Below are 288358 nucleotides of genomic sequence, written 5' to 3'. Positions count from 1 at the left end.
TCTCCCTATCTATCTCTTCCTCTCTACCCCTCCCTCTTCCTATATATTTATCTATTGCTTTATCTATTCCTCTCTATCCTTTTCTACCTCTATCTCTCCCTCTACCTCTTCCTCTCTATCTGTCTATCTTCTTATTTATATTTCTCTATTTTTATCTCTCTCTCTCTCTCTCTCTCTCTCTCTATCTTCAACTTTGCTTTTATCTACTCTAGACTAACTAACCTAATGGCAAGAACTTGATGCTATTACAAGCTAGGGTTGTCGTTGCACCAAAAGATCGACCTGTCAATCATGATATTGATGAGAATCTTGTTTACAAACATCATCATAGTATTGATGAGAATCACGCTTGTTTGGAGTTATTTCTAAATAATTAACATTTTTGCGTTTTGCATGTGCTTGGCCTTATCCAGCTAGCACACATTCTCATCTTTCAACATCTATTTTATTTGACTCTAATGAGGAGTATTGTTTGTTTTTCTCCTTTTGAGTATGGTGCCTATGATTTGATAAGGTGATACCATTTGATACAAGAACCTCAGTACTTGACCAAGTCTATTTTTTTTTCATTGGCAAAGGATTTGCTCATCTCTATTTTTGGTGGATAACCATCTTGATTACCATCCAAATTCCAGGCTACTCTTATGCCACTATGTTTTCTTCCAAGTCTAGGCCTTTAGCCTTCAGTCATTTTTTGACCCAATCAGAATGTGTTCTTGAATTGCAAGCTATGTATTGCTTTCAAATTTTTATGCGGCATCTGGCAGGTGGGATGACATTGAAAGGGTCCAAAAAATGGTGAAATACGAGGTTTTGAAGTTAACAAACATGTATATGCTTTTGATGCAGGAGACAAATTACTTTTACAAATTGACAAGATTGATGCAGAATTGGAGAGATTGTCTTGACTAATGAATGAATTAGGATATGTGCCTGACACGAGATTCTCCTTGAGCGATATAGAAGAACAGAATTTAGAACACAATCTCTATAATCAGCATGAGAAGTTGGCTATTGCATTTGGGCTCATCAATAGATCCTCTTAAGACACCAATCCGAATAATCAAGAACCTTCGAGTGTGTGGTGACTGCCACTCTGCCATCAAATTCATTTCCAAGATTGTAGAGCGAGAAATAATAGTGAGGGATGCAAGCGTTTCCATCATTTCAATAATGGACATTGTTCCTCTGATGATTATTGGGTGTTGGTTTTGTTTTAAGTAGTTGATTACTTAATGTGGCCATTTCAAATTTTAGTTCCAAGAGGAGTGAGGCTTGAGCCCTTTCCTCCATTCACATAATGAACATGCTTTCCCAACATCTTTAACTAAGAACCACATCTTCTGCAAACTCTAAATATGTATTGCTTTCTATCAATGCTGATTGAGTTTAACAAAACTTATATAGTAGAAAATTAGTGCAACTGCTATTCATATGCATAGATTGCAGCTAATAAGCAATTATCTTTTATCCACGACTGTACCTTATAGTCTGGTAATGGGATTTTCTTTTGAGCCATTTTTTAACCTTGTACATTCATGACCAAAATCTGTTCATGTAGGACCTCTGTTTTCTAAATTAATGAAATTTCATGAACCTGCAATAGACGATGTTATTTGGAAACTCATGGTCTTGTTAGATGACTCATTCTCACATGTTTTAGTGAGTTGGGTAGCCAATCAACAAGGCTCCATAGGTTTTTACCTTTTACTAATCTCAGTTATCAATTCAAAACACCTCCATAAGTATGCGGTACTTGGTGAATGTGCATATTTGACAAATTTGAAAGTCTTAGCAAATACAACAAGGCATTTCATATGTTTTATTGCAAATCTATTCTTTGACGCAGATCTCTTATTATAAGACAGAACTACTTCCTTTACTGAAGCACCACAATGTTCTATACTTCACTCATACGGATTCTCGACTTGCCAATAATGGTCTTCCTAGTTCCATTCAAAAGTTGAGGTGCCGTGCAAACTTTCAAGCACTAAGATATACATAATCCATTGAGGAAATCGGGAATGCCTGGGTATCTAGGATGCACAAGAATGGGAATCCGTACATTGCACTTTGTTTAAGGTAAGTTGCAAGTGGATTAGATATGCCTGCAAACTTGTGAACAGTGGTGTGCACATTTACTAATAGGTTTGTGGTGTAAACTGGTGAATGGTGGTTTTGCAACATTTACAAAATTATGTGTTTATCTATTTGCTTTTGGGAATAGAATAGATTTGAGAGGGATATGTTGGCATTCACTCGCTCTTCACACAACTTGACTGTAATGCCCCTCTCGTCTACTTTTCTGCATTTCGTATTTCTTTATATGGATTGGGCTTTGCACCGTGTCTTGTATCTCTTGTAGTTGGATGTAGATTCTTTTGTGGTGCTTGATCTTGCTTTCAACTTTTCATTGTTGTAGTGTATATGATCTCCAGTGTTTATTTTATGTTCAATTTTGATATATGTCTCGTGATTGTTCTAGACTAGTGATGCGTTGTATTGCTTCATGATGATCATGATGATGTTGTATTGAGATGTGTGCTTTATTCTTGTGCATGGTTTTGAGGATCATTGCAGGATTGATTTGGGCACTTGACTTTTTGGGTGGTTACTATTGCATGAGCTAGACCTAATATGGAATAAATGATTTTTACTAGATCAATTGATTTGAAAGTAATGAATCATATTTATGTTATTTTGATTGATGAGAGATATCATGTTACTAATGATGTTATGATTTGACTTGTTCAGGGATTATAGTACATGTTTGGTGTTGCAGAGGTATGATATTGTTACAAATATGTCTTTATCTTGTCATTGATGCCAACCCCTTTGATCTGGAAGTAGACTGGAATCTGGAAGTATACCGAAAGCAGAGTTTGGGTTCAAAAGCTGTGTTTTGGTCTAGTGTATTTGTGTTTTGATCTGGAAGAGTTTTGTGTATAGATATTGTCATTGGAGCGTACCGGAAGACCCTTTCATGTATTAGGCAATGATCTAGGTGTTTCTTTTTGGTCTGAAGCTTCTTGGTTGGTTTTGTTTTTGGTCCAGATTAAGATCCATATGTTTCATATTTTGGCTCTAGGTTTATATTTTGGGTTAGAGGCGTGTATACATGTTACAATATTTTTTTGTGGTCGACTTGGTGAAAATGATTGTTTTGGATTGGTATATATGTACAAATGCAGGATAAATAAAATATGATTGTATGTGTGAAAGTGCAATGCAACGGTGATCAAATGTGTAACTTAATGTAAGGATGATGACGTAAGTAATGTAGGGATACCAGTTTGTATAAGATCAATGATTTGAAGACTTGGTGTTTGGATATTATGTCAAAAATCTGGATTTGTGCTACAACAAAAACTGTGATTAGCATACATAGATTCTTTTGTTCAGGCAATTCTTTTTCTATAAAATGTTAAATTGTATCTTGCCTTGTTGCAGTTAGCTTCAGTGTGCAAGTCCGTTTTGTATCTTGCCCCAAGAGTAGTTAGTCTTGGTCTGCAAGTCCAGAGTAGTGAGCTCCCATCTATAATCATTTCTATATAGTGGATTAATTTTGCAAGTTCCTAGTTCGGGTTTTCCATGTATAAAATATTGGTGTCCTTGTGTGAATGTTTTATGATGTCTTTATTTATTTCTTCTTGATGTGCATATCTGGAATGAATTGGTTAATGCAAATTTGAAGTCCATAATTTTAGTTTATGCTGATTCACCCCCCCTCTCAGCATTCGGTATGTGTTCAACAATTGGTATTAGAGCCAAGTTCCTCTTGAGTAAGCTTAACCGCTTGAGGTAGATCCAGAGTTTTGAACACTATGTTTGAAGAATAACTAAATGATATGGACACCATGAAGTAGAGTGATTATGAATGTGAAGGTGTAGTTGACATGAAAGGAGAACTAAGATCCACTCTTGCAAATATAGATGAGCGAAGATTTAAATTGAAGAAAAATGAAGATAAGATTGCATACCTAAGAAAGCTACTAGATGAAGGAAGAAAGATTGCACCGTGTGTTGTATCTCAAATGGGCTGGTCTCCAATCAGCCTCCCATCCCTCATTTTTGTCCAACTGGGTGCCCTACTTAGCCTCCTAGATCCAGATTGTGTTTTTGACCCAGTATGGCGCATTTGATATGCAGTGGCACATTTGATAAGTAGAGTTGCACTATTGATATGCATAGTGGCACTTTTTCCAAACTGTGGAGCTATTAATGCCTAGAATGGCACAAGTGGTGCCCAAAGTGGTGCATCCGATCAATAGTGTGGCGCTTTTGATCAATGTTGGCCAATAGACCCCGTTTGACCCCATTAGCCTCCTGATTGATTCTTTGTGCTTGATTGACCTGTTAGGGTTTCAAGCAGATTCGAAACAAATATGAACTAACAATTATATGCAGATTTAAATACAAAAGATAAAGAAATAAAACAGGACACAGATAACACAAAGATTTAACGTGGTTCACCCAGAATGGGTTACGTCCACCATACACAGTCGTCCAATCTTTCTTATTATCCAACCAAAACAGTACATCAACCTTACAATGCCTTAAGCATCCCAACCACTTATAACATGCATTTTTAGGGCAAAAACAAAGTCGGCCTTTTAAGGGTTTTATTACAATGTCGGTTTTCATAAAAAAAAAATAACCAAATTTTTTTTTCTCGGGGCTCCCGCCCTCGAACTCCCGCTTTTCTTGGGGGCTGCCGTCCCCGAACCCTTGCCTGGGGCCCGGCCCGGCCCCGAACCCTGGTGAGGATACGTGCTGAGTGTACAGTACTTTGCTGATCAGTCGCCACATTTCAACAATCTCCCACTTGGAGACTGATCAGGATCCACACCGAACAATCTCCCACTTGGAGACTGATACTACATGACACCACTATACATGCAACATCTGTTGGATAAAACACTAGGACTCGACTGGTATAAATTCCACAATTATCAATCAAGAAGACCAACAGAAACTGATGAAGAAATCGGCTTCTCCTGTGGAACTGCTTTCGTGCCTTCGTGAACATATCGACAGGATTCTCACTTGTGTGAATCTTCTCAAGCCGTAACTGACCCTCCTCCAAAACAGTCCAGATGAAGTGGTACCTGAGCTGAATGTGCTTTGTCCTTGAATGAAAAGCAGAGTTCTTCGCAAGATGAATGACACTCTGGCTATCAGTATACAAAGGGCTATCCTTTTGTGTCTGACCCAATTCCTCCAGAAAACATTGCAACCAAATCATCTCCTTGCTGGCTTCTGTAGCAGCAACATACTCAGCTTCAGTGGTTGAAAGTGCAACAACCATTTGCAGCCTAGAAATCCAACTGACTGCAGTTCCCCCTATAGTAAAAACATACCCTGTAATACTCCTCCGTGAATCAATATCACCTGCCAGATCAGAGTCAACAAATCCACTCAGAGCAACATTAGATCCTTTGAAACATAATGCCTTCGTAGTAGTTCCTTTCAAATACCGAAGAATCCATTTCACAGCATTCCAATGTTCCATACCTGGACTACTCATAAACCTGCTCACAACTCCCACTGCATGTGCAATATCTGGCCTTGTGCATACCATTGCATACATTAGACTACCAACAGCTGATGAATACGGGATGTTAGATATTTTATTAACCTCTTCCTGTGCCTTTGGGCACATCTCCTTAGTCAATTTGAAATGACTAGCCAAAGGTGTACTAACTGCTTTTGCATCCTGCATGTTAAATCTTTTCAACACCTTCTTTATATACTCACTTTGGGACAAATTCAAGGTTCTATTTTTCCTGTCCCGTGTAATCCTCATACCGAGAATTTGCTTAGCTGCACCCAAATCTTTCATAGCAAATGACCTGGCTAATTTATGTTTAAGATCATTTATATGTTGCATGTTAGACCCAACAACATGCATGTCATCAACATAAAGCAACAGGATAATATAACTGCCATTATCAAATCTCCTAAAATATACACAATGATCAGAATGACATCTATGATAACCATGTTCAACCATGAAACTATCAAATTTTAAATACCATTGTCGGGGTGCTTGCTTTGGGCCATACAAACTTTTCTTCAACCTGCACACCAAGTTCTCCTTACCTTTGACCTCATATCCCTGTGGTTGCAACATGTAAATTTCCTCCTCCAAATCTCCATGGAGAAAAGCTGTTTTGACATCTAATTGTTCAAGATGTAAATCATCTGCAGCCATAAGACTAAGTACAGTTCTAATTGAAGTCATTTTTACAACTGGAGAAAATATTTCATCATAATCTATACCCCTTTTCAATGCAAAACTTTTTACCACAAGTCTGGCCTTATATCTTTTCTGACCTCCTTCCTCCTCCTTCAGCCTATAAACCCATTTGTTAGACAACGCTCTTTTTTCTACAGGTAAAGGGACGAAGTCCCAAGTCTTATTTTTCATCAAGGAGTCCATCTCCTCTTTCATGCCTAGCTCCCACTGTTGTTTGACATCTACTTGCATTGCTTCTTCATATTCTTCTGGTTCACCAGAATCCGTTAATAAAATAGAATACAAAGAAGGAGAAAATCTTTCAGGGGGTCTACTTGACCTCGTAGAACGTCTAACACTTGCAGGAGTTTGTGGGACAATCTGTTGTTGCTGAGCATCAAGTACCTGTGGCATTTCATTTTCAGGAATCTCATCCAACACCACATATTTTTGTTTGTCCTGTTCATGCTTCTTTTCCTGCATCTGTTCTTTATACATGACCTCATTGAATATAACATCTCTACTTCTAATTATTTTCTTATTTTCAAAATCCCATAACCGATAGCCATATTCATCTATCCCATATCCAATGAAGGTACATTTATGAGATTTAGCATCAAGCTTGGTTCTGTTTTCTTTATCGACATGGACAAAAGCTTCACAACCAAAGGTTATCGGAAAATAATAATTTACCTTTTTACTAGTCCATGCCTCCTCTGGAATACCACCATCCAAAGGGGTTGAAGGTCCTCTATTTATCAAATAGACAGCAGTATGTACAACATCTGCCCAAAAATGTAAGGGCAATCCAACATGCAATCTCATGCTCCTTGCACGTTCCATGATAGTCCTATTCATTCTCTCTGACACACCATTTTCTTGTGGAGTTCCTGGAACTTTCTTCTGCTTTCGAATCCCATTTAAGGAGCAGTAATCTTCAAATGCTTTGTTGCAATACTCACCTCCATTATCCGATCTGAGACACTTCAACTTTTTCCCTGTCTCATTCTCAACCAAAGCTTTCCATTTCTTAGAAGTTTCAAAAACATCTGATTTTTGTTTTAGGAAATATACCCATATTTTTCTGGTTGAGTCATCAATAGAAATAACATAATAACAAAAGCCACCAAGACATGATACTTGTGCCAGTCCCCATACATCTGAATGTACAAGCTCTAACTTCTCACTCTTCTTCTCTTTCCCAACCTTGAGAAATCTGACTCTTTTCTATTTACCATAAACACAGTTTTCATAGAACTCTAAATCAATTTTCTTTAGTCCTGGAAATAGATTTTTGGAGTGAAGGGTTTTCATCCCTTTCTCACTCATGTGCCCAAGCCTATGGTACCATATTATCGAATCTGTTCTTGCAACATCTATTGTTGTTGTCTCTACAGTAACTTTATCTGTAGTAGCTAGGGTAGAGTAAGTGTTACCTGTACATAGATATAATGTGCCTACCTTCACACCTTTAGCTATTACTAATGATCCTTTGTTGACCTTCCACATATTGTCTGAGAGGGTAACTATGCAACCTTCACTACCTAGTTGCCTAGCAAAAATTAAATTTCTTCTTAAATTAGGAACATTTCTTACCTCCTACAGAAACCAGTCATTTCCATTCTGCAACTTGATCTTTATCTTTCCTTTTCCAACAATTTGACAGGGCTCATCATCACCCAAATATACCTGTCCAAAATCACCTTGAACATAATCTAGAAAATATTTTCTATGGGGTGTAGCATGAAATGAAGCCCCAGAATCTATTACCCAAGAATCATTAACATTACCCAGGAATCATTAACATTATCCAAACATTAATCATAAACCTAACGCCAACAAAACATGGGAGGAGTGGGAGGAGCGGGAGGAGAGGGAAGAGCAGGAGCTCAAATTTCAAATTTCCATCAAGGCGGGAACCCTTGTTCCAATGGTGAGAGCAGCCAGATCAATGGTGCTGGTCCTATGGATGATAAGGACAAGCCCCCGGACCTCCTAGTTCTGGTTGCTGACTCACAGTCCGGTGGTACTCTGTTTGCCGTGACAGCGGATTCTTCAGGGCATCTGGGGGTAGGGTCCAATGGGGGGCCTATGTCACTTGTAGACTCTGTGGATAACGGGAGGGAGGGAAAAAAATGGTCTTCTCTTTTTGGATCTAGACCAACTGGTAAATCCTCCCTTCCTCCTGTTAAGAACATTTCTGACCCTTCTAGTGGTAAGTTTGCTATCTCCATCCCTGACCAGGTTCTGGACCATAATATCAACAGTATGTCGAACTCCTTGGTAGGGAAGTTTATGGGTCCGCGCCCAAATATTGAAGTTGTTAGGGCCTTTGTTAATAAAAAATGGGCATTAAAAGGAAATGTAGAGGTCTCGGCTCTTCCCAAAGGTCTTCTGTCTTTCTCTTTTTCGTGTGAAGAAGATAAGGTTAAGATCTTGTGCGGGAGTCCCTGGATGGTGGGAAAGACAACCCTGGTTCTAAGAAAATGGCATCCGAAATTAAATATGAATGATTCTATTCTGGCGCAGGTTCCAGTGTGGATAAAACTCCCAGGATTGCCTCTTGAGTATTGGGTAGAAAGCATCTTCTCTGGAATAGCAAGTTCTTTTGGTGAGATGCTCTCTATTGACCCAGTCACTGCTTTAAAAAGAAGATTAACCCATGCAAGGTTCTGTGTTGGAGTAGCCCCTGAGGCAGATATGCTGGAACAGATTGATCTAGTTTCAAAACTAGGAACCTGGAAGCAACATATAGAATATGAAACTATTCCTTTTGCTTGTTTCCATTGTAAGAAGGCAGGTCATTGGGCAAAATCTTGTCCAAAAAAGAAAAAGGCGGAGCCTAATCAGTTAAAACCTTAGATTGAAAGCCAGAATATGCTAGAGAAAAGGGTGTGGCAAGTCAAAAACATAGAAAATAAGGAAAAAAATCTAAATTGCTTTTCTCCTTTGGGTGAACGAAAGGAAGCCCCAAACTCTATCCTCAGTCCCACTGTTCAGGAGGTAGATAGGAATGAAACAACCAAAGCTAGTCCCATAAAAATTACGCAGAAAATGGATTTGAATGATCAGAATGATCCTCCAAAAGTAAAAGATGAAGTGGTGGATGACATATATGAAAATCAGGCAGTAGAAGCTAGAGACTATCAACCAGAGGAAGGTGAGATCCCAGATCCACAAGTTGAAAGGATAGGCTCTTCTGTAGCCATACCTAGTTTTGAAATACAAGAAGCCCAAAAGTGTGCAATTTTGGGATTGAGTCTTTCGGATTCGGATCACCATTCAAGAAAAACAAACATTATTTCAACTGAGTCCAGATCTCCTAAATGGGGTAATGAAGATGAAATTTCCAAAATCCTAACCAATCCGGAAGTGGCTCCTGTGTCAGAAATGGAATGGAAGCAGCCTAAACACAGGAGTAAGAAAGCAGCAACACCCTCGATATCCTTGATTAGGAAATCCAGCAGAATAGCTCAAGTTGATGTGGGATACGTCTCCTCTTCCCCAGGGCGACCATCTAATCACAAAGTTAGAGACATGGAGGCCAGCAAGAACATAACAGATGGAACTCAGAAAACTCTCAAGGAGCTGGGAATTGGTAAGTAACTATGAAGATAATCTCTTGGAATTTAAGGGGTCTAAACAATCCCCATAAACATGATATTATTAGGAATATGATAAGAGATAGCAATCTTGACATTTTTCTCATTCAAGAAACCAAAATGAGTAGAGAAAAAGTTGAATCTTTGAAGTTTTTCAAAAATGGTAAAATTAGTGGGGGAAGTTCTGAGGGTGCTTCTGGAGGCATTGCAACCATCTGGAATCCTAACACTGTTAAAGGCCAGGTCATTATTCAGGAAGGTAATTTTTCTTGTATTAAATTTGAGCATCTTAAAGATGGTTTTTCATGGGTTCTCACAAACATTTATGCTCCTAATACCTTAAAGGCTAGAAACTCTTTTTGGAAAATGATAAAACAGGCTAGGGAAAGTTTCAAAAATCTAAGTTGGATGGTTATGGGGGATTTCAATACGCCTTTAAAAGAGGAGGAAAAATTTGGAGGCAGCCCGCCTCAGTTGGAAAGTAGAATGGCTCTCATGGATTTTATTAATTCTCTAGCTCTTAATGACTTGGAGATACAGGGTTGTAATTTCACATGGACAAATAGAAGAAATGGTAATGACCTTATTCAAGTGCGCCTTGACCGAACTCTTATTTCTGATGATTGGTACAGTCAGTATTTCTGTTCCTTATCTGCACATATTCGGGTTGGTTCCGATCACTTTCCAATTACTTTTAATGCTGATTTGATCAACAGAAGAAAAAACTATCCCTTTAGATTTGAAAAAATGTGGACTCTTCACCCTGATATTAAAAAGTATATTCAAAAATGGTGGAGTATCCAAGTTGAGGGAACGACAATGTTCAAAGTGGTTAAGAAGCTCAAAAGTGTGAAGGACAACATCCGAATCTGGAATAAGAACAACTTTGGGAATATATTTGAGGCTAAGAGTAAAATTCAGGAAAACCTAAAAGAGATACAGGACCAGATCCAGAAGGATGGTTTTAGTATTGTTTCTATTGCTGAGGAGAATGAGATTCTTAAGAAATACCATGATATTATTACTAAAGAGGAAATGTTTTGGAAGCAGAGATCGAGATGCAAATGGCTCAGGGAAGGAGATAGGAATACAAGATTCTTCCATATGTCAATTATCAAACATAAAGCCGCCAACAGGATGAACAAGTTAGTTGTGGACAGTGGGGAGTTGGTCAAGGAAGATGAAATAAGGAATGAAGCTAAGAGGTATTTCTTGGACCTCCTTTCGAGGGATCAAAGTCTGGATGCTGAAGCTCAGTCCTCTTTTTTTTAGAACATTCCTCGTCTCATTGATGCCCAAAATAATGTTTTTCTCTCTTCCATTCCTTCCACCTTAGAAATTAAAAATGTTGTTTTCTCCTTTGATGGAAACAAAGCTCCTGGTCCTGATGGCTTCCCTATGCTCTTTATTCAAGAGTTCTGGGACATTATCGGGACTGATGTTGCTAATGGGGTTAAGGAGTTCTTTGGGGCTAGAAAACTCTTGAAGGAAATAAATGGTACTTTTATTGCTCTTATCCCCAAGATTCAAGGTACTGATTCTCTGGACAAGTTCAGACCTATTAGCCTCTGCAATTCCTTTTACAAGATCATATCTAAGGTTTTGACCTCTAGACTCTTGTCTATTCTCCCGACTTTTATTAAACACCAATAGAATGGGTTTGTCCCTAGAAGACAAATTCTCGATTCCATTATTACTGTTCATGAGAATATTCACTCTCTTGTTAAAGCGAAGAAGCAGGGTCTCATCCTTAAGCTTGACCTCTCCAAAGCCTATGATAGGGTGGACTGGTCTCTTCTACAGAAAGTCCTCACTGCTTTTGGGTTTGCCCCAAGAATTGTGGATCTTTTATCCCAACTTACCACTACTACATCCTTTGCTGTTCTTGTCAATGGTTCTCCTTCAACCTTTTTCCAAGCTTTGAGAGGTCTTAGGCAAGGAGATCCTATCTCCCCCATCCTTTTCATTATTATGGCAGAATGCTTTGGATGGACCATGGAAAATTTGGTGCAGATAGGATCCTTTAAGGGTCTCCAACCTTCTTCTGCTGACCTTATTTGTTCACACCATCAGTTTGTTGATGATACAATAATTATGGGGGATTCAAGCATCTCAGAAGCTAAAGTTCTGAAGAATACCTTGTGTAAATATGCTTTTGCAACGGGGCAGATTATTAACTGGGCCAAAAGTGATGTCTTTTTCATTAACACTCTAGAGAGAAGACAACAAAGGATCAGTAGAATTCTGGAGTGTAAGATTGCTGACCTTCCTGCTACCTACCTTGGTCTCCCCATGGGGATTGCCCCTCCTGACTCCTATTGGAGTTCGCTGGTTGATAAATTTCACAAAAAACTTGCCGGTTGGAAAGGGGCTCTCTTAAGTCAAGTTGGTAAGCTCCTTCTTCTTAAGGCTACTCTTCAAAGTATCCCCATTTATGCTCTTAGCTTATTTAGAATTCCAGTCAAGTATGCTAAAGCTATTGAGAAAATTCAAAGAAGATTCCCATGGGCTGGGGTGGAGGAAAAGCAAAGAATGTCCTTGGTGGCATGGGATGAGGTCTGCAAGCCAAAAAGAAAAGGTGGTCTGGGGCTTAGGAAGATTCGCACTTTAAATGAAGCTCTCTTGTCAAAACAAGTTTGAAGATGGTTTAACTCTGATTCTGAATGGTGCAAAATTTGGAGAAGTAAGTATTCTCTTTTGTCCTCTTCTCTATCTTCTTTTCTTAATTCGGATCTTAGTATAAATGGATCTCATATCTGGAACCATGTTTCTAAATGTAAAGAGGTGATTGCTAAAGGTGTGACATGGAAACTTGGAAATGGTAGAAAAGTGAGATTCTGGGAGGATCCCTGGCTTTTTGACAAACCCCTAATGGATTTCTATGAGTGGGCTTCCCATGCCCCCTCTTGTATTGGCTCTTTTGGAACCTTAGTGGTAGATTACTGGGATGGGAACAACTGACAGAACATTGATAGTATTCATCCCAGTCTCTCCAAGCTCAAAACCCAACTGTCTGCTATCTGGCTGAATAAGGAAGATGATTCCCTAATTTGGAGATATAACCCCAAAGGTACCTTTACTGTATCTTCGATGTATTGTATCCTCTCTCCCTCCCCTCCTATGAATCCTTTCTAGTCTAAAGCTTGGTTAAAAGGGCTAACTCCTAAAATCAATATGTTCTTCTGGACTATTCTCCAAAATAAGATCCTTACTGTTGACAACCTTAAATGCAGAGGTTTTGCCCTTCCAAATAGGTGTGTGCTGTGCTTTCAAGAGGAAGAGTCAGTGGACCATCTTGCCCTCCACTGTTCTTTCTCAACCTCTATTTGGGAAAGCTTCCTCAAAAGCTTTAGTCTTGCTTGGGTGTTTCCTAGTAACATCAGAGATTTGTTCTCTTCCTGGCAAATTCATTGGACCAACTTTTTTCTGAGGTGTATGTGGCAGCTCTCTCTGCCTCACATTCTGTGGGGTCTCTGGAAGGAAAGAAACAATTGAATTTTTAGGGATGTGTCCTTAAATCAAGACATTGTTTTTCAGAAAATTCAAAGGGCTATTCAGGAAAATATGGGAACTATGGAGGTCTCTTGTTACTCAAACAACTCTTTGGAGTCAAATATCTTAAGAGCCTGGAATATGAAGATCACTGATGGTCATAATATCAACCACAATAAAAGGCTTGAAGTTAAATGGCAAACCCGTCCCCATGGTTGGCTTAAAATCAATTTTGATGGAGTAGCCAAAGGAAATCCAGGTCCTTCAGGCTGTGGAGCTATTCTCAGAGACGACAGAGGCATTTGCAAAGGTATGGTTGCTGTCCCTATTGGAATTCAAACCAATCATAAGGCAGAAGCTATGACAGCCCTTCAAGGCATTATTCTAGCCAAAAAATGGAACTGTACCCATCTCTGGATCGAAGGGGATTCCAACAATATTATTAAGTGTCTCAATGGGACCTCTCAGCCCTCTTGGTCGATCCACAATATAATTTTTTCTACCATTGACATCATCAGAACCTTCAAAAAATGCCACATATCCCATATATATCGGGATGCCAACTGTTCTGCTGATTGGGCTGCAAACGTGGCAGTGAAGAATGATACAATAACCACATGGACAGGTGAGAGCGGTCTTCCCGGAGATGTAAGACAAATCATAATAAATGAAAGATATCGAAGTACCCCAAAGAATCTTGATTGACAAGGCAATCATGATATGTACTGAAGTAAGCACTCTGAGTTACTTTGATAATGAGGTCCAATTAATCATTATAACATCAAAGTTAGCAGAATGTGCATTATAACTTGTCAAATCATTAATGCTACGCATGCTTTCTGGGCTTTTGTTTTAGCATCGAAAAGCTTTCTGTTTCACCAGCTCTGTAACCTGAACTTGACTGTGAGAAATGACACCATGGGCGGAAATAGGAGAAGATATGAGCCAAGAAGTTGTAAGGAGTGGAAACAAAAAAAAGAGGTGTGGGAAATTTTGCAGAAGGGTGGTCTTTCGAGCTTCCTTGAGAGACTCCATGGCCATGATGGAAAGATAACCAGCTTCTTCTACAAAAATTGGAAGAAGGGCAAGCTTAAAAAGGGCGAAAAACTGGTGGAAATTGACGAAGAGTTAATAGCTAAAGCTATAGGACTCAAAAGGGAGGGCTGCAATTTCTACAGAGACAGGAAGGTCAGCAGGGAAGCCATTGAAAGGTACCCGGTCACAGAGAAAGAGAAGAAAAGACTGGTAAAGTTGAGCAAAACCTATTACCCGCCTAGGGCTTTTGCAAAGCCCTGGCGGGAAATTCTCTTTGTTTTAATGAGGTATATAACTCTAGATGGTAGGTTTACGAAAGTATATGGATATCACTTTGTCCTCCTAAATCATTTTAGGCATAATGATAAGGTGAATTTCCCTTATTTCTTGCTCTGTTCTATGAATGCATCCCTAAAAGCATATAAAGAAAATCCTCGGGGTGACACTGCAATGCACCAGGGACTTATGGTCCTCATTTATGATCATCTAAAGGCCAGTAAAATCAATCGAATGCAGCTCTCTGTGGATTCAGAAGAAGAAATGTCTAATTCTGATTTCTCGGAGGAGGAGGATTCAGATAATGATTTCTCATCTAAAAATGAGGAAAGCTCTGATGACTCAGAGTATGAGAGGAGCAAGAAGAGGAAATCAAGACCCTCTTCTTCTAAGAGTAAAAAACCCCAAAGCAAACCCTTGATTAGTATTTCTTCAGAAGAAGAGGACTCTAATTTCCCTGAGGAGAAGAAGAACCCTAAGGGAGTGCTGAAGGAAAAAAGTAAAATCCAAGCCCAACCCAGGAAGAAGCAAAAGAAAACAGAGGAGACTGGAAAAGATCTGGAGGACATAGGCAAGGAACCGGAAGAGGACAAGCAAACAAGAACCCTGGAAGCTGAACAAAGCCTGGAGATGGAGACTATGGAGGAGACCCTCAGGGCCACTGACACTATTTCTGCCCTCCATATTGCTAAAGATGAATAGATAACCCTTGGTAAAGTTACTCCTTCTCCTGGTCCTCACCCCGAGGCCTTGAAGGGTTTTATGAAAACCATTGAATGGCTTATTGACGGGAATAAGAATACTGTGAATGAATACAAAAAACTCTGCAACAGAGTCATGATCCTGGACACCATTAACATTGGAGAGGGGAAGACTATGGCCAATTATATTGAAGATTTGAAGAACACAATTGCCAAAGCAGAAGACATCAGAGATGCCTTTAATCCTCGGTTTGAGAAAATTGAAAAGGAGATACAGGATAGAAAAACCCTGGAGGAAACTAATGAAAAAATGCTCTTGGACACAGTTGCCAAAGTGGACAAGATAGAGGAGTGCCTCAAGAACATTGCGGAGCAGAGTCTCAGCATTCTGAAAATCTTAGCCAACGACACCCATACCCTCATCAGCAAGCTCGATGATGAAAAGGAAACCCAGGAAATTGACCTGGATGCAGAAGGAACCAGGGAAGCCCAAGGTCCCAGAACTCGCACCTGTGGAAAGAGGAAGGAAAAGAAAGTGAATAAGGACCTGGAGGAGCTAAAGCAGTTGGGGCGACCTATGATGAGTTGGTGACTAAGGCAGAGGATCTACTGAAGAAAATTACTATGTAGTGTCTCCTTGGGTTCTTTGCTGTTTTTTGTTGTTTAGCTGTTTTTTCTGTTCGCCGGTTTTTTGGACCAGTCGATTTGTTTGAGGACTATATTTTCTCAGCTTTTTATTTTAACTATGTTGTAATGGTTTCGGGTCCTTAAAACCTATTTTTCAATTAATCAGAACATTATCCAAACATAAGATTAAAGCATCTTGTAAAGTATTACTTGCAATATTAGCTTCCTTACTATCATTTTCATTTTTGTCTCCTTCTTTGTTTTTCTGAGACCAACAATCTTTCTTTAGATGACTAGGATTTTTGCAGTACCAGCAATCTTTCTTTCCTCTAGATTGAGAGTGTCCTTTCTTTGACTTCCCTCGCGACTTGTCATTCCTAGGGCCTTTTCCTCTTTCCTTTGATCTTCCTCTGTTCTCCACATTCAAAACACTACCCGATGATGTTGGAGTCTCACTTGTGCTTTTCCTTCGCATTTCCTCACTTAGGATAACACCAACAACATCATCAAATACCAAATTATTTTTACCAGAGACAGAGTTACTTACAGCCATAACCAAGCTATTCCAGCTTTCTGGCAAAGAACATAAAATCAAGAGAGCCCTAACCTCTTCTGCAAAGGTAATTTTTACTAAAGACAGTTGACTGGTAATTGTATTAAATTCATTTAAGTGCTCTGCTACAAATCCTCCCTCACTCATTTTCAAATTAAACAAATGCTTCATAAGAAATACCTTATTCGAAGTCGAGGGTTTCTCATACAGCTTAGCCAATGTCGCCATCAAATCTACAGTCATTTTTGCTTTTGTTATATTGAATGCTACAGACGGTGTAAGACACAATCGAATGGATCCCAGTGCCTTTCTATCTAAAATGTCCCACTCTTCATCTGACATTGTGGTCGCTTCCTTTGCCTTTCCTTCCAATGGCCACCGCAAATCTTTTTGATACAGGTAATCCCCCATCTGCATTTTCCATAACTGATAGTTCTGGCTGTTAAACTTTTTGACCTTGAATTTGGAATCCTCCATTGCTCCCACTCAAATCTGAGAGTCCTGCCAATTTACAGAAAACCTCGCTCTGATACCAATTGTTAGGGTTTCAAGCAGATCTGAAGCAAATATGAACTAACAATTATATGTAGATTTAAATACAAAAGATAAAGAAATAAAACAGGACACAGATAACACAGAGATTTAACGTGGTTCACCCAGAATGGGTTACGTCCACCATACATAGTCGTCCAATCTTTCTTATTATCCAGCAAAAATAGTACATCAACCTTACAATGCCTTAAGCATCCTAGCCGCTTATAACATGCGTTTTTAGGGCAAAAACAAAGTCGGCCTTTTTAGGGTTTTATTACAATGTCGGTTTTCATAAAAAAATAACCAAATTTTTTTTTCTCGAGGGCTCCCGCCCCTGGACCCCCACTTTTCTCGGGGGCTGCCGCCCCCGAACCCCTGCCCGGGGCTTGGCTCGGCCCCGGACCCCGGCGAGTATACGTGCTGAGGGTACAGTACTTTGCTGATCAGTCGCCACATTTCAACATGACCCTCATGTGAATATCTATGATGGATTTCGTATGATTTTATTTTGAGTCATGAAGAATTATATTCATATGTTTGATTTGGAATCAATCAGTGATGGGATTCTTGACTTAGAGACCCAAAGGTTGCTCATTGAGTATGATCTTATTATGTATTGGGTATGTGACTTCTTGTGATGTTATCATGATGATTAGAATACATATCTATGCCTGGTTCCATTTATGTATGAGAAATGGAGTAAGGTTTATTGATGTTTGAGATGATGAATTGATGGTTGCATGTGATTTGCAATGGGGTTGCTATTGTTGTTTGACCCATGCCTTTCAAAGTGTAATGAATTCATGAATTGTTAAGAGAACTTGTATGGATTCTTGAATGCTTATGGATATCATGAATAGATGCTTGTATTATATTATATAGTTGTTGTATGCTAGAAATGTGGTATCAATCTGCAAGAGGAGAAAACAATTCAAACATACACATGAAACATTGCATTAGAGGTTAGAAATCCAAACAAAGCAAGTTAATGAATCTAAACTCTTTAAAATCGTTCCATGTTCCTCTATCTCTAAAGATCTCTAAGATTCAAGGTGGCCCTCACTTGGAAGAGCACTTGATCCTCAAGATGACAACCTAGAGAACGAGATTTAAATAATTCTAGGATCAAAATGGATGCAACTAAGATCCTAGTGATATACTAAGATGAGATGATGAAGATGAAATGCAAAACTAGATGATTAAGATTTAGACGAGTTCCAAATTGAAAGCTAAGATGATGCTATATGAGTTAATTAAGATAAGAAAATATATGCATCTAATATAAATGAACCTAAAATGCTATGATATGAATGCTTGATGCTTTGAAGATGACAAAGAGAGCTCCGTAACCTGCAAAATGACTATAAGTTTGATGCACAAAAGACTTGATATTGAGAATGAAGAATGAGAGCTCTATTTATAGGGAAAATAGGGCAATGGAGGGTTAAGATTGAATAATCTTAACAATGACTAGGATTGAAAGTTACTCAATCCATGTGAGGGATTCAGTCCAATCTCAAGTTGACAAATGTCACCTTGAGAGGGCTTAAGAGGAGATGTAAGAGGCATTAAATTCTCGAGGAGGCATGAAGGTTACCATAGAAGGTAAGGTTATGGTTAGGTTAGTGGATAACCAATGGATAAAGCCTTTACCCAAGGGGTAAACTCTTGTGCAAGGGTTAATAGGATAACTAGGGTCAAAGCCATGAGTGCTTGATGAGACCCTTGAGTTAGTTGAGGGTTAAGTCAGAGAGAAAGTCTCTAACCATGTGGGAAGGTTGAGTTAACCATTAATGGTTATGAAGACTTTGAGGGTTCACTTGTTGAAGACATAAAGCCTTTAATGCATTTCAAAGACTTTGGAGGCTTTAAGAAGTGACTTCTCTTTGCTTAGGAATGTGACAATAATTAGGAGATGAATTAGGCTAAATTGGAAGTGATTAGAAGAATCTAGAAGGGGTTTATGAGGCAAGTGGGAGAATGTAGGAAAATGCAAGTGGGTGAGGGAAAATAGGATTTAATTAAAATAAAATTGATTTATTTTAATTGTTGGTTGCAACTTGCATTTGTAGGATTTTGCAAGTGGGGGGATTTTTAAATAAATTTAGATTTATTTAAAAGGGGTTTTAATTAAATGTAGATTTAATTAAAATGGCTAGAGGGGGAATTTTAAATAAATGGCTATGATGGAGATTTTAATTAAATGTAAATTTAATTAAATGGCTAGGATAGAAGAAGGGAAATATTAATCAAATCTTTAATTTGATTAATAGGCTAATTTAGAGAAATAGGGATATTAATTAAATCTTAATTTAATTAATTGGAAGAAATAGGGATAGTTAAATGAATAAAATTCACTTAATTTATATTTCATTGTGGGATCAAGTCAAAACATTTTCTTGGTAGTAAGACCAAGTGAGTATGCTTTGTTATGGTTGGTATGCCATTATGAAAAGAGATTATTTATAATACTGAGATTATGGAATGTGAATCATTGTATTATATTTTTATTTTTATACCTCATTCAATTGAATGGGATGAGCCTAGGACTAGGTACTAAAGTGGATTTAGGGAGTGATAATGGGATTCACCTAGTTTGCCCAACACTTCACCTAGTTGGTGTTGCTCAATTCCACCAACTCACCAGGCCTAATTGCTCTCCAAGCCTCCAATTCCTTCTCAGTCTCTTCTAGGGCTTGACTCTTTACCTTTCCAGGGTGTTTTCTTCAAGTGATTTGGCAAGGAACCCTACCAATTTCACTGTGCTTCCCATGTGCTCAATTATGGCTTCTTGGCTTCAAGTTGTCAAAATGACCTCCTACCATTGTGAGATGATGCAGAGGTGTGGAGGTGTCTTCATTCATATTTTGGATGCATTTAGGGTCTATTTGAGGTTTTCCATCAATAGGTTTCTTACCGATTCCAAAATCTTGCCTAGAAAAGGGTTACAAGGAATTAGCCCAATTAGGCCTCCTAAAACTGGTTTTTTAGGGCTTGAGTGAAAACAGTCCAAAAGACCCCCAAAAATTTTTGGATTTCCTTCAATGGTTCATCTAACCTCAAGTAATTTTTATGGTTTTAGCTTCTTGTTCCACCATTCAATGTGCTAACCCCAAAATGAGGGTTTTGGAGGGTTTCTAGGCCTTCTAGGTGGCAGTGACAGGTCAAGTTGGGGTTTGTGCAACAAATGAAAATTTTAAGGATCCTCCTTGCATTTGAAACTCTTTACCAACTCCTTGGACCCCTTAAAAAACTTAGAAAGTGATTTGACATCCATCCCTGCACTTGGCACTCCATTTTCACCTTATTTCCTCTATCGAGATTACTCCTGGACTCGCCTAGAATAAGGTGACAGTCATATCAAAGATCTTCTCCAGCACTTGCACCTGCATATGTACACTTTTAAGATGGTTTCCCTCCATGTCCCAACAAGCCGTGATGGCAGCACGTGTGGAACTCATGGGGCAATCATATTTACAAGAAAATTGCTATATACAAGCCAAAACTGGCTGCTTGCAAACTAAAGCAAGAAAACACTAATGAACAGTATCTACAAAGCCCTAAATTAAACCAAAAACACAATAACACACAAGATAAACTCAATCCATTTTTGGATCAATGGATTCAATCCATCTTTAATTACAAAATGAGTCAAATCAAGCCAAAACACTGCCAACTAGTCTGAAAATGAGTAGTTTCAGATTGTTAAGCTTGCAAAACACATTCACCAACCTTGGTAACCATGCAAGAGAGGGTTATTATATCTTTCCATGTGTGGAGTCATCCTAGGGCATTGAAAAATCCCTAACTCCATCGCTAACCATTTCAGGACAAAAGTTGTCATGACAACTTTTTGCAACTTTGCAATTTTTGCACTTTTGGTCTTTCCAACCTATAAGACCTATTCCAAGCCATAAAAAATGACTTTTAAAACTTGCCTAATACTAATTTAACCATCCCTAATGCCTGTACCAATTTTTGACACTTTTGACCACCAAAAAGGTCAATTACCTACTCAAACTCACTATTTACACAAAAATGCAAACCTAAGAAGTATGAACACAACCTAGGCCTACATTGACTCAAAAATCTAACTCTTGGACCCTCCTAGAGTCCTTATTCACCATTGAATTGGCTAGGGTCAGTACAAGCCAAAATTGAAAAAACTAAACAATCTAAGTCCTAGGTGCTCTTGCACCAAGTGGTTCCCAACGCGTACTCGACCCAAAGTGGTATGGAGGCAACCACGTTGGGGATTTTCTTATTTAAGTGATAACATTAATTAAAACATGGGATGTGATAAAAAATTAATGAGAGATAAGTAGCAACCCAAGCATGCCGTGAGAGCTCGTATGAGACTAAGGATGACTTGGGAAGGCATGCCCGCACATTTAGGTGTTGGTTCTTACCTGGAGTGGTTTGCTTGCACATGTGGCACTGATTCTTGCATGATCATCATTCTTGTCTATATGAAAGAATGCTTTGGTTTGTGTGGTGCATCTTCACAAACACACGTGATGACAATCCATACACTATAACTCTAGTATCTAGGTCCTGATAACTGAGTAGAACCCTATGGATTTAATGTTGCTTGATGTTTTGGGTTATCTCATTGTGATATATGTTGTATGACAATTTGGTGTTGCTTTTGTGGGAGCCTCCTTGTTCTTATTGTCTCTAGTTGAGGATGCTTATTTGTTTTTTGGTATTTTACTTGTTGTTGCTCAAGAACATTCTCTTACTTGATTATTTCTCTTTGATGTGAGTTATGCATTGTTGGCATATTCATATTGATGTGGATTTATGACTCTTGTTGGTGTTATAATTATGTTGAGTATTTTCTCCATGTTGGATCTTGTGTAAACCTATTGTTCTTCCTTGTATTCTTGCACGACTTTCTGGGTCGTGTGACTATCTCTACGAGTAGAGGTGGTGGACCTAAGGGTACCACATCATGGTTTGGTGGCATTGACAACCACCATTGGGGATTAAAGGACTTGGTTCATGACTGGCTCGATGGATGTTACCTCCTTCCTCAATACTGGATCCTTCCTATTTTCTACTCTTTCTTATGAGATACAATCATTTGTATATTGGATCATGTGATGTATAATTTATCATGTATATATGGAACACTCCAATTGGAGATGGATGTATAAATGATATCGAATATGCATTGATATTGTCTTATGTGCACCGATGTTGGATCAAAAATGATATATGATCTCTTGTGCTTCTTTATTAGCGATGTATCATGATGTTATCACAGAAATATTTTTATTAGTGTTTTAAAATGAACATAGATATGTTGGTTTGTGTTGGATGTTGATTTAGTCATCTCCTAGTAGGTCACAAGTGAGTGACCTTGTCATGGATACATTGCTAAGGTAGCGACATCAGGAAACCGTTAGAGGTGAATTGAATTATCTTGGTTGGTGCTGCAAGAGTTAGTCTTCTGCACGTGCTTAGTTGGTTAACGATTAGTTCACTTAATCTTGAGGTTGAGTGTTAAACTTGTATATTCAAGCATGATGGCAATTTATTGCTTCAAAAATTTTTTTTCCATGCATTTCTTGTACATTTTTCTCTTATCCTCTAGGGTTCCTTGGTGGGGCATTACATTGACATTAAAGGAAGCTAAGGAGTTATAGAAAATGAGGTAAGTAGTATATAGTTGCAAGGAGAAAGATATTGATGGTGAGGAGAAAATAAGGCAATGTGGTTGTCTTATGACCTGTGAGACTCTCTTCTTTTGAAGACCTTAGAATTTCCACCCAATACAAATATTTATATTGTAGCAAGGGAAGCTTATTGAACAAATAGCATGAAGCCTCTATATGATAAATTTACAAATATATTTACCCACTCAACATTAGATATAGAAGAGGAGATGGAACCTTTTAAAACTATTAAAACATGCTCACTGCATTGGATTATATAGTGACTATAAAAATAATTTTTTTTGTCAAAAAGTTGTGAAACACATTAGAGAAAACAATTTTGGAAAAAAATGAGGAAAAGGCAAGGTTCAAGTGTTAGTATGTTAGCTTCCAACCATAAAACCCAAAACAAATGAACTAAAAACCATTCCAATACATACCAAAGGAGATTAAAAAGCATAAAAGAAGCTTAACACAATGAAAAGAAAGGAGAAGAGCCTCCCTAAGATGCTTCCATGATGCCTTTGTTAGTTCTCCCTTGTTTCTCTCTTGTCCAAGATCCAAATGAGTGTAGCTCTCAGTATTTAGCACTAACCATGGATGCCAAATGGAGATTCAAGATGGTTGAAAATGAAACACTAATTCTATGCAAATGCTTAACTAGTGTTGCTATGAGAAAGCTTAAGTATCTATGCTAATTCTAATATATAGTAACAATGCTAAAATGCTTCCTCCTTTTCTTGAGGAATGAGGCTCTATTTATAGGAAAAATAGAAGATTGGATGGTCAAGATTGATCTTGGTTTGTGAAAGGCTAAGATTGCATGATTTATGATCCATGTGATGATTTTCAACCTAATCCCATGATGACAAGTGTCAACATGAGATAGCTTGAGAGGAAAGGGAAGGAACATTTAATGCCCGAGAAGACATGTGGGTAACCTCATGTGGGTTGGGTTATTGGATAAAGCTATTATCCAAGGGTAAGGTTATTACCCAATGGGTAAACTCTTGTGCAAAGTTTTCCCATCATTAAGCCTTGAATAAAGGGTCAAAACCCATGTGGGTTAGTATGTTGAAGAAGGGAAGCATTATGACTCCGTAAGAGTCTTAAATGGTTGAGATGATGGGTCGAGGGTTAATTTTGGTTTAGGATTGTGCAAATGATTAAAAGAGGGATTAGGCTAATTTAGAAGGTCTTAGAAGAATCTAGAAGGAGGTTAGAAGAATCTAGAAGGGGATTAGTGAGTAAATGGGTTTGGCAAGTGGGTGAGCATAAATAGGCCTTATAATTAAATGTTTTCTTTAATTAAAATAGGGAGTGCAACTTGCATTTGTAGGAGAATGCAAGTGGATGGGAAATTTTAAATAAAATATTGATTTATTTAAATAGGGATTTGATTAGGGTTTTTAAATAAATGTTTAATTTATTTAAATGAGGAGAAAAGGGGGAATTAAATAAATTTATCAATTTATTTAATAGATGGGACTATAGTCAGTAATTAAATAAATTTATGAAATATATTTAACTAGGATAGAAGAATAGGCTAAGGTGAATTAATTAAATGCAAATTTAATTAATAGAGGAATATTAATGCATTAAATAAATATTAAATATTCATTTAATTCGTGGACAGATTTATGTGTCTACAAGTACAAAGGATATCCCTTGGTTAAGTAAGCCAAGGTGAGACATAGGATTGCATAAGATTATAAAAAGTGTCTTAACCTTATAACATGATACATAACGTGATAACTTATCACCCACTAAGGTGGAAATGTGATTCCATGACAAAACCATAGATGGTGGAAGTTTCACATAATGTGAAAGTGTTCTATGTGGCCCCTAAGTAAGCTTAATTAAGAGAAAGGTGTAATTAGAACCTAGGTGAAAAAATAACAAGGTACATTACCTTAATTAAAGGTATAAAGTTGTAAAATACTATTAGATTAAGGAATCACAAGCATATAGGTGCACATTACTTTGAAAGATAGAAAAATTTAGTAGGTTTCAAAATAATTTTTGCAAGGATGAATTTCCCACATCATGGGATGAGATTGTGGTTGTACTCTTAAAATAATTTACAGGAAGGGAGGCACAAGAATGTTTATTCCTACCAATTTCCTATGTTGAATCATTTTAGATATAGGATTATACCGAGTTTTCCTCTTTTCCTTCTAATTTCTTTAGAGAAGTTACTGGTTGATGTATTATTGAGAAATTTTGATATGCCTCTTCATAAATGTCAGATTTATTTCTTGAATAAGTTTCAGTTGCGAACAACATTACGTACCAAAAAAATTTCAACCCATCTAAGTTGCATCCTAGATGTGGGTCAACCCCTACTCCTCATATAAGCTGGTGGGTCCCCTATTATTTATTACTCAAAACATCTCCGATTGGATGTTAAGATCCCCCACTTGTTCTTATTTCTCCCCAAGAATCTCCTATAATTGTTGTTACTAATAACTCTAATGTGATTTCCATGCAACCAAAAGACCCCAAGGTTAAAGATACTACTAAGGTCATTAAATTTTATTTTCTCTTAAGTACTTTAAACCTATTGAAAATCCTATTATTGATACTCTTGATTTGGGAAGAGACAAAGGTAGAGTATTGAATTGGAGGGGCTTTGTTTTGGTTTGCACGATAGCACTAGGTTGAATGGCCAACTGACACACATAAAATTTGTGATAAACCAAAATTTGTTTTGGTTTCCCATCTCCTTTAATGGCTTTGTTTTGGTTTCTTTCTAGTTATTTTCCTGGATAAGAAGAGAAAAGAAGACATCCTTCAAGGGGGTCCTTTCCTAATGGATGATATGGGGGTGTATATCAAAGAGTGAGAACCAGATTTTGACCCTTTTCGAGCTAAGATCGAAGAAGTCCTAGTCTAGATAAGGCTCTACAATCTCCCAAGAGAATATTGGGAGACTGAAACCCTCAAATATATTAGAAATAAGATAAGGATATTTATCAAGGAAGATGAAGTAGTAGAAGCTATAGATGGGAGTGTCTACATAAGAATTTGCATAATGTGGCGACCAATCTCTCCATTGCCAAAATAAATAGAACTAATCATAGATCAAGGTATCTAGGTTCATAAGATTAAAGTAGAAAACATTGTAGAAACTTGCAATTTATGTAAGAGAAATGGACACAAAGAGAAGAAGTGTTTGAAAAGAAGTAAAGGTAAGGAGAAAGAGGGTCTGGAATACATGGAGGAAGACCAAACAAACCAGGAAAGCATAAAAGAAGCCGACAAATCAAAGGAAATAGAAATAGAAAATCCGGAAAAAGATAAGGAGGTTGGAGATTCAGGAGCAGATAGTCAAAAGGAGTCAGATCCCTCAAGGAAGGAAGGGGAAGAAAGATAAAATGTTTTAATGGGAAACAATCCATGCATGGCAAGTCTTGGAATTGCAGGGCAAGAGGCTATGGCTCACTTGAATGAAATGAGGCTGATGGGAGATGAGACAATGTTCATGAACTTGTTGGAGGAGATAAATAATGTTGAAATGACTATTGATAGCTGAAATTTTGGATTCACGTCATTAAAGGAGATGGGAAATAATACAGAGAAATCACAGAAGTTAGATGCAAATTCTGTCACAACCCTCCTTTATCACTTTTTGATTTGATACAATTCTATTATATTTTTTGGTTGAGCTATTGAAAATAATTAAATGAATATTACAAAAGAATAAATAATGGACCCACATACACACTTGGAGAATATAGTTTAAATAGGCATTATTTATTTATTCTTTTTCCCATTCCCAATTATGGCACATGTTGTAGGAGAAATTAGAAGCTTCTAGAGGAATCTTCAAACCTTGCATGTAACTCCCCCACTAGGATATCAATCAATTTTGCATGAGTCCAATATTGAAAAAAGAATCTCATTTTTAATTAATTTCTCCAGATAGCGGAATTAAGGGATTTCTCCTATATATTGTATGCAAGTATTCAAAAGAGGGAGTTGGTTATTCTTTGAAGAAAGTTTTCTCAAATAGTTTGTTTTTAGTAGTCATATTTTTTTCATTTTGGAAGAATAGTTAAGGTTGTTTTGAAGAATTTTGTTCCAAGCTTGCAAGGAAGGATCAAGGAAGGCTAGGCTTGAAGATTTGGAGAGGATTCAACAAAAGGCTTCTCCAGGTTCCCTCTTTGCATTTGTTAATTCCTTATGTAAATTCTTTTTATTTTCAAAGGAAATATCTCCTCCTAGATTCTTTAGTTGAATATAGCTTTCTAAAAGAAATCATTTCTTATATTGTTAGATAGAAAGGAAATCTATTTTTCATTAAAGAAATGCATTGATAAAAATTTCTTTCTTTTTAAAAATACAAATGCAGATTTCTCTTTCATTTGTTAATCTATTATTTAATCTATTTAAAAGGAAGAAGTCAGATTCTGTTTTTTCTGTTTTTTTAAGATCTAGAGAAGATCTTGAATTAAAAAAAGAGGAAAATAAATCATGTTTTTTTTCAACGTCTCTATTCTTTTTGAAAAAACTTAAATTCTTTTTATCTCTGTAAACAATCCTTTTCTTTCTATGCTTATAATCATTGTATTAAGAAATCTCGCTATGTGGTATAATATTTTAAGTAGGAATTCTTCTCAGATTATTTGTATAAAGTCCCTGTGGAAACATTATCTTGTTATTTATTTATTTCAGAAATCTCTCTCTGTGAATATCAATTTCTTGGAAATCTCATCAAGATTTTTATCATCTCAACATAAGACAAATTTGTTGAATATGATCTCTGTGAAATCAAAATTTATACATGTACCTATCTCAGAGGAGATTTAACTCTCTATTTTATTGCTGCCTCGAATTCAAGCATAGTGTATTCCTTGGACTCCTGTGAGATCATCTGAAATAAATTTCCTCTATTATCTTCCATGCCTATGAATGAATTCTTATTCTTATTTTTATGATAGCATTTTTTTTATATAAATATACCCCTCTTATATCATTAAATAGACTGGAGTAAAAACCATTATTAATATAAATATATATATATTATATATATATATATATAAATATTATTAATTTATACAAAAAAAATGGTAATAAATAAATAAATAAGTATTATGCAAAGTTTTTTCGCAGAAGTAATTTCGGGCAACGTGTAGGGGGAGGCAGCGTAAATGTAGCTGCCGGGAAGTGGTACCCTCCACTTCCCGTGCGGTCACTGTTACGACAATGGCTGCAGGGGGAGTGGAGGGGCCCACGGTGTCCCCTCATCCCTGCGGGCCTGCACCTGCAGGTCCGCAGGGGTGATGGGACCCGTGGCCCCCACCCCCCCATTAACTCTTAAAAATAAGTTTCATTTTTTTAATTTATTTATTATTTAGATTTTTTTTTATATATATTAAATTGTAAATTAAAATTTGTTAATAATTGCTTTAGTTTAAATTTTAAATTAGTAAATTAATCTTAGGAAAATTTATAAATAATTAGGATCATTGTGTAGTAAATTTGTAATTTTAAATTAATGTATATAATTGGAATCTCTCAATCCATTTGAGATTTATTGGGTTACTTGGTCGGTAATTTTAGGTTCATTTAAAACAATTAAGTCATATTATTATGATTTGATCCAAACTAATTGCTCATTTTGAACTAGTAACTCTATAATCAATTATTCTCGTGATAGAAGTAAACGTTGCTTAATTTTGTATATAAATGACACTATTTTTGCATCATACAAATTACTTATATATTAATTTGCATTCATTGATGAGCAAGTTACATTTCCATCATCTTCATGTAAGTTACACGTTTTAATATGTGAGTTCATAATTGTCATTATCATGCAATTATATATTAAATAGTTTAGTTGTAGAAGAATGGTATTTTTATCAAGTGGTACTCGAATGCCATCGAAGTAGTTATTCCAATTAATTAAACTTTGCAATGTCCAATTATGTACATTCAATTCATAATTGTTTTCAAGCATGATGTTTTTCATAGCTTCTTAGTTAGAAAACTAAATAAAGGAAGTCGGAAAACCAAAACCTAGCAGCATTCGGTATATACAGTGCCTCTGGGTCATGCTTACGGGCAACGCTGTCGTGTTGAACTACTGCACTTAATGCCTAATAAAGCTGCATCAACGACGTCTGTGGCATCATCCCTATAAATCGTTGGGGAGTAATAAGGGACACTTGGAAGTTAAAATCCAAGGGGCGGGTAATCCACCTTGGATTGATAACCTAATAAGATAATCCTTAAATGATTTTTCATCCGCTGAGTTAAACCATAGTAAACCCCCTTTTAGGGTTGATTGAGTGAAATGCTTTTATGAAATTGATTTATTCTTGAAGAGTTGTTGACGATTGACAATTGGGTCAAGGGTGACGCTTATGATATGTATTAGGATCTAGTTGTTTTAGGCCACAAGCAATAGGCCACCTTAAGCCTTTGCTTAAGTGCTACCACCATGGGTAGTAACCACAAAGAAACCGTTTGGGACATTGACCCTAGAAAGGGTTGCATACCCACTAATCAGTTTACATCAAACCATAGAGTAGAAAATAGAATTACATACTTTACGCCTTGATCCCGTGCCGAAATGGGCATGTAGGCAGTCTAGGGACGGAGTTGTCCCTAGTACTCAGGCATTCGTGGACGGGGTCTAGGTTTTGGTAAGAAGAAGGATCGAGAAGAATCCTAATTTAAAAGATAAGTATAATAAAAAGGGAAAAGTAATTCAATGCATACTAGGAAGGAATCCCGTATGGATTCGCTTGACTTCCCGAGGCTTTAAGCCAAATTTAGATGCGGAATTCAAGCTTGTATTATGTTATTTTGATTTCTCCTAAGGATGACGGCCTTGGTGCACTCCTATTAGAAGAGTGTAGTACTTAGTGAGTGACTCAGAACTCGAATGGTCCAGATGAGTCTAAGTCTCTGGCCAGAGCACCTCCTATCCCAGTTGGATAGATGCCTACCCCATATGGGTAGATGCCTATCCCGTATTGGATAGATGAAACCTTCTGCTCTGTATGGACAAATTCCTAACCTGTATGGTTAGATGCTCATCCCGGATGGATGAATGCCTAATCCTAATTGATGGATGCCCAAAGTATGCGATTGAATCAAACACAAATGATTAAAGTAAACAAAAAAAAAAGGTCAAATTTTGTTGGGTTGAGTAAAGTGGGTTATTACAAATTCCCTTGGAAAAACATATCAAAGAAGAACCCCATTGCAACATAATAAAAGAAGTAGACCGGGTGAGGATATAGAAAATATGATTTTAGAGGGAGGAAACACCAGACCAAACTCTCCAAGGTTGGTTTGTAATAGTTCGTCCCCTTTTAGGGTTACTTCGAGGAAAATATGTTTTGATGACATAGTAAGCATAGAGATGGAGGAAGAAGATACCTTTGTTATGGAAGAGGAGGAAGATGTGAGTGATTTAAGGAATATCGAGAAATCAGTAGCCTCTTCGAGAAGAATCAATGTGGGGGAGAAAAAGAGTAGAGGGAAGAAATCTAGAAGAATACAACTAGAAGTGGCAGGCAGTGCGAAAGGACAACGAAAGCTGAGATTTGTGAAGGGCTTTACCCTTCCTGGAGGGCAATGAAGATCCTATCTTGGAATGTCAGGGGATCAAATACCCCTGAAAAAGTTTACCTGATCAAAAGAGGTGTTGATTAGGCAAATCAAGACTTCATTATGCCACAGGAATAAAAAATCAAACCAGAAGACAAAAGTAAGTTCCAACAAAAATAGAGAACATGGTAGAGTTCTATGGTGGATGTCGAAGGATCGTCAGGAGGTTTGAGTACCCTTTGGAGATCGTACCCATTCAAGGGAGAAGAGTTGGCCTTGAAAAAAATAGTTTGCAGTGTTGATGAGGAACCTTTAGGACAACAATGAATTCAAGTTGATCAATGTTTATGGACTGACATCAAGGGGGGAGAAAGAAGAGGTATGGGAACAAATCTCAATTTTTTTCGCAAAATGTAGGAAATTGATGTGTGATCCTAGGAGGGAATTTTAATGCAATCTGAAGCCCAACAGAGAAAATAGGTGGTATTAGGGATTATAATAGCAACACTTGTTGTTCAAGAACTTCATAGAAGGGAGCACAATAATAGATCAAAAATTCAAGAATGGCTACTATACATTGACAAATAGGAAAGCATGATGTGACCTTATTGCCCCAAAATTAGATCATTTTCTTTTGTCAGAAAATTGGAATTTTTCTTCCATTGTATGGGAGGCTTCCATTGCTCCCTACACCGGCTCAGACCACTTTCCTATCACTTTATTGATACAAAATGATAATGTCACAATAAGATGCCGGTTCAAGTTCAAGAAGATGTGGTTGTGAGATGCAAAATTGAAAGAGTTGATTGCCTAGTGGTGGTCGAATGCACCCAGGATAAAAGGTACAAACACTTTCACAATGGTAAGGAAACTATAGTTCCTTAAAGAAAAGATAAAGGAATGGAATTACACTCAATTTGGTAACATATTTGCTGAGAAAATTAGACTAGAAAACAACCTGACAAAAATTAATGAGAAGATTATTCAAAAAGGAATGACAAAGGTGGAATTCTAGGAGGAGAAAAGACTACATTCACAACTAGCAAAAATACTGGCTAGGGAGGAAAATTTATAGAGGCAAAAATCTAGAGAATGCTGTCTGTGAGAAGGGGACATGAACACTAATTTTTTTCATGGATCGGTTAAAGATAGAAGGGTATCTAAACAAATATCCCAGATTAAAAATGCTGAAGGCTCTTTTCTAGTTCAATTAGAGGATATCAATAAGGAAGCAGTGATCTTCCTCTAGAACCTATTGATAGCGAAAGGTAATGCAGTGGAGAAAAACTTAGATGAAGTCCTAAACAACATCCCTTCCATAATCTCAGAATAGGAAAATAGGTTCCTATGTCAGAAAGTCTCAATGGAGGAAGTAAAAAATTGCTCTTTTCTCTATGGAGGGAGACAATGCACTAGGCCCAGATGGTTTTCCTCCATCTTTTGTCAAATTTTTTTGAGAGATTGTGAAGATTGATATATGGGAAATGGTAGAGGAGGCTAGGGAAAAGAGATATATATCCAAATTAATCAATAATACCTTCATTGCATTGATCCCGAAGATAGAAAATGTGCAGCCCTTTGATGATTTTCATAGAAAATGTGCAGCCCTTTGATGATTTTCATCCGATCTCACTATGCAACACTACCTACAAGATCATTGAAAAGGTGATGGCCAATAGATTGAAAAAAGTACATGAAATTATATCAAAGGAGCAAATCGGATTCACTCCCAACAGATCTATTGTTGAGGGAATTATTGTAGAACACAAGGTGATCCATTCAATCAGAAGGGCAAAGACAAGGAAAACGTTGGTTAAGCCGGATATTCTAAAGGCTTATGATCATATCAATAGATCATTTCTCATTAAGGTCATGGAAAAAATTGGATTTTTTGAAACTTGGTTGGATTGGATAGAAAGTTGTATATCCTCATCAAGAATATCGATTTTAGTCAATGGCTGCCTGCAAGGGTTCTTCTCGACCTCAAGGGGAATCCGTTAAGGCGATTGTCTCTCACCTTTCTTATTCATCATTTTAGTAGAGGCTCTGGGACAAATGATAGCCAAAATAAGAGAATCAAGTAGATGAAAAGATATCAAGATTGAGAGGAACATGGGAGTGGTAACACATACTCAGTTTGCTTATGATACTTTGCTACTGGGGAAGCCACGATTCGAGAAGCCGAGATCGTTCATAGTATGCTTGATAAGTAGTGTAAAGTCTCAAGAGAGGTGGTGAATTGGCATAAGTCATAAATGTATTGTTTCAATACTAATGATAATATTCTAAGAGAAATAGCTAACACATTGGGTATTTGAGTGGGTCAACTACCTGATAAATTCTTAGGTATTCCCTTGTTTGGAGGTGCTTGTCGATCAAACTTATGGAACAATCTAGTCGAGAAATGTTTACGCAAAATGGAGGGGTGGAAAAGAAAATGGCTAACATAAATGGGAAGAATTTTGATGCTAAAATTAGTGGTATATGCAATCCCTTTATACTCCATGTCATGCTTAAGAATCTCAGAAAAAATTAATAAGGTATTTGAGAGAGGGATGAGAAAATTCTTCTAGAACGAAAATCAGGATGAAGCAATGAGATCTAAGCTAATATGGAGTATGTATAAGAACCCAAACCAAAAATGGGTTTGTATATTATTAAACAAATATCTAGATGGATAGGGTAGAGAAAGAATTTTGACAATCAAGAACCCACCTAGAGGGTCGGCCATATGGAATTTCTTGATTGATTGTAGGGAGGTGATCACAAAACATCTTACTTGAAAGATTGGGAATGGTAGGAAAGCCAAATTTTGGGAGGACTCTTGGGAAGGGTTCCAAAATTTGAATTCAAACAAAAATTGGCAAGATATCAGAAGTGTTATGGATACAAGGTGGGGTAAGTATGTGGCAGGCTTCTTGCTTCAAGAAGATAACTTTGGGGTTCCAGTTTGGAAGTGGAAGGATCTTGGGGAATTGAGGCTACCAGGTGAAATGGAGATTGGGTTTAGAGATATGTTACAATCTTGAATCGTCAAACTCATCGATGAGGAAGATCAAATTGTTTGGTGTGAAGCTAAAAGTGACAGTTATGCGGTAAATATTGGGTATAGATTTTTAGATCAGGGTCATACAGATAATCAGTGGCCGCATCATCTTTGTTGGAGAAAAGATTGTCTTCAGAAAGAAAAGATCTTATGTATGGTTAGCCATAAGGAATAGGATACTAATAGGGGACTGACTAAGTAAATTGGAGTTTGTAGGTCCATTCAGGTGTGTAATGTGTAAGAAGGAAGTTGATACGTCATCTCATTTGCTACTGCATTGTTCAGTGGCACACAATTGTTGGAGAAGATTATTATAGAAACTTGAATGGGTCACTCCTCTTATAGGGAGCCTACTAAGCTTGTTCCAAGCTTGGGGATGTTAGGGAGATAAGTTGATATACTCAAGCATATGGAAAATTGCCTCTTTAGCTTTAATCTGGGAGGTGTAGAAAGAGAGGCTCAAGAGGATCTTCCAAGACAAGGAGGAGGATGAAGAAAGATTATGGAGTAGATTAGAAAGATCCGTTTCAGAACTAGTAAGTATAGCGGCCTCAATGATAAACTTGAATAAATGACCCTATAACTAGCTTGGTAGAAAAATTCAAGCCCAATGACCACTGATTAAGTTCAGGCTCATTAATGGGCCTTCTAGGGTTGATCCTAAAGAAAAAAAGAGACATAACATTAAATGGAATCCCCCAGACAAAGATTGGATTAAGATGAATTTTGATGGAGCGACAAGGGGTAACTCGGGTCAATCAGATGCAAGATGTGTGGCAAGAAATCATGAAGGCACAATCCTAGCAAAGTGTGGACAAGGCCTAGGTGTTACAACCAATAACTTAGCAAAAGCTAATATATCTCTGTTGGCTATTCAAATGGAAAAAAGAATCAGAGTGAGAAATTTACAGTTGGAGGGTGACTCAAAAATCATCACTCATGCGATATCGAAAGGGGAGGCAACCCATTGGAAAATTGACAAAAGATCATTCAGATAAATATTAAGATTTTAAATGAAATCTCAAAATTCAAAATATCTCATACTGTAAGAGAGGGAAACCAGGTTGCAAATGCTCAAGCATAGGAAGCAGTGGAATATCAACAAGGAGAGACTAAGTGGATTGAGGAAAGGATGACGATAGAAAATCAAAGTTGATCCGAGAAGAAGATCAATTACTCATTAATGACCATAATGCAAGGAGAGTACATTGCTCGCAAGCATGGGAGCTTGAAGGAAGTACAAAGGATTGGTGTGCGAATGAGGTGGAGGTACAAGGATTGATGCGCTTCACACCACCAACAAAAATTAATGGTGGCGGCTAGCGGTGGTTGATTCAAGCCGTACTAATAAGAAATCATAGAAAGTTCTAAAACTAAAAAATCTCCCTCTTTGAGTAGGATCCATATGAAAGATATGTTGCCAAAATTTATGAGGCAATGCCAAGATGGAAGGGGCATTAAGAGGTAGGGTAGTTGAATGGTGATTATAAACCACAACATTCAACCTAGCATTCACATGATTTGTATCTCAGTGAAGCCAAAGGTAGAATGAGTGAGAAGAGCTAGAAGAATGGAGGCAAATTTCTCATTGCAATTCAATAAGCAATAGGTGGCATTTTGGGGGTGAATTATCGATGATAGACTTGCAAAAATTTGCAGCTTTGAAGAGAGAACATTCATTACACGAGTAAATATTATGCTCGGGGAGGATTACCTGAATGGGGAATTAAGATACTAAACCTATGCGAACATTGCATCAATGTTCATGGCTTGGTGTCTTGAGTTGGAACATAGAGATTCAGTGGCAAAGATCATGAATAGATGTGTGAGGAAAGAATGGCTAGTGGGGATGGAGAGTTTGTTTGCTTTGGTGTGTGATAAGGAAGGGTTTGCATGCCCTAGAGGGGCATTGATTCAGGAGCATCCCTGGTTCACAACAATCTTGCATCAACCAAAACCATTTTCCTTTCTGTTTTGTTTGTATTTTAGTTTTCTTTCTGTGTGTCCCGGTTTTTGGCTCACCGGATCCTGTGGAGTTGGATTCTATTTGGAGACTTGATCATCTTTCTTTCTTTCAAACCACATCTCTTTTGGATCATCTTCCGACAAGATATCGCTACTAGTTTCCATGATAGTTTCTTGTTATCGGTTGCTTGGGACCTATTTTGGTGATCTGCCAGAACCCATTACGAAGCTTGCGGAGCCTTGAGTGTGGATATCGATGTGTCTTGGCATGTCGTCGACCTTCTACATTTCATCCTTTGGATTTTTTGAAGGAATCTCTTGGCGGAAGCCAACCTTGTTCATTTTGCACATTAGGTCTTGTTCTTCGGGTTTTGATCCCTTTTGGGCTGATTGGATCCTTTGGATCGATATATATATATATAATCATGCCATAGAATGTAATCAATGAGAATAAATCCGAGAATCAGATAGATAGATTGTGCCTAGAAGATAGATCTTTTGATTCAAGGTCCCAATTGTGACCTATTCTACTAGGCCTATGTGCCAGTATGTTGTAACCCGGTTGTTACCAGTTGGATGCAATCAAATTTCATGCAATAAAATTATCTGTTCTGCATTGCTTCCATCATATCTGTGTGTTTTCGTTGTGTTTACTCTTGTTGACCGGTCCAGACTGATCTCCTTGAGGTCCCTCCTCACCGATGGTTGCTTCAGGTATGGATACATGTGAGTGAATTCGATCCTCCTCTCAAGTCGTTTCTTCTGTGGAGCATGAATTAGAACAAGGAAGTGAGGAGGGCAATGACTCAAATCGGGTTGCAAGGGGTGAAGCAATACATTGCATCCGTGATAGCTTGGGAGACCCGTCTGGAGAAAGCTAAATGGGGGCCCTATGAGAACTATCGGGCATTGAAGGAAAAGTTGGCTCCTCTAAGGCGTAAATGAGGATGACCTAGGGTAAAAGGAGGACGAGGATGGTTCATGTCCTACTACAAAGGGAGCCTTCCAGTTGCAGAGTCGGCCCAAAGATTGCACGAAACGAAATTCAACAACGATGGTAGCAGAGAATGACAAAGGCAAGGCAGTGGTGGAGGAGGGTTAGGAGGTGGTGGAACCTGCCTTATATTTTTGATGTTTTTTGTATCTGTTGATATACCATAGGCATAGTCGAGGAAGGTGACTATATTTTTTGGTTTTTTGTATGTAAGGGATAATCTGAATTTTGCCTCGATATGCAAATCTGAGTATATGATACTTTGAAATGTAAATTTCCTTTTGAATCAATACAAAATATGAATTATCGATCAAAATAAATAAATTTAATTTGATAATTTAAAAATATTAAAAATAATTAAAATATTATGCTGATTGTGTTTATATTTGAGGTAATGGTAATGGTTATGAATTAAATTGATTTTATTATTTTTAAGTTGAGAATGAGAAGCTATTTTTTTGGTGCAATTTTATTATTTGCTTTAGTTATCATTTAAATAACTTTAAGTAATAAAAATGATATTATAATATAATAACAACATAGTATAATAACTTGATAGATATTCTTGATGATGCCCTCAATGGCTACTCTCGACCTCTTTGCTCTCAATGGCTTTTCTCAGTCATTTCTTGCCATGCAAAATTTGAATGGAGCGTCGACAGTCTCCTCCTCTATTCTACCAATGTGTGGTGTCCCCCCTATGTCTACTGTGGGTGTTGGGTTTGGTGCCCAACCTTTACTGCCTATGGGTGTTGGTGTTGTGCTACTCTCAGTGACGCTGCCACTTCAATTCCTATTGATGGTGGTCTTGTTAATGCAAGTGCTAAGGTCCCTATTGGACCTTCTTCTATTGTTGGTGGGTGAATTTTTTCTTGCGTGGCCAGATTTGCTGCTCATCCTCTCAAGGAGAAATATTGACCTCTTCCTTGTGCCAAAACCTCCCTTGTGGTGGCTTGTGGCCAAAAAATGGTAGAAAACGTTGGTTTCTACAAAGGGTTGGTGTGCAGATTTGTTGGATTCTGACCTTCTCTCCCTGAACTTCATCACTAGGTGAGTGATTATTGGAAGCCTTCGGTTGCTGGTAGCATTGAGCTTTACCCTTGTGCTAAAGGTTTTTTCATTGCCTCCTTTGCTTCTTCCGATGATCGTGACTTAGTGCTAAGAAAGTTGTGGGCTTGGGGAGTTAATTCTCTTTCAATCAAACCCTCAACAACTTCTTTTAACCCTCTTACAAATCCACTCAATGTGCATCTGGTATGGGTTTACCTCCCCAACCTTCCCCTCTATTTCTTGGAGCATTCTTGTTATGAGACCATTGATAACTCTATTGGCCAATTCTTGATGAATGATGATGTCACATCCTCTATGGGTAATTCTACTTTTGCTTGCATTTTAATCAAAATTGACATCTTTATAACTCTCCTTGGGGATGTGGTTCTTATGGTTGGGGATAGGCCTTGGACTCAATCGTTGGATTATGAGGGCCTCCCCTTTCGTTGTTCAAAGATGCTTCTCAACGAGTCACTTAGCATTACATTGTTCTCTCTCACGCCATAAAAGGTGTTGCTACTCGGTAGAAAGATGCTATTGTTGATCATTTGATCATCAAGGCTTTCAATTTTTTATGACTCCGCCGACTCCTCACATGCGAATGACGACCCCTCTTGAGATGAGGTTGTGCCTCTTACTGTTGAGGCCCCTACTAGCCCTTTGGTTGCTACTGGTGTGGCCTCCTCTAGCCCTGTGGCTTCTTGTATTGCTCCTATTCTGCAGTAGCGATATGCTCTTGGTGAGTCCACTTCTGGTGTTGTTTGGTAGCAACAATCTGCTCTTGTTGTGGACAGAAACCCTATGGGGATCTCCCCCCTTGATCCTTTTTATGATGGTCCTAATAATCTTATTGCTTGGAATATTGTTTATCGTAGGCGAAAAGGTAAGTCTCCCCACCCCACACACACACACCAAACTCCTCTGTGTCAGATTTTGGGTGTTTCTCCCCACTCTTGAGTCAAGTCCCTTGGACTCTTACCAGTTCCATAGGCCTCTAGAAGTTCAGTGGTCTTCTGACTTGTTGTTGAAGGCCTGTCCAACTTGAGTTTGTTAAGGGTCAACACCCTTGTTTTGCCACCTTTCTGTTTATGCCGCCTACAAGTTGTTTGTATATAGAGCCAACACCCTTGTTTGGTTGCTTATTTTAATAAAAAGAACTGTATAACATGATAATAATATTGTAATATTATATAATAAGCTAATAATAAAAATAATGCTAAAATATAATATAATAATATATTATATTAATAAAATATAATAATATATAATAAATAATACACTATACTAATATAATATATGCAGTAATAATAATATTAGAATATGATATTTAATACAATTATTGTATAATATTTAATTCATATTATATTTTCCCAAATCAAAAGTTAGTTATAATTTTTTTTATATAATTCATAATCAATTTTTCCTATTCTTCCTTCATATGAATGGAAGTTATGAGTCAATTAGATTGAAGTAAAATAAATTTTTTTAACAAAAAAAATTACATCTAATCTTTGACGAAGAAAAATATAATATTAAAATAAATCTTTTTATGTGATTAATTGAAAATATAATTTTTAATAACAAATTTCTAACATTTTTGTTGAATGAATAGATATACACAATATAAGTGACCATTCTTTTTTGGGGCTTGTTTTGCTAATTGAGCAAAAGAATTTCTTAACTTGAACAAGTGCAGAACAATGGAGATAGTTTAGTACTTTTATATTTAAACCTTAGTCTATTAATAATAAAAGCGTGAAGCAGGTAGTGTAACTGATCATAACTGCCTCCTGTGCTTTTTAAATTGAATATCTCCTCTCTCCTGCTTGGAATTCCACAACCCACTCTAAGAATTTGTATAAGGAGATCTTAAATACAAGACAATGTCAGAGACAGATATGTTGGACACAAAGGCTATCATTATAAAAACTGCTGACATGCCACAAGATATGCAACAAGGCGCCATCGAATGTGCTAAAGAGGTATCTATCGAACAAAACATAGTTTGCTTGCTTTCTGTGTTTAAATGTAAAACCCATTGTTGTGCAGGCTCTGGATATGTTCAGCGTGGAGAAAGACATTGCAGCCTATATAAAGAAAGAGTTCGATAGGGAGCACCGTCCCATATGGCATTGCATTGTTGGCCGAAATTTTGGTAATTTTTTCCCAATTATCTACTCTTCCAACTTCCAACTCTTCCCAAACTTTTTCACCCTAATCAACTCATTCCAAATCATTGTTTTACGCATAAACTTAAAGTGATGATGAGTTTCAACATGATTTAAACCAGAAGGAAGGATGTGTAGGATTACTCATATTTCTTAAATGTTAAGATATTCTCTCTTCTCTTGTGACTGCAGGTTCTTATGTTACCCATGAGACAAAGCACTTCATCTATTTTTATGTTGGACAACTTGCTGTTTTACTGTTCAAATCCGGATGATATTGTTTACAGAATTTTGGTTCCATGGCAATGAAACAGACAGACATGTCTGGGGTTTTAAATAATCAAGACCATTCCCCATGTATATTTCCAAAACTAATTGAAAGAGGCACGATAGCAATGATTAAGCAGTCTGGTTTCTAAAATATTTGAACATGGTTTTTCTATGATATTTGTTATATTAAATTGTCTACGCTTTTAAAAGGGATAAGCTATGTGTAATATATCTCTCTTATTTTCAATGCAATGCTATTTAAAAGATGCTAATTTAAGTACAAAAATGCTGAAATATGAGTCAGGCTACATAATTTACAAGTTTGAATTGTAATAAACATCTATTGAGATCCATACTGTTCATAATGATCATATAATATATTAATATTATGATGAGGGTCAATGGCTTCTTCAAAATAATATATAAATTTATTTCTTCTAAAAAAGAGAGCTAAATGTGATTGATAGTCCTAAAAAAAGAATTCAATGATCAAAGTCAATGTCCATGATGCAGTATGATCATGGAAGCAAACATATATGTATGTGTGTATGTGTACATAAGTCTAATAACTATCAAGTCATCATTTGTACTATCTATTCACTCATAGTTGTATAACCATAGGAGTAGGTAAGACATATATACTAAGATTTTCTATTATTCTATTGACTATATACATAAGTCTAATAACTATCAAGTCATCATTTGTACTATCTATTCACTCATAGTTGTATAACCATAGGAGTAGGTAAGACATATTTTGGAGTCACATTCTAAGATCTGATAGCAATCTAATGATGACATCTATAAGAAGTAAAATACTAGTTTAAATAATGTAAAATACTAATAAAAAAACACAAGTATAAGATAAGTAATGATCAATCATAAAATGATATCTTATAGTCATAGAAGACAATAAATTCATTCTATCAATTTTTCTATACAAAGAGTTTCACATTCTAATTTAATCAAATTTATCATCTCAATTATTTATTATAATTCATTTACCATAAATATAATGTCACAATTAAATCTTAATTAAGGTTTCTATAACATGCCTACAATATCATATAACATCACAATATTGTATAATTCAATTTTAGCAAGGGATCTTCTAAAAAGTATAACAATCTTTGAGTACACATTATTCCACAAGACTTTTCCAAAATTAAATCAAAGATTAAAGCATAAGGTACAAGTGCAATATTCAAAAATATAAATTGGCCATCAAACCAAGTTGTAAACCATCACTAAAGAACGATATTTATTTTCCATGTAGTTATGCCATTAATACCTAACCTAAGATTTCCAATAAGCCTATATTCCTAAAAATCTTTATGCAATAATCCTTGTTGGAAGATACACTGACCGCCCAACAAAAATGATAACCTTATTATATAGTTAAAGTGGGAAATCCCACCATGTGAAATTAAATAATGGAACATAGAATAACTCACACTTGAAAATCTATCTAGACTTAAGGCAAGACAAACTATTAAACGTGTGTGAGTTTCTTAATCGTATTGAAAATATTCACAAAAAACATCTTAAAGAAAATATATGAGACCCTAATGTAAAGTTACTATGAAATACTTAATCAAATGATATGAAAGAGAAGACTAACACATTAAACCCCACAAAAATGTTTTTGAACTACCAACATACCCATAACACTACACAACCAATAAATATATTTAAATCTCTATACAATTATATAATAAGCTATCAAAAATATTCTTCTCGATTATCAATCATTTTTTTTTCAATAACTAATTATAAGGTCATTTCATACTTTTCACATTATGTTTTTAAACAATTTTAAGGTCAAAAAGTTGTACACCTCATGTTTTTCATTATGTTTTCAAACAACACTAAGAAAGGTTGAAAATTTGAGCACTTATTTTGTTGTTAAAAGGTTGAAAATTTGAGCACTTATTTTGTTGTTTGCTTGATGACATGTTTCAAGGCCCATTTTAACTATTTCTCAGTTTAAAAACTTATCACTGTTGGTCATATGACGGAATTGATTATGTGTTGCATTGATGTTTTGTCACTGATGTAAACACTTACAGTTTTGGTTGTTTACCGACTTCCGGTAGGAGGATTGGATTGGGAAGATAATCAGTTGATTACCATCGGTATGATTTGGTTGATGTAATATGTTTGTATGGATGGTTCATATGCTTCTGAAGTATGTTTCAGTCAGTTGGTATTGACTTGATGATCAGATGCTATCTGATGTTCTAGTAAGCTTGCTTTATTGGTCTGGTAAGGGTTTCACCGACAGAGCTTTATTGAAGATCTTTGATGTAGTGCATAAGTGGTGTTGGTGCGGCTTCTAGAAGGGATTCAGGATGCTAATGGTGATTGTGTTCGTGCCTCGACTGATTGGTGTCATTGCTTTGGCGTGTGTGGATCTAATTTAGGTCTGGTGCTATCTAGGTTATGAACCGGTTTGCATGAAACGTGTTGGTGGATCCTCTGATGCGCTTTTGGGATGTTTAGTTGATTGGATGTTGTTTGTTTGGCCTTAGGATGACACGTGTAATGATTTTATTTCAGGATTATGTAATGGATCTATTGTATTATCATCTGTGTGGCTGACCTAATTGGTTAGGTCCCGGGCTGGTATAAATGTATGTAAGATCTCATTGTAGATCATGTGTGGATATATGGATATGGTCAACGAATGAATAATGTAATAATAATTTGTGCAGAGGATTTGGTCAATCATAGGTGATCGATTTGGGTTTATGTAAGAGGTTTTAGACCTCTGGTATTGAGATTAACTGAAACTGTAATCTGGCATGTTTGATGCTATCACCAACAATTTTTCTCTTTGGATTGTAGTCCAAACATCTTGAGGTGGTTTACATCTCTTTAGTCAGTGAGATTCCATTGTGATGAACAGTGTGCTCTAGGCAGTGTGTCTTCCTGCATGTGCAAGCCCCTATTGTAGTCATATACTTGCTGCAGAAGTATCATTTGACTGTGGGTAGGGTTTCCCACCGTGGTTTTTCCTCATTGAGGTTTTCCACATATAAATCATGGTGTTATGTGTTATGGTTGCATGGTATTGATTCTTTGGTTTTCATTTATGCTTTAATGCTTAATCAGTTATACCGGTATAAGGTTTTAAGTGTTTTAATTCACATAATCTGTTAACAACTGATTCACCACCCCACCCCCCCTCCTCTCTCAGTTGTTCACCGATTATCCTAACAATCACTAGCATGTCATATAGAAAAAATATTACCAATTCATCCTTGAAATCTTAGGTACTAATTTTCTAGGTCACAAGCTCCTAAGTGCTAGTGTATAAGTTAGTAGCTCAACTCAACTGCTAACATCTAGTTCAAAACTTATATTTATTTCCCTAAAAAACCTAAGCTCACTTTAGTAAGTTTTTCTCCAATGGATACTTAATCTAAAATGATTTATTTATATATTTGAAAACCTTGAGCTATTATGAGAATTCTTCTTAGATATTTCTTAAAACTTTCTCTAACTTCTCTTGGGTGTTGATATTAATTTTTTTGAATAGCTTCTACCTTACAACCCCCCATTCTTGTAAATATAAAAAATCTTTCATTCTTAAATTTCCTCTTATATCTATATTTCTTCTCATTGTAGAATCATCTAAACCATCTCTTTGGAATCATATACACTCACTAGGGTTCCTTTATCAATTATTTTATAGAAAATAATAAAGACCTCAATTGCGACAACTTTTATATTATAGATCTCTACAACCTTCATTGATCATCCCCTTGGAATAATATATGGTTTCTATCACTCTACCTTCTCTTTCACTACACTTATATATAACACCATAGTACTAGACATCATACACTCTTATTATTACTTGCTACATGTGAAGTTTAAAATATGTCATCTAGGGTACTAATTGAGGTAGTATTTTCAAGTTGGAAACACTAGTATTTGTGTAAAATAGTAGTGTAGGTATAGGATAGAAGTTCCCATGGGTATACTAGCACCTGGAACATGGACATGAGTACTTGGACCTTGGGCATTAATATTTGACATAATTATGAAGTTTTTTTCTACTCATATAGAACACATATTAAATTTTTCTAATTGTTTATGTAAATTATGTCTCATAATTACATTTTACTTAAGTTGACTTAGGGTAATGTATTTTATAGTAGTTTGGATATGAGACACTTAGGGAAGTGTGCACATAGGGATGATGCATGTAGGAGAAATTCCATCTTTTATGGTCTTATCTTGTTGTTACATTCCACCTTTGGTGGGTGATCCACCTCTTGTGGAATATTTTATTATTTCTCCTACCTACCCTCACCTACCCTTGTTTCTCATTGAGCTACATGTTGTGATTGTGTGTTCACATATTCATATGGCCTTGCCTTTATAAGTAGGCTCATCTACATTGTATGGAATTATCTAGTTGATGGTATTTTGCATCTTGATTAGAATATAGCTTATTCTTATCAAGTCTTTCGTCTCTCTCTTGTGTTATTCATTGTGCTCTAGATCTTGGCTATATTTGACAAATTCTTACATGGTATTAGAGCCATTGAGGCTTAATTGAGTAGTCTATTTGGAGACATTTTGGAGCATTCATTTTGTGGATCTGGGGAGGTGCATGTTTTGGGGGCATCCTATGGCAATTTCAATCTCACCGTTGAGTCCTAAAGGCTATTTCCATAAAAATCGAGTATAAATTTGCCTATATTTCAGGTAAAATTGTTTTTGGAGCAAAATTTTCTTTAATCGAAAGGCCTTTATGTCACATCCCTAAGATCAAAACATACAAACCCAATGAAGGGGGTTGTTGGTAATTTCATAAAGAGGCATGGTGTCAATCCATAGGAAGGAATAGGAGCCTCAAAACAAGTGATCCATCAAAGTATGCAGAATGATAGAAAATTGTCAGGAAAAAGGAATGGAACCAGTATGGTCACCACGTGAAGGTATGGCACCCCCACAACTTTTGTCAACATTCCTTCATTCTATTCCATAATGATAGCTTTCAAATAGATTACAAATTATGATGGAAGATTGCCTAATATAAAACAAAAAAAAAAAGAGTCTATAATAGCTTTGTAGAGTTTCTTTCCAAGTTCGATATCAGTGCTCAATTGCAAGGTATGCATGAAAAGAAATTGGTGAGAATTCTTAAGGCACTTCCACGAAAATGCAATTGGGTAGTGCAAAGCCAAATTCCACAATTTTGCTAGCATCCCGTCTATGCCGAATGGAAGCTTTACAACAGGGTATGCACATCTATAGCAGGTTAAAGAGTCTTGTTAGTTATAGAAGCTGCGACTGCCTGGTATAAATAAGTTACTAAACATGTAGCGGCCAAGAAGATTAGTGAGGGGCTGCAAGACAAGGAGGAATCATGATGGAATGTACTGCACTAACAGAAGGGTTAGTGGTTAGATTGCGTGGGAGGCAGAGAAGAGAAAGATGAAGGCAAGGAGATAGAAAAGTATGTGGAAAGGGAGACAAATGATCTCAAGGAAGTGAACGAAGGGAGAGAAAGATTAGATCGAGAAGAGGATAAGCACGAAAGGCTTCAGAAGCTTTCAGGCAAATGCAATGGACAGGTGTGAGTGATATTCCACAACTTGTGTTATCATCTTCCTTACTTGTATTTAAGGACATTAAGGTTGAAAAGGAAAATGTAGAGGAAGGAACGTCATAAGAAGATCATTTGAGCATAAGGAAACATGTGAGCACCAAGACTGATGCAAATAGAAAATTACAAAGAATCATCTACAAATAAGGAACAGAGGAGTGTGAGAAGAAGGAAGGTTTTAGAATCTTGGAAAAATCTCTTTCCTTGGCTGGTGGCTAATGGTTTATCTTGGTAACAAGATGGAAGACTTCAACGCCTGCATTAGGCATATATATTTAACATCATTTCTTAGAAATTTTTCCTTTCTAAATAGCATTTAATAATAAATTATTCATTTTTACAGCTGAGAGGGTTTGCGCGATACATAGTAGGAAAATCATGTTGCTTAGTACAACAAAAACTGGGAAAAGATGTTTGGATAACTCAATATTGTACTTTTATCTTTGTACCCTAATGTTTTATGAGACATGTTTTTAGATATTTTAGAATGTTATTTTTTATACTTAGAATGTTGGAGTAATTTGTGTGATTATCTCCTTATGTTGCAAGTTGGTATAGAATTGATATGTGCACTATATTCATATAAGGAACATATAAAGTTTAAGTGATATGCTAGTTATTTTGACATTGTATCTCTTCATGGTAACATGATAAGAAACCATACTATTGCATCTATCAAGCAAATAATTGTTATGGCATGTAGATTATATTTGATATAAAATTACAAGAAAAGTAAATTGAGAGTTGCAATATGGTGGAGAGGAACACCTTATTAGGTTATTATAGTAATTGTCCATGATATCAAGTAGTACAAGTGAATGGGAATGACAATAGGATTTGTATGCTAAGAATAAATTTTATTACAATGAGCAACCTAAGGGTATATGTCATCACTCCAAAGTGCGACAAGTTATGTCATCACTCCAAAGTGCGACAATAACTTGTGACTTCATATTGATAATCTAGAATATTTAAATAGATAATTCTTCATAGTAAAACATGTGGGGATTTATCATGGCATGCTACTATAATAAAAAATGTAATAGTAGAACACTTAAATATGGATAGTTTCTCTAGTTGGTGGAATATATTGATTTCCTTTCTTTATACATTGGATACCTCATGGAAACATATCAAGTCTTGCATAATGAGTGGGTTGTGATGATCTCAAATGGATGAACACTATCACGAGAGTTCCTTTAGAATCATGAGTAGAAACATGTTGTGTGATATTGTATGTTATCATTGTCTATTATATACTCATAAATATATTATCATTACGGAGGGCTTAGAGTTATCTCTATGCTTGGTACCATGAACATTCAATTTGGTATGATATATTATATTGTGCCGCTTGATCATATGTATACATGAATGAGAAGTTTTGAATTCGTAAATATAACATATATGTGCAAGAAAAAATTATTACATGATTAAGGGTGAGACTTTGGAAATTATACCTTACATGGCTTTGCATTAGGATATAACTTTTGGATGTTCAATTATGACTGAAATAATGTAACTTCATGTTTATGTACAAACTATTACATCGGGTCTTGGTCCAAGGATTAAGCATTGTTTGTGTAAACAAGATAATTTCTTGTTAAGTGATCAACCTAACATTTGCATTATGGAGATGAAATAGAAGATATTTGGGGAAAATTTATTAAGCAAGAACTTACTAGAATGAATGGTTAACTATTTGAATAACTTTATGTTTGAAATTTAAAAGAAATAAGATGCAAATAGTTTTGCAAAAAATCTTTAGTTATAGGATAACCTTATAGCATGAACCAAGAATAATATATAATTAATTTATGAGCCTCGACTCTTGACTACATTACATTATAATTAAGGTTGACCTTGTTTAGTGGTGCTACCATCACACTTTATGAAATATATCTCTAATTTTGATATTTTGTTGATACTATGATAAATACTTTATATGAATACATAATATCTATAAATGTTTTTAAATAAAAGAACCTTGTTACTAGAGCTATGATGGAAATGAAGAAAGGGGTACTAATGTTTGTGTTGGTTGATGGAATATTGCATAGGATTTATGACTAAGACAATTCTACACTAATGTTGTAAGACCCGTGAGGTTTTGGATACTTGCGATATTGGAAATGTTAGAATCTATAGGGTTATATTGAGAAGATATCAAGATGCATGTGTTTATGGGCCATTTGGGAAAATTCTATAGTAGTGGCAATAGGTGAATTGAACTCCTTTAATGTCATCTTATCTTTATCTAGTGTAATGTTAACATAACCTATATAAATTTACAATGGTATTTGGATATCGGGGTAAAGGCTTTTATATGCCAACAAGATATCTATTGAACCTGGTACATAAGAACCTCAATGTTGAATCAATTATATGATCTTCAAAGAGAACTACTTTTCTATGATTTTTGTGTGAACTAGGGTAAGTTCGTGTTGAGAACTCAACCTAGCTCCGAGTCAATATGATGAAACCATGGGAACTTGTGCATAGGTGTCCCTTGAGAGACCTTGTAAGGAGAACTACATGTGACTTTGACCCGTTTGGAAGTGGGAAAGTAGGCGGTCCTTGGGTGAAGGATGCCTCTGTGACCTCAAGTCCATAGGGGTAGAGTCTAGGGGGGGAAATAACTCCAAGGTATGGGGTTATTCCTAACTTGTTGACCCTTCCTCTTTAGTAGGCTTCAAAGGAGGCCAACTAGGCATTATAAAATTATGAAAGAGTTAAGATAGCATTATAACCTGTATTTAATATATATCATATCTTTGAATGATTAGTTGATAAAGTGAAAGGGTAGACCACCTTATGATCAATTTGTTTGTCTATTGAGTAGAGGTTGTCCTGTGTTGGATCCAAGCAATCTTATGTGGATTTGTAATTTAATCTTAGACCTACAAGACTTTGTGTATTCCCCTAGATTAGTCAATTACAATCTATTTGTTTTGAAATAGGAACCTCTCTTCCAGTTATAGTACTAAGCTAAGTACAGGTGCTGACTTTTATGACAACGGATGGAGGTAGGACCCTACGAGGGCATAGGTAGAGGATAGTATTCCTCTAGCACCTAGACTAGTCCACTCTATCTGAGGTGATCACCGAAGGATAAATCCTATGGCCTGCTTAAGATAAGCTTATCCGCTTGAGATTGACAATAGTCAAGGAGCGTACTATGTTGGTAGACTGTCAGTCGTACCACCTAGTTAGCAGATGGATTCCGCCAGTTGCATGCAGGTGAGGGATACTCATGTTGACCTAGGGTTTTGGACAGGGTCTGCCATGAGCATGTAGGCTTGGGGGCCAGTTACATGTTGGTGATGGATGTCCATGTTGCTTAGTTGTCCAATAGGCTATAGTGAAGATAATTTCTAATGAAAAATAGGTAGGTAATAATTGGATCAATCTCACTGTATAACTTGAACATATCTTGATGTGGAATAGGTATACTTGGTTTTGTTAGGACGAGGATAGACACTTGGTGCAATATGGGATACATCGAACTTGTTTCTGCATGCTCATTGGTGCAAAAGGTTGGACAAAAGAATGTGTCCTATGGTGTAGTACATAGTGCAATGCCATTTCTTTTATCTGGGATGCACTATGGGCAAGTGGAAGCTAGTTGTTATGGATACGTCAGTTCCTCACTATGTAAATGCTAGTCACTAGGTATGTGATGCCTACTGAAGCTAGCCACTATATATTAGAGATGTTTATTGAAGCTAGTCCTTATGAATATAGGATGTAAGCTAGAGCTAGTCACTTTGTATATGTGACATAAGCGAGAGCTAGTAAGCATGTGTGTGATGTGTACGAGTTAGTCACCATGTGTTAATGGGAAGTGTGCTCGAATCACACTTTATGGAATTGGAATTGTGAAAGGATATATGACCCTTTAGTAGTTGTGTACATGTTAGTACCTTACTTGTTAGCAATTGGTTATTGTTATTGGGCTAGTTTTGATAAATAGTCTTGGTTTAAAGAGAGAACAAAGATCTTGTACAAGAGGAGAGAATGAACTCCCTCTAACCATCAAGGCTTAAATCTAGAGGTCTAATGAGGATCCTGACCTCAAGATCTTACCACATTTGAGTGCAAGCATAAGTGGTGGTGTATAACTGTCACCACTAAGACAATTGAAGAAATTAAAAAGTTGACATTTCTAAGTTAGATCGAGAAATTTGTATGATTAAGTTGGTACTTGTGAATGTTTAAAACAAAAAATTGTAGTGCCCAAGGGGTGGATATTACACTTTAGATCCCTTACCAACAGCAGCTTGCAGAATTTTATTTCCTATCATTGTTTATTTTCTGCATCTTATTGTCAGATATGTGCAATTTATTACTTTGGGCATTATTATTTTAGGAAAAATTTATTTATATTGGTCTGTAGTAAATTTGGTCCTTTGAGACGTGGAAGGCAAATTACCGTGGTCATATTTTGTGTGCCTGGTAAAACATTGTTGGTTGCACTGTATTGCCAGGCCGCTTCCTCTCTGTCAGCTTTTGTAGATCTCTATCAATTCAAGCCATTGTCCAGGGTTTATTCACTGCTCAACGCCTTATAATTTTCCAGTGGCATCATATCATCTTTTAGCTAATTTGTTTCTTACGTAGATCAATATATATTAGCTAGTCCTTTGGTTCATACCAGCACACTCCAAGAGCCCTTCTCTTTGGCATTGTGAGGATTAGGGCTTTGATAGCAGATCGAGCAGTTTGTTTGGCAATTTTGCTATTTGGAAAGGCCAGATTGTGAATTGATTTGCCTGGATCGAGTTCCCACTGTATCCAATTGGCCCGATTTTGCCTAGATCAGACAAGTTTTGGCGGATTCCTCTACTGATTGTGGGTAGATCTCGTCAGTGCTTTTACATATTCCTGTTGCTCAGGCCCGAATTCCATTGGCATTGGCTCATTGTGATCAGCGCTTTATGCATGGCCCCTTGACCACTCGTATCACCCTCCTCATTGGCAACTGACCTCTGTATTGAGGCCCGTGCTCCAAGTAGGCTGCGATCACACTAGTAAATCATATTTATATTGTGTGTGGCCTGATTCCATGGTCGTTGGCTCAATCATATTTGCAGATGTTTTTTCTTTAAAAGCCTACGTAGATTTTTTGTGCAGCCTTTAATGTGGAGTGAGGAGGCCCCACGTGGGTCCCCCCACTTATATTTTTTTTCTTGGTTTTTTTACTAGAACTTTTTAAACAAACCTTTTAAAAAGGAAAATATTTTTTTTATTACCATGAGGTGTATGCTGCAAATCAAAGAATATTCTCTACTGATATAATGTGATGTCAACATATGTAAAGGCATTTCAGCCCCCTCTCCATTTGCATTTTGACTTTGATAAGCGAACTTCAAATGGTGAATTTTCATTGCTGTAAGAGTAATTTTCAATTTTGCAACTTTAGAGGATTCATTCAGGTCCATATGACCTCTTTTTCAAGTGTCATTTTTTTTGAAAGTGCATAATTTTTCATCTACTTTCACGTGGTGCTATCATATTTTCACCATTTTGAGTAGAAATTGTACTTTCAGTATTTGGTCATTTTTGGCCTATGAAATTAGAAGTCCACCTTGCCTTGTTTTGCAAGTGACCATTGTACACACACTAAGTATAAGTTTTTTTTTTTTTTTTTTTGGAGGGGGGTGGGGGGCGGGGGGTGTTATTTGATTGAGTGAATTTGGGGGGTGTCTTGTCTGATTGTGTCTCTTGCTATCTTGTGTTTTTTTTTTTTCATTTTGGTGCTATGGGTTCTCCTAAATTTCCACTTTTAGCTCCACTTAATTATGCATCATGGAAAATTAAACCATGGAGTAAGTTAACGAAAACATGACTCATTCATTAGGTAAATGAAACACTAACATCACCATCTGATCCTAATGCTCAAGTTGAATGGCCCACTAAAAATTCTATGGCACTTGGAACTTTGAGAAAGTATGTATTGGATGACCTCATTTTTCACATTGAGAAATATACTATAGTCAAGGATGCTTGGGATATTTATGTCAAATTGTATGGTCAAGTTGACGAGATTAGGGGTTACAAGCTTGATGGTCAACTCACAACATTGCATCCCAAGGATTTTGATACAATTCAAGATTATGTCACGAAAGAAAATGAGCTAAGAGCAAAGCTAAAGGATTGTGACATTGACAAGAAGGATGCTCAATTGGTTTACAACTTGTTGGACAAGCTTCCATCATAGTATGCAACCTTTCCATCGATTGGCTCAAGGTGTCTCATACACTCCACCATCATTCGATGGATTCACAAAGATGTTGATACTTTAGCAATCTAAGCTGACTAAGATGGGGATTCTCAAATCTTCAAAGTCACAAGCTTTGATGGCTAATAAAGGGAATCAAAGCAATCAAGGAAACTGCAAGAACCAAAAGCAGTCTAAGCCAAAGCCACAACAAGATGGAGCACAATCATCCTCTCCACAACAAGGTGATTCTGCATCCTCACCTAAGAGGAAATCATATAAGGATAATCTTTTTTGTGCATATTGCAAGAAGTCAGGACATGATGAACACCATTGTTACAAGAAGGATATTGATGAATTGAAACATCTTCTTGAGAAGAATAGAATCAGTTTGCCTTCTATTATGTCTACTTCAGCTTCTTCTTCTAGAGAAAAGGATAAAGGGAAGGATCACACTTTTGGGATAAATAAAGGACAAGCTCTTTGTGCTACTACAAGTCACAATTCAGGGAAATGACTTCTAGATTTAGGAGCTTCTCATCATATGGCATCTTCGCAGTCTATGTTCTCTTCATTTGAGCATTGTAGCATGTCATCGATTTTGATGGGCAATCATACATATAGGAATGTTATTGGGAAAGGATCTATTGACATTGGAGACAAATCCTTCAATGATGTGTTGTGTGTACCTCATTTGACAAACAATATCCTTTCCATCTATTAGATCACTCATGGGGTAACAAGGAAAAATGTGGAGTTCACACCTGATTTAGTTATCATTAGAGGCTTGAAGAGTATAGCTATCATTGCAACTGGGGTGATGGATCATGCATCTCGTTTGTACTCCTTTTCACATTTTGGTCCTATTGATGAGGTTTATTCTTCACATGATCACACTTCTTGTGATGATTTAGATATCAAGGATAGTTTTGGGTACTTAAACTTGGGTGTTCTCACATGTGAACCCGTTCTTGAGCCTTGCACTTCATATTCTCCTATTGATATCACATCACCTCTTGCACTCGATGATGCAGATATTTTAATAATTTTGCCTTGTGATTCAGTGCAACAGGATATACCTTGTCTTCCAGCTAGAGTTTCTTGGGATGACTACTTGACATATATTGCAGGTTTGTTTGTGGAGTCCTTCATTGCAGATTTGAGAGACATCATTGATGATATTCATCTTCTCTTTGATGAAGATGATCCTTCTTTGATTGTTGTGAGGGAACACTCTGACCCTCTTGTTCATTCTCTACATGATCATTCTTTTGAGGTTGACATGATTATGGATTCTTATGTACAACACTTAAAGGAGGTCTCTTTATCCTTAGAGGAGACATGTGAGTCTTTGGATCATGTTCTACATTCATCTCCGCTAGATCTTGGATTGTCTTTTTCAGTAGTGTGGATCAGTACACCTAATTTATAGGGGGCAACTTTCAACATCAACATGGGGATACTTGAGTAGTTTTCAAAGACTCCATACATCTTGAGTTTTTTTCCTACATCTTCCATTCATGATTTGGGAGACTTCATGGATACACCTTTGGTTTTGTTTCTTCCTAAAAGGAGGAACAATGTTTGACAATCCAATTTCTTCATTCAGTTTGGAGCTTCTACCATTGGTGCAAATTCTCCATTGAGGGGGGGGCTACTTGGTCTCTCATCTTCTCTCTTATGGGAGGGACTTTTTCCTCACATGGGGTTTTGTTCTTCTCTTACTTCTTTGAGATTTCTTTTGTATAGTTTTTATCTCTCTTTTGGGAGGGAGTTTTTTCCCATTGGATTTTTCTCACTTTCTTCGTTTGTGAGAGATTGCATTGGTTTGGTTGAATTTGCATTTGTACATGGCTACCTAACATGGCCTAGTAGTTGAGACCCATCTTGCATTGTTATCTTGAGTCTACATTCCCCTAAGTTGCACTTAAGGGGGGGTGTCGGTGTAAATTATGTCTCATAATTACACTTTACTTAAGTTGACTTAGGGTAATGCATTTCATAGTAGTTTGGATATGAGACACTTAGGGAAGTGTACACATATAGGGATGATGCATGTAGGAGAAATTCCACCTTTTATGGTCATACCATGTTGTTACATTCCACCTTCGGTGGGTGATCCACCTCTTGTGGAATATTTTATTATTTCTCCTACCTACCCTCACCTACCCTTGTTTCTCATTAAGCCACATATCATGATTGTGTTCTCACATATCCATGTATAGCCTTGCCTTTATAAGCAGGCTCATCTACATTGTATGGAATGATCCAGTTGATGGTATTTTGCATCTTGATTAGAATATAGCTTATTCTTATCAAATATTTTGTCTCTCTCTTGTTCTAATCATTGTACTCTATATCTTGGCTATATTTGACAAATTATTACACTAACCTTATATAGCATAGAAAAGTTATCAAAATTGAAATAAGGAACATCTTTATAACATCTTTCTTTCAATAATGGCAACATTTTGTTTCCCATATCTAGTGTAGTTGTACTTAGTATAGACCAATTTAAATTACCTACTTTACTTCATTTTATATGCATAATATGATTAGTTATTTGCATAACACATATAAAGTTAAATAAATTAAACACCTAGAATTATATAGTATTTAGTTTATCTTTAAATAACACAAACACTAGATATGAAGGCCAACCAAAATACATAACAATGTCATTTATCAAATGGATTAAACATGTCATAAATATATGATGGTCCTTTAGGTTATATATTGACAATCACATGAAACATTTATGTCCTATCAAGAACCTCACATAGTAATCCTAATGGAATTCATTTATGAAAATATTAGTTTGCTTAGTATTTCATTATAGGAGAAAAGTAACAATGTATGAATTGATTTTACTTTTAAGCCCAATTAGGGTTGATACTAAACCCAATGATAGCATAATTGAAAGACCTTGTCATTTAGATGATAGAATTTAAGTTACAATTGAATGATTATGATCTAAATCCTACCTTCTCAGAGGAAAGAATGACTTATAATCATAATTTAAAATATCTCATTTATCAAAATAAATTAATGTTTACCACATTCTAAGGTTTTAAAGTGTCCACTTTCTTAAAGGTGACTTTTGAATAAAGTGAGTTTGGCTGGGTTAGTGAGTGAATGTTGATCCTAAAGGATGAAGAAGAGGTTTCCTATGAGGAATTTGGTAACCTACTTGACCTATAGATAGGAGTAGAAGGCATTCAATTACATGTCTGACATTAAATCTATCCAGCACAACAATAACCACGTCTAGTAAACATTCAATTTTGTTCTGTTATTTATTAAAATAAATCCAATACTGAAAGCCTAAGAGAAAGTAATTAGTTGAATCTCATAACAATATTTGGACAAGTTTAACTCCTTTAGTACTCATAATATAGTACTAAACTGATCTCACAATAAATATCTCTAAAGAAACATAATTTGAAATAATTTATGATTTAAAAGGGTTTAAAGAAACAAAACTAAAAAGGAGGTGATACAACAAAAATAATTTACTAATGGATCTCCCTTTAACTACCAACTGTCCATTTTTATTAATGTAATGTTGTAAATGGAGCTCACTATTTTAAACATAACTAAGAATCAGACCCAATCTCATCAATTGTATTGGAGAATAATTGATTAGGCCCAACTTCAAACCCCTAGGAGAGTTGGAGACTTGATGGATTGATTTCTCTTTTTTATTTGATTGATTGGATATGATTAGAAATTGAAAATTTAACAACTAGGATAGATGACACAAAATTGGCAATAATCAACAGAAACAAAAAAATGCAGATCTAAGAATCATCTGAGATGAATATAAATGAAAAGGGGATTTGAGAAGGAACCTATGTCTGAAATATGAGCTCAAAATGGTTGGAAACTATGGCTAGGTTCCCTAAAGCTGAAAGGTGTCCAAGAGCAAAACAAGGGTCAAACTGGTCTCAAGATTCTCCAAACTATCTTTTCTTCAAATTGCAAGTCAAAACACTTGGGCTATGGTGCTAGGCATCCTAGTACATGTGGAATATGGTGCTAGGCACCCTAGTTCTTTCTTTTTTTTGATGAATTTTGTCTAGTTTTCATTGTCATTGTCTACACTATGCTGCTGTATCTTTAAAATGAGCTTGAAACCTATTTTTGAGTCTACATATTATACACAAAAGAAGAGGAAAATAGTGTTGGTCTATATAGGGTCTTTCCTAATTCAACCCATGGATTGGAATTAACCCTACACCAATGATAATGAAAAAGATAACTTACCCCTAGTAGGGAAGAGGCTAAATTTGAAATGAAATTCTTGAATGGAAATGTTGAATTGCAATAATTATACCTTTTATTGATGATACAATGGTCTTAAGATAAGTCCTTCAAGAATTGATGTAATAACATGATAAATCATCACAAAATTCATCATGAAAACATAATTGAATAAAACTTGGTGTAGCTTGATGCTCCTTATGTTCAAATATATTTTTGAATGAAGAATAATTGCTCTTGGAATTAAAACTTGTGGATATTAGATGACAAAATGAATTAGGAATGATGCCTTATATAGGATTCTCAAGGTATTTTCACTTTTAGGCTGACTTACAATGGTCATATCTCAATTTCAAGACTAGATTTGGTACTGTTAAGGCTAACACATTACTCTCCCATAGTTTTAGCCAAAAAGTGTCATAATATTTGGCTAAGCCACATAGTCCCTATAATATAGGCCTTGATTTTTAGGGAAGCAAGATAATAGGTACCTAATATCAAATCTATAATTTATATTACAATTGATGACATTTAAGTGGGGAATAAAGTTCTTTGAAATTTAAAACAAGGTATAACCCCAAATATGCTTGAAATGATATAGGAAAAAGGGTACACTAAAGTAATGGCCTAAAGAGGAGTGTGTTGAGTTGAGGCTTAATTCAAGGCTAGAAATGGTCCCAAAATTCTTATGTTGTTTATGAAATTGAATGATTAGATTATGTGCATTCTTATTGTATCATATGGTTCTTGAAATGGTTTAGTAGCATGAGATTCCTAATAGGAAATAAGATTAGCACTTGCTATTATAATCTTTCAATATGTATGTGGATAATAATCTTGATGAAATGTGTAATGATTATTCTTAAGAAAATCAACTAATTTTATAGGTAGGAGTAGGAAATATATATATGTAGTTCAGGGTGTGATAGATATATGATGGAGTATTATGGGAATTAGGAACACTTGGTTTGGTGCCCTAAAATGAACTTAAAGGATAATGGGTTATGATAGATCATGCATTGAAAATAAATGAGTCTAATGATAGGGAAGATAGTAACTAATTGGGAAAATTGTAATTTTTGTAATAGTTGTTAATAACTTCTTGATATTGATGTGTCATGTGTTGTTGATAGTAAGTTGTAATACCCTAAAATTGGTCATCTAAAGCATTGGCTCCTAATCTCGACAACATCATCAAGGTCCTAACCAAAGGCAATTAAATCAATCTTGAGAACATTAATTATTTCTTTAATCATCAAATGTCACATGGCAAATCAATTACTCAATATTAATTAAATATTTATTGATATTAATTGACTTATTCCAAGAATATCATTTTGATCAATTATCCTATTTAATTTATTAAATATCCTAGCATATTTAATTTATTAAATATCCTAGCATATTTAATTAATTAATAAATTTGCCATTTAATCGTGCAAAAAAAGGAATTAATTTATTACAAAAGAGGAATTAATCACAAAGCAAGAGTTAAATTGAAAATAAAATAAAAGAATTAAATTGAGAGAGAAATCAAACTTGAGATATTATTTCTTTCTTCTAAATTGAGAACTTGAAATCAGAAAAATAATTAATTGAATTATTAATTGCTTTCTCTAAAATTGGAACTCCAAGCTTTTGAGAAAAAGAAGTTCAGTTGCATTGAAAAGACTCTTTTCTTGAATAAATCAAAGAATTATCTATTTTTATCACAAATGTATGGAATTAATTAATCCTTATTTCTAATGCAACTTGAACTTCTTATCTGAATGCATTTCAATTAAACTATAATTGGAAGCTATCTCATGGTTAACTGAACCTGATTTCTCAATTATTTCAATTAATTCTAAATTGTGTTTTTTCTTGATCTCTCTTGTGAATTTCTATAAATTCAGCCTTAAGCTCTCATTCAAATCACCCCATAGATATTTGAGAAACACCTCGGAGATTATTATTATGCTAATTTTGCTCTGGAGTCATTGAAGATATTGTGCTTGCTTTTTTTTTGAGATTATTGCATCTTAGTTTAGTTTTTTTCCATATTTAGTTTATTTCATTATTGCTTGAATCCATATTGCTTGAATTAATCATCCATCTTGCATCCATTTAGTTTAATATCATGCTCATATATATTAAATCCTTCGTCTTGGTGTAATCTAGTCACTGGTATTGCTTATAAAAATATGAGAGCAATCTTATACTTGCATCTTTTAGAAGGCAATTAGTCGCTTTGTTATGGCTTATTATTTATTGATTATTGATTTACTAAACATACATGTAATGACTTAATTGAAGTGTTGTGCCTACAGCTATAAGACCTCTTTTCACTTTTTCACACACACACACACAAGTAATGACGTTGGAGTACCCTAGGGAAAGTGTAAATGGAATATGTATATGTTTGATATGTTTATGGTTATGATGTTATTTCCTCTTGTGTTATATGATGTTATGGATATATATATGTTAATGATGTTTTATGCATATATGTGAAGTTAATCTATGATCTTATGTAGTGACAGTGTCCGTGTAGTGCCCCTCCCTGATTCATCTTGTCTTTGTGCATCAATAGACTATAATGATATAGCTTAGTTTAATTAATGATGATTTGATGGAATCTTATGATCTACTAACCCTAATTCATGATTATGTTGGATATGATGATGATTTTGATAGTGCTTGGTTGTCATGATTGTCTTCTACTACGTTTGTGATAGAGACGATGTCATATCACTCATTGCGAGCATGATATGATGGTGCGATTCTCTTCATTTTCTTGATCATTTAGGATATATGCTATTATATATGTTGTTGTGCATGTATTGGTGGTGATAGGTTTGCAGGTACTAGACATCGACTCCACCTAGCTTCACAAGTTTGAGCATGCCTTATCCCAATGACAAGTTGATCGGAGATGACATGAAAACCCATTCTACACTCTAGGTTTAAGTTGATCACCCTTGTCGGTTTATTGTCTTGGTACGAGTTGTTGTTGGCATCTAGTGATTCCTTGGGTTGTTCTTACTCTGTAGTATTGTGATTATTGATTGGTTTAATTATTATTTAATTAATTGATTTATATAGTTTAATAATGGTAAATTAAATTAATGCATTTACATAGTTTATAATAATAAGTTAAATAGGTCTTCGGACATGTAGTGCCGCGGTTAAAATAGTTTATAATAATAAGTTAAATAGGTCTTCGGACATGTAGTGCCGCGGTTAAAATACTTTGTTGGTGAAGCGGCCACCATGGTTCAAATCCCTGTTGGGCCCTTGTGCTCGCAAGGCCTTGTACCTTCACTGGGCCATTGTGCTCGCGGATTTGAACAAGTGAAGTGTGGGGATGAGATCCCCCGTTTGTGGTCTCACTGGTTCATAGCTCCATGTCAAAAGCGTTTACCCCTTATTTAAAAAAAAAAGTTAAATAAATAGTTGATATAAATATTTAATATTCATGTGTGATTATTGTTTGAGAATTATTATTATTTTATCCTTTGGTTTTATATTTAATTTAATGATTTAATACCAAGGATTTTGTTATTTATTTAATTACTAAGTTGTGGCCTTTATATTAATTTGGGTATTTATTTATACACCCTTGGTTATTTTATTAATGGGCTTTTATATTTAATTGTGCACATGGTTTAATTTATCCTTTTGAGTTAATTAATATTATATTCTTTACCTACCTGGTTTTGCTTTTAGTTGTGAGTTTGGGGTAAATTGATTTAATAATATTTTATTATTCTTACCTTGGTTTTTGAGAAGGGTTGGTAAGAAATATATTTTATTCTATTATTTCTAATTGGCTGAGAGTTTTCTATAGTTTGGAGTTTTATTTTTATTTATTGATCATTCTGTGAATGCTATCAAATTACCATCTAGGAGATTTTGATTTACATTTTGATTTTTAAATTGATTAGGGGCTTGGATTGAAGATTGACTTGCTTGGATTATTGGATTTTATCTTCTTTGATTCTACCCTTGTTTCGATTGCGATTTCTAGGTTGGAGTTCTTTGGCTTCTCTCTACAAATTTTAATTTTGAAAGACTGTTTGGGAAGAGGCATTTGATAATTAATGATTACATTTGATTTGGGGAAAGAAATTATGAATTTTCTGGTTATACATATATAAGAATATGGTTAAATTCTGAAGAAGGGAATTGTCAGGAGATGTGTTTTTCCCGAGTGTTGTTAAATGCATTCTTGTTTTGGCTTGTCTTGTGGATGGTATAGAGTTGTCTAGTTTTTGTCTATCTTTGTATTGATATTTTACGCCTACCTTTGCATTATTGTATCTCCTTTTGTCGTTGTGTAAGTTGATGAGGTTCTATGCACTTTCAAGTGCGATTGTGACTTGATTTTGTTATTGAATTTATTCTATTTGATCTCAATGTCTTTAATTTTGTGTGTCCTTCATGAATTTTCATCCTCCCTCACCTTCAGGGAGTGAGTTTGAGTTGTTTTACCAATCTATGTTTAATTTTGGGTGCACCTGTCACTTGTAGACTTTATAAACCTTAATTTTTTCTTCTTGACTTAGATGTGCTAATTTTTGGGGTGGATGCGCTAATTTTTGGGGCATATGCTCCATTCTGCACCCCCAATGTGTCAAATTGCATTTTATATGCATTGTTCTATTCCAGTTTCTGGGTTTTGTCAGTTTTGACCCCTGTAATGGATTTGTCCGATTGAGGGCACTCTCCAAAGGATTTTGATTAATTCTTTGAGTTTCTTGGAATATTTTTTTGATGTCATTTGGGTCTCTATGAGTTGGTTTTGTGCTTCGATAAGAGGATTTGTGCCTTACTGTTGAGGAGTCTGCATACTTGTTGTTTTGGTCTAGCAAGAGGGAGAATGCCTCGCTATTGAGGGGCAATTATAAGAGATCCAGTGGGAAGTGTAATGCCTCACTGTTGAGGATTGGATCATGCTTTTGGATTAGCCATGATTTTATGTTTATGCTTCAGTTAATGATTGCATGGCTTTGGTAAAGGATTTGCCTTATATGTGGCCATAGGTGTTCGTAATGATCTATATGTTCTCAGTGATGATGTGATTGTTTCTATGTCATTTGTGAGCCTTCATGATGTTGTTATGATGATTATCTTGATGTATATTTCACCCTAACGTCTAGGAGCATGCTATGGGAGAGTGGGCTTCCAATTGAGTGACTGGGATTGTGTGGAGTAGACGACCAGGTTAATCGGAGTCTGGATCGACAAAATATATCATTGGGAGTTTGATTTGTAATCAAGTGATAACTTAATTAAGAATTCTTGGGGTTTGGGTAGAATAGTTCATCTTAATAAGATACGTAATGGTTGGTGGCCCCTCTGCCTTTCCCAGTGGTAGAGATCCATGATAGTATTGGGAAGGCCTTGGTAACCTAGGCAAGTTAATCTCCCTTACTCCATAGAGGTTGAGATGGCTCCACATGTGCATCTAGGATGGCTGGGGTTGGTTCCCAAGTTCCCATTTGTCACATGTGATGACACTCATTTCCCTACATGTAGGTCCTAGTGCCTTGAGTCTTGATTTGATGTGTTGCCTCTGGAAGATTTGTGATTGGAGATTCTATGTTTTTCATTCTTGCATTTGTCTTGTATTGTTCTTCCTTTGGTTGTTAGGTGTCAGCCTAGATCTAGAGTGTGAGTGGGATCTTGTGTCATTTCCTAGCACGAGGGGGGGGGGGGTGGGGGTGGTTCCACATGGTCGGGTGGTTTGATGCCTTTTTCCATTGGGATGTTCTTCATTGGACGCTCTTATCCATGGATATGGATTCATATCTTCTCTTCATGTAGATGGATTCTTGGAGTATATTTTATGTATTTGAAATTGAGATTATGTAGATCTTGTATCATGAGGAAGGCATAACTATAAAGGAAGAATATGTAATAGTATTTAAAATCATATGTAATAGGAATTGTCGTAGATTAAGATCTTGATGTATTGTAACAGAATATGATTGCTAAATTCATTGTAAATGACTATGTTGTAAAAGGATATTCATTGTGGATTTAAATCTAGATTGGATGAAACCATATGATTGAGTTATGTGCATGTTAGAATTATATGATTTTTTTAATGGAAATGTTGGTATTCTTGGTTCATGGATATCTCTAGAATATGGATAGGAATGAGTAGCTTGTAGGATGCATGGTTGTACTTAAGGAAGTGAACTAGTTTGCATTAGATGATGCCTAATTGAGAATTCATGATGACTTGATATGTTAGACGGTTTGGAAAAAGATTAGGAACATTTGGTTGGTGTTTTAAAATTAATTAAATAGATAATGGGGATATGATAGGATGTGCATTTGTTGAATAATGATTCACATGTTAAGAAGTAAAGTAATTAATTATGAAATGAATGTAAAGAATGTTAAATGGTATCATATATGGAGATGTGTTTATTTTTTATATTTGATTATCTGATGGTGTTGAACTACCCTAGGGAATGGTAGATGTTGTATTGTATTCCGCTTGCATAATTATGATGTTATGTAAATGTTAATGATATTTTATGTAATCTTGTAGATGATAAATAAAACTTTTGAGTAATGATAGTTTAATATGTTGTGTTAGTAGATGCTAAATAAATAAATATTATCTCTAGTTGTATGTTAGTTGGCTATATTTATCTAGGGTATTTTGGTGGGCATTGAAGATGGTTTACTATGTTGCAATTAGTAGATGTTCAAAAAAAATTCTCTATTTAATAGTTAGTTCAGTTATTTTCTCTAGGGTATTTTGGCGAGCATTGCATCTGGTATTAGAGCCCGTGTTGCTAACACTGGGATCTCTGGTTAAGGTGTTTATTCTTACTCTTGTTGGCAATTTATGTAGTCATTTCTTATGCATGCCTCTTGGATGCGAGTGATGTTTATATGATTTTATGCGGTCTTGCTTGCTTGTAATTTCAAGTGCTTATCTATATGATAAAAGTCGTTTTCACAATATAAATGATTATGCTATAGAGTGAGATAAATTGTATGTATTCATTTAGCAGATGCTATATTTATAGGATAAGATGTAGTGTTTGTATTATGCATATAAGAATGATTTAGTGTAGATCATGATGTGAAAATTGAAGGATTTGCATAAGATGCATCAGTAGATAGTAGCTTAAATAATGTCCTTCTCCTTCCTTTATTCTTCTTCGCAAAATGTAAAGAGTTAACTAACTTTGATGAGCCAAAAGAATGCCTCTATTTTATCTATGTGTATGTGTCATTATTAGGACATTAGGAGTCTAGTTATGTCTTTTGAGTTTAGAACCTTTGCCAAGTGATAATATTTTTTATATCTTGATGACATGGTCATATGACATAAACTCATTTGATATATGTTCATTTTTTATGCAATATAATAGGTAATTGTGCTATGAGGAATATCCATGCTAATGCTGCGTGTAGATTTTAAATGTTATTCTAATAGGAATAATTAGGCCTATATTTCTATACGTTAACAATTTTATGCAAGATTAAAGAAGAATGTTGAACCAGTCCAAGATGTTCAACAATTGAAGATTATGGAGTTGCTGGTTGGGAAAGGGACAACAAGGATTATTGTTGAAGAAGTCAGCTGGCAGTTGGAAGTGGTTCATTATGAATTATCTAAGGACTTAATGATTTCATTTGTTGAAGGAGTAGATTTAGGATTAAAGTTATGCTAGATTCTCTTTGTTGTTCCAATAGAATTTGACTAATTCTTACCATTTGTAATTTCACCTTCTTTTTCTCCTTGGTCAATAAAAGCATCTTCCTGAAACTTTGGGAGTGGTATGCTAGTTAGTTAGGAATTTCATGCATTAAATAAACCTCCCACCTTCTCTTGTATGGTGGTTGAGGAGAAGATAGTTTCAGTTATAGTAATATAGTTCTGAGTTAGAAAAAGAGACTTTTAGTAACTTGTTATGTTGTCAAGTACTTTTAAATCAATAAAGATGATGCTTTAAACTCCACGCGTTCGATTCAGTTATCTGAATGCTTGTTAAGGGGGAACAATTAGTGAGTATTCCTTTGGATTCTTTTATTAGTCATTTATTATTCTGTACTTAGCATTATCTTGATCACAGACTATTCTTGCAGTGACTGGAATACTTCCTATGACTGTTCCTGCAGCAACTATGAACTGAGTAGAACCCTGTTTGTTGATCATGGATAAGTTCAATTTTTCTTAAATGTTTCTTAGAAGGTAGTTAGTTTTCCTTACAAGTATTTTAGTTATTTTTTCCAGCATTGTCTTAGAGCGACATTTCAATTCCAGCAATAGGAAAAGTGGTTATTTTAGTCTTTCTAGTGCATATACCTTGTAGACCCATTTCAAGTATACGCCCCGAATTGAAAAATAAATGAACCTTCATGATGAGAGATAATTACTTAGTTGGATGTCCAATCCATGAGGTATGATTTCAAGGTCTAATTATCGAACCATTAATAAGAGCAGTCATTTTTTGGCATCGTTGTCGGGGATGGTGTCAAACTAGAAATCTTTGCAGTCATTGATAGTTGTACTTTGCTTTCACTAGTTAAAAAAAACATGTTTCCATTTATCTTTATAGAGTAATGACCCATAATACTACTGTATGCCTAGGAGAAGAGACACTTTATGGAGGTTTCTTCCTAACGACCCCTATTCTAGTAATAATTTTGAGCAAGCTTATAATTTATTTGAAGATGGAGACCAGGATATAAACCCATTAGCTGAGTTGTTTGCCAATATTGATGAGCCTACAGACAAAGAACTTGTTGAGAACCCATTTGACTTGATACTTTATCAAGCAAGGATGGCAGCCCAAAATCCACCTAACCAAGCTACCTTTGAATTTCCTATCACTGATCAACATGATAATAATAACCTCAAGAATATCCCTACTTCATTTCTCACTAAGTTTTATGGGCTTGTAACAAAGGATCCAAACACCTTTTTGTTTGAATTTGATATCCTCTACTAGAGCTATGATTATACTACTGATGCTCATAGACTCAAACTGTTTTGTTGCTACTCTAAAAGAAGGAGCCCTCAAATGCTGCTGATAGCTGGGAAGCTATGGAAACCAAATTTCTTGAGAAATACAAATAATATTGCAGAAGTCGTAATATGGGAGATGACATCTTTAAGATGTATCAAAAAGATGATGAAAATTTGGAAAACTATCTCAAGGTTCTTGTTCTGTCTAAAGAAAAACTCAGATTATACTTTTAATGAAGAATCTCAAAAGTTGCTTTTTCTTAGAGGAGTAAGTGATGACTGCATCAAAGCTCTGGACCTGATAGGAGGGGGAGATTTCTCTCAAGTCTCTTGGGAAGATCTAAAGAAGATATGTCAGAACCATTCTCGAGCAACTGTAAAAAAAGGAAGAGGATATCAAGTTACCAAAGGAAAATCTTCCAATGGAGTTTTAAGGATGGAGATTACTCACTTGTTGTCTAACTTCAAGAAAGATATTATAAATAACATGGCCACACAGATGGACACACTTTAGGCAAAAAGGAAGCATGAGGAAGTAGAGGGCAATCCTAACTGAATATTGCCCTCACTATAGGCAGAAGAAAAGAGACTGTAGATGTAAGAAAATAGCGAATATTGAAAACCATCATGATTCATTAGAATTAAAACCTGTTGAAAGAGAAGAGGACCAAATATTTTATGTAGCTCAAAGAAGGCCATGGGATCCATGACAAGGTATGCCACCTGATCCTTTATCCTTTAATGGTCCTTATTAAAATTCATATAATTCTAGTAATCAATGGAAAAGTCAATATCCACCTTAATATGGGAATTTTCCTCAACAACATTGGAATAATTCCCACAATGCATGGACCAATCACCAAAAGCCCCTCCTCCTTGACAGAAAAATCAAGGAAATTGGTAGCCACCTCAAGGAAACTGGCAACAAACACCTCAGTGGAGAGGAGGACAACAATGGCAAAATTAGTCCTCTAGTTTCCAACATCCTCCTCAACCACCTCAACAACAGACCCTAATGCCTCCACCTAATAAAAAAACTGTTATCCCTCCTAAGCCTAATCAATTGCCAGCTCAGCCCATGCCAAATCCTAATAGTAAACAATCACAACAACAACAAATTTATGCTATTGATCCAAATCAATACCTTGCCTATGCTGTTAATATAAGTGATATCCATTTAAGGTTAGGAACAACTTTTCCTACACCTTCACCTCTAGTTATAACTGAAATGCCTGATGAAGGCCATATCCACAAAAGTGTCACAACTTCACCGGTTCCATCAAGGTCAGAACAACAAGAATGAAGCAATATACCTCCATTTCCTCAAAGATTGGAGGAAGATCCTAGCAAACAAAAAGAAGAACCCATGTTTGATATTGTGGATTTGTTAAAGAATGTATGTGTCAAGATTTATTTGTTTCAAGTAATAAAGGATGTTCCAATATATGGAAAGGCAATTAAAGAAGCTTGTTTGAAAAAGCTAGGGAGAAAGAAGAAAGATTCGTACACAATCCATGTTGTAGGCCAATTAGTAGACCTTATGTTTGGGGAATTTTGTGTCCCTAAGTATTCAAACCTAGGAAGTCCTCTTATAGAAATAGTCATTAAAAGCATTCAAGTTAAGAATGCTCTTATTGACCTTGGGGTAGCTATAAATGTTATGCCAAAGGATGTGATGCAGAAACTCAACATCACTAACCTGAGGACTACAACTACTGTCCTACAACTTGCAGACAGTTCTACTGTCACACTAGATGGTGTGGTGGAAGAACTTGTAACACTGGAATCCTAGGAATATCCAGCTGACTTTGACATCCTCTCACCTAAAGCAACTTTAGGAGGCTATCCTATTATCTTGGGTAGCCCCTTGTTAGCTACAATAGATGATTTTATAGGATGTAGTTCAGGGAACATGGCAATTTCTGATGGGACAAAAACTAAAACACTTGCATTATATTCACCTGCCCAACCTCAACTTGAAGAGGAGCACTTAGTTTGGCCAGATATAGAAGAAGAATCTGATAGAGTTAATATAGTACAACAATTAACGATGATAAGAAGGGACCCCTTCTTGCAAATTCAAGAAGAAGAAGAAGATGTGCTCTCTAATGTTTTACAAAATCAATATGGAATTCTTGATCAAACTGGTGCCTGTATGCACAAAATGCATGTTCTCTACAACCATTAATGTCAACCTCTTCTGCATAATCTCCTATAGCTACAAATTTAATACATACATTGATGTCGCATGAAGTAAAAGTTCCACATTTTCTTGCAGCATCTATAATAGATCTAGTAAAGCAAGTTGAAGTAGCCCCACAAAAATGGTTGAATGTCAACAGTCACCTTACTCAAGAAAAAACTATCTTTAACAAGAATGTTATAGTCCCATAAAGAAGCATTTGCTTGGGACTATAGAGATATGAAAGGGCTGCATCCTAAATTGTGCACATATTGAATCTACATCAGAGAAGATTGTAAACCAGTAAGGAAGCCTCAAAGAAGAATCAACCATGCATTAAGGAAAATAGTTAAGCAAGAATTGCAGAAGTTACGCAATGCAGAATTTATATATCCCATCTCTGACAATGAATGGGTATCACCTCTAGTTATTATTCCTAATAAAAATGGAAAGTGGAGAGTTTGTGTAGATTATAGGGAGCTTTATGATGCAACCAAGAAAGATCACTTTCCTCTTCCATTCATTGACCAAGTATTAGAATCCTTGGAAGGAAAGGAATATTTTTTATTCTTGGATGGTTCTAGTGGATACAACTAGATAAAAATAGCCCTTGAGGACCAGGAAAATACAACAATCACATGCCCATGAGGGACCTATGCCTACACAATACTTCCATTTGGTTTATGTAATGCCCCAACCACTTTTCAAAGGGCAGTTATAAGCATGTTCTCAGATATTTCTCATGACTACATGGAAATATACATGGATGACTTCACTACCTATGGTGGTACTTTTGAAGAAGCATTGAGTGACCTAGAAAAGACTTTACAGAGATGTGAGGATCAAAATTTGTCATTAAATAGTGAGAAGAATTTTATGATGATGCAAGGTGGTGTTGTTCTTGGCCACTATCTTTCTCATAAAGGAATTCAGGTAGACCCAACAAAGATTGAAGTTATTTCTAATTTGCATGTACCAACTATAGTGTCATAAAATTGCGACCCTAGCAATTTTTGACTGCATTAGGGTCCTCACGCATGCGAATTTGAATCTGCTAGCCTGACTAGAGACCAAAGATTGCTCAGCTTGTGGAAATAGCTTCTTCCTTGGGCTCTGCATCGCCCCATCCGCACTCTGCCCTAGAGAAAGGGGTAGGAAAAGGGCGTAGCACCACTGTCCCTCCTTGTACAAGGGCATGGCACCCTTGTCCTCCCAAGATAGGGGCATGACATCCCTGTCCCTGCCCTATTTTGTGGCAGGACCCTTCCTAGGGTTGCACTGTTGATTGTGCCTTGGGCAGGAAAACTCCCCCGATGTTGGCCCATGACAAAATTCAAATCCACCAACATGTATTTAAAGGGGCATTTGCTCTCTCATTTGCATGGGTTCAATAGGTGGAAGTTGGACAAGATTGGAGTATGTATAAGTGATCAAGCATTCAAGAGCATTCAAGCATTCTTTTCCAGCATTGAGCATTCTCAAGTCTCCCTTCAAGGACATGTGTTGCATTCAAGTCAAGGATTCAACCTTTGAAGAGGAGATTAATTTCAATATTCGATTCCACACAAGGACTTCTATCAACATTGCTACTACAACCTCCCTTGAGGTGATTTACAATTCAATCTTTCATTTACATCTACTTGGAAGTACATTCTTTCAGTACTTGGTTAATTCCAAAACACCCAATCCCAACCCATTTTCCTCTCTTTTCTATGTGTAGGTTGCAAGTGCGCAACTGTATTTTTGGATTCAGGCTCCATTTGTAGAGGTGAAAAAACCCTTTTCATTTCGTGGATTTTTTGGAGGACCTGTATGTTCCTGCCACGGTCTAGACAACGTTTCCTCAAATTCAAAGGGAGACTTCATCTCGACATATTGCTACTAGATCCAAGTGTACAACTTCATCCCATATTTTAATCTCAAGTTATAATCAATTCTTTGTCACTTTTGCACTACATAATTCAATCAATTCGTTTCCAAATGAAATAAGAAAGAGGGGATCAACTTAGCATTCCCCATTCATTCAGAATTAAATAAACCATCTTTGTGTGGAGAGATTGAATGTTGTGAATTATCGTCTCCTCTTTCTAATGTAATGGTGAAAAGTGCTTGAATGGTAATCGATAGCGAAACTCTCATCTCTCTCTGAGGGAAAGGGTAGTTTCCTTCTTGATTTATCATTCACCATTTTCCCACCATTACACCAACACAACAAAAAGATGTTAGGAGTTTCTTAGGCCATGCGGGTTATTACAGAAGATTCATCAAAGATTTTAGTAAAATTGCAACACCACTGTATACACTCCTCACTAAAGATGCAACATTCCAGTGGACAGATGCATGTAGCAAAGCATTCTCTAGGTTGAAGGAAGCATTAACTCATGCACCGGTACTTCAAGGTCCTAAATGGGAGATTCCATTCCATATACACACCGATGCATCTAATCATGCAATTGGAGCTGTTCTAGGACAAAAAGAGATAGCAGTGGAAAATGCAATCTATTTTGTCAGCAAAAACTTGCAAGGTGTTGAATTTAACTACACAGTAACAGAGAAGGAAATGTTGGCAGTTATCTATTCTCTCAATAAGTTCAGACATTATATAACTGGATATAAATTCTATGTCCACACTGACCATGCAACAATTAGATATCTTATGAATAAACCTTCAATTTCAGGAAGGTTGGCTAGATGGATTCTTTTAATGCAAGAATTTGATACACAATCATAGACAAACTAGGAAGAGAAAATGTAGTTTCCAATTTTCTCTCATGCTTAACAACAAATCCGAAATCACCCATTTTGGATGATTCCTTTCCATATGAGCATCTATTCTCTATTGTTGTTCAAACACCATGGTATGCTGATATAGCCAACTATTTAGTTGCTCAAAAGGTACCCCCTCATTTTTCTCCAAAAGAAAGGAAATTATTTGTTGAGAAAAGTTACAAATTCATCTGGATAGCAGGATGTTTATTTTACATGAGACCTTATCAGGTGATGTGAAGATATGTGAGAGAAGATGAGACTTATGCTATAGTGCATGCATGCCATGATGAACCCGGTGAAGGACATTTTGCAGCCAAGATAACAGCTATCAAAATACTTAACACATGATATTATTGGCCAACCCTTCATATGTTGGAATCCAAGAACACTGAGAGGGGGGGGGGTTGAATCAATGTTCAACTGGAATAATCAATTTTAACCCTAGTAAAACATGCATACACCAACCGGTATACTGGTACATATAGAATTAAAAGAAGTAAAGAAACCAATAATCCAATCACATAAATGAATACCATAACATACATAATTATATGTGGAAAACATCAAAGAGGAAAAACCATGGTGGGATTTGTGACCCACAATATCAATCCATTGGCCATATGAAGAGATATTAAAAAATATAGGGGCATGAACTTGCAGGAAGGCTTACAGCCTAGAGCACACTGCTCAATCAGAAAAGGACCCTCACTGACTACATACAAATCCAGAGAAATGATTGAACTACAAAGATATCATCTTCTATGCCTGAATATAGTTCTGGTTAGGCTCTATCTGTTCCATTTTGAAACCCTTAACCATATACTGCAATACCCCTTTACAAAAATATCCTCACATACATAATCTCTCTCATATATTTCGCATCTCCTTCATTATTTTCTTCTTTATGCATATTCTCATGATATCTCTATATCAAAATGATCTAACCAAATGACCTATATAAAGATGTAGCCAGGTATACAAGGCAATGTGATAGATGCCAAAGGATGGGAAGACCAACCAGATTAGATGAAATGCCCTTGCATCCGCAAGTGGTGGTAACACCATTTGATAAGTGGGGTCTTGATTTTGTAGGACCAATTGATCCACCTTCTAATGGTAATTCTTACATTTTGGTTTGTATTGATTATGTCACTAAATGGGTAGAAGCTAAGGCAATGACACATGCAAGAGATAACAAAGTTGTCGAATTTTTATATGAAGAAATATTCACAAGATATGGTGTTCCTAGAGAAATTGTCACAAACCAAGGAGCACAGTTCACATCTCAACTTGTTACATCATTAGTGAATTAATACAATATTGGGCATATAAAATCTACACCATACCATCCTCAAGACAATAGACATGTAGAAATTACAAACAGGGAAATTGAAAGCATCTTGACCAAAACTGTTAATCTTCATAGGAAAGTCTGGGCAACTTGATTACCTAAAGCAGTCTGGGCATACAGGACATCATGGAAAACAACAATAGGGTTTACTCCTTTTGATATTCTCTATGGAAAGAAAGAAATGATGCCCATTGAATTTGAGCTTTAAAATTTAAGAAAAATAGTTGAATTAGGGATGGATATTGCTGATGCACAAAAAGCAAGAATTATGCAACTCAATGAGTTTGATGAAGTCAGAACAACTGCCCTGCAACACATAAAACTCCTCCAAAATCAATGAATCAAATGACATGATAAATATATCAAGGACAAAATAATCTAGAGATTGGGCTCTCCTATATGATTCTAGGTATCAAGATAATCTGAGTAAGCTTCACACCAGATGGCTAGGCCCATACGAGATATCATAGGTGTTTGACAATGGTGTTGTTCAACTCACAACAATTGATCCTGACAGATTCAAGTTGTTAGTCAATGGGCATAGATTGAAGTTATATAGTAATTCCTCATCTAAAAAAGAGTTCATGAAACAATTTATTTCAAATGCTGGTTCTCCTGCATCTTCAAACTTGGATTTTCCTGCAGTCGATGAAGGTGGGCCTTTTGCCCTACCTTCTGATTAATCAGTTATACTGATTCATAATAAACACTTCCATATTCCTGGAAGTTTTTTCTCCATAATAACATTCGTACTTCACTCCATTTCACTCTCATATATTCCGTGTCACTTCACCTCACTTCACATTCATCTGCTTTTCAAGTTTCATTATTATGTTAACTAGAGGTATGTGAAAAGGACTCTGACATGCATCACGCCACATCACTCTAGGTACGTCATAAATTGACGCTTGTATTATTTCCTATTAGATTCATTCATTAACTGCATTAAACTTGCCATGTATATTCTTTATTGCCTTGCTATCATTTCTCTTCTGCCATGTGAGGACACTTGGCACATTTTAGGTTGGGGGGAGTATATTGTGATTTGATTCATTTCTACGTGTGATTTAGTTTTTCTGTGTCCTATGTCATCAATACTTTGTATCGCTTTTTATAAAAATCAAATTTTAATCGAACAAAGTGATTGTGACATTTTATGCACACCATTTTTTGAAAGCCTTGCACGAGTTGTATTTTTGGATTAATTCTACCACTTTTAAGAGTCATAATTGCACTATCTTGTCACTCTTATGATTACCAATCATCATTCTCAGTTATTTTCACTCAAGTAGGGTTTTGTTTCAAAATAACAAGTTTTGAGCTACAAAAGACTCTGGTAAGAAGATAAAACAAAAGGTTGCAGAATATTATGTAAACCATACTGAAAGAGCACAATGGGGGGATCTTTGATAAGGAATGAACCCACAGTTCATACCTCTATTTTGTAGGATCAACTATGTGGTCAGGAGTTTTCTCAGAGTGGGTGGTTGAATTACTTTTTGAAGTTGGATGAATTTGATGAAGGAATAGCCACCAAGTTTGCCATGACCTTCTCTAATGGAGAAGCAAATGTTAAAGGACTAAGATTTTTGGCCACTGAAGAAAGAATTGCAGAAGTGACAGGTTTACCTGTTGAAGGAGCAAAGTATCTAGAATCAATGTATACCAGGAGTGCCCGAGTGGAGTTTACAAGACTTGGAAACCGTCCACTAATTTTTGATAAGAAGGGGGCTAGAAGAATTTCTTTACCAGATAAATGGATGGAATCAGTTGTTCACATAATCGAGTATTTAACATGTGAAGGGAGGCAGTCCTATTTGCACTCAATACACTTCAAGCTGCTTAGCCATCTCATACATGGAGTTAGAATGAACATTCCAAATGTGTTGTATAACCTCTTGATAATCATGACCACTGAAACCCAAAAAGGTAGGTCAAATTTGGTCTCCCACTATTGTTTAATTAAATTATTAGTAAAATGGTCATTAAGGGATGTTTCTTAGTTGTCTTGGGAGGAATTTGTGTCACTACGTGAATTTAGGGCAGAAAATTATAAGGGTCAAAAAAGGGTTGCAGAAGTAAAGACTAGGGTTTACAAGAAGAAAAGGAAAACCACCCCTGGAGCCTCAAGTTTTAAGGATTTCTCTGTTGTAGAATTTCCTGTAGCAAAAGAAATCCCAAGCAATGTTGAACCAATTCCTATAGTCACTAGTGGAAATATTTTAATGGACATTCCTAGAAAAAATAGGGCTTCCACTCGAAGGGGGAAGGGTAAGCCAATTAAGTCAACATAAATTGAAATTGAAAAAGAAAACCCTAGTATGGAGGACCCTATGAGATTCTAGTAGAAGAAAGGTAGAAAACGGAAAATCGATGAGAAATTAGAAGAAAAAACTTTAGCCCTTGGAAGGAAGAAACGGGGAATTGCAAAACTTCTTGTTGCAACTCATCAGTTTAAAGAGAGTACAAAGAATTATAAAATTATTAGAGCCCATAGGGGTGTTCCAACTAAGTTTCGAAGAAGTCATAGGTTTAAAGGAAGGCCCAAGAAAAACTCAAATGTGAAATCCAGGGGACCTATTCAGGTTGATTCCTCAAACTCAGCTTCTCAAGTCCCTGAGTTTGAAGAAAAAGAAGAAAAAGTTAAGCAGGAGGGGGAAATGAGTGAAGCTTCTAAAAATAATCAAACTTCTAAGGAGAAATAGAGCACTAAAGAACAACAAGAAATTTAGGAAGGACAATATTGTGGTGAAGAGAACATGGATGGGTTGGATAATTTGGCAAAAGTAGTGGAAAAGGTGTTTGAACAAGAGAAAGGCACGTAATCTGCAACAATTGTTTCCATGATAGGACAAGAGGAAGTTCTTGCAGTGGAAAGGCAAAACTCTACCATTAAAGAAGAAACACAACAAGAACAAATGCAGCAGACCACTGGAGTTAAGCGGGAAGTAACTCTTATAGAAGAACAAGAAAATGGGGTAAGGCAAATAGAAACTCCCGCTCAGCAACCAATAAATGTACAAATGGTTGAGCAAGGAAAATTGACTAAGGAACAAAAGAAAGGTAAGATGATTCTTCTGGTAGTCAAACATAGGCCTACTCCTTTTTCTTGGATGTCAGTTGCATTTGATTTATACCAGGATATGTTGGATAAGGAGGAAGAATGGGAAAATGAGAAGTGTCAGTTGGAGAAGGAAATTGAGAAGAAAGATAAGGATATTGCCACTCTTAAAGGAAAAATAGACACTATGGTGACTATAGTTCCCAACATTATTGAGTGTAGACCACCACCTAGGGTCTATGACTAATACTTAAAGAAGCAATTTCCAAGGAATGATCTCGGACCAAAAAGGGATCAAAACCCAAAGAACAAGCTCTAACGTATAAAACCAACAAGGTCAGCCTCTGCCAAAGAAATTCCTCCAGAAAATCCAAAGGATGAAGTGTAGATCATGGGGAAAGGTTGACCACATGCTAAGGAACATTGAAATCAATGCTTAGGCTCTACAAGCTATGAAAGGGGATCCTGTAGATCACCAATGAAAATAGGTCTAGGCAACCGGTAATAGAAAACTGTCTTAGAAACTAGTAGCAATAACTTGCCGAAAAATGATCCAAATGCTCCACGGTTTGGGAAAAAGGAATATGATCAAGTCTTAAAGTAAAATCAAACTGCACAGGTTCCGGTGAGCCAAATCCGGGACACACAAAAAGAAATTCTGAAAATACAAACGTAAAAACACAAAGGAAATATTTTTGGTTGATGCAAGATTGCTATGAATTGGGGATGCTCCTGCATCAGACATCTAGGGTTGTTGAAAAAAAATTGAGTCTCTCACTTTGCTGGGGTCAGAGGAAAACCAAGGAGGTCTACCTCTACCTGAGAAATACAAGATGAATCTTTAACTGGTCTGTCCTTCCACTTCACAAGATACTCCTTATATTGACTGCTATGGGTACTATGCCCAATCTTACTGTCCAAAATGTCTTCAATCTGGTTCGGTTCCTTCCGGGGTAACTGTTTATCCAAGTCTACAATATTGTCCTCACTACATTCTGGTTCATGATACTGATGAAGATCTGCTATGTTAAACACAGGTGAAATACTTAGACTATCTGGTAGCTCCACTTCATATGCATTCCCGGAACTAAACTTTCTCAAAATCCTGCAAGGTCCAAACTTTCTCATCTGCAATTTGTTATAAGTTCCAATCGAGAATCTTTCTTTTCTCAGATACACCATCACTTCATTGCCAACTTCAAATTCCTGATGTCTCCTCTTCTCATCTACCTTCTTATACTTTCTATTCATGTCCTCCAAATGTTGCTTAATTTGAATATGTAAGTTCTTCATGTGATCTGCAAATTCTTCTACTTCTTAACTTCTTCGGTCTTCACTGCTAATATGTCTTAATTCTAATATACCTCTAGGATGTACTCCAGTAACAATCTCAAAAGGTGTTCTTCTGGTACTCCTGTTTACTGAATTATTGTAGGCAAAATATGCTTGTGCAAGAATCAAATCCCAACTTCCGGTTTTATCTCCAACTAAACATCTCAACAAATTTCCCAAGCTTTGGTTAACTACCTCTGTCTGTCCATCAGTCTGTGGATGAAAAGTAGAACTGAACTTCAAATCTATCTTCATCTTCTTCCAAAGTGTTCACCAAAAATAGCCAACAAACTTAGTGTCTCTATCTAAAACTATGCTCTTAGGTATTCCATGCAATCTTACTATTTCCTTGAAAAATAGGTCTGCTACATGTAATGCATTTGATGTCTTCTTACAAGGTATGAAATGAGCCATCTTTGAGAATCTATCCACTACCACAAATATATAATCATTCCCTCTTGATGTTTTAGGAAATCCAAGTATAAAAATCCATGCTTATATCCTCCCAAGGTCTTACCGGTACTGTCAAAGGTTTATACAATCCCACATTTTGACTACTACCCTTTGCAACTTGACAAACTCTACAAATTTGCACATATTTTCTAACATCCTTATGAATTTGGGGCCAAAAGTAATGCTCACTCACCAATGCTACTATTTTGTCAATACCAAAATGTCCGGCTAATCCTCCACTATGTTTCTCCTTTATCAGATTCTCCCTCATAGAATTATTAGGTATGCACAACTGAACTCCTCTAAATAACATCCCATCTTGAATGAAATAATCCATCCACTTGCTTCTATCTACGGTAACCGGTTCTCTACATTCTCTCCAAGGTTCTGCAAAATCCAGGTCATCATCATACAAGGTCTTCAATTCCTCAAATCCTAATACTGTCACTCTCATCTCTGTCAACAAATTCCTTCTCCTACTCAATGCATCGACAAATTTGTTAGATTTCCCACTTCTATTCTTCAACACAAAGGTATAACTCAACAAAAATTCTACCCATCTCATATGTCTCTGATTCAACTTACTCTAACTGTTCAAATACTGCAAAGATTGATGATCCGTATACAAAACAAACTCCTTAGGCAACAGGTAATGTCTCCACTTCTTCAAGCCTTGAACTATGGCATAAAACTCTTGATTATACACTAAATATCTCCTCTGGGAATCATTCAATTTCTCACTGAAATAAGCTACTTCTCTCCCTTCCTAACTCAAGACTGCTCCTATTGTTGTTCCACTTGCATCACAATCCACTTAGAATACTTTATTGAAATCTGGTAAAGATAACACAAGATGCTTAGTCACTTTCCATTTCAACGGCTCAAAAATTTTGTTTGCTCTAGTGGTCCACTTGAAATCCTTCCAATCTCCCCTTATGGTCTCAGTCATAGGGTTGCAAACTGAACTAAAATTTATGATGAACTTCCGGTAGAAACTAGCCAATCCATGAAATGATCTTACCTCTCCAATGCTTTTCGGTGTAGGCCACTCAATAATTGATTTTACTTTCTCAGGGTCCATCTTCAAACCATCTTCAGATATCACAAATCCCAAATAGACTAATTCATCTTTCATGGAAGTACACTTCTTTAGATTTATCAACTTTTCTTCTCTCAACCTTTGCAAAAATTATCTCAAATGCAATAAATGCTTCTCTTTTGTTTTACTGAAAATCAAAATGTCATCCAAATATACAATAGAAAACTTACCCAATAATTTCTTCAATACCTCATTCATCAGCCTCATGAAATTACTCGGTGTATTTGTTAACCCAAAAGGAATCACCAACCATTCATACAATCCTTCATTTGTCTTGAATGTTGTCCTCCACTCATCTCCTCTGATCCCGATCTGATGATATGCACTCTTCAAATTTATCTTTTTAAAGTATTTGGCTCTGCTCAAATAGTCCATTATGTCATCCATCCTAGGCAAAGGAAACTGGTATTTACTGTGATCTTGTTTATTGCTCTGGAATCAGTACACATTCTCCACTTTCCATTCTTCTTAGGTGCTAATACTGCACACGGGTTTAGAGTTTCTATGATCAAACCTTTCTTCAATAGCTCTTGCACTTGTCTATTCAGTTCTTCATTCTCTATCAGTGTCATCTAGCATCCAGCTTTGTTAGGCAAACTAGCTTTGGGAACCAGGTCAATGCAATGACTGATACTTCTCATAGGTGGGAATCCATCAGGCACATTATCTAAAATGATGTCTTCATATTCTGTCAACAAATCTTTTATCTCTTCCATTTATTCCTCTTCATGCTTTGGTTTCTCATTCTTCTTAGGAACTAAGGAAAAACACACATTCTCATGTCTCAATCCATCCAATAATTTCCTTCCATCCACCAAACAGATTCTAGCATTTGTACAGACTTCATTCTTCAAAGGTTCCTCCAAGGGCAACAAGGTTTTCTTCATCCCATTGGCCACAATAGTGTATGTATTCTTCCTCCCATCATGTATTGCATGTCTATCAAACTACCAAGGTCTATCCAACAAAATATGACAAATATCCATAGGCATAATATCACACAAGACTTCATCATGATAATTCCCAATTATCAATTTCACCAAACATTGCTCACTTACTAACAACTTATGCTCATCCTGAATCCATGCGATCTGATAAGGCTTAGGGTGTTTCAATATTTTCACTTTCAACTTATTCACCATCTCTTTTGAAACAAGATTATCTAAACTACCACTATCAATAAGAACTTTATAGCACTTACCGGATACCTTACATCTGGTCTTGAACAAATTCTTCCTCTGCAAGGGCTCTTCACCTCTCTCGGTATGACACAAAGCTCTCCTCATCATCAATAGTTCTCCATCTTCCGGTTTATTATCTGATCCAATGGATTTTTCTTCCACCATTGTTTCTCTTCCGATATTCTCTGTCTTCTTACAATTGAAAGCATGATGTCCTTCTCCTCCACACTTATAGCAAGTTCATCTAAACACTCTCATGTCTTGTCTTCCAAAATTGTCATTCCGGTAGCCATCCGGTTCTCTCCTCTGGTAGAAATTTCTATCATCTTTCTGGTATGAATTACCTTCTTTGTTCACTTCTTTGTCCTTGTTATGATCTGTACAGGTTCCTCTACCTCTGGCATATCCTCTTCCTCCTTCAAATCTTCCTCCAGAAGACCTTCCACCTTTGCCTCTCTATCTCTACTCATGTTTTTTTGTTTAGTTTCTCTTCTGCCTTCAGGGCATACTGGTAAGCCTCTTCAACACTCTGTAATTTGATCAAACTGAGTTCATCTTGTATAGACACCCGCAATCCATTCAAATATCTTGCAACTTGTTTAACTTCATCATCAACATGTCTGGATTTGATATTCAACTTGTAAAATGCTTGAGTGTATTCCTTCACACTAGATTCCTTATGTCTCAAATTCTGCAACTTCCAGAACAAATTCAATTGATAATTAGCTGGCATAAATTTTGATTTCAACTTCACAACCATCCGATCCCATGTCTTGATCTTCTCTTTACCTCTTCTTTGTCTATCAACCTACAAATGCTCCCACAAAAGAGATGCATGACCTTTCAACCGGTTACAAACATATTTTACCTTCCTTTCTTCTGCAGTGTTTTCAAAATCAAAATATTTCCCCATCTCCGAGATCCAATCCATTAATTCATCCGAATCCAACTTTCCATCATATTTCAATGGGGTAAATGAGGTTTAGTATTTGCCCTACTCAAAACCCTCAAAAACCTTTCCTCATCCGGATCAACCGCCGGTGGGTTTACTTGTTTTGTTAGGGCTTCTTCTCCTTCATCTTCACTTACATCTTCAATGTGTCGACCTCTTCTCTGGGCTGTCTCCACGGCTTCAAACCGGGCTTCCATTCCTCGCAACATTTCCATCACAGTAGGGTTTGCATTCCCACGTGCTCCACCATTCCTAGTTCCTCTTCACACCATCTTTACGCCAGTCCTCTGCAACTGCAGGTTGGATCAGCAGTTTGCCACCCTAAAACAAAATTCTTAGGACACAATCTTTAGAACGAAAGCTCACTCTGATACCACTTGAAGCAGTCATCGGATAGGAGGGACCTCAAAGAGACTAGTCTAGACCGGTCAACAAGAGTAAACACAATGGAAACACAAGGACATGATGGAGGGAATGCAAAACAGATTAAATTATATCATGAAAACTGATTATAACTAACCAGTAACAACCAGGTTACAGAAATCGACTCACAGGCCTGCTAAAACATGCTCAAAATACAAAACAAGCCACAACTGGGACCTCAAATCTTAATATCTATCTTCTATGCTTAGTCTAAATTCTTTTTTATTACATTCTAATGCTCTATTACAATGATTTATATGATCCAAGAGGATCCAATTGGTCTAAAAAGGTATTAAAACCAAAAGATCAAGACATAACATGTAAAACCAACAAGGTCAGCCTCCACTAAAGAAATTCCCTCAAAAAATCCAAAGGATGAAGAGTAGATCATGGGGAAAGGTTGGCCACATGCTAAGGAACATCAAAATCAATGCTCATGCTCTGCAAGCTACAGAAGGGTAAACAAAAAACCATCTTAGAAACCGATAGTGATAACTTGCCAGAAAACAATCCAAATGCTCCACGGTTTGGGAATAAGGAAGATGATCAAGTCTTCAATTAAAATCCAACTCCACAGGTTTCGGTGACCCAAATCCGAGACACATAGAAAGAAATGCTGAAACTGCAAATAGAAAAACAAAAAGGAAATATTTTTGGTTGATCCAAGATTGCTATGAATTAGGGATGCTCTTGCATCAAAGATGTTCAACAATTGAATATTATGGAGTTGTTGGCTGGGAAAGGGACAACAAGGATTATTGTTGAAGAAGTCAGCTGGCGGTTGGAAGTGGTTCATTATGACTTATCTAAGGACTTAATGATTTTCTTTGTTGAAGGAGTAGATTTAGGATTGAAGTTATGCTAGATTTTCTCTATTGTTCCAACAGACTTTGACTGATTCTCAGCAATTATAATTTCACCTTCTTTTTCTCCTTGTTCAATAGAAGCATCCTCCTTAAACTTTGGGATAGGTATGCTAGTTAGTTAATAATTTCATGCTTTAAATAAACCTCCCACTTTCTCTTGTATGGTGGTTGAGGAGAAGATAGTTTCAGTTATAGTAATAGAGTTCTGAGTTAGAAAAATAGACTTTCAGTAACTTGTTATGTTTTTAAGTACCTTTAAATCAATAAAGATGATGCTTTAAGCTCCAGGTGTTTGATTTAGTTATCTAGATGCTTGCTAAGGGAGCCCACTTAGTGATTATTCCTTTGGCTTCTTTTATAAGTCATTTCTTATTGTGTACTTAGCATTATCTTGATCATGGACTGTTCCTACAACCACTACATACTGAGTAGAACCCTGTTTGTTGATGATGGATAAGTTAAATTTTTCTTAAATGTTTCTTAGAAGGTAGTTAGTTTTCCTTACAAGTATTTTAGTTATTTATTTCCAGCATTGTCTTAGAGCAACATTCCAATTCTAGCAATTGGAAAAGTGGTTGTTTTAGTCTTTCTAGTGCATATACCTTGCAAACCCATTTCATGTTGAGCACAATGTACCATTGAGAGGGGGGTGAATCAATGGTTCCTAAATTCTTTTCTTTTCAAACAACCTTGGAATACCAGTTATTACCCTAAGCACTAAACAATCAAACGGGTAAGAGAAATGTAGATATCAAAAGAGGCAAACACACAAATACAACACACAACACTAGATGTACAAGGAAAATCCAATATGGGAAAAACCTTGGCGAGAAATGTTGTTGGAGTCTACTGCTCCAATCCTACCTCACAAGTGAAACAATGGATTACAATGATTTAGAGTACCAACCCAAGGAGCACCAACCCCTACTGATTTAGCGCACCAACCCAAGGAGCACCAACCCTTGCACCAAGCTCCAACTCAGTGTGTATAATGAAATATAATTTAGATACAGTTAGAGCACCTGGTTGCAAATGAGTTCTACAACACCCTAACACTAGATTTTTGTCGGTTAACAATCTCCTCTTCTTCACTGGTTCTCACATTGTCAGTTATCAGATTAATCTCTTTGATCACTCACCAGTTACTCCTAGCCTCTCTTCTTTCTCCCTCAACCTCACACCACACTATGCCACTCTTGGATGCCTTCATGATCAATCACACCTCACCAGTTCGCCTAACTATTAGACCTGCAATAGTTTACTGGTTACTCTGTCTCTACTGGTTAGACCCTCTCACCGGTTTGCCTGCTAACTCACTCTGCAACTTTTGTAGAATAATCTCTAAGGAGGATGATCTTTCTCCTTTCTCAGGCTCTCTTCACTCTCACTCTTCACATCAAGCATCAACTAATTTCAGTCTTGATCTCACATATTTATCTTCAAGGGTTCCTGCCAAAACAACATTCAAATAGTGCCATGTTAGGTTTTTCCTTCACCAACTTAATCCTTATTGGATTTGATCTGATCTACTTTTCCAAAGACATGATCTGCATGTCATTGATCAACACCACCAAAACCTCACATTCCAATTTGTTTTCTATATCTGGAGGTCTCCACCATGCTTTTCTGCGTTTCTCTGTCACATGCAAACCTCTTCTCTATCGGTGGTTCAACTTGCCCTTCCATCAAACATGGTCCTACTACTCAGTCCAATTTACCGACAACATTAATCTTCTCTAAGTATACCGGTTTAAATCCTTCAGTTCTTCTCTTTCTTGCTTGCTTTGTCTTGCCGGTGGTCTTTCTTTATCGGTAGATGATGCATTTCATGTGTACCGGTAACTCACCTTCAATCTAATTACTCACCTATACTGGTCACCACTTCTTACTCACCGATGACCATGCCAAACTAGTTGACATCAATGATAACTTAATGCCAATAATGCCAACAATCTCCCCCTTTTGCATTGATGTCAACTTACTGCAAGACTTCATACCAGTATATTTCTCCCCCTTTGACAAAATGACAAAAGGTCAGGGTACTGTATTATCCCCCTTTGATTCATACTGATCTCCCCCTTAGTCAAATATTCTCTTAGTGATTACACCCGGTACAGAGACATACAATCTTGAACTTTCTCTATGATCAACATGTGGTTTAAGAGTTATAGATGCTGATATGAACACCCCCTAAACCATTTAACTCCTTACTAACTTAAGTGCATAAGGCAGGTGAAACAACTCCTAGATTTTGTCTTAAGTACTCAAAAATGCTTACCGGCAATGGTTTGGTGAAAATGTCTACCACTTGTTCTCCTGTAGGGACATAGTCCATCTTGACTTCCTGTCCTTCAACCTTCTCTCTAAGAAAATGATACTTGATGGCTATATGCTTTGTCCCCAAATGCATCACCAGATTCTTTGATATGTTGATGGCACTTGAATTATCACACCGTATGGGAATAGGATTAGTGATGTCCACCTATATGTCCTTGAGAAGCATGTAGTAGCAACAATGTATTATGCTTCAACAGTTGATAGGGAGACTAAATCCTACTTCTTTCTATGCCATGAGACCAACCAATCACCTAGGAAGAATACACCACCACTTGTGCTCTTCCGGTCATCAATGCAACCTACCCAATCGACATCAGTGTATGCTTCCAAGATGAATTCCCCTTGTTTAGGGTATCACAAACCATAATCGAGTGTTCCTTGTAGAACCTAAAAATTCTACTTATGACATTCATATGTGATTGCTTAGGTGCAGCTTGAAATCTAGCCACCATGCACACTGCCTCCATTATGTCTGGTCTAGAGGTAGTAAGATACACTAAGCTTTCTATCATGGATCTATACAATGTCTGATCCACCACCGGTGATTCATCATTCTTTCTTAATTTACTTCCGGTCACCATGGGGGTACTTACTGGTTTGCAGTCCTCCATTTAAAATTTCTTCAACATATCCTTTGCATACTTGGTTTGTGAGATAAAGAGTCCCTTATCTTGCTGTGATATCTGCAAACTAAGGAAGTATGTCAATTATCCAAGCATTGACATCTCAAATTATGACTACATCTGATCAGCAAATTCTTTGCAAAGGGTGTCCTTGTTGCCTCCAAAAAAATGTCATCTACATACACAATCACAATGATCATGTGGTTTCCATCTTTCTTGATGTATAAATTTCTTTCAACACTCCCCTTTCTGTATCCTTTCTCTCTCAAGTACTAATCTATCCTTGAATACCATTCTCTAAGAGCTTTCTTGAAACCATATAGGGCTTTCTTCAACCGACACACAAAGGTTTCATCATCATGCAGCAGAAACCCTTCCAGTTGCTCCATGTACACTTCTTCCAAATTTCCATTGAGGAAGGCAAATTTTACATCCATTTGATATACTCTATAACCCTTGTAGGCAGAAAATGATAGAAACATTCTAATTGCTTCTAATCTAGCTATCGGTGCAAATGTTTCTTCAAAATCAATGCCCTCTACTTGAGAGTAACCTTTGCACACAAGTCTAGCTTTATTCCTAACAATTTTACCTTCTTCATTCATCTTATTTCGGTAGACCCATTTGGTGCCAATGATGTTCTTGTCTTCTGGTCTAGGGACTCATTCCCAAGTCCCGACCTTCTCAATATATTGTAGTTCTTCTTCCATGGCATCCATCCATTCCTATCTTTTGCTGGCCTCATTGAATGTTTTAGGTTCTATTTCAGTCATGAGGCAGAAGTTGACTTGTTCATCATTCCAGGCAATTCTTCTCCTAGTCTACACACCATCACTCTTATTACCTAAAATATTCTCTTTTGGGTGGTTCATCTATACATACCGGTTAGGAGACTTTTTGGATGTTTCTTCTGGTTCATTGTCTGACTGAGCTTCCTCACCTTCATCATCAGAATCATCATACCAATTTACCTGTGATTGTCTTCCTTTGTGCATATCCCCATCAACTCTTACATGCACACTCTTAATGACTCTTCTTAGTCTTTTGTTGTAGCATTTATAGGCCTTGATGTTAGATGAGTAACCAAGGAAGATTCCTTCATCACTCTTGGAATCAAAACTACCTAAACCATCAATATCTCTCTTGATAAAACACTTGCTTCCAAATACCTTAAAGTGCTTGACTGATGGTTTCCAATCATACCACAACTCATAAGGTGTCATTTTGTTGTTTATTCTTAGTTGAACCCAATTCAAGGTATATGCAGCAGTATGAATCATTTCCTTCCAATATATGTCTAGCAAACTTGCCTCATTTAACATGGTTCTAGCCATCTCCTTGACTATCCAATTCTTCCTTTCTACCACACCATTTTGTTGTGGTGTCCTACGGGTTGAGTATTGTCTTCTAATTCCATGTCTTTCACAGTAATATTCAAACTCATTTGATGTGAACTCTCCACCTTGGTCTGATCTTAGAAATTTCAGCTTGCACCCACTTTCCTTCTCCACCATCTTCCTAAAATTTTTGAATATGTCAAATTCTTGTGATTTATCTTGTAGGAAAGTGACCCATATCATTCTTGAATAGTCATAAATGAAGAGAATAAAATATCTTTCACTGACAAGAGCTCTTATCGTAGTTGGACCACACAGATCTGTATACAGTTTCAAGTGGTCTTGAGGTGTTGTGTTCTTTTGTTCTGAAGCTCACCTTGGTCTGCTTCCCTTTCACACATTCATCACAAAATGTGCTTATGGGTTTGACGATGGGTGGAATATTTCTTACACACCCCTTTTTGCTTACTGCAACTAAGTCATCAAAATTTATGTGGCCTAATCTTTTGTGCAACAACCAGATTTCATCCACTTGTCCCAACATACACTGGGATTCAAAACATTCTTTCAAATTGTATACATTACCATCTATCCTCTTTCCTTCAGCAACAGTCTGACCAGTACTCTCTTTCTTTATCTGGTAGCTGGTGAATCAAAGGTGAATTTGTAACTTTGTCACACATCTGACTCACACTCAGCAGGTTGTGCTTTAGGCCTTCCACATAATACACATCATGTGCCTTTAGTTTTCCATCAATATTTAGAGTACCTTTTCCCTATATTTTGATGGATGAGTTGTCTTTGAATCTTACTGAACCACCATTCCAATCTTCAAGCTTGATAAAGTTATTTTTATCACCGACCATGTGGTTGGAACAACCATTGTCTACAACCCATAGATTTTTCCTTTCAACATGTAAGGTAGTCTGCACTATCAGACTTGATTCTCCCTTGTCCTTTTATTTCTCAACACATACTGGTTTGGTTTCCTTCTTCTTGTCAGCTGTTATTTTTTGCTCTGGTTTAACTATCGGTTTTTTATCAGGGTCTATCCTTTTCTACTTGATTTTCCTATTTTAACAAAACTTTGCTATATGTCCAAATTCTTGATAGTTATAGCATTTCACATTTTCATTTAATGATGAATTTTTGAAACTATTGTAGGAGACCAACTTATTCTTCCTACATTCAAAACTCCTATGACCAAATCCATTGCACAAAAAATAGACAACATTCATATCCCAGAGTGCATTAAATGGATTTGTACTTTCATAGATCATAGTGGGATTATTGGTTAATCCACAGTCAACTATCCTATGTCCAAATTTGTTACATCGGTAACAATAACCATGAAAGTTTGGAACATACCAGTTAAGGTGCCTTGGTCCTATAAATGACTTTCTCACCGGGGTTCTTCCTTTCATGTTGCTGACTCTGGTAAATCCTTCATGATCAACTCTTGCATTTCTCCTAGGATCTGCATGTTGGTACATTAAGTGTGGCCTTCGGTTCATTGATTGTGTATACTGGTTTGTGTGGTGGTTTCTAACAACATCTACATAAGTCTTCTTACTGCTATCCTTGGTTACCATTAAATGGATTTGTACTTTCATAGCTCATAGTGGGATTATTGGTTAATCTACAGTCAACTATCCTATGTCCAAATTTGTTACATCGGTAACAATAACCATGAAAGTTTGGAACATACCGGTTAAGGTGCCTTTCTTACCAGATGTGTCCTTGCTATTTGAACTTTGTCCTTCTTGAAATCTTAAGCCACCAGTATCTTTATATGGCTTCTGTTTTCTCAACATCTTGTCCAAGGCTTTGGTGTTACCTTCATATTTGCTTCTTGCTTTCATTTCTTCCTTACTTTTTTCAAGCTCCTTTTTGAGCTTCACTATTTATGCTTCCAGATCTTGATGGTCCTTTTCCTTCTTCATCAGATCAGAGGATGTAACTTCACATATCCTCTTGGCTTCTTCCAATTGGATTTTCAAGTCAGATATAACTTGATTGGACTCATCCAGAGATTGCTTCAAGAGACCTTGTTCATCTACTACAACAAGCTTTAACTTCTTGAGTTTTCTTCTTGTTTTACTCAGCTCCTCAAGAGCACTTATGAACTTACCTTCTAGATCCACTTTGGCCTCAATGTCTTCTCCTTCATCATCTTCATCAATCAGTTCATCAAGCCATAAAGAGATTAAATTCTCTTTCATTCTCATGGTAGTCATCTTCTGATGCACTTTCTTCATCTGTGGCATCATCCTCAAAAGTGTATAGGTTGTTTTGCTTCCGGTAGCCTCTTCTTCCTTGCTGGTAGACATTTCTTTCTTTGTCTTTACCAATAGATCTGCTAAAACTTCTTAACTGATCTCCACCAGTTTCATTATAAGGATATTTTACACCAGAGTGTCCAACTTTACCATAGTTGAAACATTTGAGTGGTAACTTTCCTTTATACTTGTCGGATCCTCTCTTGAGATTTCTGACAAATTTTTCTACCTCTGCATCCGAGTCTTCACTGGATCCTTAATGAGAAACCTCTTTCTTGCCCTTTTTGGTGGAGTTGAACACTGCCTCTTTCCTTGAGGATGCTTCACCAGTTGTTCTCAGTTCATATGTTGTTAGTGAGAAAAATAGCTCATCCATTGTGAAGATCTTCAGATCCTTGGCTTCCTCTATGGAAGAAACCTTAGTGGCATACTTAGGTGTGAGAGATCTAAGTACCTTCTTGACAAGAATCTCATCTGCAATTTATTCTCCAAGTCCTCTGATGGTGTTCATAGTTTCATCTATTATGTGAAGGTAGTCTACAATGTTTTCTTCATCCTTCATCTTGATACCTTCAAGTTGATCCCTTAGTGCTTTTAGCTTGGCCTCTTTGACTTTTGCATCTCCTTCAAATAACATCTACATTTTATCCCAAGTCTCCTTGGCGGATGCACAGTGCATGACCTTGACAAACTCATTATCAAACAACCCGCTCAAGATAACATGTTTAGCCTTTACATTATTCTCATACTTTTTCTTGGCATCCAGATTAGTGGGAGGAACACTAGGGACAATATACCCATTCTTGACAAACATCCACACATCAAAACCAAGGGAGGAAATATAGGTCTCCATTCTTCTGCTCCAAAAGGCACAGTTAGATCCATCAAACATGGGGGCTTTTGAGGAGGCAAACTCATTTCTTGCCATTATATTCTAAGACTAGAATCTACCCAAACTTTAATCAACCAAGAACCTAGGCTCTGATACCAATTGTTGAACATAATGTACCACTGAGAGGGGGGTGAATCAGTGGTTCCTAAATTCTTTTATTATTGAAACAACCTTGGAATACCAGTTATTACCCTAAGCACTAAACAATCAAACTGATAAGACAAATGTAGATATAAAAAGAGGAAGACACACAAATACAACCCACAACATCAGATGTATGAGGAAAACCCAATATGGGAAAAACCTCGGTGAGAAATTACTGCTGGAGTCTATTGCTCCAAACCAGCGTCACAAGTGAAACAATGGATTACAATGATTTAGGGTACCAACCCAAGGAGCACCAACCCCTACTGATTTAGGGCACCAACCCATGCACCAAGATCCAACTCAGTGTGTATAGTGAAATACAATTTAGATAAAGTTATAGAACTTGGTTTCAAATGAGTTTTGCAACACCTGAACATTGGATTTCTGTCGGTTAACAATCTCCTCTTCTTCACTAGTTCTCACATTGCTAGTTATCAGATTAATCTATCTGATCACTCACTAATTACTCCTAGCCTCTCTTCTTTCTCCCTCAGCCTCACACCACACTATGTCACTCTCGGATGCCTTCTTGATCAATCACACCTCATCGATTAGCTTAAATGTTAGACCTACAATAATTTACCGGTTACTCTATCTATAGCGGTTAGACCCTCTCACCAGTTTGCCTGATAACTCACTCTGCAACTTTATTAGAATAAAATCTAAGGAGGATGATCTTTCTCCTTGCTCAGGCTCTCTGCACTCTCTCTCTTTGCATCAAGCATCAACTAATTTCAGTCTCAAGCTTATATATTTATCTTCTAGGGTTCCTGCCAAAATAGCTTCCAAACAGTGTCGTGTTAGGTTTTGCCTTCACCAACTCAATTTGTATTGGATTTGATCCGATCTACTTTTCTAAAGAGATGATTTGCATGTCATCGATCATCACCGCTAACACCTCGCATTTCAATGTGCATTTTTTATATCTTGAGGTCTGCACCATGCTTTTCTGCGTTTCTCTATCACATGCCATTAACGACTCGACTATTTCCTTCTGTGAATGGGTATGAAGATCAGATCTTCTTGCAGGATAAGTTCAATCACTTGCCAGCTTATCTTCCACGAGCCACAATCTTTTGCCATCCTCCCATGACTGTCGGGTTCTTCATAAAAGTCAACCTACTTGCTGACTATTATGTTGATGCACACTTCATCGACCTATGCATGATCACCACTTGGCTTCCAGCTAGCATCTTTGTCGACATCCTCCTCTACTTGGTTTTCCATGTCAATTTGACATTCTTTGTTGACCAAGATTGACTACTGGTTCAACTCACCTTACTGGTATAACTTAACTCCACCAGTGGGCCTTCATACTTGCAAACCTCTTCTTTGTCGGTGGTTGAACTTGGCCTTCCATCAAACATGTTGGTCCTACTACTCATTCCATTTTACTGGCAACATTAATCTTCTCTAAGTATATCAGCTTACATCCTTTAGTTCTTCTCTTGCTTGCTTTCTTTGTCTTGTTGGTGGTCCTGCTTTACCGGTAGATGATGCATTTCATGTGTACCGACAACTCACCTTCAATCTGCTTACTCACATATACCGGTCACCATGTATTACTCACCAGTGACCATGCCAAACCAGTTGACATCAATGACAACTTAATGCCAACAATTCCAAAATTTCAACTATATGCCCTAGGTTGACAACTAAATGAACCTTTATGATGAGAGATAATTACTTAGTTTGATGTCCAATCCCTGAGGTATGATTTCAAGATCTAATTATTGAACCATTAAGAAGAGCAGTCATTAGTGATGTATGGGTATCAAATAGAATTATTGGGTGTTTGTATATGTGTGTAATTATGCATGTAAGAAATGATACTTTGAATAAATCACATTCAATAAGAATTTGAGGTTCTAGCTACATTAGTAATGATAGGAGACCTCACGGAAGGTTGAACTTGCATATTCTAGAGAATAATGTAAGTAGCTGCATAGTACAATAAATATGTAATGCCTAGGAATATTTTAAACTATCCATATATACATAATTTTTGTGAGCATATATTGATTGTTTGGTAATGTTTTCATGTTAGCAGCAACAAAGAAGGAAGAGTGAGAGGGGGGGTGGTGAATCAATCTTCACCAGAATATAAAACTTTAAGAACAATAACTGATCTATCAAATTATAATAATAGATAGATAATCAAATTAACTGCACACCACACAACAACAAGATTTTGATGTGGAAAACTCGGTTAAGGGAAAAACCACGGTGGGATCCTACCCATAGTAAGATAATACTCTGCAGTAGTATGTGAAAATATTACAATAGGGAATGCACATGCATTCAAACATACTGCCTAGAGCTCACTGCTCAAAATATATTTGCTCAGAAGGCTACAACCCTCAGGGAAGTCTCACTGACTTACAATATGTTTCAGACTACAATCCGGAAGAAGTGAATTGAAAGAATAACATCCTCAAATGCCTGATTACAGTTTCGGTTAAGCACAAATTTCTGCTCTGCAACACCAATCTCACCTCAAAATCAACACCAAAAGATAAATCACTTGTTCACACATACACCTCTCTTTGATAATGCAAACACAATGACGACACACAAACCACATGAATAATTCACCTATATATACATTTCATCAACCTTGATAACAAGGTCGACTAAAACCCTAACCCTCAATTACCAAATTACATCACATGATACAAAGATTGATCACCAGACCAATATAATGATTTACATAGCATACCATGGTCCTAAAGAAAATCCCAAATGATCAACTCCATCAGAAATCATGCTAAGATCAACCACAACACGCTACACTACCAGAAATACTGCATAACACACAAACCAATATCGATTTATGAAAACCCCCAAAAAATCACACAACGATCAATGCAGATCACCAAAACAAATAGGACACGACTAGGAAACAACAATGAGCATGTTAGAATCATCTGGAATAGTTGCACCAACACTATTTTTTGAATGTTCATCGATCAACATCTGAAAGCTCAAGAACACAACCAATCAGCAACTATCACAAAGAAAGATAACTTATGAAGCACCAAATCATGATCCATCTGAAATGAAGATACAAAAGACCATCCCAAACAATATCCCAAAATCTCAACACTAGATCTGATCACACCGAAATATACTATAGGAAATATCAACCTCTACAAAATAGTGATCAACAAACCAATACTACAAAACTGAAATAAATCATAGGAATATGTTGACATCAATGACAACAACATATCCTAGCAGCAAAAAGGACCATCATGACCAACAATCTCCCCCTTTGGCATTTATGGCAACATTTGAATGTGAAAAACAATCAATGCAAAGAAGGAAGATATCACCAACAAACTCCCCCTAAGATCTAGATAAAGCAGTTTTTCACATGACCTCTCTCCCCCTTTGACAACAATGCCAAAGACTTCAAATAAAATAACCAAACTTATTCTCTCCCTTTGAATATGAAACATAAATTGCTCTCCCCAAAACATAGACTACTCCAACAGAGGAGCAACACCAAATCATGAATTTGGATAAAAGAATAAGGCTTTGAAATCCAGTGGATCGATGCAACTCAATGCATCTAGTTCTCATCAGGAGGGGTGGATACCCCTAACTTTTCTCTCAAATAGACAAATGTATCTGCAAACAAAGGCTTGGTGAAAATATCATCTATTTGTTCAGGTTTGTAGATACATACTCCAACTTCACCTTTTCCTCACTGACTTGCTCTCTCAAGTAATGATATTTGATTGACACATGTTTAGTCTTCGAATGTTGCACTAGATTCTTTTACATGTTGATAGCACTGGAATTATCACATTATATAACAATAGGCTCATCATGAATAACTTTGATATCTTTCAACATTTGCTTCATCCAAACTACCCGAGTGCAATTACTAGCAACAACAATGTACTCAACTTCAACATTAGATAAGGACACTGAATCTTGTTTCTTGCTAGCCCATGAAACCAACTTCTTACCTGTTGTTCTCAAAATCTGATTACCCTTCAATGCCTTTAATAATATAATCTAAAATGAGTGCCAAGAAGACATCAAGGATAAAAGGATTTCAGAGACAACATATGACAAGGTTTGGTTAGACCTTCTACACTTCGGGCTCTTCCCTAAGCCCAGGCGGGTATACCCTTTGTGAATTAAATTCACATTCTTAAAGCAACAAACCCACAGCAAACCAGTCCAGAAAATCAGTGAGTTTGTTCACCTTGAAAAAACAACTGAAAGCAAAGAATGAAACAATATTCAACTTCAGTATATTTGATCAACAAAGCATGCAATAAACAGCTTCAATTAGTACCAGTGCTTTATCCAAGGCTACAAAGTCACTCAAACTCGAATAAAACTCCTGAAATAAAACATCTCTATACTTCCCATCAACTTGGTCTCCATTTATCCCTGTAAATGCCTAACATCAACAAGAATTTAATCACTTCAAAATAAGCTAGGATCCTCAAAATTCAAAGTTCGTCCCGAAGTATTTACTGGTAGAGTGGTCATGCCTGTTTTATTTCCCTCCTAAAGAGAAATGCTAAAAACACCCATACTAAGATTGCTTTACAATTCCATTCAAACAGAAAAATCCTAGATTATTCTGAATGAAAGAGTAAATACGATTAAGGACAAATTTGAAGACGACACAGAGCTTTACTCAAAACTGATGGTCTGTATATTGATATTCATTTGAAAAAAGATTTTACAAGAGTCTGATTCTCCATTAAACTTTGGAAAAGCTCAGATAACATTTCTGCAGCGTTTTCTTACAAAAATTGTGTGATGCCTTTCTCTCTAGTCCTGGTATCCATTTATAACAATATGGATGCACAAAGCTTCGGACTTCTTTGAGGAAAGTTTGTTACAATTACTTCAAAAATTGAAGAAGTTACAATTTCAGTTATGCGCTCTTTTCAGCTTCTTCAGCAGTCTGTTGGACAGGTTATTCAGTTGCAACCTCCTCTGGCTTTTCAGGGACGTTCTCTAACTGCTCCGGATCTCGAGTGGAATATTTAATTCCCCACTCACCATACGTCTCCTCGGTCGGCCATACAAAATTAATCACATCACTTTTAACCTTAGTCAACCCTTTCCAAGAATTCCTCAGTTTGTTGACTTCTGAGTTAAGAAAACTGTAGTGTGATTTAATTCTCTCTATTTCCTGTATGGTTATAACAAAAAATGAGGTGTCATCCAGATCAATAATTCCCTTGACCCTTGCTGACAATTTAACATTTATCTCATTGAGCCATATCTGTTTGTCTTTCAGTTGATCTGGATTAGCAAAAATTCCTGGGAGTAATTCACACACCTGATCAGTGTATTCCTTTTTAAGAAATTTAACCCTTCTTTCCACATTATCCACCTCTGTCGCCAATTGCAATAAACTCTTAGTAATATCAGAAGTGGATTTGATAATAGGGTTAGCTCTTGCTTCATCACAGGAAACACACATGAACTCTAAATCCTGCTCCCTAGGCCTCCATCTGTCAAAAATGGGTGTCAATATGACTTTATCTCTTATCAACTCAGTCCATATCTCCATGACTTTTCCTACACTATTGTGAAGGAATGAAGCATTTATAGTGTCTGCAAAACTGGAGACTGTGGCCTTGATCTTTTCTTCATACTTCCCTGCATAATAGGCCTGAGTTTGCTTAAGACTCTCCAATTCTTGGGGAGTTATCTCTATCATCTGAGAGCTGGAAGGTGCAGGAGATGGTGGGAGCTCAATAATGGGGCTAGTAGGTGGAGGTCTTGCAGGAGAAGAGGTGATCATTAATGTTGAAGATTCACCTTGTTGACTTTGTCCTGCTAATTGGCTCTGCAATCTGGCAATAATACTCTCCTTGCCTCTTATTTCCTCCTTGGCACTGTCATAAGCCTTCAAGACTGTTTCCAATTTGAGCTGGAGAGCCTCTTTTTCTTTAGCATCCTTCTCAGCTACTGCAACACTAAATTTGGCAGTCTCCAACACCGTGCTAGCAGCCTCTACTACCCCTGTGCTTTCTACTCTCCTGACCATCAATCCGCCAATGTGACTTGTCCCTGTGGTGTCTTTACCCTTCTTGTCCTCATTTCTCTTAAGGGACCACATGACTAGAGCAGCATTGTCTTTACTGAATGTAACCCCTTCCATGGGTTTGGTTTCTTTCCTCACTGCATCCAGCACCAGAGCATCAGCAATATTCCATTCTGGCAAAATGAGCACTCCAGCTTGTGCTACTAAATCTCTCCCCTGTTCAGGAGTGATGGTTTTGAATTCTTCCATCATCTCCTGTTTTATTTCTTCCTCCACCAAGGCTGGATCTTTATTTAATTGTTCTGCCTTTCTTGTTTCACATCTAGCATTATATTTATCTATATGTTGTTTCCATATAAACTGCATGAATGCTTCAGATGTTACAAAACTATCATCGGCTAGAAAAACACTAGTGGCCTTCTTTATCTCAGGATCCCACTCCTGGCCTTTGAGTTCAGTCGAGGTGATGTCCATTTGTGCTTCAGTGGGTTCTTCTGGCATCCCCTCTTCCACTTCATCATATGTATACGCAATCTCCCCCAAACTGCCCAACTGAGAGAGGTATTCCGTTGCTGCTTGTTCATCTCCAATGTGGAGAGGGGATTGGGATGGGGAATATAAGGGTGTATCTGATTGCACTTCCTTCCCCACCCTCTGCTTCTTTGGGCTGTCTTGGATGTCAATGACTTCATGTGCTTTCCTCTTCCCTTTAGATGAAGAGGGTTCCCCTCTTGCAAACACCAACACACTATAACCTGCTTTCTTATGCAGGGTGTAATCACCAGGAGGGATGGCTTTAATAGGAGCTGATTTCCCCAAAATCATTCTTGCTTTCTCAGGGTTGTTTTTAATTACAACTCCCCTTTTCTCCTTTATTGTCTGCATCACATCCTCAAAACAAATAATCAAAAAATTTATCTTTTCTTCCAATGGGAAGAAGCTAGACAATGGGTCATAGCTAGCATCAAATTGATGCACAAAATCCAGGGCCTTCCTGTAAGCTACCCATTTTTCCTTCCTCAACTCCTGTTCATCCAAATCAAATTCATTCCTGATGAGGTCTTCAGGAAAGTGGAATTGGTGGGGCCTTCCTCTGCATGCTACCTTCTTCCGGAATACACCATTGTAGAAGTCCTCCGGATCAGCACATCTTGACACTGCAGTGGACAAATGGTAGGGTTTGAGGAAATCCTCAAAACATTTCCAGCCGCCCTTGGTGATTACAAATTGGTGGGCTACTGTAGCTGTAGGGAAAATAGTCCCTTTACCTCGGCCTGTTAACTCTGCCTCTTGCAAGTCACCAATTTGTCTGAGAATCTCAGCTATTCCCACTTTGAGGGGGACCTGGTATGGTAACAAAAATGGGGTGCCTCTGAAACCAAAGACCCTAAACACTGTGGACACTGGATACAAATACATATCACCCCAGTTATGAACAATCTTGACATTCTCTGCGAATTCTTTTGGTCTTAGGAATTCCAGAAGAATCTTGGGGACTCGTGGATTGTCAGAGCAAAGAAGAGTCCTTATTTTGGATGCAAAGTATTTATCAAACTTTAGAAAACTTGCATCCTCTCTATCCCATGACAATACGGTGCTCCATAATTGTACTGGCATCTTCTCTCCCTCCTTTTCTTTTACCAGATCCATTCCACTGGCAAAATAATCTCCACCTTTGAAGAGGAAGAGGTGCATCAATAGTGAATACCACCCAAATGGCCTATCCACCTTCCCATTCTTTATCCCCATCAGTCCTCCATGGATAGCATCAGCAATATAGGAGGCATAATCAAATGTAATAGCAAGAGAAGGATTCAAAATTTGAACAATCATTAACAGATAATGATTTGGTATATTAGATTCAGCATCCTCTCCTAGAACTTGGCAAAGTGCCCAGTACATCCCTTTTGCCCTTAAGGTAAACATACTTAGTGAAAAGGGCTCTTGTGTATTGGGCCCTACAACTGCTAACCCTCCCACTTTCAGAAAAAGTTCTTTGAGAGGCCCATTCCTGAGATGAGTCCTCTGTGCCCTGTACACCTGAGTTAATTGTGTGAAGCTTATATGCTCCAAGAAATTGGTAAACTCACTAAGCCCAAACGCTTTTCTCAGCTCTTCTGCATTTATCTCCACGAGGGTTTTTCCATTCACATCCCGGATACACCTGGTAACTGAATCATAATTTAATGCCATCTGGGTTAACAAATCTGTATCCATGAACACCCCTGGGACTACCAATTTCCCAACATCTAGTTCCCAAATGCTATTTTGAGGAGCAGGAGAATTCCTCATTCCAAAACCAATTTTAAATAACCCCAACCCAGACAGCCCAACCTGTGGGTCTCTTAACCAATTACCCTTATCATACAATCCTTCTCCAATTTTCAGTCGGGGAGCCCTGGGTACTAATTCTTTGGCCTTAGATGCCTGGTTGGTTGACAGCGTCAACTGCTCTAAGAAGTCATCACACACACTTCTTTCAAGATAATCAACTTTACCAGAAAATTCCCTTTTAGGAGCCATTTGCAATACAACTAGATAAATATTACTTCTGAAAATATTTCTGCTATACGAGAACAGTTTCACGTATCACAACACAAGAACGGCTGCAAAATAAGAAAAAAAACCTGATGCTTGCTCGAAGAAATTCGCTCTGCAACCAATTTGCCTTCTCTGTATTTGTAAAAGATAACTCTGCGTTTGCCTCCTCTGCAAAAATCCTTTTAAGAGATATCCTTACTTGGTTGTTAGGAAATCAAATGCTTGTACTCTGGGCCTTAACTGTAACATTGATTCCGCATGCTTCGACCGTCCCTTCAAAATCGAATTCATACGAGAATTCATATTTTAGCTCCAACGGGCTGCAGTCTTTCTGCAAGTGTCTCTCTGTGAATTTCATTTTGACGGCTTTGTCCTTAGTCTAAGTCCTGTCTTTTTATTGGCCACATAATACCACGCGGCATCCGACCATTGGCTTAGAAAATCCCCTCACATTCTATTTTGATACTGGCTGAATGTCGCCCTTTATACCGTAGCGGGCCCGTGCTTTTCTCTTTTTGCCATGTCATCATCATGACACGTGGACGGCTGATATTCATTCTCGCTATTTCGTAGCCTTAAAGGGTGAGCACTTAACCCTTGTGAAATAGCGCGGGCCGTTGGATTATCTTTCAAGTTAATCGCCTTTTAATCCTTCGAACAGGTCCTCAGGAATGGTGGGCCCGCTGAGTCATCAGTGACATCTGGCATCTAGTCATCCACTGTGCTGATTTGTCATTCTGTCATTTGCCGGAAGAAGAACCATGGGGGCCCCACTTCAGTCTCGACAGGTCTACCTCAGAAAAGGTGGGCCCACAGAAACGCCATAGACACCTGGCTTTCGTGTCACCTTCGAAGCTGACCTGTCAACTTTTCATGTGTCGAACATACACTATAGGGACCCACAGCTGCCTTTTAGACCGCGTGTCATCAAGACACGTGGACGGTCCAGGTTAACTTTCGCTATTTCGCAGCCTTAAAATGTGAGCATCTTACCCTTGCGAAATAGCGCGAGCCGTTAGATCTTATCTCGACTTGCGCGACATTTAAACCCTGCTAGGAGCTTTCAGAAGAGGTGGGCCCACGGACACATCATGGACACCTGGCGTTCTTGTCCTGCTGACTGTGGCGGCCTGTGCCACGTGTTACCTTATAATACGCCAAAAGAAAGCCATGGGGCTCCAGCTATCACTGACAACTATGCCTTCCACGTACCCTATCGTGACAGATGGATAGCCGATATTAATCCTCGCTATTTCGCAGCCTTAAAGGGCAAGCACTTAACCTTTGCGAAATAGCGCTGACCGTCAGATCCTTTCTGAAGTTGCTCAGCATTTAAACCCTGCTAGGAGCTTTCAGAAGAGGTGGGCCCACGGACACATCATGGACACCTGGCGTTCTTGTCCTGCTGACTGTGGCGGCCTGTGCCACGTGCTGCACTCCAATACGCCAGAGAAGACCACGTAGAGGGGGCCCCACCTTCTTGACAGCCGCAACCTTCACTTCCTCCGCATGACACATGGACGGCTGATATTCATTCTCGCTATTTCGCAGCCTTAAAATGTGAGCACTTAGCCTTTGCGAAATAGCGCCAACCGTCGGATCTTTCCCCAAGTTGATCAGTGTTTACTGGGCCCGGCACTTTAGAAGGAAATAATAAAAGGCGAAAATTTTCAAATAATAAACATGACCGCCTAGGTAAATAGCAAGGGGGGACACTTCTTACGACCCTGCGACCCATGACTTAAGTGAAATAAAGTAACGTCGGAATAGAAACCAGGGGACCTAACACAAAAGATAGAGCCTAAAACTTAGAAAAACCTTAAACCCTCTAGGTTTAGAATAAGGCTGAAGCATTTGGGGCCACATCTTATACAAATTTTTTCAAAAACCATAGCCAAATATGGGGAAAGAACCCAATTTTAAAATAGCGATAACATTACCTACAAAGAATGCTCCACTGGTAGTGCTGTTCTGATCATCTACATCATGATCCCAATCAACATCAGTGTAGACACACAACATAAAATCATCATTTCTCGGGTACCATAAACCATAATCCACAATTCCTTTTAGGTATTTGAATATTCTCTTCATAGCAGTGCCATGACTCTCCTTCAAATCAACTTGATATCTAGAATCCATACACACAACATGCATAATATTAGGCCTAGTCTGAGTAAGATATAACAATCCACCAACCATAGATCTATACAAATTCTGATTAGCTTTCGAAGATTCATCATCTTTAGACAATTTACAACCAGTTACCATAGGAGTTACAACTGGTTTGGAGTCATCTAATCCAAACTTCTTCAGCAATTCCTTCACATACTTAGTTTGAGATATGAATATACATTTTCATGTCTGTGCAATCTGCAAACTTAAGAAGAATTTCATCTCACCAATCATATACATTTCAAATTCTTTTTGCATATCACCAACAAACTTCATGCTCAAGTCATCATCACCACCAAAGATAATATCATCAACATAGACTTCAATAATTAGGATGTTATCATTTTCAATCTTGAAATACAGATTACTGTCAACAACACCTTTAGTAAATCCCAATTTCAACAAATACTTATCTAATCTAGCATACCAAGCTCTAGGATCTTGTTTCAATCCATAAAGGGCTTTCTTCAACTTACATACCATGTATCCATCATCTAACAGTGAAAATCCATTAGGTTGTTCAATATAAACCTCTTCTTCTAGATCACCATTCAGAAAGGCCGATTTGACATTTATCTGATAAACCTTGAAATCTTTATAAGAAACATAATCAAGCAATAGTCTAATAGCTTCAAGTCTAGCAACCAGAGAAAAAGTCTCCTCATAATCAATTCCTTCTTGCTATGAGTAACCTTTGCAGACCAGTCTAGCTTTATTTCTAACAACTTCACTGACTTCATTCAATTTGTTTCTGAATACCCATTTAGTACTAATAACATTCTTATCCTTAGGTCTAGGCACAAGTTCCCAAGTATTATTCTTTTCAATTTGATCTAGTTCTTCTTCCATAGCTCTCATCCAATTTTCATCTTTACAAGCTTCAACAATATCTTTAGGTTCAACTTTAGAAATCAAACATACTTCTTTAGCAACCAACCTTCTTCTAGCCATTACACCTTTATTCTTATCACCAATAATCTAATTTTCAGAATGATTCAGTCTTACATACCTCAGAGTCTTCTGATTGTTCTGATTCTCAGGTTCTTGAATATCTTCACCGACACCAGTAACATCTAGATTAATAGTCTCTACCAGATCATTCTACTTAGGTTCTTCAAGCTGAACATGAGCTAGAACAACATGTTGAGCATCATCATAACCGCATGCTTTGATCTCCTTCCCAAGGTTCTCATCCACTTTCACATTTGCACTCTCAACTATCTTTCTCAGTCTCTTATTGTAGCATCAATAGGCTTTTCTCTTAGTTGAATATCCCAAGAAGATACCTTCATCACTTCTAGCATCAAACTTTCCTATATCCTCATCTCTCTTGATATAAAATTTGCTACCAAATACTCTGAAATATCTTACAGTAGGAACATGACCAAACTATAGCTCATAAGGGGTCTTATCGGTATCACCTTTGATATGAACAATGTTGAATGTGTAAAAAATAATGCTAATGGATTCTCTCTAGTAGATCTTTAGAACATTTCCTTCAATCAACATAGTCCTTGCAACATCTAAAATAGTTTTGTTCTTCCTCTCAACAGATCCATTTTGCTAAGGGGCTCTAGGAGCAGATAATTGTCTTCTAATTTCATGCATCTCACATAATGAATTGAACTCACCAAAACAAAATTCTCCACCTCTATCAGATCTGAAACATTTAACCTTTAATCCAGACTCAGTTTCCACCTTAGCTTTGAATATTTTGAATTTGTCCTATGCTTCTAATTTCTCCTTCAAAAAGACAACCCACATCATCCTAGAATAATCATCAATTAGCAACATAAAATATCTATCACCCTGCACACTTATAACATTTGTAGGTCCACATTGGTCAGTATGCACAAAATCTAGCAGTCCTTTTGATGTATACTATTTTCTTTTGAAAGAAATTCTTGTTTTCTTACCCAATTGACATTTCTTACATACCAGATTAACAGGCTTAACAATCTTAGGCAGATCTCTAACAACATGTGTAGAAAAGATCTTAATTATTGAATCAAAGTTCACATGACAAATCCTCCTATGCCACAACCAACTCTCATCTATCTTAGCAATCAAACAACTTTTCTCACCAGCATTCAAATGAAAAATGTTACCTTTAGTCTTAGTTCCAGATGAAATCTCTATACGAGAGGCATTCAAGGTCTTGCATTTACCATCCTTGAATTGTAGATCATAAGCCTTATCAACCAACTGTTCAACACTCAAAATATTATGCTTCAATCCTTTAACATACAAAACATCATCAGTGTTATGCTTACCATCAAAAGAAATAGAACCTCTCCCATGGATTATATAGGCTTTTTTATCTCCAAATCTAATTGTTCCACCATCATACCTTTCCATGCTTACAAATTTTCTTTTATCACTGGTCATATAATGCGAAAAATCACTATCAATCACCCATTCATCCTTCTCTTCTACCTTAGCAACCAAAGCTTTCTCCTCAACATAATAGCTAGTGGAATCAATAGGTACAGGTCTATCTTCTTTAATGGCAATAAAAACAACTTCATCTCCTTCTGATTCATCATCTGTAACACCTTCATCTAAAACATATTAACTATTCTTCTAGTTCCTAAAATACCAATTAGACTTATAAGGCTTATCATACTTCTCATGCTTCTCATATCTATCATTCCTATCATGCTTAAAACTTATCATGCCTATCATACTTAGCCGTTCTCTCTGGGCATCTAGAATCAAAATGTCCTATCTTATTACAAGAAAAACATTTCAAGGGAAACTTTCCATCATACTTACCAACACATTTTGGCAATCTCTAGGCAATTAGTGCTTCAAACTCATCAAACTCTCTTTCTTTCTCTTCAATCTCTTTTCTCTCTCTCATATCTGGATATTATGCGCTCATTGGGATCATATTTCTTCTTTTTGAATACAAATGCAAATACTTTGAATGTTGTCTCATACTTTCCACGTGCTTCTCCAAATTCACTGAGCTCAAATGCAACAATGTTTCCAACCAACACATCTCTTGTCATTGTAGTCACACTTCGTATCTCATCTATAGCAACAACCTTATGTTTATAACCAGGAGGAAAAGATCTTACAACCTTGACAACAATTTCATCTTCCTCAATACTTCCACTAGCACATTTGATACCTAGGACAAGATCATTCACCTTATCCATAAAAGAATGTATGTTCTCATCATCTCCTATCTTCAATGTCTCATATTTTCCTTTCAAACTCTGCAACTTAGCAACTTTCACCTGTTTGTCACCTTCATACAAGATCTCAAGCTTCTCCCAGATCTCATGTGTGGTCTGAAGTCCCATAACATTTGTCATTTCTAAATAAGCTAGGGTACTAAGCAATGCTTCCTTTCCTTTGATGTTATATTTTTTTCCTTAACCTCATTCGGAGTAGATGGTTCATTATGAGGAACAACATAGGGATTCCTTGTGATCTTCTAGTAATCTTCTCCAAGACATTTCAAGTGCACCTCCATCTGGTTCTTCCATATAGTATAGTTGATTCCATCAAACCTCAAACTTTCCATCTTGAAAATAATACCTTGAGCTGCCATCCTGGATCTCCTCAAGTGATTAAGCTTCTACCGAAGAATCTAGCTCTGATACCAATTTTTAGCAGCAACCAAGAAGGAATACTGAGAGGGGGGGGGTGAATCAGTCTTCACTGGAATATAAAACTTTAATCCCAATAAAAAATCTATCAAATTAATATGGCCATTTTTACAGGAATGGAGGGGAATGGTCAGGCCCAAAATTCAAATCTTTTGAGTGGGAGAACTGGATCAGCAACAGAACAATAGGTGGCAGGCAACTCAGGAAGCCCTTCGGAGGGGGAGAGTTCAGATGGTAAAGAAACCAATGTCCTTTTGGATTCGGGGTCCCAGGTGGGGTTCCTAGATCACGTGGGGAGAAGATTGAAGAAGACAAGGTGAACGATCAAGCCCAAAATTCAAATTTGTTGGACGACAGATCTTGAGCAGTATCAGGACAGCAGGCGACAGGTGGTTTAGGTAACCCCGTGGAGGGAAAAGAATCAAATGGAAAGGATCTCAAGGCCCCTTTGAATTCAAGGGACCTAGAGGGGTGGCCCAGATAGAGTGGACCCAAGCTTGAGAAGATCGGTAAATGGTCCTCTTTGTTTGGCATCAAACCCAAAGGTAAGTCATCCTTGCCTCCAGTTAAAAATACTTCGAATATTTCTCAAGGAAAGTACGCCATTTCCATTCCGGATCAAATTATAGATCAAAATATTGCTCGGATGGAAAGTACCCTAATAGGAAAATTCTTTGGGGCGAGACCTAACATTGAGGTTGTTCATGGATTTGTTAAGAGAAAATGGAATTTGAAAGGACAGGTTGATGTGGTTTCTATGAATAAAGGCTTTCTCCTTTTCCTTCTCATGCAAGGAAGATCATAGACAAATCCTTTGCAACGAAACCTACTCGATAGGTAAATATATAATGGATATCCAGAAATGGTAACCCTAATGCGGGTCTGGATGATGAGTTTGTGGTCCAAGTGCCGATTTGGATTAAGCTATCAGGGATTCCTATGGAATATTGGGAGGAATATGTGTTTGTTGGGATAGCCAATTCTTTTGGGGAGCTTCTTTTTATTGACCTGGTCATGACATCCAGTTTAAGATTCATTTATGCTAGAATCTGTGTAGGGGTGGGGCCTGAGATGGATATGCTAGAGGAAATAGAGATAAATTCAAAACTTGGTAAATGGATGCAGAATATTGTTTATGAATCTATCCCTTTTGCTTGTTTCCACTGTAAAAGAGTTGGGCATTGGGCTAAAAAATGCCCAAGTAATGTTGCCAAAACTCAAACCCAAACTAAAGTTTGGAAAAAGGTGGAAAAGAACCCAAACACCAAGATAGAAAATTATTTGAAAGCTTCTCCTTCTGATGGTTTGGATTAGGAGAAACAGTCCTAGGTTGGAAGAATCAAGGAGGTATTAGCCAGGGAATCAGGAAATGAAATGGAGGAAGGAGTGCAAGATAAGATCTCCCAATAGGAAAATGAGCAGGAGAAAAGTGGAAGGGATTCTAATGATGGAGAAAGGAAGTCACAAGACAACAATCAAAATAATCAAAAGGATATGACAAAACAAAACTTAGTTTAGAGTGAGAAGCGGGATATTAGTCAGATGGATAAGGGAGATAGTCAATCGAAAGACAATAAGGAAGAGGGAGACAATTTTAATTTAGAAGGAATTTCTTTTGGGTCAGAAAATGGAGTAAGTTGTACCCAAGATTCTCAACCTGACAATATCCTTGAGCAAGGGCTCTCAGAGATATCTTTGGCCTCTCCGACCTAGGTCAAGTTGACTTTCCTAGAGGAAAAGGAACCAATATGGGGAAATGAAGAAGATATAAAAAAGGCTCTAGGAAAGAGTGGAATAAAGCAGGAGGAGGAAGAAGTAATGGAGGATAAAAGAAAGAACAAGAAAAAAATAAAAAATAGCAATAATAATAACACAACCACTAGAAATACCAGAAGAAGACTAGGGGATGTGGGGGCTCAACATACATCACCTTGAAGATATTCAAATGCAAAGAAGAGGACCATGGAAACTAGCAAGAACTTAGCAGATGGTACTCAAAGAACCATCTTTGATGTAGGTATTTCTAAAAAATCACGAAGATTATCTCCTGGAATATTCGAGGATTGAATAATCCTCACAAACATGATTTAATAAAAAGTATGAGTAGAGACAAAAATATGGATATTTTTTTGATTCAGGAAACCAAAATGCCTAAGGATAAGGTCGAATGTTTGAAAATGTTTAGCAATGGTGGAGTTAGTGGTGGTAGTTCAGAAGGGACCTCTGGGGGTATTGCTACTTTCTGGAATAAAAATAATGTTAAAGGAGAAGTGTTGATTCAAGATAACAACTTGGCTTGCATAAGATTTAAGCATCTGAAAGAGGGAAATTCATGGGTTTTGACTAATGTGTATTCCCCTAATACCAAAACTGGTAGAAGTGATTTTTGGAAAATATTATCCTCGCTTAGAAGTATGTTTGTTGAAGATAGCTAGATTATTATGGGGGACTTCAATACCCCTCTGAGAGAAAATGAGAAGAAGGGAGGGAGCCAATCCAATCTGGACAGTAGATTGGATTTGATGGAGTTCATCATTAATCATGCTCTCCATGATTTGGATTTGCAAGGGGTTAAATATACCTAGACCAACAAAAGGAGTGGTGAAGACTTAATTCAGGTCAGGCTCGATAAAGCTTTAATTTCTCTTGATTGGTTTAATTCTTATTTTTGTTCTTTATCTGGTCATATTAGGGTTGGGTCAGATCATTATCCTATATCCTTTATAGCCGATACCAAGTAGGGAAGAATACATTTCCCTTATAGATTTGAGAGAATATGGACAAAACACCTGGACCTTGAAAGCAAAATCAAGGAATGGTGGCAGGTTGGAATTGAAGGAAATGCTATGTATAAGGTGGTCAAAAAGTTGAAGTTTGTAAGAGATAATGTTAAAAGATGGAATAAGGAGTCCTTTGGGAACATTTTTGTTTCCAAAGCTACCAGTCTCTTAGATCTGAAAGATATCCAGGATGAGATTCAGAATAATGGCTACATCAAGGTCTCTAGAGAGGTTGAAGATGAGATTCTCATGAAATATCATGACATTATAGCTAAAGAAGAAACATTCTGGAAACAGAGGTCAAGAAATATCTGGTTGAAGGAAGGGGATAGAAACACCAAATACTTTCATATGTTCACTTTGAAACACAAGGCCATCAACAGGACATCTCCACTTAAATTCAATGGTATAACTATTGAAGATGAAGAGTCTATTATGAAGACAACCCTGGTGTTCTTCTCCAATCTCTTGACTAAGGATCAGAACCTGGACCTTCAGGCTCAAAAGGACCTTACAGACTATATCCCTTCTATCTTGGATGTTGATCACAATTCCTATCTTACTGCTATACCTTCTATTGTTGAGATTCTGAAAGTTGTCAACTCTTTTGAAGGTAATAAGGCCTCGGGCCCGGATGGTTTCCCTATGTTCTTTTTTCAAATGTATTGGCATATTGTTGGAAGGGATGTATCAAGTGCTATGAAAGAATTCTTTGGTTCGAGGAGAATCTTGAAAGAACTGAATGGTACTTTCATTGCTCTTATTCCCAAAAAGATGGGTTCTGATACTATGGATCTTTTTAGACCTATCAGTCTATGCAATTATTTGTACAAGATCGTCTCAAAGGTTTTGACCTCTAGAATCTTGACTTTTCTCCCCTCTATTATATCTCCTCAGCAAAGTGGCTTTGTCCCCAGGAGACAAATTTTGGATTCGATAATCACGGTCCATGAAAACATTCACTCTCTCTCTCTAGTGCTAAAAAAAAGGCTTCCTTTTGAAGCTAGACTTATCTAAAGCCTAAGATAGAGTTAACTGGGGCTTTATGATGAATTTTCTCTCTGCTTTTGGATTCTTCTCTAGAAGTATCTGTCTTATTTTGCAACTAGTTTCCTCTACTTCTTTTTCTATTTTGATCAATGGGTCTCCTTCCCCTTTTTTCAAATCCTCAAGGGGTCTCAGATAGGGGGATCCTCTATCCCCTGTTCTTTTCATTATCATGGTGGAATGCTTGGGAAGATTTATAAGTAAACTTGTTGAGAAGGGAGAGTTCAGTGGGTTGAAACCTTCATCAGCGGACCAAGTCTTCTCCCATCAACAATTTGTGGACGACTCTATTATTATGGGGAACTCTTCAGTGAAAGATTCTAGGAGCTTAAAGAAAGCTTTGGACAGATATGGGATAACAACTGGTCAATTGATAAATTGGTCTAAAAGTTTTGTCTATTTCATAAACATTCCAAAAAGAAGACAGATAAAGATTAGTAACATTATGGGATGCCCTCTGGGGAATCTTCTTGCTTCTTATCTAGAGCTCCCTTTATGTCAAGTTCCTCTTGATAATTTCTGGGGTTCTCTTGTGGATAAATTTCATAGGAAGTTAGCTGGATGGAAAGGCACTTTGCTTAGCCAAGTGAGAAAGGTCTATCTTTTGAAATCTACTCTTCAGAGTATTCCTCCCTATGCTATCAATCTTTTTAGAATCCCTGCTAAGTTTGTAGAGGCTATTGAAAAAATTCAAAGAACTTTTCTATGGATAGGGGTTGAGGAAAATAAGAGAATAAATTTGATTGCGTGGGATAAGGTTTGCAAACCTATAAGAAAGGGAGGCCTAGGCCTTAGGAGAATTAGAGATATGAATGAGTTTCTCATGGATAAGTAGATATGGAGAGGTAATAATACTGAGGGAGAATGGAAATTGATATGGGACAATAAGTATAAAAGTCAGCTCCCTACCCTTCAAAGTTTCCTCAATGCTGAAGATATTCTGATTGGTTCTAACATCTAGAAAAATGTTACTAGAACTAGAGATCTAATTGCTAAAGGTGTGAAATGGAAGGTGGGGAAGGGTAATTTCATTAAATTCTGGGAAGACACTTGGCTGTTTAACTTGCCATTAAGTGACAATCTTGATTGGGGCAAGTTTTAGGATCAGTATAAGGAAAAATATGGTACTATGGTGGCTGACTACCAGAATGTTGGTCAGTGGAAGGATTTATCCTCTTTTGATCCTTCCCTTGAAAATCTGAACAAAATTATGAATTCTATGGTGGTGGTGGATGATGATGACCAACTGATCTAGAAACTTATTGCAGATGGTAAATTTTCTACTGTCTCTCTCTATAATCAACATTTCTCTAATCAGGAGAGCCCTTGTTGGGCTAAGGCTTGGGTGAGAGGCCTTATTCCCAAAATTAATTTTTTTTTTCTGGATTGTCCTTCAAAATAAAATTTTGACTATTGATAATCTCAAAACTAGAAGATTCTATATGCCTAGTATTTGTCATCTTTGTATGCAGAATGAGGAAACCATTAATCACTTGTTTATCCATTGTCCCATCTCTGGTGATATCTAGGCTAGATGTTTGGATAACTTCAATATCACTTGGGTCTTTCCAGAATCAATCCAAGATGTTTTTAATTCCTGACATCACCCTTCGAGGAATAAGTCTGTTATATTGTTATGGAGATTGGCGTTACCTCATATTTGTTGGGGAATATGTAAAGAGAGAAATGAAAGAGTGTTCAGAGATAAGGCTTCAAAAGCTCAAATTATTTTTGAGAAAATCAAAAGATATATGGTGGAGAATATCTACATCACTGGTAGAATATCCAACCCCAAAGATCAAGATGAACATATCATTTTCAAGAATTGGAGATTAAAAGGAAGTGACATCTTTTAGGTTAACCCTAGTGAAGATGTGAAATGGTAAAGCCCCCCTCATGGATGATTGAAAATTAATTTTGATGGCGCTTCCAAGGGCAACCCTGGCAATGCGGGGTGTGGTGTGGTTTTAAGGGATGAATGGGGAATATGCAAAACCATCAAATGTATTCCTATTGGTAGTCAAACTAATCATGTTGCTGAGGCCATTGCTGCTTATCATGGGTTGGTTCTTGCTAAGGAAGCCAATTGTACCAAATTTTGGTTTGAAGGTGATTCTTTGAACATTATAAACTATTTGAATAATGTTTTCCTTCCCTCTTGGTCTATACACAATTCCATCAAAGCCGTGAAGGAAATTAGTGAAGCCTTTGATATGTGTGTTTTTACACATGTTTATAGGGAAGCCAACACATGTGCTAATTGGGCTGCCAACCTGGCTTGCCGTTCTGATAAAATCATTACCCTTTATGGTGAGAGTAATCTTGCATGTGAGGCGAATTCTATGTTTGAACTAGACCATATCCAGATGAAGCAACATGGCATTTCCAATCATAATTCTTAATGCCTTCTTTTTTTTCGATGATTGATCACCATAGCGGTGTTGATTATTTATTTAATAGTCATTTCAAATTTACTCGGCATAGATTCTGGGTTGTTTTTTAGAACAAGAACAGATACCAGAGAGGAAATAACAGAGCCAAGATTAGGAAAACCAATGAATTAGAGGGAAATATGGGAGGTAATAAAAAGTGGTTTGAACATACTTCTTGCTCAGACTGGAAGAAAAAAAATGATGTCTGGGAGATTCTTCAAGAGGGAGGCTTAAGTGTTTTCATGGAGAGGCTCTGCGGCAAAGACCCTACAATTACCAAGAATTTCATAAAAAATTGGAAGAATGGTGAGGTTTAGGTTGGTACCTAGATGATGATGGTGGATGAAGACATCATTTCTGAAGCTACGGGGATGGTTAAAGATGGTATCAAGTTTTATAGAGATCGAAGTGTTTCTGATAAGGCGGCGGATAGATTTCCTATCACGAATGGTGAAAAAAGGAAATTGGTGAAGGTGGATAACTCCTACCACTCCCCTAAGCATATTTGTAGGCCATGGAGGTGTGTGTTGTTTGCTACCATCAACTACATCACTCTGGATGGAAGATTCACGAGGGCTTACGGGAACCATTTTTTGTTGTTCAATCACTTCCGCCATGGTGAAAAGGTAAGTCTGCCTTATTATTTAGCTTGTTCTATGGATCATACCATTAAAGAAATGCAAAAAGACCCTCAAGGTGACCATGCTCTTGAAAGGGAAATCCATTGAGAAACCCATTAGAGGTAAAAATACTAGGGATGATGACACGGAAAGTGAGTATAGTGGTTTCAACCTTGACTCATAAACTGAAGGTGAGTCTTAGGATCTCAACAAAAAGGGGAAGACTAAGGGGAAAAGAAAGGGGATTGTTGTTGATTCGAACCTCTCAAACTCCGAAGATGAACAAGAAAACAAACCCAAAGGAACAAGAATAAGAGTACTAACAAGGTTAAAAGGCAGATATTGATTTCTTCTGATGAGGATGCCGAGGCAGATAAAAATGAAAATATGAAGGGTAAGGAGGAGGATGGGATTCCAGATGAGGATCGTGGTGAGGATATTAGTACTCAAGGTGTGCAGAATGAGGGCCAAGAGAATAAAATGGGAAATCCAAGCGAGTGTCACGAGGATAATGATGACATCAAGGGATTTTGTGAAACTATCAACACAATGGCAAAAGATATTAGCAATTTGAAGATTGACCTTAATGTTATTAAAAATGCTACAATAGGCAAAAAGCCTCTTTCTGAAAATGTTAAAGAATTAGTGGTTGCAATTAACAATGTTGAAGCTATTGAGGCCATGGTCGATAAAATTATTGAAATAGAAAAGAAGGTGAAGGAGCTGGAAGGGAATAGAGAGGCGAATGGGCTGGAAAATTCCATGAACAACCTAGCCAATAGAGTCGACAAGATGGAATTAACTGTGAAGAGGATTTCTGAGCAAAATTTATAGATTCTTTAGGCCTCTGTGGATAATATGAATATCCTGATTAATAGATTTGATCACATTAAAGATAAGGAGGGTGACAAGGACCAGATGCAGAAAAAGGGTCATGAGAAGAGAACTAGGGCCAACACCAGGAAACAAGGTGACATCAAGGTACGAGAGTTGGATGAATTGAAGAACTCTACGGACAACATGAAGTAGATGGTGGATCATATAGAAAATATTATAAAAAATATTTAGCTATCTCTGTCTCTGTCTTTGTCCTTGTGCTATCCTTTTGCTATCCTTTGGTTGTCTTAGTGCGACTTTCAGTGTTTTGTGTTCCTTTTTGTTTTGGTTGGGAACTGTTTTTTGTTTGGGTGATCAGGCACGGTTTATTCCTCTTTAATGCTTTATCTTTCTCCTGATATATATTAAGGTTTCGGGTTCCTTTCAAAAACCTGTTTTTACTTTATCAAAACAAATCTATCAAATTACATCAATAGACAGATAATCAATTTAACTACACAACACACAACACCAAGATTTTGACGTGGAAAACCCGGTTAAGGGAAAAACCATGGTGGGATCCTACCCACAGTAAGATAATATTGTTCAGTAGTATGTGAAAATATTCAATGGGTAATGCACATGCATTCAAGCACACTGCCTAGAGCTCACTGCTCAAAATATATTTGCTCGGAAGGCTACAACCCTTAGGGAAGTCTCACTGACTTGCAATATGTTTCAGACTACAATCCAAAAGAGGTGAACTGAAAGAATAGCATCCTCAAAAGCCTGATTACAGTTCTAGTTAAGCATAAATGTTCTAGTTAAGCATAAATGTTTGCTTTGCAACACATACACATCTCTTTGATAATGCAGACACAATGATGACACACAAAATACATGAATAATTCACCTATATATACATTTCATCTCTTTGATAATGCAGGCACAATGACGACACACAAAATACATGAATAATTCACCTATATATACATTTCATAAACCTTTATAACAAGGTTGGATAAAACCCTAACCCTCAATAAAAAAATTACATCAGATGATACAAAGATCGATCACCAGACCAATATAATGATTTACATAGCATAGAATGGTCCTAAAGAAAATTCCCAAATGATCAACTCCATCAAAAATCATGCTAAGATCAACCACAACATGCTACACCACCAAAAATACCGCATAACACACAAATCAATATCGGTTAATGAAAACCACCAAAAAATCACACAACAATCAATGTGGATTGCCAAAAAAAATAGGACATGACTAAGAAACACCAACAAGCACATTAGAATCATCTAGAATAGTTGCACCAACACTATTTTTTGAATCTTCATCGGTCAACATTTGAAAGCTCAAGAACACAACCAATTAGCAACTGTCACAAATATAGATAACTTATGGAGCACCAAATCATGATCCATCTAAAATAAAGATACACAAGACTATCCCAAAAAATAATCCAAAAGATCAACACCAGAGCTGATCACATCGGAATATACATAGTGATCAGCAAATCAATACTACAAAACTGGAATAAATCACATGAATATGTTGACATCAATGACAACAACATATCCTAGCAGAAACAATGACCAACCATGACCAACATTTCCTCCCTCTCCTCAATATTTTGGTAAGAGATTCATACAACTTAAAATTTTCTTAATATTAAGTAGAAGCATTGAATACTCATTGATGAATATGATTTTGCATACACTAAAAGAGAAGTTAGGATGAAATAAACTTGCATTGAAAATCAAAATTTATGTATTGCATCCATGATTTTAATTTATAGGAAGAAATAGTTAGATAGAATATATTTTGCACGATTAATGTAGGAAGTTTTACAAATTAATAGGTTAAAAGATCATGTTAAAGTATGTGTGATGAATGGAGTAAAATTGATGCATTGCATGTATGTCATTATGTATTTACTTGGTTGGGTAGGATAAAAGTTTTAGATTCATGAAGGAGTTGTGTGGTTTTGATGAAATGCTTTGCTTGATTGAATGGATAGATTATAGAAAAGTGTTGTCTCCTTACCCTATTGAATTTTAAGAAATTACTTTCTCAATGAATTCTAGTAGGGTGGACTAATAATGAATTGAATGAAGTTGTAATGTGTTCCTAAATGACAATTTTCCTTGAAATGCTATAAATATTTAGTTTACGAATGATTATAGTTAAGGAATGGTAGGAGATAAGTTTGAATAAGGGTAATATATGTATGTGTTTGAATTTGTGTGTGACATTAAATGAAAACAACAATTAAGTTGTGGAAAGTAAGGTTATGATTTTCTAATTTTATGCTTAATATAGACAGTTGACTCGCTAATGGTATGCTGATAAATGATCATAGGTGGTTGGAGTGGGAGTGATTGAAACTTGATATTAAATTTTGTCAAAAATAAAGAGATTTATTTGTATGAGTAATTTTATTGTGTAAATATATGATTGACAAAATTGTTTAATGACATTAGGTAGAACATTCTAATCATTTGCATGCTATTTATTGAGCATTGATCTACAAATGGCATATGTATGTTATAGTATATCATCAAGTGATTAATTGAAGTTCTAATATTTGTTTCTATTATAACTCGATAAATGTGATCATTTTATAGATAGGACATCTTCAATATTAATCATGCCATGAATATATTCCTTGTGTGTATGTAACACTTTATTTCCTCCTTGCATATGTCTCCTTTCATGAAGGAGACTTGCCTAGAATTTCATAAAAGATTTGATTACATTAAAATGAAAAAATGAATTTAGATATATAAATAGACTTATGGTTTTAAATGTCTGGTACACACTCTCTAACACATTCAGGGTGTTGTACCCTCGAGTGATATGCAGTGGTTATTCCCTTTGGTGTGACTGATATTGGTTAGCTCGTGATGTAGATTTGGATAAGTTGGTTGTTCGCCTTGAGTTATTTTGTGATTTGTGCTAGCATTGTTGGAGTTAATTTAATTTTTGGACTTCTGTGATTCTTCTTTCATCTATTTTGTTCTATGTGGTGACACTTGTCATACTTGATCTCTTGATAGATTTCATCGACAATTTTTCACGATTTAATGTTGGATTTGATGATCTTTTTCTTTCTCTTGTGTCGTTGTAGTTCATAGTAGTCATTTCATACATTGAGTGTTGTGGGCCCTCATTTTGTGTGAAGTAGTGTCTCTATCATGTTTATTTTGAACCTCTAATAGTGTGTGCAAGGGAGGACACCATAGAGAAGTGCACTAGACTTAGAGAAGTTTGTAATATATGAAATAGTCAAATTCAAAAGAACAATTGATTTCATACCTTCAATGAGTTCTTATGTATATATATCATGCATAATTAATGGATTAGAGTGCCTTGAATTAAAAACGCATTGAATTTTTGTTTTGGAGTAGTGTAGCAAAAGTGTGGTAGATACTGAGAAGTTTGTATACTGTAAATCTTGTTTTCCTTGAGACTATAGGATCTAGACTTCTAGAAATTGTGAGATTCTTTTGATCTTATTTGGTCTTGAAGGAAGTTTATTCAAATTTTCCTCATAAAGGTGTATGAGATGTGGCTTCTTAAATAATATCAGGATGTGTGTATGTGAAAAGTATTGTGTAAAATGTATATTTGTCTTCTTAATTGCATGCAACTAGATGTTAAAGGAGTGTTGCTATGCTTGAAATAGTGGGATTCATTGTGATTTTTGCTTAGATGTTGATTCGATGACATAAATTATGGTTTAAGTCTTGCAAAATGTGGTTAAATAAAGTACTCGTGTAAGTGTCATAATGTTTTAGAAATCTTATTGTAACTAGTAAGGGTTTGTGAATTGTTTTATTTCTTGTGTGATACTTTTACCTTGAATAATCGTAGCATAGTAAGAAATTTTTTGTTGTCATTATCTGATTTTGAACTAGAAAATGATTGAATTAAGAAGTTTTGGATTAATGCAAATATGTTTTCAACTTAACCCTTGGCGACTTCAAGGAGTAAGTCGAGCTCAAGAGGGCGAGGATGTAGTGCCCCTCCCTGATTCATCTTATCTTTCTATACATCAGAGGATTATATTGTTTTAGCTTAATCTACTTTATGATGATTTGTTGGTATCATGCTATGTACTAAACTTATTTCATGATTGAATTGGATAGGAAGATGGATCTATATTTGATGATTTATATGTGTTCATTATCCATGATGGATCATATGGCTTATGGGATTTTGATGACATTACATGATTACGCTAACCCTACTCTATGATTGATATTTGAATTGATGCTATGATGTTTGTGATTGTCTTCTAGTGTCTTTGTGATTAGATATGATGCCATACCACTCATTGTGAGCATGATATGATGTTGTGACTCTCTATCAATTGTCCAATCATTTATGATGTATACGTGTTGTATATGGGTTGCATTGTGTGTAAAGGTGGATGTAGGATTGCAAATGCTAGACATCGACTCCACCTGGTCTCATAGGTCTGAGCGTGTCTTACCCCAATGGCAAGTTGTTGGAGATGGCATGTGTTTCCCTCACACACTCTAGGCTTAAGTTGTTCACCTTGTTAGTTGTTTCATGGCACAAGTTGGTGGATAGAGTCTTGTGTCGATGTTCGACCCTATGTTGGGTTGCTTGAGGTGTTGTGAGTATGTGATTTATATGTAATTAATGTTTGATTATTATATTATTAATACTATAGTTGATTTATTTGATGGTTTTATTATTTGATTATTATTTGGTTGGGTATTTAATATTTATTTCTATTGGCTTGGTTAATGATTATTTGAGCTTGATTTATTTAATTAATTGACTTATTGTTTATTGGCTTTTTATTTGTTTGGTTTATTTAATATTTAATTGATTATTTGATATTTAATTTATTGTTGAGATTTTATAATGATTTAATTGGGATTAATTTATTGGTTTATTTGATTTATTGCTTAATCGATTATCTTTTATTCATTTGTTGTTTATAAGTTATTTATTTATTATTTAATTGATTTTATTTTATATTTAATTGGGAGTTTCTGTTTATTAAGCTTTCATTTATTTATTTAATTATTGGGATTTGATTTGCTATTATCCCATTTATGTTTATACTACTACATTTTTATTATTTGCATAATTGGTTATATTATAAAGTTTACCTACCCCTTATTTCTATTGGTTTATTTTGAGTGGGGTAAGTAAATAATATTATTCAATAATACTTACCTCATGTTCACGCATGGTAGGTATAATATATAGGTTGATGGAATTTTTTGATTGGTCGGGGAATTTCTATAGTTTGAATTTGATTTTTAGTTATTCGAGCCTTCTGGTTTGTTGTTGGGTTACCATCCAAGAGAATTTTGGGATTTCAATTTAGGATTTCGAGTTGGATTGATGATTGATATTTGAAGATTGGAGATTGGATTGACAATTGTTGATTTGGGATTGCCCTTCTCTGAATTCCATTTTGCCATTTACTGCAAATTTTTCTAGGTTGGAACTTTATTTCCTCTTTGCAATTTATTTGAAAATATCGTATGCATCGTGATTGTGGAAGGATTGTTTGGGGGAAAGATTTGATGTTTTAAGTTTTCAATTTGATTTTTGGGAAGGATTGTTTGGGGGAAAGATTTGATGTTTTAAGTTTTCAATTTGATTTTTGGGGAGGAATTTAATGATGATTGAAAATGGATTTGTAGTATTGTAAATTCTGGGAATGATGTGTGCTGCCCAGAATGCATACTCTCCATTTTCCCTTGTTGGATTATTGTTCCTCTCCCTTGTGATTAGGATTAAATTTAATAAGCTTCTTGAATTTTTTTTATGTTTCTCCCTGATGAGTTTTCTATATCTCCTCAAGTGTCTGTATATATTTGTAAGAATGTGGTATGTCGTTTGTCGGGAGTTTCTTTCAGGAAGTCTTGAGAGTTGCATTTCCTTCATTTGTTTATTTTATAGTTGGCTCAGGTGATGTTTGGGTATTAGAATTAATTTTTAATGTTTATTTGTACCTATCTTTTTCTTATTGCATCTACTTGAGTCGTTGTGTGAATTTGGTGAAGTTCTACGCACATCTGAGTGTGGTTGTGATTGGAAACTGGTGTCAACTTATTCTTATATGATCATAAAGTTTTATTTATGTGTTTCCCTAATGATATTTCATCCCATTTCACCTTCTAGAAGTGTCTATTGGTCAACTAGAAGTCCTTATGCAAATCTAGATAAGTTTCATATCATATTTTGTTTGTTTTTGTTGATTTCTACATTTTGGACTAAAAACGCTAATTATTGGTACCAGAAATCTAAATAATGACCCCAAAACACTAGATAATGCTATGATAATTCTAAAATATCTCCCATGAATGCTAGTCTAGGTTTTTGTTGCACTATTCTGCCTAGAGTTGCCAATTTTGATGATTTTGCCCAGTTTCGTCTCTTTTCCAGATTTTGTGTATTTACCAGAGGCTTTTTATGGTTTAACTGAGTTCCTCTGTGGTGTGTATAATTTAATATTTTTCATTTCATGTTTATTTTGTGCTCCACTAAGAGGATTTGTGTCTTACCATTGAGGGGTTTGCATATATGTTGGTTTGCTCCAGCAAGAGGGAGAATGCCTCGCTGTCGAGGAATGATTATCAAAGCTCTAGTGGGATGTTTATTGCCTCATTGTTGAGGATGGGTATTTGTGTTGGATTAGCCTTGAAATCATGTTTATGCTTTGGTTAATTATTTGCATTTTTTTGGTGAAGGCTCTTGCCTTGAAATTTTTAAATAAGATATGACTCATATTCTTGAGTTGAGGCTTAATTCAAGGGTAGAAATGGTCCCAAAATTCTTAGGGGAATGAGAAACTAAAGTAAGTATTAAGGAGAGTGTGAAATTGGACTCATAATTAAAGGATAAAATTTATGATACTACATTTAGCCCCCACTTTAGTAAGAGTGTGAACTTATGCTCATACTCATGGTAATGTATAAATGAAGAGATATAGCATCTAAGAGAAAGGCAAGATAGGGATAGGGTCACACTAAGTTTGAGGGATGATCAAGCCCCCAAACTAGGATATTATCAATCCATGCAAAAACCTTCAAATATACACAAAGGAAACAACGTTGGAGATAAATAAAGAAAAAAAGTTCCAAGTCAACTAGTTGAATAGACATTCATGTTAAAAATATTTCAACTACTAATATCATTCTCAATATGTTATTGAAAAATCACAAGTGGACTTATAGAAAAAACAAGGACATGAACCAATTGATAGGAGGAGAATGCATGAATTTGACTAGCCAACAAGGCATGTTATGTTGGGTGATTCATATTAGGAATATTATAAAGAAAAATCTCTATTTGATAGATAATCTGAAAACTTGACTATAAAATGGGTGTTGCAACGTGCACCAACACCAAGATTACCAAAAAAAAACCCTTGTTTGCAAGGCAATTCAAAAAATTGATAGTGAAATGGGTGTTGCAACATGCACTGACACAAACAAGTGGCCTTAATATGCCGCTCCCTTAAGATGCCAATATACTTCCATGTTGATATGTTAAGGAAGATAGAGATCCACATCAAGGATAAATACCTTCAACACCAAGGAGATATCCTTTAATAAAAAGAACATAGATTCCCAATCTTGAAAGAGGATACAATTCTTTAAGAAAAGAAGAGATAGCTGTAAAATAAATATCATGTTGCAAGTGTAAAGGAATCCTTATCAAGGATACATGAGCATCAAAGGGGGAGGAAGATATCTTTGTCTAAATATATCTACTTCCAAGAGGACATCTTTTACAAAGATGACATCGTCAACTATAAGGGAAAGGAGACCAAGGATAAACACCTTCCCTATTACTAGGAGAGGGGATTATTGATGAAGGATTACATGGTTTCTATCACCAAGGAGAGATCATTTAAAAGGAATACACTTTCAAGCAAGGAAGAGGTCCTCAATTATATATAAGAAAGGCAAACCATTTTGAAAAGATAAAACTCAACAAATTAAAAGTGGATCCTAAAGAAGGAGAAACAATTAACAATTATTATTTCCCCTTAATGTAGAGATGTTAGAATAAATAAATTATTATGTTTCCAACCTAGTTTTTTCACATGAAATTATACCACCATGAATGACAATGAGCTCCTAAGAGGTAAGCTAACAATATCAAATAGTGAGGAGCAACATAAAACAGACTAAATGTTATTTAGAATGGTCATGACAAAGGTGCCACTTATTGTCACTTGTCATTTGAATGATACCAAAACCAATGAATTATTGAACTTTAGTCTTCAAAGCTTGACATTCATTAGTGGAGTGGCCATACAGTTGATGATACACATAAACATAAGAGTTCTCAATATCTTGTCTATGTTTTCTCTTTCATTTAGGCCAAGGAAAAGTAATCAATTTGGCTTGAAAAATGTTGGAAAAAATATTCTCTTGTTGTGATGAAAAGTTAAGAGAAGAAGACATGGATGTACTAGACAATGAGGAGGGGGATATCGATACAAGAGGTTGGAAACCTAATTCCTCTTTTAAAAAGTGTGATGTATATTTCTCATCAAAAAAAAATTTGCACACATCCTTAAACTTTTTTCTAATTTATCACAACAATTGATTGATATCAAGTAATATCTATTAATCTACGATCTCATTTGATTATACACAATCATTGTACATCCATATTATCATTGCAAACTTGTGGTCATTGAGATATCACAAGGTTATTATAATTGTAGATAAATCTACATATCCACCTTTCATTTATACACATGTTTATTACAATGAATCAATATGAAATCATGAAAGGTATAATTTATTTGATCATTCGTTTGACTTACATTCCTTTCATGTTTTATTGAGTGATTGTTGATTTGTGAATTTTTATCTTTCATTATTATTGTTCCTACTTTATAATTTAGAATTTCAACATCCACATCACCTACCATCACTGGTAGTCCCAAATCAAGAGCATTCACTTCTATCTTCCCCAAAATTATATTGTTTCTTACAAACCCAAGTGCCATTTTCTCTAAGTTTTCCTTGATCTCCATATTTGGTGTAAAATATTTCATATAAAATGCAAATGCTAGATTAAACAAAAACAAGTTTAGATTCTCAAGTCTTAAGGAAGTGATTGAACAAATATAGAGGGCACTAGGTGGATGAGTTATTGGTGCAGGAGCCCTTAGAAGGCTCATGAAGACCATTATCTTTTTTCTTTTGTGTTTTTTATGTTTCTATGATGTAATAAGGTCATGTGGGCCATTTCATAATGTTTTGATCATGATGTAAGGCCTTGGTGCCATCTTGTGCTTTGTAACCTATCATGACCTACTTGATCAATTAGTGGTCAATGGACACCCAAGTGTGCAAAAATGGGTGAAATCAATGTAGTTTCTATAATTGAGCCATATGTGGCATATAATTTATAATTCTCATTGTAATACCCTAAAAATGGTCATCTAAACAATGGGCCCCTAATCTCGACTACATCACTAAGGTCCTAACCAAAGACAATTAAATCAATCTTGAGAACCTAATTAATTAATTCCTAAATCATCAATGTCACATGACAAATAAATCATTCTATATTAATTAAATATTTATTTAATTAATTAATCATTCCAAGTAAATCATTTTAATCAATTATCGTATTTATTTAATTAAATATCCTAGCATTTTTAATTAATAAATAAATTTGCCATTAAATCATTAAAAAAGAATTAATTTAAAAAAATGAATTAATTTGAAAAAAAAGGAATTAATTTAACTTGAGATATTTCTTTTTTTAAAATTGAGACAACTTGAGAAATCTCAGAAAAGCAAGAAAAGCAATCAAATTAAATAAATCATTTTCTCTAAAATTAAAACTCAAAGAAAATCTTGAGGAAAGAGGTTTAGTTGCATTGAAGAGGCTTTTTCTAATAAAAATATTGAGTAAATAAGAGGAATGTGCATGGAATAAACTAATTTTATCTCAAGTGCATGTTATCAACTAATTTTATCTCCAATACAAACTCATACTTATAATCTCAATGCATTCAATCAGGCTTTAATTAGAATTTATCTCAAGATTAACTCAATCTAATCTTCTCTGAAACTGAATTAAAGCACCCAATCATTTCAATTCACTTGGATTGTGCTTTCTCTTGAGGAATATCAACTGCTCATCATTAATCAATCTTGACCGTTGGTCTCTCTTTGGATTCTCTATAAATTTAGCCTTTCATTTCTCATTCAAGACACCCTGGAGATTTATTGTTATTATGCAATTTTTGCTCTAGAGGCATTGAGAATATTGTGTATTTAGATTATTTCATCTTAGCTTTTTGCATATTGGTTTAATCATATCTAGCTTAATCTTGCATATCTGGCTTAATCTTGCATCTGTTTAGCTTAATTTTATGCTCATATAGATTAAATCCTTCATCTTAGTGTAGTCTAGTCATTGGTATTGCTTAGATAAATCTGAGAGAAAGTCTATCCAGGAATCTAATTTTCGCTTTGAATTCCTGGTGGAAGAGTTACATTACCCTGCCTATGATTCTCCTGAGTCCCAGATAGTCTATTCTATTATTGGACATGAATCATCTCGATATAACCACATTTACTCTTATCTGCGTGACCAAATTACCACCAAAAATCTTACCCGTAATGAGAAAAGGAACCTAACCCGAAATGCTTCACAGTACGTCATCATTGCTAACGATTTGTTTAGGCAAGGTTTAGACCGTACATTGCTTAGGTGTCTAGAAACTGAAGAGTCTAAACGTGCATTATCAGAAGGCCATGAAGGTATTTGTGGATCTCATTCGAATGGTCTTATTTTAGCTCAAAAACTACTAAGGGCTGGATACTACTGGCCAGACATGGAGAAGGATGCTATAAAGTTTTCTAAAACTTGTGAGAAGTGTCAGCTATATGGAAATCTCATACATGCTCCAGCAAAGGATCTCATACCCTTCCTCACACATTGGCCTTTTTAGCAATGGGCCTTTGATGTCATTGGTCAGATCTATCTTTTATCATCCAACAGACACAAGTTTATCATAACTGCCACTGAGTACTTCACTAAGTGGGTAGAAGCGGTTTCGCTCATCAAAGCAACCGGTAAACAAGTAGTTCTATTCATTTTAAACCATATCATTTGCAGCTATGGGATACCTTCGTCCATCATGACTGACAATGGAGGACAATTCAAGAATAAAGATCTGGACGAGCTCTATGAGAAATTCAAAGTTAAACAACATTGGTCATCTGTATATTACCCTCAAGGTAATGGACAAGCTGAGGCATCTAACAAAAACTTGTTGACTATCTTACATAGAACAGTAAACAAATATGGGAAGGATTGGCATCTGCAGCTCAAACTGCATAATGGGCTTACAAAACACCCACTGGGGCTACACCTTTCTCTTTGGTGTATGGGTCTGAAGTAGTATTACCTATTGAAGTAGAAATATCATCTCTAAGAGTTTCTTTGCAAGGTCTTGTTACTAATGAAGACTATAGGATAGCTAGATTGCAAGAGCTCAAATTGTTGGATGAACGTCGGCAAGTGGCATTTGATCATCTCAAAGTGTATGAAAAGAGAATGTCCAGAGGATGTAACAAGAAGGTTCGACAATGAGAATTTCAGGTTGGTGACTAGTTGTGAGAGAAAATCCTAAAAAACAATAGTTTCGAGACAACTAAGGGAAGTTTGAACCCAACTGGCTGGGTCCCTACATCATTACTACAGTCTTTGGCTTTGGTGCCTATCAACTCTCAACATTGGAAGGAGAACAACTCCATGAACCGATCAACACCATCCATTTGAAGAATTATTCACTTAGCATTCTCTGCTCCAACAACCAGTACAACTGAAAAATGTCCTGAAAAAATAAAAAAATGCTCACTGTTTTTCAAACGACATAACACAGAGTAAGTAGAAACTTGTATGAGTCAGGAATAGGCTTAATACGGCAAATGACTCTGATACAACACAAGATTAGCTCTAGGATGACAAAATGGGCTATTTTGAAGGTTCTCGTATGACATAAGGGTAGGCATAGTACGACAAAACTAGTGGACTTAAATGATAAAACAAACTCTATCATTTTATCATACGAGACAGGATCCTATCTCGCATGACAAAATGAAAATGCCCGACTTCAATGTGCCAAAAATTCAAAAATTCAAAATTGAAATGATTAACAGGCTTAAGATTGATCACTTACCACTAGCTCATAGTTTCGAGGTCAATTATGTTGTCTCTAGCACTCGAATCGATGCTTCTGGATGGGAACCACCATTTTCTTCGCAAAAGGCTTTTTGAATTTTCAAACTTGGGAGGGTTAAAATGATTTGAAATTGACACTTTTACACCTTATATAGTCAAAACCCTTATTTTTTTCAACTTGCTCCGATGGACATGAAAATTGTACCCTTAGCTAATTTTCCCATTCTGATTCCATTTTTGGAATCAAAATCGAAATACGAGATCATTTTCCTATTCAATTTCACAATTTGGACCACTTAGCACTTTTTCATCAGATGCTCATTCTCGCTTCAATTTGCGCTCATCAATCAACGCTGAATTTCAATTCAATTCTACATATCAGCTTTGTGCTCAATTTCTCATCAATCAAGGCCAAATTTTCAAAAATTCCTTTGAATCAATTTGTGGTCAAATAATTATCATCAATAAACAATTGCCTAATCATCATGTACCCTCTCTATCTTTCAATTTTGCTCCCGAGGAGGCATACTCATGACCTTATGACCTCACATCTTCAATGTTGAGAAAATTTTCAAATCTTCATCAAAGTCGAGCAAAAATCTTTTCAACTAAAGAAAATCAAATTCTTATTGCTAAGGGGCATCTCAGATTCATTTCTTCACATCAAGTTTAAATGGGGTTAATATAGTTTAATTCAAATCACCCCAGAGATACTTGAGAAACACCTTGGAGATTATTATTATGCTAATTTTGCTCTAGAGTCATTGAAGATATTGTACTTGCTTTTTGAGATCATTGCATCTTAGTTTACCTTTTTGCATATTTAGTTTATTCCATATTACTTGAATCCATATTGCTTGAATCTTTCATCCATCTTGCATTCATATAGCTTAATATCATGCTCATATAGATTAAATCCTTCGTCTCGGTGTAGTCTAGTCACTGGTATTGTTTATATAAATTTGAGAGCAATCTTATACTCGCATCTTTTAGAAGGCAATTAGTCAATTTGTTATGGTTTATTATTTATTGATTATTGATTTACTAACCATACATGTAATGACTTAATTGAAGTGTTGTGCCTGCAGCTATCAGACTTCTTTTCACTTTTTCACACACACAATATGATCTCAACACACGAAGTACTCTCATGGTACACAACCCCATGCAAATCACTGTACAAATGAGCTAAGACACATGGACCCCAGGCATATTGGGTCCCCTCACTTACCATCCACTCAATCACCTATCCCCAGCTGACAACTAGTCCATGTGATCTCTGGTCTAGACATAGTAAATAGTCAACGATCCCAATAGACATAGTAGGTAGTAGCTCATACAACTCTGCAATGTGATCCCATGACACTAACGCATCATGCACCTCTAGCTTAAGATACATGAAGATACGTCACAATGTAGCCTCACCCATTGGTCTGTCGTATGTCACGAGCTCACGTATGATCGGGATATGCGAAATCCTTCATAAATCCTCCAAAGTGACCGACATCTCTCCCATCGGTAGATGGAAGGAGTAGGTCTCGTTGTTCCATCTCTCGGGAAACACAGTCAATAGTCCATGATTTGTCTGAATCACAAGTAGTTGCATCATGTCGTATAATCCAGTAAAATGAATACAATCAATCTCTAGGTCAGACAACTGGTTCTGAACATGCTAAGTGGCAGGATGCCTCTCTTAGGCCTGCAACACACTTAGGTCCTCCTACAAACACAATCACATGACAATGTCAACCTCTTTGCTCACATAATTGGATAATACCTAAACTTCATTGGATGCTTTTTGATCAAGTATCTCATGTCTCAACGAGTAACTCGACTCACAAAAACCTAGACTACAACAATCATTTTACATCAATTGCCTAATCTCAATAGGTACACTAAGTCTCACAAATGCAACAAACTGAATAAAACAACAAACTAACATCAACTGTCCCAATCAGACTCAAACATGGGCATCCAAAATAAAAGTGCTATTCTGACTAGACAACAACACTAAAAATAAAAAAATGCAACAACACTACAACAAACTATCAAAAGTGCTAAATCTCAGGAAAAAACACAAAAACACTAATAACTAACAATAGCGCTAAAAATCCAAAAAATACAAAATAGCTAGATCATCATGACAAAAGCGCTAAACTAACAAAAGTACTAGAACAACTATGCAATAGTGCCATTGTGGCATAGTAGTGTGTCCAAATGAGTGACAAAAGAACTAAAACAAAGTTTTAGTGCCTTTGTCTTATTTCAACTTTAACTAGCTAAAAAATGTGTAAAATGAGCTGAAATCACAAAAGTCAGAACTGGACTTACCGGGGGACTGTAGTTGACTGGCCACTGGTACCTACAGATCCACTCAAATTAATGATCTACTATGGGAATCACCATCTTTTTTTCTCCAAGCTGATCACAAAAGGGTCTCTATCAGAGCTCAAATTCACTATGGAGACATGTACAAATGAGGACAAATTACTCCTTCTTGCCCAAATATACCCTACCTAGCCCTAACCCTTCTTCACCCCGCTCACCGTTATGGAACCTCAAAACTTCTAAGGCTCACCATTTCTCTGTATTAACCCCATTTTCCTCCATTCTTTTGCCATCGAATTTAGATCTTTCTACTCTATCATCCCCTCGCTTCTTCTTTTTTCGAGAGAGAGATCACCCGATTTTTCAATTTTTTTGGCCCATCTCTCGAGGGGGCATACTATCCACTAAACTAACATCTTTGGGGCATTTTTCTCATGCCTATCTATTGTTCATTGAAATGACATGATAAACTGCACCGTCTCAAAGAGGGGAAAATGTAGACACATAAATTTGTTTGCTAAATTAAATAAATATTTAATATTGATTTAATACACTAATGTTCTATTAATTAAATTTATATATTAATTCATTTCAAACCTATGCTTCTAAGCTAATTAAATAAATTTATTTAATTTACTAACTATAGTCCAACTATTAAATAAATCTATCAATCTATTTTATTCTCCCTTTCCTCTCATTTAAATAAATAAAAATTTATTTAAAATCTCTAAAACAAATCCCTATTTAAATAAATCAATATTTATTTAAAAATGATTGTCCACTTGCATTCTCCTACAAATGCAAGTTGCACCATTATTTTGAATAAATAAATTATTTATTTAAAAATCCCTAAAATCCTCACCCACTTGGAAAACCCACTTGCTCACTAACCTTCTTTTAGATTCTTCTAAGCCCTTCTAAATTATCCTAAACCCCCTTCTAATCATTACATAATCCTAACCCCAAATTAAACCCCAACCCATCATCTCACCCATTTAAGACTCTTACAAAGTCTTAAAGGCTTCCCTTCTTCAATAAGTTTACCCACATGGGTGTTGTCCCCTTGGTCAAAGCCTAACCATGGGTAACCCTTGCACAAGAGTTTACCCATTGGGTAATAGCTTTACCATTGGATAAAGCCTTTATCCAATAAACCAACCACATGAGGTTACCCTCATGTTCTCTCAAGCATTTAATGCCTCTTCCCTCTCTTCTCAAGCTCTCTCATGATGCCACTTGTCACCATTGTATTGGTGGAAGTTTCAAGCATGGATTGGGTATCATGCCTCTCTCATGCAATCCTAGCCCTTTTCAAGCTAGAACAATCTTGACCCTCCAATCAACCATTTTGCGTATAAAAGGAACTCTCATCCTCAAACAAAAAAAAAACTTTGTGAGCATTGTTACTATAGTTGCAAAATCATTTTACCTAAGCTTTCTCATAGCATAGTAATTCTAGTTTGTGTGTTTGCATAGCAATAGAACTACACTTTCAACCACATTCAATCCTTCATTTGGCACCCATGACTTCATGCTAAAAAAATAAGGGCTACACTCAAGCAAATTTTGGATCTTGGAGAGGAGAAGAACAAGGGAGAGGCAACAAGAGCATCATGCGAGCATCTTAAGGAGTCTCTTCTTCCTTATTTTCATTTGTTTGATTTCCATTTGTATTCTCTTTAGTCTCTTTTGATATGTATGCAAAGTTTTGAAGTTCATTTGTTTTGGTTTTGGTTGAGATTAACATATTGACCACTTGAGCATTGTGTTTGGCTTGTTCCCCTTTCATGTGCACCATTTTGGCTTCCAACATGGGGCTTGAGTCCCATCATCAACACTAAAAAGGCAAATTTAACTAAAAAATTTTGAACTTGCATATTTTCCACACACAGGTTGCATTTTAGTGCTTTCGACACATGGTTTAGTGCCTTTGTTTCGCGTTTTAGTACTTCTGCAAATACCCATTCTCACATCTATATGAGTTTTAGGGCTTTTGTTAATTAGTTTAGCGCTTCTGCTTTGTATTAGCCCTTTTGTCACTTTTTGTAGTGATTTTTCTCTCTGTTTCAGCGCTTTTGTTTTACCAGAGTAGCGCTTTTGTAATAGGCAGAGAGTTAATTTGTGTAACACAAAAGAATTTTCTAGGCTTGTGAGCCCACAATGTTGACTAATTTTTCAAAGGTTTTGCAGGTGCTAATGTTTTTTGCAGGTTTTATGGAGTTAGATTAAGTTTAATTGACTTTTGTTTCAAAGTTTTCTTTTTTGTTACAAAGGGACAAAAATAATTCACCTTTCATTTTGCAAAAGTCATAAAAATAATCACACTTTCCTTTTGATGCTCTCTAAAAAGAAGTTCATTTTTTCTTTGGTGCTTAAAAATAACTCATCTTTCATTTCTGGCAAAAGGTTAAAAAGAACAACAAACAAAACCTTTTATGTTTTTTTGCAAGTAGATCACACTTATCTTGGCAATCTTAAAAAAAAAGAACAAACCAATTTCATTTCTTGTTACAAAGGGTAAAATGAACAACTCGAATTTCATTTTTGCAAGGTGAAAAGAACAAACCATATTTCCATTATTGCAAGGTTTTTCAAAAGTTTTTCAAAGTTCAAGTATTGCAATTTTGGGTTAAAAAGAACACTTAATTTTGATATCATAAACACCTTCCTTAATGCCAATTTACCTTCCACATATGGTACCTCTCCTCTCAAAACTAGAAACATCCCAAGCTCTTTGTTCTCCAAGGATACAAAGAAACAAAGAGCTTAAGCTCAATAAACCTCCCATTATCCTTAAAGTTTCAAAATACATATGTGAAAGAGGTGATATAGAAAGACAATGGGAACAAAAATATGGTTCTAAAATACATCACACATTTAATGCTTGAGTAAACTAGAAAGATGCCAATGTTCTTCTCACTTCCCTTCTGTCCCCGCCTCATCCTAGAAACATGTTGATAAGGAACCTAATGTTGTTGAGAAAATCCATGATATCTTAGCTAGGATCTACCTTTGGGACTTGATTCAAACTTCACCTTCATATGATAAGTTGATCCAAGTTACCTTACAAATGGTGGTCCCTCATCCTTCTTGTAAACCAAATGATATTACATTATCACAAGATGAATTGCCTTCTATAGAGGTAAAAAATAGAGATGATCCCCATATTATTATTCATTAAATTTATAAACAAAAGATTGATAGAATTATAAAGAACTGAGAGGGAGGAGGGGGGTAAATTAGTGACAACAAAAACAATACCACTTGAAACACAAACCGATAGAGATACTTAACAAGTTTACTTAATAATATGCATGCAATAAAAAATGATATTAAAGCATCCACAAAAAGTAAAAAATCCACCATAACACAAGTGTTTATACATGGAAAATCCAAATGAGAAAAACCACGGTGAGATGGGACTCACAAGTTAACTATCTGCAGTAATAGGTAATAGATCGGTTAAGGTCTACAAAAGTGCTCTGCTAGGAGCAAATCCTATTAAAGATCTGAAAGCTTTGTTAGGAGCTATACCCTGTTAAAGGTAGTACCCTGTTAAGAGTAACCTCGGTAGAGGATTTCAGAATCCAAACTAATGGATCACCTTGTTAAAGGATTTGTACAATGAAGCTTGTTAGAGCTTACCTGGTTAGGGGATTTAACTGTTGTAGTGATTAGAAAACAACAGGTGGTGTGATCTAGAAGTAGCACAACTTGCTTGAATAGATCCTCTTCTGCTCGCTCAAATATGCATCACAAACATATTCCTCAACACTTTCAACAACTCAACACTTCTATTTCACATAATAAAAATAGTTCATCATAATGTCATTATATAGACATTAGATTTCATGTCGGCTCAGGAATCATATCGCAATTTCCTAGGTATAGTGTATTTGGACAATCTAACATAACTCATCATAGATTGCCACCAAATCTATTATTTAGGGATAACTCATCACACAATCAATGAATACTGGTTGGAACACTGATACTGGTTAAGAGTTAACCACATTTAACACATAAACCGATTGTCCTTCATTTGCTTCTTGATGGTCTCCACTGAATCTCCAAGCAGGTGTCAAGTCATTCCTGCATATACCGGTTGTCTATATACACCGGTTAGACACCCTCTAAACCATGTAAAAATAATCATCCAATACTGGTTGCAATACAAAGACTTTTAGGAGTAATACCAATTTGTCTTAACTAAGATGACTAAGACAATGCGATCATATGTGTGTGTATACATGTGCCATCAATGAAAACACATGAAGTCATCTATTACAATCATCATCAAGCCAACAATCTCCCCCTTTGGCATTGATGGCAAGACTTTGAAAATTTTACAACTGTACAACTAAGTGTGCTTACAAAAATTACACAACAAAAAATTTCTACTCCCCCTTAATAATATATACAATATTTTCCCAATACTTATATATTTCTACTCCCCCTTTGACAACAATGCCAAATTGAAAAGTAAAAGACATATACATATATAGAAAAATTTGCATCAAAAGTTTATAAATACCAAAATGTAAGAGTCTTTATCAAGGAGTGTTCACTGCAATTTTTAAGAAAATGTCACTGAGAGTGATCTTCATTTGAGAAAAATAATTTTTCCATGTTTCCAATAAGGTTTTAGTGATCTTAATTATTGTCATAACCTATGCATCAAATTCTTCCATTTCCTCTACTGTGCTCATCTCTGGAGTAGCCAAAACCGCTTCTACATCCCTATATGCTCATTGCAAGATGTCCACTTTGGGTTGCAAATGGTTCTTTAGTTCCTTTAGGGATCGAAGTCTCTTAGCCTATTCAAAATCATAAATCTCTAACCGATTTTGCAAATCATCAACTGATTTTCCAAAAGCTAAGACTGAATCCTGTAAAGGTATGTAGGCAGTGTTGGCATTTGCACAAAGATTGCATTAATGAAATTCTATGTTGTCATTGATGTGAATTAACCGATAATGATATTGTTGTAATGTTTTTTTGTAATCAGTAGGAAGAGCTAGTGAAGGCAACTGTAAATAGTAGGTAAGTTTGTAGAGTGAACCGGTATTGCTGAGTATTGGAGAGTTGAACCGGTAAACCCTACTTGTTGATTTGATAAAACCTAACTAATTAAGTTTGGTGAATTGGTTGTATTGGTTTATAATCTGATGATGAGTGGTAATTATTATGACATGTATGCATATCATATGAAGAGATTTTCAAAGTGATTTTGGTGTGTTGAGATAACAATTTTTGTCTAGGGAATGAGAAAGTATATTGCAAGTAATGCAAAGCGCGTGATGAGTTACTGAGCTTGATGAAGCGGTGATCAAGGAGCGGTCGAGGCTTTCTTGAATGATGTGCAGATATTGTTATGTAATCCAACGGTTATACTTGAACTGACTTGTTTGTAATCTCTATGAGAGAATTTAGTTTTTGTTGTGTTACCGACCTGTTGATTTGTTTATAAGGTTGATGAATTGTTTTGTTTTAGAGTTGGTAAAGTTTCAGTTGAGTGTGTGGTTGCCAATCTAGATGATGTATCTGTAGTTTGTGTAAAGGAAGATAGGAGCATGAAAAGGATCTGAACAAGAAAGTATAGTGCTATTCAAATAGATCAACAAACCCCTATTGTTTTCTAACAATTACAGGAGTTTGAAATCCCCTAATCGGGTAAGCTCTAAAAAGCTTAGTGTTATTCAAATCCTCTAACCAGGTGTTCCATTAGCATGGATTTCAAATCCTCTACTGAGGTTACTCCTCATAGGGTATTGCTTCTAACAAGGCATTATAGTCAATCCCTTAACTGGGTGGTCCTTAATAGGATCTGTTCTTAATAGGACTTTTTGTAAAAGCTTTAACAGGCTTGGCTCCTAACATGGCAAACTTCAGAAGAGTTCAGATAGTTTTTTGTGAGTCTCATCTCACCATGGTTTTTCCCATTTGGATTTCCACATCAAAATATTGTGTCATGTGGTGAATGTTTTTGTGGTTATGCTTTCTATGGTTGATTTTCTTAACTAATTAATCCACTTTGATAAGTTATGATAACTGGAAGCAATATGAAATAAGGTTTTACTTATGTCAGTAAAAGTATTTGGATGTTTGTGAAGTTTCAAGTTGTTTACTATTAATTTGTTATAACAGTCAACCAGTTTATTTTGATAGTGATATTGAATTTATAGTTTACTTTGAGAGGTTGATTTTGAGAATGGTGAAAGTTTATATCAGTTTTTCTATCTACCGATTCACCCCCCTCTCAGTAGTTGATCTGATCCTTATTCTTTCATCATACCATCAATTTGTATCAAAGCTTCTCAGGTCCACTAAGGTCTAAGCCTAATAGCTTGAGGTAAAGATCTTGTAGAACATGATGAAGAAGGAAGGTCTGAATTTTAATAGAGATAAATATAGAATATGGAGTGATAGAATGAAAATTTATATCAAGAGTCTAGGAAATCAATCCTGGGAACATGTTGGTACCCAATATGTTGCACCTAGTGGGATTATGACTGATGATAAGAAAAAAGAGCAACAAGAAAACAATCGAGCATTAGAGGCTATTATCAGTTCTTTGTTTGATGCATAATATGTAGATGTCCATGGTCTAGAGACTACATATGAGGTATGGAAGAAACTTGAAGAGATTTATAGAGATGATGAACATGTGAAGATTACCAAGGAAGATAGTCTAAGAGGAAAGTTTGATGACATGCAGATGGCTGAAGGTGAGAATATACAACAGTGTGGTTAGAGGATAAAAGAGATAGTTGGTGAGATCAAGAGTGCTGGTGGTAAAGTGGAAGATGCCACAGTGGTTAGTAAGGTATTGAGAACCCTACTACTGGTCTACGTTATTCGAATTGCATCCATTCAGGAGCTAAAATCTATGGACAAAACTAAGGTAAACCTCGACTCCATCATTGTTAAGCTTACTAATTTTGAATTAAATGGTTATGACGGTAGTTTTCAAAAATCTGAGTTTACATTTAGAGCTTCAATTTCTAACCCATCTATGAGAAAAAGTAGAGATGTTAGTCACAGTTATGAATCTAGATCCAGTAGAGAAATTGATGATGAAGACATTTTGGTTGAGCTTGAAGCATTGTTGGCCAAGCGGTTGCCCAGAGGTATCGGTAATTATAGAGGTAAATTACCTTTGAAATGTTTTGCATGCAACAAGATTGGAGACATTGTAGCTAATTGTCCTAATGGTGATAATGAGCACAAGCGAGAGAAGCTCAAGAAGTACAAGGGAAAAGGCAAAAAAGATTGTCTTATTGCAGTTGATGGTGGTATCACTGATGAGGAATTTGAGGGTGATGCTAATGAAGACATTGTGTTTGTAGCCATTAAAGAGGAGACATATGATCATAAGGATTTAGTTTCTCACATGGATAATTCTGATGATTATATCATTGATAGTGGTTGTTCACATCACATGACTGGTGACCAGAGAAAATTTCTTTCTTTGAAGGAATTTGATGGCAAAGTTGTAAGATTTGGTACTAACTCACCCTGCATGGTTAAAGGTAAGGGAATTATTTCTCTTAATGGAAAGAGCAGTGTATATGATGTCTACTAGGTTGAAGGATTAAAGCATAATCTTTTGAGTGTTGCTCAACTCAATGAAAAATGATATCCATTGGAGTTTAAGAATGGTATGTGCAAAATCTATGGGAGCAAAGGTGAACTGATTGCAACCGGCAAGCAGACTAAAGGTAACCTCTTTCACTTGAATCCTAAAGTCAGCAATTGTTTAATTGCTAAAGTAAGTGATAGTTGGCTTTGGCATAGGAGATTTTGTCATATAAATTTTGATAGCATTGTTAAAGTGAGTAAGTCCAAGGTAGTGAGATGTTTTCCTCAGTTGGATAAACCGGTTGATGCTCTATGTAAGGAATGTCAGTTGGGAAAGATGACATCCTCAACTTTTAAGAGCAAATCTTTTTCAGTGGAACAACTGTTATATTTGGTTCATACAGACCTCTGTGGACCAATAAGGACTAAAAGTATTCAAGATGATAGATATTTTATGATCTTCACGGATGATTGCTCAAGGATTATGTGGGTCACATTCTTGAAGGATAAAACAAAAGAATTTGGTAAATTCAAGGCATTCAGGGCCTTAGCTGAAAAGGAGAGTGGTAGGAAGATAAAGTGTTTGAGGACTGATCAAGGCGGTGAATTTACTTCTATAAAATTCACTAGATATTTTGAAGAAAATGGTATCAAATGACAACTTTCTTGACAAAGGACACTACAACAGAATGGTATTGGAGAAAGGAACAACCGATCAGTTGTTGAAGCTGCTAGAACAATGTTGATACAAGGAGGTGTAGCAAAAAATTTCTAGAGAGAAGCTGTTAGCACAACTATCTACACTATGAACATGATTTTGGTAAAAAGAGGTAAGGACAAGACTCCTTATGAATATTGGTATGGTAGATCACCTAATGTTAGTTAGTTTAATATATTTGGCAGAAAATGTTTAATTAAGAGAGGTGACTATGTTAGTAAGTTTGAGGCTAAAAGTGATGAAGGTATATTTCTTGGTTACTCCACCAAGAGTAAGGCCTACAAATGTTATAACAACTAAACATAGAGAATCATTGAGAGTGCTGATGTTCGAGTGAATGAGTATCCTGAAGTCTCAAGGGAAACTAGTGTGGAGAAAAAGGATGAAGACCCTTGCATTTTGTTTTTGGAACCAGAACCTGTGAAACCTGAAATTGGGAAAGCGAATGTTATTGTACCAGCTTAACCAGAATAGGTAGATTCAGAAGAAGATGATGACAATGAATAAGAACCTAGAGATAATGATCATGTTATTATGAGGTATGTGAGACTCAATCACAATCCTAACCAGATTATTGGATATAAGGATGTTGGAGTGTTAACCAGAAGAAGAATTAGAGAGAATTCTTGCATGATCTCCACTGTTGATCCTAGAACTGCTAAGGAAGCATTTGGAATGATCATTGGGTCAAAGCTTTGCAGGAGGAGCTTGAAGAAATTGAGAAGAACAATACATGGACCCTAGTACCTAGACTAGTGAATAAAAATGTGATAGGTACTAAGTGGGTATTCAGGAAAAAGTTGAATGAAGATGGTGTTGTAGTCCACACCAAAGCTAGATTGGTTTGGAAAGGTTATGCACAAGAAGGAGGAGAAGATTATGGTGAGACTTTTGCACCAGTGGCTAGACTAGAAGGTGTCAGAACTTTACTTGCATTTGCAGCACATAAAGGATTCAAAGTATACCAAATGGATGTGAAGTCAATATTTTTGAATGGAATACTTGAAGAAGAAGTATACATTGAGCATCCAAATGGTTATTCTTTGACTGATGAAAAATACATGGTATGTAAGTTGCACAAAGCATTATATGGATTAAATCAAGTACCAAGAGCATGGTATGAAAGGATTCATTCACACTTGATGAAGATAGGTTTTTAGAGAACCAATGAAGATAGCAACATATATCTCAAATCTGAAGGAGATAAGATACTGGTTAGTGAAGTATTTGTAGATGATATCATATTTGGACGTAATGATGACATGAGAAATGACTTTGAAAATGAAATGAAAATTGAGTTTGAAATGTCTCTAGTTGGAGAGATAAAAAAATTCATAGGTTTGCAAATACAACAAATGAAGAGTGGTATTTTCATCACACAATCTAAGTATGTGAAAGAGGCATTAAATACATTTGGTATGAATGATTGTAAACTATTTGTCACAACAATGGTTACAGGTTGTAAGTTGTCTAAGGAAGATGAAGCCACATCTATTGATGAAAAGGAGTATATGTCAATGATTGGAAAATTGCACTATGTTGTTCACAGTAGACCAGATATAGCTAATGCACTTGGACTAGTTGCTAGATTTCAGAGTAGACCGGATATAGCTGATGCACTTGGTCTAGTTGCTAGATTTCAGAAGAATCCTAAGGAAACACATTTGATAGCAACCAATAGTATTTTTAGATATTTGAAAGGCACTATTGACTATGGATTATGGTATCCATATGAAGGAAACTTTGACTTGAAGGTGTACATAGATGCAGACTGGGTAGGTAACGTTGATGATAGGAAAAGCACAACCGGTGGAGCATTATTTCTTGGAGGAAGACTTGTTTCATGGAGTAGAAAGAAGAAGAGTTGTATATCATAGTCTACTATTGAAGCTGAGTATGTTGCAGCTTATATGAATTGTACCTAGGCTATCTGGATGAGGCACATTTTGGAAGGTTTCAAGATGAAGTTTTCTGAACTTGTAAAGATCTTATGTGACAATACCAGTGCTATAAATATTTTCAAGAACCTTGTTTTGCATGCACGAACCAAGAATATTGAATTGAAGTATCATTTCTCGAGGGAAAAAGTGCAGAGTAAAGATGTGATCTTGGAGCATGTTTCTACCAAGGAGCAACTTGTAGATATCTTTACTAAACCTCTGCCTAAGTGAGTATATTAGAAGTCAGCTAGGGGTTGTACCCCTTCATGAGGTTAATTGAGCATGATGTAGAGTACATCAGTCCTGGAGCTACTTGAAAAATTTCACAGTAGGATTGGTGTAGGAGTGGAGTTATTACACAGGGGGAGCATCAAGTTGCAGGTTGTTGATGCTGAACAATGAAGTGTGACATTGCATGTTTTACTTTCAATTTGGTATTGTTGTCAAAGGGGGAGAAGAGCTATGTGATTATGGGGAGAAGAATTCAGAGAGAAGATCTACAACCAACGACAAGCTAAAGACAAGGAGAGTACATGGTGAAATGTAAACCAGGATTCCTATTCACAATCACAACAATCAATGGTATTGATATTTGTATTACCATCAATGCCAAAGGGGGAGATTGTTGGCATTTGCATGAAGATTGCATTAATGAAATGTTATGTTGTCATTGATGTTAATTAACCAGTAATGATATTGTTGTAATGTTGTTTTGTAACCGGTAGGAAGAGCTAGTGAAGAGAACTGTAATTGGTAGGTAAGTTTGTAGAGTGAACCGGTATTGCTGAGTATTAGAGAGTTGACCCGGTAAACCCTACCTGTTTATTTGATAAACCCTAATCGATTAAGTTTGGTGAATTGGTTGTATTGGTTTATGATTTGATGATGAGTGGTATTTATTATGACACATATGCATATTGTATGAAGAGAGTTTCAAAGTGATTTTGGCGCGTTGAGATAACGGTTTTTGTCTAGGGAATGAAGAAGTATATTGCAAGTAATGCAAAGCGCATGATGAGTTATTGAGTTCAATGAAGCGGTGATCAAGGAGCGGTCGAGGTTTTCTTGAATGATGTGCAAATATTGTTATGTAATCCAATGGTCATACTTGAACCGATTTGTTTGTAATCTCTATGAGAGAATTTGGTTTTTGTTGTGTTACCGACCTATTGATTTGTTTATAAGGTCAATGAATTGTTTTGTTTCAGAGTTGGAAAAGTTTTAGTTGAGTGTATGGTTGTCGAACCAGATGATGTATCTGCAGTTTGTGTAAAGGTAGATAGGAGCATGAAAAGGCTATGAACAAGCAAGTGTAGTGCTATTCAAACAAATCAACAAACCCCTGTCATTTTCTAACAATTATAGGAGTTTGAAATCCCCTAACCGGGTAAGCTCTAAAAATCTTAGTGTTATTAAAATCCTCTAACCAGGTGGTCCATTATCCTAGATTTCAAATCCTCTACCAAGGTTACTCCTCACAGGGTATTGCTTCTAACAAGGCATTATAGTCAATCCCTTAACTGGGTGGTCCCTAACAGGATTTGTTCTTAACAAGACTTTTTGTAAAAGATTTAACAAGCTTGGCTCCTAACAAGGCAAACTTCAGAAGAGTTCAGATAGTTATCTTATGAGTCTCATCTCACCGTGGTTTTTCCCATTTGGGTTTTCGCATCAAAATATTGTGTCAAGTGGTGAATGTTTTTGTGGTTATGTTTTCTATGGTTGATTTTCTTAACTACTTAATCCACTTTGATAAGTTATGATAATCGACAACAATATGAAATAAGGTTTTACTTATGTTAGTAAAAGTATTTGGATGTTTGTGAAGTTTCAAGTTGGTTACTAGTTAATCTATTACAATAGTCAACCGGTTTATTTTGACAATGATATTAAATTTATAGTTTACTTTGAGAGGTTGATTTTGAGATTGGTGAAAGTTTATATCAGTTTTTCTATCTACTGATTCATCCCCCCTCTCAGTAGTTGACTAGATCCTAATTCTTTCATCATACCATCAGGCAGTACATATCTTTTCCAGTTCCTATTCTACCTCTTCTCACCTCTTAATCAAATCAGTATAGAAAAATGAAACATTAGATGTATAGGCTAGTATCTTTCCTCCTGTTTCAATAGCAGTTCTCAAAATATCTTTATTCAGAGATAAAGTAATCTTCCCTGTATCAATATCTTTCATAATGTGCTCTCCTCTTTTCTTTCTGTAGTTATTTTCAGCTAAAGTCTGAGAAGCTTCTTCAAGGGACTTTAGTTGGTCAGAAGCATCAACAATCAACTATCCAAGACTGACAATAGGAGTTGACAAGTTTCCAATGTCAGTCTCCGATAGAAGACTGGACAAAATTTCAATGACGGTTTGAATTGTTTCTGCTTCCCTCTTCTTCTCTTTTAATCTTTTCTTCTGAGCTCTAGATTGCATCACTGTTGCAATCTTCAAAAGTTTAGATGCACTCATATTTTCTACATTGATAGGCCCTTTGATGCCTATTGAGTCATCTTCATCATCAAATTGTTGCTTGACTATTGCTTTTGCTTTTTCTGCAGGTCTTTTCTCCTCAATTTTCTCTTTCTCTTGTTCCTTTTCTTGTTCAGATGCCTTCACTTCAACCTCTTTCTCAGGTTTCTCGAGAGTAACTATTGTAACGAGTGGAAATTGAGTTTCTTCTTGATGATCTTTTTCTAGTGGAAGTCGAATATCCACACTAGGTTGAATTACCAGTGCATCAACTTCTTTTTCTTGTGTAACTAAAATAGCCGGTGGCTGTCGAGGTTTCTTAACTAGTTCAATGATATTGCTAGATAAATCAATGGTGTCCTGAATATCATCAACAAAGATAACTGGTAGAGAAGTAGTGTCATCCTTATGCTTAATAGGATAGACAATATCTGGTGCAACAACTTCTTCTTCATCTAACTCTGGTTGTTCTCCAGTCTCTGTTTGATCAGTTTCATGAGACTTTATCTCCATATGCATCCATTGAATATTTCTAGCTATCTGATGAGTTTCAACTCCAACAAATTGTACCTTTCCATTCATTAAAATCAATCTTCTTTCCTTAAAATTAAGTTGTCCCTTGAAATTATCAATTAATGATACTAATTCATCTCTAGACAATTCAGGAAAAATTTGACTGAAAATAATATCAATTATTTCTTGATCTTTTTCAACAGCCTCTTCCCACCTCTTTACAAGAATATAATACAAAGAATAAAAAATATCATCTTTAAGATCCCGAGGCAATTGATTGTATTGACACAAGTAGTTGATTGCCTTTTGAATAATTTGTTCCTTCCCGATCTTCATCAAATGAATCAAAACATTCTTTCATGTTATTAAACGTATTCCTCCCTAATGTTTTTACAGTTCTCTCAAAATTAGTCATAGGTTTGTAAGATAAATAATTAATAGGAATACCCTATTGAGAGGTGTCTTCTATTGGTTTGGCTTTCTTACTAGTTGATTTCATTTTCTTTGGCTCCTCTTCAATGTCGGTATCATCAAAGTTTGCTTGAAGAATAAGTTGCCTTCCTCTCTTCTTCATTGCAGCCTGCTTCTTAGCATAAACTTTTGATGTCAGTTCCTTCATGACTTGGACACTTCGTGTCACTCTTGTATTAGTTGGCACTAAAGGTGCTTGCTCAACCTTCTTCTTCTTTCCTTTAGTACTACTGGGTTGAGCACTACTAGTTTGAGCTGGTATAGTTTGCTCCTCGAATGTTCCCAGTCTTTTCTTCTTCTTATCTACTGGAGATGCCAACAGATTATTAGCATAACTGATTAATAAGTCATTATTGACTTCATAACTCATATCTTCCATTTCATCCTCCCTGGGTTTGATGACTTCCATGAGACAAAGTCTGTGGTGACTGTGAAACAGTTTTCTTTTGCAAAGTTTTTCACCACATCTTCAGGTAGCCTCACCCTCATACTCATCTTCTTTTGGAATTCATTAAAGTATCTATTCATTGCAATAGATAATTTTTTCTTTACAACCTTAATTTTGTTCTTGATTTGAGCAGTTGCCAGTAGCCTTTGACCATTTAATGTCACCAATTCCCGGTAGGAAATTCTGAAAGTAAAAGAATAGACCAATCAATAATTGACCAAATTTGAACTTTTGACTGTTGTCTTTCTTTATTGATTGAAAATTCAACATCAATTGAATCTTTATAGCCTCACATAGGTCATAATCCACGTTCTTAGTAATCATTCTATAAGTTGTATGCACAACTGTAGATGGCACACTGTTCATTCTACTGGAATAAAATATCCTTTAACCAAAAAACCATAGTAGCTAGTCTAACTACTAGGTCCTTAATGTTGTTAACTGAAAATGCACGTCCATCAATGGTGGTCTGAGTTAATGCAATCACAATTTCTTTTGAAATCCTCCTTAGCTTTGGAACTTCACCGGTTTGCCAAAAACCAGTAACATCACGGATTTCTTCCTTAGTGATTGTGTGTGACCTTTCAAGAAACATATTTTCACCATGCACACGACTAAGAATTATCCTAACATGTTCCTCTTCAAAGTCTTCAAGAAAATATGCTGCATTGTGAAAACCCTTCATAAACCCTAATGTACTCGGGTTTGATCTTGTTGCTTTCATCACAAAAGGATTTTAGTTGAGAGTAAATTGATAAGATCCTAAATCTTTGATTTTATAGTCAATTTAATTGGATAAATCACCTTTTATAATAACACCGTTAGGAACTTGAGATAAAGCATTGTAAGATACTATTTGTTTAGATTCCATAGTCTCCATAGGTTCATAAGTGATCACAGGTCTCTCTTCTTGCCTAGATGACGATGCCATTTTGGATAAACTCAATTTGCAAGAGATTGACAAAAGAATACCTTAACTTTTCTACGCTGGCATAATTTCTGGTTGATCTCTCAAATGTACACCAGTTCTACCATCACTAATCTTTGAATCAACTTCAATCTTTCAATTAGCAGCACAAATCCATCTACAACCAACTAGCAATTCTCTTTTCGCTCTACAAGTGCTCAAGAGTTCTCTTTCAAAAGCAATTAGGGTAAAAATAACAAAGAAAAACTCTCTTTTATAAAATTTACCTACGACATTAATTGCTTGATCGATAGGGTTACAAATCCTAATACACCGCTTAACAATAATTCCAATACTAATAGGTATATAATTGGTTGATAGTCTTCTGAAAAACTGATAGACAAAGATATCAAGATTTCTCACAGAACAACTCAAAAATGCAAACTTTCTTACCACATATTTTCAAGGGGTCCGTAAGTATATTTACCGCTATGTTCCCCTTAGGCCTGTTGAAAGGCTTAATTCATCGGTGCAGGATTCTCCACACTGGGTGAAGGATTAGGTTCTTTAGCAGGCTTATCCTCACTCTTCTTCTTCCATATTCGGTTCATCTCCTCTCTGGTTTCCTCAACATTTACTTTCTGCTTACCTTTCTGATCTACAGAATGATTAACTGGTTTGTTCTTTCTGGTTCTATAGAACTTTTCCATGTGTCCCAGTTTGTGACAATAATAGCAAGCCATTCCGGATGATCTCCAAGGTCCTACATTACCTCTTCCAGTTCTACTTTTGCAGTTCATGGCCACATGACCATAATTGTTACATATGGTGCAAATAACATTAGTTACCTTTTCCATTTCAAATGGAATAAACCGGTTGACATAGGGTTTATGTCAGTTCATGTTTCCTCAGTTGTCATAGGTTCTCCTCCTGTCACCATTAGGTCTTGGATTCATGTGCGGTGCCAGATTGTTTGCTCCATATCTGCATTCAACTGATCTATGTTCATACATATTGCATGTAAAATAGTGACCTTCAAATCTCCAAGATACATACCTAGCATTTGCATTATAGCCTGTATTCTCATTGGGTTTGTTTCTACACACATTTGTGATATGTCTAGGTTTATGACAAACAAAGCAAAACATGTTTAAAAACTTTCTTACCTTAGGAGTAGTTTTACCTTTGTGTATGTTGCTCTTTGTACTGAAAGATTCTCCTTTCTCAGATGTATTAAAACCTAGTCTAGATGGATCACCTTTCATCCTCTGAGATTGGATCTGCTAATGCAGCATAGAAGAACTCTTATTGAACTTTTCCAGCTTTACATTAGCCCCAGTGAGCCCTCTGGTAAGATCTTCATTGTTTTTTGTAAGAGTCTCTCTTAGAGATGTTGCCAGTTCAAGATCTAGCTACAAAGCCTCCTTTTCTTCTTTTTCTTCATGCCAATGCTCATGCAAAGTTGCATTCTCTTGTTTGATCTTAGCAATCTCATGATCTCTTTCTTTGATTAGGTCTTCATCTGCCCTCCTTGCTTCAAGCTCTTGGCTCATGCGGATAGTTAGGGCTTCTAACTCTCTTCTCATATTTAGCTTTTCACCATTCAGTTTTGTTGGTATTATGCATGTGTTGCATTAGTTTTGTCATTGATGTCAACACTTATCCTTCTGGAGATCTATGGTTATGTTGAACTAGCACATTGTGTTCACCGACGAGTTTAGTGACTTATGCACAGTCATCGGTATATTGTTCACCGACAGTTTATATTGTTCACCGACACTGAGGATGAGTTGTTATCATCTAGAGATCACTTGATTATGTCAAAGACATGGTTTGGATACTTGGTTTTGGTATTTTGGTTAATGGTCTAATCGGGTTGACATATCTATTGTTACTGGCAGATTGGTCAAGGTTATGGACCGGTATGCATTATCTATTCTAGATCAGCACAACACATTATGGAGATGATTTATTGATTGTATATTGTTGTAAATGTATTGAGACAACATGATGCATCGCATCTAGACTTGTTTGTAATTGATTTAATTGTAATATTCTTAGTGAGTCGACCTACACATTTGGTCTTAGGTTTTGTATATATGTAAGATCTCATTTGAGATGAGATAGGACAGGATATGGTATGGTAATGTAACATAGTATGTGTGAATATTGAAGATCATATGAGAAGACCATAAGAGAAGGTTCAAGGAAGGTTTGAAGGTGTTTGTCAGAGCTTAATTGGTACTGAATCCAACATTGGAGATGCTATTTTGAGTAGTACATTATTCTAGGATTTAACCATCCTACTGTAGTCAATGTGACTCCCATTTGAGCAGTGTGCTCTAGGCGGTTGGCCTTTCTGCATGTGCAAACCCCATTTGTATACACATACTATCTGTAGTAGTATCATCTGATTGTGGGTAAGGTTTTCCACCATGGTTTTTCCCCTTACAGGGTTTCCACGTCAAAATATTTGTGTTATGTGTTGTGGATGTTGTTTCTCTTTCTGTTTCATGCATTAAGATTCACCGGTATTGATATTAACTGTTAATCTGTTAACTGACATTAAGTTTGGTTTACCAGTATTAAGTATTAAGTTGAATTAATTTATAATTGGGTTGAAATTAATTGACAATTGATTCACCCCCCCCTTTCCCCTCTCAGTTGCCTTCCGGTTCCTAACAATTGGTATCGGAGCTAAGTCCTCTTTTTTGCAGAAGCCTAACAACTTGAGGAGATCTTATGGCAACTAACATTTTTAGGAAGGACAGTCTGAAACTTGATGGAACTAACTATGGTATATGGAAGATTAGAATGGAGACACATATAAATTGCATTAGAAGATACATATGGGAAGCTACAAATAAGGGCTATGTTGGTCCTAGTCAGAATCAACCTAATCCACCGATAGTGGGCAAGGATCAACAAAATGATTGCAAAGCAAGAGAAGCACTTTTGAGCGCATTATCAAATCAGCAAATCATGGGATTATCAGACCAATCCACTACTAAAGCTATTTGGGATAAATTGGAGACATTGAAGGAAGGAGATACCACTGTCAAAATTGCAAAATTGAAATGTTTCCGGGTTAGGTATAAAAATTTGAAAATGGAAAAAGATGAAAGAATTTATGCTTTTATGGAAAGATTTAATGAAATTGTTTTAGGAATACAATGCTGTGGAGGGTCCTTAAGTGAAGATGAAATTGTTTCTAAAATTTTAAGAGATTTTCCACCGACATACAAAATGAAAGTAACTGCTATTAATGAGTTGAGAGCAATGCCTAATACATCAGTATCTAGAGATACCTTGGTTGGAAAACTTTCAACATTTGATCTTGAGGAATTTGGTCCTGTTGCTACTATTAAGATAGGTTTAGGCTTCAGAGCATCATCATCATCATCTGACAAATCTGATTGGAAATAACTTTATGCAAAAGAACTTGAAGATATCAGAAGGGAAAATGAAGAACTGGAAGAACTTGAAGCACTATTTGCAAGGAAAATGCCTAAAGGTCTAGTTGGAAGTAAGTATGAAGGTAAATCACTGTTTAAATGTTTTAATTGCAATAAAGTTGGTCATATGGCATCTAGATGTCCTGACAGACATAAAATATTGAGAGAGGAAGCTAAAACAACATACAAACCTAACCCTGAATATCAGAGATATAGATTTAACAAGAATAGAGACAAATCTTGTTACTATGCTGATGAAGGAGTCACAAATGATTCTAATGAAGAACTGATAGACAATGGATGGGATTTTGTTGCAATAAAGGAAGATCAACCAACACCTACTGTTCCACCGGTAGAGCAGGCCCTGACAACTCAAATTGAAGAAAAAGATGAATAAATCATAGATTTTGGATGTTCACATCATATGACTGGTGATAAGAGTAAATTCTTATCTTTTTAGGAATTCAATGGAGGTCTAGTAAGGTTTGGCAATGATAAAACTTGTTTAATCAAAGGAAAAGGCACTATATCCTTGGATGGTAAGCGCAATATTGACAATGTTTATTATGTTGAAGGTTTGAAGCATAATCTTTTGAGTGTTGGTCAATTAGTTGAAAAAGCATTTCAGTTACATTTCAAGAATGGTAAATACAAAATAAAAAACAAAACTGGATTGGAGATTGCAACCGATAATCAGACTAAAGGTATTATCTTTCATTTGAACAAAAATGATAAGACATGCTTGATTGCACATATTGATGAAAGTGGGTTATGGCATAAGAGACTTTGTCATGTGAAGTTTGATTGTATTGTAAAGATCAGTTCAACTAAGGCAGTAAGGGATTTACCTAAGATTGTGAAACCTCATAATCTGGTATGTAAGGAATGTCAAATGGGAAAGCAAGTTAGAACAACTTTTAAGAGTATTTCTGAGAAATCCAATAATGTTCTTGATTTAATTCATACTGACTTGTGTGGTCCGGAAAGAACAAGAAGTCTATAGGGAGATAGATATTTTATGCTAATTATTGATGATTATTCTAGAATGTGTTGAGTTATTTTTCTTAGAGAGAAATCAGAAGCTTTTGGGAAATTCAAATTATTCAAGGCAATGGTAGAAAATGAAACCGGTAAGAAAATCAAACAGTTGAGATCAGATTAAGGAGGAGAATTTACATCAAAGGAATTTAATACATTTTGTGAAGTGAATGGAATAAAAAGACAACTATCAACACCTCAGACACCTTGATAGAATGGAATTGTGGAAAGGAAGAACAAAACTATTTTGGAAGTAGCTAGAAGCATGATATTGGAAGCAAATTACCTCATGTGTATTGGAGAGAAGCAATGAATACAACAGTTTACACTTTCAACAGAGTTCACATCAAAGGTGAAACCGGTAAGATCCCTTATGAACTATGGTTTGGTAATACTCCTACACTTAAGTACTTCACAATATTTGGAAGAAAATGTTATATTAGGAGAGATGAGTATGTTGGTAAATTTGATCCTAGAAGTGATGAAGGAATATTTCTTGGTTATTCATCTAAGAGTAAGGCATATAGATGTTTTAATAAAAGATCGCAAAAGATCATTAAGAGTGCTAATGTGAAGATAAATGAACACTTTAGAGGTAATTCAAGGTCTGCAGATTCTGAACTGACAGTTGAGATGATCATAAATGAACCAATACAGAGTGCACAGGTACAAAATGTGGATCCAGTCACACCGACATCATCAGAGAATTCCACAGTGACTGAATAACAACAACATGTGAATAAACCCAAGTATGTAAGACTGAATCACTCAAAAAATCAGATAAATGGGAATAAGTATCAAAGTGTTATGACAAGAGGAAGACTAGAAAATAAAGATGTATGCTTAATTTCTCAAACTGAACCAACATTTGTTATTGAAGCATGTCAAGATGAACATTGGATAAAAGCAATGGAAGATGAATTAGAACAAATTGAAAAGAACAATACATGGACATTAGTTCCCCGACCTAAAGATAAAAATGTAATTGGAACTAAATGGGTATATAGGAATAAAATTAATGAAGATGGTGAGGTAATCAGAAACAAAGCAAGATTAGTGTGTAAAGGATATTCATAGGAGGGAATTGATTATACTGAAACCTTTGCACCGGTAGCTAGAATTGAAGCAAATGGACTATTTCTTGCATTTGCAGCTCATAAGAACTATAAAGTATATCAGATGGATGTAAAATGTGCATTTCTAAATGGTGATCTTGAAGAGGAAGTTTACATTGAACAACCTGGTGGATTTTCATTGACAAATGATAAAGATATGGTTTGCTGATTAAGAAAAACTTTGCATGGATTGAAGCAAGCTCCTAGAGCTTGGTATGCTAGATTGGACAAATATCTTTTGAAGCTTGGCTACACTAAAGGTAATATTGACAATAACTTATATTTCAAAGTGACTAATGATGACATCCTAGTTATTGAAGTTTTTGTCAATGATATCATTTTTGGAGGAGAAGATGGATTGTGTAAAGACTTAGCTAAAAGATGCAGGAAGAATTTGAAATGTCTATGATTGGGGAGATTTAATTCTTCTTAGGATTGCAGATTTCATAGACTGATAGAGGTATATTCATATGTCAAACAAAATAATTGAAGGAACTATTGGAGAAATTTGGTATGGAAAACTCTAAACCGGTAAGTACTCCTATGACTACAACTGATAAATTGACATTGAAGGATGATTCAGCTCCTGTTAATCCGACAAGATACAAATCTATGATTAGAGGTTTACTGTATTTGACACAAACAAGACTTGATATAATGAATGCAGTATGTATTGTTTCAATATTTCAAAGTAATCCTAAAGAAAATCATGAATCAGCAGTAAAAATGATTTTCTGGTATCTACAAGGCACAACAAATCTTGGTTTATGGTACCAGAAGATGAAAATTTTGACTTATGTGCATACACCGATGCAAATTGGGTAGGAGATGTAGATGACAAAAAGAGCACCATTGGCGGAGCATTCTTTCTTGGTAGTAGATTGATTTCATGGTTAAGCAAGAAGCAGAGTTGTACATCATTATCAATAGCAGAATCAGAATATGTTGCAGCAACAACTAATTGTACTCCAATATTATGGATTAAACAAATGTTGAAGGACATAAAGGTAAAATGCAAAGAACCTATAATTAATTCTTGTGATAATTTAGCATAAATTGATATATCAAAGAATACGGTATTTCATTCTAAGACTAAACATGTTTCTATCAAATATAATTTTCTGAAAGAGAATGTTGAAGCAAAAGAAGTGAGATTGGTTTATGTGAATACTAAAGAGAAGATTGCAGATACCCTTACGAAGCCTTTGCCTAAGGAAACTTTTGAATATATCAGAGAGTAGCTTGGGGTAATACCCTCACCGGTAGAGACTTAGACAATTGAAGATTGGCATCAAACCGATAGAAACTAACAGAGAAACCTTTTTCTGGCTTTGATGGAGGAGAGCTACTTCATAGGGAGAGTAGTTGGTTATATTAATTGGTCAAATTAGCTAGTTATATGTTCTGGTATTTATTTTCTTTGGCATTTGATGTCAAAGGGGGAGAGATATATATGAAAAAACATTATCCTATGGGGAGAGATTATTCTTTGGAGACATTATTCATTAGGGGAGTATGATTTCTGGTATTGGTCTATTTTGGAGATTGTTGGTTTTTGGTTTTTGGCATTCTATTTTGACACTTAGATGTTTTTCCATCTAGTGTTGCCATTAATGCCAAAGGAGGAGATTGTTGGTATTATGGATGTGTTGCATTAGTTTTGTCATTGATGTCAACACTTATCCTTCTGGAGATCTATGGTTATGTTGAACTGGCACATTGTGTTGATCGACAATTTCATTGACTTATGCACAGTCACCGATATATTGTTCACAAGCACTAAGGATGACTTGTTATCATCTAGAGATCACCTGATTATGTCAAAGACATGGTTTGGATACTTGGTCTTGGTATTTTGGTTAATGGTCTAATCAAGTTGACATATTTGTTGTTACCGACAGATTGGTCAAGGTTATGGACTGGTATGCGTTATCTGTTCCAGATCAACACGACACGTTATGGAGATGATTTATTGATTGTATATTGTTGTAAATGTATTGAGCCAACATGATGCATTGCATCTAGACTTGTTTGTAATTGATTTAATTGTAATATTCTTAGTGAGACGACCTACACATTTGGTCTTAGGTTTTGTATATATGTAAGATCTCATTTGAGATGAGATAGGACAGGATATGGTATGTAAAGTTATGGTGTGGTAATGTAACATGGTATGTGCAAATATTGAAGATCATATGAGCTAACCATAAGAGAAGGTTCAAGGAAGGTTTGAAGGTGTTTGTCATATCTTAACCAATACTGAATCCAACATTGGAGATGCTATTTTAAGCAGTACATTATTCTAGGATTTAACCATCCTACTATAGTCATTGCGACTCCCATTCGAGCAGTGTGCTATAGGCGGTTGGCCTTTCTGCATGTGCAAACCCCATTTGTATACACATACTATCTATAGTATTATCATCTGATTTTGGGTAAGGTTTCCCACCGTGGTTTTCCCCTTACAGGGTTTCCATGTCAAAATCTCTTTGTTATGTGTTGTGGATGTTGTTTCTCTTTCTGTTTCATGCATTAAGTTTCACTGGTATTGATATTAACTGTTAATCTATTAACTGACATTAAGTTTGGTTTACCAGTATTAAGTATTCAGTTGAAGTAAGTTATAATTGGGTTGAAATTAATTGACAACTGACTCACACCCCCCCCCCCCCTCTCAGTTGCTTTCCGGTTCCTAACAAGTTTATCAACTTCTTCAGCCAATGCATCAATGTTAGCTCATATCCCCCATGGTGGATTTAGGGTTTATTTCCAAGAGATTAAGCCTTAAGGAAGTTTGGCTCTGATACCAATTGATAGACTTATAAAGCACGGAGAGGGGGAGGGTAAATCAGTGACAACAAGAACAATACCACTTGAAACATAGACCGATAGAGATACTTAACAAGTTTACTTAAAACTATGCATGCAATCCAAAATGATATTAAATCATCCAGAACAAGTAAAACATCCACCATAATACAAGTGTTTATACGTGGAAAACCCAAATGGTAAAAACCACGGTGAGATGGGACTCACAAGTTAACTATCTGCAGTAATAGGTAACTGATCGGTTAAGGTCTACAAAAGTGCTCTGCTAGGAGAAAATCCTATTAAAGATTCCAAAGCTCTGTTAGGATCTATACCTTGTTAGGATTAACCTCAATAGAGAATTTCAAAATCCTAACTAATGGATCACCTTGTTAAAATATTTGTGCAAAGAAGCTTGTTAGAGCTTACCCGGTTAGGGGATTTGACTATTGTAGTGATTAGAAAACAACAGGTGGTGTGATATAGAAGTAGCACAAATTGCATGAATAGATCCTCTTCTGCTCTCTCAAAACTGCATCACCAACATATTCCTCAACTCCTTCAACAACTCAACACTTCTATTTCGCATCATAAAAATAGTTCATCATAATGTCATTATATAGACATTAGATTTCATGTCGGCTCAGGAATCATATCACAATTTCCTAGGTGCAGTGTATCTGGACAATCTAACATAACTCATCACATATTGTCACCAAACCTGTTAGTTAGGGATAACTCATCACGAATGGTGATAACTCATCACACAATCAATGAATATTAGTTGGAACATCGATACCGATTAAGAGTTAACTGCATTCAACACATAAACCAATTGTCCTTCATTTTCTTCTTGATGGTCTCCATTGAATATCCAAGCTAGTGTCAAGTCTTTCATGCATATATTAGTTGTCTATATATACCATTTAGATGCTCTCTAAACCATCTTAAAATAATCATCCAATATTGGTTGCAATACAAAGACTTTTAGGAGTAATACCGGTTTGTGTTAACTAAGATGACTAAGACAATGTGATCATATGTGTGTGTATACATGTGCCATCAATGACAACACATGAAGTCATCTATTACAATCATCATCAAGCCAACAAAGATGAGGGGTACCTTAATTTATATTGGGTCAGCAGTTAACATTTGTTGTGCTCACTTAATAGCTAAGATAAATTGGGATTATTATTCTATTTAACCCAATTCTTTTTGTGTTCATGGGTTTGATAATGTTCCTAGAGAGTCACTTGGTATAATCATATTACCTATCAAAGTAGGACCTATGACTTTACCTACTCCTATTCATGTCATGTCCAACCATCTTAATTACAACCTTCGACTAGGTAGATCGTGGATTCATGGTATGAAAGTTGTCCCTTCTACTCTTCATTGCACAATAAAAATCATATTTAGCGATGAACTTCACACAATCAAGGTTGATCCTAGTCCTTATGTTTTTATTCATGATGAAGTAGGATTTTCCCTTTAATACTATGATTCCTTAAATCACACAATATCCTATCTATGATGCTTCCTTAGAAAGGAATTGGGGTACATTAGACTTTACACCTCCCTTGAATGGGTATAATATCATTCAATCTAAGAATGAATCCTTGAAGTCAAACTTGTGTGTATCCTTGTTTCTATCTTCCTTAAAGCATCAACATATTGTCATGTTGACAACTTAAGGTGGGGGATACATCATGCCCTCCTGGTACCATATATTTGATTCAAGCTGAGCATTTCCTTGTATAACGCCGTGCTTGGTTGTCCTTATTGCATGTCTTATATGAAGTTTACATTCTCAAAACCATACCTAACTCTTATATGAAATGATTCATTGTAAAAACTATATGTAGTCTTTTTGTAAGTCTTATATGGGGTGCACATGCTCAAAACTAGACCAAAGTCTTAGATGAGATGTTTCATTCCTGGAACTACACACATTATTTTTAAATTACATGTCTTATACAAGTTGTTGCATGCTTGAAAGTAGAACTAAATTCTTAGATGAGATGCTTAACTCCTAAAACCAAATGCCATTTTAGTAAGATGAGTGGAACTAAACTTGCTAGACTATTTCAACTCTTCCTTCTTACAGTGGATCACACAATATAACACAATTTGTTGTCTTATGAGAATCTATGTTCCTTTCTCTTTCTCTCCATTGAACCCATAGCATAACACACTTTTATATCATTAGGTCATGTTTTATTATCCTTTAAATTGGTGTATGTCCTTGTTCTTTCTATAAGTCCACATGTGCTCTTGTAATAACATGTCAAGAATGATATCAACAATTGGGGCATTTTGATTTTTGAGGTCTCTTCAACTGGTTGACTTGGAATTTTGTGGTTTAGTACTAATATTATTTTCTTTTCTTTGTATTTAAAGGTTACTTGGATGGATTGATAGGATCCTATGCTTGGGGTTTTGGCCATCTCTCAGTATTATCCTATCCCTAGTTTTTCTTGCTCTCAGATTCTTTGTCTCTTATTTTCTACTTTACAAAGTGTATGACCATAAGATAATACTCTGGTAAAGTGGAGGCTAAATGTAGCATCATAAATTGTACACCTTTATAAGTATGTTCAATTTCATACTCTCCTAGCACCTATTTTAGTATTTCCCTTTCCTCTATGCAATATAGGACCTTTATTATTAAATGGGTCTTATTCCACTTTATTACATCATGACACTCTTATTTGGGACCTTGATTCTAGGTGTGCCCTTCATTTCTTCAATATTGTGATTTATCCTTAATCCTATCTTGATTTTAACTTTCAAAGCATATCCCACATATCTACACATTATGGTTTGAGCCATTGAGCTTGAATCGACATTAGAACCTCATTACCTTCCATTCCTTGAAAGCAAAAACAAATTTCTCGAGACTAGGGTGACCTACCATCCCGATCCTACACTTTGTTCCCCAATTTTTGAAGGATAATTTGGTGGTCTTATCCAATTCAAATCCTGCTCCATGTGAAAATATATCAAATCTAAGTCACCCTAAAGGTGATTTTAATTATGAAATCCATATATAATACCTCCCTCTCAATTCATTTAAATCATCTTATCTTATGCCAACAATATCGTCCAATTCATGAGAAATTCTTCTTCCTCAAAAAAAAAATTGATTCAAGGAGAAACAAACTAAATTAAGCCATCTTCATGTTATGTTTTATCTATGATTCCATGATAGATTTTATGTGATTTATCATGTTATTGCATCAACACATGGAGAACTTATCCTAAGAGCATTAAATCACCTACTGAAGGTATAATCATCTACATTCAAGCATTTCAATTCATTTCCCTCGAAAGGAAAGATTTACAATTCGATTGAAATTTTAATTTCTATTTCAATCAGGGTTAATTCCAAACTTGGGGTTTGAACTAATGCAAAACCCTATCTACAACCCCTTTCTTTCCTCTTGTGTGTAGCTATAGGTACTCATCAGAGTTGGAAGACCTTTGAAAGCATCAAGAGCTTGGTATATACCCAATCCTATAATTTGGACTTGATTTTGTTGGGACTAGGCTGTTAGTGCACCCCTTTCCCATGGCCAAAGCACTGAGGCACCTTGGTTCTCAATATTTAGCACCAGTTTTTAGGGGTGGATTTTAGATAGTCTTAGGTTCCCTATTTTTTGACAGCTGAAGACCAAGGCATTTTGGTGCCCTGATCCTACCAGATTAGCATGAGATTTTAGTCACATGTGCATAATCAGATTCCCTACCCAGTTTCATGTTTATTTCAATATTTTTTATTATCTATGTGTCATTTACAATAGCTTAAGTGTTTACTTTATTCATACCTTAGTCATACTTTACATCACTTTAACATATCTCCATAGTTCATTCTCTTTCCAAAGAAGCGAAGGAATAGAAAACCTTGAAGTATCACTTGACTCTCTTTCACAAGAGTTAGTCAAGTATGATCACTCCTCTAAGTGATTTTGCATTCCAATGTTGGTATGAAAGTGGATTTATCTCCTAATACTACTTGTTTCCATTTTCATACAACATACCCCTCAACAATAATTTTTTTAATTTTTGACATAACTATCCTCTTCTATATCTCCATGCAATAAAATATATTTTTTTCATCCATTTTCTCTTCTTCAAAATAGAAGGAAACATCAATAAAAAGTATGAATCTAATGAAATTTACTTTAGCAAAATCAAAAAATATTTGACCACAATTTATTCCCTTGTAACCTAGGAATAACAATTTATCATCAATCTAGTCTTGTACATTTTCTAACTTACATCTGCATTGAATTTTCTTTTGAACACCATTTACAATATACAGTCTGAATTAGTTTAGGAAAAGCAACCAAACCTAAAGTCTAACATTCACACATGGCCATTATCTCTTCTTTCATGGCCTATTTCTAAGAGTTTCTCTTCCTTAAAGAAATATATTACTCTATAAATCTATATTGATTATCAGTACGAGATGAGATAAAATACACATGAAATATGGTGGGCTAAACCTTTTAAATTATTTTTGTTTTCTTCAGACCTTCTCATGTGTGGTGGGGAAAAATATGTCCACTATTCTTCTTTTGAGTTTTTTCTTGAATTTTCTTCATCATCTTCATCCCTTTTTGTCAAATTTGTTTATGTTTAGATGAATTTTCAACATATTCCTTGCTCTTAAAGTACATATTGTTCTCTTTCTTTGGATATTTAAATCTAGGAAGAATACTTAAAAATTATATTTATAGAGTAACTTTTTTAATTAGATTTTTTTTAAAGTTAAAACCTTTGACATTTTAGCCATAAGCAACGAAAATCAAATTTTTATTTAAAAAAAAATTGTTTGGTACATGACCATAAGTCTCATGAAAATAAATTTGCAGCCATCTATGACAATTTCCACTTAACCTAGATGGAGAAAATAATGCAAACAATTACCCAAAATCCATATGAAAAAGAATAGACAACATACCATTGAAGATGACATAGGGTATATATACCCTATGAATTCCCTCAAGAGGGAAATACCCAACCTCCAAAAACATCCATCACTTTTTGTTAGCAAAGAAATCATTACAATACATCTTTAGAGTCTCCATGATCACTTTTGAAACATCAAGCTCTCTAAATTTTCTCCATGTGAAAAGGAATGTAGCCGTACCTCCCATGACATGCTTCAAATTGTCACATATGCAACCTACAAGATATGCTCTTACAATTCAATCCTAAATTATCCAACTAGCCAACCTTAGATGACTAGAAAAATTCTTTCTTTTATAGCCATAAGATTGGACAAAATTACCAAGTAGTGTTACATAAACTTTGTGATTAATATCATGATATTACAAAACCATTTCCTCCCTAATTTAATTTTGCTACTATTTTTTTTTTTAATATTAAATTTTATAAATGCGTAGACCCACATTAAATATTCAATTCAATGTTAATATAACACATAAAGTGACCCCAAAAAGGTCAAACCTAAATCACGCTTCCAAGGGAACTTGTATCATGCCAACACTCTAAATGCATGCAAAGAATACTACATAATTATATAGGTATTTTTTCTAGATTTTATATCAAAATTTGTATTTTCAATGATGTGGGCCTAGAGCGAATTATAATATGGTGAAAGCCATACAATTACACTAATCATAAAGTGTCGACATTGTAATATTTGGGGTGTGATTTATAATACTAGTGTAAAGCAGGGTGACTTTTAGTATCTTTTTTTATCACATACTTGCATTCTAGTTGATTGCTTTGATATCTTGGCAATTGGATAAGTTTTGTAATAATATTCTTCATCTCTAATTTTATCATTTGAGGATTCTATCATAGGTTTTTTTTTGTTCACCATTTTATGATAATCTTTGATAAAGATAATAACGAGTCCTCACAAAAACCATTATAACCCATATTAGATGGCTTAATGTTTTTCCTTATCTTTATGGGATTATGCTTGAGCTAGACACACTTAGAAGGAAATTAGTATGGGGTAATAAAACTAATCATTTACTAGCTAGATTAATTTATTCTAGTGTTGGTGAAAGCACTATGTGGGTTATAGTGGACATTGATTGTCCCTACACACTTTGGACTAAGATTTGGGTGACATTTGGAGACCTTTATAACTCTTCATTCCTAAATGATCCTACTTCAGATTGCCTCATTCCCCTTGATGATACATATAATATACCCTTTAGTGATGATACTTTAGAGCTTAAGTATATTGTAGGTCTTGAACATTCAAATGACATAGAGACTTCTCTTGTTACTTATCCTCTTATTGAGATCACATCTCCATCATTTTTTACTAATCCAAAGTTTAGTGTTACTTCTTTGAAAGCTTCTAGTGATTCTTTAATGTTAGACATACATTGTATTTCAACTCCAACTTTGTGGGATAATTTTTTAACAAACATTTCAGACTTGTTTGTGGAGTCTCATGTTGTAGATTTGAAAGATATTATTGATTGAATTATTATTCACTTTGATAGAGTTGATTCTTTTTCAATTTTTGTGAGAAAAACTTATAACTTCTTGGATATTTTTAGATGATCACTCATCACAGTTTCAGATGAGTATGGAGGCTTTTTCAAGCAACATTTGTAGGATACATATTTATCTTTAGAGAAGGTATATGAGTCTTTGGATCATGTTATTCATTCATCTCTACTAGATAATATATTTTCATATAAATTAGTGTGGCCTAGAGCACTTGAACTTGTATTAGAAGCTTTCAACATCAATATGGGAACATGATTAAACTTCAAAGAATTCATAAATTTTGAGATTTTTCCATACAAATTCCTCTCAAGAATGAAAAAATATCATGGTGTAAAGTTATGATGCCAATAGCTAACAAGATGAGAAGGGGGGGGGGGGTGTGAATCATACAAACTTAATCTTCCGTAAAATCAACAGATTCAACCTCGGTAACTTATACTTCAGCAATATAACCAAAAATTGCTAAACATGCAAACTCATAAATAACACATATAACACCAGATTTAACGTGGAAACCCAAATAGGGAAAAACCACTATGGGATTTCAGACCCACTAAGAAATATACTCTTCTAGAGTATGCTTGGTTAAAAGAAAATCCTATAAAAGAATACAAACACATTGCTAGATGTGACCCGGTTAAGGGATTTCCTTCAGATCTGTTAGGATCTTCACTTTGTTAGAAGTGACCTTGTTAAAGGATTTCAAACACTCATTTAGAATGTCACCTTGCTAGAGGATTTACAAATAAGACTGTTAAGTCCACTCGGTTAAGAGATTTTCTGTCACTTACAAAATAACAGTAATAAAAATATATCTGCAACTTCACATCTAAAATGCTAAAGCAGATTCTTATTTGCTCAAAACAATCCTGTCATAGGACTTACCTTGTCCCTCTGCTGGGCTCCTTACTTTGTTATTCAAACATGTCTTCAAGATTCTGTTCTCGGCAATCACAATGTAGCATCCTTGTGCTTACACTTGCCCGCATACATTGTTCATCAATAATTTCTTATTTATAAATAATTTGCTAATCGCTGAATCTCCTTGATCACATTTCCCATGATCAATCTTAGCCATCAGATCTTCAATCTTGACTAGGTTCAATGCATCCTTCGATCTGAAAACATTTTACCTTGCCTAGGGACTTGCATTCCTTTCTTGGAACTTGCACAAGGTTATTGCGGTTCAATCTATGCTATAGATCTTCCTACCGATCTTCTATTGCCATAGATCCTTAATAAACTTCATGCACAACATACCAATCATTTATACATCTCTAGCTCATCATTGTCCTTCATTAAATATTGCTTTTATCCATCCAATGCGATCTGTCATAACTCGGTTGCAACTTGGTAAATACTAAAATTTACTCGGTAGACATTCCGCCTTCATTAACCGATATCGATAACCTTAGGGTTTACCGACTAGGTTCCTTAGGGTTTATCGACTAGGTTCTTTGCTCGGTGACATAGTACAGTATTAACCTTACAATCAACAACATTTGTTGGATATCAAAATAATCTAAACATCATGATCTCATCATTGTCTAACTCGGTAATAGTTGCCCATTGAATAACTTATTTCTCCCCTTTCTTATCACATTCTTTCTATGTCTTTTACCGACATCTTAATTCTCTTCAAATCAATCTTCTTAAGATATGGCAACATCATATTGAATCAGAAAATCAATTTCTTGACATCAGTGACAAAATAATGTTATAAAGATACTTATCATCCCTTTTTAGTTATATCAAATAATCTTCAATAACCTTCTCAATATCCTTAATGAATATCAACAATCTTTCTATTGAAAATGCCAACAATCTCCCCCTTTGGCATTGATCGCAAAACCAACTTTTAAATGGTAATACCAACAATATATTCAAATTGATTCAGATTTAGATTGCTATTAGACTTCTCTTGTTATCCTTGAGCTGTTAAAATCTCCTGAAATCTTCTTCCTTTTGTAATCTTCTCCCCCTGTCATTAGTCTTCCATTATCTTCTTCATTTAGGACTTTACCATTTAGTCTTCTCCCCCTTTGACAACAATGTCAAAAAGTAAAAGAACTAAATCATGATTTCTTCCTTTGTGAAGTGATTTGCCTTGCTGTGTATCATCTCAGTCTCGGTCAGAGCAACTTGTCTTTATTCACTATTTCCTGCACAACTTTAGAAAACCTTCTAAAGTGCGTAAATCAACATCAATCCACACATAATATTTTGTAGATTCATCGAATTGATGCTTTCACCGAACTCGGTCAGTGAGTAGAAGATAGGGGTAGGACCCCTAACTTGCTTTAAAGATACTCAAAAGTGTCCCTTGGCAGTGGCTTTGTGAAAATGTCTGCTAATTGCTCTTTTGAACTGATATATTCCAGCACAACTTTCTTCTCTTGAACTTCTTCTCTGAGATAATGATACTTTATAGAGATATGTTTTGTCTTAGAGTGCATTACTAGATTCTTTTAAATGTTAATGACACTCGTATTATCACAGAATATAGTTACTAGCTTGGTAAATTTCTCATTTATACCTTCCAACAGTTGTTTGATCCATGCTATATTGGTACAATTCAATGCTACAGCAACATATTCAGCTTCTGTTGTTGACTGTGAAATACATCCTTGTTTCTTGTTAAGCCAACTTACTAGTTTTTTTCCTAAAAAGAAAGCTCCACCACTTGTGCTTTTCTTGTCATCTATGTTGCCTGCCCAATCAACATTAGTATAAACTTTTAAATCAAAATCATGTCTGTTTTCATATACTAAGCCATAATCTTTAGTGCCTCTTAGGTATCTGAAAATTCTCTTGATTGCTGTCATATGGGTTTCCTTGGGTTCTGCAGAGAATCTTGCAATAATACCTACTACATGTGCTATATCTGGTCTACTATGCACAACATATTGTAACTTCCCAATCATAGATCGGTAAAGTGTCTCATCAACAGATGCAGATTCATCATTCTTTGATAGTTTATAGTTAGTAGTCATAGGAGTACTTACTAGTTTAGAATCCTCCATTCCAAATTTCTTCAAGATTTCCTTTATGTACTTGGATTGAGTAATGAAAATATCATCTTTCATTTGCAGTATCTGTAAACCTATAAAATACTTTATCTCACCGATTAATGACATCTCAAATTCTTTGCACATTTCATTTCCAAAGTTTTTTCATAAGGAGTCATTACCACAAAAAATAATATCATCAACAAATATGGCTAAGATCAGTATTCCATTGTCCTCATCACTCTTCATGTACATGTTGTTGTTTGCACTAGTCCTTAAAAAACCAATCTTGATTAAGTAAGAGTGCAATCTCTCATACCATGCTCTAGGTGCTTGTTTCAGACCATATAAAGCTTTGTTCAATTTGCATACCTGATCTTTACTCTTGTCTTCAAGAAATCCTTCAGGTTGTTCAATGTAAACTTCTTCTTCTAGTATACCATTCAAAAATGCAGATTTAACATCCATTTGATATACCTTGAAATTTTTGAAAGCAACATATGCCAACAATGTTCTTACTCCCTCAAGTCTAGCCACGGGTGCAAAAGTCTCACCATAATCTATTCCTTCTTCTTGAGCATAACCTTTACAAACTAGTCTTGCTTTTTTTCGAATGACCTCACCTTTTTCATTTAGCTTGTTTTTGAAAATCCACTTTGTACCGATTACATTTTTGTCCTTCGGTCTTGGGATCAGTGTCCATGTGTCATTCTTCTTGATTTGATGAATCTCTTCTATCATAGCATTTACCCAATCTTCACTGTTAAATGCCTCTTTTACTATTTTTGGTTCAAATTCATATATCAGACATGTGTTTTGTCTCAGTTTGTTCCTTGTCATCACTGGATCATCCTTATCTCCTATAATCTAACTTGATGCATGATGTCTTCTGACATATTTGGCTATTATAGGCTTGGTAGGTTCTATATGATCTTCTCCTTCACTCGGTAACTAGACATTATCTTCATTTTCTTCAGCAGCTTTCTTGGTAGGACTTCTCGGTTGAACATAAACAAATTCTTCATAATCTTCTAGTTCTTTGGAATTTCCTTCATCATTTCTTTCTACAAATTCATTAATTTTCACATTTGTACTTTCTACTATTTTGTTAGATGATTTGATTAGACATTTAAATTCTTTACTTCTAGAAGAATAACCAAGAAATGTTCCTTCTTCACTTTTCTGATCAAACTTTCCATTTCTGTCATCTTTGTGAACATAGCATCTACTTCCAAAGATTTTAAAATAACTTACATTAGGTTTCTTGTCATACCAGATCTCATATGGTGTCTTCATATTTCCTTTCTTCAGTTGAACTCGGTTCAGGGTGTAAACTGCAGTGCTGATTGCTTCTCTCCAAAATGTTTGAGGTACCCTCATTTCTATCATCAGGGTTCTAGCACAATCCACAATTGATCTATTTCTTCTCTCGGCTATCCCATTTTGCTGAGGTGTTCTCGGTGCAGATACTTGTCTTTTTATACCATGATCATTGTAGAATAAGTTAAATTCATCAGAAGTGAACTCTCCTCCTCTATCAAATATAAGACATTTCAGTTGTCTTCCTGTTTCATTTTGAACTCTTGCTTTGTACCATTTAAACATCTGAAAAGCTTCTGATTTTTCTTTTAAAAACATAACTGATAGCATCCTTGAGTAATCATCCACAAATAATATGAAATACTTATCACCATAATAACTTTGAACTTTCATGGGACCACAAAGATCAGTGTGTACTAGATCTAAAATTCCTTTAGAAGTGTAGGACTTACTTTTAAAGCTTGATCTTGTCATCTTATCCATCTGGCATCCTCAACATATAGCATTCTCAGGTTTTTCAAGACTCGGTAGACCTCTTACTCGGTGCTTCTTACTTATTTTGATCAGATTATCAAAATTTACATGACAAAACCTTTTATGCCATAACTAGGTATCATCTATCTTTTCATAAAGACACTTGTTCCGAGTTGAGTCAAGATGAAATGTGTTACCTTTTGTTTGTGTCCCGGTAGCAGCTAACTTTCCATGCTTGTCATGAACTTTGATAATTCCTTTCTGAAATTCTATTCGGTATCCTATATTGTTTAGTTGTGCTACACTCAACAAATTGTATTTCAATCCTTCAACCCAGTATACATCATCACATTTAGCATTTTCAAGAAGTTATATATATCCTTTACCTTTCACCAGACATGGTGCATCATTACCAAATCTTACATAGCCTCCATCATAGTCTTCTAATTTAACAAACTTGTGTTTATCACCTATCATGTGATGTGAGCATCCACTGTCTATGATCCAAGAATCATTATTATTTATGTGAGATATTAGGGCTTTTTATTCATACCTTTCTTCATCTGATCCATCTTTAATAGCCACATAAACAACTTCCTTAGTATCAGTTTCATCAGATTTATCATCATTGGATTCCTCATCAACTACTAGGCATGTCTTTCTTTCTCTTCTTCTGAAGTCTTGGTGTCCTCTGTGTTGGTTGTCTTTCTGCCTGTTATCTCAGTATTCTCTCTTTGCACTAGATTCTTTGTCAGGAAAGTTAGAAGCCATATGTCCTATTTTATCACAATTGAAACATTTTAAAAGTAGCTTTCCTTTATACTTACCTTTTCCTCTCGGTAACCTTCTGGTTAATAATGCTTCAAACTCTTCTTGCTTCTTGATTTCCTCATACAGTTTGTGCACTTCTTCCATGTTCTTGCGAAATATTTCACTTGCTCCACTATGATTCCCTTCAGAGTACTTACTCATTCTATCATTGCAATCATCAGATTCCCCAATATGAAAAGAACTAAATGTAGATTCAACTTTATTTACTGAAGACCCACTGTTATCAAAATTACTTAACTCAAATGCATGTAGCTTACCAATAGTAGCATCCAAAGCAACTGGCATTTTAGGTACAAACCTCAATTCATTATTTGCAGAGACTCGAATGACATAAGTAGGTAGAAGGGTTCTCAACAACTTACTTGTTACATCCTTTTCTTCAATAGTTCCTCCTGCTCCTTTAATTTGATTGGCAGTCTCCTTTAACCTTGTACTGTATTGGGTTATGTTCTCACTTTCATTCATTCTCATGGATTCAAGTTTTCCTCTCAGACTATCTTCTTTTTCTCTTTGAACATGTTCATCACCACCATACACAGATATGAGCTTAGTCCACATTGCTTTTGCATCATTACAACCTTTTAGATCATTAAACTTTGAGTCTGTCAATGTTGATGTTATTTCAATCATAGCTTGAATATGTTCTTGCTTTTCCTTTATCTCTTCCAAGGTCATCGGGTTGGTGCCTGGTGGTATGTAATAATTCTTCAAATAATATGTTGCATATTCTTCAATTCCTGATAAATGCAACTTCATCCTTTTCTGCCATGTGGAGAAACTTGACTTGTTCAGCTTTGGTGCATCCCTTTTATACATCTTCAAATCTTTGCCTCAAGTACCTTTAAACTTTTCCTTCCGGAGTCCAAATCTTTGATACCAATTGTAAAGTATTGATGCCAATAGCTAACAAGATGAGGCGGGGGGGGGGGGGGGGGGGGGGTGAATCATACAAACTTAATCTTCCATAAAATCAACAGATTCAACCGCGGTAACTTATACTTCAGTAATATAACCAAAAACTGCTAAACATGCAAACTCATAAACACATAATCATCATAACACATATAACACCAGATTTAACATGGAAACCCAAATAGGGAAAAACCACTGTGGGATTTCAGACCCACTAAGAAATATACTCTTCTAGAGTATGCTCGGTTAAAAGAAAATCCTGTTAAAGATTACAAACACATTGCTAGATGTGACCCGGTTAAGGGATTTCCTTCAGATTTGTTAGGATCTTCACTTGTTAGAAGTGACCTTGTTAAAGGATTTCAAACACTCATTTAGAATGTCACCTTGCTAAAGGGTTTACAAATAAGACTGTTAAGTCCACTCGGTTAAGAGATTTTCTGTCACTTACAAAATAACAGTAATAAAAATATATCTGCAACTTCACATCTAAAATGCTAAAGCAGATTCTTATTTGCTCAAAACAATCCTATCATAGAAATTATCTTGTCCCTCTGTTGGGCTCCTTACTCTATTATTCAAATAGGTCTTCAAGCTTCTGTGCTCGGTAATCACTATGTAACAACCCTATGCTTACACTTGCCCACATACATTGTTCATCAATAATTTCTTATTTATAAACAATTTGCTAACCACTGAATCTCCTTGATCACATTTCCCATGATCAATCTTAGCCATCAGATCTTCAATCTTGACTAGGTTCAATGCATCCTTCGATCTGAAAATGTTTTACCTTGCCTAGGGACTTGCATTCCTTTCTTGGAACTTGCACAAGGTTATTGCGGTTCAATCTGCACTGTAGATCTTTCTGCCGATCTTCTATTGCCATAGATCCTTAACAAACTTCATGCGCAACATACCAATCATTTATACATCTCTAGCTCATCATTGTCCTTCATTAAATAATGCTTTTATCCATCCAATGCGATCTATCATAACTCGGTTGCAACTCGTTAAATACTAAACTTTACTTGGTAGACATTCCACCTTCATTAACTGATATCGATAACCTTAGGGTTTACCGACTAGGTTCCTTAGGGTTTACTGACTAGGTTCTTTGCTCGGTGACATAGTATAGTATTAACCTTACAATCAACAACATTTGTAGGATATCAAAACAATCTAAACATCATGATCTCATCATTGTCTAGCTCGGTAATAGTTTCCCATTGAATAACTTATTTCTCCCCTTTCTTATCACATTCTTTTTGTGTCTTTTACCGACATCTTAATTCTCTTCAAATCAATCTTCTTAAGATATGGCAACATCATACTGAATCAGAATATCAATTTCTTGACATCAATGAGAAAATAATGTTATAAAGATAGTTATCATCCCTTTTCAGTTATATCAAATAATCTTCAACAACCTTCTCAATATCCTTAATGAATATCAACAATCTTTCTATTGAAAATGCCAACACATGGATGCACCTTTGGTTTTTTTCTTTTCATAAGGGGAATTTTGTTCAACGATCATGGACCATCTTCTACATCCAGTTTTAAGCATCTACCATTGGTATAGATTCTAACTTATGTGTGTGGAGGTACTCATTCCTTCCACTTCTCTCTATTTTGGGGGAAAGTACTTCATCATTATGGGATGCATATTATTCTTCATTAGGTGGTGTTTGTATACATACATGAGAATCTGACCAAGTCTCATTATTTTGACCCATAATTTTGTTACTACTTATCAAGTTGCCATTAGTTTTATGTTCAAAGTTACTCTATATACTCTAGTCGGTTATTTCTACTGAGATATTTAGTCGGTATGAAGAGTCCAGTCGGTTATAGAAGAAAGTAGTCTCAGAGCGCAATATACATTGAGCTATCTACCGAGTATCATTTCATGTCTACCAAGCAGCAAAGATGACACACCGAGTTGTTATACATCGAGTGAAACGTGTTACCAGATTCATTGAACCTGGACATACATATGAAAATGTGTTACAAGATCGAGGTATATAGAACTGTTATCACATTGGAAATTGCACGTAAAGATTGTGTATGATTTTGAGGTCATCTAACCAATGAAATATTTTGCATGGTTATTCATTTGAGAAATCATATTTGTAAGATTGAAGCAATGAATGGATCATCGACATAAGAGATCTATTTATACAACATGGATTAAGATTAGAAATATACATGTAGCATAAAAGAAAGGAAGATATCGAAATATATGAAGCAATACATGTGAAAGCACTAAGTGTTATGACTGTTATAGAGACACAGAGGTCACTGAGAAGGATTTTAGAGAACAGTCAAAGAACAGAGTAAACAGAAGGGTTTACCGAGTTACTATATGGGTTACCGAGGTATGCTATAAGCAAGGCAATCTTATTCTGAGCACATAGAATCTTCTATAACATTCCAGATGTAAAGTTGCAGATATTTGTAATGATTTTATTGTAATATTTTGAAGTTGTAAGAGAAACCTTTAACAGGGTAAAAGACTCTAATCAAGTCTATAAATTGTAAAGCCTCTAACCAGGTGCAACATTTAGTTTAAGTGTTGTAAAATCCTTTAGCAAGGTAGATCTAATAGATCTTGTTACTCCTAACAGGGTAAGCTATCAGAAATAGCTAAACATGTAGCTCTAACTGAGCAACGTTTATTATTGCAGTAGTGAAGTTGTGGGTGCCATCCCCACCACAGTTTTTCTCTCTAACCAAGAGTTTTTACGTAACCAAAATATATGTGTTATGGAGTGAATCATGTATGATTGTTATCTATTTGTTTTAGCTTTTTATTATGTTACTGCACTATTCAGCTTATGCATAACAGTAAAGTTATTGTTGAAGAAAAGTTTTGGAGTACTGATTCATCCCTCCCCTCTCAGTACATTAGCTTTCCATATTGGGCCTAACAATTGATATCAGAGCTTCAATCTTGGAAAAGGGTTTAACTGCCTAAAGAGAAAGATCTTATCAATGGAAGGCTATAAACAATCTCGGAGGATTGTGTATTTGCAAGAAGAGCTGGATCATGCTAATCAAGTGATTGCAAACATGCAAAGGCAAATGCAAAAATCTCTGAAAGTGAGAAGAAGATTATCTGATGATTTGCAGGACTCTCAAGAGTTAGTGGAACAAATTGAGACATCATCTGAGAACAGCATATCTGAAGAGGCTAAAGAAATAATTGGAGTATTGAAAGAAAAGAACAAAGCACTGGCTGATCAACTAAAAGCAATGAAAAGAGAACATGAACATTTCAACACACAGATGACTGAAAATCTTGATGCATTGAGGACAACCAAGGATAAAGTAAGAGATCTAGAAAGAGAGAAACAACAACTTGAAGTCTTAGTATCTGATAAGAATGATGAAATCACAAGGATGACTGGAATTCAACAAAACCTGTCAGATCAACTAGGCTATGCACACCATGAAGCAAATTTAAAAGATGATGAGAATCAAGCATTGAAACTTGAAGTATCAAGGTTGACCGATGAACTTGAAACATAGAAGAAATCCAAAGAAACACTGAAGAAGAGTTATGAAGCATCAAAGATGTTGGATGAGCAACTGAATACAAGAAGATCCAACAAAGATGCAGGACTCGATTACATAGAAAAAGACTCTACCGAGAAGGGAATTCATACTATTGAGAGAGGAGAATCATCAAAGAAAGCTGGAAACAAGAAGAACGTCAAAAGAAAGAAGCCTATTTGCAACTACTATGGAAATCAAGGTCACACTGCCAACATGTACCAAATCAGAAAAGGTAAGCAACCGAATGTCACTAAGTCCAAAGGATATTGTTACAATTGCAATAAATATGGTCACACATCTAATCAATGTAGGACAAAGTCTGTTAACAATTATCAGAAAGCAAAATTTAAAGGGTTTTGTAAAAATTGCAATAGATATGGACATAGTACCGAGAAGTGTTGGCTTAAGAAAAAGAACTATATGTGGTCTGCACACCAAGCAAATGCTAGAAGTAACCGAACTCACACAAATCCTTATCGACAGTATTCTGCAGTACCATGGGATTACAATACAAGGATATGGTGTGAATGTTGTGGAAGATATGGTTATATAAGTGCCATCTACTTTATAAGGTTTGGAATGAACAACTGAAGATCATAGAGAAATCCTGGTATGACATGTTTTCATTGTCACAAAGTTGGACACTTAGTTGGAGATTGCAGAGATCAACCTAGAAAAGACACTGAGGAAATAAAAGAAAAATTAAAGATGATTTGGAAAAAGAAGGAAATTGTGGCAAATAAACAAACCACCTTACCTACCGAGTTAGGTGCACCTATTCCAAATTAATTGGTAAAGGCATGAAGGGACTGTATTTTCTCAAGGTTAAATCGTAACAGTTCCTATTTTATTATGTAATTAATTCAAAATTTGCATAATTAAGATGTATTAGTAAGTTTGAAATTCTATCAAAGACTTTTGGAGCACTTTACAGGAAACCTGTCTAGTCGGTGAATGAAGGAAGTTTGGTTACTTAGTTAAAGTGCAAAAGGAAAGAAAGTTTAGTGGAACCAAGTGCATTTAATGTTTTTGACCTAACCCGCACGGAGCACGATAAGGTATATTGTGTACTTAAAGCATTTTCGTGGTCTTTTTTACGTACCAAGTTTTTGAGAGAGCAGAGCAAAGTGAATCTAAGGTGATCAAACCTCCTACAAACCAAATTCAAGGTATTTACATCAATCTCAACACATTGTTAAGCTGGTTTACCGATCTTATCAAGTTGTATTATCTGCTAAGTATAAAGCGTCTGCCGTTTGAAAATCCTGAAACCCTAAGGATCCTTTGTTAGATTTTATTTGAAATCTACAATGGCATCTAAAATCCAAGATCCCATCATTGTTAAAAATGTTGATAAGCCCTCTCTAAAATATTCTTTAGCTCCCAAAGTTGCTTCTGAACTGGATGACAAAACCACATTTTCACTCATCCTGGATAGAGTGTTATTAGTCAAGGATGTGAGATTCTTCACCAAATGTTGTGTTGAAGAACTCGGTCATGTTGGAATCAAAGACACCTATGATGAGCTATGTACTGATGGTAAATTAAATAGTAAGTATGAGCACATTAAGATCAAGGGATTAACTGAAGCCCTAACCTATCCCTGTGTGTTCAAACCCCAGTGGGTCAAGTTTGTTCTGAGCAAAGTTCATGATGATTTCATGTGGCTAGAAGAGCAACCATTTAAGATTACCAAGGAAATAATTCATCTGATTACCGGTTACCCCATTTATGATCATGCCCGAGCCCAAAAGATGATATCACAGAAGGAATTGATCACTTTAACCATAGTGGAATCTAATTGCAGAGGACTGAAACTGAACAATGTCACTGATGAAGAACTAAAATTTTCCATTAGAGTAATAGGTTACTGTTTCTTCCAATCAGCAAGGGAAAACAGTGTACCCTGTGCAGTAGTAGACCTAGCATACAAAATTGTGAAAAAGGGAATGAAAATTGATCTTTGTGAGGTGTTGCTGAAAAACCTGTTTGAGAATTTGAACACCATCAGGAAGCCGAAGAAGAACAACTCCACTAATACACTAAATTTTGGATCATTACTTGTATGCATGTTTTTCTATTTTGAAAACATCTTTCCATCAGTTGGTAAAGTTGTTTGGGAACTACATTGACCAATCACCCATCAAATCAATGACTTCATTAAGAAGTTAGGTGATAATTTTAATGATATTATGGATGATTACTTCAGTAAATTTCAAGAGAAGATGCATAATAGATATCGAATTCCACCCCAGCTAGTGGAGAAATACAAAAATGACATATGTTTTGAAGTAGACATTGATTACTATTATGTGAATGTTGTGGAACCGAGAACTCAATATCTGTCACCTATGGGTTACGAGATTGATTTTGACATCACACAATAGCAAATTGATGCATTTCTCACATTACCGAGGCATGCTACCGAGTTGAGGTATGGAACCTATGAGGAAGTGAAGGAAAAGGTAAAGATGAGCATTGTAGTATCCAAAGCTACAAGAAAGGCTACAAAGATGATAAAGGCATTGTCAGAGAAATTCGGAGAAGATTCTTCCTCCACACCTATCAAAGGCACTATAGCCATTACTGAAGAGGAATCTGAAGCCCAAGAGGCAACTATAACACTGAGCATTGAATTTCCTAAGGGTAAAGTGTTGAAAAGAAAGAAACTGGATTCATCAAAGGCCTCACCGACTCCTCCAATAAATCGACCTAACACTAGAGCATCTGCAACTTCACTGAGTAAGAAAACAAAAAATGTTACTGTTCCCAAGGTAACAAAAACATACAAGAAATCTACTTGGAGACTCATTTTAGCAAAAGAGTCTAGTGATACCGAATCTGAGGATGCAAGCAAATTTCAGATTGTCAAGAGCAAGAAGGTAAATGTACATAGTGTTGAAAACTTCTGTGCTAATCTGAAAGAATATGGTAGATTTGGAGGATTTAGATATGTTAAGTATGAAACCAGGAATAATGATTAAAAGAGACAAATTGAAGAAGCTGTCATTTGCACACTTCTAAAATTCTGGTTAGCTCCATTGGAACTATCTAAGTCACTTCTAAATGAACTATATTTACATATTGATAATAGGTGGAAGTATGCAATGGACTTGGAGAAACAGATCAGAGAAAGAAGTCTGGTACATCTCTTTCCTGACATGTCAGTAGCTGAAATAAAAGAACATCTGACAACCTACAACTCAAAGTTTCTCATCAAACAAAGAGCCTTAAAATTGATGAATGGGCTGTATATTGAAGTGGAAAATGAGACAAAAGCAAAGTGGCAGGAAATATTTAAAATCAAGGATGCCGATGAGCAAGCTACAGTCAAAATTGTTGATGTCACCGAGCAAGATCCTGATGTTACCGAGCAATACCCTACTGACACCATTCAAATAGATGAAGATATCATGGATACAAAGGCACATGAATAGGAAATGATAGAAGGCAATGCATATGCAAAAATTGTATCTAGTGAATCAGTCTTGGAACAAGTTCAACCTTATCCACCGGTTAATCAACCTATCTCAACCGAACTTCCTCAGGATACGGATCAAGGCACTGAAGGTCACAAGTCTACAATAGGAGAAGGTACTACTCAAGAACAAACATCTCAAGCACCTTCTAGCACTGAAAATGTTGTAACTGAGACACCGAGTACCAAGACACCAAAGGACACTATAGAGGCTAAAGAAATCGACCAAAGTGTTGCCTCTACTGAGCAACCTACCAAGGGTCATCAAGCCTCACAAGCCATTGTCTTAGTTCCATCGATGAAAGGTAAAGAAAAGAAGATGAAAAAGCATAGTTTTAAAGTTGATTTGTCAAAACCAATAGTGTTGCCCAATGTAGACATATCAAAATTAAAGGGGCAAGCACTCATTGATTTTAGTAAACTATGCAAAGCTAAGGCCAAACAAGAGAAGCAAATGGTGATTCAAAAGAAAAATAAAGTACTTCAGAAGGTGAAAGCACTCTTAATAGATATGCTACCTAAAGCTACAATGTCAACAGATGCAGCCATCCACATTCAACTGGATGAACTCCTAACAAAGATAGAGACATTTGGAGTAGATGCATCAGGAAAATTTGAGCAAGATAAAAGACAAGGAGCTCACTACAAAAATGATAGAAGAGGTAGAGAAAGCTATTGCTATTGGCAAAGTTAAACTTGTCAAATTTATTGCTGAGTTGACTCCTCAACTCTAGCACATTCTTTATTTATTTCAGAAACTTTGCACATTTTCTTTATTCATTAAAGATATCAAGAATAAAATAGATGCAATTGAGAAAGAGATCACCGATCTCTCAAATAAGTTGACCATAGAGCCAAATTCGGTTTAGAATTTTTATACAAAACTACAACAACTCATGGCTCAATAATTGTACCTAAGAAATGAAGAACACAAGATCAGGATGGACATAATGACACTTCAGATGTTATTCCTTCCTCATCTTTCATCCATCCAAGAATAGATCAACTAAGCCACCTCCTTATCTACTACACAAGAAGGAAGCACTCTAGATGGTTTAATCTCATTATTGGCTGATATTCAAGCACATAATTCTTTAATGGACAGTGTAAAGGATTCCCTCTTTGTCACTCTCACCAAAGCACGGACCAAGTACAAATCCATTTTTGACCAGTTGCCTCCACCAAATGGTAACTAAGTCTTGATGTTTGTCAAAAAGGGGGAGTGATATAGAATTAAGGGATTGATATAGTATTCAAAGTATCAAACAAAAGGAGTGTACTATACAGGGGGAGTATACCGAGTAGAGCAAGCAGAGTATCCAAGAGTAGTGTACCAAGCACTGAATAGAACAGTAAGCAAAGAACAAGTGCAAAACACAAAACATTGATCACCGAGCATGCAAAATCAGAGTTTTGTACAGTATATTGATAAGGGGAGTATATCTGGATTTATTATTTTATTGACTATTGTATATACTGTCAGTATAGTCAAATTTTGCAAGTATATAGATTATTGAGTTATAACTTTGAAAGTAGTTTTGTCAAACATCTCAACTAATGTCAAAAGGGAATATTGTTATGATGGAGAATGTCTTGAGATTGGATCAAGACTATTGCAATTAATGGAGTGTTCTCAATGATAAGGATTGAACCATTTGAATTCCTTAACCTAACAAGTTTAGGGTTTAGGGTTTATGCTACCAACCTATCTGTTTTCCTATAAGGTCGATGTTGTGTCTCTTTTTGAGGTTGTTTGTAAAAGTTGTGTGTGTGTATCCAAGAGAAGGGATACGTGATTCTTGCCAGACCAAAAGGAGAGAAGTGATACTTGCAGAGTGTAAGTGCAGAAGGTGAAGAGGAGCTTAAGTGGATATGCATTGGCATTGAGTGTTGTTACCAGATCATTGTAATACCTATTGATCTCTAACCACCTCAACAGTTGTAAAATCCCTTAACAGGGTAGCCTTAACTGACTTGCTGTAAATCCTTTAACAGGGTAATTCAAAGCTATTGAGTTCGAAATCCTTTAGCTATTGAGTTCTTGAAATCCTCTAACAAGGTAACCTTTAATAGGGTTTAACCCTTAACTGGGTATTGTAGCCATCCCTTAACTGGGTGATCTCTAACAGGATCGGTTCCTAGTAGAACCTATTGTAATGTCTCTAACCGGACAAGGCTCCTAACAGAGCGGACTTCTAAAGAGTTCAAAAATAGCTTGTGGGTATTCATCCCCACCGTGGTTTTTCCCAGTTGGGTTTCCACGTGAAAAATATGTGTGTCATGTGTGATTCTTTTATCTCCTGATGCTTTCCTATTGTCTGTCAAGCATATGATGGTTTTGTGTTTTATGCCTGTCAATAAAACATGTTGAACTAGCTGTTATTATGATCTAATGATAGATTACCTATTTATGCATAAGGGAGAAATGGTAGGGTAGTCTTGAGTTGAGTCAAAAACTAAGTGAGTAACCGGTTAATGCTTGTCTCAGTCATTCTTAGCTTTACTGGTTGCACTCTGTTTCAAATCGGTGGCATTGTTTGCCAGTCATTTGAAGTGTTTGCTTTACTGGTTGCTCAAGAATGACGTGGGTCACATTCTTGAAAGACAAGTCTGAAGCCTTTGTAAAGTTCAAAGATTTTAGAGCATTAATGGAGAAGGAAAGCGGTAAAAGGATCAAGTGCCTGAGAACTGATCAAGGAGGGGAATTCACTTCTGGTGAATTCAACAAGTACTGTGAAGAACATGGCATCAAGAGGCAATTGTCTGCCCCCTGGACTCCACATCAGAATGGCCTAGCAGAGAGGAATAATCAGACTGTGGTTGAAGCAGCTAGAACCATGTTGATTCAAGGAAAGGTAGCTCACACCTTTTGGAGAGAAGTGGTGAGCACTGCAGTCTACACAATGAACCAGGTACTCATCAAGAAAGGTAAGGATAAAACTCCTTATGAATATTGGATGGGTAAGACACCTGTGGTTAGCTACTTTAGAGTGTTTGGTAGCAAATGTTACATCAAGAGGAGTGAACACCAGAGCAAATTTGATGCGAAATGTGATGAGGTAATATTCCTAGGATATTCCACCAAGAGCAAAGCTCTCAAGTGTTTCAACAATAGGACTCAGAGAATTATGGAAAGAATCAATGTAAGAGTTGATGAAACCTCTGAGAAAACTAAGGAAACCGGCAGTGAGCAAGCAGTAAACGAACCAGTTGCAACCTTTTGGGAACCGGTTGACAGCCAACCGAGTACCAGTATCAATGTTCCTACACCAGCAAATGTAGATTTTGATACTGATGGAGATGAGGATGAAGGAGAAAAGAAAGAGGAATCTATCAAGACCATTCCTTGATATGTCAAGCTGAATCATGATCCTAAGCAGATCATAGGAGATAAGGATGCAGGAATCCTTACAAGAAGAAAGGTCAGAGAAAACTCATGTATGATCTCTGAATTTGAGCCTAAATCATTCAAAGAGGCACATAAGGATGAACATTGGATCAGGCAATGGAAGAGGAACTTGACCAGATAGAGAAAAATGGTACATGGTCTTTGGTACCCAGATCGGAGCACAAAAATGTCATTGGTACTAAATGGGTTTTTAGAAATAAGCTAAATGAGGATGGCATAGTGATTAGGAACAAAGCCAGATTAGTGTGCAAAGGATATGCTCAAGAAGAAGGAGAAGACTATGGAGAAACCTTTGCTCTTGTAGCCAAATTGGAAGGAGTCTGTATGCTTCTTGCATATGCAACTTTTAAATGTTTCAAAGTATATCAAATGGATGTAAAATCTGCATTCCTAAATGGTGTACTTGAAGAGGAGGTGTATATTGAGCAACTAGATGGGTTTGCCCTATCTGAAGACAGTGACATGGTATGTAGGCTACATAAAGCCTTATATGGACTAAAGTAGGCACCTAGGGCATGGTATGAACGTTTGTATTCCCATCTTGTGAAGATTGGATTTGAGAGAACAAGTGAAGATAGTAATATCTACTTGAAGTCTGAAGGAGATTGGATCCTGATCTATGAGCTATTTGTTGATGACATTATCTTTGGTGGAGATGACAAGATGAGTCATGAGTTTGCAGATGAGATGAAGAAGGAATTTGAAATGTCACTCATAGGGGAGATTAAATTCTTCATTGGATTGCAAATCCAGCAGATGAAGGATGGAATCTTTATCACTCAGTCCAAGTGTTACTACTTATCAAGTTGCCATTAGTTTTATGTTCAAAGTTATTCTATATACTCTAGTCGGTTATCTCTACTGAGATATTCAGTCGGTATGCACAGTCTAGTCGGTTATAGAAGAAAGTAGTCTTAGAGCATAGTATACACCAAGCTGTCTATCGAGTATCATTTCATGTCTATCGAGCAGCAAAGATGACACACTAAGTTGATATACAATGATTGAAAGGTGTTACCAGATTCATTGAACCTGGACATACATATGAAAACGTGTTACAAGATCGATGAACACCTAACCGTTATCACATTGGAAATTGCACTTAAAGATTGTGTATGATTTTGAGGTCATCTAACAAATGAAATATTTTGCATGGTTATTCATTTGATAAAACATGTTTTTAAGATCGAAGCAATGAATGGATCACTGACATAAGAGATCTATTTATACAACATGGATTAAGATCAGAAACATACATGTACCATGACAGAAAGGAAGATATAGAAATATATGAAGAAAGACATGTGAAAGCACTAAGTGTTATGACTGTTATAGAGACACATAGGTCACTGAGAAGGATTTCAGAGAATAGTCAAAGAACAGAGTAAATAGAAGGGTTTACCGAGTTACTATATGGGTTATCGAGGTATGCTATAATCAAGGTAATCTTATTCTGAGCACATAGAATCTGCTATAACATTTCAGATGTAAAGTTGCAGATATTTGTAATGATTTTATTGTAATATTTTGAAGTTGTAAGAGAAACCTTTAACAGGGTAAAAGACTCTAATTAAGTCTATAAATTGTAAAGCCTCTAACTAGGTGCAACATTTAGTTTAAGTGTTGTAAAATCCTTTAGCAAGGTAGATCTAACAGATCTTGATACTCCTAATAGGGTAAGCTATAAGAAATAGCTAAACATGTAGCTCTAACTGAGCAACCTTTATTATTGCAGTAGTGAAGTTGTGGGTGCCATCCCCACCACAGTTTTTCTCTCGAACCAAGAGTTTCTACATAACCAAAATATATGTGTTATGGAGTGAATCATGTATGATTGTTATCTATTTGTTTTAGCTTTATATTATGTTACTACACTATTTGATTTATATATAATAGTAAAGTTATTGTTGAAGAAAAGTTTTGGAGTACTAATTCACCCCTCCCCTCTCAGTACATTAGCTTTCCATATTGGGCCTAACAATTGGTATCAAAGCTTCAATCTTGGAAAAGGGTTTAACTACCTAAAGAGAAAGATCTTATCAATGGAAGGCTATAAATAATCTCAGAGGATTGTGTATCTACAAGAAGAGCTGGATCATGCAAATCAAGTGATTGCAGATATGCAAAGGCAAATGCAAAAATATCTGAAAGTGAGAAGAAGATTATCTGATGATTTGCAGGACTCTCAAGAGTTAGTGGAACAAATTGAGACATCATCTAAGAATAGTATTTCTGAAGAGACTGAAGAAATGGTTGGAGTATTGAAAGAAAATAACAAAGCACTGGCTGATCAACTAAAAGCAATGAAAAGAGAACATGAACATTTCAGCACAAAGATGATTGGAAATCTTGATGCATTGAGGATAGTCGAGGATAAGGTAAGAGATCTAGAAAGAGAGAAACAACAACTTGAAGTCTTAGTATCTGATAAGAATGATGAAATCACAAGGATGACTGGAATTCAACAAAACCTGTCAGATCAACTAGGCTATGCACATCATGAAGCAAATCTGAAAGATGATGAGAATCAAGCATTGAAACTTGAAGTATCAAGGTTGACTGATGAACTTGAAACAAAGATGAAATCCAAAGAAACATTGAAGAAGAGTTATGAAGCATCAAAGATGTTGGATGAGCAACTGAATACAAGATGACCCAACAAAGATGCAGGACTTGGTTACAAAGGAAAAGACTCTACCGAGAATGGAATGCATACTACTGAGAGAGGAGAATCATCAAAGCAAGCTCGAATCAAGAAAAATGTCAAAAGAAAGAAGTCGATTTGCAACTACTGTGGAAATCAAGGTCACACTGCCAACATGTGCCAAATCAGAAAAGGTAAGCAACCGAATGTCCCTAAGTCCAATGGTTATTGTTACAACTGCAATAGATATGGTCACACATCTAATCAATGTAGGACAAAGTCTATTAACAATTATTAGAAGGCAAAATTCAAAGGGTTTTGTAAAAACTGCAATAGATATGGACATAGTACCGAGAAGTGTTGGCTTGAGCAAAAGAACTATATGTGGTCTGCACACTGAGCAAATACTAGAGGTTACCGAACTCACACAAATCCTTACCGATAGTATTCTGCAGTACCATGGGATTACAATACAAGGATATGGTGTGAATGTTGTGGAAGATATGGACATATAAGTGCCAACTGCTTTATAAGGTTTGGGATGAACAACCGAAGATCATGGAGAAATCCTAGTATGGCATGTTTTCATTGTCACAAAGTAGGACACTTGGCTGGAGATTGTAGAGATCAACCTAGAAAAGACACTGAAGAAATAAAAGACAAATTAAAAATGATTTGGAAAAAGAAGGAAATTGTGTCAAATGAAGAAAGCACCTTACCTACTGAGTTAGGTGCACCTATTCCAAATTAATCCATAAAGGTATGAAGGGACTGCATTCTCTCAAGGTTAAATCTTAACAATTCCTATTCTATTATGTACTTAATTCAAAATCTGCATAGTTAAAGATGTATTAGTAAGTATTGAAATTCTATCAAAGTCTTTTGGAGCACTTTACAGGAAACCTGTCAAGTCGGTGAATACAGGAAACCTGTCAAGTCGGTAAATGAAGGAAGTTTGGTTACTCGGTTAAAGAAAAAAAAGAAGAAGAAAGTTTAATGGAACCGAGTGCATTTAATGTTTTGAATTAACCTGCACGGAGCCCGATAAGATATTTTGTGTACTTAAAGCATTTTCGCGGTCATTTTTACTTACCAAGTTTTCGAGAGAGCATAGCAAAGTGAATCTAAGGCGATCAAACCTCCTACAAAGAAAATTCAAGGTATTTACATCAATCTCAATGCATTGTTAAGCTGGTTTACCGATCTTATCAAGTTGCTATTATCTGCTAAGTGTGAAGCGTCTGCCATTTGAAAATCCTAAAACCCTAAGGATCTTTAGTTAGTTTTATCTGAAATCTACAAATGGCACCAAAGATCCAAGATCGTGTTAGGTCCCGGAGACAACTGAGAGGGGGGGTGAATAAGTTGTCTAATAAATTCAAACCAAAAACCAATTAACCAACTTAATGCTTAATACCGGTAAACCAATTAAGTATACCGGTAGATAGTGTTAATAGTAAATTGTTATTCCGGTAAAGATTAATGCATGAAACACAAACATAAAGTCATCCACAACACATAACACCAATATTTGTATGTGGAAACCCTGTAAGGGGAAAAACCATGGTGGGAAACCTTACCCACAATCAGATGATACTACTACAGATAGTAAGTGTACATAAATGGGGTCCGCACATGCAGAAAGGCCAACAGCCTAGAGCTCACTGCTCAATCACAAAATGGGAGTCACACTGACTATAGTTGGATGGTTAAATCCAATAAGAATGTACTACACAAAATAGCATCTTCATATGCTAGATTCAGTACCGGTGTAATGTTGATATGCTTATACAGAAACCTAGCTTCACCTTCAAATGATGTCTTTGTGTATACCTCTACTTAATCTTGCATATTCCTTCACTCAATTCTTTTCCGCATTCCACACTTGATCTTACAAATAAGATCTTACATTTATACCATACCCTAAGACCAATCAATTCAATATACCAACTACTCCCCCTGAGAAGTAGCTTCCTCATCAAAGACCGAAGTAAAAGATTTGTCTTTCAATTCTGCCGATTGATGACAATCATCAACTGTCTAAGTTTCTACCGGTGGTGGTATAACTCCAAGCTGATCTCTGAGATATTCAAAAGTCTCTTTAGGTAAAGGTTTTGTGAAAATATCTGCAAGCTGTTCTTTAGTATTCACATAAACCAGTTTTATCTCCTTTTCTTCAACTTTTTCCCTTAGAAAATTCAGTTTGATAGAAACATGTTTTGTTTTAAAATGTAATATCGGATTCTTAGATATATCAATTGCTGCAGTGTTATCACAGTATATATTAATAGGTTCCTTGCATTTTACCTTTATGTCTTTCAACATTTGCTTAAGCCATAATACCTGTGTACAGTTAGTTTCTGCTGCAACATATTTTGATTCTGCTGTTGATAAAGATGTACAACTCTGTTTCTTACTCAACCAAGAAACTAATCTCTTTCCAAGAAAGAATGCTCCTCCAGTGGTGCTCTTTCTATCATCCACATCTCGTGCCCAATTTTCATCTGTGTATGCACATAGATCAAAATTTTCATCTCTAGGATACCATAATCCAAGATTTGTTGTGCCTTGTAAGTACCAAAAAATCCTTTTCACTGCTGATTCATGATTTTCCTTAGGATTACTCTAAAATCTAGAAACAATACATACTGCATTCATAATATCAGGCCCGGTTTGTGTGAAATATAGTAAACCTCCTATCATAGATTTGTATCTAGTTGGATTAACAGGTGTAGATTCATCCCTTTGAGATAAATTGTCATTTGTAGTCATAGGTGTGCTTATCAGTTTAGAGTTCTCCATCCCAAATTTCTCTAGCAATTCTCTCAAGTACTTGGATTGACTCAAAAATATACCTTTATCAGTCTGTGAAATCTGCAATCCTAAAAAGAATTTTATTTCTCCAATCATAGACATTTCAAATTCTTGTTGCATTTAATAGAAAATTCCTTACATAATCCATCTTCTCCTCCAAAGATTATATCATCAACAAATACTTCAATAATCAAGATGTCATCATTAGTTATTTTGTAATATAAATTGCTATCTGCATTTCCTTTAGTAAAATCAATCTTTAAAAGATACTTACCCAACCTTGCATACCAAGCTCTTGGGGCTTGTTTCAATCCATACAAATCTTTCCTTAACCTGCAAACCATATCGTTGTCATCTGTCAAAGAAAATCCATCAGGTTGTTCAATGTATACTTCCTCTTCAAGATCTCTATTCAAAAATGCACATTTAATATCCATTTGATAAACTTTGTAGTCCTTGTGAGCTGCAAAAGCCAAGAATAATCTAACTGCCTCAATTCTGGCTACCGGTGCAAAGGTTTCATTGTAATCAACTCCTTCTTTCTGAGAATATCCCTTACACACTAGTCTTGCTTTATTTCTGACAACCTTACCATCTTCCTTAAGTTTGTTTCTAAATACCCATTTGGTTCCAATTACATTTTTATCTTTAGGCCGGGGAACTAATGTCCAAGTATTATTTTTCTCATTTTGTCCTAATTCTTCTTTCATAGCTTTAATCCAAAATTTATCTGCACATGCCTCATTGATAGATGATGGTTCAATTTGAGAAATAAGACATGCCTCTTCATTTGCCAATCTTCCTCTTGTCATAACTCCTTTAAATTTGTTTCCAATTATCTGATCTTCAGAATGATTCAATCTTACATACTGGGGTGTCTTAGTTTACTGTTGTTCTTCAATTACTGTGGAATCCTCTGATGATACCAAAGTAACTAGATCTTCATTCTATACTGGTGGATTCAGTATAGGTTCATTTGTCACAATTTCTATTGCCGGTTCAGAGTCTATATACCTTGAAGTTCCTCTGAATTGTTCATCAATCTTTACATTTGTACTCTCAACAATTTTCTGCAATCTCTTATTAAAACATCTTTATGCCTTTCTCTTAGATGAATAACCAAGAAATATTCCTTCATCACTTCTAGTATCAAATTTGCCAATATACTCACCTCTTCTAATATAACATTTACTTCCAAAAATTCTGAAATACTTAAGAGTAGGAGTATTTCCAAACCATAGTGCATGAGGGGTCTTACCGGTTTCACCTTTGATGTGAACTTTGTTGAATGTATAGACAACAATGCTACCTGCCTCTCTCCAATACACATGTGGTAGATTTGCTTCTGATAACATACTTCTTGCTGCATCCAAGATAGTTCTGTTTTTCCTTTAAACAACTCCATTCTGCTGTGGTGTCTGAGGTGCTGATAACTATCTTCTAATTCCATTCACTTCACAAAATGTATTGAAGTCCTTAGATGTGAATTCTCCTCCTTGATCTGATCTTAAACATTTGATTTTCTTACCGGTTTCATTTTCAACCATTGCTTTGAATAGTTTGAACTTTCCAAGTGCTTCTGATTTCTCTCTGAGAAAAGTAACCCAACACATTCTAGAATAATCATCAATAATTAGCATGAAATATCTATCACCTTGTAAGCTTCTAGTTCTAGCTGGACCACATAAATCAGTGTGAATTAAATCAAGAGCATTATTGGATTTTTCTGGAATACTTTTGAAACTAGCTCTAACTTGTTTTCCAAATTGACATTCCTTACAAATTGTATTCTGAGGTTTCACAATTTTAGGTAGATCTCTAACTACCTTAGAAGTATTGATTTTTACCATGCCATCAAAGTTTACATGACATAGTCTCTTATGCCATAACCAACTTTCATCTATATGTGTAATTAAGCATGCCTTTTCACTATTATTTAAATGAAAGATATTGCCTCTAGTCTGATTACCAGTTGCAATTTCCAAACAAGTTCTATTCATGATTTTGCATTTTCCATTTTTAAATTGTAACTGAAATCCCTTCTCAACTAATTGACCAACACTTAAAAGATTATGCTTTAATCCTTCAACATAGTAGACATTGTTAGTGTTATGCTTACCATCAAGAGATATTGAACCCTTACCTTTGATTGAACAAGCTTTGTCAACTCCAAATCTTACTAAACCTCCATTGCATTCTTGAAAGTTTAAGAATTTACCTTTGTCTCCAGTCATATGATGTGAGCATCCTGAATCAATGATCCATTCATCCTTTGCTTCAACTTTAGCTACTAGGGCTTGTTCTATCGATTGAGTAGTAGGTGCCAGTTGATCTTCTGTTATAGCAACAAAAACCCATCCATTGTCTATTGGATCCTCATCAGAATCATCAGTCACACCTTCATCAGCAATGTCAAAAGATTTGTCTTTGTTCTTCTAGCTTCTTCTCTTAGTCTAGCATGTCTATCAAGGCATCTTGAAGCCATATGACCAATCTTATTGCAGTTAAAAAATTTAAAGGGTGCTTTACCTTCATACTTACTTCCAATTGGAACTTTTGGCATTTTTCTTACAAATAGTGCTTCAAGTTCTTCAAGCTCTTCATTCTCCTTTCTGGATTCTTCAAGTTCTCTTGCATAAAAGGCTCTCCAATATGATTCGTCAAATGATGGACCAGATGATGTTGATGCTTTAAAGGCTAAATTAGTTTTTATAGTAGTAGTAGGACCAAATTCCTCAATTTCAAAGGCTGAAAGTTTTCCAATCAATGTATCCCTAGTTACTGATGTATTAGGCATTGTTCTCAACTCATTTATAGCAGTAACCTTCATTTTATATGCCAGTGGCAAACCTCTTAAGATTTTTGAAACAATTTCATCCTCACTCAAAGTTCCTCCACAACATTTGATACCCAAAACAATTTCATTTACTCTTTCCATAAAAGCAGAAATCCTTTCATCTTCTTCCATTTTCAGATGTTCATACCTAACTCGGAAGCTTTCAAGTTTTGCAATCTTGACTGTACAATCTCCTTCATTCAGTGTTTCCAAATGATCCCAAATAGCTTTAGCAGTAGACCTATTTGATAATCCCATGATTTGTTGATCTGATAATGTGCTCAAAAGTGTTTCTCTTGCTTTGCAATCATTTTCTTCATCTTTGGCTAAGGTAGTTGGAGTAGTAGTATAACCATTCTTTGTAACTTCCCAGATGTCTTTACCAATGCAATTCAGATGTATCTCCATTCTGATCTTCCATATCCCATAGTTGGTTCCATCAAGTTTAGGACTGTCCTTCCTGAAGTAATTTGTAGACATTAGATCTCCTCAAGTTGTTAAACTTTTGCAAAAGAGGACTAGGCTCTGATACCAATTGTTAGGTCCTGGAGACAACTGAGAGGGGGGGGGGGTGTATCAGTTGTCTAATAAATTCAAACCAAAAACCAATTAACCAACTTAATGCTTAATACCGGTAAACTAGTTAAGTATGCCGGTAGACAGTGTTAACAGTAAATTGTTATACCGGTAAAGATTAATGCATGAAACACAAACATAAAGTCATCCACAACACATAACACCAATATTTGTACGTGGAAACCCTGTAAGGGGAAAAACCACGGTGGGAAACCTTACCCACAATCAGATGATACTACTACAGATAGTAAGTGTACATAAATGGGGTCTGCACATGTAGAAAGGCCAACAACCTAGAGCTCACTACTCAATCACAAAATGGGAGTCACACTGACTACAATTGGATGGTTAAATCCAATAAGAATGTACTGCACAAAATAGCATCTTCATATGCTGGATTTAGTACCGGTGTAATGCTGATATGCTTATATAGAAACCTAGCTTCACCTTCAAATGATGTCTTCATGTATACCTCTACTTAATCTCGCATATTTCTTCACTCAATTCTTTTCCGCATTCCATACTTGATCTTACAAATAAGATCTTACATTTATACCATACCCTAAGACCAATTTTAGTAGGTCGGCTCTACAAGATATTACAATAAAATCATTTTACAAACAATATAATATCCAATGCAATAACCGATTAAACATGTCGGCTTAATGCATTTACATCAATAATAAATCATCTCCATAGCGTGCCATGCTGATTTGGAAAAGATAAACCTGCCGGTGTAACCCTAGATAACCTGGACCTATTTGCCGGTAAAAACAAATATGCAAATATGAATATACCAATGATTAATTCTTCAAAACAAAGTGTCCACATGATTTTTTCGACATTACCAAGTGTCTTCCATATCATTCCAACTATAGGTGAACATTATATCCTGCCGGTGAACCATATACCAGTAACTGTGCAATAGTTACTTGCTTGCCGGTGAATGTTGTTGGATCTCCAAAGTGCTTGTTTTCAGTAGGTGTTGACATCAATGACAAAACCATACCAAAATACCAACAGATCCCATTGTTGTCAAGAATGTTGAAAAACCCTCACTAAAATACTCTTTGACTCCCAAAGTTGCATCTGAACCGGATGACAAAACCACATTTTCACTCATCCCGGATAGAGTGTTATTAGTCGAGGATGTGAGATTCTTCACCAAATGTCATGTTGAAGAACTAGGTCATGTTGAAATCAAAGAAACATATGATGAATTGTGCACAGATGGTAAATTGAATAACAAGTATGAGAACATTAAGATCAAGGGATTAACTGAAACCCTAACCTATCCCCGTGTGTTAAAACCCCAGTGGGTCAAGTTTGTTCTGAGTAGAGTTCACGATGATTTCATGTGGTTAGAGGAGCAACCATTTAAGATTACCAAGGAAATCATTCATCTGATTACCGGTTACCCTATTTATGATCATGCCCGAGCCCAAAAGATGATATCAGAGAAGGAATTGATCAGTTTAACCGGAGTGGAATCAGATTGCAGAGGACTGAAATTGAACAATGTCACTGATGCAGAACTAAAATTTTCCATTAGAGTAATAGGTTACTGTTTCTTCCAATCAGCAAGGGAAAACATTGTACCCTATGTAGTAGTAGACCTAGCATACAAAATTGTGAAAAAGGGCATGAAAATTGATCTTTGTGAGGTGTTGCTGAAAAACCTGTTTGAGAATCCGAACACCATCAGGAAGCCGAAGAAGAACAACTCAGCTAATACACTAAAGTATGGATCACTACTTGTATGCATGTTTTTCTATTTTGAAAAGTTCTTTCCATCAGTCGGTAAAGTTGTTTGGGAACTACACCGACCAATCACCCATTAGATTAATGACTTCATCAAGAAGTTAGGTGATAATTTTAATGATATTATGGATGATTACTTCAGTAAATTTCAAGAGAAAATGCATAACAGGTACCGGATTCCACCCCAGCTAGTGGAGAAATACAAAGATGCCATATGTTTTGAAGTAGACACTGATTACTGTTATGTGAATGTTGTGGAACCAAGAACTCAATCTTTGTCACCTATGGGTTACGAGATTGATTTTGACATCAGACAACAACAAATTGATGCATTTCTCACATTACCAAGACATGTTACCGAGCTGAGGTATGGAACCTATGAAGAAGTAAAGGAAAAGGTAAAAATGAGTATGGTAGTACCCAAATCTACAAGGCAACAAAGATGATTAAGGCATTATCAGAGAAATTCAGAGAAGATTCTTCCTCCACACCTGTTAAAGGCACTTTAGCCATTACCGAAGAGGAATCTAAAGCCCAAGAGGTAGCTATAACACTGAGCACCGAATTGCCTAAGGGAAAAGTGTTGAAAAGAAAGAAATAGGACACATCAAAGGCCTCACCGACTCCACCAGCAAAGCAACCTAACACTAGAGAATTTGCAACTTCACCGAGTAAGAAAGCAAAGAGTGTTACTATTCCTAAGGTAACAAAAACTTACAAGTAAACTACTCGGAGACTCATTTTGGCAAAAGAGTGTAGTGACACTGAATCTGAGGATGCAAGCAAATTTCAGATTGTGAAGAGCAAGAAGGTAAATGTACATAGTGTTGAAAATTTCTGTGTAAATCTGAAAGAATATGGTGGATTTGGAGGATTTAGATATGTTAAGTATGAAACTAGAAATAATGATGAAAAGAGACAAATTGAAGAAGTTGTCATCTGCACACTTCTAAAATTCTGGTTGGCATTGGAACTATCTAAGTCACTTCCAAATGAATTATATTTACATATTGACAATAGGTGGAAATATGCAATGGACTCGGAGAAATAGATCAGAGAAAGAAGTCTGATACATCTCTTTCCTGACATGTCAGTAGCTGAAATAAAGGAACATCTAAAAACCTACAACTCAAAGTTTCTCGTCAAACAAAGAGACTTAAAACTGATGAATGGGCTGTACATTGAAGTGGAAAATGAGACAAAAGAAAAGTGGCAGGAAATCTTTAAAATCAAGGATGCTGGTGAGCAAGATACAGTTGAAAGTGTTGATGTCACCAAGAAAGATCCTGATGTTACCGAGCAAGACCTTGCTGACACCATTCAAATAGATGAAGATATCATGGATACAGAGGCACCAGAATAGGAAATGATAGAAGGCAATGCATATGCAAAACTTGTATCCAGTGAATCAGTCTTGGAACAAGTTTAGCCTTATCCACTGGTCAATCAACCTGTCTCAACTGAAACCACTCATGATACAGATCAAGGCACCGAAGGTCACAAGTCTATAGGAGGAGAAGTTACTACTCAAGAACAGATGTCTCAGGAACCTTCTAGCATTGAAAATGTTGCAACTGAGACACCGAGTACTGAGACACCAAAGGACACTATAGAGGCTAAAGAAATCAACCAAAGTGTTGCCTCTACCGAGCAACCCACCGAGGGTCATCCAGCCTCACAAGCCATTATCTTAGTTCCATCGATGAAAGGTAAAGAAAAGAAGATGGAAAAGCATAGTTTTAAAGTTGATTTGTCAAAACCAATAGTGTTGCCCAATGTAGACATATCAAAATTAAAGGGGCAAGCACTCATTGATTTCAGTGAACTATGCAAAGAAAAGGCCGAACAAGAGAAGAAAATGGCGATTCAAAAGAAAAATAAAGTACTTCAGAAGGTGAAAGCACTCTTAATAGATATGCTACCTGAAGCTACAGTGTCAACAGATGCAGCCATCCACATTCAACTGGATGAACTCCTAACAAAGATAGAGACATCTGGAGTAGATGCATCAGAATATTTGAGCAAGCTAAAAGATAAGGAGCTCACTGCAAAAATGATAGAAGAGGTACATAAGGCTATAGCTATTGGCAAAGTTAAACTTGTCAAATTTATTGCTGAGTTGACTCCTCAACTCAAGCACATTCATTATTTATTTCAGAACCTCTATACATTTTATTTATTCATTAAAGACATAAAAAATAAAATGGAAGCAATTGAGAAAGAGATCACCGATCTCTCAAATAAGTTGACCACAGAGCCAAATTCAGTTCAGAATTTTTATACAAAATTACAACAACTCATGGCTCAACAATTGGACCTAAGAAATGAAGAACACAAGATCAGGATGGACATAATGACACTTCAGACATTATTCCTTCCTCATCTTTCATCCGTCCAAGAACAGATCAACCGAGCTACATACCTTGTCCACTACATAAGAGGGAAGCCCTTTAGATGGCTTAATATCATTATTGGCTGACATCCAAGCCCATAATTCTTTAATGGATAGTGTAAAGGATGCACTCTCTATCACTCTCACCAAAGCACGGACCAAGTACAAATCCATTTTTGACCAGTTGCCACCACCGAATGGTAACTAAGTTTTGATGTTTGTCAAAAAGGGGGAGTGATATAGTATTAGAGGAGTGATATAGTATTCAAAGCATCAAAGTATAGTATCAAGCAAATGGAGTGTATTATATAGGGGGAGTATACCGAGCAGAGTAAGTAGAGTATCCAAGAGCAGTGAACCGAGCAGTGAACAAAATAGTAAGCAAAGAAGAAGAGTAGATCACCGAGCATGCAAAATTAGAGTTTTGTATAGTATATCAATAAGGGGAGTATATCTGGATTTACTATTTCATTGACTATTGTATATACTGTCAGTATAGTCAAATTTTGCAAGTATATAGATTATTGAGTTATAACTTTGAAAGTAGTTTTTTGTCAAACATATCAACTAATGTCAAAAGGGGAGATTGTTACTACTTATCAAGTTTCCATTAGTTTTATGTTCAAAGTTATTCTATATACTGTAGTTGGTTATCTCTACCGAGATATTCAGTCGGTATGCACAGTCTAGTCGGTTATAGAAGAAAGTAGTTTCAGAGCGTAGTATACACTGAGTTGTCTACCGAGTATCATTTCATGTCTAGCGAGCAGCAAAGATGACACACCGAGTTGATATACATCGAGTGAAATGTGTTACCAGATTGTTTGAACCTGGACATACATATGAAAATGTGTTACAAGATTGAGGAACACCTAACTGTTATCACATTGGAAATTGCACTTAATGATTGTGTATGATTTTGAGGTCATCTAACCAATGAAATATTTTGCATGGTTATTCATTCGATAAAACATGTTTGTAAGATCGAAGCAATGAATGGATCACCGACATAAGAGATCTATTTATACAACATGGATTAAGATCAGAAACATACATGTACCATGACAGAAAGGAAGATATAGAAATATATGAAGCATGACATGTGAAAGTGCTAAGTGTTATGACTGTTATAGAGACACAAAGGTCACCGAGAAGGATTTTAGAGAACAATCAAAGAATAGAGTAAACAGAAGGGTTTACTGAGTTACTATATGGGTTACCGAGGTATGCTATAAGCAAGGCAATCTTATTCTGAGCACATAGAATCTACTATAATATTGCAGATGTAAAGTTGTAGATATTTGTAATGATTTTATTGTAATATTTTGAAGTTGTAAGAGAAACCTTTAACAAGGTAAAAGACTCTAATCAAGTATATAAATTGTAAAGCCTCTAACCAGGTGCAACATTTAGTTGAAGTGTTGTAAAATCCTTTAGCAAGGTAGATCTAACAGATCTTGATACTCCTAACAGGGTAAGCCATCAGAAATAGCTAAACATGTAGCTCTAACCGAGCAACCTTTATTATTGTAGTAGTGAAGTTGTGGGTGCCATCCCCACCGCAGTTTTTCTCTCTAACCAAGAGTTTCTGCATAACCAAAATATATGTTTTATGGAGTGAATCATGTATGATTGTTATCTATTTGTTTTAGCTTTATATCATGTTACTGTACTATTTGGTTTATATATAACAGTAAAGTTATTGTTGAAGAAAAGTTTTGGAGTACTGATTCATCCCTCCCCTCTTAGTTCATTAGCTTTCCATATTGGGCCTAATGAAGATAGTAATATCTACTTGAAGTCTGAAGGAGATCAAATCCTGATCTGTGAGGTATTTGTTGATGACATTATCTTTGGTGGAGATGACAAGATGAGTCATGAGTTTGCAGATGAGATGAAGAAGGAATTTGAAATGTCACTCATAGGGGAGATTAAATTCTTCATTGGACTGCAGATCCAACAGATGAAGGATGGAATCTTTATCACTCAGTCCAAGTATGTCAAAGAGGTGTTGAAGACCTTTGGCATGGAAGATAGCGAACCGGTTGGTACTCTGATGGTGACCGGTTGTAAACTATCTAAAGAAGATGACCTAGAATTGGTTGATAAGAAGGAATACCGATCAATGATTGGTAAGTTGCATTATGTAGTGCATAGCAGACCGGATATTGCACATGCAGTTGGCATTACTGCAAGATTCCAGAAAAGCTCAAGAGAATCTCATTTGGTTGTAGTCAAGCGGATTCTTAGGTATCTGAAGGGAACTGTTGACTATGGATTGTGGTATCCTTATAGCAAGGATTTCAACTTGAAAGTATACATAGATGCTGATTGGGCAGGTAATATAGATGATCGGAAAAGCACAACCGGTGGTGCATTCTTTCTTGGTGGTAGACTGGTCTCATGGATGAGTAAGAAGCAGAGTTGTATCTCTTAGTCTATAGTGGAAGCAGAGTATGTTGCAGCTTTCATGAACTACACTCAGACAATTTGGATGAAGCATGTATTAAATGGCTTCAAAGTTCCTATATCTGAACCAGTAAGTATATTTTGTGATAACACAAGTGCTATCAATATCTCAAAGAATCTGGTTTTACACTCTAGAACCAAGCATTTTGAACTTAAGTATCATTTCCTGAGGGAAAAGTTTCAGAACAAAGAGATTGCACTGGAACATGTTTCTAGTCAGGAGCAATTAGCAGATATATTCACAAAGCCTCTCCCAAAGGATACATTTATGTACTTAAGAGGTGAATTAGAGGTGTTTCCCCTTCATGAGGTAAACTAAAGATGTATGCTCCACATCGGTCAGGTATTGCATAGTCAAATTTCTCTTCAGGATTGATGTGTTGAAGGATGCTACTCCTCAGAGGGAGCAGCATAATGGAATAGGGAAGCTTGTGCCTCCACGTTGGAATTGTTGTCAAAGGAGGAGAAGATGTGAAGGGGAGAAGATATCTGCAAAAAATGGGGAGAAGATGTGAAGCGGAGAAGATATCTTTTTTTATTGCCATCAATGCCAAAGGGGGAGATTGTTGGCATTATGTGAACCGGTATGTGGACATAATGATATTGTATGTTGTCATTGATGTCAATATTCTGAAGAAGTGAGAACCGGCATATGACAGAACCGGTAGAACACTGTGAACCGACATTTGTGCCAAAGTGAAGCAGTGTGCTTGTTCAAGGTTAACTGGCATATGGTTATGGGAATCGGCACATGGAAGTGTTGTATGACTACCGGTTGGTAGTCTCAACTTCAGGGTTTCTGGTTGAAGTGCTTCAAGCCTATGTGGCTCAACCGGTGACATTGTGTGATGAGTTAGCATTGTAATGAAGAACAGATCATGTTGCCATGTCATCCTTGTGCATGTGAAGGATCTTGTATGAAGGAGATTTTTCCTATCTACCTCGGGAATGTGCGAAGTCTATAAAACGGTGATAATGTGTGATGGGTTATCAGCTGCCATGAAATTGGTGAAAATGGATGATGGAGATTGTCTTGAGATTGGATCAAGACTATTGCAATTAATGGAGTGTTCTCAACGGTTAGGATTGAATCGTTTGAATTCCTTTACCTAACAGGTTTAGGGTTTAGGGTTTATGCTACCGACCTATCTGTTTTCCTATAAGGTCGATGTTGTGTCTCTTTCTGAGGTTGTTGGTAAAAGTTGTGTGTGTGTATCCAAAAGAAGGGATACGTGATTCTTGCCAGACCAAAAGGAGAGAAGTGATACATGTAGAGTGTAAGTGCAGAAGGTGAAGAGGAGCTTAAGTTGATCTGCATTAGCATTGAATGCTATTACTAGATCATTGTAATACCTGTTGATCTCTAACCACCTCAACAGTTGGAAAATCCCTTAACAGGGTAGCCTTAACCGGCTTGCTATAAATCCTTTAACAAGGTAATTCAAAGCTATTGAGTTCAAAATCCTTTAGCTATTGAGTTCTTGAAATCTTCTAACAAGGTAACCTTTAACAGGGTTTAACCCTTAACCAAGTATTGTAGCCATCCCTTAACCGGGTGATCTCTAATAGGATCGGTTCCTAGCAGAACCTATTGTAATGTCTCTAACCAGACAAGGCTCCTAGTAGAGCGGACTTCTAAAGAGTTCAAAAACAACTTGTGGGTATTCATCCCCACCGTGGTTTTTCCCAGCTGGGTTTCCACGTGAAAAATATGTGTGTCATGTGTGATGCTTTTATATGCATGTCAATAAAACATGTTGAACTAGCTGTTATTATGATCTGATGATAGATTACTTGTTTATGCATAAGGGAGAAATGGTAGGGTAGTCTTGAGTTGAGTGAAAAACTAAGTGAGTAACCAGTTAATGCTTGTCTCAGTCATTCTTAGCTTTACTGGTTGCACTCTGTTTCAAACCGGTGTCACTGTTTGCCAGTCATTTGAAGTGTCTGCTGTCAGACCAGTTTAGGACTATATTTTTGTCTGTACTGATTCACCCCCCCCCTCTCAGTACCGGGTTAGTACTATCAGTTCATCATTGAGTTATCACATTTGAGAAGGTGGTCCAGGTGGGCGCGGGGTGAGTCAATACGTGCCACGTAGCGGGAGTATAAGAAGAATCAGGGCAGGCCCAAGTACAGTGGCAAGACCTTGGGGGCATCTCGATGGATCTAAAGGCAAATCAGGATGTGCCACATGTTAGGCCCGTGAGAAGTGAAAGTGATAGAGAGAGCCTCTTAGGTGAGATAAGGGTTGGGTAAGTCAAGAAAGATCAACGGTGATCCGAGGGAGATCAACGGCTGTCACCAAGTTGCAATGAAAAGTTGCTCAATGGCTAAAACCCATGACTTGGCGACCAAGCGGTGGGGCCCGATAGAGAAGGAGAGTAGTCTGGAGGAAATAAAGAACAAGAAAGCCGAGGAAGAAACAAAGAGTTTAATTCTAATGGTGAACCCAGGTGGTGTTGAGGTGGCAAGATATGGGCCCCAGAATGAATCAGAAGTTGCCATGTGGTGGAGACACATGATAGGGGTCTGCAGATAAGTGAAATAGATAAGGGGCCTGCTTTGAGGGTTAGAATCAGTTATTGACCGGGCAAGTACAATGTAGATCGATGGTTGTCGCTATACCGAGGCTTAAAAGTGCTCAATGGTTATTCATCACGACATGGCAACAAACCACCAGTGATGAATTCTAGACAACAGTTAAAGCCTGGCAGTTAATGCAAGCAGTTATGGTGGACAACTAAGTGGTAGCAGTTAAGTTTTTAATAGATCAGAGACCAAGTGTTGGGGCTTGTTTGGTGTAGGTTACTCAGGAAAGTTAAAGGGCATGCTAGTTTTCATGATCAGATGGCTGTCACTAAACCACAATGGAATTACATCTGAACTTTAAACCCCATGACATAGCGACTAAGGGAAAGGTGCTCAGAAAGAAGACTTTCCTAGTCCATTGGCGCCAAAATTTAAATATTCAAAAGAACTAAAGGCAGAGGTGTGCCAGTTCCATCCAATGTTGGCGAAAACTTGTAGAGAGATATTCAAGGGGATTTGCAAAGAAAGTAGGTGCGTGATTTCTTAGGCAACAAGAATGGGAAATCAAATATGTAATGAAAGGGATAGGGCGAAGGAGGAATCAAGGGACGCTCCAATATGTAGTAACCCTCGGGTAACTAGAAGTGGTTAGTTCCTGCAACTGCTTTTGGGAGATCACAATTCTGAAGAAGCAAAGACATCGGGCACTTGATTGGTGAATACTGAGTAATCAGTTAGCCTTTCTCCGGCTAGTTAACTGATTTGTTGTGCTTCTGCTTCAATGGTGAATATTGTAACCTCTTTTGGGGGGGGATTGCAGTTAGGATTTTAAAAGATTTGTTTTCTCAGGAAGTTCGAAGCTTGTTGCATCCATATCTCTATAAATGGATACCAGGACTACTAAGAAAAGGGACGCAAAATTTCATAGAAAAACTCTAGTAAAATTAATATATACCATTTCCTTAAGCAATTTTGATTCAGATATGTCAGACTTGTAATATTTTGATGGAGAAATAAAGATACAGTCATATGTTTTAAATTCATATTTGTATTATCTCTATGTCATTTTACTGGTGTTCATTTTCATTTAAGTAATCAAGGATTGTTTATCTGAATGACTTGTTAGGCATTTAAGGAAGTTGTTTTAAGTCTTTTATCAAGGAGGAAATATAAACGTACTTTGAGCAAAGTCCTTGATATCAGTATTTTGGTGTGGATCTGATGATGAAGTCTGGTATAGATTAGGACTTTGTATATGTCAGGCATATACAAAGTTGATAGATCATTAACTTGTGACTTGTGTACTAGTTTTTCTGTCAGGTTGCAGTTTGTTGTAGTTGACTCTATTGCCTAGATAAGGCACTGGTTTACTTGTTGGTTTTTTGTTACATCTTGTGGTCCTTTTCAAAATTCAAATCAACTTTTCATTTAGGTTTAGTTGTACTGGTCAGTAAGGAAAGTTTACAGGAATGTACACTGGTTTTCTATAAACCTTTTACTATTTTTGTAAGAAAATAGTCTAAAGAGGGGTTCACCTGCCCAAGCTTTTTATAAGCTTAAAGTGTAAGAGTTTTATTAATTTTAAACCTCATCTTGTTGTTTTCATTTCAAACTTTTTGTTGTCCTCTTCCATGTTGGCACAGAGGCAATAACATCTACTCCTAAAAAGAGAGGGAACAAAGGTTTTCAAAATGGAGAACAACACATCCAATGTAGATATATGTAAAAGTAGGAAATTGTAAGAACACACTATAGGTCCCGGAGACAACTGAGAGGGGAGGGGTGAATCAGTTGTCTAATAAATTCAAACCAAAATCTTAATAACCAAATTATTGCTTGATACCGGTAAGATAGTTAATTGTGTTGGTAAACAGTGTTAACAGGAAATGTTGTCCTGGTAAGAATTAATGCATGAAACATAAGCACAAAGCCAAACACAACACATGACATGAATATTTGTACGTGGAAACCCTGTAAGGGGAAAAACCACGGTGGAAAACCTTACCCACAATCAGATGATACTACTATAGATAGTAAGTGTACAAGAGGGGTCTGCACATGCAGAAAGGCCAACAGCCTAGAGCTCACTACTCACACACAAATGGGAGTCACATTGACTATAGATGGATGGTTAAATCCAATGAGAATGTACTTCACAAAATAGCATCTTCATATGCTGGATTCAGTACCAGTGTAATGCTGATATGCTTCTATAAAAAAACCTAGCTTCACCTTCAAATGATGTCTTCGTGTATATCTCTACTTAATCTCACATATATCTTCTTATAATTCTTTTCCGCATTCCACACTTGATCTTACAAATAAGATCTTACATTTGTACCATACCCTAAGACCAATTTTAGTAGGTTGGCTCTACAAGATATTACAATAAAACATTTTACAAATAATACATTAACCGATGCAATAACCGATTGAGCATGTCGGATTAATGCATTTACAACAATAATAAATCATCTCCATAGCGTGCCATGTTGATTTGGAAAAGAAAAACCTGCCAGTGTAACCCTAGATAACCTGGACCTATTTGCTGGTGAAAGCAAATATGAAAATAAGAATATACCAATGATATTACTTCAAGTAAAAGTGTCCACATGATGTCTTCGACATTACCAAGTGTCTTCCATGTCATTGTAGGTAACGGTGAACATTATATCCTACCGGTTAACCATATACCGGTGATTGTTGAATAGTTTACTGATTGCTGGTGAATGTTGCTAGATCTCCAAAGTAGGTGTGTTAGCAGGTGTTGACATCAATGACAAAACCATACCAAAATACCAACAATCTCCCCCTTTGGCATTGATGGCAACACAAGATGGAAAAACCATCAACGTGCCAAAATAGAAATGCCAAATACAAAAACCAATTCTCCCCCTGGGAGTAATATGTGTTTACCCAAAGATTTATTTTCAATAACAATCTCTCATACCAATCTTTCTTCAAAAAGATAATGTATTTTTCCATATATCTCTCCCCAAAGTTTTTCCATATATCTCTCCCCCTTTGACATCAAATGCCAAAGTCACAAAAAGGTCAAGTTCATACAAAATACCAATCAATTCAATATACCAACTACTCCCCCTGAGAAGTAGCTTCCTCATCAAATACCGGAATAAAAGATTTGTTCATTTAATTTTGCCGATTGATGACAATCATCAACTGTCTAAGTCTCTACCGGTGGAGGTAGGACTCCGAGCTGATCTCTGAGATACTCAAAAGTTTCCTTAGGCAGAGGTTTTGTAAAAATATCTGCAAGTTGTTCTTTAGTATTCACATAAACCAGTTTTATTTCTTTTTCTTCAACTTTTTCCCTTAGAAAATTCAGTTTGATAGAAACATGTTTTGTTTTAGAATGTAATACTGGATTCTTAGATATATCAATTGTTGCAGTGTTATCACAATATATAGTAATAGGTTCCTTGCATTTTACCTTTATGTCTTTCAACATTTGCTTAATCCAAAGTACCTGTGTACAGTTTGTTGCTGTTGCAACATATTTTGATTCTGCTATTGATAAAGATGTACAACTCTGTTTCTTACTTAACCAAGAAACTAATCTCTTTCCAAGAAATAATGCTCCTCTAGTGGTGCTCTTTCTATCATCCACATCTCCTGCCCAATTTGCATCTGTGTATGCATATAGATCAAAATTTTCATCTTTAGGATACCATAATCCAAGATTTGTTGTGCCTTGTAAGTACCAAAAAATCCTTTTTACTGCTGATTCATGATTTTCCTTGGGATTACTCTGAAATCTAGAAACTATACATACTGCATTCATAATATCAGGTCTGGTTTGTGTCAAATACAGTAAACCTCCTATCATAGATTTGTATCTAGTTGGATTAACAGGTGTAGATTCATCCCTTTGAGATAATTTATCATTTGTAGTCATAGGTGTGCTTACCAGTTTAGAGTTCTCCATCCCAAATTTCTTGAGTAGTTCTTTCAAGTACTTAGATTGACTCAAAAATATGCCTTTATCAATCTGTAAAATCTGCAATCCTAAAAAGAATTTTATTTCTCCAATCATAGACATTTCAAAATCATGCTGCATTTTAAGAGAAAATTCTTTGCATAATCCATCTTCTCCTCCAAAGATTATATCATCAACAAATACTTCCATAATCAAAATGTCATCATTAGTTACTTTGTAATATAAATTGCTCTCTACATTTCCTTTAGTAAAACCAATTTTTAAGAGATACTTATCCAATCTTGCATACCAGGCTCTTGGAGCTTGTTTTAGTCCATACAGAGCTTTTCTTAATCTGCAAACCATATCATTGTTATCTGTCAAAGAAAATCCATCAGGTTGTTCAATATAAACTTCTTCTTCAAGATCTCCATTCAAAAATGCACATTTAATATCCATTTGATAAACTTTGTAATCCTTGTGAGCTGCAAAGGCTAAGAATAACCTAACTGCTTCAATTCTGGCTACCGGTGCAAAGGTTTCATTGTAATCAACTCCTTCTTTCTGAGAATACCCCTTACACACTAGTCTTGCTTTATTCCTGACAACCTTACCATCTTCATTGAGTTTGTTTCTAAATACCCATTTGGTTCCAATTACATTTTTATTTTTAGGCCGGGGAACTAATGTCCAAGTATTATTTTTCTCAATTTGTCCTAATTCTTCTTCCATAGCTTTAATCCAAAATTTATCTTCACATGCCTCATTGATAGATAATGGTTCAATTTGAGAAATAAGACATACCTCTTCATTTGCCAATCTTCCTCTTGTCATGACTCCTTTAAATTTGCTTCCAATTATCTGATCTTCAGAATGATTCAGTCTTACACACCGGGGTGTCTTACTCTGTTGTTGTTCTTCAATTACTGTGGTATCCTCTGATGATACCGGAGTAACTGGGTCATCATTCTGTACCGGTGGATTTGCTGTTGGTTCATTTGTCATAATTTCTGTTACCAGTTCAGAGTCTATATACCTTGAAGTTCCTCTGAATTGTTCATCAATCTTTACATTTGTACTCTCAACAATTTTCTGTAATCTTTTATTAAAACATCTATAAGCTTTACTCTTAGATGAATAACAAAAAAATATTCCTTCATCACTTCTAGGGTCAAACTTTCCAATATACTCATCTCTTCTAATATAACATTTACTTCCAAAAATTCTGAAATACTTAAGAGTAGGAGTATTACCAAACCATAGTTCATGAGGGGTCTTACCGGTTTCACCTTTGATGTGAACTTTGTTGAATGTATAGATAGCAGTGCTTACTGCCTCTCTCCAGTATACATGTGGTAGATTTGCTTCTGATAACATACTTCTTGCTGCATCCAAAATAGTTCTATTTTTCCTTTCAACAACTCCATTCTATTGTGGTGTCCGAGGTGCTGATAACTGTCTTTTGATTCCATTCACTTCACAAAATGTATTAAAATCTCTAGATGTGAATTCTCCTCCTTGATCAGATCTTAAACATTTAATTTTCTTACCGGTTTCATTTTCAACCATTGCTTTGCATAGTTTGAACTTCCCAAGTTCTTCTGATTTTTCTTTGAGAAAAGTAACCCAACACATTCTAGAATAATCATCAATAATTAGCATGAAATATCTATCACCTTGTAAGCTTTTAGTTCTAGCCGAACCACAAAAATCAGTGTGAATTAAATCAAGAGCATTATTGGATTTTTCTAGAATACTTTTGAAACTAGCTCTAACCTGTTTTCCAAATTGACATTCCTTGCAAATTGTATTCTGAGGTTTCACAATTTTAGGTAGATCTCTAACTGCCTTAGAAGTACTGATTTTTACCATGCAATCAAAATTTACATGAAATAGTCTTTTAGGCCATAGCCAACTTTCATCTATATGAGCAATTAAGCATGCCTTTTCACTGTTATTCAAATGAAAGATATTACCTCTAGTCTGATTACCGGTTGCAATTTCCAAACCAGTTCTATTCATGATTTTGCATTTTCCGTTTTTAAATTGTAACTGAAAACCTTTCTCAACTAATTGACCAACACTTAAAAGATTATGTTTTAACCCTTAAACATAGTAAACATTGTCAGTGTTATGTTTACCATCAAGAGATATTGAGCCCTTACCTTTGATTGAACAGGCTTTGTCATCTCCAAATCTTACTAAACCTCCATTGTATTCTTGAAAATTCAAGAATTTACCTTTGTCTCCAGTCATGTGATGTGAGCATCCGGAGTCAATAATCCATTCATCCTTTGATTCAACTTTAGCTGCTAGGGCTTGTTCTACCGGTGGAGCAATAGGTACTAGTTGATCTTCTGTTATAGAAACAAAGACCCATCTGTTGTCTGCTGGATCCTCATCAGAATCATCAGTCACACCTTCATCAGCAATGTAACAGGATTTATCTTTGTTTTTCTTAAATCTGTATCTCTGATATTCAGGATTAGGTTTGTATGTTCTTCTAGCTTCTTCTCTTAGTCTAGCATGTCTATCAGGGCATCTTGAAGCCATATGACCAATCTTATTGCAATTGAAACATTTAAAGGATGCTTTACCTTCATACTTACTTCCAATTGGACCTTTTGGCATTTTTCTTGCAAATAGTGCTTCAAGTTCTTCAAGCTCTTCATTCTCCTTTCTAGTTTCTTCAAGTTCTCTTGCATAAAAGGCTCTCCAGTCTGATTTGTCAAAAGATGGAGCAGATGATGTTGATGCTTTGAAGGCCAAATCAGTTTTTATAGCAACAGGACCAAATTCCTCTATTTCAAAAGCTGAAAGTTTTCCAATTAATGTATCCCTAGTTACTGATGTATTAGGCATTGTTCTCAAGTCATTAATAGCAGTAACCTTCATTTTATATGCCGGTGGCAAACCTCTTAAGATTTTTGAAACAATCTCATCTTCACTCAAGGTTCCTCCACAACATTTGATACCTAAAACAATTTCATTTACTCTTTCCATAAAGGCAGAAATTCTTTCATCTTCTTCCATTTTCAGATGTTCATACCTGACTCGAAAGCTTTCAAGTTTTGCAATTTTGACTATGGAATCACCTTCATTCAGTGTTTCCAAATGATCCCAAATAGTTTTTGCAGTAGATATATCTGATAATCCCATGATTTGTTGATCTGATAATGCGCTCAAAAGTGCTTCTCTTGCTTTGCAATCATTTTCTTCATCTTTACCTAGAGTAATAGGAGCAGGCTGACCAGCTACAGCAGTAGTATAACCATTCTTAGTAACTTCCCAGATGTCTTTACCAATGTAGTTCAGATGTGTCTCCATTCTGATTTTCCATATTCCATAGTTGGTTCCATCAAGTTTAGGACTATCCTTCCTGAAATAATTAGTAGACATTGGATCTCCTCAAGTTGTTAAACTTCTGCAAAAGAGGACCAATGCTCTGATACCAATTGTAGGTCCCAGGGACAACTGAGAGGGGGGGGGGGTGAATCAGTTGTCTAATAAATTCAAACCAAAATCTTCATAACCAACTTATTGCTTAATACCGGTAAGACAGTTAATTGTGCCGGTAAACAGTGTTAACAGGAAATGTTGTACCGGTAAGAATTAATGCATGAAACATAAGCACAAAGCCAAACACAACACATGACATGAATATTTGTATGTGGAAACCCTGTAAGGGGAAAAACCATGGTGGGAAACCTTACCCACAATCAGATGATAGTACTGCAAATAGTAAGTGTACAAGAGGGGTCTGCACATGCAGAAAGGCTAATAGCCTAGAGCTCACTGCTCAAACACAAATGGGAGTCACACTGACTACAGATGGATGGTTAAATCCAATGAGAATGTACTGCACAAAATAGCATCTTCATATGCTGGATTCAGTACTGGTGTAATGCTGATATGCTTCTATAAAAAAACCTAGCTTCACCTTCAAATGATGTCTTCGTGTATATCTCTGCTTAATCTCACATATATCTTCTTATAATTCTTTTCCGCATTCCACACTTGATCTTACAAATAAGATCTTACATTTATACCATACCCTAAGACCAATTTTAGTAGGTCAGCTCTACAAGATATTACAATAAAACATTTTACAAATAATACAATAACCAATGCAATAACCGATTGAGCATGTCGGCTTAATGCATTTACAACAATAATAAATCATCTCCATAGCATGCCATGCTGATCTGAAAAAGAAAAACCTGCCGATGTAACCCTAGATAACCTGGACCTATTTGCCGGTGAAAGAAAATATGCAAATAAGAATATACCAATGATATTAATCCAAGGAAAAGTGTCCACATGATGTCCTCGACATAACCAGGTGTCTTTCATGTCATTGCAGGTACCGGTGAACATTATATCCTATCGGTTAACCATATACCGGTGATTGTTGAACAATTTACTGATTGCCGGTGAATGTTGCTGGATCTCCAAAGTAGGTGTGTTAGCAGGTGTTGACATCAATGACAAAACCATACCAAAATACCAACACACACAACCAAAAGAAGACACCAAGTCATATGTTGCTTCTAAAATTCTCTCCTTGTGCATATTCTTGTTGAACAAACATCTCCACACTTTGAAGAAAGAATCATTGACTCTTCAGAAATGAGATCCTTGATTATTGATGGTTAGCCAATCATAATAATCCCAAACAAGTAACAACCTTCTATCTCCTTTGGTAGACAGTCTTGAATATTGCCTCATAGAGGCAGCTACATACACAAGATATGAAGTCATATAAAAATTTAATGATGTTTTGACTTCCTTTAGCTGAATACAGAGAGCATCACTAATTTTCTCTCCCCAATCAATCTTGGTTGTCCCTTTTATGATGACCTTCATGTAGTAACACATCCACTCCTGGAAGTAGTGGGAATCTCTCAAACCTCTAACTCGTGCATGAATTGTAACCATGTCATTGTACTCTTCACTAAAATCACTTCTATGAAAGTACTTAGGCCATCTGGTGATAGTTGAGTCACGTGGAGTAGATAAAAACACAGTGTTGATTGTTTTCTTACACTTATCTATGTGCTTCTCATAATATTCTTGTGCACTATCCATGGTTATATCAACAACTTCAACTTCCTTTAGACCCTTGAAATGACTATTGAAAAGTACACTATCAAGTGTAATTACCACATTCTTTTCAACATCCTTCACTTGACGAGTGTTCGGGTTGAAGTGTTCTGCCACAACCAATACAAATTATGGATCATGAGCTACAACAAGAAAATATGCATACTTGTGCAATTTTGACCTCATCAAATTTGTCATGTGGGATGGATTCTTCATGCTTCTATTTTCAAACTCCTTCATATCCACATGCCCAATTTTAATATCTCTAATCTTTGCCACACAAGATTTCAGGAAACATATTCAAGTACTTATCGTACTTGTACTTCAACTTTTTGTATACAGGTTTGCTCAGTGATGGATTTGTATGAATGGGAGAGGCCTTCGATTTTCTTGCGGATGACTTGGATATTTGCAAAGATGTTGCAGAAAACATGTTTGTTAGGCCCATGATCAGTATTCATCACCAAAAGAACAAATTGGAGATCTAGAATCGAACAGGATGAAAAACTTAGTTAAAACTGTCTCGTGAAGGGAAAAATATAAAAACTGGTAGGTCAGGGTTTAAAACTTGACATGCTAGTATAAAGGAAAAATAAATCATTGACAAGTTGGGGTTTAAAACCCGACGTGTTAGTGATGGTTGAACTGACTAGCATGTCGGGGTTTCAAACTTGACATGCTAGTTGGAATAATTGGCAAAGGCTTGACATGTCAAGTTTTGAAACCCGATGTGTCAGTTAAACAAAATTGACTGGCAGGTCAGGTTTCAAACCCTGACCTGTCAGTTGCAAGTGTAAAGATAAAAGTTGGCATGTCAGGTTTTGAAACCCGACATGCGACTTGAGGATATTAAATCCTCACATGTCGGGTTTCAAACCCCAACAGGTGAGTTGAGGGTTTCACACATCAACTAACTTACATGTAGGGCTCCAAAACCTGACATGTAAGTCCAAGGAAGAACTTTCCTCATGTCGGGTTTTGAAGCCCAACATGAGAGTTGGAAAGGAAAGGAAATAAAAAAATTTAATTTTAGGTTTCAAACCCCGACAAAGAGGGTTTAGTAGGAAAGGGAGGTGTGTCGGGGTTTGAAACCCCGACATACCTCCAGCTAACAAGGAATGCAAACAAAAAGAAACAACGAAAACCATGAAACCCTAGAAAACCTAAGTGAGAAGCCGGACATAAGACACATAAAATAAGAAATGAAAAACCTACCTGCTAGATGTGAAGACACTGGAGAAGAAATGGATAGATCTAGGAGCGAATCACCAAGTGCACGCAAAGGGGAGGAAAAGCATAGCCAAATCACCTCAACAGGAGAAAACAACAACTAAAATGCCAAAAAGACTAATTTAAAGGAATTTATAACTAATCAAAAAGATAACACGAGTTGAAATAAATGCAACTCATGTTGACAGGTCATTTAAAGTCTGACCTATCAGCACAAGACACTAGCTGGTCAGACTTTAAAGTCTGACCTGTCACCAGAACCAAACTGCAGGTCGGACTTTAAAGTCCAGCCTATCAGTCAGACAAACTGGCACATCAGACTTCAAAGTCTGATGTGTTTGACTAAGGTAAACTGACACATCGGGGTTTAAAACCTGACCTGTCAGTAAAAACAAAGAAAACTAAAAACTCAAAGACAACTAAGTGGAAAAACACAAAATAGAAAATGATTAATCGACAAGGTCGATTAGCCTCTCCTGGAGCCCGTGAGGTATAAAATGGACAAGTTTCATAGGGTTTCCTCATGATTTAGGCTGCATCAAAATTGAGGACAATAGACTCAAACTAGACTTGACATTATGAATGTTGTATGTCTTCTTGCAAGATTCTAGGTTGATCCTAAGGAGAGTCATGTTAGTGTTGTGAAGAGGATATAGAACAATTGATTATGGTCTGTGGTATCCAAAGACTGATGATTTCTACTTGAGTGCTTATACTGATGCTGATTGGGTAGGTGATGTTGATGACTGGAAGAGCACTATTGGTGAAGCATTCTTTTTGGAAAATAAGCTGATCTCTTGAGTAAGCAAGAAGCAAGATTCTATTTCTTTATCTACAATAAATTGCCGCTACTAGCAATTGTACTCAAGTACTTTGGATGAAGTAGATGTTGAAGGATATTAAAGTTGTTTATAATGAGCCTATTGTTATATATTGTGACAATTCTAGTGCTATCAATATTTCTAAGAACCTGGTGTTGCATTCTAAGACAAAACATATATCAATCAAGTTTCATTTTTTGATAGAGAAGGTGAATGAGAAAGAAGTTAGATTAGACTATGTATCTACAAAGGAACAAATTGTAAATATTTTCACTAAGCCTTTGCCTACAGAAACATTTGCATATCTGATAGAGAAGTTAGGGCTAATTGACCCTCCTAGTGTAAACTATATGCATTGAGTTGCATCGATCCGGTGGACTTCATAGTCTTATTTTGTTATCCAGATTGATGAGTAGGTGTTGCTGCTCCAGGGGAGTAGTCAAAGTGTGGTTTAGTTGTTCAGATTTATGAGTTTGTTCTAAAAGGGAGAGATTATATGTGAGTGAGAGAGGATTATGACCTGTATATGTCTTTGGCATATCTATCAAAGGGAGAGAGAGATGCATGTGAAAAATAGTCTTATCTATCTACGGTGGAGAGCTATGTGTATATGATCTCAAGGGGAGATTGTTGGAGTTGTTTTCTTTCTTTGCATTAATTTTTTTTCACATTCATATGTTTCCATCAATGCCAAAGGGGGAGATTGTTGGATATTAGAGTTATTGGAATGTGTTGTCATTGATGTCAACATATTCCTGTGTTACTGAGAATTGGTATGCTATTTTGTTGCAGATGTGCTGATGTGGATTAATAGATTTTGAGATACTTTCTCTAGTTGATTCAGTATGAGTTTCAATGTTTCAGAAGATGTTTCGATCAATTTATGTGATCCGATGTGATGACTGGTTTTTCTATTGGTTTTGTATTGCAGAGTTGTGATTTCTGGATTTCAGAATTGATTCCTTATGTTGTGCGAATTTTGGAGAGTGTTTGGGATGTTCATGTGTGTCCTCAGTTAAAATGGTTCATGATTTGGAACTCTACAAGTGTATCTTTCAATTTTTTGTTGGTGTTCTTGAGCTCCGGTGATGAAATGATCATGATTCTTGTTATCTGAGTTGTTGCAGTTATTGCAGTGGAATTCACATTGTATGTTGATGTTCTCTGATCGTGGTATCCATTTTGGTGGCCCGAATTGATTGTGGTGCGCATTATTAAATATTTTATTGGTTCAGTGGTATTCTTCATGTTAAACTACTTTTGGATGACCTGATGGTTATTGTGTGTTGCAGATGATCTTGGCGAGATATTCGGTGGTGTTTCATGTTTGAGGATTTGACTTGGGTCCATTCTATGTCCTTGATGACATTATATTTGTCTACATATGGATTTATGTATCACGTGGTGTAATTTTGTAATTAGGTCTTATGTGTTGAGCCGACCTTAAGGGCAAGGTTGATGATTTGTATAAATAAGTGTTGTAATCATGTAAGTTGTGTATCTATGGTTGTATCTATGATTTGTGAGAGTATTGTATGTGTGAGAAAGCGGATTTATCTTTCAGTAGTGGAGAAGAGAAGAGAAGTGTTGTTGTGCAGATAGTGTGCTTAACCAAAATTGTGATCAGGCATTTGGAGATGTTAGTCTTTTAGTTCATGTAATCTGGATTGTTGTTTAATCTTTGTAAGGCAGTGAGCCTTCCTAGGGTTGTTGCCCTTTATTTTTTTTGAGCAGTGAGCTCTAGACAGTGTGCCTAAATGCATGTGCATTCCCCATTGTAATATTTACACATACTACTGTAGAGTATCATGATATTGTGGGTAGGTTCACACCGTAGTTTTTCCCTTAACCAGGTTTTTCACCTCAAAAATCCTTGTGTTATGTGTTTTTTTGATGTGGTGTTTATCTTTTCTATTGTTGTTCTTGATCAAATCTAAAGTTGAGAATAATTTGTTTGAGTTTGGTGAAAACTGATTCACCCCCCTCCCCCTCTCAATTTTCCTGCATTATTGCTGCCAATACCTTCATCTTATCTAAGATCCTTTCCAAGCATAGAAAAAAATGCATCTTCCATGGCCTTATCAAATACTTTAGTTTCAAATTTCACATAGGGAGGTTATTATTGTACCTAAATTGTTTGAGCACTCGTGTCCTCATGTGGTATTTTTGCAATAGGTAAATTTTCTTGAGAGAGATCTTCCTCAACCCTCGGTCCTTCTTTAGTAACTTGTTTTTTAAATTTTTGGCTCATTTATTTTCTCAACTTACCCTTTTATATTTGTTTCTATTTGATTGATTTCTTGGGGCATCTATTGTTCTACTACATTCTCTCGAGGAACGTCTACTAAAGAAGATGGTTGAGGATCTTCTTCCTATATAGTAGGATTTTGTTGCATAATTGGAGTCACCATGGAGGTCTGATGAACTTGAAAATTTTATTCGTGTACTGGTATTGAGAACTCAACTCTTATTTTCTTCTTTCTTTGCAACTGAGTTCCAAGTTCTTCATCATCTTCCTCCTTAGACCAATCTTTAATAATGATTATAGGAGAGGGTCCCTTAGGGCCTTTCCTTAATCTTCTATACACAACTGTATCTTTTTTAGGAACTTATTTAACCTTATATTTAGCTTTAGTTAGCCTATTCCTTTGGTAAATGGAAGATGAAGCCGATGCAACAAGGGTAGAGGGAAACTATTTTCTCTTCCTAGATTGAGTAGTTCTAGAATAAGGTGCTTCTTGAGTTCCTTTGTTCTCCTTCATTTTATTATGCATGTTTGATGAAAATTGCTCCACATAAGGCCTTGCATGTATAGTAGGATTCTATGGAGGAGAAGATGGCTTTCTTGATGAAGAGGAACCCTTCTTATTCTTCAAAGTGTTGGTTTACTTCTACTATGACTTGGTCTCAACTTTTGGGATGGGAAACATATCAAAATGACATCTTATCCATTCATTGGTCCAATATATTACATGTCTTTCCCTTTCCTTCATATCCTCTAGCTCAAGGAAATTTGGATTCACATTGTGAATCAAAATATCAAAAACTCTCTTTTCATTATATAATGGGTGCAATTTTTTCTCAATGTCCCTTTTCCTCACTTTATCCAACATCCATAATTTATTTGCTTGTACAAAGAAATCTAGATCAAATGCACAATAATCTATAATTCTAACCTCATAATCATTATCAAAATTGTTCCAATGGTCTTTGATATCTAGCACGTGTCTAAAATGTGAGCCAATTACCTTACTAAATGTGTCCAAAAAATCAAACTTGTTGTTTTCTATTTGCAATTTTTCAAGGAGAATTCAAGTAACTCTACGTCCACACTTTGAGTATAACTTTGTGGGAGGGAGGTATTTGTTAAATTTATATTTCATTGGTACCACCTTTTGCTAAGACATCACCAGCTTTATATTCAAAATAAATTAAATTAGGAGCTTTATTGGATTAAGAAACTTGATGAAATCATCTTATTGATAGAAATAAATTAAATAACAAAGCAATTGAATACTACAGATAATCTATCTTTATACCTTAACTTATTTTCAAACTTTTCATATTTCAGGGGTTGTGGATAGCAACACCCTTGATCCCCAAATTGAAGTGCATTTGAAGCCTTTAAGGGTTGGAGATATTACTATCCTTGATCCTTTCTTAGTTTTGGGTGCGAAAATAGATTAGGGGTAGGGGGTATTTCTATCCCTGATCTTTGATATATTGTGCATTATCGGGGTTCAGGGGTATTAATACACTAGATCCTTGCCACTTTCAGTGAATTGCACATATTTTTTTTTGGAGGAATATCCTTGATCCTTAGTTGGATCGATAGCCACTCACTAAGTCTATAAAAAATTTGTGGTTTGTCGAGGGTAGTGATATTCATGATCCCTAATTAGGGCATCATCTTCACACAGCCAAAAACTATAAGGAATCAATTGATCATTAACTAGTTACATAGAGGTCGTCAAATTTTACTTAGGGTGAAAAATGTAGGTTTGACACCTACTAAAGGACAAAATAAGACTGAACCAAGGAAATAATTCCACATAAACAAAGGCACACATTGGTTAGGTTGGGTTGTAGAGCAAAACAAGAAAAAGGTCCAAAACACAATCCCAAACTGGCTAGTGGAAGGTGGGTGTTCAACTAAGAACACAAAAAAGCCAAGGCCTAGAGGCTAAAAATTGAAACCCTAACACACAATAGAGAGGAAAGAAAGCAGAAACAAAAAAAAAAAAAAGGAAAGAGCACAAAAAACCCTACCTAGACAAGAGAAAAAATGAGCCACATCACCAAATACTTGTACACTGATGTCCCAAAAATGCACAAGCTCCTTACCAAATTGCCTTGAAAATTTTCTCTAGATGCTTTCCCAAATTAAGTCAAATGAATGGAAATCAAGTGTTTATAGGCCCAAAGTGACACATTTAATCCAAAGCACGATAGGTGAACCCATTGGAGGTTGAGGGTGGCAAAGGTCATTAGGAAGGTGGCCTTTTCCACCTCTGATCAATGATCTCCCCCTAGGGTGAGTTGGGGGTTGGGGGCATGGCTACCTCCAATCCTTAAAAAGAAAGGGTAAGGAAAACAAAAATGTGGGGGTTAGGGGTGTGGTCCCAACTCCCAAAATAGGAAAGAGGGCCTCTAATTCCCAATACTCTCAAACCCGAAAAAAGGGGTAGAAAGGGACAATGAAAAAGGAAAAAAAGAAAGAAGGGGAAGGAAGGAAAGAGAGGGAAAAAAATGATACAAAAGGAGAAAAGGAAAAGAAACAACTACCAAGAAAAAGGGGGTCCCCATTTTCTCAAGTGAGAAAACGGGGTGTGAGTTGTAGAGGCACTATAGGTCATTCCCTATTGGCTGAATTTTCCACCTCCATCCCCCGCTTATTTATTTTATAAATTCACTACCTACCTTGTATCTACATATACACTTGAATACTTTGCATACTTTAGTATACATGTACATTGATAATTCATTACCTTGTAGTTTCTCTTTGAGATTGTGAAGCAATATTTTTAACATTTGCAAATTTCTCTGAATCATGATTCTATAATTGTGTTATTTCATTTATAGTTTTATAGCTTATTTATTTAATAGAATGATCTAGTTATTCACCTATTTCAAATTTTTATCATGATATCAAAAATTTGTTTTTGAGAGTTTTGATTATTTAGATTCTTGATTAAAAGATTGGAGTTTATTGTATGATATAAATTCTCATATTTTCTTCTCTAATGTTTTAATATGATCTAGATAGTTAAAAATGAATTATAGAGATTTATTAATCCCATATTTACATGTGTGATATTTAGTGAGATCTAGTGATTGCAACTATTCTAGCTGTAGTGACAACATTTTTACCATTTCATCATATCTAGGAGGCTTGAGAAAGTCATATTTGGCTTTTTTTCACCTAGTTGGGTCACCATCTAACATAGTAGAAAACAAGGGATTGAAGCTCATATTTGGTGAACATATTCTTATAAGAGAATTTTTTTTCCCAAGGGATCTTTTCATTGCATTCAAAAGGCCCAAAATATAAATATCGGCTACCAATTTGTTGAATTTGGAGTTACTAGCCTCTATGGAAAAAAAATTGCTAGGAGGTTCATGCTTATAGGTCAAATTCCACATGTTTTTAAAAATTGCATCTTTTTCCTCAGGTGTAAATCTTGGAAAATGAATGGTCAACGAAAAGATAAATGTGAGAAATTTCCATCCACAAAAAAATTTATTAGAATTTTTTATATTTTTTCCTAGATATTGTAGGTTGAAGCTATTTGTTGCTTTTCCTTCAATAGGCCATAACTTTTTCCTCTGAGCTTTGCTTTTCAAAATTGAATAGCTGTTGGAAAGCTATTGAAGGGTACTACATAGCCACAATGGTATTTTTCTATATATATATATATTTTTATCAAATTCATTTTGTATCAAAAGTTACAATTTTAGACATTATGGGCCTCAAGAGTGTTATAACTTGGTAGAAGTCTTGTAATCACACTAATCATTAAGAACCAATATTGTAATCTCCTAGGGGCTGATTTCTCATACTAGTAGAAATGGGGGCATATTTTGGTGTCTTTTATTCAATTTTTCACATACTTGCATTCTAGTTGATTTCTTGGACATATGGGCAATTGAATAAATTTGTATCAAGATTCTTGATCTCTAATTTAATCATTTGAGGATTATATCATGTTGGCATTTGCGATTTGTAAGTTTGTGAGTTGAACCGGTAAACCGGTGTATAAGGTTAAACCCTTCTATGTTATGTAACCGGTAAACCCTACCAGTTGTTTTTGCTAAACCCTAACTGATTAAGGTTGTTGAATTGGTTATGTTGGTTTATGATCTGATGTTGAGCAGTAATGATGGTGACATATAAGGTCATTGTATGAAGACAAGTTTAAATTGTTTTGGCACGTTTGTTTGTCTAGGGAATGAGAAAAGTGTATTGCATCTAATGAAAAGCGTGTGGTGAGTTACTAAGCTCGATGAAGCGGTAATCAAGGAGCGATTGAGGTTTTCTTGATTGATGTGTAGAGATTGCTATGTAATCCAATGGTTATACTTGTACCAACTTGTTTGTAATCTCGATGAGAGGATTAAGTTTTTGTTGTGTTACCGACCTAATTGATTTGCATTGAAGGTCAATGAAGTTGTTTTGTTTTGGTGTTGACAAGAGTTGGCTGAAATCAGTTGAGTGTGTGGTTGCTGAACTGGAGAATGAGTCTACAGTTTGAGTAAAGGCAGATAGAAGCTTAAATGGATCTGATCAAGCAAATATAGTGCTATTCAGATAGATCAAGAAACTCCTATTGTTTTCTGACAATTATAATAGAATTGAAATCCCCTAACTGGGTAAGCTCTAACAAGCTTGGTTACTTATTAAATCTTCTAAGAAGGTGGTCCATTAGTTTGGATTCTCAAATCCTCTACTGAGGTTACTCCTTAGAGGGTATTTGCTTCTAACAAGGCATTTGTAGTCAATCCCTTAACTGGGTGATTCCTAACAAGATCAGTTCTTAACAAGACATTTGTAAAAGCTTTAATAGGCTTGGCTCATAACAAGGTGAACTTTAGAAGAGTTCAGATATTTTCTTGTGAGTCCCATCTCACCGTGGTTTTTACCTATTTGGGTTTTCCAAGTATAAATACTTGTGTCATGTGGTGAATGTTTTTGTGGTTATGATCTTATTGTTGATTTGATTAACTACTTAACTATTTCTAATAAGGCATGATAACCAGAACCATTGAGAAATGAAGCATTTGGATGTTTACAAGTTAAATGTTGTTTACTGTTAAGTTGTTGTAACAGTCAACCGATATTCTTATGAGTATTGATCTTGATAGTGGTATTTGATTAATAAGTTTACTTTGTGTGATTGAGTTTTATTTTGGGGAGTTTGTATCAGTTTTTCTATTTACTGATTCAGCCCCCCCTCCCAGTAATCTACCAAATACTTATTCTTTCATCATACCATCATATCATAGGTTTTTTGTTAACACTTTTGTGATAATCCTAGATAAGGATAATTATGAGTCTTGGAAAAAAATTATAACCCATCTTAGATGGCTTAATATTTTGCCTCACCTTTATGGGATTATAATTAAACTAGACACAACTAAAAATTAATTAGTATGGATTATGTACTACATGATTGAATTTTTCTTGTGTTGATGAATACATTATGTGGGCTATAACGTACATTGATTATCCCTAAACACTTTGGACTAATATCTAGGAGATATTTGGAGAACCTCATCACTCTCCATTCCTATCTAATCTTTCTCTAAAAGTTCCCATTCTCTTGATTATGAAAATAGTATACCCTTTGATGATGATACTATTGTACCTTTTTACAACATACTTCATTTCTCTTCTAGTAAAATGAGGAACCCATTGTTTCACTAGGTTTTAGATTGTCGTAGATAGTGTTAAATAACTTCAAGTCCCCTACGTCTCAAAATTAGTTAATAAATGGTCAAAACTTTATCATAAAAGAAAATAAATTTGAATATCAAGCATATGTCCCCTTAACAATTCTATAAAATTCATCAAAATGAGTAATTAAATGTTTGTGATATTTTGACCTCCAACTAATCCAAGACACTTTAGTCATGTTTTCCTATAATCTCTTTTTTAATTGGGTTTTATTTCTAATCATGTAGCCCACTAAATTCTTGCAAAATAATTTCAAGCATAATTACCAAAAGTTTTTCACATATGGAAAGAGCATCAAATTTTAGCCTCAATTGATTTATAAAGCTTTTTAAAATTTCAAAAATTAAGCAGGTTATTTCAATTCAGAGTTTTAACCTAACAAGAACTTATTAGAGGTTTTAGATTTTTTGGGAACCCCCAGAATCCACAATAGTTCCCATTCCCCTTTATTTGTGTTTACAATTCTAGAGTATATCAACAATTTGGTAGTTCTTGTTGTATGCGGGAAAAGCGGGTCGATAGAACTCAATATGTGAAAAATGTTCCAAAATACTTGTCCCCACACACACACAGGACTTCTTGGTGCAAGCTATGGAGTAATGAAGTATTACTCAGCTTCCCAAGGTTGGTCCCATGGTTCTCTATCTTAAAATGTCTCTCAAACCAATGTTTTTGCTCTCAGATCACTGAGCAAAATGGTTTAGGGATGGCAAATGCAAGAATGAGGGATGCTTTGATAGATTTTAGTATGAGATGCATTCTAAGTTATGCATGATTTTAAAATGCAATAAACTAGATGATAAGATGACAAGGTTAGTATGAGTACTATCCTAACATGATATATTTAGTCTATGATTGAGCTAAATGATAAAGAAATTATTCTAAACATGCATATTTAGACTAGTTCCTGATTTAAAAGAGGCTAAAATGATGAGCATAAAATGAGATATGAAAGCTTGAATGTATTTGAGCATAAGTGTGATACTACAAATTTGAAGGATGATTTAAAATGGAGGAATGAGAGCTCTATTTATAGCAAAAACAGGGCAATGGATGGTCAGGATTAAAAGAGTTGATCAAGGGTTGAGTTTGAAAGTTGGGGATCCATGTTTGCAATTTGTATCAATGAAATGGTGACAAGTGTCAACATAGGGTTGGGTTGAGAGAAGGGGTTGGAGGCATTAAATTCCTGAGAAGACCTTATGGTTATCTAGAAGGTAAGGGTCAAGCTTAAGTTAGGATTACCCACTGGATTAAGAGTTAATCCAAGGATAAACCTTTGTGCAAATGATTAAGAGATAATCATGGTCAAAGCATTAAAGGATTGATGAGACCCTTGGGTTGGATGAAGGTTAAGTTAGGCAAAAAGTCTCTAACCATGTAAGAGGGTTGAATTAACCATTAATGGTTATGAAGACTTTGGGGAATTAAGTGGTTGAAGGCTTGAAGCCTTTAATGGTTATCAAAGACTTTGAGGAATTAAGTGGTTGAAGGTTGGAAGCCTTTAATGGTTATCAAAGACTTTGAGGGTTTGAGAAGTGACCTCCCCTTGCTTAGGGATGTGACAAAGTTTAGAAGATGGGTTAGGCTAATTAGAAGCGATTAGAAGAGTCTAGAAGGTATTAGAAAGGGGTTTAGGAAGGCAAGTGGGAGATGTAGGATTTTGCAAGTGGATGGAGGGATAATAGGATTTAATTGATTTAAATGATTTAATTCAATTTGGTTGCAATTTGGGGAAATTAAATAAATTAGATTTATTCAATTTAGGATAACTATTTAATTAAATTTGAATTTAATTAAAAGTGGATAGAAGGGATTTAATTGAATAAAATGATTTATTCATTAAATGGGTATAGTGAATTTAATTTAAATAAATTGAGTAATTTACTTAATTAAATAGAGGAATGCGGGTATTTTAATTAAATTGGATTTAATTAAATAGAGAAATGAACATAAAATATTCATTTAGGAATATGGTCATTTTTATACGTCTACATTTTGCCCCTCTTTGAAGTGACGTGTGTGCACATGTTATTTCAAAGAAAATGATGCCTTATCATGATTTATGATCATATGCAATTTTTGTGTCGCTCTTTTGATTTGCAAGTTGTGCCCCACATTTGATTTGATGCGTGATGCCCCCTCGGGAGATGAATCAATTTTGTTTTTTGAAATTTTTTGATTTGATATGATGAGTTGCTTGGATGTGTAGGATTTCGTCGATGTAAGTTGTGTGTAAATTGATTCATCTCCCGATAATGTACAACGTGTAAGGTATAGGGGAGACCGCGACCATATTACAGGTCCGTTTGGCTAACCCTGATTTCATTTTCCTCCTATAAAAAGGGGAAAAGAGATTTGATTTGATTCATTTGTGTCTTGTTGACTTTGGAGAAAGAGAATTTGGTCTGCAGAGAAATGTCGATTCCGTATTCTAGACACCGTTTCGAGCGCATTCGGAGGTATCGAAGACCTGCCGCGTATGGACCACCAGTAAGTCAACATTTTTGACCCTCTTTTGATTTTGGATTTGGTTATTTTTAGTCATTTTTTGATTTTTAAAACTCGGGTCTAGCATTTTAGCGCGTCTAAGGCATAGATTAGCACATACAAACTTTTAAGTAGCGCATCAAGTTTATTTTAGGGGGTGCGTCCGGAATAAAATAGGGTAGCGCATAGGAAATATAGGTTAGCGCATAGACGTAGAATAGTGCATGGCGATAGTTGGGTAGCGCGTAGGGTCAACAGGTTAGCGCGTAGGGTATACCTAGCGCATAGGGGTCATAGGGGTTCACATGGGTAAGGGGGTTTAGCGCGTAGGGCTAACCTAGCACATAGGGTCAAACGAGTAGCACCTGGGAGGTATAGATTAGCGCGTAGTGTCAGTCTAGCGCATAGGATAGGTTAGGTGGCACATGGGAGGAAAGAGTTAGCACGTAGAATCAGTCTAGCGCATAGGGTGAATAGATTAGCACATAGGAAAAACAGCCTAGCGCGTGGGGGAAGTTTAGCGCAGCGGGAGTCTGTTTTAGCGCATCTGGAAAATTTATGCAAGATGAGCCGATTTGTAAATTTTTTTTGTTTGTCTGTCATGATTTTATGGATTTGTCCAATATGAGTGTCGATATAACTTGTGTTGATTTGCATTTTTTTGCAAGTTATGTATAGATATCAATGTGGTGTTTTGATCAAAATATGATTTGTTTGCTTACCGTGTTTCAAGTTCAATGTGTGAAGCTTGATTTGTGTTATAAGCTGATATGGGTTGGAAACTTGAGTTGTGTTACAAGCTGATATGGGTGGGAAACTTGAGTTGTTTTACAAGTTTATGTGATTGTGGAGACTTGAGTTGTGTTACAAGTTTTGATATGGTTTTTGATAACTTGAGTTGTTTTACAAGTTGATATGAAATGATAGGATTTTGAACTTGATGTAGATGAGCAAATTGTTTCATGTTGTTGATGTGAGTTTGATTTTGATAGCTTTGTTTTGATGTGGAAATTGATATTGGATTTGTTTTGCTTGTTGACAGGAGCGATTGGGTGTAGTGCAGTCGCAAGAGAGATTTCCGAGGCTGTGGATATTGATACTGCGGTTGTCTCAGGCCGATCTTGACATTATTGAGAGATGTGGGTTGACCTCTCTTTTGGATATGCCTCGGTTCACTGTGAACCGAGGGCTATTGACAGCATTGGCGGAGAGGTGGCATAGCGACACAAACACCTTCCATTTTGCTACTAGAGAGATGACAGTCACCCCAGAGGACTGTTACAGGATTATGCGGATTCTTGTAGTAGGTGCACTACTACCATATGAGCAGTCGGAGGAGGGTGGGATAGAGGCACTGCGCCGCATCTTCCACGACGAGACAGTTTGTGGCTATGAGATCCCGTGGCAGGAGTTTTTGGACTTGGATTACGCACCACTGCCATCTGTACTAGCAGGGTTCATTAGTGGATTCCTTTATCCTAATCGTAGGTCAAAGGGATTCTCGGTGGGATGGGGGCTGGTTTTGGAGGAGATGATCACACAGGGCCGGTGATTTTCATGGGGAGCAGCTATGCTGGCCCATCTTTACAGGGGTCTACATGAGGTGGTATACCTCGGTTACGACAGTTTGTCAGCTGGCGTGACACTATTACAGGTATGGTGTTGGGAGCACATTCCAGCAGCGAGGCCACTAGCAGACAGGGACAAGCCCGTGGGATGTGCATATGCGTACGGATACAGGGGTCTAGTTATCCAGCGTAAGCTGGGCAAACTAGAGCATTGGAGGAGAGTGCTGGATGATATAGATACGGTCACCTGGCGACTGTACACAGGATGCAAGGTGTGGGCAGAGGATGGGCTAGAGATGCCCTTTGTTTTTATGACTAGATACCTGATCGGGAGGACCCCGTTCATGATAGAGAGATTTGTGGTGACCCGAGTTTTGAGGCAGTTTGGGCGCCAACAGGGTATTCCACAGGGAACGTGCCTATATGCACGGCGGCGGCAGGATGTAGCAGATTGGGGGCCGACCATTGATAGTGCAGTGGCAGTGGAGGAGTTTGTTGGGTTGGCCGGGTAGATATGGGATTATGCCCCTGAGATTCAGGATGCGAGCATGACGGATGAGTTTGCCCGATTGTTTGCTGCGTGGGTAGTGACCAGGATATCTAATCCTGATGAGATGAGGCCAACTTTTGATTCTAATGGGGAGGAGGGATAGGGATATGATGATGATGATGGAGAGGATGGATGAGATGGACGAGGGAGAGGAGCTAGAGGGAGGCAGGGAGGTAGAGCTAGGAGAGGAGATAGGGGTGTGGAGAGAGCGGTGAGATAGGGGATGATAGATAGGGGGAGAGGTGGATTGGCTATTGGAGCTAGTGGAGAGGGGAGAGCGGGGGAGGTGCTAGCTGTGGTGGGGGGTGATGATGAGGCAAGGCGACCAGCTCAGAGGAGGAGGACAGGCAGGGTTGGAGGAGTTGCCCCGGCACAGGTACCACTACGGGTTCGGATCCCTACACATGTTGAGGATGCACAAATCCGGACCCTACAGGTGACTGTACAGCAGCTGCAGGCACATATTTTGACATATCAACGACAGATTGCTCAGTTGACCACTGAGCGAGACATTGAGATAGAGCGGAGGGGGCGAGAGGAGGAGGTGGTGTCCAGCATGCAGAGAGCAGCGGCGGGTGGTCCTATGAGAGACACCTTGAGAGAGCTAGCGTTGAGAGCTCAGGAGGTGGAGTACTATCGGCGACACTATGAGGCTGTGGTACCCAAGGACCGGCGAGTACAGAGCTTTACACAGTCGAGATCCAGTCGATCTTGAGATACTAGGTCACGGTCTGAGAGCCGAGGTGTTACAGGGCAACCAAGACAGGACCCTCCTGGGGATCCAGGGGCGGGCGCATCTGGAGCCAGACCATCTCCGTCAGGGGATAGCATACTTGAGAGACGTGGTCTCTATTGTATTTTTTATCATTGTTATTCTTTGTACTGGACACAGTGTTGATACATTTTGTACATTTTGATCATTTTTGAGATATATATATATATACGGCACCATTTTCTTTGATCATGTGGTGTGTTTATATGGATGCATGTGATGTGGGTTGTTTCTTCATGATGATGCAAAGCTTAAATAGATGATATAATGTATGATGCAGGATGCATGCTTTTATATGTTGTGAGATGTATCTTCAAAATGAGATGTATGATTTGATATGCTATGTGATGTATCTTAAAAATGAGATGTATGATTTGATGTGCAACTAAATGTAAAATGATATGCAATGATATTAAAATGATATGCAAACATGTTAAATGATATGCAAACATGTTAAATGATATGTAAAATGATATGCAACAATTTTTTTTGGTAGCATCCTCATTCTGTATTTGCCATCCGATATAGCCATTTGTTTGCTTTCTTTGTAGATATCATCATTGAGCATTGATTTGTTTAGGATATGTTGAAAATTTATACAAGCATAATGGTATAGTTGAACCATAATGACCTGAGAAAAATTTACATGATATTTGATTTTGCAAAATAGCACAAGCATCAAGGTATAATTGAACCAGGACGACCTAAGTGCGTATTGCGTAAACAAACAAGATTAGATCATTTGTATGCGTGAAGTGGAATCAGGCCTTCAGTGATATTCGACGTATCACGTCTCGAGGCAAGTATTCACACAGTACAAGTGATCGCCTCACAGACAGAAGACTAAGAAAATATTGGAAGTTCCCCATGATCTCTAGCTTTGAAGCATTTAGTGAGACAAGGAAAAGAATCCAATAATTCAAAAAAGTTCAAAATGTAAAACTAGTCAAGATTTATGCTGTAATGCAACATCTAGTACTTCAGAAAGTCATCCATCCTTGGTATTTTTGTGAATTGTTTTGTTTTCTTTTGTTGGATGTCATGCTTTTGAGTTTTGCAAATAGCCCTGATGTCTTGAATGTTTACCATATTTAGACGATTGGAATGCCCCTAGTTGAGTGTGCCTCTTGATGTGAATATGTACAGTGATTTCCAAGCCATGGTGGATTAGTGGTAAGAGGATATATATAGACAAACCAGGATAGTGACTACGTTAAGTATGTCCTGAATGGATATTTGCTAAGTGTCGGGTGATGGTCGATAGTGTTTGTATGGATAAAAATGGTATGGATATAGATGGAGGAGCCATTCTTTCACAAGAGCACCTATTTACCAGGTTTTCACCATTTGTTTTTATTGTACTTTGTTTTTGCTTTTTTCTGGATTTTTTGATTTTTTTGCTTGTTTTGGCTTTTTCCGTGCACTAGGCTACTTTAGTGTAGTATTTCTTCAGATGGATGCTGTTAGTTGGTTTGTCGAGCACATCTCCTTCTGAATTTGTTAGCTGATAGGCACCTGATCCATAGACGGATATGATAACATAGGGACCCAACCAGTTAGGTTCAAATTTCCCTTTCTTTTCTCGATCTTGCTGATTTCTTGGATTTTCTTTGAGGACTAGGTCACCAACCTTGAAGTTGCGGGGCATGACTTTGTGATTGTAGCTCCTGCACATGCGTTGTTGATATGCTTTGAGATGAGTATAAGCATGTTGACGTCTTTCATCTAATAGTTCAAGTTCTTGCAGTCGGTTAACTTGATACTCTTCATCTAGGATTAAGCCTTTCAAAGAGACTCTGAGAGACGGGATTTCTACCTCCAGGGGTAAAATGGCTTCTGATCCATATACCAATGAGTATGGTGTTGCTCCTGTAGGTGTGCGGATGCTGGTTCTGTATGCCCAAAGTGCTGGATTGAGTTGTACGTGCCAATCTTTGCCTACATCATTCACTGTTTTCTTGAGGATTTTCAGTATTGTCTTGTTAGATGCTTCCGCTTGACCATTTCCCTGCGGGTAGTATGGTGTAGAGAACCTATGTTGGATTTTGAATTTTTCACATAGTTCTTGGACATCTTGATTCTTGAAGGGCCAGCCATTATCGGTGATGATTGAACTTGGAATACCATATCTGCAGATCAAATAATTGAGGATAAAAGATGCAATTTGTTTCCCTGTTACTGTGGTCATGGGAATTGCTTCTATCCATTTGGTAAAGTATTATGTTGCTGTTATAATGAACTTGTGTCCATTTAATGATGAAGGATGAATTTTGCCCACTAAGTTGAGTCCCCACTGACAAAAGGGCCAAGATGTTGTAAATGGCTGCAGTTCTTGTGTTGGTGCATGTATCAGATTACCATGGATCTGGCATTTAGGACATTTCTTAGCGAAGTGATATGAGTCTTTCTCCATTGTAGGCCAGTAGTATCCCATCCTTAGAAGCTTTTTAGCAAGAGTAGTGCCACTTGAATGTGTGCCACAAATACCTTTGTAAAGCTCATGTAAAGTAGAATCAAAATCATTACGATCAAGGCAACAAAGAAGAGTACCATCGAGACCTCGACGATACAAAGTATTGGCGGTAAGGGTGTAACGGGCAGCTTATCGGATAAAGTTATGTTTTTGGTTACGGGATTGGTCAATTGGTAAGATATTGTGCTTGAGGTAGTCGTATATTGGTCCATATAATGGAGAATCTGAACCAGTCAAGGCATAGATAACCTAGGATTCAGAGTGGTCATAGGCGGGGGAGAACAGTTGCTCTACTAGGAACTCGTAACGACTCTGTTGCTCTGGAATTTGTAGTAGTGAAGTGATAGTAGCCATTGCATCGGCTGCTTTGTTGTTTAACCTTGGTATTTGTTCGAAGGTGATGTGCACAAAATACTGTTTGAAGTCATCCACCATTCGCTTGTAGGGTAGTAGCTTGTCATCCTTTGTCTGATAGTCATTGTTGATTTGATAGACGACTAGTTGTGAGTCTCCATAGACTTTTAACTTTGTGATTTTCCATTCTACAGCCATTTTGATGCCTATAACTAGTGCCTCATATTCAGCCACATTATTTGTACATGGAAACATAAGCCTATATGATCTTGGTATAGTGTGTCCTTCAGGAGTGATGAACAGAACGCCAACACCTGAACCATGTTGTGTATAGGATTCGTCAAAGTATAGGGTCCATTATTTGGTAGAAAGAGCAAGAACGTCCCTGTCTAGAAATTCAATCTCCATGATGTGTTTTCCTGGTAGTGGTGCTTCAGCCAACTGATCTGCAATTGCTTGTCCCTTGATGGCTCGTCTTTCTATGTATTGGATGTCAAATTCACTGAGAATCATGACCCATTTAGCCAATCGGCCTGTAAGAGCTGCCTTGCTGAGTAGATATTTGAGAGGATCAATTTTTGCGACTAGCTTGATGGTGTGTGCTAGCATATAATGTCAGAACTTCTGAGATGCGAAGACCACTATTAGGCAAGCCTTTTCAATGAATGTATAGTTGAGTTCATAGCCATTCAATGTCCTACTGATGTAATATATGGCGTGTTCCTTTCCGTGTTGATCTTCTTGTGCCAATAGTGCCCCCAGCGATATATCTGTTGTTGAGATATATAAGATAAGAGGCTTTCCTGCGACTGGTGGTACTAGAACTGGTGGATTCATCAGGTACTGTTTGATTTGGTAAAAAGATTCTGCACACTTGGTCTCCCATTTGAATGGTACATTTTTGTGGAGTAAATGGTTAAATGGTAGACTTTTATCTGCTAGTTGAGCGATGAATCGCCTGAAAGATTGAAGTCGTCCTTGTAGAGATCTGAGTTGACTGATATTCTTTGGTGGTGGCATGTCCATAATGGCTTGTACCTTTGCTGGATCTACTTCAATACCTTTAGATGAGACAATGTAACCTAGTAACTTTCCTGATGTAACCTCGAAGACACACTTCTTAGGGTTGAGTCTGACTTGAAATTTCTCCAATCGATCAAAGATCTTTGTTAGGATGCTAAGATGTTTTGCTCTGGTGAAGGATTTAGCGAGTAAATCATCCACATAGTCTTCCATAAATGTGTGCATCATGTCATAGAATATTATTGTCATTGCTCTCTGATAGGTGGCCCCTGCATTCTTTAAGCCAAAAGGCATAACATTCCAATAGTACATTCCCCAAGGACAGGTGAACGCAGTTTTATCTTGATCTTCTGGGGCTATTTTGATTTGATTATAGCCTGAGAAACCGTCCATTAGTGAGAGCATTGCATGGCCTGCTGTGAGATCTACAATTATGTCGATACTGGGTAGAGGAAAGGCATCCTTTGGACAAGCTTTGTTGACGTCTCTGAAGTCAGTGCAGATTCTGATACTACCATCAAGTTTTGATATTGGAATGATGTTGGAAATCCATTCTGCATAGTCAATGGGTCGGATGAATCCGACGTCTAATAATTTCTTTAGTTCAGTTTTGACCATGAGTGCCACCTGTGGATTCATCTTTCGTAGCTTTTGCTTGATTGGTTTAACTCTTGAAGAGATGGACAAGTGATGCATGATTAAGTGTGGATCCACTCCAGGCATATCAGCATATGACCAAGCAAAGTTAATTTGCTTTTCTTCAAAGAAAATGATGAATGCTGATCTTTCTTCCTCTGTCAGAGATTCTGCAAGAGTGTCAAGTCTCCCATCGTTAGGTGCCTTAAAAAGGTTTTCACCCTCAGATGCATCCTTTATTTTTACTTTTTTGTGATCCAGAACTACCATTGACTAGTTTTCAGCATCAGATCCTTTATTTGGTTCATTTTTGCGACTGAGAGACTTGGCACTCCCTGGTTTGTAGACATCGTTATTTTGTTCACTGGTAGAGCCTGTTTCCAGATTTATGGTACATAGGTAATGGATAATAGATTCATCATCTGGGAAAATTGGTATATCATGGATTTCAGGTTCATCCCAGTCAATGAGGTTAGGAAAGACAAGTGGTAAGGAATCATTAGGTGGATCAAGTTCGGCTACTGTGAGTGTTAGGACAGAGTTTTCATCGTGATTGTTCTTGGTTTTAAAGAAGTTCAGGACTTTGTCGAGGTCTTCGATGGTATTATCTTCTACATAGACTTGTTCATAATGTTCCTGTTCGCTTTCCGTGGCGTCATAGATATTCTGTGGTCCAAATTCAAGAGGTCTATCTCTTGTGCTATGTTCTTCTTGAGAAAGAGATATAGAATTAGTATCATTAGGGATATTTGTAGTAGCGTTGGAGCAGGTACCCCATTCATATTCATTGGAATCAGTCTCTGAGGCATCATCCCAGATTCTATCAGTGCTGTAAACTGGTATGTTGTATGGTGAAAACAAATCTTTGATGATAGATACCATTTTGATAGTTTTTGTTGATTCTGTGTCAGATCCGTCTTCTATTTTCTGTATTTGTTCATAGACTGTGCTTCTTCAGGGAGAAACAAAGGTATCCAGAGATGATTTTATTTGTTCTTGAGATATTGGTGTCTGAATATGAGCTACTGCTGCAGATATGGCCCTTTTGTGTTTTAGAAGCTTTTGCTGATGTAACTTCTGATCCTGACGTTCCCGTGCCTTGGGGATTGTTTCTGTTGATTCAAAGAGTGTCTCCTGCCAGGACTCTTCTTTGTACTTCGTCTTTACTTTCCATTGAGGTTTTGTAGTTAGGTGGGGTGGCCTTTTTAATAGGAAGGTGAGCTCATGACCCAATCCTGCTTTGTTTCTATTGGGTTAGGAAGGAAGATTTATAGGTTTAGTGACTCCTTCCTGGCATTTCCCAATAGGTCCTTTACCGTCATATCCCATTTGCTGCATGATTAAGTATCATTTTCCATATAGGTGTGTAGGTAGAACAATGTCCAGAGTGGCTGCTCTATTATCTTCTTTCTCATCTTTATATAACCAGCTAAGAATATCTTTGTCTTCTGATTCATGTGCTAGAGTGCCCAATTGGATGAAGGTACCATCAAATTTGGTGATGGGCTGAGTGACCAGATGTGTTGATGTAGTAGGCAATCCATGAGATCTAGGTGATGTTGGTAATTTGGCCAAACATAAAGGCTCCAAAGAGTATTCCCTCATACCTTGGTCTTTGATTTGCATTTTCTGTTTGAAGTTTCCCCATAAGGAGTTGGATTTTGCTGTTTGTTGATCTGATGTTGAAGATCACTGCTTTTCTCTATTATGAGGAACCAAACTATCTTGGGTTGCCCCCATTGCGTTGCAATGTTGAAATGGATTGTGATCAGCAGATATGGATACTTCTTGTCCGTCATAAGGAAATTTTACACACTGGTGATATGTGGAAGGTACTGCTTGCATTTCATGTATCCAAGGTTGCCCTAATAAAATATTGTAGGTAAGGTCTATGTCCAAGACCTGACATATAGTATCCTTTTGTATTGGTCCCACTTGAATAGGTAATATCACAGTTCCTTTAGAGGATCTTTCCTCATCATCATATGCCTTTATGGTGATCTTCTTGCAAGAATCAATAGATTCTTCTGAGAAGCCTAATGCACAGATAAGCTTTAAAGTACATATATTAAGTCCGGCTCCTCCATCTATTAGGACTCTTTTTACTCGGTGTTTGCAAACAATGACTTCGATATGGAGAGGAGTATTATGTGGATGGATTAAGGAAGCATCGTCATGTTCTGAGAAGGTGAGGTTATGAGGTCCAGTCATATGGGCGACCGTGGCTTGAAATCTGTCTGTATCCAAATTTTGAGGTACATTGGTTTCCAATAGCGCTTGTTCTAAAATGTCTTTGTGTTTTGGTGATAGTTTCAATAATTCTAGTATAGATATCTATGCTGGAGTTTTGTGTAGTTGGCTGACCAAGTCATATTGGATTTTTGGTGTGGTATTTGTAGGTGCAGTATGTCCTTTCAAGACATATTTCTGAGTTCGGGTTGTTACATTGACAGATTCATGATCATGCTGATCTCTGATGGTGATGACATTTATTTGATGATCTTCAGCTGATATGTGATTTATGGTGTTGTTGTAGATATGGTTGATATGAGCTCTGCATGTATTATCCGAGGTTGAAGCTCCATCTTTGTAATTTGGAAGAGGATTTTTAAAGGCTCCATGATCACTATTTGTTTTGAGACCATCTATTGTTAAGTCACCTCGATCAATCATATCTTGCACCACGTGTTTTAACCTCATGCAATCATTCGTCTGATGACCCTTGTTACGATGATAATCACAATAGTGTGAATCATTCCACCAAGGTGGTTTGATTTGGGGTTCATAGTTGCTGATTGGAGGCAAAGAAAGAATTTTGTGTGCCAAAATTTCTCTGAATGTTGATTCTAGTGATTGCCCCAGTGGTGTGAAGATACGCTTTTGGAAATTGTTTGTGTTGTTGTGTGAATTGTTGTTAGGTCCTGGATTCATGTTTTTGCTTTGAGTATCATTGGTGTTGTTTGTGTTGAGTTGTCCTTGATCGGTGTTAGGTGCATATGTGTTAGCATTTGGATTAGCATTTTTAGGATTTTTCGTGTTTTGAGGATTTCCAGACAATGCGAGCACTGGTTGCTTAGATTTGGGATCATATGATTCATTGTTGCCTTCATTTTTTTTTCGAGTCCAAAATCGAGATTTGTCAAGGTTGGTGTTGTTCTAGTTATTGTAGTTTGATGAGTTTGTTCCTTCCTTGTAAAATTTGAGTGTTCCCTTTTTGACACATGCTTCCTCTACTTGAATGCCATTCTCAATTAATTTAGCGAAAGATGGTATGCATTGAAGTTTTAGTCTGTAACTCATTTCACTATTCAAGTTATCGATGAAGATTTCCATTTTCTCCTTCTCGGGAATATCACAAGGATATCTGGATACCATACGTCGCCAGCATTGAAGGAATATCATGAATGTTTCATTGTTCTTTTGTTTGGTGTTGCAAACATCTAGCATGGTTATGGCATGTTGGATGTTGTAGGAATAGTGGGTTATGAATTTGTTAACCAATTCATCAAATGATCTAACAGGTGGTGTAATTTTGGATAACCATTCCATGGTTTGCCCTCCCAAGCTTCTAGGGAATAACCTCATCAAATAGGTGTCATCATGAGCAAATTCAAGGCTCAGTGTGCAAAATTCTCGAACATGATCTCGGGGATCACTTTTCCCATCATATTTATCAAATTTGGGAACGTCTGAGTTTGGAGGAAAAGGCACCATGTTCAATCTTCTATCAAATGGATAAGGACAGATTTCGTTTAAAGAGTACCGTACTGTTGTCCCTTGTTGCATATCCTATATTTACCTTTGCAACATTTGCATTTGTTGAGTAAGGGCTACCAAAGGTATATTGTCTCGTCGAGGGAAAAGTTCTTCCCTTGTATTTGTTCTCAGCTGAAAAGGTGTGGTAAATGGTATATTTTTCTCTGGTGTTTCTAGCTTAGGTATACGCATTTCTAGTATGCGTTGTTCTAGAATGTGTTGCTCAGGTATATGTTGTTCAAAGTTACGGGTTTCTTCTTCTCTTTGTTGTTCTTGATATGCATATTGTCGAGATCCATTTTTAAAGATGTTTGGGTCTAAATCTTCAGAAAGTTTAACGCCTTTACTTGTAAGCATGAGCAGATATTTTTCTTTGTCATTTTCCATGAGCTTTTCTACAAGCTTTTGGAATGAAGGGTTTTCTTGACATTCCCGAAGAAGTGCTTCAGTAATTTCAGGTTCTTCTAAGGGTGGAACTTCAAAAGGATTTGATAATCTTCGATTCATACTAGACTCAGCGTGTGTCTTGCTTTGTTTATTTCTTTGAGAGTGAGTAATGGGCATTTTAGTAGAAACTCTCAGTGATGAAAGGGACAAAAGCCTCGTTGATATGTTGTTCGGGGGTGGGTGGTTCTGGTCGAGATGTGTTATAAGTGATACACTCGTCGGGCAAGAATGCTGGATTGATTCTTCCACTGCGATTTATGGTTTGATTAAAAGCAAACTTTTGACAGTATGCTCTTGTCTTCAAGGGTTCTTTGTCAAATTCGCTAGATTTGTTTTGGATATAACGTTTAACGTGATGAAGGAATACCCGATGAGATTTGAATAGTTGACGATTGATGTATAAGAACTTGTTTCTTTTGATGAATTTGGAAAAACTAGGTTGTTGTTTCTTCAACGTGATGTTACGATAAAGGTTCTTTCTTCTCAGAATATGAGGATTAGTCATGCATGAGTGATCAATGATTTCCTTTGATTGGGTTGGATTCAGTTGATCTTGTTTGAAAAATTTCAAATCTTACTCTATCAGAGTGAAGGTTTAGATGCCCCTTCACAACAAAGCATGTCAAATGATATGGATAGAAGCTTCCTGATATGGAAACTTGATTTGACAATTTGAAAATTTTTAAACAAGGGTTTTGAGATAAAAATCTGCAAGATGGTAAAGGATTCTGTTGATACTGATGATGAGGTTCCCGGATTATGATAAGAGAGACATCTTTTATCGCGCGATTCATTTAGGATCCTGACAACATTTGTTCTGACGCAAATTTAGCTCAAGAAATAGTTGTAATGGTTGGTTTTTGTCACTCTGTGTTGATAAAAAATGATGTTGATGAAAAACAGTTTTTGAAAATTTTAAAATTCCTCTTGGTTTTGCCCTCTGTTTTTCTATTTTTGATCATGCACTAGAACAGAGACTACATGCGCTACTGAAATGCCTCTATGCACTAAAATAATAACCACACGCGCTAGGCTACCCCCAGACACGCGCTAAAGTTTCGACTATTTGAAATTGTTTTCTAGCTGTTTGAAAAAGATATGCGCTATTCTGGGCCTGTCACGCGCTAACTGTTGAACTTTATGCGCTAATGTTTGGATTTCACACGCTAAGATGTTGCTTCCACGCGCTAAAATGTTTTTTTGATGCGCTAAATGTTTCAACACTGATTTGACCTGGGATAAAACGTTGTTGTTTGGAACCGACGCGCTAACTAGATGTTTGGATGCGCTAATATAAGTACCTTAAGCACTAAGAAGTTGCTCTTATGCGCTAATCTACCCTGATTTTTCCTTTGTTTGAGTTTTTTATGAATTTTGAATTTTTGTTGTGAATTTTTCAAGTTTGATGGATGATTTTCTGAAGTAATAAATGCAAGCACGACACAAAAAGTACAACCATTTTGCCTAATCTAACAAAAAGTGTATGTTCTGCGAGGATGTTTTCAAATTCCCAATGTTTTAACAGGTTTTGATACAAGTAATACACTTCAGAAAGACTCTTTAGTCAAGGGTCATAAATAACATCATAGCCCACTAGTCTCGATACTCCGTCAGCTCAAACAGCCGTGTCACCCCCTAGAGGGCACTTTTTTTTTTGCCTTTTGCCAGAAATTAATTCAAAATGAATCGATTCACAGTTGAGTAGTTATCTTGGGAGATATATGGTGAGTAATCTTGGGGGCGGATTCTTCTCCACCCTTGCACTATGATGTTATAAATGTTTGGTTACTAACTCGGTTCAAAGCTTCTATTTCTATGGTTCATAATCAAGCTTCCCGTTCAACCGTCAGTGATAAACTCCCTTAGGAGGCTTCCCAACCTTTAGAACAAAGGCTTTACGTATCTCAAGGATACTGGGGGAAGGCTAATCGCTGCGTATAATCGTTGAAAAGGACTTTCGTCACTTTCCACGTTTGATTATAGTGGGTTGGAATTCTTAGCGTTAAAGTTGTTCCCCACTTAGGTCATTCCTTTCACACCGACCATAAATGGTTTTAAGAGTTGATTCCAACTCCTCGGGAAGGCAGGCCTGCTAAAGGATGTAAATGCTTGAAGTATAGAAAGCTGTAAGAGTGGTCTGGATTTTTGATCACCCAGTTAAGGGGAGAGCATATTCCTTCCACTTTCGAGACAAAGCAATCAAGTTGGTTCTTTTTAGCCTTTCAATTCAGTGATTTGCTAAAATCTATATGGAGATGTTGCTCCATGAAAACATGGTGTTTATTTTATCCTTTTAAGGCAATGATTATCTGATCTATGAAAAATAATTGGTCAACAAAGCCAAATTTTCGATCTTGGTAGTCAACAAAAGAAATCGATGAAAGAAAATTTCCTGCTCCACCTGTAAGAAATTGTCAGCGTCCTGCAAAATTTCAATCAAATAGAACTCTAGATTTTGGTGGACTTCTACAAGTCTAGATTTTATTTCGGTTACAATTGTAATTTTCTTGCTCACTGTCTGTGATGCGCTACAGAAAGAACTGTACGCGCTACAATAAAACCTAGATGCGCTAAAATTATGTCGAAAAGCGCTAAACTGTTTACTGGATGCGCTATTCTGTGCGTTAGAAGCGCTGCTCCATTTTTCTCCCACGTTGAGTCCTGTAGGAAAAGTACTAATTTGATGCGCTAAAAGATAAACTTTACATGTTGGATGATGGACTCCATGCACTGGATAGTGAAGTTGATGCATTATTTAACAGACCTGAAGTGCCAAACTATTTTCCAGATGCGCTACTCTGTTTTTCTTCTGCGTTGAGACCTACAGGAAAAGATGAGTGGGAGTCATGCGCTAACGAATAGACTTCACGTGCTATAGTATAGACCCCACGTGCTAAACAGTAAGTGGTACACGCTAGATTGTTAGTTGGATGCGCTAGGGAATGTTTCCCATGTGCTGATTCTTGTTTCCCGTAGACCTGTAAAATGAGTTAATTTTAAAAACTGATTTGATATATGGGGTAGGGCCCCACGGTGGGTGCCAGAAATGTATGCGGGAAAAGCAGGTCGATAGAACTCAATATGTGAAAAATGTTCCAAAATACTTGTCCACACACACACACAGGACTTTTGGGTGCAAGCTATGGAGTAATGAAGTATTACTCAACTTTCCAAGGTTGGTCCCATGGTTCTCTATCTTACAATGTCCCTCAAACCAATGTTTTTGCTCTCAGATCATTGAGCAAAATGGTTTAGGGATGGCAAATGCAAGAACGAGGGATGCTTTGATAGATTTTAATATGAAATGCATTCTAAGCTATGCATGATTTTAAAATACAATAAACTAGATGATAAGATGACAAGGTTAGTATGAGTACTATCCTAACATGATATATTTAGTCTATGATTGAGCTAAATGATAAAGAAATTATTCTAAACATGCATATTTAGACTAGTTCCTGATTTAAAAGAGGCTAAAATGATGAGCATAAAATGAGATATGAAAGCTTGAATGTATTTGAGCATAAGTGTGATACTACAAATTTGAAGGATGATTTAAAATGGAGGAATGAGAGCTCTATTTATAGCAAAAACAGGGCAATGGATGGTCAGGATTAAAAGAGTTGATCAAGGGTTGAGTTTGAAAGTTGGGGATCCATGTTTGCAATTTGTACCAATGAAATGGTGACAAGTGTCAACATAGGGTTGGGTTGAGAGAAGGGGTTGGAGGCATTAAATGCCTGAGAAGACTTTATGGTTATCTAGAAGGTAAGGGTCAAGCTTAAGTTAGGATTACCCACTGGATTAAGAGTTAATCCAAGGACAAACCTTTGTAAAAATTATTAAGAGATAATCATGGTCAAAGCATTAAAGGCTTGATGAGACCCTTGGGTTGGATGAAGGTTAAGTTAGGCAAAAAGTCTCTAACCATGTAAGAGGGTTGAATTAACCATTAATGGTTATGAAGACTTTGGGGAATTAAGTGGTTGAAGGCTTGAAGCCTTTAATGGTTATCAAAGACTTTGAGGAATTAAATGGTTGAAGGTTGGAAGCCTTTAATGGTTATCAAAGACTTTGAGGGTTTGAGAAGTGACCTTCCCTTGCTTAGGGATGTGACAAAGTTTAGAAGATGGGTTAGGCTAATTAGAAGTGATTAGAAGAGTCTAGAAGGTATTAGAAAGGGGTTTAGGAAGGCAAGTGGGAGATGGAGGATTTTGCAAGTGGATAGAGGGATAATAGGATTTAATTGATTTAAATGATTTAATTCAATTTGGTTGCAATTTGGGGAAATTAAATAAATTAGATTTATTCAATTTAGGATAACTATTTAATTAAATTTGAATTTAATTAAAAGTGGATAGAAGGGATTTAATTGAATAAAATGATTTATTCATTAAATGGGTATAGTGAATTTAATTTAAATAAATTGAGTAATTTACTTAATTAAATAGAGGAATGCAAGTATTTTAATTAAATTGGATTTAATTAAATAGAGAAATGAACATAAAATATTCATTTAGGAATATGGTCATTTTTATACGTCTACACTTGTCAATGTAGAAACTCCTAATGAAAGGAAGGCATAAGGATGGGTTTTGATAATCCACGATGACATAGGGTCTCCTAATTTTTTTTGTTTATGTTCCTCGACAAGTTTGGAAAGTTTCTATGTTTGTCTTAAGTGTCAATAAAGATAATAAAGTGCCAATGATCATAGAAAATAAGTAATCAAATGCCAAAAAGTTGTGAAGTACATAAAAAGTTGAAAGATTTCAACAATTTTAAATCTCAGTAGGACTTCGACTAAGTTTTGGGAACCACCTTAAGTCCCATCCTTGGTTTTATGAACCTAAGTAACTCTGATTAGTTTTGGGTTCTAGACCAAGTCTCGACCCTTGATGGTAGACAAATAGAATAAGTCTTGATGGTTGAGGACATGTGAAATAAGTTAAAATTAATAAAGAAATAAGAAAATTGGAAGTTATGTGACCTTAAGGTAGACCTAATAGCTCTCAATTTCTTGTGAACCCTTGATTAGTTCCTACCTGACTATGAAGCCTTGATTGGTGACTAATCCTATATGAACCCCTAATTAGTTATGTCCATAACATGGATACTTTTTAAATACATAATTAGTGGTGTGATGAGTCTTATTGTTAAGAAAATTTTGAGATTTCAACAAATAATTAATAGTGTGATGAGTCCCACTATGAATAAAATTTTCAAGTTGGCATTCCTTTCTTAAATGAACATCTTTATCCTTAATTTTTTTTTAACTTTTCTTTATTGAGAAGATATAGGATACACAATACGCCAAAGCAAGGTAAAAATTTCTATTTAACTTTTCTAACAAGGTTGGATTTTGATTTGAAAGGAATAATCTCCTTTTCAGAAGTATACATGTTTGGAGTTTGTTAGGAAAACAAAGGAGTTTTGGAACAAGAAGATAAAATGTAAGAAGTTGTGAAACATCCATAAATAAAATGATTGAACTAGAATATTAGAAAAGAATGGTGAAATTCAACAACATTAGTTGTAGTGTAATGCCCCGCCAAGAAAACCTAAAGGATATAACTACAAACACTCAAAAAGAGTGCAATATATATATATATATATATATTTAAACAATACAGAACACATTAACGTAAAGATAAACATTACAATAGAAGTTGCACATGCAAAAGACTAAACTCAAACTCCTAAAGGGTTTCCCAACATGAATTACTTAATTAATCTAATCTTTACTTAAAATCAATTAATCGACTTAAGAAATATATTTAACTATTAAGAACTTTATTATAGTAATCAATAAGAAAACAATAACATTACTATACTTCATTCATGTTAACACATTCAATTACATTACAACAATGATTTAATTAAAGATAGAAATCCTATCATCTAACTCACATCATAATACATTTCTTTACGTTGCAAGGATAACTTAGTATTACAATTGCACTTAATACATCAAGTCTCATAAAAAAAATTACATAATGATTACATCACTTTACAAGTGACATTAAGGCATACATATAACATATGATACAACCGACCACAACAACTCCAAGAGATACAAATTTGAATCAAGAAGAATAATAAGCATCCAACTGGTACAAGAGAATGAAGTGAAACCAATAGATACATTTGGAGCACCTGCAAAGGTAATCCCTCACAAGAAGGCACAAAAAAAATACCCAATGGAAAGTGGCACTTCCACCCGATCATGTGGCCCAAAAGGAACCACCCCTCCATGCTAGGAGATAGTAATAAGGCCCTCAAGAAAGACACAACAAAGCAACACATGGTCTCACATGTACATCAGGTACTCACACAAGACATAAGCATACAAATATGACTCTCGCAAGAGTGGTCCAAATAAAGCCAACACATGAATACACACTAGTGAACACAAGGGAAGAGTGTCATCACATAGTTGGTATGGGTTATCTTGTCAGGCCTCCATAGGCCCCGACCCCCATCCCGAGTTATCCTAGTAGCCTCTCCTGAACCCCCGACACCCATCCATGACTCATGTGGACCCAATAAACCTTTCGTGAGGACAAGGTAGTTGGTTTGCTAGTCCAGGTCTTCCCACTGCATCTTGCATCTGTACTAGCACTCAACCATGAGCGGGGCACAATTAATCTTGATTAATGTTTGAAACCCAACCCCAGTTTATTAATTAATTTATCACTTATTACACAACTTCCAAGGGGTTATCCTGGTAGTAAATTTGAGCCTCAACCCCAACTTAGAAGCCACTCTTCCTTATGACACTACACAACCTCCAAAGAGCCCCAAAGAAAAACATAAAAGCCAACTAATGTCATAGAATTCAAAAAAAAAACTGAACAACGACTTGATTATTAAAACCTTCTACCAAGGTTAAACCACTGAACATGTGAAACGAATAACTGGTCTATCCACAAGAAAATACTAGAACCAAAATAAAGCAAGTATGACCATAATCAAAATGTACCCAAATCAACTTGGAAGATAGACTCGCATTCAACAACATGCCATCATGACACGAAAATCACTCTTTCAAATCAACACCAAAAATCCACCAATCAGAGTAAATACTAAAAAGGGTACACTTGCACTCTAAACAAATCCATGTTAAGGAATCATAACGATTACTCAAAATATAGTTAAAAGCCAATGTTCTCTAATTACAGCTCTATCAATCACTGACTCTTTCATGATAAGAACACCACAATAGGGAGTAACGCATAAAAAGGGTCTAAGTACACATAAAACCAAATAGACTTGCACAATGCTTGACTTAAAAACCATACACCCTTAAAAAGAATAAAAGAAACTCGTAGCCTAAATAAGCCATCATTAAAATATATATATAATCATTCCAATTTAAGCCAATTTGGCTATAACAAATTCCATTTGCTTCAAATTTCTAATTAATGAAATAACAATAAAATACATTTGATTACTAAAATCATTATTTAATGTAAAATAGACCTTTTCAATTAAAAGTCGTATCGACTAAACGTAATTGATGGCTACCAATATAAACTTTATTTTCACAAAATAAATTGTGATTACAACAAATCAAACTTTAACATTCATTTGATATTTCTAAATTCTAAAACTATCCAACAGTTATATTTATTCAACTGTATAAAACTGCTAATCTTCATAATTTCCATTAAACTCCATATTCAATTTTAAAATATACCAGTATACACACACACAGAGGTGTGTGTGTGTAATATCGATTTATTGAAAGTCAAAACCTAAACTTCATCTTTTATTTTTGAACTGCATTATTTTTTTCAAACCTTGCAACACATTTTCCATGACATGATTTTTACCCATGCTGGGGAGGAGGGCTTACCTCCCATCCCACAACGTGGGGTGAGAGGTACCCACGGCTATGGGTCGCCTCCCCTCCTCATGACTATGGGAGGAAGGGGCACCCATAGCCCTGGCCGCCTCTCCCCACTACTGTGGGTAGAGGGGTGCCCACCGCTGTGGGTACCCTCTCCCCACACTCATGGGGTTTAGCTCCATGACCCCCCCCCCCCCCCCCCCAATTTCATTTATTTATTTATTTATTTATTTTTAAACAATCTTCCTTTGTAAAATTCACACACAATATATATATTATAAAAAAAAATTTAAAACAAAATTTTCAAATGAAATTTTAGAATCAAGTTTTCCAGCAGCAATAAAAAAACACCAGTCCACTGCCCAAAACAGGGTATGGACTATGAATTAGAACATTCATAATAATATTTTAATAGTCTGAATCCATGATTCAAATACCCAAACTTTAAAGACCATGCATAGTCCAAAATTTCTTTCCAAACAGGAAATTGAGAAATTTCAACACCCAAGAACCAATTTGCCCCAAAAGAAAGGAATCAACTTTCTCCAATTCATTAGATTCAGATTGAAACCAAGCAAGGAAAGGAACTAACAATCATAGACAATTTTAAAAACAAAGAACAAGCAAAAGAATCTGGCAGCCAACCTGGAGGAAATCTAAGGAAGAGCCATCTCAATCCTCCCAAAATTGCCAAGTTTTTACTCAAAACCCCAATCACCAATGGAGAGGATGAATTTCCCAGAATGAGGAAAGAATCCCCTCCTTCCAAAATTCTAAAGCCTTTCACCCCAAAAATCTAATTTAGGGCACCATTTCATTTTTAATAAAAATTGAAAATCTAATTTAATTCAAAGCACTTACATGACTATTTTTATAAATATTCTATTATTCTTTTAAAAACACCAAAAGTAAATAATTTAATAACAAATAAGTAAAAATCAACTTTCTTTCTCTCTCTTTTTTTTACAACAATTACTTTAACTAAACAATTAAGAGTAATCGATGACCTAATTAACCACAAAAATGATCTTAATTTAATTTAATAAACACAACCCACATTAATTTATAATAACCATGTGGTATTAATAATTAATTACTCATTAACTAACACAAGAAGAGAATTATTAAATGCACAAAACGCATAACATGCAACACTCAACTTAAACAAAATAAGAACATGACCCACATACCAATGTCAGAAAAGTGGCATACTTGGCGATTCAACAGGGTAGACAAAAGACTGATGACGCTCACAAACGACCAAGGCTAGGGTTAACATTAGGGCCTTAGAGCCATCTCCTCCACTTCCATTAGGTTAATTAGGTACGCTCAAACCTATGGAGCCTATTATTATTTACTAAGTTGTCATTAGTTTTATGTCCAAAGTCATTGATAGTTCTGATACTTAATATAAGTACAGATCCAATAGCCAACAAGATGAGAGGGGGGCGTGAATCATAAAAACTTATTCATCCATAAAAACATCAGATTCAACCTCGGTAACATTTATCAGTCATATAATCAAAAACTGTCAAACATGCAAACTCAAAAGCATATGAACAATATAAACCTCATAACACCAGATTTAACGTGGAAACCCAAATAGGGAAAAACCACTGTGGGATTTCGGACCCACTAAGAAATATACTCTTCTAGAGTATGCTCGGTTAAAAGCCAATCCTGTTAAAGATTACAAAACACATTGCTAGATGTGACCCGGTTAAGGGATTTCCCTCAGATCTGTTAGGATCTTCACTTTGTTAGAAGTGACCTTGTCAAAGGATTTCAAACACTCAATCAGAATGTCACCTTGTTAGAGGATTTACATATAAGACTGTTAAGTCCACTCGGTTAAGAGATATCCTGTCACTTTCACAAAATAACAGTAATACAATCTGTCTGCAACTTCACATCTAAAATGCTAAAGCAGATTCCTATTTGTTCAATACAATCTAGACATAGAACTAATCTTGTCTATCTGCTGGGCATCAATACTCTGTTATTCTAATAGGTCTTCAAGCTTCTGTGCTCGGTAATCACTATGTAGCATCCCTGTGCATACACTTGCCCGCATACATTGTTTATCAACAGTTCCTTATTTATAAACAATCTTCTAACCACTTAATCTCGTTGATCACATTTCCCATGATCAATCATAGCCATCAGATCTTCAATCTTGTCCAGGTTCATTGTATCTTTTGATTTGAAAACATTTTACCCTGCCTCAGAACTTGCACATTCACCTTGGAACTTGTGTTGGGGTAATGTGGTTCAATCTGAGCTGTAGATCTTCTTGCTGACTTTCCATTGCCTTAGATTTGTTAACAAACTTCTTCCACGGCTTGCCAATCATTGATCCGCTCCAGCTCATCAGCTTCTTTCATTAAATATCACATGTAAACATTTAATGCATTCTTTTATAGCTCAGTTACAACTCGGTGAATACTAAACTTTACTCAGTAGACATTTTGTCTTCATTAACCGACTGCAATAACCTTAGGGTTTACCGACTAGGTTCCTTAGGGTTTACCGACTAGGTTCTTTGCCTGATATCATAGTGTAGTATTAACCTTTACATTTTACAACATATGTATGATGTTAAAACAATCTAAAACATCAAGATCTCATCATTGTCTGACTCGGTAGAGTTGCCCATTGAATAACTAATCCCCTTATTCATCATATTCTTTCCTATGTCTTTACCGACTTCTTTATAATCTTCATATCATATTTCTTAAGATATGGCAACATCATACTGAATTAGAAAATCAATTTCTTGACATCAATGACAAAATAATAATATCAATATAGTAAAACATCTTTAATCAGTTATGTCCATAATCATCAACAACCTTCTCAATATCCTTGTAATATTGCCAACAATCTCCCCCTTTGGCATTGATCTCAAAACCAATTGATTTGACCTTTAAAAGATTAGGATTGCTGTGATTCCGAAATGCTGAAATGCTCTCCCCCATACATTAGACTCTCTTCTGTTTTCAGTCTTTATTTCAATCTGTAGTCTTCTCTCAGTCTTCTCAGGTCTTCTCCTCCTTTAGTCTTTTCCCCTAGGTAGCTCTTCTCCCCCTGGTATTCTTCTCCCCCTTTGACAACAATGCCAAAAAGAAAAGAACTAAAACATAATTTTTTTTTGTAAGAAGTTATTTCCTGCTGTTGTGTATCAACTGAGTCTCGATCAGAGCATTTGTTTACAATTCCTATTCCCTGTATCATTTCCTGTATTATTCCAGTACACTTTCAGAAAAACATTCTAAAGTGTATCACTCCAGCATCAACTCCCAAAAGATATTCAATAGAGTCATCAAAGTGATGCTTTCACCAATCTCGGTCAGTGAGTAAAAGATAGGGGTAGGAACCCTAACTTACTTCTGAGATATTCAAAAGTGTCCTTTGGTAGTGGCTTGGTGAAGATATCAGCTATTTGTTCCTTTGTGTTAACTTATTCCAACACCACTTTCTTTTCTTAAGCTTCTTCTCTAAGATAATGATATTTGATAGATATGTGCTTTGTCTTAGAGTGCATAACAGGGTTCTTTGAAATATTAACGGCACTAGTATTGTCACAAAATATAGTTACTGGCTCGGTAACTTTCTCATTTATACCTTCCAACAATTGTTTGATCCATGCAATGTTGGTACAATTCAGTGCTGCAGCAACATATTCAGCTTTGGCTGTTGACTGAGAAACACATCCTTGTTTCTTGCTAAGCCAACTCACTAGTCTTTCTCCTAAGAAGAAAGCTCCTCCACTTGTTCTTTTTCTGTCATCAATGTTGCTTGCCCAATCAGCATCAATATAAACTTTTAAATCAAAATTATTTCCTTTCTGATATACTAAGCCATAATCTTCAGTGCCTTTCAAGTATCTGAAAATTCTTTTGATTGTTGTCATGTGTATTTCTTTAGGATCTGCAGAGAATCTTGCAACAATACCTACTGCATGTGCTATATCTGGCCTGCTGTGAACAACATATTGTAGTTTTCCAATCATGGATCGGTAGAGTGTCTCATCAACAGATGTAGATTCATCATTTTTTGATAGTTTGCAGTTTGTAGTCATAGGAGTACTTACTGGCTTTGAATCCTCCATTCCAAATTTCTTCAAGATTTCCTTTATGTATTTGGATTGAGTAATGAAAATCTCATTTTTCATTTGCAGTATCTATAAGCCTATAAAATACTTTATCTCACCGATTAATGACATCTCAAATTCTTTGCTTATTTCATTTCCAAAGTTCTTGCATAAAGAGTCATTTCCACAAAATATAATATCATCAACAAATATGGCTGAGATTAGTATTCCATTTTCATCATTCTTCATGTACATGTTGTTGTTCTCACTTGTCCTTATAAAACCAATCTTAATCAAATAAGAGTGCAATCTTTCATACCATGCTCTAGGTGCTTGTTTCAAACCATATAAAGCTTTGTTCAATTTACATACCTGATCTTTATTGTTGTCTTCAACAAATCCTTCAGGTTGTTCAATGAAAACTTCTTCTTCTAATATTCCATTCAGAAATGCAGATTTGACATCCATTTGATATACCTTGAAGTTTTTGAAAGCAGCATATGCCAACAATGTTCTAACTCCTTCAAGTCTAGCAACAGGTGCAAAAGTCTCACCATAATCAATTCCTTCTTCTTGGGCATAACCTTTGCAAACCAATCTTGCTTTGTTCTGAATGACCTCACCTTTCTCATTTAGCTTGTTTCTGAAGATCCATTTTGTATCGATTACATTTTTGTCCTTTGGTCTTGGGACTAGTGTCCATGTGTCATTCTTCTTGATTTGATCAATCTCTTTAGTCATAGCATTTATCCAATCTTCACTGTTAAATGCCTCTTTCACTATTCTTGGTTCAAATTCAGATATCAAGCATGTGTTATGTCTCAGTTTGTTCCTTGTCATCACTGGATTATCCTTATCTCCTATAATCTGACTTGGTGCATGGTGTCTTCTGACATATTTGGCTAATACAGGCTCGGTAGGCTCTGTATGATCCTCTTCATCACTCGGTAACTAGATATCTTCCTCATTTCCTTCAACAGTTATCTCAGTAGGACTTCTTGGTTGCACATAGACAAATTCATCATAGTCCTCTAGTTCTTTGGAATTTCCTTCATCATTTCTTTCTACAAATTCATCAATTTTCACATTTGCACTTTCTACTATTTTGTTAGATGATTTGATAAGACATTTAAATGCTTTGCTTCTAGAAGAATATCCTAGAAATGTTCCTTCTTCACTTTTCTGATCAAACTTGCCATTTTTATCATCTTTATGAACATAGCATTTACTTCCAAAGATCTTAAAATAACTTACATTAGGTTTCTTGCCATACCATATTTCATAAGGTGTCTTCAAGGTACCTTTCTTCAATTGAACTCGGTTCAAGGTGTAAACAATTGTGCTTATTGCTTCTCTCCAAAATGTTTGTGAAACCTTTTTCTCAATCATCAGTGTTCTAGTACAATCCACAATAGATCTGTTTCTTCTTTCAGCTATTCCATTCTGCTGTGGAGTTCTCGGTGCAGAGACTTGTCTTTTAATACCATGATCATTACAAAATAGGTTGAACTCATCAGATGTGAACTCTCCTCCTCTATCTGATCTAAGACATTTCAGTTGTCTTCCTATTTCATTTTCAACTCTAGCCTTGTACCACTTAAACATTTGAAAAGCTTCCGATTTTTCTTTTAAAAACATTACTGACATCATCCTTGAATAATCATCCACAAATAATATGAAATACTTATCACCATAATAACTTTGAACTTTCATAGGACCACAAAGATCAGTGTGCACAAGATCTAAAATTCCCTTAGAAGTGTAGGACTTACTTGTAAAGCTGGATCTTGTCATCTTACCCATTTGGCATCCTCGACACATAGCATTCTTAGGTTTTTCAAGACTCAGTAGACCTCTTACTCTGTGTTTCTTACTTATCTTGATCAGATTATCAAAATTAACATGACAAAACCTTTTATGCCATAACCAGGTGTTATCAATCTTTGCATGCAAACGCTTGTTGTGAGTAGAGTCAAGGTGAAATGTATTACCTTTTGTTTGTGTCCCGGTAGCAGCTAACTTTCCATTTTTGTCGAACTTTGACAATTCCTTTCTGAAATTCTATTCGGTAACCTGTGTTGTTTAGCTGTGCTACACTCAACAAATTGTATTTCAAACCTTCAACCCAATAAACATCATTGCATCTTGCATTATCAAGAAGTGTTATGGATCCTTTACCTCTTATCGAACATGGTGCATCATTACCAAATCTAACATAGCCTCCATCATAATCTTCTAACATAACAAACTTGTGTTTATCTCCTATCATATGATGTGAGCATCCACTATCTATAATCCCAGAATCATTAGTGTTTATGTGAGATATTAGGGCTTTTTCTTCATACCTTTCTTCATTTGATCCATCCTTGATACCCACATAAACAACTTCCTCTGTATCAGTCTCATCTGATTTATCATCTTCAGATTCGTCATTAGCAATTAAGCAGGTCTTTCTATCTCTTCTTCTGAAGTCTCGGTGTCCTCTGTAATGATTATCTTTATGTCTGTCATCTCAGTAATCTCTCTTTTCAGTGAAATCTTTGTCAGGATAGTTAGAAGCCATATGTCCAATCTTATCACAATTGAAACATTTCAAGGGTAGTTTTCCTTTATACTTACCTTTGCCTCTTGGTAACCTTTTGGCCAATAGTGCTTCAAACTCTTCTTGCTTTCTGATTTCTTCATACAGTTTGTGTACCTCCTCCATGTTCTTCCGAAATCTTTCACTTGCTTCACTATGATCTCCTTCAGAGTACTTATACTTTCTTTCATTGTAATCATTAGATTCATTCAGATGAAAAGAACTAAATGCATATTCAACTTTATTTACCGATGACCCACTGTTATCAAAATTACTTAACTCAAATGCATGTAGCTTACCAATAGTAGCATCCAAGGAAACTGGCATATTAGGTACAAACCTCAATTCATTGATTGTAGAGACTCGGATTGCATAGGCAGGTAGAAGGGTTCTTAACAAATTACTTGTCACATCCTTTTCTTCAATAGTTCCTCCTGCTCCTTTGATTTGATTTACAATCTCCTTTAGTCTTGTATTGTACTGGGTTATGTTCTCACCTTCATTCATCCTCATAGATTCAAGTTGTCCTCTTAGACTATCAACTTTTTCTCTTTGAACATGTTCATCTCCTCCATATACAGATATGAGCTTAGTCCAAATCGCCTTTGCATCAGTACATCCTTCTAGATCATTAAACTCTGAATCGGTCAATGCAGATGTTATTTCAATCATTGCTTGAATGTGTTCTATCTTTGCCTTTATCTCTTCCATAGTCAATGGATAGGTGCTTGGTGTAACAAAATCATTCTCCAGATAATATAAAGCATATTCTCCAACTCCTGATAGATGTAGCTTCATCCTTTTCTGCCATGTAGAGAAACTTGACTTGTTCAGCTTAGGTGTATCCCTCTTATACATCTTTGGATCTTTAACTCAAGTGCCTTTAAACTTTCCTTTCGGAGTCCAAAGCTCTGATACCAATTGATAGTTCTGATACTTAATATAAGTACAGATCCAATAGCCAACAAGATGAGAGGGGGGGGGTGAATCATAAAAACTTATTCATCCATAAAAACATCAAATTCAACCTCGGTAACATATATCAGTCATATAATCAAAAACTGTCAAACATGCAAACTCAAAAGCATATGAACAATATAAACCTCATAACACAAGATTTAACGTGGAAACCCAAATAGGGAAAAACCACTGTGGGATTTTGGACCCACTAAGAAATATACTCTTCTAGAGTATGCTCGGTTAAAAGCCAATCTTGTTAAAGATTACAAAACACATTGCTAGATGTGACCCGGTTAAGGGATTTCCCTCAGATCTGTTAGGATCTTCACTTTGTTAGAAGTGACCTTGTCAAAGGATTTCAAACACTCAATCAGAATGTCACCTTGTTAGAGGATTTACATATAAGACTGTTAAGTCCACTCGATTAAGAGATTTCCTATCACTTTCACAAAATAACAGTAATACAATCTGTCTGCAATTTCACATCTAAAATGCTAAAGCAGATTCCTATTTGTTCAATACAATCTAGACATAGAACTAATCTTGTCTATCTTCTGGGCATCAATACTCTATTATTCTAACAGGTCTTCAAGCTTCTGTGCTCGGTAATCACTATGTAGCATCCCTGTGCATACACTTGCCCGCATACATTGTTTATCAACAGTTCCTTATTTATAAACAATCTTCTTGTAGCGTCCTAAAATTGCGACACTTGCAATTTTGATTGCATTTGGGTCTTCACGATGGCGATGCAACACGGAACCTGAATGGAGACCCCGAAACTTGTTCATGACACCAAAAACTGCATTTCTCAGCACCTTGGCCTGATCCTCCTTGCACCCTACTGTCTTGGGACCATGGCGCCCAGTGCCCTGGTCCTTCAGGACTAGGGCGCCCAGCGCCCTGGTCCCCTAGGACCATGGCGCCCAACGCCCTAGTCCCTAGCCCTATTTTGGGCCCGGTCTCTTATGGGGCTTTGGGTCTTTAAGTTTGCAAATTGGAAAATAATGTTTCCTGGTCGGCCTAAGGTCGGGAAAATCAATCTTTTAACCCTAATTGGCAAGTATATAAACTACATTTCCTCTCCCATTTTGAGAGATGGAAAAAAGGTGGAAACGATATTCAAGCATTCAAACATTCAAGCATTCAAGCATTCCTTCAAGCAATTGATCATTCTAAGTCTCCATTCAAGGCTAAGTGTTGCGTTCAAGACAAGGATTCAACCATTGAAGAGGAGATCACATACAACACATTACATGCTACATACATTACACCTTCGCATGTAAGAATACAAACATTCTTACAACAAGGTATCAGTACTTGTTTACATTACAAACATTTACATTTACAGCATTCTCATTTCTTGGTTAATTCCAAAACTGGGGTTTGACCTAAAGGCAAACCCCTCATCCCTAACCCCCCAATCGTCCTCTCTTTTCTATGTGTAGGTTGCAGGTACGCGGCTGTAATTGAAGATCTGGAATCCTTGTGCAGAGACGAACAGATCCACCTTCGTTTCGCGGATTTTTCGGAGGACCGTGTGCACGCCGGGCGCCATCGTCTCGTCAACTTTCGCTCAAATTTGTAGAACAGCACCGTCTCGACATTTTACTGCTAATTCCAGGTCCGCAGCTTCATCCCATATCCCTATCTCTGTTTATAAACAAATCTTTCCTACTTTACATGCATTCCTAGCTTAATCTTTCTATCCACATTTCTTTACAAAAGAGTGTATCCTTGATGTCTTAACCCTTGAAACTCATTTAGATTCCAATCTTGCATTGTGTGGGATTGGATCTTGTGGGTTTCAACCCCTCTTTTGAATGTAAAGTCCCTCCTAAGTGAAAACCATCAACCCTAGTGACCTCCCTTCTCTCTCCTCGGAGTTGGGGAGGGGAGAATGACTAGGGTTCGATTTTTCCGCATTACATTTTGGTGAACCCAATGTGAACATCCTCATTCTGATTATTCATGGTTAGATCTGAAAAATTTGCTTCCTTAATTACATTTCCATGTTTGATCTTTTGCAAATTTTAGAGGCTAATTGCATAAAAACCCTAAAATTTTCTTTTTAGTAATTAAACTTGTGAAATATTTAATTGTTAATGCTTGTTTCAGATCTACCCTTCTATTGCAAATTATCAATTCATATTTGTGCTTTAATTCTGAAAATTAAGTGGTTAAGTGTCAAAACCCTAATTTTTAGAACCCTCTTGATTCAACCTTTGACTGATAATTTCACTAATCAAAACACCTCCAAATCGGCTATAATTTTGGATTCCGCAATAAAATCACAATATCTTTCATCCCTGAAAATTTGGAAAAAAGTTGCGAGGATCGTGTGCACCCCGAGCGCCATCATCCCCAACATTTTTTCCGAAATTTCGGGAGCGAGATCTTACTGTATTTTTCTGCTAAAATCCAGAATTTTGGCTGATTTTATCAATTTTAACACTTTCAAAATTAAAGTCAAAGTTGGTCTAGTGATTGCTTGGATTAAGGCTTCTAATCATTCAAAAAATTGTTGAAATTGAAATTTGTGTTAAAATTGTGTTTCTTACAGTCCTAAATCTGAAAAGTGTGTTGGCATTCATTCGAAATGTCAGTGCTTTATTCAAATTTTTACAATTTGTGACTTTTGAAATTAAGTGTTTAATTCCAACAACCTTGATTTCCACTTTCAAAATTTGAATTTTGCATGAAATCGAGTCAACTTTCAAATTTCAAAACCTGCATTGCTTTCAGTATTCCTTCTAAAATCATAAAATTCAAAATTTCAGTTTCCCTCTCTTTTTTTCAAAATTCAAATTTTGCATTTTTCAACAATCTTGGTAGGGTTCAATCTTGAGATTGCAACTTTAATTTGGCCTATCTACAGATCATAAAATCACTCAATTTTTTTCAGATTAGCTTTAAAATCATCATAACTTTCATCCCTGAAAATTTCGAAAAAAAGTTGCGAGGACCGTGTGCACTCCGTTCGCCACGGTCTCGGACATTTTTTCTGAAATTTCGGGAGATTGTCTTGATTGCATTTAACAGCTTAAATCTAGGAGATTGGCTGGTTTTATTGAAATTTGTTACCTCTAAAATTCAAAATCTTCTCTCTATCTTTTGTGCATGAGTTTTACAACAATAAGCCCTACTTACACTATTCCTGTTAGACGAAGCCTTAGAATTAAGTCTTTCCAAGGTTTAATTACTGAGGAGATGGAACCTAATTTGAATGGCCTTTTAAACGAGGACATGGGTAATTCCTCTAATCCTCTTAATGATGAAGAAGCTCTCCATGAGGTTTCTATAGAACAACTTTCAAAATTGGATAACCAATTTGATGATTTTCGACAATGGATGTCTCAAGAATACCCCGACAGTGAAGCTCTTTCCTTAATTGAGGGTCTAAAATGTATGGTTCAAAGTGATAAGAATGGAATTGATATTTTGCGTGGTATTGCACACATTGTGGATTCGAATGTGATGCTGATGAAAAGTTGTGCCAAAACTTTAGGTTATACACAACCTCCTACTCAAGTCAATCATTCTATTCCTTTAACAACTTCTATTGCTAGTATACCTACTTTTACATCAAACATAATGACTACTTCAATACAAGACATTCCTCCTATGATCACCAGTCATGGGGGCAATCCCTCTTCTTCAATCAACTCTCTTCCTTCATTAAATCTGACTTCTTCATTCATTCCTTCAATGAGTGTCCCTATTATATCTCCACAAATGAACATGACGCAAGGGGGCAATTCATTTAATCATTCCATTCCTCCTTGTAGTGTTCCTCCTTTCCAATCATCTCCTATGACTAACTATCATAGTGTCCCACCACCTTACTCTCTACCTTCTTTCAATAACATAACACCTCCATCACAATCTAACATGTCTAATATGAACTCTTCGACTGAAGCGACCATTAACAAACTTGCACAAACTGTCTCTTCTTTACAGCAACAAATTGCCTCTATGAATCAATCTAAGTTTAGTGTGCCCACATTTGATGTTGCGAGCCCACTTTCTCTTGACATTGTTCGAGCTATCCCCCCTAAACATGTTGAAATTCCGCATTTGGAGCTTTATAATTGTAAGGGTGATCCTCTAGCACATGTTAAGACCTTTCAAACAATATGTACCGATTTTGCTTATGACCAAAGGTTGCTTGCAAAACAGTTTACTAGAACATTAAGAGATAAAGCCCTACAATGGTATTTCTCATTGCCTTCTTATTCTATTACTTCTTTTGAACAACTTGCAAATGCTTTTATTCAACAATTTCAAAACAATATAAGTCCTAAAGTTACTTTGATTGATTTAATGCATTGTAAACAAGGTGTTAAAGAAAAAGTGACTGATTTCATTGGTAGATATAAGCATTTGTATGCTCAGATTTCCTTTCCAGTGCCTGACAATGATATTCAAAGAATCTTTATTTCTAATTTACAAAAAGATATTAGAGAAAAACTCCTGTTTTCTGAGTTTACTTCTTTCCAACAGTTGTGCGTGACTCTTCACAATTATCAACTGACTGTGAGTCAAATGGAACAAGCAAATCCTATGACTCCGAGTGATAAGGGTGATAGTAGTCAACAACCATTTGGGAAGTTTAAACCGAACAGAGAGTCCATTAAATTCAATGAAAACATCATCAACAACAATGTGAATGCAGCATCAGGTGTGCTTCCTATTTCTAAGTTTTTCAAGAAAGAAAGAAAGTTTACTCCTTTGAATGAATCATTGCATAGTATTATGAATAAGTTATTGGAACAAAATGTGCTTACTCTTCCTCCTATAAGGCAAATAGATCCTGCAAAGATTAATTCGCCCTATTTTGATAACAAATCTTTTTGTCAATTTCATCGTCATCCTGGGCATGATACTGAAAAATGTTTTGCTTTAAAGGGTAAAATTCAAGATTTGATTGATAATAATACTATCTCTGTTTCTGGTGTGAATGATAAAGGCAACAAATCTATAGCTCCTCCTAACCAAAATCTTTAGATTTTTACTGATCCATTGCCTTCTCATACCTCTAATGCGATTGATACTACTGATTCCTCTGTCTCACCTGATGATCTCGTGTCTATGACTCCGAATGTGATTAACTTTGTAGAGTAGCAGAAAATCCCTAAAGAACCTTCCATCACCTTTGATTCTAGTGAAACTATCAGGGCACCTGATGGTCCTTTATATATAGTTGCAAAAGTCAAGAATACACCTTGCCGTGGAGTGCTTATTGATCCTTCTTGCATGATTAATGTCATTACTAAAGAATTTCTTTTTACTTTGCAATTGAATCAAGTGATCTATGACGAAACAAATGTGGTTGTGAAACTATTTGATGCATTTTCTTCTCCTGCAATTGGTTCTATTACATTACCTATTGAAGTTCATAACAAATCCCTTGATGTGGACTTTGCTATTATTCCATCATCCGAACAATTTCGTGTGAAGCTAGGCTATCCTTGGCTATCTTCCATGAAAGCTATTGCTTCTCCTATTCACAAGTGCTTGAAATTTCCCCATAATGGTGAAGTTGTTACTGTCAATCATAGTCTCTTTAAACCAGATGAAAGAACTTCTAGCATTCCTATTGATTACTTTTGGCCTAAACAATTCCAATCTCTTCCTCCGCGAAGTGATCATCTTTTCAAATCTTATCAAAAGTGGAAAAAAGATATGATCCTTTCTCTAAGTGAACCTAGAACACCCAAACTTGACATTCCTATCATTCTTGAGAAGGAAGTTCTTCCTTTGAAAGATAAAACTAATGTCTTTCCTCAAGAAGATTCCCAACCCATTCCTATGGATGTGACTATGCCTATATCTAATAAACTTTCTAAAAGTAGACCTATACCTCCTCGTCATGATGGACTTGGTCTCCTTCCTAAACCAAATATTCCTCCCTTATATGGAGCAGTTCCTCCTCCTTCCTCTTATGGAGAGAAGAGAGCTTCCTCTTCTCCTATTGTTCAACTTAAGAGACCACAACCTAAACACCCAAGTGATAAGGATGAGAACATTCCTCCTCCTCAATCTCCTAATCTTCATACTAAGACTAGATGAAATCGTTCTGCACGTGAACGCCGATGAAAGCGTCGTCTTAGAGCTCAGGCAGCTGCTTCTCAAACTTTGCAATCCCCAAGAACACCTTTAGCTAGTATTATTCCATTTTCTCCTCAGCTGACAATTGAGCCAAAATCTCCTAAACATAACATGCATGATGGTCTTGATCCTGTGCGAGTTAAAGATCCTATTTTTATAAATCTTGATGATGATATAGATGAAAATGTTATTCATGATGAAAATGTTACTCCTGTTCATTTTGATAGTGAATATGAATATGTTGATGTTGATAACCATTTATCTAACGCATTATCTAAAGCACTTATCCTAGCTCCTAGACAAGAACAATGTGGCTCGGAACATGAACATAGCCCTTGTTTGGATCTTGTGATAGCTCCATCTGCTGTGTTGGATGTTCCTCCTCTAGTGTGTTTCCTAGCTTCCCGAAATATTGATCAGCAAGATCGGGGGGTAGATGACGTGCTAGACTAGTTTCATTAGCATAGCAGATTCTCTCCTCCTCTCTTTTGTTACTTCTTCTATGTGTTATTCTCATTCTTCTATTTGTTGTCCTTAGTGTTGTCTACTTGGGGACGATGCAAAACATTGAGATCTCTTTTGGTCTCTCTCATGTTGACTCAAAAGACACATGTGTTCCCTTCTTCTAGGTGACCTTCCTTGATTGGGGAATGAAGAACAATTATGCATACATACATATGATATACATGAATTATCATACAACATACTGACCCCGAGGAAAGCGAAGTCACCTTGTGCTTTGTGTTTTGTGTCTATTATCCTTGGGCTTATCTCACACTTGGGGGCTAAATCCTTGTGATAACGTGCTCCTTTCCCTTTCTCATTTCTTATATGTATCACTACCTTAAAGCAATCACCCCCGGTGAGGCGTGTGCGATCGCTTTAACGTAGGGGGGCATACATCCCGTCCATATCTTTTCAAGATACTTGAAAATTTCTTGACAAATTTAGCTTTGCCTTGAAAATTTTGATATCTTTCTTGCATGACTCATAGTGAGGGAACCTTACTACTAACAGTCATGGTTCTCCCTCGTGATCTTCCCTTTTACTTTGTCAATCGAAGTCGTAAGATCCTTAGTCCACTGGGGGCTTGGTGTATCTTGCCTCCTTGACATGGTGAAAGTTTTTCAATGTTGTTTCCTTGTACTTTACCGGAAGTATTGGCGTACGCTTATACTCTCGCTAAAGTGGGGGCTAAATGTAGCGTCCTAAAATTGTGACACTTGCAATTTTGACTGCATTTGGGTCTTCACGATGGTGATGCAACACGGAACCTGAATGGAGACCCCGAAACTTGTTCATGACACCAAAAACTGCATTTCTCAGCACCCTGGCCTGATCCTCCTTGCACCCTACTGTCCCGGGACCATGGCGCCCAGCGCCCTGGTCCTTCAGGACTAGGGCGCCCAGCGCCCTGGTCCCCCAGGAACATGGCGCCCAGCGCCCTGGTCCCTGGCCCTATTTTGGGCCCGTCTCTTATGGGGCTTCGGGTCTTTAAGTTTGCAAATTGGAAAATAATGTTTCCTGGTCGGCCTAAGGTCGGGAAAATCAGTCTTTTAACCCTAATTGGCAAGTATATAAACTACATTTCCTCTCCCATTTTGAGAGATGGAAAAAAGGCGGAAACGATATTCAAGCATTCAAACATTCAAGCATTCAAGCATTCCTTCAAGCAATTGATCATTCTAAGTCTCCATTCAAGGCTAAGTGTTGCGTTCAAGACAAGGATTCAACCATTGAAGAGGAGATCACATACAACACATTACATGCTACATACATTACACCTTCGCATGTAAGAATACAAACATTCTTACAACAAGGTATCAGTACTTGTTTACATTACAAACATTTACATTTACAGCATTCTCATTTCTTGGTTAATTCCAAAACTGGGGTTTGACCTAAAGGCAAACCCCTCATCCCTAACCCCCCAATCATCCTCTCTTTTCTGTGTGTAGGTTGCAGGTACACGGTTGTAATTAAAGATCTGGAATCCTTGTGCAGAGACGAACAGATCCACCTTCGTTTCACGGATTTTTCGGAGGACCGTGTGCACGCCGAGCGCCATCGTCCCGTCAACTTTCGCTCAAATTTGCAGAACAACACTGTCTCGACATTTTACTGCTAATTCTAGGTCCGCAGCTTCATCCCATATCCCTATCTCTGTTTATAAATGAATCTTTCCTAGTTTACATGCATTCCTAGCTTAATCTTTCTATCCACATTTCTTTACAAAAGAGGGTATCCTTGATGTCTTAACCCTTGAAACTCATTTAGAATCCAATCTTGCATTGTGTGGGATTGGATCTTGTGGGTTTCAACCCCTCTTTTGAATGTAAAGTCCCTCCTAAGTGAAAACCATCAACCCTAGTGACCTCCCTTCTCTCTCCTCGGAGTTGGGGAGGGGAGAACGACTAGGGTTCGATTTTTCCGCTTTACACATCTAACCGCTTAATCTCCTTGATCACATTTCCCATGATCAATCATAGCCATCAGATCTTCAATCTTGTCCAGGTTCATTGTATATTTTGATCTGAAAATGTTTTACCCTACCTTGGAACTTGCACATTCACCTTGGAACTTGTGTTAGGGTAATGCGGTTCAATTTGAGCTGTAGATCTTCTTGCCGACTTTCCATTGCCTTAGATTTGTTAACAAACTTCTTCCATGGCTTTCCAATCATTGATCCGCTCCTGCTCATCAGCTTCTTTCATTAAATATCACATGTAAACATTTAATGCATTCTGTTATAGCTTGGTTACAACTCGGTGAATACTAAACTTTACTCGGTAGACATTCTGTCTTCATTAACCGACTGCAATAACCTTAGGGTTTACCGACTAGGTTCCTTAGGGTTTACCGACTAGGTTCTTTGCCTAATATCATAGTGTAGTATTAACCTTTACATTTTACAACATATGTATGATGTTAAAACAATATAAAACATCAAGATCTCATCATTGTTTGACTCGGTAGAGTTGCCCATTGAATAACTTATCCCCTTATTCATCATATTCTTTCCTATGTCTTTACCGACTTCTTTATAATCTTCATATCATATTTCTTAAGAAATGGCAACATCATACTGAATTAGAAAATCAATTTCTTGACATCAATGACAAAATAATAATATCAAGATAGTAAAACATCTTTAATCAGTTATGTCCATAATCATCAACAACCTTCTCAATATCCTTGTAATATTGCCAATAGTCATCCTATATACTCTAGTCGGTTAATACTACCGAAATATTCAGTCGGTAAGCACTAAAACAGTCAGTTACAGAAGAAAGGAGTCACAGAGTTAAGTATACACCAAGTTTCTACTGAGTAACATTCTATGTCTACCGAGAAGCAAAGAAGGTATACCGAGTAGAAACATGTTACCAGATTCAATGAACCTGGACACATATGTGGAAATGTGTTACAAGAATCAAGGAACAGGGAACCGTTATCACATAGGAAATTGCACTTCAAATATTTTGTATGATTTTGAGGAAGTTTATCGAATGAAATAATTTCTATGTTTATTCATTTGATGAATCTTGTTTGTAAGATCGAAGCATGAACAGATCACCGTCTCAGAGATCTATTTATATAGAGTGATTTGAGAATCAAAATGTGAGACATGTGTGATAGAAGAGTTAAAAGGAAAATCATAAGAGGACACATTAAGTTGTGACTACTACAATTGACAAAGATATTCAAAGGTCACCGAGAAAGTCTTCAGAGAACAGTTTAAGGGACAGAGTAAACGGAAGGGTTTACCGAGTTGATTTATCAATTACCGAGGTATGCTATGAGCAAGGTATTTTCATATTGAGCACATAGAATCTTCTATAACATTTCAGATGTAAATTTGTAGATATTTGTAAAGATTTTATTGAATCATTTGAGTTGTAATAGAAACCTTTAACAGGGTAAAAGACTCTAACAAAGTCTATAAATTGTAAAGCCTTTAACCAGGTGCAACATTTTGTATAAGTCTTGTAAAAATCCTTTAGCAAGGTAGATCTAAAGATCTTGATACTCCTAACAAGGTAAGCTATCAAAAATAGCTAAACATGTAGCTCTAACCGAGCAACCTTTATTATTGCAGTAGTGAAGTTGTGGGTGCCATCCCCACCACAGTTTTTCTGTCTAACAAAGAATTTCTGCATAACCAAAATCTTTGTGTTATGGAGTGAAATGTTTATGAATGTCATTTCTATAATTATGTGTTAGCCTTATATTATGAGATCAACAGTTTACAATTTATGTTTATCAGTAAGATGGTTTTTTGAAGAAATTTTTTGAAGTACTGATTCACCCCTCCCCTCTCAGTACATTAGCTTTCATTGTTGGACCTAATAGAGCCAAGTGGAGTCAGTACCTTGTACCTTCAATTTCCTGCATCACCGAACCACGCATACATATATATACACAAACACGATAAACACACCAGTGAAGGAGAATCATGACTTTTCGTGTCTCACCGAAATGAGTGACAAAAAATCATCTCCTCACACCCCATACAATTCCACACAACATGACAACGTATACATAAAACAACTTGCAAATGAAGCAAATGTGTTAGTCCATCGTTAGTAACACATAAATAAACTTAACATTTCATCATTTATAAAATATGATGGATAAGAAGAGTTAACAACTACTTATTCCAATAAATAGTTGCCTAATCGATATCTACTCCTCAATGAGCAAAATTGCATAATCATATTCATCAAATCACACTCCGAAGCATCATATCAAAATAAAACATCACAAGCATAATAAATAAACCATCCACGTAAGCCACTAAAAAGTCAACCATGGTCAACAAGGTCAAAAAGGGTCTGATTAGGGCACTACATGTATTTATTTAATTTTGTTCCAAAAAATCACAATAATAAATTGTGTCATGGTAAATGAGAAAGTTCTTAATTTCTTTCTTAAAATTTAAATACAAATGGAGCTAAGTGGAGGTGTGACTATATTTAGTCATTAAATGGAAATGAGAAGAAATTTATATGAAATTAGAAAATGCTTCTCAATCAAGTACTTCTAGATGCAATCTCAACTCTTAAGTTGTTGCATATTCTTTTTCTCAATTGACAAACTTACATAGTCATGGAAGGAAATGTGAGCATATGTTAGAGGAATTTTACGGTGTAGTCAACAATAATAGCATAAACATTAATGCAATGTCAACAAGAAGATGAAATAGGGAAATTCTCTCTTCCGCTAAATGATGTTTCTCTATCATAGATAAATAAATTGAGTTGAATAGATCCATGTATATCATTTTTCAATGATGAATATTTTTACTTAAATAATTTTGACATGCAAGAAATTAAAGAGAATACTAAGATACTTCTTGAAGACGTAGTTCAAACAACCTTGCAAAATGAAGATTACAAGTATACTGCAAAAGAAACAAAATAGGTTGAAGATAATATTGAGGATGTTGTTGATTATGCATAACTATTTAAAAAAGTACATGTTGATTTAGTGAAGTTTGCATTCTTTTCATATTAGGAATGGTTTTATTATATTTTCATGACTATTTTGTTGGGAAAAGTTAGTATCTATATAGGTTTTGTGATTATGCTATAGATTAAAAAAAAATTGTGTCCCATGAAGGTGTAGTCCTTTTGATAAGTACTGACTAGAAATATTCAAAGAAATTACATATATCAAAACATTTTAATATTTCTTGAATAATTAAATTTAATGGATGCTTACACTAAGTGATAAATCTGAAGAGTTTCCTTTCCTAAAAGTGTGATTATCAAATGCAATAGAAAAATTTAGAGCTTTGTTAGAATAACTGGTGGACAAATAAGGGGGGAGGGGGGGTGAATCAGTTGTCAATAGATTATATTAATCAAACCACTTTACAATGATATGCCATGTCATCTTTTAGACCAAAATAACATTAACCAATCCATAAATCATCCCAGTAACGTGTAGAGAACACGTAACATGGTACCGGTCCATAGCCTAGATAGGTACCAAACCTAATTTGGGTCCACCATGCCAAAGCGATGTCTCCAATCAGTCGAGGCATGAACAAAGATCATCTTCTGCATCCTAAATTCCATCTAGAAGCTGCACCAACACCACTTATGCATTCTATCAAAGATTCTCAATAAAAGCTCTACTGGTAAAACCTTAAACCCTTACTGGTATAGGCTTACTAGAATGTATGATAGCATCTGATCACCAATTCAATACCAATTGACCAAAACATACTCCAGAAACATCAAACCAAACATATTCCATTGATCCAAACATGTCGGTAGTATCCAACTGATAGTCCCTTCTGTCGGTAACACTAGTTCTTCTACCAGTAACCAAAATTTGTCTATCGGTAACCAATCATAACAACTAGTGTTGATATCAATGACAAAACATCAATGCAACACATAATCAATTCCTTCATATTTCCAACAATCTCTCCCTTTGGCATTGATGGCAACACTAGATGTAAAAAAGAAAACATCTAAGTGCCAAGAAACGCCAAAAATTTATCATAGAAGATATAAGAATGAAGAAACTGAAAAATCCCAGCAACTCCCCCTAAGGAGTGTAGTCCAATCTGAAATTGATCTGAATCTCTCTCATATGACATATTATGACATTATTTTTCACATATAACTCTCCCCCTTTGACATCAATGCCAAAGATATGACAAAGATATCAAAATCCTATGAATCTCAAAGATGACTACTCCCCCTGAGTAGTAGCACCACTACATCAACTCAGAGCAAAGGATAAAGTTGATGATGCATGTCGAACTGATGCTCTGCTCCATCAATTAAGTTTCTGCCAGAGGGGTAGGTACCCCTAACCTATCTCTTAAATATTCAAATGATTCCTTAGACCGCGGTTTAGTGAATATATCTACAATCTGCTCTTTAGTGTTCACATAAACCAATTTGACTCCCTTTTCTTCCACCTTTTCTTTCCAAAAGTTGTATTTTATTGAAATGTGCTTAGTCTTAGAGTGAAATACCAGATTCTTAGATATGTCAATAGTTGCAGAGTTATCACAATAGATAACTACTGGTTCACTACAATTTACCTTGATATCCTACAACATTTGCTTCATCCACAAGACTTGAGTGCAATTAGTTGTTGCTGCAACATATTCAACTTTTGCTGTAGATAAAGAAATGCATGACTTTTTTTTGTTGATCCATGAAACCAATTTCTTTCCAAGAAAGAAAGCTCCACCAGGAGTTCTCTTTCGGTCATCGGTATCTCCCGCCCAATCTACATTTGTATATACACATAAAGTGAAGTTATCATCTCTAGAGTACCATAAGCCATATTTTGTTGTTCCTTGCAAATACTGGAATATCCTCTTTACTGCACATTCATGATTTTCTTTAGGATTACTATTCTATCTTGAAACAATACTTACTGCATTCATAATATTGGGTCTAGTCTGAGCTAGATATAACAAGCCACCAATCATAGACTTATACCTTGTCGAATTTACCGATACAGATGTGTCTTTGATAGATAATTTCTCACTTGTCATCATAGGAGTACTTACCAGTTTGGAATTATCCATACCAATCTTCTTCAACAATTCCCTTAGATACTTAGTTTGATAGATAAAAATGTCTTTGTCAATTTGAGTAATCTGCAAACCTAAGAAAAATCTCACCTCACCAATCATAGACATTTCAAATTCATTCTTCATATTATTAGAGAATTCTATGCACAATTTATCTTCCTCCAAAAATGATATCATCAACAAATACTTCAATAATCAGAATATCATCATCAGTGATCTTGTAATATAAATTACTCTCAGCACTACCTTTGGTAAAACCAAGCTTCAAAATATATTTATCCAACCTTGCATACCAAGCTTTGGGAGCTTGTTTCAATCCATATAATGCTTTCCTTAACCTACAAACCATATCTTTGTCATCTATCAGTGAAAATCCATTAGGCTACTCAATGTATACTTCTTCCTCAAGTTCACCATTCAAAAATGCACATTTAACATCCATTTGATAGACCTTATAGTTCTTGTATGCTACATAGGCAAGAAATAGTTTAACAACTTCAATTCTAGCTACTGGTGCAAATGTCTCACCATAATCAATTCCTTCCATTTGAGAGTATCATTTACAAATAGATCTAGCCTTATTTCTTACAACTTGACCATCCTCATTTAATTTATTTCTAAAAACCCATTTAGTTCCAATAACATTCTTAATTTTAGTCCGGGGAACTAAAGTCCAAGTCTTATTCTTCTCTATCTGATCTAATTCATCTTCCATAGCTTTTAACCAATGTTTATCTTTACAAGCTTCAATAACAGATGTCGGTTCAATTTGAGAAATAAGAAATACCTCTTCAGTTTCAAGTCTTCTTCTTGTCATAAATCCCTTGTTCCTGTCTCCAATGATTTGATCTTCAGGATGATTTAATCTTACAGACCTTGGTGTCTTTTGAACTTCAAGTTCACTATTCTGATCATCAGCCACAGTTGAATTTTCTGGTTGTACTAGTGTAACTATCTCAGTGTCTTGTACCATTTGAGGCATTGTCGGATTAGTTATGATCACTTCCACTGTCGATTCTCTGTCATATGATATAGATTGATCTTTGTATTGCTCATCCACTTTCACATTTGCGCTCTCCACAATTTTCTGCAATCTTTTGTTATAACATCTATATGTTTTTCTTTGAATTGAATATCCAATAAATATCCCTTTATCACATCTAGGATCAAACTTCCCAATTGACTCATCCCTTTTGATATAACATTTACTTCCAAAAATTCTGAAATATTTAACAGTAGGTGTAAGTCCAAACCATAATTCATAAGGATTCTTATCGGTTTCACCTTTGATAAGAACGTTGTTGAATGTGTAGACTGTTGTACTCATTGCTTCTCTCTAGTAGATGTGAGGCAATTTGGCTTCCATCATCATGGCTTTTGCTGCATCCAAAATGGTTATATTCTTCCTTTCCACTACTCCATTTTGCTGAGGAGTTCAGGGTGCAGATAATTGTCTCCTAATTACATTTATCTCACAAAAACTATTAAATTCATGAGATGTGAACTCACCGCCTTGATCTGATCTCAGACATTTGATTTTCAATCCAGTTTTTGTTTCCACCTTTGCTTTAAAGATCTTGAATTTCTCAAAAGCTTTAGACTTCTCCCTTTGAAAAGTCACCCATATCATTCTAGAATAATACTTCTACATTTCTTTATTTTACATCATTTTGAAACTCAATTTAGAAATGTCACTTTATGTGGCTGAAGTTAAACATTTTTGTTTGTGCTGACCACTTCCTTTATAAAAGTGTAACATAGGTTTATGTTTTTACCCTTGTGCTATTAGGTGCATGCATGAATGCTATATGCACAAAAATAGTAACCTAAATAGTGTTTTATTAAAACTAAACTTAATTTTATGGTTGGATTGTATAATTATTAGTAATGTCTACAATAGAAACAATTGTACCAAGAGGATATGTATCATTTCATAAATTGCATTGCTTCTCCAACCATTGAGCTTTGTGTGTATGAATTGCACCCATACACTATTTTATCCTAAAATATTCCCATAAATTGAACTAAAACTATATATTTACCCACTAAATCACAACTATTTAATTGCTTGCCATTCCATATATTACCGACTTGTATTTTACAAAACTAACTTCTTCTTTTTTTAATTCATATTTGCTCTTACTATGTATACTTTTTTTAAAATGCTACAAACTATCAAAACTAATACATGATCATTTCAAACATGATTTATGATAAACAATTTTCATCCTCTTTCACACAGCACACTTGAAATAAAATCTCTTGGTGATTAATATGAGACTTGTATCATACACTCTTACAAAATATCATATGTAGGAAAGGTAACATATACATGATAAATATCATAATGTATCAAAAATTTAATATGCACCCTACAACAATAAGTATTACATGCATAATTTATTTTAACATAAAAAGGTTTAGTAATATCAAAATACTTAGAGTAATTCTTATTTGAGGATAGATTTTTTATAATTTTGACAAAATTGTGTCTGAGTCATAGGGGAAGAGCATTAGTTACCTCCCACATTCAAATTACTATTCACTCCTTGCTCACCCAACCCCCAAATACTAACTTTAATGAAACTAAAAAAATTATAACTAAAAGCCCATTAATTAGTTTCACATGTACCAATAGCCACCCACTTTACACCAGTAGTTAGAATTTTTGGACTTTAATTGGAGGAGTTGTGCAAATTTATTGGTACCCACAGCGCACGCTATTGGGGAATTTGTGCATAATTATTGGCCAATTTTTGAGGTGGTTGTAGTGAATGATTATTGGATAATCTTTAAGTAGGTAGCGGGTGACACTTTGAAATAAGCACTTTTTGACCCTTGCATGCATAATGGATCCCACAACGTGTGTTGTTACTATCCAAAAGCCAGAACAATAGCTATAAGTAATTAAGTCGCATACAAAGACAACCAAATTTCATTAAAAAAATTCAATGTGTCATTTAAGATCTATGGGCGAAAGAAGTTAGCTATAACAACTCCTGATATGCTTCCCCTATCTAAGAAATTTTTAGGATGCATTTCACAATTTTGACATCCAATTATGCTTCTTAAAAAATCAATTTTCTTAAAGAATCAAAAAAACCCTTGTCTTTGCATGGGAGTCTACTTGAAAATGCCTATTTTTGGATATTGGAGTTGTTGTCATTGATGTCAACATATTCATGTGTTTCTTGTGCTTCGGTGTTGTAGAGAGTTGGCTTGGTTGCATATATGCTAATGCAGATTAATGGGTTTTGAGATACTTATCCCTAGTTGATTCAGTATGAGTTTTAGTGTTCTGCAAGGTGATTTGATCAAGTTAGGTTATCTGGTGGATGATTGGTTCTTCTGTTGATTTTGTATTACAGAGTTGTGATTTCAGGTTTGTATTGCTCCAGAATTGATTATTTATGTTGTGCGGTTTTTGGAGAGTGTTTGGGATGTTAATGTGTGTCCTCAGTTCGGGTGGTTCATGATTTGGAACTTCACAAGCATATATTTTAGTTTGTTGTTGGTGTTCTTGAGCTCCGGTGATGAAATAATGATGATTCTAGTTATTCAAGTTGTTGCGGTTGTTGCGGAAGAATTCATGTTGCTTGTTGATGTTCTTTGATCATGTTCTATGCGTTTTGGTGGTTCAAATTGATCATGGTGTGCGTTATTGAAGATTTTATTGGTCTAGTAGTATTCTTCATGTTATACAACATTCTGGCCAACCCGATGGTTCTTGCATGTTGCAGATGATCTTGGTGAGATATTCGATGGTATTTCATGTTCAACATTTTGATTTGGGTCCATGCTATGTCCTTACCGACATTGTATTATTGATTTATGTATCGTGTAATGTAATTTTGTAATTAGGTCTTATGACTTGAGATGACCTTGAAATATAGGTTGATGAATTGTATAAAAACATGTAATATTCATTTGTAAAAGGTAATCTACATGTGCGAATATTGTATTGATCCTTCAGTACTAGAGGGAAAAGAGAAGAAGTGTGAAAGAGTGTGCAAAAGTGTAAAGAGTAGAGTTTGAGTATGTGTGTTTAACCGAAACTGTGATCAGACATTTGGAGATTCTATTCTTTCAGTTCATGTAATCCAAATTGTTGTACGATCTTTGTAAGGTAGTGAGCCTTCCAAGGGTTGTATGCCTTTGTTGTTTTTGAGCAGTGAGCTCAAGGCAGTGTTCCTGAATGCATGTGCATTCCCCATTGTAATATTTACACATACTACTGCAGAGTTGAAGGAACACACTGGACCACTGAGAGGGGGGGTGAATCAGTGGTAATCAATAAAAACTTGATCTCTCTTATATATCTAATATTTAATAATAATAATCATAAAAACATGAGCAGAGACATTAAATAGATCAACACACACACACAAGAGGCATACCCATAACACAAGTGCATATGAGGAAAACCCATGGTGGGGAAAAACCTCAGTGAGAAATGCTTCTAGAGTCTACTGCTCCAATCTAGCCTCACAAGTAAAACTGATTACAATGTTTAGGGCACCAACCCAAGGAGCATCAACCCCTAATGTTTATGGGCACCATCCCAAGGAGAACCAACCCCTAGCTTTAGGGCACCAACCTCTAGCTCTAAGCACCCACTCAAAGATTACAATAAGTATAGATTACAAAAACAAGTTATATACCTTGTTGCAAATGAGGTTTTGCAACACCTTACTGATCTACTCTCTTTCTGATCTCTTCTTATCTCTGTTCTCTGCTCTTTGTCTTCTTCTCGATTCACATCTCCCTCTTTGCCTCTCATAGTGTACATAACCCACTAGGTTATCCGCCTTTTCTCTCCACACTTTGGTCTCTGGTTTCTATTTCTTTATGATCTCTGCCTTGATTACCCTTTCTTCTCTGCCTCTTTGTTTCACCTTCCTTTGAATACTCTACTCTCAATCTGTTGTTTCTACAACTGCTCTCTCTTTGCATTGTTTCTGCAACTTCTCTCTATGCGCTTCCTCTCTATTATCTCTCTCTATGTGCTTCTGCAACTTTTATTCTTGGCAACAACCTCATTCCCTAATCAGCAGCACCACACACATAGAGACATACACTCACACTCTAGCCTCATTGTAGATTACTATTCTGTTATGTTCTCAATACTTTTATGTCCACACACATATAGCTTACTTCAAGCTCAACTGCATGTTCATCTTGTTCTCTCACTATGAGTCAACTACCCTAGTTATATCACATTCACTGCCTTGCTCTACTCTTCACCATTGCATTCATGATCAACACCTGTACAAATTTGGTCTAATCTTCATTAGCTTTGAATTTGAGTCGTTGATCTGCTAGATTCAATTCTTCAAAGCTAGCACCATGATGGTTTTGCATGCCATGTCATTTATGTGTTCTCTCTCACTAACCATCTCTTTCCAAAATGCATTTACTATATTGCACAGTCATCTCTACACATAGGAATGTTATTCCCTCCAACTGGAATTTAAAAATTAATTCATTCTTGTCCTCAGAGTTATGGCATGAATCAGATTTGATCTCCCCTCTTGAATTGAACACCTACATTGAATGAGTATTGAGTTTCCAATAATCTCTATTGTTTCATATTGGACACGTCTCCTTTATTTACACACTGTTCACTGTACCTGGTTTGAAATATTTGACAAATTCAATTTGTCCCACTGATTGGATTCAGTTGCTTCACCTACCTATCTGATCTCATTACTTGTCTATAAGATCTGATCTCTTACATGTCGATCATCTTGAGTTGCGCACCTGTCTGCTACAGATCCTCCATTAATGAATTTACTGACTACTTGCCCTTTTTGAATCAACAACAACTTCATTAGACTATCATCACCTTGTTCAACAACCCTTCATTTCTGTTGACTACCTAGAGCACACATGTCATCACATTTGATGTCCAGGTCACTTTGTCAATTCTATTTGGCATCCTTATGGACCTCTGAGTCTATTAGCTTTCATACATGGCCACAAAGTTGATCATGAGCTTCAATTCTGTCGGCAAAAACACCCTTTCATCTTTTCGAGAGGCGTCCTCGAATTTTTTCAGTACATGTCATGTTGTCGGGTCAAACTTGGTCAACGTCTAGGTGGAATATCGGGTTGCTCAGATCCTTTGAATTTCAATATGTGGGTGATCTTTGTGTTATACGCCTTGAAGTCTATTGGCAGGCATTCTTGACATCAAAATTTTTCTTAATCATCATCCAATTCATCTGGTCAAACTTGGTTGACCCCCACATTGATATTTTCATCTCGAGGGCCACTAATGTCTTGCCCCACAAGACCATCTACATGTCCAAGCTACCTGTGTGGGATAAGCCTTCATTATCTTTTTGTGGTGTGCCTTTTATTTTGCTAGCCCACGCAACATTTGCAAGGTCTTTTAACTCACACGGGATAAGGATTCTCCCATTTTCTATCTTCGCTTGTCAAGCAACTTGTTATCCCATGGCCCTTTCCTTATCCCCAAGGAGATGCGCAGGATAAGGAAACCTTTGCTTTTTGTTTGTAGTCTTATTTTTTCCTTGTCTCATGGGACCACCGCATAATCAACTGTCTTGTGCAGGATGAGGTCTTCAAGCAATCTCCCTTTAATTTCTTACCTTGCGAAAACATCTCTCTCCAAGATTCACTATGCAGGAGAACAAAATGAATGAGTTAATTAATATGACCCCCATAGAATTGTAGGGTGATAGGTTCAAGCTAAGAGCAGGTAAATATCAGCTATGACCTCTATTGATGGACCCTTGTTCCCATGGGAATGAAGGAAATTCCTCTCCCAAATGGTAGAGTATTTCCATTTCCTAACGTCTTGAAAGAAGTAGCGGATAAGTTGTTTTAACATATATAGGATAGTCTTCCTTATTTGCCTTTGTTAATTGTTATCTCGCTAAGTTTATGTCATTCACTTCTCATGTTGTGGGATAAGGGACACATATCTCTCCACTTTGATCTATTTTGACTATCTTATCCCATGCGACTAGCACATTATCTTTTCAATAACGCGGGATAGTGAGATGCCACTATTTCTTTTGATATGCTTATCCTGCGGGACCAATCACTTTGGACAACAAGAGATGCAGGATAAGAGGGAACATTATGTGCACCACATGATTGTTATCCTGCAGGGTCATACACCTTCAACCGCACATGATGCAGGATAGCAAGGATCACATAACCTGTGTGTAATTATTATCCTTTGCCGCGAGACCAGTACGACCAACCAGTCATGTTATTGACAACCCTGGTCACATAACAAATATGTTATTAACACTTGCAGACACATAACTATTGTGCTATTGACACTTCCTATCATAGTACAAAACAACCCTTTGGCCATAGTGATAGCGATAACTTACATATTATTGACAACTTAGTCGTGTGTTATTGACATCTGTAGTTACACCTTTCCCAATTCAAACCGGTTTTCTTGATGCCTTCACCAGTGTATTTTCCTTTGTCTTCTTCATCCAATTAATTGTTCTCTTAGAACATTTTAGGCTTTCTTTCTATATCTCCTTGTGCTTATAACATGGTGTGTTATATGATGTTGCAGTAGTACTTATGCCCTTGGTCCTCTATCAACCTTTATCAACATCCAATCTTCTTATGGAGCACATTTGGCATCTGTCTCAACCTGAGACCATACCATCTACTCACCTTCCCTTTGTGAGTTATTTTCTCTAGGAGACCTTGATCTTTCCCTTAAGATCATCATATGGAACTATTGCATCTTCAACTTCCTCTGGGGCAAACATAATGTTGCATCTCTCTACTTTTCCAACCTGATGCCTGCATGTCTCTACATCTCTGACCAGTGGGAGTGAGGCTATCATTCTGTCTAGCTGCACTTGCTCTCGATGGCACTTATCATTTCTAAATCTTTGTCCACTCTATCATCTCAACTGTTGACATCAATCAAATTCACATGCCTATTGCATCTTCATCTAGTGGGTGTCTTGTCAGTCTCTTTGCCACTTCATCAACTTAGCCTTGCAAACACATATGTTTACATCAATGACAACCTCAATGCCAAGAATCTCCCCCTTTGGCATTGATGTCAACACCAATCTTCACTCTCCCCCCTTTGACAACAATGGCAAAGGGGCCTAGCTACCAGTAAGAATTCACCTAATACCAACTTGACTTCTTTGTATAGCACTTCTCATCACTCTCTCTATTTTCACACATGAGAATGTTCCTTGCTATAGCCAGATGAACCATTACTACAATATGATCCAACATTACAAAAATGACCTCTGATTTAGTCTCATTTACTCCCCTTAAGAACCAGAATTAGTACACTTCAACTGCTCTGCTTTCTTCGATCTGTCTTCATGCAGGCCTGTGAATAATGAGCTTCCCCTGAGATAAATAATTTCTATGCTCCATCTTCCTTGGAGTACATACATGTTCAAGAATTAACAAGGATGCAATCAATAAGATCCCCCCGAGCCAAAGACATTTGCAACCAATGCACCACATGCTAGATGAACCATTATTACAATATAAGAAACAGTGCTAATGCTGCTTATAAAAATCACTTGTCTCCCCCTGATACTTGCAACTCCCATGCTGAAACATCTTGTAGCTTCATCTCATCTGATTTCTTCCATCTTCATCCTTGCTAACCTGTCCTACAACCATTTTGTTGTGTAGACCATTTGTTGTCTCTTGCAATAGTAATCAATCTCATATATAGATGTGCAACTACAACAAAATGCTATATCACAGTAAACTATAACTATATGCCAACTAGGTATATATCTCTTCATCACTTAATCACCACTAAGGCATATATTCTTTCAACTCAACTATTCTTAGCAGGCAAAAAATTATGTTCTTTAGACTATAAATCAATCTTTATACATACAAATAGTCACTCTCCTCATCAGAGTCCTCTCTATCACATAATATCCTCAATTTCATTTAAATTCTTCCTCTTCATAAATCATTTGCCTCCACTTCATCATCATCAACTATAAAATCTGCCATCTCATCTTCTTCCTCCATGTCATCTTTTTAAACATAGTCTTCCTTATACCTACAACATCTTGTCCTTGCACTTGTCCTTTTCAAAAAAAAATTGGGGATAAAAAAAGAAGGTATGGTCAATGTGTAGCTCCCCCTAAGGTTATACAGCTCCTTAAGCTTTGACAGATATCACTTGTGCATGAAATGCACTATGCTAGCCCATGAATACATTATTGTCAATCTCACATGTTGTGTTCTATCTCATCGTCCAAACTTGCTTCATTTCATTCTTCGTATTCATTACAAATTCTAGAGCAACATCAATTTTCTTCTTGATTTGGACAACCCTTGCTCTACAATACCGTGCAGTGTGGCCAAAATTGTGATAGTAATAGCACACTGTGTTCTTGCTAAATGGAGAAGTAGATGGGTATCTATCAGACTGATTTTTTTTCTTTCTCCATACCATGCCATTGTGACCAACAGCTGATGAAACAATATAATTTCTTGATCTTCTAGGGATGCCTCTTTTTCTATTCCAGGCATGTTCCTATCCTCCATGAGTTCTACCCACTCTTCCAAGCTGACCATGGTTGTTATACCTTACATTTTTGTTGAAAGAGTATGTGTAGGGCTGCCATATGACTAAAAAAATTCTTTCTACATTCATGACTTCTATGGCCAACTTTATTGCAGCTATAAAAAAATTATATTTCTTGAAGCAACAAATGAATTCTTCATATTTTAAATGGGAGCAGATCTATGCATGTGTTTACAATTTGACATTCTATGTCCATATGCACCACATCTATGACAGACTACATTTCTTTTTCTAGAAAAATCAACTTGTTCTTTTCTAGACTCTTTTCTACACTCACTTTCTCCATGTCCATATTCCTTGCATGAAAAATGGTAACCAGAAAAGGATGGCTTATGACTTACAAATTTATTTTGCCATATATGTGGAGATCTTGCAAGTTGATTTTCTCCACTCCTTCTTCTACGGTTGATCTTGGGCTATAGATTTGCAGAAGTCATTTCATCTTATCACTTATGTCTCCAAACTTGCTTGTTCTTGTGAGTAGAATCATATTCTAATATTCTTCTAGCAGGAGGTCTTCTATCAACATTATTCTTTCTTGCAACATCCTTCATCTTCATTTTTTTAGTAGTTGTAATTAGATATATCTTCTTCCTTGGGGAATTCCTGATAGTTAAGGTTAGTTTATTACCATTATCACTTGAAGAAGAAAAGTGTATTTCATTCTTGGATGAGTCCTTGTTGGTAGAACATTGACCAACAACATTATCCAACACCTTCAGTATCCTTGGAGTGTTTTTGTTTACTTAACATTTCATCCAGAGCTTTGGTGCCTCCATCATACTTCTTCCTTAGTTTGAGTTCATTATTGCAACTCTCAAGCTATTTCCTCAGGGTCACTACTTCTTGTTCCAGCTTTTGACACTCCTTCTATGTTGTATCCAAATCTGATTCTAATTCTTCACACCTTCTCTTTTTGACATCCAAATTTGATTTTATTTTCTCATTTATCCTTTCAGCATCATCCAGTTGTGCTTTCATATTAGCAATAGTTTTCTCTGACTCCTCAAGACACTTGTTCAATCGGTCTTGTTCCTTAGCCGCAACATTCTTAACATTTTTGCATTCTTTCCTCACCTTTCCGATTTCATCAAGTGCACTCACAAACTCATCTTCAAGATCAACCTCAGCTTCAACTTCCTCTTCTTCTTCATCATCACCTCAAAATACATCTTGCATTCTATATTGAGTCATTATAACCCTTTGATGTTATCTTCTCACTTTGGACCTCTTGTGCCATGAATATACGAATGTCCTTTCCATCTTCATTGCAGCTACAATATGATCTTCTCTTATCATTTAAACATTTTTTAGCTCCCTTATTCTTCTTCATTTCACAATCTGATTCACTGGTACTAGGCTCTTCTCCATAGAGTTTCTTCAGCTTGTCCCATATGCTCTTTGCAGATTTACATCTATCAACATTTAAAGACAATGTATCAGATAGCCCACTGAGAATAGTCTTTATGGCTTCAGCATTACATTCATATCTTCTTTTAGCTTCAAGATCAGTAGGAGGAAAAGTAGGAACAAAGTAACAATTTACAACTCACATCCACACATCATAACCCAAGGCAGACAAATAGACTTCCATTCTACAAGACCAAATGGAATAGTTTGAGCCATTAAACATAGGTGCAGGGATTGACTCTATTTTAACCATTATGCTCACAAACCAGAATCTACCCAAGCTAGAGAAATATTTTCAACTAGGGAACCTAGTGCTCTGATACCAGTTGAAGGAACACAATGGACCACTAAGAGGGGGGGGTGAATCAGTGGTAATCAATTAAAACTTGATCTCTCTGAACGATTTAATCTTTAATAACAATAATCATAAAAACATGAGTAGAGACATTAAACAGATCAACACACACACACACATAAGAGGAATACCCATAACACAAGTGCATATGAGGAAAACCCACTATGGGGAAAAACCTTGGTGACAAATTTTGTTGGAGTCTACTGCTCCAATCCAGCCTCACAAGTAGAATTGATTACAATGTTTTGGGCACCAACCTAAGGAGAACCAACCCCTGAAGTGTATGGACACCAACCCAAAGGAGAACCAACCCCTAGATTTAGGGCACCAACCCAAGGATCACCAACCCCTAGCTCTGAGCACCCACTCACCGATTACAATAAGTATAGATTACAAAAACAAGTTATATACCTCATTGCAAATGAGGTTTTACATCATTTTACCGATATGCTCTTTCTGATCTCTTCTTATCTCTGTTATTTTCTCTTTGTCTTCTAGTCGGTTCACATCTGCCTCTCTGCCTCTCATAGTGTACATAACCCATTAGGTTATCTATGTCTTCTCTCTACACTCTAGTCTCTAGTTTCTACTGCTTTCTGATCTTTGCCTCGATTACCCTTCCTTCTCTGCCTCTCTATTTCACCTTCCTCTGACTACTTTTCTCTCAATCTATTGCTTCTACAACTTCTCTCTTTTTTGTTTCTACAACTGCTCTCTATGTGCTTCCTCTTTGTTCTCTCTCTCTATGTGCTTCTACAACTTTTGTTCTTGGCGGAAACCTCCTTCACTAATCAGTAGCACCACACACATAGAGACATACACTCACACTCTAGCTCATTGCAGGTTACTATTCTGCTATGTTCTCAATAATTTTACATCCGCACACTTACAACTTACTTCAAGCTCAACTACATTTTCACATCATTCTCTCACTATGGTCCAACTACCCCAGTCAAATCACATTCACTGTCCTTCTCTACTCTTCATCGTTGCATTCATGATCAACACTTTCACAAGTTCGGTCTAATGTTCATTAGTTTTGAATCTGAGCCACTGATCTTCTAGATTCAATCCTTCATGGCCAACATCATGGTGGTTTCACGTGCCACATCATCTCTATGTTCTCTCTCACTACCATCTCTGTCCAAAATGCATTTACTATATTGCACTGTCAACTCTGCACATAGGAATGTTATTGCCTCCAACTGGAATTTAAAAATTAATTCATTCTTGTCCTTAGAGTTCTGGCATGATTTAGATTTGATCTCCCCTCTTGAATTGAACACCTGGATTGAATGACTTTGTATTGAGTTACCAATGATCTCCATGTATCATATTGGATTACCTGTACTGAACACGTCTCCTTTTTTTATACACTATTCATTGTACCTAGTTTGCAATATTTGATAAATTCAATCTATCCCAGAGATTGGATTCAGTTGCTTCACCTACCTATCCGATCTCATTTCCTGTCCGTAAGATCTGATCTCCTGCATGTTGATCATCTTGATCCACTCACGTGTCTACTATATATCCTCCATTAATGAATTCACTGACTACTTATCTTGTTTGAATCAGCAACAACTTCATTAGACCGTCAGCATCTTGTTCAACAACCCTGCATTTTTGTTTGACCACATAGAGCACACATGTCATCACATTCGACGTCCAGGTTGCTCTGTCAATCCTAGTTGGCATCCTTGTAGACCTCTGAGTCTATCGGTTTGCAGGCATGGCCACAAAGTTGATCATGAGCTTTAATTCTGTCAACAAAAATACCCTTTCATCTTTTCAACAAACGTCCTTTGATTTTCTTCATACATGTCACATTGTCGGGTCAAACTTGGTCAATGCCCAGGTGGACTATCGGCTTGCTCAGATCCTTTAAATTTCAACTTGTTGTTGATCTTCGTGTTATACACCTTGGAGTCTATCGACAGGAATTTGTGGCATCAAAAGTATTCTTAATCGTCATCCAGGTCATCTGGTCAAACTTGGTTGACTGACACATGGATCTCTGCTGTAGCTAGGAATCTGGAAATCATCAAAGCAAATCAAAATATTAATCTAGCTCAATCACGAAAGCTCAAATGCAATGATCAATCCTAAACACACTCAATAAAGACATGAAAGAAAAGTATTCAAAATTAAAAGCTAAGCAAACCAAATGCAGATCTGAATATCTCCTTCATGTGGCTCCATTGTCCTTCTTTCTTCTTCAAACAGCTTTGTTGTGGATCTCACCTTCAAGTGCATAAACCTAATGTGAAAGCAAGATTGACAATTAGCGCAAGAGTACTCAAAGCATGATTGATTCGACAAAGTGATTATTAGATCAGGATTGAAGAAATTCATCCAATTTATAGATAAATTGGAGAAAAGACAAGATTAGCATGAAATTAATATTAGAGGCAATTGATTTCAAAATGGGAAAATTGAGTGGAAAGAAGAAGGTTATGACACCTTCTATGTCATGAATTATGACATATTGCCAATGCAATGGTTAGAAGACTAGAGGCTTATGACATCTTGCTATGCCAAAAGTATGACGCATGAGAAATTCATGCTTCCACCAAAGCATAAAAATAGGGAGAACTAGAGAGAAATTAATTAGGTGGAAATTAATTTTGACAAATTAGAAAATAGGTGGAAATTAGGAATTAGGAAAATTAGAAAATTAGAAAATTAGAAAATTAGAAATGATGAAATTAGGAATTTAAGAAATTAGAAAATGAGGAAATTAGGAATTTAGTGAACTAATTAATAATTATTTATTTATTAATTAATTCACAAAGAGGGAATTTAGAAATTGATGAAAAATTAGGTAAATCAATTAATAATTTGTCATTTATTAATTAATTCACAAAAAGAGGAATAATTAGTTAGCCAATTAAATAAACATTTAATTGTGACAAGAAGACTTAGGATAAATAAATAAATTATTTAACCTAGAGGGAGAATGGAGAGAAAATGACAAACAAGGTTAAATGAATAAATCATAAAACCCTAAAAGCTAAATTAGAAATGCAAGGACGACAATTAGGTCTTGATATAAAATTAATTTGATGTTAATTCGATCATGATTTCTGACTTGATAAAAGACCAATGCTGACAAACGATGTGATTGATAAATGCGCCAATTGACGAGGAACAATGACTAATTGATCCAAATTGACACAATTGAGAGAGATGATGATTGATGACAAATCGATCGCAAAATGACAAAATTGACAAGAAAACAAAGATCGATGACAAAATAGATCACAAGATGAGAAGATTGATGACAAATTGATCAAAAGACAAGAATCGATGACAAATCGATTGCATGATGACAAGATTGATAAGAGGACAAAAACCCTAATTAGGATTGACGATGTCCAAAATGATGACAAATGAATACGCACATAGATGCGACAGGATAAGATTGACCGAAATCATGACAAATATTGTTATCGACAAGACCAAATTTGAGAGCGAGATAAATGAAGAATGCAGAAGAAGGACTAGATGCTCGCAAATGATAAAGACCAAGTGCGTGACATAGGAGAAAATGTTAATGTGATGCAAAAACCTAAAATAAGGCAATGCGCAAATGTTAAAGTATGATTCCGCAAGCGTTGACCATTTTTAGGTGTCTACATTTTGCCCCTCTTTGAGACAATGCAATTTTAAGCGTTGTTTCAAAGAACAATAATGAAAATGCCCCAGACAATGACAATGACATATGGATGCCCCCTCGAGGAATTGGCCGGAAATGCCCAGAAAAGAGGCCAATTGATCGATAAGAATGATAGAAAATGATAGGAACAAACAAACTGACAATCGGAGACCGGATGCATGAAGGACAAGCAATAGAAGACGCAAAAGACCGCGACCAACATGAGATGGAGAGAGTGCACATCCATCTATGCACTGACAAAGATCTATAAATGAGGCAAAGAGAGTGAAATTTGCTCATTTGCACTAGCTCAAGAAGAGGATTTGTTGCTCTAGAAAAGGACACTTGCAGAGAGATGGCGAACATTCCAAGGGCTGATCACCTTGGAGAATGTGTACACACATTCAGATGATCGGACGATGCGGGAGCAGCGATATGTATCTCAAAAACCCATGTTTTCAATTTTATGAATTTGACTTTCTTGTGGGACATTGTGGGGCCCACAAGGGATGTAGAAAGGGACTCCTGCACTTGTGTAGGGCAAATCCTACGCTTGTGTAGGGTCTTCTGCGCTTGTGTAGGGATAAACAGGTGCAAGTTATGATACATAGGCGCAGGATGCAAAACACAGGCGCAGAAGTGCATTGGCAACCCTAATTTTGGTCAAAACAGCATGCAAATGATCTAAAAAGGGGGGAGAAGGGTAGGATAGGTCAGAATAGATGAAAAACACCCTGATGTGGACATGAAATGAGGAAATGCAACCCATAGGAGCAAACCCTAAAACTAACAAAATATGCCCCAATTGTGATGCAGAGTCGACAGTATCCATTGATCACGCGGGAGAACCGACTAGACTGCTTCATGCTACGACATAGACTCAGGAGCATAGACAAAGATACATTAGCAGGACTTGGGATATACTATATCACATTCATGCCTAAGATTAGGGCAAACACAGGACTGCTTACCGCATTAGCAGAGCGATGGCATTCGGAGACCTCCTCCTTCCATCTGGCGACTGGAGAGGCGACTGTGACACTGGAGGATGTATGGCGTATCCTCCACATTCTGATTCATGGAGAGATGGTAGAGTATGACCCAGTGATAGGGAGAGATGCATTGTGCAGATTATTTGAGTGCGACGTAGATGATCTGGATATCGTAGAGAGGGAGATTGGCTGGGAGACCATGGCATCAGAGTATGATCGGCGATATGTGGTGATAGCAATGGTGATAGCATGTCTACTAGCAGGAGATAGACGAGGACATGGATTCCCTATTGGATGGGGAAGAGTGCTAGAGTGGATGGTGATAGAGGGGATAGTGTACGCATGGGGACCATGTGTATTGGCTATGCTGTATTTTCAGTTGCATCAGATAGCATATCAGGGAGTGCAGACTTTGAGCTGTGGAGTCACATTATTACAGGTATGGGCATTTGAGCACATAGCCATATGTCGACCGATTACAGAGAGATAGGTAGTACCACATTGACCATATGTGTACTGCTATGGGGGAGCACTGAGACAGGGTCCTTTTGGATACATATTATATTGGCAACACAAGCTAGACAGATTGAGAGAGTTCACATGGAGGCCATATCGTGATTGCGCTGGATGGTCAGATGATAGTGATGAGCTACCGTATTGTAGATAGGAGAGGTACCTGATTGGGTGACCAGTGAATCACCAAAGAGTGATTGAGTTGTACCTGCCAGAGAGAGTCAGACGACAGTTTGGAGAGAGGCAGGATGTACCTAGGAGGACTGCACACTTTGCCCGATCTCACAGAGAGACGAGTCAGTGGGGGAGTATGATTCAGCCACACATAGCATATGTTGACTTCTCACAGCTACAGCAGAGACAGTGGGATTGGAGATCAGATGTGGAGGATGCTAGGATGACAGAGGAGTATGAGAGATGGTTTGCACGACGGCGGCCAGTGCCATTGATAGATCCGGATATTCCAGTACCTAGGAGACAGGAGGACTTCCCACTCACAGGAGAGGAGGAGGAAGATGATGAGGATGAGGAGGATGAGGGTGGGGATGAGGATGGGGATGACAAGGACGGAGATGAGGATGGGGATGATGAGGATGAGCCAGATTCAGGCGAGCATGAGGCATGGCAGGATATACCCATAGAGTTAGAGATAGCTAGCATAGAGGAGATGGAGATGTGCAGAGCTACCATAGCGAGTCAGCATGACCACATTGCGACATTAGAGAGATAGAATGATCAGTTCAGAGTGGAGATAGCCAGACTCATAGAAGCTCGAGATACAGCGATAGCGCAGGCACAGCGAGAAGAACAGAGAGTGACTAAGTATATTGGGTCGATTCGAGATGCCAGTGCACGGGAGATGGCACAGATGTTGGTAGAGACTGGAGAGGAGATACGCCATTGGAGGACACTATATGAGAGCACAGTTCCACCAGAGCAGAGAGAAGCTTCATATCGGGCACGATCGAGGACAGAGAGCAGGGCACGCTCTCGGAGGTCATTGAGCAGCATGGGGGTGAGTGGACCTATGAGACCACCACAGCCAGGACCAGGAGGCACATCATCCATGAGACATGGCAGGGATGAGGAGGAAAAAGGGAGCACCCAGTGATAGAGGCACATGCTCCATATGATGGATAGTGGACATTATGTAGTTTGACATTTTGTAGTCAGCCTGCGGGCCATACTTAGGACAGACAGTCCAATTTTGTACTCTGATATTATTGTGATATACGATATGATATGCATCGATATGATGGGATGCAATGTGTTATGACTGATGTTATTTTCTATGTATGGATGACTTATGCACTGTTGATGTATTATTGTGGAACATGTATGGATATATATTTTTTTTATGTGTTGTTTTTTGATGCATTTATAATATGAAATGGATAAAATGCTTGATGTGAGGCTTGATGTAATACAAATGCACTAACCAAGTGGATGCAGGATGTAGCATATGTGTTTGGGGAAATTGGAGCACTAGACTGAATTGACTATCTAAAATGACGGAAGAAATGTTAGTAAGAAGAAATGAGACAAAGGACAGTTAGAGACGAAGAAAAACTTGCTTTCAGTAATGCACTTTGTAGCTGAGAACCTTTATTTTAATGTAGCAAAATGGATGCGTAGCATCATGGAATTGAAGGCCATAGCTGAAATGCAACCCTTTTTGCAAAACACAGACACATCACAGACAAACAACAATCACAACAAAAAAAGAAAGGACCATGAACCATCCCGGTCACTCTAAATCACTCAGTGACATCATCGAGCAACATAGGAACATGATCGAAGATAAATCAATTAAAAGATAATATGCACAAAATTCCAACAAATCAAACAAACATCTTGATCTTCATTGTCAAAAGTTGAAAGCACGGATAGGACAATCATGCTGTCTGGTTTCAGGACATGTGGTACCCCGTCTAAGACAGGACACAGTCTGGTTTCGAGTATACCACACCCTGTATAAGACCCATGATAGTAAAGACAAGGACAAATGATTTTGAGGTTGATTTATATGACAATTTTGAGCAGTTGGAATGTCTGGTCTGATTGAAAAGTTCATCTGTTAACGCATGATCTCATTAAAGCACAATTTTGATTGTGAGTCGTTGGATGTATGCTCAGTGATCTGTCTTATGCACCAAGGGGATTTTTTTTAATTTTTTTTTTGCTTTTCGAGATTTTACAATTTTTTTGCTTTGTGTTCATTTTTTCAGGACTTTATATGATTTTTTTAGGGATTTTTCTCAGGAAATTATTTGATTTTTAAAGATTTTTTCAGGACTTTATTTGATTTTTAAAGATTTTTTTCAGCACATTATTTGATTTGATTTTTTTTTTATTTTTTCAAGACATTTTAAATGCAAAAGTTCCAGTGATTGATCATGACAAGGGGAACACACCCAATGCACATTGGAAAGACATATGTACAAGAAACCGGAGTATGCAAGACAATGATGTTGACCAATCTCAGGCTTGAAACAGAACATTGGGTCAAGACAAAGATAGACATGATAAATCGGCCGAGAGAAAGCATAGCTAGAGGTCATAACAGATGACGGAGCGATGATCTCATTTCTCATGGCGCCTGATTGCCAGGTTTTCACCATGGTACTTGCCCAAAGCACCTGTTTGCCAGGTTTTCACTAGAGGGCGAATCATTTTTCTTTACTTTTTTGCTCTTTTTCTCTTTTGCTTTTTTATTTTTTTTGTATTTTTTTGCTTTTTGAGATTTTTTGTATTTTGACTTTTTTGATTTTTTTTGTATTTTTTCAAGATCATACTTGAAGAAGGACTGATAGAAAATTATGCCCAGTACTTGCGAATGTGCATGCTATTGACAGGATCAGACAAAGGTTCACCTTCTGGAGTGGCAAGCTGATATGCCCCCGAGCCATAGGTTGCAGTCACTATGAAAGGCCCAACCCAATTAGGTTCAAACTTGCCTTTGATGATGTCAGTAGATTGTGCATTCTTAGGGTTTGCCTTTAAAACTAGATCTCCCACTTCGAAGTGTCACCCTTTGACCTTCTTATTATAAGAGCAACGGAGACGGTTTTGATATGCTTGTAAATGTGTCAGGGCTGTCTGACGTTTCTCATCTAACATTTCAAGTTGGTGCAACTGAGAGACTCTGTGTGTCTCATCATCAATCAGATGTTGCAAGGAAACATGCAAGGAAGGAATCTCCACTTCCAAGGGTAAAATAGCTTCCGCACCATACACCAAGGAATAAGGTGTTGTGCCAGTAGGTGTGTGGATAGAAGTGTGATAGGCCCATAGTGCTGGATTCAATTATACATGCCAGTCTTGACCAGCGTCATTGACAACCTTTTTCAGGATCTTGATAATGGTTTTATATGATGCTTCGGCTTGACCATTACCCTGTGGATAGTATGGACTGGAGAAACGGTGTTGGATATGAAACTTTTCAAAGAGTTCCTTGACATCTTTATTCTTGAAGGGACGACCATTATCTATGACTATGGCAAGAGGAACCCCATACCGGCATATGATATAATTCAATAGGAATTTGCAAATTTGCACACCAGTGATATAGGTCATGGGGATAGCCTCGATCCATTTTGTAAAATACTCTGTGGTTGTAATGATAAACTTGTGTCCATTTGCAGATGTTGGCTGAATCTTGCCAATAAGATCCAATCCCCATTGAGAAAAAGGCCATGGAGATATAACAGAATGAAGCTCTTGGGCTAGTGTATGAATGTAGTTTCCATGAATCTGGCATTTGTAACACTTCTTAACAAAATCATGAACATCCTTTTCTAGAGTGGGCCAATAATACCCAGCACGAATCAACTTTTTGGCTAAGCTTAGACCATTGAAATGGCCCCCACATATACCATCGTGAACCTCATGTAAAGCCGTTTGTGCTTCGTCAGAATCCAAACACCTGAGGAGGGTATGGTCAAAGGAACGACGGTAAAGGGTGTCGGCGATGATGACATATTTGGCTGTCTGTTGGATGAAGGCTCGGCGTTGGTTAGCGGAAAGGTTGGGTGGTAAGGTTTGGGATTTCAAATATTGATATACATCATTGTACCACGGGGAGTTGGGACCAACAAGAACACACATCACATCTGTTGTTGGAATGTCAAAAGAAGGAACAAGCAATCGTTCTACCAAAAATTCACATTTGTCCATATTGTTTGGCATATTTAACATGGAGGCGATCGTAGCCATCACATTTGCCGACTTGTTTTGCATTCTTGGAACTTGACTGAAATGGATAGCCATGAATTTTGTCTTGAAGAAATCTACCATATGCTTATAGGGAATAAGCTTTTCATCTTTTGTTTCGTAGTCATCATTCACTTGTCGGATGACTAATTGAGAATCTCCATAGACTTGCAAATGTGTGATATTCCTGTGGACTGCTACTCGAAGTCCTGTGACCAGTGCTTCATACTCAGCAATGTTATTGGTACAATGAAAAGTTATCTTGTAGGACTTGGGAATAGCATCACCTTGAGGGGTGACAAACAAGATGCCTGCTTCGGATCCGAACTTGGTATGGGATCCATCAAAGTATAACTTCCATTCATTAGAAGATGTGAGAGCAAAGACTGATTCATTTGGAAAATCGGTCAACATGGGATGATCATCATAAATAGGAGCCTCTGCAAGTTGATCTGTGATGACTTGTCTTTTTATTGCCTTTCGCTCCATATACTCAATATCAAATTCACTGAGGATCATAACCCACTTTGCTAGGCAACCCGTCAAAGCTGCTCTACTAAGCAAGTATTTTAGAGGATCAATTTTTGCAACCAGCAATGTTTGGTGATTTAACATATAATGTCGGAGCTTCTGTGTTGCAAATACCACTGCTAAGCATGCCCTTTCAATAGTTGAATAATTTAGCTCATAACCTACCAGTGTCCAGCTGATATAGTAAATAGCTCACTCTTTGTCGTTCTCATCCTGTTGGGCCAAGAGAACTCCTAGTGTCATTTTAGTTGTAGAAATATACAATATAAAAGGCTTTCCTTCTATAGGAGGCATTAGAATAGGCGGTGATAGCAAATAGTCTTTGAGAGCTTGAAAGGCTGATTGACATTGCTCAGTCCATTTAAAAGTGACACCTTTATGCAATAGATGTTGGAATGGATGACATTTGTCGGCCAACTGAGCTATGAAGCGGCGGATTGACTGTAGCTTTCCTTGCAGACTTCTTAATTGTCAGAGATTGGAAGGTGGAGGCATATCCATTATTGCTTTAACCTTGGTAGGGTCGACCTCAATGCCTCTGTGAGAAACAATGTACCCTAATAATTTGCCAGCTGTGACACCAAAGAAACACTTCTTTGGATTGAGTCTGAGTTTGTAGGTCTCCATTTGGTCAAAAATTGGGCCCAGGATGGCTAGATGACTATATCTTGTGACAGATTTGCATAATAAGTCATCAACATAGTCCTCCATCAAAGTATGCATGAAATCATGGAAGATTGTCATCATTGCTCTTTGATATGTTGCGCCTGCATTTTTAAGACCGAAGGGCATCACATTCCAATAGTAGGTACCCCAAGCACATGTGAATGCAGTCTTATGTTGGTCTTCAGGAGCAATGCGAATTTGGTTATAGCCGGAGAAACCATCCATCAATGAGAGCATCTCATATCCAGTAGTCATGTCAACTATGATGTTGATATTTGGCAGTGGAAAATCATCTTTAGGGCATGCTTTATTGAGATCCCTAAAATCTGTACAGATTCTGATGCCCCCAGTTACTTTGCTAACTGGTACTAAATTTGAAATCCAGTCTGCATAATCGATGGGTCTGATAAAGCCCACATCCAGTAATTTTTCAGTTCTACCTTGACCAAAAGAGCCACCTGGGGATGCATCTTTCTAAGTTTCTGTTTGACAGGCTTGGCATCTACTTTTAATGGCAAATGATGAAGGACTAATTCTGGATCGAGGCCAGGCATATCTGCATAGGACCATGCAAAGTTGATCTTCTTCTCAAGAAAGAAATTGACAAAATCTATCTTTTCCTGTTGTGATAGAGAAGCAGCAAAATGAATGACCTTAGGGTTGTCAGGTGTACCCAAATTAATTTCTTTGGTCATTTCCACAAGCAATGTTGATTTATCCTGACTTGATAGGGGTATGTCCACTCTTCCACCTTTGGGCACCTCAGAGAGGTTTTCACCCGCAGGTACGTCTTTTATTTTTACTTTTGTATGATCAGAGAGTGCCTTACGGTTTTCACTCAATGATCTATTCTTTTGATTTTTTATTTTTCCTTTTCTTTTTTCATTTTGATGATTGGAAGATGGAGTTGACTCCCCAAAATATGCTGTGGAGTCTAGGTCAATGGCAAATCCTGCCTTATGATCACCTTGTGGTATGCCTTCCCGTAGTCCAAGGAATTCTGCAATTGCTTCGTCATTTTGAAAATAGTCTAATGTGAGTGGTTCTTGTTGGTCATGTTGGATAAGCTGGGGATAGACGAGGGGCATGTCATCATCAGTTTTTAGGAGAGAGAGGGCTGATATGGTAAAGATATAAACATCTATGGTATCACTATCCGAACTGCTTGTATCTGATTCAGAGCTTGGATCCCAGAATGACTCTATCCAAGCATGAGGACATGTTTTAGGAAGAGGAGTTATTTCATGTTTGTCTTCAATAGGCAAATTATCAGGGTCAAGGAAAATATTGTCAAGGGCATAGGAGCTAGAAGAAAAGGAACTCCACTCCCATTCATTAGAATTAGTTTCAGGTCGGGTATCCTCAGGTGTTATTTCATCATCAGAGTCACACCCTTTTCCACGTGTGGTCACTTTGGAAGATGAGGGTCCAATTCGTAATGGTACAAAACCTAACCCTAAAGTTGGAGGTCGTAGCTTGGGTATAACAGGTTCTAGCCTTCCATTGTTGTTCAGGCCTAAGCCACTGCAGCCATCATATCCTTTCTTTTGCAGCATAGTGAATCCTTTGTCGTACCGTTCCACTGGCAACCTGATAGGTGGGGTCTCAGTTGGATCCTTATAAAACCAATCTATGACATCATCATCTAAAGTTTCTTTGTCAAGTTCACCCCATCTTGTAAATGTAGTGGGAGGCTGATATTGAATAACCACCTTAGGTTCCTTTTGCAACAAATGTGGTTTGCCATATGATTTTGGAGATATTGGTAAATTCTCGATGAGGAATGTTTGATCCATTGAATATTCTCCACATCCTTGGTCCTGTATTTTCAATTTTCCTTTGACAGCATCTAACAATTCATTAGGATCCACATAACTATGTGATTTGGCCTCTCTATTGATAGGGACTTGCTGCTGAGGGGTATCCTTTAGAGTAGCACAAAATTGAAATGGATTAGGATCTCTTGGAATTGTTATCTCAGTTCCATTGTAAGGATATTTTAAACATTGATGATAGGTGGATGGAACTGCTTTCATTGCATGGATCCATGGACGGCCAAGAATCATATTGTAAGGGAGATCAAGGTCTAAGACCTATAGGAAAGTGTTTTCTGTCATTGGACCGACTCGGATAGGCAATGTAATTATCCCTTTGGATGGGCGCTCAGCATCACCATATGCTTTGATTGTTATTCTTTTGGAAGCATCAATGTCATTTTCAGTATAACCAAGGCTAATAACCACTCTCAAGGTACAAATATTAAGACCCGCTCCGCCATCTATCAAGACTCATCGGATTTTGCAATTATGGACGAAGACTTCTAGGTGCAAAGGGTCATTATGAGGGAGCTTATCAGGTGAGATATCATTATCAGAAAATGCGACATTTTGGGAAACAGCTAGATGTCCAATTCGGGCTTGAAACTGGTCAACATCAATGTCTGTCGGGACAGTGGACTCAATTAAAGCTTTATCTAGGACTACACGATGCATGGGGGACATTTTCAGCAACTCAAGGATTGATATTTGTGCAGGTGTCTTTCCTAGATGATCCAAGAGATTGTACTGACTTGCAGGAGTTGGTTTGGGAGGAGCTGCAGGAGCTCCTTTCAGGACTATTTTGGATCGACGTGTGGTGACTGCGCAAGAAGGATCTTGTCCCTTTATTCTTAGGGTGGAAACATACTCATTTGACGCTCGGAAACAATTGATGACATTGTTATAACCAGTGTTTGCATAATTTGTTGTTTGAGTAGAGTTTGAAGAAGACGCCTTATCCTTGTCACGATCAAGCAAAGGAGTTTTAAAAATGGTATGATCAGTGTTAGAGGTCGCATGAGGTGGATCTACCTCAATTACCCCTTGCTCTAACAGGTCTTGAATTAGATGCTTCAATTGAAAACATGATGCCATTTTATGTCCTTTGGACCGATGGTATTGACAATAGGCATTATCATTCCACCAATGCGGCTTTACCACAGGTTCTGCCTTGATATCTGGTAGCTTGATAAATTTTGCTTGTATTAATTATTTCATTACTGATTCAATAGGCTCTCCCAATGGTGTAAATTGTCGAGGAGGCCCATCCCGCGATCGAAAAGGTTTGCGTTGTTGGCCTTGTTGTTGATTATATTGTTGAGTGTATTATTGGGTATGCTATTGTTGAGTAACATTGCCCATTGGCGTTTGATTTTGTTCCATAGTTGACATATTAGGTGTAGACACCTAAAATTGTCATGTCTAATTAAATAAATATTTTATTTATTTAATTATCTAATCCTAATTCTTCTATTAATTAAATAAATCCTTATTTATTTAATTAATTTATTTATCCTCTTCTAGCCTTATTTCTCATTTAAATAAATACATTTATTTATTTAAATTATCCCTTTCCTAAATTAAATAAATATTTTATTTATTTAATTGTCCTACTTCTTCTATTAATTAAATAAATCTTTATTTATTTAATTAATTCATTATCCTTTTCTACACATGACACATGTCATTCATCTCTTATTTCCTACACTACCTACCCCTTTCATTATTTTGGTATTTCTTATACCTACCCTTTAATCCTAGCCGACCTCTCTTTTTACACCTCTCAATCTTAACCCTCCATTTCTTATTGTGTCTTCTATTTAAGGAGATGCTTTCTTCATTGTCTAACCCTAACTACTTGATCAATTGACTACACTACAATTCTACTTGCAACCACATTCCGTTCTTTGTTGAGCTCTTGTGCATACAAAAATCTGAGAGCAAGCATATCAAACAAGATCAATGGAGATAGGAAGAATGGAGATCAAAACCCTAGTGGACATGTGATGGTATAATCTTTGTGATTTTGAGTTATTTGCATTGTCTTAGGTTATCTTCATATGTTATGGTGGATCTTTGTTCATTGTTAGGCTAGGGTTTAGTGGTTGAATCCATTTTAGTCTTTCAATATTGTTGTTTATTGCTATCCATTTTCACCATATACATTTTGGCACGCCCGGTGGGACTCTTGTCCCTTTGCATTTAACATTTTGTTGCAGATTTCGCATTTTTGAAGTTGCAGATCGGATGATTTCGACGATATTTTAGGTTTTTTCCGCGTCTGCGAGTGTTCGGATCGCGTTTTTGTATTTCAGAGGCATCTGTGATATCTTGGATCGCATCTGTGTTTCTGTCATTTTCTATTTTTGCAGGTTTCCGAAAGTCGCGTCTGTGATTCTGAATCGCGTCTGTGCATCATATTATCGCGTCTGTAGAAGAAAGAGGCGTCTGTGTTCTGTGTTTCTGTCATTTTCTATTTTTGCAGGTTTCCGAAAGTCGCGTCTGTGATTCCGAATCGCGTCTGTGCATCATATTACCGCGTTTGTGTCGGAAAGACGCGTCTGTGTCTGGTATAACAGCGTCTGTGCATTCTGTTTTGCAAATTTTTCAAGTTTTTCGATTCGGGTTTTCGGATTTTGTACTTAGGGTTCCAGATCTGGTTTATTTTTGGCTAACCTTTTGCAGATCTAGCTAACCTGATTTGTGCAGCTTGCTTTGGAGGCAAATACGTTTTTGTTGAAGGCCCCTTTTCACAAAGTCTTTTTGGGTTTTCTAAAATTTACCTAACTTGTGTGCTTGCAGGAAGGGGTTATCATTTGAAACAACCCAAACTACTAACAATTTTGTTGCAGGGCCTTGGCTAGGGTTTTTGTAATTTTATTGTGTGCCTTGTTTTCATAGCTTAGCAAACACTTCAATTGGTGCACTAAAATTGAATCATTGTATTTTGTGTCTTGAGCAATAGGCTCTTTTTGTTTATTCTTTAGAGGGCATGTCTTCCCGTGTGGTCATTAGGACTACTAGTGAGAAGAGAACGACCCAAGTGGTAGCAAAAGAAAAGCCATCTTCTTCCAAGCCACTATAATCAAATGTATTCATGGTGAAAACTATGAATAACGTGTGTTGATTAGTTCATACCGACACTATGTCTCCCCATAAACCCGTTTGATCAAATTTATTTGATCATTTGTAGGGTGTAACCCCTACCGGCTGGGAGCCTTCTGTATTTACAGAGCTGAAAGTGCCGCATGTATGGCCACACGAGCGGATGCCCTTACTAGCACCTCATTGTTTTAGATGCCCAAATCCTTCTAGTTGTTGAGGCAGGAGGTCGGACCTCTGGTAGCGGCCCACACACATACGGTTCTTAGTAGAGATACAAAGTTCGCCATGGGGAGTTTTCATGGGGACTGATGCTTGGCTGACCCGAGAAGTGAGTGCCGAGGGTGGAGCCAGTGAGGTCAAGCATCTAAGTATCCGCTCTGAATAGCGTAGCCTCGGGGGTAAAACCCCATGTGGGATCAACAACTATTGTCCTGGCCAGCCATAAGAATTGTGCTTGACTTATGATAAACATTCAAACAATCAAGACAAAACAGCAAAACATTGTGTCTTTTGTGTCTTCAAGTGTATGCAAAAACTTTTTACATCAAACAACACACTTTTTTTGGAGTCTAAACAGTCTGCAAACATTGGGTCATCAACACTGTGTCCTCTTGTCACGAAAAACAGTCGAAAAATCAGATTTGGTCACAACAAAAACAAATTCACAGATAGGAAAGATTGCACTAAGGTTACAGAAACGCGTCTGTGTCTGTTAAAACCGCGTCTGTGTCGGATAAACGCGTCTGTGAAGTACAGAATAGCGTCTGTGTTTTTATCAGCGTCTGTGTCGAACAGAGACACGTCTGTGTCTGGAAATCGCGTCTGTGAAATATACAGGCGCGTCTGTGTCCACAATTGCAAAAAACTGTTACAGTCCCAGCAAACATCAACAGGAAAATCTCAGAATCACGTCTGCGTCAAACAGAGTAGCGTCTGTGTCTTAAAACCGCGTCTGTGAAGTATACAGAGGCGTCTGTGTCAGGATTTGAAAAGTTTAATAGTCAAGCAAACAAAGAAAATCAGTTTCGGCATACTTGAGCTTCCTAGGTTGTCTCTTCAGGTTTCATCTAGCATTTAGCCTGTTCTAAGGTCTTACACAGTCCATCATTGCTTCATACCTCATTTTACATTCATACTTGTCTAAACTTGAGTCAAAAGGTCACTTGCTTGTCCTCATCATACTTTGTCAACACACTACATACTACTACACTTTGCTAAGTGGTCCCTCATCAAGGTTTCTTACCTTTGGGTCTCATTTGGTCTTACTTAGAGTCAAGGTCAGCTTACCTCATCAAGAGAAACTATCCTCTCTTTGGAAGTCACACCTACTCTACTACATACATACTTGATCTTACACTTTGGACATTGCAAGTAAACTTCAGATTCATTTACATTCTATACAACTCTTGGTCTTACATACTCTTGTCATTTTCGTCTAGTCTCTCACATATTGCTAAACACCTAGTTCATGGTTGAAACCCGTCTTCAAAAATCTAGGAGAAAAGCTAAAGATGCTCAAGGGTCCGTAAACATGAGTTCTTATGAGTATGACAATGATGTCTTCTACAATCCTGAGCACACTACATTACCAGACATGAATGTTTATAGACACAATCCAAATGTGGAAAGCGCAAACACTATAAACAACAATGCTACACTCAATGATAATGTGGACAATTCTTCAATACTATCAGCAGACATACAAGAATCTATAATGGATCCTCAATTCAATAGATTGGTTGAAGAGATAATGAGGAGAGATCGTCAATATTTCCTAAACATGATGGCACAAAGTGGAGCTAAAATACCACATGATTTTTACTTATCTCAACTTATGGAAAGTAGACCTTCACAACAAACTCAACTTAATAGTGGAGGACCAAATAATATGATGCCGGAGTCACCATCAGTTTTGCTTCAGAAACCAGCGATCCCACATACACAAGCTCAAATATATGATACTTACACTCAAAGACCATCATGGAGGCCCTATGCTCAAACACATGCTCAAGATATGGGTCAACCAAGACAAATGGATACTCAAGGACTTCCTCAAAATTTTGACACAAGGAGACCTCATGTCAAAATTGGGGGTAACACAATGGAAAATGAAAGGCCTATTGAATATGGTTTATACACACAAAACAGATATGGGGTCCCTCAACAAGAAATTATGCCAAGTGCTCCATATATGTCGCAACAATATAGACCTCCATATGGACATGTCTACGATCAGTATCATCCATATATGCAACAAGTTCCTCCTCAAATGGGTGTTTCAAACATGGGACATGCTACAAGAAATCCATCTCCTCCCAAAAATAATTTGGAGCAACAAATTAGAGATCTACAAAAGAAAGTGGAAGACATGGGCACATCAAAACCCACATATACTATGAGAGATATATGCCCTTATCCCTTTGATAAGAGCATTCCAATGCCTCCGTTTCCTCCGCACTTTGCAACACCGAAATTTGACAAATATAGAGGGAGAGGAGACCCCAAGGCACATATAAGACAATTCTTCACAGCTTGCATTGAGGTAGCCGCAGAAGAAACATACTTAATGAGGTTGTTCCCACAGAGCTTAGGAGATCAAGCTATGGAATGGTTTTCTCAATTACCTCCCGGTATTAAGTCATGGGGCGACTTAGCAGAAGCATTCATTCAGCATTTTTCTTACAACATTGAAACAGATGTCTCAGTTACTACCTTGTGCAATACGAAACAAAAAGAAGGAGAATCTTTTGCGTCATTTTTACAAAGATGGAGAAACTTAGCTAGCAGATGCTCTTGTGAAATCCCGCAGAAAAAAATGGTGGAGATGTTCACACAAAATGTTAACAAGGCTATTAGCTATGATCTCAGAAAAGCTTGTTTGTCTACATTTAAGGATGTCATTGAAAAGGGCCTAGCAACAGAAAAGGTCTTGATTGAACAAGGAGTTATCAAACTATTCAAAGAAAACAAAGAGGACTTTAAGGGAAAGGACAAACCAAAATTTTGGAACAAGAACAAGAACACAGTTAATGATGGTGTTGTTGATGCCAACATAGTGAGACCAAAGTTCGTCTTTTCTGGATCAAGTTCTACCAACAATCAAGTGAACAATCAAATGGCTGCTAAACCACGAAGGAAATATACTCCATTGGGAGAACCACTTGAATCAGTATTCAAAAAGCTTGTAGCAAACAAGGTGATCACGGTCCCAGATTTTCCTCTATATGAACCAAAGGTAAAACCGAATTGGTGGAATGATGATGAATATTGCGAATTTCATAAGAGCAAGGGTCACAAGACAAGTAATTGCCATCGATTGAAAAACATTGTACAAGATCTCATTGACAGAGGAGATATTGAGATTGAGGGACATTCATCTAACCAAGAGCATGAGGTGTTTAAGGAACCATTCCCAAAACATGACAAGGGAAAAGGCAAAGTCACAGATGATCAAGCCAATTACACCAGAACATCTTACAATTATGATTCCACTATTAATCACATCTCAATGGACAATCATATTTCTACCATTACTATCAAAAATAAAAATCCTGAGAATCCTCCTCAAAGACCCAAAATTGTCCTAAAAGGTGTGGGATCTTCATCCACATCTACCTCTGAATGTCATGTTACAACCCGTCGAGGTAAGATCACATTGCTAGGTACCTCTACTAAGAATACCAATCTTCCGTCAACTAAGCCTGAGTACGACCTTGTAGAGCAATTAGGGAAAACACCCGCACTCATCTCTATTCTTGAGCTCTTACGCATATCTCCTGCACATAAAGCTATCCTTGATAAAACCTTAAGAGATGCTGCTGTCCCTACTGATCTGAACGTGGATCAGTTTCAAGCCATGGTGGGATACCTATCCGTTCCACACTCCCTCACATTCACAGAAGCCGATGACGCCTCCATAAGTCAGCCTCATAATGCACCTCTACATATTGAAGCCTTCATACATAAACACCAAATAAAACGAGTCCTGATAGATGGAGGAGCAGGTCTTAATATTTGTACATTGAGCACCATCAGACAATTGGGATATTCTGACAAAGCTGTGAATTCTATGAACCAAATCACTATTAAGGCTTATGATGATGAAGAGCGTTCGTCCAAGGGCACGGTCATCTTACCACTAAGAATAGGGCCAGTCACGAAGGACATGGTTTGTCAAGTCCTGGATCTAGACCTCACGTATAACATATTGCTAGGACGTCCATGGATTCATGAAATGAGGGCAGTCCCATCAACGTACCATCAGTGCATAAAGTTTCCTCATAATGGAGTCGAGGTAACGGTCAATGGTGATCCAAATCCATTCATATATTGCAATAACTTGAGATCACATACTGAGACTATCATTCCTAGCAATCGTGAGGCTACTCCTTCTTCAGCATATATTGATCCTGAGTCATTAAAGCCCTCAACATCCAAACAAGGTGAACTTAGAGCCAAGTTTCAAGACAAAGGCATGGGAGAATACACTCTGAATCAAACAATGTTCTTACGACAATTCATGAACTCCCCCAAGGAATATGGGAGGCTACATCCTAATAAGCAAATCTCCATCATGCTCCTCAAATGGGATCCTATCGTCTTTCAAAAATGGGGCGAACTAGAGGAAGAAACTTTATATAAAATGCTATATAAGGACGCTGAAGATGATACACGTGATCAAATTATAATACCCTGTGAGAACTATGGCAAAGGTTTCAAAATTTTGCAAAGATTCGGGTATGATGGAAAGAGTCCTCTTGGACTACGCAAAGAAGGTGTCATGGAGCCTTTACAACCTGAGCTAACTACAAGAAGGGAACGCTCTAAGGGGCTTGGTTTTCTAAATCCCAAGATTCAAAACAAAAGAACAAAACAGATATGGCGAGTCAAAGTGGCTGAAGTTCAACAAGAGGATAATTATTCCACAGACTCCAATGAGTGGGAATGGGGTTCAGACAAATCCTCCAGCGACTATGAACTCAATGAGACATTTAGAGAGCCAGATGAACCTACAGAGGAGGAGGAGTTTTACAAGAAATTCAGAGTTGGTCAAGAACCGACCCATAAGGATCCCGCACAAGCTTCGTTTTAGGGCCCTAGGTCAGGATCACATAGGATGAGGACACCTGTCCCTAAGGGTGCTACTAGTGATGATAATTTGGACTCACTCACGATCGACACTGATGAGGAGAGTGCCATTGACGACCTCGATGACTACCTTGACATACCTGAATATAACCACATCTTCACTATTAGCCTTGCGAACTCTGAAAACACTACAGACCTTCCCCTCGTTCACCCCCAACTCATTGACTGGGATCAGGATGGACCAGCACAGCTTGATACATTTCAAAATGACGAAGCTATTGTCGATTATCTTGGCATTCGCGATGATCTTCCTCTTGGAGACCATAAAGAAGGATACGCCATAGAGATAAATAACATGGCATACTTTGGTGAGGGTGTCGGGCCTTCTAGTCGCAAAAATGTGAAAATAAAAACAAAACAAGGGTCTTATGGCAAAAACCACACTGTGGCGCTCTCTGACTCTTAAAAAGTAAAAAGAAAGGACGTATCTGAGGGTGAAAACCTCTCTGAGGCGCCCGAAGATGGAAGGCTTGACATTCTCCCAGCATCATACGAGGAAAAATCATCCATGTTGGTAGAGGAGACTATAAAGACAAACATTGGTACGACAGAGGTTCCACATAACATATTTTTGGCTCAATCATTGACAGAGGCCGAGAAAGCAAGGTTCATAAGCTTCTTTAAGGAACGACAAGTCAACTTCGCATGGTCTTATGCTGATATGCCTGGACTAGACCCCGACTTAGTAATGCATCATTTAATAGTCAAACCGGGGGCAAAACCAGTAAAACAGAAATTGAGGAAAATGCATCCACAGGTGGCATTGCTAGTCAAGGCAGAGCTGGAGAAATTATTGGATGTCGGATTCATACGCCCAATTGATTATCCTGAATGGATTTCCAACTTAGTACCTGTTAGCAAACCAGATCGCAGCATCCGAATATGTACAGACTTCAGGGATATCAACAAGGCTTGTCCAAAGGACGATTTCCCATTACCCAACATTGATTTAATTGTTGATCTCATAGCAGGCCATGAGATGTTATCTTTAATGGATGGATTCTCTGGATATAATCAGATCAGGATTGCACCTGAAGATCAACATAAAACATCATTTACTTGTCCATGGGGAACCTTCTGTTGGAATGTCATGCCCTTTGGGCTGAAAAATGCAGGTGCCACATATCAACGAGCCATGACTACTATCTTCCATGATCTCATGCATGTAACAGTGGAAGATTATGTTGACGACCTTTTGGTTAAATCAATAGACAGAAATACACACTTGGATATACTTTCAGTTACTTTTGATAGGCTGGAAAAATACAAGGTAAGATTAAACCCAAAGAAATGTGTCTTTGGAGTAACCTCCGGGAAGCTCCTAGGATTCATTGTGTCTAAAAGAGGAATAGAAGCGGATCTAGCAAAAGTCAAGGCTATCTTGGACATGCCGCCACCCAAGAATATCAGTCAACTTCGGTCTTTACAAGGGAGACTCCAATCCATACGAAGATTCATAGCACAACTTGCAGATAAGTGTAACCCTTTCCAGCACCTGCTACACAAAAACATTAAGTTCAAATGGGATGAGAACTGTCAACAGGCTTTTCAGGCACTTAAAGACTATCTTTTGAACCCGCCAGTTTTGATGCCACCAATTCCGGATCAACCATTGCTACTTTACATATCAGCTACTCCAACAGCACTGGGGGCACTTCTAGCACAGCAAATACCTGACGGCAAGGAAAAAGCAGTCTACTATATCAGTCGCACATTGGTGGGATATGAGCTAAACTACACACCAATTGAGCGTGCATGTCTCGCTGTGGTCTTTGCTTCACAAAAATTACGACATTACATGCTTACTCACAAGACCAAGTTGATTGCCAGAATTGATCCACTAAAATATCTGCTCAACAAAGCTACACTTACTAGGCGACTGGCCAAGTGGGTAATGATTTTGAGTGAATTCGACATTGAATACGTGGACAGAAAAGCAATCAAAGGACAAGCCATCGCAGATCAACTGGCAGATGCTCCCATGATAAATGATGTTCCTCTACAGTCAGAATCTCCAGATGAGTCCATTCTAACAATATCACCTGCAAAGCCATGGCAACTATACTTTGATGGCTCATACACACAGCATGGGGCAGGAGCGGGTGTACTCTTTATAACTCCCCAAGGTGATTCTATACCAAAGTCATACCGCTTATCATTTCCTTGTACCAACAATATAGCGGAATACGAGGCATTAACAACTGGGTTAAGAATTGCAGTTCAGTGGAAGATCCAAGAACTTCGTGTTTTTGGGGATTCTCAACTTGTCATCCGTCAAGCAACTGATGATTATCAAACAAAAGATGAAAAGCTAATGCCTTACAAACAACTGGTAGATGATCTGAAACAGCACTTTGCAAAGATAGAGTTTGAGCAGATACCAAGAGAACAGAATCGTGCTGCTGATGCCATGGCTACAATTGCTTCGCTCATTGATCTGCCGCAAAATGAGACCTGCTATGAGTTCCTGGTTGACAACCTGCTGATTCCATCATATGAGATCACTCCTACGGAAATGATATGTGTTGTTGGTCCTGAATCCCAGTTATATGGTTCCATATTCACATACCTTCGCGACAACATCTTACCTCCCGATCTATCAAACAACCAACGCCGCACTTTCATTCGCCAATCCTCCCGATACGTTATCCTAGCTGATATTCTATACCGACGAGGTCTAAATGGCACCCTTCTTAGATGTTTAGAGAGTGATGAAGCTCAAATTGCGTTACGAGAAGTGCACGAAGGGATATGTGGTCCGCATACTAGTGGTCCTACCTTGGCCAAGAAACTCATCAGGACTAGATACTACTGGCCTACTATGGAAAAAGATGCATATCAGTTTGTCAAGAAGTGTAAGCAGTGTCAAATTCATGGAGACCTTATACATGCACCAGCACAAGAACTACAGCCACTTGCATCTCCTTGGCCCTTTTGTCAGTGGGGACTCGATCTCATAGGCAGGATTCACCCTCCTTCTTCCAATGGCCATAAATTCATTATCACAGCCACAGAGTATTTCACAAAGTGGATTGAAGCTGTGCCTCTCACACAAGTTACTGGGAAACAAATCACTACTTTCATCCTGAACTACATCATTTGCCGATACGGGATTCCTACTTCCATTATCACCGATAACGGGCGTCCTTTCAAGAACCAGGATGTTCGTGAACTCTGTGAGCGCTTCCATATCTCTCACCGTTTCTCCACACCATACTACCCCCAAGGTAATGGCCAAGCTGAGGCGTCTAACAAAACAATTCTCAAAATCCTTAAAAAGACAGTCGACGACGCTGGCCGTAACTGGCATGTCCAACTCAATCCAGCACTTTGGGCCTATCATACCAGTGTCCGCACACCTACAGGAGCTACACCCTACTCACTTGTCTACGGTGCTGAAGCCATCTTGCCTATTGAGGTCGAGTTACCTTCTTTACGGGTCTCCTTGAGAAACATAATCAACGATGAAGACTACAGGGTCTCTCGCTTACAAGAACTAGAACTGCTGGAGGAACGACGACACACTGCTTTTAATCATCTCAAGGCTTACCAACAATGAATGAGTCGCAGTTACAATCACAAGGTCAAGCCTCGCACATTTGAGGTAGGTGACTTAGTCCTCAGAGAGAACCCCAAGAATCAGCAAGATAGAGAAAAGAAGGGCAAATTTGAACCCAACTGGCTTGGTCCTTACATCATCACAGCAGTATATGGATCTGGGGCATATCAGCTCTCAACTACAGAAGGTGAATCCTTGGAGGATCCTATTAACAGCATGCACCTTCGCAGGTTCTACACATAAGCTCTTTTTGAGTATCCTAACGCAAAAATACAAAAAAAATCAAAAAATTTCAAAAATACACAAAAAAAATTATAAAAACAAAAAAATCGTTACTTGGTGAAAACCTGGCAAACAGGCGCCTTGTGACAACAAAAAAATTGAAAAATTGAAAAAAGTAAAGAGAAATAATTTCGTCCAACGGTGAAAACCACTTCGGTGGCGCCCTGGGCAAGTACCATGGTGAAAACTGGGTTCCCAGCGCCATGCGTAGGGACTTTGCTCCTCCCTCCTTCAGGATTCACTTTCATCCTTTCACTTTACACACACTCACAACTTATTCGCTCACAATAAACTTGCCCATTCCCATCATGTCTTGTTATTGATCTACCTAAGATTGGTTAGCCATCCATAACCCTCCCTTTTCACTCCCTTTTCCATCCATATTAAATCAGATCCTATCTGTGACTACGGCCAATTCCTACGTCTAGTAATGGGTGTGGAACTGAGAACATCACATGTTTCGAGGAGTACAGTTTCTTTCAGCTTT

General features: G+C 36.5%; 1 protein-coding gene across 1 annotated transcript; it reads left to right on the top strand.

Moving 5' to 3' along the window:
• Nucleotides 1–39237: 39237 nt before the first annotated feature.
• On the top strand, nt 39238–39782 carry LOC131075662 (uncharacterized). Its single transcript, XM_058012504.1, has 3 exons — nt 39238–39321; nt 39389–39494; nt 39700–39782. Exons 1-3 carry the CDS (start codon nt 39238–39240, stop codon nt 39780–39782), a joined length of 273 nt encoding a protein of 90 aa, XP_057868487.1.
• The last annotated feature ends 248576 nt before the right edge of the window (nt 39783–288358 follow it).

The sequence above is a fragment of the Cryptomeria japonica genome, chromosome 3 (assembly GCF_030272615.1).
Source record: "Cryptomeria japonica chromosome 3, Sugi_1.0, whole genome shotgun sequence".
NCBI classification, from domain to species: Eukaryota; Viridiplantae; Streptophyta; class Pinopsida; order Cupressales; family Cupressaceae; genus Cryptomeria; species Cryptomeria japonica.
The sequence above is the reverse complement of the archived record's forward strand: the minus strand, read 5'-3'. Positions and strand labels throughout refer to the sequence as shown.

Coding starts and splice junctions, on each gene's coding strand:
- LOC131075662 (XM_058012504.1), top strand. CDS start 39,238: ATGTTGGACACAAAGGCTATCATTATAAAAACTGCTGACATGCCACAA. Junction 39,322..39,388: donor CCATCGAATGTGCTAAAGAG/GTATCTATCGAA, acceptor ATTGTTGTGCAG/GCTCTGGATATGTTCAGCGT. Junction 39,495..39,699: donor CATTGTTGGCCGAAATTTTG/GTAATTTTTTCC, acceptor TTGTGACTGCAG/GTTCTTATGTTACCCATGAG.